Source organism: Mauremys reevesii, linkage group 2 (genome assembly GCF_016161935.1).
Source record: "Mauremys reevesii isolate NIE-2019 linkage group 2, ASM1616193v1, whole genome shotgun sequence".
In the NCBI taxonomy this organism is placed as follows: domain Eukaryota; kingdom Metazoa; phylum Chordata; order Testudines; family Geoemydidae; genus Mauremys; species Mauremys reevesii.
Genome location: NC_052624.1, coordinates 32,370,019 through 32,658,376, shown reverse-complemented (window position 1 = coordinate 32,658,376; position 288,358 = coordinate 32,370,019). Strand labels below are relative to the sequence as shown.

At 42.0% G+C, this 288,358-nt stretch overlaps 2 protein-coding genes across 14 annotated transcripts; both read right to left on the bottom strand.

Annotated features, from left to right (window-relative positions):
• Nucleotides 1-41,014: 41,014 nt before the first annotated feature.
• MKX (mohawk homeobox) lies at nt 41,015-98,413 on the bottom strand. 7 transcript variants are annotated; one of them, XR_005593151.1, is made up of 9 exons: nt 97,780-98,413; nt 94,916-95,204; nt 92,064-92,223; nt 83,112-83,265; nt 81,519-81,854; nt 66,535-66,632; nt 65,261-65,387; nt 43,711-43,744; nt 43,497-43,594 (listed from the first exon to the last, which is right to left on the bottom strand). XR_005593151.1 is itself a non-coding variant. In XM_039521341.1 (8 exons), exons 1-6 carry the CDS (start codon nt 97,829-97,831, stop codon nt 65,269-65,271), a joined length of 1,110 nt encoding a protein of 369 aa, XP_039377275.1. In that variant the 5' UTR covers nt 97,832-98,412; the 3' UTR covers nt 43,497-43,594; nt 43,711-43,744; nt 65,261-65,268. The 7 variants fall into 7 exon arrangements, 6 of the variants coding, with proteins under 6 accessions (XP_039377274.1, XP_039377276.1, XP_039377278.1 ...); XM_039521341.1 differs by lacking the exon at nt 66,535-66,632 and having other exon boundaries at nt 97,780-98,412; XM_039521340.1 differs by lacking the exons at nt 65,261-65,387; nt 66,535-66,632 and having other exon boundaries at nt 41,015-43,594; nt 97,780-98,410.
• Nucleotides 98,414-122,814: 24,401 nt separating this feature from the next.
• Nucleotides 122,815-287,910, bottom strand: ODAD2 (outer dynein arm docking complex subunit 2). Of its 7 annotated transcripts, none has more exons than XM_039523975.1 (21): nt 287,546-287,910; nt 287,160-287,233; nt 285,154-285,405; nt 282,265-282,422; nt 280,728-280,923; nt 280,042-280,148; nt 279,418-279,554; nt 274,919-275,035; nt 256,538-256,755; nt 251,598-251,720; nt 251,231-251,375; nt 232,207-232,353; nt 231,762-231,971; nt 231,387-231,623; nt 225,295-225,405; nt 221,842-221,996; nt 214,449-214,691; nt 194,457-194,571; nt 177,778-177,966; nt 176,872-177,093; nt 122,815-123,181 (listed from the first exon to the last, which is right to left on the bottom strand). In XM_039523975.1, exons 3-21 carry the CDS (start codon nt 285,375-285,377, stop codon nt 123,068-123,070), a joined length of 3,168 nt encoding a protein of 1,055 aa, XP_039379909.1. In that variant the 5' UTR covers nt 285,378-285,405; nt 287,160-287,233; nt 287,546-287,910; the 3' UTR covers nt 122,815-123,067. The 7 variants fall into 7 exon arrangements, with proteins under 7 accessions (XP_039379909.1, XP_039379908.1, XP_039379910.1 ...); XM_039523977.1 differs by lacking the exon at nt 287,160-287,233 and adding an exon at nt 129,105-129,198 and having other exon boundaries at nt 123,061-123,181; XM_039523974.1 differs by lacking the exon at nt 287,160-287,233.
• Nucleotides 287,911-288,358: the final 448 nt, after the last annotated feature.

The following is a 288,358-nucleotide window of genomic DNA, read 5'->3' as shown; positions in this document are numbered from 1 at the left end:
GAACTGAGTTGTCAGCAAAGGCGATGTCTTTCAGGCATACAGACCCTTTAAAATGCTTCAGCCAATCAGAGAAGAACCCACAGGTAAAAATAAATAAGAGAATCTAGTGAGTTTCAGGGGCCAGATTGTTACTCTGCTCCTAGGAAGCCCTACTTCAGATAATAATCAAAATAAGGAGCAGCCTGCATAGCCAAGAACCTTCTTCAGACTGGCAACTTCAGAGCTTGGACCTCATATATAAAAGACAAAACCCTAAGGGCAGATTTTCAAAAGCACTCAGCATTAGCTAACATTGCTCCCTCTGCCTTCAAAGGGGCAGGAATGGAGACGAACACTAAACACTTTTGAAAATCTCACCCTAAATATTTTGAAAACTTTAATAATTAAAATTGCAGGTCAAAGGGTGAATATAAAGGCATATGTTACTTAAATAGAATACATTTACAAGGGAAATTTCAAGAAGGTAGAAATGACCTTGGAGAAGCCACCAAAGCCAACATTTTTGGTTGCCTCACTTTTGAGGGCCCACCTTTTAGTGCCTAGGGATGGGTTTTCCAAGGTTTCAGCACATGCAGTTCCCACTGACTTCAGCTGGACTTGTAGGAGCTCAGCACTTCTGAAAATTAGGTGGAAGGTGTCTCCAGTTGGTCACCCAAAATTAGAGCACACTCTCTTGGCCTCCATTCCTCCATCTGTAGTATAAGCATAATACCACCTCTTTGACAGGAATGTTGGGTTCCTCAATGCTTGTCAAGTGCTTAAGAGTCCTCAGTTAGGAGGTGATAGGCATTAATAAGGAAAGATGTGCATGCTAATATGCATTAGATTAGTGATGAGTTAGTTGGTGAAAGTTCATGGTTCGGTTTAATCAGTACAAGCTTTTGCATGTTGCTTTTCTGAACTTGACCACATTTCTGAAAATCTGATTGGAACTCTGGTGACAAAAGATTCTTGTTCCTTCTTCACCTGGCCCAAACCAGGAATCACACTGGGGCAGGTAAACTGAAGGCAAATAAAACTAAGCATTTCCAAGCCTCCCAAAAGAATGAGGTTCGGTTCAAATTTTCCACTGTGGTTTAAAGCTGCTTCTTATTTGATCAGAGTCAGTTCACGTGTCCCTCACATTTTAATATGATCCGTTTTTCACAATTCCAAGATTGCATTCTTACATAGCTTACAAGAGAGCAGCAGGGTGGTATCCAGTAGAATAATGTAAAAAAACTGAGACAGTTGGGAGGTCATCAAGGACAACTAGAGGATTAAACAGAGAGAAGCTGGGTGATTTCATTTAGTGAATCTCCTGTGGTAGATAATTTTGTAAAGCTGAAAGTCAGACTCTGGAGCAGCCCAGTTTTACTGCTTTCCACAAATATTCTAACTCCCTCAGAAATGCAGTAAAATGATCTTGTCTCAGTCTGTTCATCTCAAAATGTGGAAAACGCAATCCTTTTAATCCTTCCTTGGAAGGACTTGAGCAACTGAGTAGCCAAACTGGTAGTCACTGTATTGCTATGGTGTCCAGGTTTCTAGGATTCCTACACCTTTTTACTCTTGGATCATGGATGGCTAAATCACTTTCTATTACCTCAGAAAAGCACAGAAAATAATAATAATAAAATATTAAATGTGCTATGGAATTTCATTCCACTTCTATAATGAGCTTAGCAAACTCATGAAGTGGAGAATGCATAATTTTAAACAGACGTTAAATAGCTTTTAGTCCGTGTCACAGTTTCAGGTCAACTGTTTCAGGGCAACTTTCCCCCTCTGTTGTCTGTCAAGGGCACACACTTAAAGGTTTCCAGCTCCCAGCCATCAGCTCTCTTGGGTGACAACCAGAGCCTTACTCCCTCCTGACTGGAGTTCTTTCAGGCTGCACAGGTCCCAGCACACATGTGATATTCCCAGGAAGCCAGACTGCCTAAACAGTTCGGTATCGGTGCGTTGCTTTCTCTTCAAAGGTTATGAACAAAGTAATTGCCTGCAGTCACAAGTTGCCATGCAGCTTTTTCTAAGCAAGCACATTTATTCTTCAGAGGAAAGCCTTACAGGGAAAACATTAAAAACAATGAAATAACTTACACACATGCTAAAAAGCTTACCAGAGATCACCTATGAGTTTTACAAACCCTAGCAGGTCAAGTCCTTCCAACCCTTCCACACAGATTAGGGCTCCCCCTTGGACAGACAGCTCTTATGCACCCTTTACCCCAAAACCTGTGCATGTGAATTTGAGACCAGGTCCTCCCACTCCCCTTTCTAGGCAGTATGTGCAGTGTCCCTTTGTCCCTCAAGGGGTTGTCTACCCCAACAATAGGTGCAGGTTCCCTATCTGCCCTCGAAATATTATATACAGAAATTCCTTGGACTAATGGGAGAAATAAGGCCTCCCTGTGAAGAAGCTGTAAAGCATGGACAGCAGAGGGGTCAGGCAAGGGAGATTCTTTAAGCCGATAGCCAAATTCCTATCTCTGCCCTACCTTCTCAGAGATTGACTCCAGAGAACGCCAGTGGCCTGTCCTCAGATTTTCCTTTCTCTTCCCTCTGATACTGCTTCTCCCACTCTGCAAGCTGCTGGGTTTCAGACACACTCTGTCTCTGACCCTCTCCAGATGCAGCTTTTCGTGCTCTGTCAATCTGCCCATAGTTATTGGTGCATTTGATCCTGATGAAACATGGGTGCTGCCTTTGTCAGCTTCTCTCAAGCCTTCAGCTCCAAGATTTTCCCCAACTGCTTGGTGTTCCCTGCAAACCTGGACCATAATTCTTCTTTTGGCCATTACAATACAGCAAGTCAATGCACCCTTGCCTACACCTCAGTGTTGAGCAGCCTTTCTCTGCATAATTCAAGCAGCTGACCTGTCAAGTACCATACCTCTTGAACCCAGGTCCATGGTGCTATCAAGCAAGAGCCTTATCCTCTGTACCACAGGGTCAGATGAGGGAACTGCAGCTAATGCCCACCACCAGATGCTACTCCAGCTGACTCAGCAGTTCAGATGATAAGCAGCAGACTGCTGATTAGACACTTCCTATTCCTTTCCCACCGCTTGTCTCAGTAATTAGTTGTTAGGCTTGTTGTTGCCTAGATCCCTGAGACCAAGTCCCTGTCTCTTTACTTGTTCCTGGCTCTTACTACCATGCCTAATCCCAGTTCCTGCTACCACACCTTTTTCCTCGTTTCTACTTCTCTGCCCTTACTGCCACTGCTGATTCCATCTTTGACTGTTGGAGTGACTTCTGACTCTGACTCTGGCTTAATCCTTGGTGTGGCTCTGACCCTGACCCTTGGGTGGCTTTTCTCTGACTCTTGCTTTGATCTTTGGCATGATGCCCAACAGTGACCCTGATCACTAGGTCAGATCACCGTGTTATGAGCCCTGACATGACCTTTCTTTGGCTGTTCATAACTAATTTTCCCCATCTCTGTTTTCACTATTCCTTTCCTGAAAAGACCGTAAGACTTTTTTTCTGTGTTTTTCCCTTCTATGATACTTGCTTTTACTGCTGTTGGCACTTACAACAATTTACACCTTCAGCGATCCCACTGCTTCCACCATATTGTCATGGTTTTAGGGCAACTGCACCTGTATTCTCCCTCCACTGTCCCTCAAGGGCACCCACTTAAAGGTTTCCAGTTCCCAATCATCACCTCTTTTGGACGGAGACCTGCACTTCACTACGTCCTAACTGGGTTTTTTCCAGGCTACACAGTTCCCATCCTACACTGTGATAGTGCCAGCAAGCCAGACTGCATGAACAGGTCAGTATCTATGCTTTGCTTTTTCTTCAAAAGCTATGAACAGCATAATTGTCTGCAGTCACAAGTTGCCACACAGCTCTTTCCGAAACAGCACATTTATTCTTAGGGTGAATCATTATGAAAACATATTACAAACCTATAATAAGAACCTATATGCAAGCTAAAAGCTTACAGAGGTCACCCATCAGTCTTATGGGGCCCTAGTAGGTCAAGGTCTTCCAAGCCTTCTGCAAATATTGGGGTCCCCCTTTAAACATCAGGCCCTGTTTGTTTGCTGAATCAAAAAGAAGTGAGTCAGTTTAAACTCAGGCTACTTTATCTGAAAGTCCTTTCTTTGACTGTTGGTCTCTGGAGAATTTTGTTTGAACTAATGTATGTGAGCCTCCCTGGGTTGTGTGACCCCTCTGGGTCGGTTACCACCTGACTGATTTGCCTTAATCACTACCCACTGGTTTTAGTTCCTGGAGGAGTTGTGTTAGTCCTCCCCAGGGGAGTAGAATAGAGTCATACATAAATCATTCTTTTAAATTAAGGGACAATGGGGTTGCAGTATCTGTCACATTTCCCCCTAGAGGGGTTACACACAGTCCCAGCCCATGACAATACATAAACTTAGTGCAATAAGGTCTTTCAAGGAAATAGAAGGAAATTGCCATATCTGTCACAGCATGCTTTCTTAAAAGAGGATCAGGGTAGGCGAATGATACTTTTCCAGAAGCAGCAGCAGCAGCTTTATGGGCCTGATCCTGCAAGGTGCTGAATCTCCAAGATCCTATTGCAGTGAATGGGATTAAGGGCACTGCACTTTGCAGGACTGGACCCTATATGAGTAATGGCAAATCACAAATGTGGTATTAGTTGTCAGATGTACAGTAATTGTTCAGATTGGGGAGACAATGCAAAGAACCCTTGGTGACAAGGCATGGAGATAGCCAGCTGGACTTGGCAATAAAACAAAGTCCTTTTTATTGGAGTATGAGTGTGTGACCAAAGCAGGGGCAGTTCTTTAGGCAGTCTATATTATTGAAGATCGCCTCATCCAGGAGGCAGAAAAGAACTGCCTTGGCTTTGGTCACACCCCCCCAACAACCGAGAGTGAAATTAACAAGGATGCCAGAAATAGCCCCTAATCCAGGTTCAGACCATGGAGTGAACAGCTAAATTTAAACTGTTTCTATGCAGGCAGCAGGCTACCTGGGGACCTAGCCGCATCGGCAGTCTGTCTGGGAGGGGAGGGAGGAGAGAAATGATGATGTGTGAGTTTTTCCTTTCCTTTCACTTTATTAGCTTAGCTTTTTAAGCTGTGCAGTCAAATGCCTATTGTATTCTGGCCCTGCCTTGGTCACACACACACGCTCCCAGCAACAACCATGAGTGAAATTAACAAGGATGCCAAAAATAGCCCCGAATCAGTGGTTCGGACCTCGGGGTGAACAGCTAAATTTAAACTGTTCTTATGCAGGCAGCAGGCTACCTGGGGAGACACCTCCCTCGGCCAGTCCCGCTGCTACAAGCTAGAGGGGAGCCGCTGTAGCCCCTGCTGAGTGGGAGGATCGGGGGAACGCGGAGCCTAGCCGCATCGGGCAGCCCGGCTGGAGGAGGAGAGGAAGAGAACCAACAAACAAATGAGACAGTGAGTCTTCCCTTTCCAAGCTTTTATTGGTTTTAAGCTTGAACTTTTTGTTATGCAGCCAAAAGAGGTGAAAGTAAGCCAGTACTGAATGCTCCACTTATTTGCCGGTACACTACTGCACCTTTTTTTACCGGTACTCCGTAGCGGGCTGTACTGGCTTACTGTCACCTCTGGTGGTGAACAATGTGAAGCTGAAATCAGAAAAGATTCTAGTCTCGGTTCTGTCTGGAAATAAAAACAGAAAGCTAAAACTAGCTGCTGCTTCTTGATTAAAAAAGCTGGAAACAAAACAGATGAAACCATTCGTCTACTTCATGTGAAAACCTCTGTTTTGAGGAGAGCTATTCCATACTGTCTTGTACAAGGAAGACACATTAATCTCCTTTTCTCTCCTTCACCTTTTATAGTGATGCGGTGCAAGTGATATCATTCTGAAGGAGAAAATTATAAATATACTGTGGCTGCAATTTAGCAGCATTAATCACACAAATTTAGTCATTTTAGATGGTAGTAGGTCATCCATTAGCTGAGAAGCTGACAGTTGTAGCATGGAAGCCTGAGTTCAGGCCTCATCTTCTCCTTTCAGGTCATCTATTTCTTTCTCGGCAAAAACATCTGGTCATTTCAAAACTGTAATTTTCATACATTTTAGCTAACAGTGGAATGTTGAAAAGCTGTTCTGAAAAACATAGTTCTTTTCTGTGCCAAACCAGTTGGCCTAGAGTTAGCAACTGTTGTTATAAATCTTCCCTTTGCTTTTTCAACAGCTCTAAAAACTACAAAATAAAACACTTTATAAAGACCAACCAGTGGCTAACACAGGTTAGTGCAGTGAAGAAGGTTAGCATGTAGTGCCTCCAACACCTTCAAGGCCACTGCTGGCACCATCACAAAGGGGCCCTGTGAACCCCACAACTTCTCCTCCTCAATCCCTGATTTCAGGGCACTAGAAATCTAAAGAAGAATCTTAGCTTTTCCTTTAAAAAATAGTTTCTAAGCCCCTCCCCAAACATAAAAACACACAGACACCCCCTCCTTTTGTAAAAACAAACAAATATCAAGCACTGGGGAGCGTCAAAAGAAACAAGGAACTGGACTCCATTTCTTTATCAGGAGGCAGCAGGGACCCTAAATTTCCCCTCTCCCCTCCCCCCCCACGCACACACACACACACACACACACACTTACACTTACTTAATGTTTAGCTGGAGTGTGTTCCTAAAAAAGTCTCACTGCTTCTCCTCAAAATCCTTAGCCCAGTCTGCTGCATGGAGCTCTGATCACAATGGGCAGGAAAGCAGTTATATTTGGTGCCAGGGGAAGAATGGCAACACATTGTTTTGCAGACCTATCTGAAAATGTTAAAGTTGGCTCTGGGAGCTCCCTCCTGGTGGCTGACTGATTAGCAGCGTGCAGCTAAACTGGCGCCTCGGGTCACAAAGATCACAGCGTAACAGACAACATGTGCTAGCAGACTGAGCATGCCGCAGGGAACAGTGGCCTTCTACTTCCTAACCTGGATTCTGACACTAATGCCTTCTTCACATGGATCTCAGGAAATCAACAGAGGCCTCTGACTTCTAGGCCCATGGGCACTGGGTAGCATAGGCGGGGAAGGCTGTGCCTCCCAAAACAGCCTGGTGTGGCCCCACCCACACTCGACCCCCAGGCCTCTTCCTGCCTACTTCCAGTTCCCTTCCCAGTGTGGCCAAGAAGCTGGGGGAGCAGGCAGGCTGGGGCTGGTGCGCACAAGGCCTATGGCTGGGGGCACTGGGGCTGATGCCATGCCTCTGTACTGCCCATCCATCTGATGCTGGGATCACGCCACCCACCCAGAGCTGAGCTGGGGTTGCTCTGGCCGTGACGCCTGCCCGCTGAACTCTGGCGATTTATTCCAGTGCTTAACCACTCTGATAGTTAGGAAGTTTTTCCTAATGTCCAAACTAAACTTCCCTTGCTGTAATTTAAGTCCATTGCTTCTTGACCTATCCTCAGAGGTTAATGAGAACAATTTTTCTCCTTCCTCCTTTGTACTTAAAACCTGTTATCATGCCCCCTCTCAGTCTTCTCCAGACTAAACAAACCCATTTTTTTCAATCTTCCCTCATAGGTCATGTTTTCTAGACCTTTAATAATTTTTGTTGCTCTTCTCTGGATTTTCTCAGATTTGTCCACAGCTTTCCTGAAATGTGGCACCCAGAACTGGACACAATAGTCCAGCTGAGGCCTAATAAGCATGGAGTAGAGTGGAAGAATTACTTCTTGTATCTTGCTTAGAACACGCCTACTAATACATCCCAGTATGATGTTTGCTTTTTTTGCGACAGTGTTACACTGACTCATATTTATCTTATGATCCACTATGACCCACAGATCCCTTTCTGCAGTACTCCTTCCTAGGCAGTCATTTCCCATTTTGTATGTGTGCAACTGATTGTTCCTTCCTAAGTGGAGTACTTTGCATTTGTTGAAATTCATTCTATTTATTTCAGACCATTTCTCCAGTTTGTCCAGATCATTTTGAATTTTAATCTTATCCTCCAAAGCACTTGCAAGCCCTCCCAGCTTGGTATCATCTGCAAACTTCATAGGTATACTCTCTATGCCCTTATCTAAATCATTGATGAAGATATTGAAAAGAACCAGACCTAGAACTGATCCCTGTGGGACCCCACTTAATATGCCCTTCCAGTTTGACTATGAACCACTGATAACTACTCTTTGGGAACAGATTTCCAACAGTTTTGCACCCACCTTATAGTAGCTCCATCTAGGTTGGATTTCGTTAGTTTGTTTATGAGAAGGTCATGCGAGACAGTATCAAAAGTCTTACTAAAGTCAAGATATACCACATCTACCACTTCCCCCCCATCCACTCGTTTGAGTATATGCAAGGGTGTTCATGCTTTGAGGGGGACAAATGTAAGATAATGCTGTCAGCCTGGGGAGAAGATGTCTCCCCCACCTCCAACTCAGATCAACCCCCAGAGTAATTGGGACAAAGAAGTCAGCTTCCTTTGATTCTCAACCGCCTTTCAGTTTGTGAAGTCTCTTATACCTTCACTCAGTTAGTGCAAGGTAGGTGTAAAATGCTGAAGTTCTGATTTTATAGCATGTTACACCTACTTTGCACAGATGTAAGTGACTTCACAAGCTGCAAGGCAGTAGAGAACCAGGCTCTAAGCACATAATTATACATGTTAGAAATGCAAGGACCTAGTAGATTAGCTACCTTATATTTCTATTTGCATATCTAGGGCTTTGTCTACACTACACTTTCATCCTTAAAATGTTTGTCGCTCAGGGTTATGAAAAAACATCTCCCTGAATGACAAAATGTTAACCACAAAAAGCACCGGTGTGGACAACACTTTGTTGGCGGGAGCCGCTCTCCCATCGATGAAGCTACACCCCTCATTGAGGGTGGTTTTATTTTGTTGTTGGAAGTGCTCTCTCCCCACAACAAAGAGCAGCTACACTGCATGCCTTACAACTGCGCAGCAGTAGTGGCACAGCAATGCTGTTGTAAGTGTATTTACACTGTACTGCATTATCCTGGCAGCTCTGACATGCGCCAACCTTCTAGTCTGTAGAATGACTCATAATGTAGGAGTAAAATTCTTTTTTTACACAAAGCAGATTTTGGTTTGGTTATAATGTCCTGTGAAGAGTCAGGTCAGTTTTTATTTTATCTGAACTGCCTGTCCCATTCTATTCAACTCTGTGCCTTCTTGCCGGGCTTGTTTACCTAAAGTGTGTTTACATAATAGCTAATAATTATTGTGAAGGAAAAATGTCCCCTAGATTTTCCATCTCATTTCTACACTTGCCAGCTCTGCCCACCAAGACTCACCCTTCCAAACACCAGTGATGCCCAGAAGTCTCCTCTTATAATTAACACTTCTGTGTGTTCTAGATCCCAAGGAGCTGTATTGAACTTAAGAAGCTGAGTTTAGGAAGTGTGTTTTTTATGGCTTTAACCAATAGCCCATTTATTGCCATACCTCTGTTATAAATGCAGTGCATGGTACTAGCCCCTTTTTCATTAGGAATTGGGGTTTCCTGGCCTATGTTACAGTGCTGGCAATTAGACAAACTACAACTATGAGAGCTAAGGAGTAAAAATGTAAAAAGCTACTTAACAAAAAGATGTCATGTACTGGTCAACCTGAGAAATGAACAATTACTTTTCTGACTGGCTTAAAAGGGGGCTGCTTTATTTCTATAACAGAAAAGATATTCTGGCTCTCTCCCCAGGCACTTGCAGGGCAAATCTTCATTAGTCAAGGGTGCATAGACACTTGGGTCATCCTGAAACACTCAGTGAAAAGTAACAGCTTTGCTGTGTAATGCAGAATCATTCCAACCCAACTGATTGTGAAACATATGGATTTTTGCTTCCACCTGAGCATTTGTCAAGCATTAAGATTACTCCAGAGGAGCACTTTCATACACTGAAACTGAATTTTTTCTTTCTATTTTCTCCCACTTATTGTTAATAATGATTAGTAATCGTTACTATTATTATTCATTAAGCACTGGCAATGGATTTGTATCACTGCAAGACACAAAATAAAGAAATTCCCAGTCCAGAAGAGCTTGCAAGCGAATAAGCAGCATAAAAAAAGATGAGATGGGTTGGGAAACTTGGGGGAAGAAATAATTAGTTTCTTTTTTATATAATATTTGAATTGGTCACTTCATGGGGGCATCAAAGAAGTGAATCTCAAATAGGAAGTTCAGTATTGCAGGGAGCAACACTGTCTGGGGGACTGGGTCCTGACCTATGAGTTAGAAGCCCTGGTTTCTAATCCTCACACTCACTCTGTGATCTTGCATAACTAACTTCACCCATATGGGCTGCCGTTTCTCTTCCTCCCACTGTTTGTCTTGTCTTCTTAAATTGAAAGCTCTTTGAGACAGGGAGTATCTCTTACTATGTTTTTGTACAGTCCCTGTTATAATGAAGCCTTAATCTTGGTTGAAGCCTCTAAGTGCTACTGTAATACAGATTATAATATGGGTAGGGCCCTACCAAATTCATGGCCATGAAAAATGCACCATGGACTGTAAAGTCTGGTCTTGTGTGTGCTTTTACCCTATACTATACAGGTTTCATGATGGGTGACCAGCATTTCTAAAATTGGGGGTCCTGACCCAAAAGGGAGTTGCGGGGGGTGTCACAAGGTTACTTTAGGAGAGTCGCAGTATTGCCACCCTTACTTCTGCACTGACTTCCGAGCTGGGTGGCCAGAGAGTGGCAGCTGTTGGCTGAGTGCCCAGCTCTGAAGGCAGCAACCCACCAGCAGCAGCGTAGAAGTAAGTAATGGTGGTAATACCATACCATGCCACACTTAGTTCTGCACTGCTGCCTTCAGAGGTGGGCAGTCAGAGAGTTGCGGCTGCTGACTGAGGGCCCAGTTCCACAGGTAGCAGTGCAGAAGTAAGAATGGCAATACCATACCAGGCCATCCTTACTTCTGCTATTGCCGGAAGCTCTGCCTTCAGAGCTGGGCTCTCGGTCAGCCAACACTCTCCAGATGCCCATCTCTGAAGGCAGTGCCACTATCAGCAGCAGTACAGAAGGAAGGGTAGCAGTACCACAATACCCCCTACAATAACTTTACGACCTCCCACCCCAATAACTCCTTTTGGTCAGGACCCCTACAATTACAACACTGTGAAATTTCAGATTTAAATAGCTGAAATCATAAAATTTATGATTTTTGAAATCCGTGAAAATTGAACAACCTTTTATGTACTTGAAAACTTATGTCCTCCCTCAGTCTTCTTTTCTCCAGTCTAAAAAAACCCAATTATTTCAATCTTCTCTCATAGGTCATGTTTTCTTTAATCATTTTTGTTGCTCTTCTCTGGACTTTCTCCAATTTGTCCACAGCTTTCCTGAAATGTGGCGCTTAGAACCGGACACAATACTCCAGTTGAGGCCTAATCAACGCAGAGTAGAGCAGATGAATTACTTCTCGTGTCTTGCTTACAACACTCCTGCTAATACACCCCAGAATTATGTTTGCTTTTTTTGCAACAGCTTTATACTGTTGACTCATATTTAGCTTATGATCCACTATGACCCCCCAGATCCCTTTCCGCAGTACTCCTTCCTAGGCAGTCATTTCCCATTTTGTATGTGTGCAACTGATTACTCCTTCCTAAGTGGAGTACTTTGCATTTATCCTTATTGAATTTCATCCTGTTTACTTCAGACCATTTCTCCAGTTTGTCCAGATCATTTTTAATTTTAATCCTATCCTCCAAAGCACTTGCAACCCCTCCCAGCTTGGTATTGTCCGCAAACTTTATAAGTGTACTCTCTATGCCATTATCAATAGCCTTAGAAAGTGAAATAATGTTACCTCAGCATTCACAGTATTGCCCATAAAGCCTCGTTTCTAAGTAGTGAATATAGACACTGAGAAGGGGCTGCAGATTCCCATTTGAGGTGGGAGGGGCTATGGAGTCCCCCCTCACCTGACCTTCCTCCCCCTCCCAGGCACACCCCCTAGTAGCCTGACTCCCCTGACCCATGAGGCCCCATGCTCACCCTCCCCAAACCTAAGTGAGAGATGGTGTGACCTGGCTCATGGGGTCACAGTGTCACTCAGGTTTGGCCCAGCCCAAAAGTGGGCAGGCCATTGCCCTGATGCTCCCTATACTCCTGTTCAGCTCAGAAGCCTATGCTGAGGTAATATTACTCAAGGCAAAACTGGAAAGTGTGTAAGCACAAGCACTGTTTGCATCAAGGTCAATCTAACAATAGAAACCCTTGTCTGTATCTTAAAGCCTGATTTACCTTCACTGGGTTTAATTAGCCCAGCGCTGGAACTTTCTGATACTGGTTTCTTCAGACTAATTATCTGCAGAAGGACTGATTCATCAAAGGATTTAGAAGTGGCACCAGGAGCCTAGAAATGACAGTCACGCCTGGGCAGTGGGCCAGTATGAATTCTATACACTGCTTAAGTCCCAGTTTGAGCCAATTGGAGGGTTATTATGAGGGCTCACATAGTGCAGCCTTCTCTTGGCCCTCTGAGCAGGGGTAAATTTTACCCAAGTGTGAAATCACCCATTGTAAGTTCTTTGGAGCAAGGGCCTTGGATTCTGATCTCACATCAGTTTCACATATATCGATTTGATTGGAGTTACTCCTGATTTACACCAGTGTGAGAACAGAATCAGGCTCCTGCTCCTCTGTTTGTATAAAACACACAGGACCCTATTTGCACTATATGCATAAGAATGAATAACCTTCCAGATACATAACATTGCCTTACAGTTCTGTCAGACTTGTAGATCACAAAAGCTAACTTCTTATCTTAACTTGGGCTTCCAAATTTAATAAACAGGGAACAGGGTTCAGAATTATTACAGAAAATAAACATTTGTAATTAACCTCAGCAGCCACTGGATGTCAGTAATTGCTTCAACTTTAAGAGTATTTTTTTGTGAAATATGAAGGGATATGCTTTCAAAGCTAGTGCACCACACACCGAACTGGAAATGGGAACTGCAAGTGCGAACAGATGGTTAGATAGAAAAGCATAGAACCAGATGTTCAGATTTGTTTCAAATGGGTGCAAATTCACATGCATATAAGTTTGTATGCAGTAATTTACAAAAAGAAGAAAAAAAATCAAGTACATTTCTGATTGACTCAAGCATGCATAAAAAAATTGTATAATTACACTGGTTTCATTTGCTCAATTTAGGATTTAAAAGACAGATAAAATCTTGTGCCACTTGAAAAAATGTTGCTGTAGTATTGGATAAATGGTAGGAACAGAGCTGAGAAGTAAGCAGCCATTTTTATTTGATTGATTGATTTATTACTATAGTCACCTGTCAGAGCAGAACTGAATTTTAAATGCAAAGCAAATTATATATATATATATATATATATATATATATATATATATATATATATATATATATATATATATATATATACACACACACACACACACACACACACACACACACACAGGGCTGGCTCCAGACCCCAGTGCGCCAAGCGCGCGCTTGGGGCGGCGGCCCGCGGGAGGGCGGCAGGCGGCTCCGGTGGACCTCCCGCAGGCATGCCTGCGGGAGGTCCACCGGAGCCGCAGGACCAGCGGACCCTCCGCAGGCACGTCTGCAGGAGGTCCACCGGAGCCGCGGGACCGGCGACCACCAGAGCGCCCTCCACGGTATGCCGCCCTGCTTGGGGCAGCGCAAATCCTAGAGCCGCCCCTGTATATTATATATATATATATATATATATATATATATATATATATATATATATATATATATATATATATATATATATATATAAAACCACATTGCAAAACAAAGCAGTACAAAAAGTAAAACAAGCTTTCTCCAATCTTTACTATCCTGTACTCTTAGATATCAGACCAAATCCTGCTCAGCATTATGAAGCCTACATGCATGAAGCCTGTGTGCTTCCAACAGTGGATTGATGGACAAATTGCACCAGGTGGCACTGGGAGAGCTAGTGAACACTATAAGATTTCCCAATGTCTTTTACACTGTAAAGCCCCTAAGTAACTGTTTGATGATTCACTAAGAAAATCAAAATTCACAGCACTCAATAGCTCTCAGAATTCCTCATTGCCTTGTACAGGGAGCTTAGCCTATGGGTATGTCTATGCTGCATCTGAAAGCAAGCTCACCACCAGCCCAACTCCAGAGACTTGCACTAGGACACTAAAAATAAACATTGCAGCTTGGGGTAGAGCTAGATCCCGCTCCTCTGCTTAGGCTTCAGAACCCAAGGTCCAGCCCGAGCCGCAGTGTCCTTAGCACATAGTGTGAGTCTGCAGACCCAGGCTAGGAGGAGGTTCATTCCCAAAAGTCAGGCATTGCAGCGCCTAGGTCCCTTTGTGGATCTGGGCTCACGTGACAGGAAGTGCAGCACAGTAGCAACTGTGAATCATTAGATGGCCACAGATTTGTTACAGCAGATCAGTGTTTTAAATTATACAGATTCATATAAAGTATGAGATAAACAAGAAAGAGCTTAACCTAACTTTGACTCTCTGGAGTCCCCCACACTGCAGTCAACCACCTGCTTTGCTAATAAGCCACAGGTTTGTATCACATGAGCAAGAGTCTGCCTGGGAGGAATGCAAGGGAATTCAATGGTAGCCTTGCACATCTGTTATAAGTTTAGGCATTTCATTTACTTGTAGGTTTAGCAAACTAGAAGCATACTGTAAGAGATACTGTCTTGCAAGCCTTCTTTATATAACTCTTAACAAGGGGTCCGTGAAATAGCATGCTAATTCTCCTTAAAATGGCTTCAGATAGTAAGGGCTATATATATTAATGGGAGTGCAAGAGTGGATAGCAAGAGACCTCCACACAAAACCTGCCTTTACTGAAAAGAAAGATTCCATTAATTTTACCATTATCCTACATGTATTAAGACAGTATACAGCCTTTAGAACCAACGATGCACACCATAAAACCCAACAAAGACCATCACCATGCTGTGACGGGTTACGCCCCCCCACCCAGGATGCAAACTGATGTACTGGAGTTTAACTGAGCCGCTCCTGCTCCACCAGCCTAGATTCCCTCTCCCTATTGTGCTGAATTAGGCTCTCTGGCCTCTTGCAGTGCACACACACTGGTAGGGCCACACCCAACTGCAGACACAGACTGAAGTCACCTCTGTGTGAGAGGACTCACCCACCACTCACGCGCACACTCCTTTTGGGAGATAAACCCAAAATAATACTGTCTTGCACTCTATAGAAAAATCTATACAACACAAGCTCATAAACTTTCACCCTCTTTCTCAATGTGAAGAGAGATATGCACCACTTCTCCCAGGCCCCCGTTAGAAATTATATAAACTGGTTTAATAATAAACAACACAAATTTTATTAACTATAAAAGGCAGATTTTAAGTAGTTAAAGGGATAGCAAACAGAACAGAACAGATTACTAAGGCCTGGTCTACACTATGGGGTACGCAACTTCAGCTACGCGAATAGCGTAGCTAAACTCGAAGTACCCTAGTTCGGGCTACTCACCAGTCCAGACGCCGCAAGATCGAAGTCCGCGGCTCCAAGGTCGACTCCGCCACCGCCATTTGCAGTGGTGGAGTACCGGAGTCGACCGGAGCGCGCGGGGAGTTCGAACTATCGCGTCTAGATTAGACGCGATAGTTCGAACTCCGAGAAGTCGAACTCACCGCGTCAACCCAGCAGGTAAGTGTAGACTAGCCCTAAGCAAATAAAACAAAACAGCAAATTAAGCTTGATTCACTAAAGAAACCGGTTATAAAATGTAATTTATCACCCTAAATGTTGAATTAGGCAGGATGCAGAGTTTCTGTATCTCAGAGTTCCAGTTATTTCTTCTTACAGACTGGACCCTTGTCTCAGTCTGCACTCATCCCTGCCTTTCCCTTCAGGTTAGTTCCTCTATCCCTTCAGGTTCTTTCAGCAGTCCTTCTTGAGTAGGCAATGGAGGAGAGTCCCATTTGCTTTCCTCCCCATCCTTAAATAAGATTTACATAAGGAGGGAATCTTTTGTTTCCCAAACTTGACACACACCCTTTCCCTTTTTGTGGAAAGTTACAAGAAGTCCAAGATAATGTTTAGTATCAGGTGATGAGACCACGTGACCTAGTAGTGTCACAGTTATGTCCCAAGACGCCTCTCAAGAAGAAGAGAGATTAGTTCCTTCACAGTCTTCTTGTTTCTTCATAATGGCCCATCAAATCTGATGGCCTGTCGTCTGGTGGGTGTCTTCCAAATACACACTCTGTTGTAATTGTTACATAGTCCATATTCCTAACTTTAGATACAGAAATGATACATGCATACAAATTGGATAATCACATTCAGTAAATCATAATCTTTCCAATGATATCTTACATGAGCCATCTTGCATAAAGTATATCTCAGTTGTGTCATATCCATATCATAAGCATATTTTCATAAAGAATATGGAGCGTAACATCACACATGCTCCATCTCTGACACTGACTCTTTGATGCTATTATTTGTATACGCTGTACTAAGAGTAAAGTTCTGGTTGGATTATTTGCCACAGTCACATGTCTAATTGCTTGTGCTACAAGTAATAAAGCTCTTTTGTCCTAATGGTCATCATTCTATTTGTGGATCAGATTCAGTCTGACTGTCACGGGTTAGAAATGAATATCTTGGCTCTGTTTTCCATAGTGGCTATAAATAATACCATAATTATGACATAGTGTCTCACTTAGTAGTAGTGGCCAGTTCTTTCCCATGTACTATGAACATGACAAATATAGACAATTAGTTAGAGCTGGTAAAAGACCATTCACTTCACTGAGAGTTGAAGACACTTAGCAGCTCACAGGATTAGACCTTAATGCATTTCCTTTAGCTGATGACTCTAAGGAATGGGCTAATGAACTTTCACTGCTGTGGAGAATGTGTTCTGCTTTGATATTTATGAATAACTTATATGTCTAGAGGCACATTAAAAAAATCTAATAAATAAAATACATGTACTGTTTATGTTATTCTATGCAGAAAACTTCAATAGCTTATAAGAGCCATATTTTTCTTGATGTATTTACCAGAATTACTAAGCATCTAATGAGGGTAAGGGAAGGAGTGAGGAAAGCTGGCAGGTGTAGAAATAAGATGAAAGATTTTCTGCAGGTCCTTTTTTTGCACTACCAAAAAGTAGCTCCCAAACTGTATAAATCCACTTCTTTAGTAAAAAACTCAACAAGATAAATAGTTCTCTCTTTTTTTTTAATGGGGCTCTGTGGTAATTATTACCACTAGCCTTTTGGTCTGGGAGCTTTGACAAAGGCCAGCAGATTTATGTTTTAGAGCAAACTACTCTGTTATGTTCAGCAGTTCATAAAAAGTAAAGTTCCCTTGAAAAGTTCTCATGTGTACCAGCTCCCAGGTGCCTTTGAGAAGTAATATATTGTAAAGAACAAGTAGTGCCTGGAATATTTCAGTGATGGCTAAGGCAGGTTTTAGGATAATTTACTTAACTAACAACAAGAAATAATCTTTAAAGTAAACACAGCTCTGATGCTGCTGTAACTTAGCCTGGCAGCGTTCTTTGCCTCAGTCTATGCAAATAGCTCCTGTTTCTCAGCTTGAGTTTGTGAGCCCACAATAGTGTGACACTGCATAGTGTCTTCTAGGATGGGAGCAACTTTAAGCTTCATGCAGAAGCTTAGACCCATATAACCCAGTACCAGGCAGAATTCAGAATACTCATGCTTAACATATTCACATACTTACTGTTCTCTTGATGCACATACATGGCTTCCATTGCTGGTAATGGAAGTTACACACATGCAGTAAGGGATGAATGTACTCCTAGGCAATTGCTGACATGCAGGTACTTTCTAATCATTCTATCCCAGGTGCCTCCATTGCTCTACATCTCCACCTGCTTAAGTGCTTTACAATCATTCTCCACTGCTTTTCACCTTGAGTAGTCATTTGCACCTGTGCAAAGTGAGTGCAAAGTGAGTTGACGCTTACTTTTTACAGATGCAAATGATTACACAAGGCAGTCCAGGCTCACTGAAGCTGCCCTGGACAGAAGTTGCACTGTCTGTTGAAGCATGAAGAATACGTTGAAGGTAGTTGATGGAAATTCTCTACATGAAGGGATAATGGATATGCCATGAATTGAGAGAGAGACTTCATTTATTTTAGTAAAGGTTTGATATTTCTTGGATCATGGGGTAACAATGATCAAATAAATAACGGGGAAGTGTCTGCCTTATATCTGATTTTTTTAAAACAATTTTATATTTAGTATCGTGTTACAATGAAGGGAAGGGAAGTTGAAAATAAAATACCAAATCAAAGGAGGTTATTCACTTGGAAAAACCCACAGACAATGCAATTATTCCTAGCAGCCAGATGTGTAATAGTTCATTTTTGGAAAAGATCATATCCCTCCCCCTGCCAAATATTAGTGGCATGGAGAACTAAAGTCTGGGAAATCATTCCAACAGGAAAAATCAAAGACAGCCTTATATCAAGATCAAGTTGGTATTATAATGTATGGGTACCATTTTGGGAATTTCAACAAAGTAAATACACAAATAGTAATAAGGGGTTAACTAAATACAAATAGGTCTGTAATTGTAACAAATACAGGTTATTTATTAACAAATATGGAAAGTGCATGCATGTTAATGATAAATTTAAAAATACTAATGCCTGCATTGTTGTATTGAAAGTTTTCTGCTCTATTCATAACATCACTTTAAAGAACAGGAAGGCTGCACTGCTACAGGTTACTAATGGCAATGGAGTCTCTTTTATCAAGGTCTTTGATTTGAATTAGCACAGGCTGATAGAGACTGAAATTGCTACCATTTCATGGGCCTTTGTGGTGGCTTCAATCCAGTTCCCAGTACAGGGATATCCACACACAACAAACCATGACCAGCACAACTGGGACTTATACTGGCAACCTCAGCAGAGAGTAGGGTGACCAGATAGAAAGTGTGAAAAATTGAGACTTTTTTTTCTGGAGGCAAGGGGAACAGTTGCATATATAAGATTTTTGTAAAAAGTTAAAAATAGAATATGCACATAGGCCTACCTTGTACTGTAGGACTCCTTGAAGGAGCCCTGCCATGTAGCATTGAAGGAGCCTCCTTCAACCCCACGTGGCATGGTGCCGCTTGGGCTCCTTCAGCGCTGCCAAAAATTGGGACAAATGATATTCCAGCTGTACTTGGATTGGGACACGGGACAAAGTCCCTAATATCACGAGAATCCTGATTTTTATCAGGACATCTGGTCACCCTGTCAGACAGGCAAGTAAATGAATGGGCCTGAACTAACTTTTCCACCCGTATAGGTAGGAGCTGAGATAGACTAACAGGACAGCGTAGGAAAGATTGCACTGCACTACCTGTGTTGTACTTGTTCTGTGGATAGTAAACAAAGAGCTTCAGTCACAAAGGTAACCAGTCAGGCATTCTCACCAGCATTAAATTCAGTAATTAGGAAAACAACCACTGGAGGGTTAGCTGAGACTGATGCAAAGCAGCTTGGGTGGGGGAAGACAGGTGGAGATCAGGAGCCGGCCCAAAGCTTTTACTTTGTAACTCCCCTGGAAAGAGCTCCTTTTAAGATTATCCATTTAAAAACACGCTCGCTCATGTTTTCCCCTAACAATTTACTTACAGATTAATTTTTATAAGCTTTCCATGGGGGAAGAATGATAATGTGACCTAAAATATTTCTCTTGCAAAAATGGCCAAGCTACAGTGGAAAAAACCACTTCAGCCACATAAAGATGTGATAGCTATAAAAACAATTCTAGCGACTTGCACAGCTCTCCACCTGCAGCAGCTAATTAGGAGAGAGGCTCCAGAGCCAGCTCCTGCCGCATTAAACCCTAGGAAAAGAATGCTTCCTGTCTGTATGCAGGACGGGATTTAGGGTCTAATCCTGGAATCAGCTGCTGCAACAGGCCTGGGCTGAAAGGCAGCTGAAATCACACTTCCTGCTTGCAACTGGATGAGAAGTAGAAGAGCTCCCATATACAAAAGCAGCTTTAGAAAATGGCTAGTCATTTATGTGGTCAAGTGAAACAAAACTCAGGGAGATTGTAGAGGCCTCTTAAAAAGTAGGGCGGTCCATTTCCTTTTGAGTCTGAGGGATATACAGGATTCCTAGCCCTCAGCTGAAGCGTACATATATTCAGAGGGTGCTTCCTGGCAGTTCTTTTTTCTTTCACTATAGACAGATCTTAAATTTCAGGTTATTCTCTGTCTAGAACATGGGGGAGGATTTTGTGGGCATGCAGTGCCACTGCAGACTACCACTGCTCAGGTGATGCCTCCTCTTCAACATTTAAGCTTTCGTTTAACACAAAAGTTGAACTTGTATCCCTGCTGGTTGTAAGGAAACTCCTTCAACCATCATACCCCTAACACAGTGCTGGGTCGCAGTTACTGGCCTTGCTGCTTCTCTCATTTATTCTGGAGTTACACCAGCAGAACTCTGCTGACTGCAGAGAAGTGAGTCTTGGCTTTCATTGGTGTAACTGAGTAGAAAATCTGGCCTACTGATTGCAAACAAACAGAAATAATCAACGGTGCATTAGGTGCTGTAGGAACAGGACCCCTGCCTTAAAGCATTCAATCAGGGAGTGAAAGATGCCTATGGTCTTGTCTATATTCAGCTGCTCAGAAAAGTTAATGTGAATTAAGTAAAGGTGTAAATGTAAATTGGAAATTAATTAAATTGCATTAAATCCCTCTGTGGACACTCTTATTTGAGACAGAAGTGCCCTTAGTTCAGTTTAACTTAATTCGCTTTCTAGCCATAAGTGATAGAAAATCACCTGCAATTATTTACACCTTCAACATCGCAGGAACAAAATGAGACGCTGCTTTTCAAATTCAGACCCATTATGTGCCTGACAAGTACATAATCTCCACATAGTTCATCAGCACCTCTAATCTAAACTCCTATGTATTGTGTTCAATAGCGTATGCATTTTTCATGTGCACAGTGTACCAAACAAACTAGTATTTTACTTATCAGAATGTAATTAAAACTTCCACTAATTATTTCAGTATGAAGTCTACCGTACCAATGGTTCTTCATATAATCACTCAAAAAGCTTTTTTTGGGGAGCTAAACAGTTCAGTCACACTAATTAATTGTGTTTTTTGGACAACTGCAACCACATAAGTGGAAAGATGGTTCTGGTACATTTCCCACTGCATCGCTTTTCACATATCTGGAACACATTTCCCCATAATACTCATTAGTGTGCAGAGAAAAGAGCTGGAAAGGCACAGTACAAGGATGGCATTCCTGAAATATGATTTGAGATTTCTACTGGATCTGCGCTGTTTGCCAGAAATTCAAATTCTGGCAAATAACTTAGCCCTTCTAGGCTTTTTGCCCAATAGGCCGAAAGAAAAAAAATACAGCAAGCCTAAAAATCTGCTAATATTTATGTACCAGTGTGTGACTCAGTTGTTTTATTACAGAGTGAGAGTGACATGAGAAAGAGAGATGGAAATTTTGTGAGTCCAGAGGAAAAAAAATTAAGCATTTGAGTGTTACTGTTAGAGTTTTAAGGACTTTAATTAAACCACCCTGACACTTACAAGCTTGAAGAGGCCAAAAGAGAAAGTGAGCATGACCGCTCTCTAGGGGTTTTCAAAGCTCTTCTTTCTGCTCAGATCCACAAAGAGGTACAAAGAAAGTGTTTTTCCCACTTGAGCACTGTTGTTTGGTGATTCATGAAGCTTGCTCCCCTGACTGAAGTTGACATCTCTGAGGGCTAGTCTACACTTACCTGCTGGGTCGACGCGGTGAGTTCGACTTCTCGGAGTTCGAACTATCGCGTCTAATCTAGACGTGATAGTTCGAACTCCCCGCGCGCTCCGGTCGACTCCGGTACTCCACCACTGCAAACGGCGGTGGCAGAATCGACCTTGGAGCCACAGACTTTGGTTCCGCGGCATCTGGACGGGTAAGTAGTTCGAACTAGGGTACTTCGAATTCAGCTACGCTATTCACGTAGCTGAATTTGTGTACCCTAGTTCGACCCCCCCTTCTTAGTGTGGACCAGCCCTCAGTTATGTACCCCAGGGCTGCACAGCTCCAAAGGGAAAGAAAGCCGACTGAAAGGGGTATTACAAATTTAAAGGGCTTGGGGGGCCCTTAAACTTTTTAGATCAGCAGGACATTACTCAAAATATAAGAAGAACATATTCTTGTGAGTAAATAGATTGTTATATTCTATGGCAGGGGTCCCCAACGCGGTGCCCGCGGGCGCCATGGCACCTGCGGGGGCATCTAAATGCACCCATGTCCTGGCCGGCGGTGGAGCATCCGCCAAAATGCCACCGAATTTCAGCGGCGTTTCAGCGGCAACGCCTCTCGATGACGTCACATGTCGGCGGCAAGTGACATCATCGAGAGGTGTCGCCGCTGAAATGCCGCAGACATTCGGTGGCATTTTGGTGGGTGCTCCACCGCCGCCATGGTCCTTCGTCTGGCGCCCACCAGATGAAAAGGTTGGGGACCACTGCTCTATGGCATGTAAAAGTAAATAAAAAAGGATGTCTTGGCTGGAATCCCTACTGATGGTTGTAGGCTCACGTTCCTGTTTCAAGGCCTCCATGCTGTCTCTACATTTTCAGGCCCTCAGCATCTCCCTATCTTTCCTTATTAAGTTACATATAATAAGAGGAATTAAACCTGCGTTTAAAAACCCACAATCTGCTTTTCTGGTTTTGTCTTATTCTTCCTCTCCTGCACCTGTGACCCCTGTGCTCAGCTGCCAGGTTTCTGGTCCTAACTATCCTGCTGGTAGCATGCCACAGAAGGGAGTGAAAAGGTAGTTGTGCCATATGGTTCAACCTGCTTATGTTCCAGTCTTACTTCTCAAATGAAGACAGACTACAAGAGCTAGAGGTCAGCAACAAACACATTTCTCGTTTATTCTTCAATGGGCATCACATGGGGTTAGATCCTCAGTTGGTGTTAATCAGCAGGGGTCCATTGACACCAGTAGAGTTATGCCAGTTTTCACCAGCTAAGGATCTGCACCTTAGTTTTTATATACAGTGTTAATGTGAAATATTCACTCTATGCAAAACTATGCAATCACTATATGTAACATATTCCTCTCCCCCCAGGGAATGCTCTAATATTTGAATATTATTAACAAGAAAATGGGGGTTGACTACTATGAATTCTGTCCTAGACCAGGAAGTATGATGTACCCAAATGTCTGTAGAGGAACTGGAACTTTAACTGTGGCATAAAGTATTCAGAGCAAATATCACATGAAAGTATCAGTTACTTTTGAAAACATGTTAACAAAGGGCCATCTTCTGACACTGATACTAGAGATGGCTCTGGAATGGAAGAACTGATAACGCGTGTCTAAAACCTGAGCAAGATGTCTCTGGCATGTGAGGCCATTTGTGTGCTCATTGTGCATGATACTGGTCCTGTCTTGCTAAGGGATAACTAGGAACCCATTTAAGCTGTATAACATAGTTGTGAGCTATTACTTGTCCTGGTGTTGACTTGTATCTCCCAAGGTCGATCTGCACCTGTTGTTCTTGTGCCTTATGAATCATCCCCAATAGTTTCAGTAAATTGAAAGACATATGCAAATATCCTCTAACTAGAAGTACTGGGGACTCCATTGTTGTGATGTGAGCTGGTGTTTCAGTAGCATAACAACAAGTTAGCTAAGCCTTTATGCATAAATTGGGTTTTTCTCAGTGAAGAGGTAGCTGCATGGTGCAATGCTGATTTAATATAACCTTCTTCCCCATTAAACTGCAAAAGAGTTTTGAACTCAGAAGATAGAAATAAAATTCCTTTGTCACTTTGTGGTTGTCCTGGCAGACTGACTGAACATTTCACATACATCTTGGTAGCACACTCAAGAGACGTGAAGGCCATTGCACAGATCTCTGGCCACTTTGAATAAGCATCAGTGACCACCAAGAACGTATGTCCTCCAATTCCCCCAGCAAAATCCACCTGAATATCCTGCCATGGATTCTCAGGCCATGATCACATATGTGGTGGTGCCAGTTTCAGCATATTCTTTATAATCTGATTCACAAGGAAGAAGGTTTTTGCCCTCTCTTCAATGGCGTGATCCAAATGAGGACATCAAAAGTGACATCAGGCAGTTTCTTTCAGATGCATCCTTTCACTATGTCCAGCACGAAGCTGACCCAGCATCTGTTGTTTTAAGAGTGGTGGAATAATAATTCAAATATACTGCAGTAAGTATGTGCTGACTAAACTAGTCATCTAGAATAACAGGGCATTCGCTTTTCTGATCTAGTGTTTTCCCTTGCAAAACCAGGTATGCAACTGGAGAGTATTGGCTCATTCTGAGTGCTTTCTTACTTATGAATCTTTCTAATGTGCCCATCACCATGAAAGCTGGGTGACTGCAAAATTACATAAACCAATTCTAATTGGGGCATTCATCTCTTGAGCACCTCCTCGAGGCTGGGTGTGGTGCTGCAGTCCTTTTCTCACCCTGGTACCCCCTGCAGGCTGCCAGCTGACTTTGGCGGCTCTTCAGCATCTTGGCCCTCTGGCCAAATCACAAAGGGGTGGACAGGTAATAAGGAGTCCATCTTTGCATCCTACAGGCAGCTAGAGATGTAATAGTTTGTGAAGCCCAAATACAGACATGAAAAGATGGTGATCTCAGAAGCACAATTCTTTGTCCATACAAATATTGACACAATTTCTACACTCTATGTAGAAGTTCTAAATCTTCCCATCCAATTTGTTCAGAGTTACTTCCTGTCTTGTGTCCTTGAAGTTCTCTCCTAATTCTACTCTGTGTGGGGATATATTACACACCAATCATATTGGTAAACTTGGATCAAAATGTGTTTAATAAAATTACTATTTTAGGATTTGTGTTATTTAAAATTTATATTACAGTAGCACATAGAGGGCTGATCTGTATCAAGGGCCCTATTGAATGAAGTTCTGTAAATGCACGAAGAGAGAGAGAGAAAGGGAGACCTTTTGACATTTAAAACTACGTTCAAAAACAGTTGCCCATCCCAAACAGTACAAAGTGCATTTCCAACTGCCCACCACTGAATAAATCGATTCAGATTGCTTATAAGATTATAATATCTAGACTCAAAATGAAGGCAAAAAACCCAATAAAAATCTAAAAACCTGAAGAACAGCAACAACCCCAGTACCAAATTATTTACATAGTCTACTTTTTAAAATGGCCCATCTTTGTTTGACCCAAAATAAAGTTTGCAAAACATACCATAGATCTATTTGTGAATCTATACTTAATAGTAAAAATAAATACAGTAAGAGAAAAATCAAGGGAGAATAACTGAAAAATACCCTGAAGTAAAACAAATAATGGTTGTAACCTGAAAAAAGTAAGAAACATATGCAAAACAGTCTCCTCCGTGTCACAAAAAGGACATGGCATAAACACCTGGAGAGTCAAACAATGCACAAACGCAGTCATGGTAATGGCCCTGTGAAGAATTCTCCACTGGAGCTCACCTATACTCTTTGCAATCAGAAGCTTATATACAGTTCACCAAGCTGGATGGATGGGTCCGCCACCAAGAGCTCTCTTTTCCTTACTGTATCGGGATAATCAACAAGCATTCAAAAATGAGGAATCTTTACCACACTCATATACAATGACTTATGGCCTAAGCTATTAAAAGTAAAGTCAGAAGATCCACATTTGTATTTCAGGCTGAAGAAAAACTGAGTAGGTTCATGCATTTGAGAAGGGCCCTAACCAGTGCACCCTGAATGTTGCTATCTAATAAGTCCTAATAAGCAGCTTTTTATATTTCTAGCTCTCATGCAGCCCAAGCAATTAATTACTGCTGTGAGAGGCTTTTTCAGGTTCCACATCCCCCAACTCTAATTCCTCCTATCCCAGCAAAGGCCCAGAGTTGTCTGCTGTGTTTATTGCTGACAAAAACATTAATATTAACTTTCCCCCTCCTTGAGGCAATGGTGCGAGGTGGATAAACATCTTCTGAGGCAAGCCAGGCTCCCCCAAAATAATTGAAAGAGTCCCAAAAGTGAACACCTTGTAAAAGGTGAGTTAAAATGCCACTACGGATGGCAGTCTTGCATAGAAGGAAGAGACAACATAAATAAGACCAAACCATACTTTGAAATCCCAGTGTGGACAATGCAACTAGAAAGCAAATGAGACAAATGATAAGTAAAAACATAAATATGGCCCATTTGGACCATAAAGAAAGGACTGGCACTAGCACTCAACCAGGTATACTGCTTGCATAAGGGTGAAAATGTCACCACACATTAGTCAGATCAGCAGCCTGTAAAAGAGCTGCAAATTGCAGAGCAGACAATGGATGTGGTTCCAAATGATTCCTATCCAATCGCTCATTAAGAGTAAAATTAAAATCTTCCCCCAAAATTAAAATATCACTTGTCAAACAATTTGTCAAAAAAGCACCCAAGCACTGAAAAAAACCACACCGTCTTTCCCTACAGTAGGAGCATAAACATTAATTTAAAAAATGATAGTGCTTGAAAAGTAGCTTGAATAAATGTCCTGGAACATTGTTTAATATCACATAAACCTGCCTATGAAAGGAGAAGACAGGCCAAATTTCTGGGGTTTTACAGCCCAAAGGAATCCTCGTGATAGGACTAGTGATCTTACCATAACTCACCAGATCTCTAGCCAACTGCTCATTCTCTAAGAAAGGAGGCACATTAGAGATAGAAACTTTAACAGCAAGTGTTGAGAGGGGCATTAAATGGACAAAAGCACCCCACACACCAATCCCCTCCACAACCGCCTGCTCAATCAGCCTACACGTGGCAGCACACACAATAACAGCCTCTCTCATGTGGGAGCCATACCTCACATGTTTAAACCCAGTCACCTTCCCCACAGCTAGAACCCACTCCTCCACAGAGGCAGAGTCTGGAAGCAAAATCTGCAACTCATGGCCTCAGATTAAACCTTCAGACACCACACAAACTGAGGTCTCTGTCCCCCTGGGTTGGCCATGACAGCCCAAAGGGCTGACAGAAGGCTGCTAAAAGAAAAGAAAACTGAAATTAACCCCACAACAACCACAAAACTAAACATATACACCATAAAACAAAACCCCATTTCAGCAGCAGAAAAAGCACAGCGAGATCAGCAAAGCAGACCCATTCCCAAACACTCCCACAATCCTTAGAGCATTAGATACACAGATACTGTGACTGTGTAGGATGCAGCTGGAACATCAGAGGAACAGAAACTGCAGAAACTTAGGCCTGGTCTACACTGGGGGCGGGGAGGGGGGGGGTGATCTAAGGTACGCAACTTCAGCTACGTGAATAGCGTAGCTGAAGTCGAAGTACCTTAGTCCTCACAGCGCGGGATCGACGTCCGCGGCTCCCCTGTAGACTCCGCTACTGCCACTCGCTCCAGTGGAGTTCCGGAGTCGACGGGAGCACGTTCGGGGTTTGATATATCGCATCTAGATGAGACGCGATATATCGAACTCCGAGAAATCGATTGCTACCCGTCGATCCGGCGGGTAGTGAAGACGTACCCTTAGACTATGCCTTCACTAGAAATGCTGCAGCTGCACCACTGTCTGTCCCAAAGAGCTTGCAATATAAAATGATGTACAACATACTTGGAGGGCAGTGGTTGGAGATAGGGCCTTAGGTTTTTCTTTGATCTAGTAAAATATTTAGAACTGTAGGTAGATGAGGAATGAAGAATCTATAGTAATTCAATAATCCCAGAAAGGAACTAAATATATTCGTGATTTTCAAGAACAGGAACATCCACCATGGTCTTAACCTTTGTGGGTACCTTGTGAAAACCATTAGAATCACCCATGTGGCCCACATATTAGGGAATGCTGGAAAACTTTGCATTTGCCATTATGAACTCTCAGACTATAATGCTCAGCAAGACTATGTACAGATTCTTGGCATGTTAACTTTCATTCTGACCAATGACTAGCCAGCTAGTAGTGTATCCCCAACATTCTTCTCCAAAGCCCTCTGAAACAAAGCTGGTTCCAGAAGATAAACAATAGTGCCAGGGTATCACTGTAAACCCTGAGATTTTCCCATCATTTGCATTTAAAAGTAAGTTTGGCACAGGCCAGTTTTGCTAAGCTTTTCACCTACTGCAAAAGCAGCAGAGATCAGAGGAAGTGGATTTTAGTCTGAACAAAATACTAGCTTTATAGTCACAATGATGTCTCCACAGATTGGAATGGTGGAGTTGCCCATTTTCTCAGCCAGTAAAGAATTCATGCCTTGATCAGACGTTTAAGATCTGCTCCAACATTTGGTCTGATAACCTATGGTTCTATTCTCACCTTGCATCACCTGGTTAGTTGTCTGACTTAATGTTCAGCTCTGCAGAGATGCCTTTCATGTTCCCCAATTCCCTCTTAAAAGTAGCAGCTGTTTCTGGGCACTATGGTTGGACCTTGTAACTGACTCACTGTCCTGAAGTGCCCCCTTCTGGCATTATGCAGCATTTCCACAACTCTGCCTCAGCTCTCCGTTGAGATTTCAGTTGGCCAGCATTGAGATGACTTGGCCCCCTGGCCATGGCCCACTCTAGTCCCAACCTTCTGGGGTACCACTGTCCTTCGAGTCTCAGGTAATGTCCACCACGATGCCCTTCACATGTAATCTCCTCCAACATCTTCTATCCCTCCTGGGTCTCTTTTCAATCCAGGTCTCATTGCCAAATGATGTCAAACAAAAAGTATCCCTAGACCTCACCCCTTCAGGGCTTGAAATTTCAGTCACTCTTCCTTTCCCCCCTGAATCCTCTGTCCTGTTCTCAGGATGTTGACTCACTGGGCCTCCTTGCTCAAGTTTGATCCCTTCCCAGGGCCCACCACAGTAGCTAATCCTCTCCTATAGCTTTTCCATAGCCCCTTATCCATGGATCTTGCCAATCCTCTCCTCTCAGGAGGGGATCCAAGACTGCCTCTCCCCTTGGCTTCATCCAACTGCCCTGGGAATCTTCCCTTGAGTCTGCTACACTCTCTCCAGGTGTACCCAGGCTCTCTGACTGTAATTAACTGCTTCTTCTCCTGTGTGCACAGACCTGTTTCACCTTTCATCATTGTCATGCAATGTTCTAGCCAATTCTTATGGTTCTTTTGGACCAGGAAGGATGGATCACCCTTCATTACAAAGAATGGCAATCTAGTTGTTAAAAAAAAAACAGGAGTACTTGTGGCACCTTAAAGACTAACAAATTTATTTTAGCATGAGCTTTCGTGAGCTAAAGCTCACTTCTTCAGATGCATAGAATGGAACACACAGACAGGAGATATTTATACATATTTATATTTATATATAAATATATATATTTATACATATATATAGTTGTTTGTGACTGTTGAACATGAGAGGCAATTTGTTTTGCAAATGATGTAGATCACAGAGGAAGGTGACTGACTTTGCTATAACCACTGCATCGGATAATAGAATTACTCACTGCCAGCCCATCAGGTCTTTGCATCATGCCAAGTCCCTGCTTCTGAGTGACCCATCTTGTCACATCAATAACATTCTGAAGTAATTATATGTGTCGTGAAAATTTCTGCTAACTTGTGGACTTTGTTAGACATATTCACCACTTGGGATTCTCTTGCAGCAATGTCCATGACTTTGTGGCGTGACACACCATGCTCAGACAATAAGCACTTGTTTCTGTATTGCTTAACTACGGTACATAGCCCAGTCTGTCATAAAGGGCATCAGTTAACACTGCGGCCACCATGTTTAAAACTGCAATCAACTGTGAAGTTTTTCCTTCCTCTTCTTGGTTTCTTTTATGTAACGGGAATCCCTCAGCAATCACCAGAGGCTCCGGAGCTTTATAGGATCTCTGCATGTGCTTTTGTTCCTAGTGTGTCTGTCTGCATCAGACTCCATAATAGAATGGAAGTTTTTTATTTCCTATGCTGTTCAGCACAGTGAATACAATCTGGTCATTCAGTAAAGCATGTGCAGCTACATAATATTCAAAAATATAGGAGCTCCACATTCTCATCAACAGATATCTGCCACTATGGTGACTTATGTTCAAATCAATATACTTTATGGGGCCAAAGAGCATGTACCAAAAATCCTTCTGTCTCATTATCTGCTCAGTTGCACCTAAATGAAAGGTTTCCTTGCTTCTAGAAATTTTATCTTTTGCTTTAAATATGCATATCTCTCTCTCTCTCTCTCTGGGCCTTCTTCCTTCTTTTTCAAGTACTTTGTTTTCCATCCAGGAGCACATCTTACCTCTTACTTGGAGTCTGGAAGGCTGGAGAAACAGAGAGCTTTGCAGTACTAACTCTCCTGCAGGTAGATTTGCCCAGGTAGTGATGTCACAAATTGTTGTCCTCCTTAGTAGAGCTGGGTGAATAATGTATTTTTCAATTTTCTTGCAATTCTGAAAAATCAAGGTGTCTCATTTCAGGTTGTCCTGAAAATGAAAAATTTCCAATTTTTGGCAAACCTAAAAATAAATTAATTTTGGGTTGAACGAAAAGTTTTGTTCAAATCAAAATGAAATGTTTCAGGTTCAATTTTGACCATTTAAAAACATTTTTAATTTTTTAAAAATAAAATTAAAGAAAATATGAAAATGTCACAATGAAATATTCTTTTTCAGATTATTGTTTAACTAAACGGTTCAATGAAACCAGCACAATTCATGAAACAGGTCAGTGTTGCTGAATCTGCATTTTTCAATGAAAAATGTCTCAGCCAAAAAATTGCACCTTCCCTCTTAACACTGTTAACCTTGGAAAGAAAACATTCTCCAAAAAATGAATACACAAGCAGTGAGTTATTAATGCATTCATCTAATAGTCTATTGAGCAACAGACATTAGATGGTTGCTGCCAGCCTACAGTTTTAAGGCAGACAGTTATGGTGGACTATCCATGTTCTGGAAAGTCGCACTGACTACCAATGCATAATGCAACCTCAACCAAAAGTGGGGCTTGGCTGTCTACCCCAAGAGATCAGAGCAAGGGTATATAACTCTCTGATCAGTGCATATAATGCAGTCTGACCCACGGTGCCTAGGTGCAGTGCCAGGCTGTTTAGCTCAAGCTGTAGAGACTCAGGCTTTTAGCTCTGGAGGTTTCTGGTTCAGTCTCCAGTGTGTTGGTCAAAGAGGTTAGAGCCCAGGTGAAGGGGCCATGGCTGTATCTTAAAGCACTATGCCTTATGGTTTTCACCCACCCACCATGTGGCATTCTGAAAAGGTGAAATTCACCTCTCTGCTGAGGGCCATCATAAAGTTTGTGCACCACCTACATCCAACGCTAACATTGTAATAGTCTATATATGTCTAAACTGCAGCCATCTTGAGATAAAGCTCCTATGTGAGCAATGAAGGAGTCATCATAGTGGACTATGGAACACAAGAAGCCCAGAGGATTAAAAAACTGTTCCAAAGATTCTTAGTAATGTATTTAAAAAATAATAATCCCGGAGCTTGTTTTTGCTAAAAATCGAAATTGATGGAAAATTTCCATTGAGTTCAGTAGAAGCAGAATCTGGCTTCATTTAAGACTTCACAACAGAAAAAGAAGTTTTTATGCTAACTTCTTATTTGTGTAACTGCACATGCCATGTTTGTTCAAGACCTTTATGACATGGTCTTGAATTTTAGTCAATTAAGAAAAAAAGAATGAAGACTAGAACACTCACAGTTTAAAAAATGTAACTAATTGTCCTTGATCCACAGAAGACTTTTTTCTTTTTGTTCTTGTAAAACAAGTTTAAAAATTACACTTGGCATTTAATTTCTGTGCTACCATTTTGTTGCTATTGAGGAAATGTAGCAAAAAGTAGCTAAGTATTAGTTTACATAATAATGTTTCCACATGCCCATGTTTAATGTCCAGTTGTAAATCCATGTTCCACTAAATCACACACTCATGCTGGTACATGTCCTTGTGAAACAGATACAGGTGATATTTCATGTTATAAATTGGGTATAGAATTCCCACCACAGTTGCCCATGAGGAAATTGCAAAAAGGTTTCAACTGCCCTCCCTGTATTTTTGTTTCTAAAGGGGGCCCTGAGTAATGCTCCTCAGACTATATTTAATGTAGTGATTTATTTATAGTAGTTCACACAGCAAAGGCTTTTATTTTAAGGTGCTTTGGTTAAGATAGCATTTGTGGAAATGTATTTTTATAAGAAACAGGTTTGTTTTTTATCTAAAAGGGGGTAGAGTGCATATAAATATATATCTAACATTGTACCATGCTTCACATTTCAAACAAAGTGACAAACACTTTGAACATTTTCAGTAAGAGCATAACTTAGATATAGTTATATGGATCTTCCTAAGCCATAGAGCCAGCCTTGTTCAATCTTCTCTGATTAAAGTCTTTATACTACTCATTCACAGACAGCCTACTAAGCTGATCTCTGTTCCAAGAATATAGCCAATGATTTATAAAACTTTGACATTTCCAAGTTTTTCTTTACAGGCTATTTTAAAAGGTTTTGGTCACTTTCAACCATGTTTTCTGAATTGACAGTTTATGTTGGTTTCACTACCAATAAAATATTGCAACAAATCTATGGCCACCTGGAACTTTATGGGTACCATTTTGCTGCTCACCATGACCATTCAGAAATTCACATACTAATTTGGTGGTGGTGGTGGTGGTGGTGGTTAGCATTTTAAGTACAGGCAATACCCACCTCTTTGATCTGTTGTCTTGTGCTTTCTCCTGCTTTCTCCTTTGCTCAAAGTGATCTTGACCCTTACCTTCCTGTCTGGAAGGAGAAATGCATGATCTCCTGGCATTAAACAACAAGCCCTGTAGTTAAGGGTGAGCAGTATGAGAGACTTCTGTGCTTGCCTTCTTCATCTTCAAACTAATCATGCCTACTTTTCATGAACCCAGGGAGCAGCAGGAGCCCTGAGTTTGTCCCAAACCCTTGTCTCTCTGAAGGCAGCGCAACAGTGCTACAAAGCTACCATTCAACTCGAATAACATTGTGCTTGGTGAATTTGTTAAACACAAAAACCTAAGTTTTTGAAAAATAGGTGTGCAAAGTTAGGCTCCCAAGTGCACATTTTGGCATCTAAATAGGTGGCCTGATTTAAAAAAATGCTGAACAACTAGAAGTTCCCAGTGACAACAGTGCAAGCTGTGGAGTATTCAGGACTTTCAAAAATCAGACCATTTATTTAGATGTCAAGTTGTGTGTCACGGTTGAGGGCAAGTGCACCTGTATTGCCCTTGTATAGTCCAGAAAAGGCGCCCACCCTTACGCTTCCAGTTCCCCAGCCATCCCCTCTCTTGGGAGAGGACACATGTCTCTCTGCCTCCTGACCAGGGTATTGCCAGGCTGCAGAGCTCCCTGCCTTCATGGTGAATTCTCTAGCGAAGTCAGACTGTCTAAACAGGACTGCCTTGCTCTGCTCCACAGAGAGGGCACAACAGGCATAGTTTGACTTGTATATTGGGTGGGGGGGCAGCTCCAGCCAGGTCAACAGGGCCATGCATGGGGGACAAATTCCACATCTGCCCAAGGCTCGCAGGGCTGGGCCTGCCATGGGGGTCACTCTTGGCCTGTGAGGCTGGGCACCTGCCCTGGTGTTTGTTTGGGTCTCACACAGGTATCCTGGGGGGGATTTAACCAGGGCCACAGGGTGGCTAATGTGCAGGAGCCCCAGCCAGGCGAGGGGCAGGGAAAGGAGGTGCGTGTGTACTGGGAGGAGTATTTGGGGGGTGCTGGAGGGGGTATCTGCGGCTTCACACTCGAGGCAAGGTGGCAGTGTTACACTCCCTGTTATAGTGGCAGGGTGGCTGGTGGAGGCCCGGGATGGTGCATTGGTGCAGGCGTCCTGGCCGAGAGGCACTTGCTGGCTCCACTTCCCTGGCAATCTGGGCCAGGCCAAGGTAGGTGGGATCCGACAGCTGCAGTTGTGGGGGGTGGGAGGGGCAAATCAGCTGCAGATGCAAAGGTGGGACTAATCAGGCAAGAAGACGGCTCTTTCTGAGCTGCAACATCTGCTCTCAAGGAAAAATCCCAGACATTGCCTCTTATTTGAAAAGTTTGGACGGACGGAGAGCGGACTACCAAAAAAGAGGCAATGCCCAGGAAAACCCTAATTGCCACAGTTAAGTTACCACATGGCTCTTTCTAAGTGAGCACATTCTTTAGGCATTACAGAGAAAACATATTGACACATGCTAATAAGCTTACCAGAGGTCACTCCAACTCCAACCAGGGCTCTGGATGGTGAATAGTCCTTCGAACCCCACCAGGGCTTGGTCTGTGGTTAGGTGTTCATAACCCCTTTTGCTCAGAACATAAGAACATCAGAACGGCCGTACCAGGTAAGCCCAAAGGTCCATCTAGCCCAGTATCTGTCTACTGACAGTGGCCAATGCCAGGTGCCCCAGAGGGAGTGAACCTAACAGGCAATGATCAAGTGATCTCTCTCCTGCCATCCATCTCCATCCTCTGACGAACAGAGGCTAGAGACACCATTCTTACCCATCCTGGCTAATAGCCATTTATGGACTTAGCCACCATGAATTTATCCAGTTCTCTTTTAAACGCTGTTATAGTCCTAGCCTTCACAACCTCTTCAGGTAAGGAGTTCCACAAATTGACTGTGTGCTGCGTGAAGAATAACTTCCTTTTATTTGTTTTAAACCTGCTGCCTATTAATTTCATTTGGTGACCCCTAGTTCTTGTATTATGGGAATAAGTAAATAACTTTTCTTATCCACTTTCTCAACATCACTCATGATTTTATATACCTCTATCATATCCCCGCTTAGTCTTCTCTTTTCCAAGCTGAAGAGTCCTAGCCTCTTTAATCTTTCCTCGTATGGGACCATCTCCAAACCCCCTAATCATTTTAGTTGCCCTTTTCTGAACCTTTTCTAGTGCTAGAATATCTTTTTTGAGGTGAGGAGACCACATCTGTACACAGTATTTGAGATGCGGGCGTACCATGGATTTATATAAGGGCAATAATATATTCTCAGTCTTATTCTCTATCCCCTTTTTAATGATTCCCAACATCCTGTTTGCTTTTTTGACCGCCTCTGCACACTGCGTGGACATCTTCAGAGAACTATCCACGATGACTCCAAGATCTTTTTCCTGACTCGTTGTAGCTAAATTAGCCCCCTTGTGACTGTGAGTTATCCCTTTATGCTGTTTGGGCCTTTTGATCCTGGGAATAGATTACTGGTGGCCAAAGGTCACTGCCTAAAGGCAAAGTTTCAAAAGAGCAGGGATGGAGGTGGGCATTTGCATTTCCCTCCTCTCAAGTATTTCCTAGATTACCTACTCAACTAACCGTACATTCTTGTCTTGGCCCACTGTTTAAAAGACTCATATGAAGCTCATAACACTTCCCAAGGGTTACATCAATCATGTCTCCTAAACAATTTACAGACAATCCCACAATAACACACAAACATTTGCATTTTTAATACAATGCACTCCTACAATACTTAAACTTATTTCAGCAAGGTTTGGCCATGAAATTGCCTTAGCTGTCACACTACGCACTTAGGAGACTAACTTTAGGCACATATATTTTGGCCAAAAAAAGTCACTAAACTCTTTTATTTGTGTACTGGCCCTCATCAGCAATCACCTTCATCTCACCAACAACCAGTGGACCAAATTCTGAACCACTATTTTGCTACCTCCAGGCTCAGCAGTCATGAAAGGGAAATGTAATCTTGAGGGGGAACCCACAAAGACAATGCAGTCTCTCTGCTCCACAGGTTGGGGCATCTATGAATCTGCTTTCCACGGCCATCTATGTTGTTCCTCATCTGTCATCCCAGCGCAGGGTAAGGGTTATCTCTGGCTGAGTGACATCTGGGTAGCTCATGAATGTGCCATATGCACCCCATAGTTTACAAACCTACAGACAATTCCTATATGAGGCTGCCAAGTAGGGAGAACAGGATAATTAAGGATGAAGATTCCCTCCCTCAGGGCAATTGGGAAGCGGGGAGGAGATAATTCAGCTTCCCTAGACTCCCCAAGTGACTCACACACAAAGCATAATTTTGTCCCATCTTCAGGCTCCTCTCTCACCTCCACAGCAGCTTTGTGAATCCCAGGATTGCAACAGACTTCAGAGAGAAAATGGGACGATCCATAAGGGCTGATTGGCAGGGGCAGGCAGTTCAAGTTCATGAGCTCCTCACCCCCTTCACCTGCTGTGTGTGTCCCAACTGCAGAATGATATAACATCTCTGGCAGACATTAAGGTCAGAGTGCTCCCAACTAGTGCAATATATGAGGGGTCTTTTTGAGCTGTAAGTCCCAGCTTCTCAGGAACCAACAACCCCCCGCTTCAGTGTTAAAACTTCTCCTTTATTTACTAAGTGTACAAGGAAAACATGGTTTCCAGAATCAGCTTTGTCTCTCACACTTTTCTTCATGGCTGATGTAAATATTAATGCAGTTACTTACCAAGCTATAACTTTCCCCAACCAAACACAGACAGACAGACAAGCACAGATAACAGAGAAGACGGAAAAGGACAAAAAGCTCAGCTGTGGCTGAACTAAAATAGTGTTATCATGTCAAAGGTGGCACCTGTCTTGGATTGGCAGGAAGCCTGGTCCATGGACATTCGGATCATCCTGGTGTTGGAGGTGAAATCCTGTTGTCAGGAGAAATTACCACCTCCCTCCCAATAGCAGGAACCAGTGGAGCAGGCAATGACCAGATTCAGGACAGGCTAGGTCATATTGAGAAACAGTGTGGTCTGGTGAGTCTCAGAGTCCGTAGGTCCTTCTAGAACAGGGGTTCTTAGGAGTAATTTTTTGGTGGCCTCAGAATACGGCCACCAACTCTTGCTGGTGGCAGCACTCACACTTTTTCATAAAATACTTAAATAGCTTTAGGAAAACCAAATAAATATGCACAAATTACGATTTGGACATGTATATATTTATTGCTAGCTAGTAAGTCTGTTGTGAAAAGTGATATTAACGAACATACAAGTATCACTTTTCACGGCAGCCTTACTCAGCCTTGGCAAATCTAAAGACAAATTAAGCCCTGGCTGGAGGGTCGGGGAAGGCATTGGGAGCCAGCGGAGATGGGGGTTGGGGGAGGTAGCAGGAGACCGGAGCCTGAAGCCTTGCAGCTGGAGGACAGGGCCCAGGGATGGAGCCCGAAGCCATGTGGCTGGAGCCTGGGGCCTGCTGTCGCACAGCCAGAGCCCAGGGCTGGAGCCCAAAGCCCCATGTCCAGAGCCTGCCACCCGCTACCCCAGCGCTGAAGCCCAAAGCCTGAGCCCCACCACCCTGGGAAGGCAGGGAACTCACTGGCTGCCTGGTCCGCCAGTGTTGTGCCCCAGGTGACTCCAGAGGGGGACAGGACCCAATCCCTGCTAATAGCCCCAGCAACCAACATCAAGGCAATGCATCCAGGTGCAACAGGAAGGGGGCCCTCCCTCCCCCCATCACAGCCCAGGAGGCTGTGGCTGCATGCAGCCACGGTGGCCACATCTGAGAAATGCTGTATAGAGGCCCTCAGGATGCTTCTGGCATATGCCAATCTGCTGCTTCACAATGCCTGGCAGACTTCCTTAATTCCATGGTGTGGAGGGCTACTCAATACATACCCTTCCCAATGGACAACAGACAACCAGAAAACATTCAGGGATCTCACAAGATAGCTGACTTTCCAGCACAGCAAAGCATGATGGAAGGCACACACATGCCCCTAAATGGTCTTAGTGTGGCATATGCTCCCTAAAAAAGTAGAAAGCACACACTTGTGAATATGGTTTTTGTGTTCAAACATCAGCTGCAGTTTACAGCGGTTGTGGCCATAGTCTCCATTTTATGCCATGACTCCTGGGTGTTAAACAAAGTATCCCTCTCTGCACTGTTTGAGAGTTGAGCCAGCAAGTCTATGGTCATCCTGAATGAGCAAGCAAATACTATGCACACCACACGGACTCCCACGAGAATACACTGATGGAAAAGTCATTCTGGGTGCTACTTTAGCTCCTTCCTTCCCTCAGGACACTGAGAGTTTTCCTTGAGAACATGGCTCCTGAGCCCCATAGTGAATTTCGAACAGAGTCAACACAAAGAAGTGCAATGTTCCCAGCTCCACCTAAGTGGCCATAGAGAGGTCACTTGACCTTGTCAAAATGAGAACAAGGCATCAGCATCAGACTGGTAGCCCATTAAAATAATCCCTTGCAAATGTTACCAGGGTTTTCCTGATCTGTTCTATACTACATAAAACTGCTGTGAGACCTGGACTACCCTGGCCTGAAGCGGGGAAGACATACATGAATTAATGACCTCTGCTGAACAAGGAACAATACTAGAGAAGCTACAGTACTTACAGCACCCTCACCTTTTGTGGGAGAATATGCAACAGTTGCCCCTAGCCTCATGAACATGCCAGTTCTCCAGCATGTATTCTAGACAGTCATACTATTGCTGATGTGAATTTTCCATACACACCTGCCCATTATACACATTTCTGATGTCTTGTATGTTTCCAAGTTCTGTGTTTGTTCTTTTCGTTACCCAGTGCTCACTGCATAGCCCCTGGTTGGCTGCCAGCTGGGGTCCAAGAGTAAATGAGGAACACTTTTGCATTTTGCAGCTCGCAGGCCCAATAGGACAGATGATCCTCTGCTGCATAACTTATTATGATAGTGGCATTTGAAAACCCATTTGGCTGTGAGTGCTCACTTAGATTCAGAGCATCTGGACAGTGTGGGCAACCAGAGCAAGGGCTACATTTTCTGAACTTCTGGATCATTCTGGACGACAGCTTTGAAAATTCTTGTTTTTAAGAGCATCCATAACAGAGAGTTCCGGTTCCCTGATGTTTACCCCATGGCTTCCTTTGGAACTCATGCTACATAGGCCTTACTCAAATTCACACAGGAAGGCTGGGATAGACCTGGGAATAGACTCCAGGTCTTCACCTGCAAACCATCTTTCTGCCTCTCAAGATAATGTGCCTTTACCGTAAACGAAAGAAATGCCCCTAATTTGTGGTTATTTACAGCACTGTAAATCAAGCATTTGCCATGAAGTACCAATAAAAATTGTTTAATATCGGACTTAAATAACTAAACTCTCAACAGCAGCTCATAAAATGAGACTTGGCAGTTCTTATGCAGTTATGGTTAAATTGACAGTCCTTTAGGGAATTAAGATAGCCAAAAGCAGTAATAGTTAAGAACAAAGTGATAGATAGTACAGTTTGTTGGTTGGACAGTCTTTATAGCACACTGTTGAGCCCTTTACATGTTGAGAACTGTTAATTAGCACTGGGATGGGAGAATGAAGATATTAGTTAATGGGAGACTTTGTCATTCAATACTATCCTACTGAACTCATATAGCCTTCACTCATATGGGTCTAGACAGAAGAATGAGCTTTGGCATAAAGGGTCCTGTTGCCATCTATATGTAATAGGATACTTTTCAAGCAGGAAGAAAGATGAAAGGGGAAGCAAGTCCAAAAGAGGCTGAAAGGGAAAGTGAAAATCTGAAGAAGGGACCCAGAGCACAAATGTAAAAAGAACATCCATTAAGAATCCACATCTCAATTCCCTTTAAAAAGTCAGGTGTGAGAGTTAAATTAGCCTTGAGCAAGGTCTAAGTTCCACTGCCAATAACCACTTCCACTGCCAATAACCCAAGCTGACATAACAGAAGCATTTGGGGACTTTTCTGTAGCATTAGGCATTCATGTCTCTTTTCCACTTATTTTTAAAAAAATGTATTTGTACTGTGGCCAACTACTTCCCTCTTTGTTAAACAAGGTGAATTTAGAAATGGGGCCCAAATCAGATCCACAACCCTCCATTTTGGGGGACTTTAAACTCTGTTCCCAGACCTGGATCTGAATTTTGCAATCTCTCATATCCTGGAGCAAAACATGCTGAAACTTTGGCATGTTCAAAATCGGGGTCCAAATTTTGCAGCATGATCCCACCTCTGGGCTACATTTCTGTTACAGTTGTGGAAGCAAGGCAATGCTGCAGTGCAGTACAGGTCTCTGATCCACACCTAGTCACACTCTCCACCCCTACAAGAACGCTGAAGCAACTTTCAAAACTCTAAATGCCAGAGGGCACTAGGAGTGTTCAGTGTCTTTCAGTCTGCCAGGTAATTAAATCGATTTTCCTGATATTAACTTGTGCAACTCAAGACTGTGTCCTTCATGCCCGTGCATGAGTATGTCCAGTGGCACAGAACAGCATCACCTCAGAACAGTTCAGGCTTTATGCCACAAAAAACTGGCATATATGCTGGGGGTGCAAATTCTGCAATGGTGAAAGTCAGCCACAAACTTCCCTTTGCCATGTTATTCAGAGGCATCCTGGGCATCCCAAAAAAGTGGCAGCACTGGCTGGGGACGGTGTCTTGTCAATGTGGCCAAAGAAATGTGCTGACTCAGTACATCTCTGTTACAACCTTCACAAGCTGGACCCCAGACAGACTTAATACTAGCTACCCTCCCACAAGGGGACTCCTCCACCAGGCACAGTTACTTTCACTGACACATAAAGGTCAGGATTGCCTTCCTGTGCCAGCTTTGGAGAATAAGGCCTAGCATCTGTCAGAGCATAAGAAATGGCAGCATCAGAGCCATCAGCATGAGCATGAGACTGTTCAGGGGAAATTCCCATGTGAGACTCTGAAATCAGATTCTGTGGACTCTCCTCTCTCTAGCCCAGAACACTATGCCAGGAGGATCAGTCAGTAGCCATGACCTCGCTAAGCAATCACTGTCACCTGGGATGCAGTGAGCAGCTATATTAAGTCACTCATCAAGGGGGCTACTAACAGACAGGCTACAATTCCTCTCCTCCCTCTTCTTATCACATGCTGCCCCCATTGGCTACAATTCCCCTCCTCCCTCTGCTCATCACATGCTGCCCCCATTCTAACAACCCCATAATACTACATGAAAACAGAGAGAACATGCCATGCAAATGACGACTAAGGAAAGAGAAATGACCATTTATTTCAAAAACAGCAAGATGTGGTTTGCAGTTATTTATTTTATTAAAATGGTTACATATGTTGAAACAAAAAAGAGCAATACTAATAATGTTTGTTTTTCCTACATCATAAATAATTATTGAGTCTCCATTAGCTGTTGGCTCAGCATTGATCATGATCCTTGTTATTTAAAAAAAAACCACACACACATACAACCTATTAGCATTTATGTTTTTAGAAAACATTTAAGCAGCAACAGAAAAAAATAAATTAAAGAAAATTGTAACAAGAAATGATGCAAGTATTTGTTAATTGTAAAACCTACTTGATATGTTTTTTTGCAGGCTATTCTTTGTGCTGTGATCGTTTAAAAAAAGACAAACACATGTTTCTAAAATGGCTTGTCTTCTCCAGTTTATCCCAGAGAAGTCACTGAAAATACTTTTCATTTTTAACAATATGACAAATATTGTTGTCATTTACTCAAATAAAAACACTGAGAATATATCTAACAAAATAGTTTGACGAGACAATCAATTTATTGTCACAAAATATTTAATACCAGAATAACTTATAATAGTATGAACAAGAGTGAAGTATTTACTTTCTGTTCTTAGTTACAAACTCACATTATTATGACAAAAATCCAATAAGTCAGGTATCAAAAATTATTGTCATGGAATTTTAAACACATAATGATGCAAGTCAATAAGAGGTATACTTCAACTGTTCATACAGTCATGACATATGTTTCCTGCTTGGCACTTTATGTCAATGCAAATCAGCAATTTAGAAAACAAAGTAAAAATATATATGTACAAAATATTTCCATATCGGTAATTTCCACTGTACCCTAAATAAACCCAACATAATAGTATGTTACATTGGGAAGTGTCCTAGAAGTCACAAAAAGGATATTTGCTATATATCTTGACTATTTTAGTGCAACTGGAACAGACTATGCTTGTAGAGTAGTTTCATTATTGGCCCAATCCTGCTTCCACTGAAGTATACGGGAGTTTTACTGTCAATGTCAACATTGCAGGACCAAAGGGCTAGCAATAACAACTGATAGGTCACCCACAGGAAAAAATATCCAAACCCTAGGAACAATCAGCTCTTTTCCAGTTTTCTGTAACCGATTCAGTACAAATTCTATTTGGCTTCACCACTGTTTATTCAAGCACTGGTTAGGATATTGTTGTATGATTCAAGAAAACCTTGCACACCAAACACAAATATCTGCTTTTACATTGATTATATCACTCAATAGCAGTCAAGTTTAGAGACTTAAAATGTTATTTTTAATGCATGATTTAGCATTGACTTTAAACCCTCCTAAGATACATGCTGATATTTTTCAATGTTTCATGTCCCAGATGTTTTTAATTTGGGTTTTAACTTGGAGTATATATAGTTTTGATTATGTCTTTTTTTCCATTGAAATGTGAATTGTCAATCAACTGTCCTTATTTGATACAGTATGTACAAAATAAAAGCATTTGGACATATTAAAGTAATAAGAGTTTCCATTGTGGAAAGTTATTGAGTTCCAGTACAAATAACAAACTGTACTATAGGTTTAATTTGGTACCAGAAGAGATTGGTTTTGTTTATGTATATAATTACTTCAATAAGTCAATAGCAAAGCTTTAGAAGTATGAAATCCAAATTGACTGAACAGACGGTCTTGCTGCAACCTTCACTATAAATCTCTAATTATCACAATGTCTGTTTGTACGTGTGCATTCAGATTAATTTGAATGCCTGAAATATTCCTAAACCTGCATGTTTTCTACAGTATTGCACTTTTCAAAGTAGTTATTTTGGTATTTTAACACACTGCAGATACAGGTAAGAAACATGCACAACAACCTCATGGTCACTTTGACAAAACACACTGTACCGTTTTTAATAATACTGTGGATTTAAAAAAAAAAGATTTAACGTTTTCATTAAGATTCACCAGTCATCAATTTGTATAAGTCAAATACACAACAATTCTCTCAAGGGCTTCCAGCAATAATATGTTCAGCCCTAGACTGCTAGGCTCACTTGAAATAATATACAAAGATTAAGGTTAATGGCATTGTCATTTTGAGGCATAACTGTGTTGTACTATGCCCACGTTATAGCTTATTTTTTGAAAGCAAGGCACTTATTGTTATAGCAATGCAGACATTTTATGCGCACTTTGATTAACATAAAATAAGTTAATATTTTGATAAAAATGGACTTTATTTTATAATTTACATGCCTTTTATAGAAGCAATTGAACATTTTATTTAATACAATGAAAAAGTCTGGGTCTGAGAGTGCATTTTAATTTTTTAACTGACCATAGTGTAAAAAGGATCTATTTTCAATATTTGCTTCATACCTGTGGATAGGATTTTACTGAAAACCAATGCTGTGAGGAATGTCCATTTGACCAAAAAATGTAACAATTTCTCAAAATTGCTGAACTAATGGCACTTTAACAGTCTTTATTTCTGATATATGTGATGATTTTTGAATGATGCAGCTGGTAGTTCCCTGCAGTTTATCTTTTCCTTGGGCAAGGTTTGTTAGGGCCATCGCTGCATTGATCTCCTTCCAGTATGTTTCATCTTTGCTTGTTCCTTTTCTGTTAGCTGCGCTAGATTCAAGCAACAAAAAACATTTACATGTACAGATTACATTTCTATCATGACATGTGACCAGGGTACAAATTGCACAGAAAAATTCAAATGGCAAAGACAGCCCCTCACTCACCTTTCACACTTGTTGGGTCCATTTTCCAAAGTTTCTGAAAGCAGAGAGAAAATCCTATTATTGTCCATTTTGTGCACAGTATTTCCCAAAATGTACCCCAAACCCAGCATTAAATTGGCTCAGGTGGAAATAAGACTACTTTTGGAATGGAGATTAGTCCTTGATGAAAGTAGTTGTACAGATATCCAGCGAGAGAGCCTGAAATACTGTGGACCAGATTCACTCAAGGGTCTTAGCCAGGAGGAACTAGCATAGACCCTGAGCAAGGCACCAGATGACAAAAAGTCCACTTTGAGAGGCTGCGGCCAGGCAAAGACACAGGGGTATCATAACCAGCAAGGTCCCCAAAGTAGGTAACTTTAGTGGGGAAGGATCTGCTCTCTAGGGATGAATTCCTCCTGGAGCACAGTGTATCAGGCTTGGGTGGTAGATGTAATTCTCCTAGCTTCAACAAAGGTGACTCTGGCCCTGGAAGGTTACTTAAAGGTTCTGGTGGGATGGAGCTAGATATTAAAAAAATAATCCTGAGGACATCAGGGATGATAAGAAACATGAAAAAAGCAGAACCACAGTCCTGTACGAATCTAAGGGTAAATTTTCTACAAAACAAAATTTCCACTGACAAGACAGTATGTAGTTTTAAATGTGACCCTGACCCAGTCTGCAACTAAACTACAAACAGGGATTTAGAAAGGACACATATTTACATAACTAACAAACACACATGATCAGTAGCCTTTAGTGATTTTGTTAAATCTCCTTCGCCCCATCCAGGGGATTCTTTTCAGAAAAATTCTGAGAGGGGAGGGGAAAGTTGCATCAGCATATAGAACATTATATGTGTTTATGCTATATCCTGCAAAATTCCCGGGGTGCAACAAGTGGCGCATATAGACCTATGAAACATCTGCCGGGCAAACCAAGCTTTGGGGGGCAACTTGCCCATAGCAAATGACACCATTGCCCACTCAAGAACGACAATTGTTCATTCAAGGAAGTTCTCCACAGTAACAGACAGAGGTGGATTTCCAATTAGGCACAGTAGGCACATGCCTAACAGTGCCTGTGTTCCCTGTCTGTGTGTTTGGATTCCACAGAAGACATATTTGGGAATCAGGCTGATCACTGGTTGCCAGCCACCACGATAATTCCAAGGTTAATCTTTTCTTTAAATAGAGCTTCCATCTGAAGGGATCCGAAAACACTTTACAAACTTTACTAGGTAATTGTGCAAACTATATATAACGGATCACTTCATCCGCCACTGGAATGCAGCCACTTCTGTCATGAAACCCAGCATATGTTTATCAGCATAACACAGCACATAGCAATATTCCATAACAGTTCAGGGTGGGAAGTGAAGAATATGATACCTAACTGACATTGCAGGAGAAAAGTAAGCTGGCAGGAAATAATTAAATGAGTTAGAATTTAGCTAGTGTGCCAAACTTAACAAATACTCTCTCCTCTTCCAAAGTGCCATGAGTTTCATAAATCTTCCCAAGTGGTCAGGGACCTGAGTTTTCTCTGTCTTTCCAAGATGAAATGTCCAAAAGCACAGTGCCCCCTAGCAGTATTTTAGGGTATTGCTTCAGTACTGGACTCAGCAGGGAAAATGTGCAATCTGTACTGAGGGAGGGAGTCACAGAGAGAAGAAACATTTGATTTGGTGGGATGTACTGAATCATCCCAGTATAACAAAGGCAACCTTCTTATACCTTTTCAGAGTGGTAGCCATGTTAGTCTCTATCAGCAAAAACAACGAGGAGTCCTTGTGGCACCTTACAGACTAACAAATTTATTTGAGCATAAGCTTTCGTGGGCTAGAACCCACTTCATCAGATGCATGAATACAGGAGCAGATATAAATACATGAAAGGATGGGGGTTGCTTTACCAAGTGTGAGGTCAGTCTAACAAGATAAATCAATTAACAGCAGGATACCAAGGGAGAAAAAATAACTTTTGAGGTGATAAGAGGAGGAGGGACAGCTCAGTGGTTTGAGCATTGGCCTGTTAAAGCCAGGGTTGTGAGTTCAATCCTTGAGGGGGCCACTTAGGGATCTGGGGCAAAAAATTGGTCCTGCTAGTGAAGGCAGGGGGCTGGACTCAATGACCTTTCAAGGTCCCTTCCAGCTCTAGGAGATTGGTATATCTCCAATTATTACCTATTTTTTTAACCTATTACATTACCTAAGAGAGTGGCCCATTACAGACAGTTGACAAGAACGTGTGAGTAACAGTACAGGGGAATTAGTATTGGGGAAATTAAATTTAGGTTTTGTAATGACCCAACCACTCCCAGTCTTTATTCAGGCCTAATCTTATGGTATCCAGTTTGCAAATTAATTCCAGTTCTGCAGCTTCACATTGGAGTCTGTTTTTGAATTTTTGTTGTTGAAGAATTGCCACTTTTAGGTCTGTTATTGAGTGACCAGAGAGACTGACGTGTCCTCCTACTACTGGTTTTCGAATGTTATGATTCCTGATGTGTCCATTTATTCTTTTGCATAGAGATTGTCCAGTTAGGCCAATGTACATGGCAGAGGGGCATTGCTGGCACATGATGGCATATATCACACTGGTAGATGTGCAGGTGAACAAGCCCTGGATGGTGTGGCTGATGTGGTTAGGTCCTATGATGGTGTCCCTTGAATATATATGTGGACAATAATTCTTTTCTTCTTATTCATTTATTTTCTTTCATTTTAAGAGGATAGGATGGGGGTGAATATGCCCCGCCTTGTAATAAAAATACCCATGTCAGTAGGTGTACAAATAGAAATGGAAAAAAATAATGAATGTCACTGCCATAAGAACACACACTCACTCAAGGATCTGTGAGACTTTTACTTTAGGAAAACATTCTTGTGAACAAAAAAATTGCTTGTACAAACATTTGAGGAACGTGGCCATGAACGGTGATCAGTATTCCAATTCCACTGTTGATTTCAATGAGTATTTGCAAATCTTTTTTAGGAGTGTTCATCTAGATATAAATGAAAGTGACTTGCCCAAGGTCATACCAAAACAGTACCACAGCCAAAAAATAGAATCTAAGGACTTGTCTACATGAGAAGTTTAAATTGCACTAATTTTAGCTAGAATACACTCAAATAACCTGCGTATATACAATGCAATTCTAGTCCTCACTCACCCACACTTACCATTATATAATGCTATTGTTTTAAATAAAAATAACTTTTTAACTCAGTCAGGTTGTTTTGAAAAACAAATAGATTTATTTAAAATATTTGCCTCTAAAACTGGACTATAATAGAAATATCATTGATTATTTTGCAAAGTTCTTGCTAACAACTGATAAAAGAGAAAGATTGTATAATGAACTCCGAAAACCTTTAACTTCTAGTGTTGTGGCCCTTTTTGCTGCCAAAATTCCTTTGCTTCTACTCCAAGTTTCTAATGCACTTCGTCTTGCACTTCTATAGTAGCCAAGAATCTCAAAGCACTTTACAAAAAGTATTAATTAAGCCTCACAACAATCCACTGAGGTTGGTAAACATTGTCTCCATTTTATAGATGGGGACAATGAAGCACCAAAAGGTTAATGAGCCCGTTCAGCCAGGTGATGAGTGCGTTTACCTCCTCCTGATGTCAAGGGGAATTGAGGGTCTCTAGGATTGCTCAGCACCTGGGAAGATCAAGTCTTTAAAATGACCGGACCAAATTCACAAAGCAAAGCTACATTTTGCTTGTTCATCTCACGTAATTTGTCCTGCTGTCTCGCTGAGTATTGGACATAATGTCTTTTGACATTCTATGTATCTGAATACCAGAATATTTTAACTGCAAAGGAAACACACTGGTGAAAACAACTTCTGAAGGTAAAAAAATACCCACAGAATGCTGTATTTCTGAACAACAAAGGAGATGGTGATCTTGAATGCTGAAAGCCAGAATATACAATGTATTCCTGAAACTGGTGCCTTTTCCAAAGAGACAGATCGTTTTCAGTTGCAGTGGTAAAAATGGCATGTCACTGGCACAGAATACTATCCTTGACAATGGTATTTGAAAGGAATGAATTAATAATGCCAAACATACAAAATCCCATTGACCATACTGAGGTGAGCACTTGGTCACCAGCAATGTACAGACTGAGCATTTTAATCTTGACCCATAACTACTATAAAATAGACTTGAACTGCAGATCCCAAATATGACCAGTACTTTATTCAGGATAGCATGGATACCCCAGATTTCAGGGCCGCCCAGAGGGGGGGGGCAAGTGGGGCAATTTGCCCCAGGCCCCCACAAGAGTTTTTCGGGGCCCCTGGACCAGGGTCCTTCACTTGCTCTGGGGGCCCTGGAAAACTCTCACAGGGCCCGGGCCCCCAGAGCTTCTTCTGCTCTGGGTCTTCAGCAGCAATTCGGCAGTGGGGGGTCCTTCCGCCCCGGGTCTTCGGCGGTGGGGGGCCCCCGCTACCAAAGACCCCAGCCCCGCTGAATCCTCTGGGTGGCCCTGCCAGATTTACCCTATTTAGTAGCCATAAGCATAGGAGCTATCTTAATTTGCATAAAGTAGATCTGATTGCAGACATCTTTCTCTTTACTGTAGAGACATGAGTCTCCTTTTGGTTTGATCAAGATGGAGCAATACATACTGGGATCTTAAGCCTCAATGAGTCAAGTTTATTTACTAAAAAATAATAAAACTATAGGCTGCATTGTAGAGGTCTCTGGTCCACATTTGGCTTTGGTATCATATTTTGGTTACTGACCCTGTGTAGCTTGATAAAAGAACAAGCCAATATCATGTCATGCACTATGTACAGCATTGCCAATTATAGGACCTCCATAGCACTTTACATATGAAAGGCACTGTATAAACAACTATCTCTTGAAGAACTCCTAAGTCGTCTCTCTCACCAACAGAAGTTGGTCCCATAAAAGACATTACCTTACCTACCAGGTCTCTCTAACATCCTGGGACCAACACAGCGACAACACCACTGCATATGTAAAGATAAATATATAGCAATACATACTACATGACAGGCACCTGCAGTCATTATCAACTGCATAACACTTTCTATTGAATTCCAAATATCACATTTTCTAAATGTCCTCCCATTTCAACCGCATACAATATTCTTCTTCTGTGTGCTACTGAAAAGGTACTGGGTTAAGTCTCAGAGGGCAATGCACTTCAGTGATGGGAGGAGTGATTTCTGTGTACACTTTGGAAAATACTTCAGGGTCCTTGGGGTGAAAGACAATTAAACAGCAACAGTCAGAAATGCCTTTTTATTATGTGTTTATACTGTGTCTAGTACAGGGTACAACTGGGGTCTCTAAGAGCTACCACAACATAAATAATAAATAATTATTAATGTTGTTGTTGTTGTTGTTGTTGTATCTTCCTTTCTGCTGTTCCTTTCTGCTCCCAACTGCACAAGCACTCAACAGGGTTAGATTCTGATTGGCCAGGAATGCTTCACTGTGTTCCCACCATGTACCCAAAGAGACCAGCTAGGCTGAATATTTGGTCCCTGTTGTTTATACCAGGAATTACCAATAAATCTCCTACCAATGGGATCCAATATACCTTTCCATTAATAGAAGTGTTCAGTATAGAGTAAGCATTAAAACTCATAGCCTTCAGTGCCAAGATTATAGTTACTGGACAATAATAGCTCTGTAATGCAGTATGGTGTTTTTCAGAAGTCACATAATTATCATTATTAATACATCACACATATAGTATATTCTGTTTTTCATATTAAAAGTTCTGTAAAAGTATTAACTCATTAATAATCCTGACAACACTCTCATGAGGTAACTGTTATTATCTTCATTTGAACAGATGGGGAAAATGAGACGCAATGTACTGAAAGTGACACTATTCACTTGAAACCTCGTCAACTGCAAAAGAAAAGTTAAAAGTCATTTATTTTGGTTACTATACCTGCCCTGAGCCCTCCTGCCAATTTTAGTACTTTCATCAGCACAGTTGCCTATTTTAAAAATATTTTTTCTCTCCATTGCTACTGTGTGAAAGACCCACACAAACTGAATAACTCACTACACAAGAGAAACAGGGAAACTGGCTAGACAGAACAGGCTGCCACGTGCACTAAGTCAAACTGGGGAAAGAGCAAGGTTTTTTTCTCCAGTGTCTTTCCATGACATTTATCTTAGCTGTTACTTGTAACAATAACAGGCAAAACTTTTACAAACAGAAATGTGGGTTTTTAAGTTGACAGTGTCCCTTTACATGACTTGTCCAATGTCCCAGAAGGAATTGATGTAAAAGCCAGGGCAGGCATACAGGAGCAGTTCGTGCAACTAGGACAGACCCCAGCAAACTAAGGGCTCCTTATTTTGACATGCATGCAGCAGTTTCAGTTATTTTAGAAACACTCATAGGCCTGTCTAGTTATTTCGGTCTAGCCCCAGTATGGAAAGAGGCTAGAATTTAAGAACAATGCTTTCAATAATATAAATTACAGCTACAGCTTAGTCTTCATTTTGATCTGACAGTATTATTCTCACAGCACGCACTTGTGAAATTATGAACAGCTTCACCAAAGTTCCCTCTAGTGAGCAGCTAAAGAAAAAATGATCAATTATGCTGTGTCCTGCTTAAGTGATTCACATCCCCCCTTCCCTTCTATTTTATGAAAATTATATAAGGGTCATACAGAATTGTAGTCTGTGTGTGCCAAACCCTGCCTTTTTGTTATCATTTGGAATATGCAGAGCAAATGGAGCTTGCAATTCAAAGGGGAAGAGGCATGTACTAGAGGGTGGAAGAGAGAAAAAGAGAAGGTTACGGATTATTATATAGTGAAAAGAAACCAACATGGAAATTAAGAAACAAGAAGTCAGTCTCATGTGACTGAAACATATTTAGAATGTACAGATTCCTTATGAATTACACATTCTCTATTCCAGAAATAAAGACATCTCTGATCAAAAGGGGCTCTTTGGCCCTAAATTGTGAATACTGTAAAATATTTGCTGGGTTGATAAAAGGCCACGTATAACGATCTTCATTTTAAAATTGGCAGCAGCAATCAACTGTTTCTCTTTCCTCCTCTTGTGCACTGTCTTTCGTTGGTTTGGGAGACCCTGGTTTCATGGGTGTTGACCAGCATTTTCAAAACAAGCAAAAGAAAGAAACAGAAGGAGGAAGAGGGATGAGGAATAATAGGAGTCAGCTGAATGAAAAATAAAGTTTACATGTGTATGTAAATTAGTGGTGATGTGATATAATTCTCCGGGTTACAGACATATCTTGATTGTATAATGCTTTTCAAACCACAGTTTAAGGGTACATGACTTAAACAGCAGCGTGAGAAAGCAGAGGGCAAAGCCGGGTTAAGTGGAGTTAATATTATTATATTAATTTACATCGATATAGCTCCTTTCCTCCCAGTGGATCCCAAATTAAACCATAAACCATTAGACAACACTAAAATCCAGCCACCTCTGGAGTACGAAGGTAGCAAGCAATAAGCGTAGAGCATGCTACGCCACAGAATGGAGAGACAATTGTAATCATGAACGCTACGCCATTCTGCTACTCTTACAAAGAGTGTCATTTAATATCCATGCAGAGCAGGTAGTACCTTCTGAAAGGACTCAGTAAACAGTAGTTCATCTAGCATGAATGGAGGAAATGTGAGTTGACCGACCTCTGTGCTCAATCTATGGAGACTAGGTGTTACCATTCTGATCTTAATCCAAGAAATACACTTTTTTCTGGAGGACTAATTCTGTTCAGCTAATGAGCCATTCTATCAAACTGCTTTGTAGAGCATTTATGATCATCTTCTGACCCCAGAAACCGGTGCAAAGGCTTCAAAAAGCCTTTTCCCTTTGTGCTCCCCTGCTCCATGTCTCGCTGTTCTACAGAAGCCCTATGACAGATAAATTACAGAGGGAGGAGGGTAGAATGGAAATCTCACTCTGAATCTGACTGCTGTACATAGCTTGTTTTTGTTTTTGTTTTTTGCAGTGAAGAAAGTCCCCCCCACCATCTCCCCATCATAAGCAACTGCAAATTTGTAGTCAGCAGAACTGCTCAAGGCAGTTTACAGCCTAGAGAATCTGGCCTGTCTCCACCTGGAATCAAAATTAAGTGTTTCTCCCATGGGGAATTTACTATCTGCTTTGTGGACAGGGTTGATCAGATTTTGAACAGACTGGCTGCTACTGACAGAATTATTTATGTCAGGTCAGGGGAGAAGCGTTGGTTGACTTGTGGCCAATTTGCACTGCCAGAGGAGTATCAGGCTATGACCTGTGAACTGGACCCACGTCCATCATACTGGTATAATCTCCTGAGTGTATACTGGGTTCACACTTGGCAGAAATTTGTCAATACCTTATTTTGTGGAGCTGGAGGAGGAAAGATGCCAGAAACTCTCAAATGAATGACCTCTAGCCCCATGCTCAGGAGACCAATTCTTTAAATTGATGTTTTCACTGATGATTACCCTTTCTGTATGCTAGAGGGTTACTGAGAAGGCTGTGATGAAGTAGCTCCAGCAACACCTTGCCTCGACCCCCTTTCAATCTGATTTTAAATCTGGCTACAGTATAGAGACTGAACTGGTCTTCCTGGCTAATAATTTCTTTCTGTCACCAGACAAAGACAGACACTGGCAGGCAGAAGAGAGTTGTGTTTCAATGGCCCAATTACCGCTTTATGGAGAGATTCCAGAGAGTGGTATTGGGACATTTAAACATAGATTTGTATTTATTTATAGAGATTTTTTTTGCTGTGAGGAGCTGCTCATCTGCTCTGATGGTTCTCTCATGTAGGGTACCACAGTATCGAAATCTGTCATTCCTCCTCTCTTGATTCAAAGGTATATGAGGCCACTGGAACAGAGTGAGACAGTGTGGGCTGCAGTGCCAACAATATGCTGATGACAGTGGGTATGGAGAATATTGGATATAGGCCTTACCAGTTAGTCATATATTTGCCAACTCCAGACTGAATAACTGCAATGTTCTGTGCATGGGAGTACCTTTGTAGACCACTTAAACTTCAGCTAGTGCAGAAACATTTTTTCACATGGATCATATTATACCTATTCTCCACAGACTGCATAAGCTACCAGTTTGTTTTTGGGTGAAAATCCAGGTGTTGGTATTGATTGATTCTATAAAGCCCTACGTGGCTCGAGTCTTGCCTGTTTCAGAAATCACCTCCTTTTGTGCACCCAACTGACAGTTGGGAACACTGCTGCTCTGGATTATCATCCCTAGATTTGAATGGCTGGGACAAGGCATTCTCTGAAACCTTCACCTCTTGAATTCGCTTCCGGCTCTGGAACATCAGATCCAAGTATGTTAACCTTCAGGGATTGGTACAAGACCTATCTACTCACTCAAGTCACTGGAGACACAAGAGCACGACATTTTCTCTGTGGAGTTTATAACAGAGAATGGGAAGTGTTGATCTTGGTGGGGAGCTGTCAGCAAACTGATGGTTGTGTTATGTTCTTTTGGCGCCTGATCCAAAATTCACTGATGTCATCGGGAATCTTTCATCATTGACATCCCTAGGCTTTGGATCAGGCCCTTCCTTTGTAATTAATAATGGAAGGGCTCAGATACCTTGCTGATAGTCAGCAGTATACATTTTAAAGTAAATAAATAACTGTCATAAGCTTAATATATTAAATGTCGCATATGAAGGAACTACAAAATATCTTGTATTGACTGGAGGAATGGACCAGATGATCAAATAGGGCTTTTCTATCTCAAACTGCTATGATTTATAATATAAACTAAGTAAACTTCATTTGTCAAGCAGTGGGGAGGGGGATAGGAGAGCTAAAGGAGGGAAAGAAAAGAGGAGAATGGAGACGAGAAGGAAAAATTGTAAAGGAGATTTTAAAATGGGGCCTGGGAAGAGAGTGAGAGTCCATGAGGAGAAAGGGAGTAAGAAGTAAGAAGAGAGGAAATCTTCTGGATGTATTTATTTTCTTTATTTTTAATATTAAAATATCCCCTTCCCACCAAGATCCTCATAGTACTGCAGACAGACATGTTCAGATTTTCACTCTATTTGAAAAGTATAAGTAGGAGTTCTTAAAGATTAAAATAAGGCTTTTAAAATAAAAAAGTTAAAGTTAAATGCAGCCAGGGTAAGCGCTATTATACTCCATGGCAAGCCCCAATTGTTTTTCATTAAAAGTGAGGGATAAAGGAGTGGGTTTCAAAGTCATTTTTCAACACTATGTTGACACTACGGCTGTAAAATATGATTTTGTTATGCTAGTTGGCTGTGGGTTTGGGAGCAGATCCTATATACACGGTATAATATTATGATATAAATGCATACACACAGGATGTTTTCAGACTCCTGCCACAGAATTCACAAAAATGTTGCACAGAATTCCAGGGCCCCTGCTCATAACCATTCCCCTGAGCTGTCCAGTTCTCCCACATCCCCAGTCAGCCCTCCCCAACAACAAAACATGCTTACACAATGTATAAAAGTCATTTAAGCTTCAAGATGACCTAACCCAGTGCCAGAACTGATTCCATGGTGTACTTATTCAGTGTTACAGAGTGAAACATGCAAGTCAGAAGAAGGAAAGGAGTTAATTGTTTCTCTCTCTTGCATACATCTGATTGAAGAAAAGGTAAAGGAACACTTGACATGATCTTTCTAAATATAAATCCACAAAAAATGTCCATTTCAAAGGACAATGGGATGTCAGTAACAGTTTTTACAGTCAAATGTTCAAAATAGTCACCTAAGTTGTGCCTAGACATACATGCGACCTATGCAATCACATAGGGAAGGCTTAAAATAGGGCTTCAATGGTGCATAAACAGTGCAGGGGCAAATTTCACCCATATACAGAGAACCTTCACATGCACACAACGGCGCTTTTGAACCAGTTTCAAGAGGGGAAAGAGCTTAATGGGGCCCCAACAACTTGTTTCAGATCAGAGAAGGGCAAACAACAGATTTCTCAATTCACTGGGAGTCCCAAAACACAAGAAATAATTGTTTTTAATTGACCTGAAAGGATTTTTTTTTTAAATTTCTGGTGAACCAAAAATTTGGAAAAAATCTGTTTTGGGCTGAACTAAATGGTTCATTTGGTCCAAAACAAAAGGTTTCAGTTTGACGGAAATTCATACATGAAAAGTCATTTTGAATAAAAAAAATCAAAATGCTTCATTGCATACATTTCACAACAAAATATTTTGATTTTTTCAGAATTTTGTTTTGTTTTGTTTTTAGCAGAGACAATTTGGCAAATTCAAGGAGGTAGTTTGGTCCCTTAGTCCCCCTGGGATCTAGCTCAGAGTTCCTGTGTGACGCTGGGCAAGTCACTTAAACCAACATCTCACAGGGGGTCACTGACTGTGTGTTCCTCATTTTCTGAGCACCTGACTTGGGACCCTGGCGTCTGATTCACAGAAGTGCTGAGCACAGCTGCAACTAAAGTCAATGGGCGCTGTGCTTTGAGCATATAAAATGCTATCTAATGCTAAGTACTCTGAAAAATCAGGTCCTGGGCATCTCAAACTGGGCACCCAATATTAGGGGATCGCTCTATGCCTCAGATCCCCATCTGTAAAATGGGGATAATACCACACCTATTGCCTCACAGGGGTGTGGTGGAAATAAATTCATTAATGTTTGTGAAGCACTCAGATACTATAGCAATAGGCACCATAGAAAACCCATGAGGAAACCAGTCATTCTGTTTTCAGAGCAGGGTTTGAATAGCATGCAATAAATAAAGCCTAGGGCCACACATGATGAGGAGAAACAAAATATTGAACAGCTCTTCATTAAATGAGCATCGTCCATCCTATGCACTGAATGAGGCAGGACTCCTGTGGGAAAAACAGTATGGTCCAGTCTCCTCCCATCCCAACTCCCAGTCCTAGTTTCCACACACACACACATCCCGGCTCCTTCAACCAACCTACCCTCCCCCCTCACCTTTTCTGACTCTTGGAGAGACAGTCTCTCTGTTCACAGTTCAGGTGCCTGCACCCCAACCCAACACAGCTCACAGAAGCCTAGAGATGCAATTGCAGGGAAAGTCCTGCTCAGTCCTACTGTGCACAGAATCTTCGGAGTATTTAGCTTCTAAAATCCTTAGAATGTGCAAACCACAATTTTTCAAAGGCTTATAACTTTGCCAAATTCGGATGGATTTTCACAGTGATGGGAAAAGGCACATCCCTGATACAAAGGCTACCCTCATACCAAAATTCAAGTCCCTTCTCCAAAGCAGGGGGGCACTAAAACATTTCCAAGAAATATTTTAACACAGGCAAAGCAATGTATTTTCCCTCACCTCATTCTCAGAAATGGCTCAACCATTTTGGCTCAAATTTTTCTAAAGTATTAAACATGAGGCAGACACCTAGCACAGAAAATCTCTGGGCAAGTGAAAACAAGGTTTTATGTTGAGAAGTGTCAGGAACCCTTACTAACAGGCAGTGCTACCAGCCCCACCTATAAGTCCCAGGTACATTATATTGTCTGGGTATGTTTTTAACCTAGGAGAGAGCCTAGGATACAATACAACCAGCTAACACCATTTAGAAGATCCTAAGTTGTGTTTTATCCTCTTTGCCTTCTCTGCTCATCACAACTTAGTTCACCTTTATCTTTTCTATTATATGTTTCTTCCCAAATCCAAATATTCCCAGACACCTTCCAAACAACGGGTCCTTGGAGACTTCCACAAACTGGAATGTTTGTCAATGTAGATACTATGCTTTCAGATCAGCCCATTCTTCCCATTAAATGAGTGAATGAAAAAGAATACAGCAAACAAGGTAAAGGAGAGAAGGATATTGCAGCAAAAAGGAGTTCACAAATTTTGTCCAGAGTTCAGGAGAAGCGGAAGTACTTCTGCTCCTCAAGGTCTCCAACCACTTGCTTGTATGCAAAGGAAGGTTTGGGTCTGTCTTTGTACCAGGAGATTCCCTCCCTTCAGACGTAAGAAGATGGAATCCCCATGTGGAGTCTAGCATTGTGCAATTTCAGTGTGCTGTCAAGAAAGTGATCTTTGAAAGAGCTCTCAAACCCAGCTATGGTGGTGGGCAGAGCTGCCCAGAGGATTCAGGGGGCCTGGGACAAAGCGGGGGAGCTCCGGCGCTTGTATTCACCCGGCGGTGGTCCGGGTCTTTGGTGGCATTTCGGCAGCGAGGGGACCTTCAGTCGCTCCTTGTCTTTGGCAGCACTGAAGGGCCCCCGGCTGCCGAAATGCCAGCCAAAGACCCAGACCATTGCTGGGCCAGGGCTTACGGGGCCCCTGTGGGGCCCAGGTCAAATTGCCCCACTTGACACACACACAACCCCCTCCGGGCGGCCCTGGTGGTGGATGTGGTATCAGGAGATAGATAGCTTAACTTGTGTTCTTCAGGAGCAGAGGAATCTTTACATTTTAAATATTAACTCATCAAAAGTTGTAAAACAGATGAGGCCATTTTACTCCAGAATAGTGTCTAATGTGTGGGAGGTCTTAAAACAGTAGTAGATAGATTTGTATATGACACTGTGAAGGCTTTGGATCCGAAGAGCTCTGAGGAGAACTGAATGGTTCTTTCGGCAAAATGTTTGAAACTGTCTGTGATGAGGTGAATGAGAATAAGGAGGACTAAACAAATATTTGTACTGAATGCCTTGTCAGAACTGGGGGATTGCTTCTGATAGGATCTATACTTCTAATGTTATTGTTTCTGACAGGCTTACAGACTTTGCAGATGTTTGTTGGCTACTAAATCATTCTTTAAGAATGTTGGCACCATTCCTAAGCCTGACTGGTCTAAATGAGAAGAGGTTTGTTACACAGTAGATACTGCTGCTTTGACAGAAAGTGATCTTGAAGAAACTTGCTTTCAGAGGAGGGTTGAGGGTGTGAGCTAGCAGTAAGAGCACTGGTCTGGGAATCAGGATTCCTGGGTTCAGGTCTGAATTATGCTACAGACTGTGTGACCTGGGTAGCCTCCCAGTGGCTCAGCTGACCTATTTGTATAACGGGTATAGTAACTGTGGATATTCAAACCCAATGGCATCTGGGGGTTTGCAAGAGACTTGCATTACTTTAAAATGAGCTTGAGGAAAAGTTGCAAAGAGTTTTGTCAGTTAACATTGACATAAGACATGTACAGACAGATTCTCCCCTCTGCTGAGATCTGCACAGAATAGGAAAAAGTTGGGAGAGTGGGAAAGGGCCATCAGGCAGCAGCGTCTGACTTCAGCTGGTCAGAAATGTTTCATCAAAATCTTTTTTCAGTGACAAATGCTGTTTTTATCGAAATTGAAACATTAAAAAATGTGTTGATTTCAATGAAAATTCCTGGGGAAAAAATATATTTCAAACTGGACAAAAAAATTGCTTCAGAAAATTTTGCAAAACTTGAATTTTTCAGAAACTCCATTTTATGGGAAATTTTAAAAATATTTGATTTGGTTTGGAACCAAACTGAAAACAAATTATGAAATGTTAAAATTTCCCACCAAACAGAAATTCAGACCAGCTCTGTTATGACTCCTTCATTTTCAAGCTCCCCTGGCTCTGGTCTAGGGGCTGCTCTAAGCTGTGGTCCCTAAAATGAATTACACATCTCTCATACCCCTCCTCACTCAACTCCTTACTTTCCCCCAGCTGCAGCATGCTCTCAGAAACAAGAAGAGGGGCAGTTGGTACAGGAGCCAGCTCCATCATCCCTACACTATCAGAGAGTCCCCACTACCATCCAGTGCAAAGGGGCTGCCTCTTAGTATAAATATCCACTGTACAAATGCAAAATGTCTCTATGGAGAATTGTTCACAAGAACAGGACTTTTTACAAAGTCAAACACTGAACAGAGCAACAGAGGCTCCTAACGTGCAAAACTCAAACAAAAACATAAAATCATTTTCAAGCAGAGAAATGAAAAAACCCCAACATCTAAAACAATAGGGGTATTAATGGGGTGTTGTTCTGAGTAGCTCTGGGACTGTCTGTGCTCTAAATAAAAATCACTCTCCTGATTGTGTGAGATCATTCAAAAAAATTATTTCATTTGAAGAAACTGTATTGCCCATTTGAAATTGAACCTAAATAATAATTATTATTATTATTAATTATTACCTAGGTCTTAGATAGCAGGTGATAAAACAATAGTACATGCCCTTGTTACTATGGTTTTCCACATACCAGCACAGCCTCATCTACCTGACAGGAAGACTGTATCAATTATATTTATTATTAAGTGTGGTTCTCAGAAAGCTGCTCATTGCCCCATCCAGTGCAAACTAGTCCACAACTGAGTCTGAAGAGCGATGCACATCCATGATTCCCACTGAAGTCTAGCTCCGTGACTGGGGGTCATTACCTCTTCGAATCAAGCACTGTGTTATCAAAAGCAGCACCTAAGAACAATTTCTTGAAACTAGATCTAAAAACTGGATATGATTTAAAGTCTTTGAAAGAATTGGCACTTAGTTGCCACAGTGCTCAGTGCCTCACAAACATGAGATAAGGAGACTGGTGATGATAATAATGTAACATTTCTTATGTCTTTGTATTACATTATCACCCAAAGGCTCTATCAAAGGCAACGGGGTTACACATGGGTGCAGGGGTCTGCTAGTATGAAACAATTTGGCAGATCGGGGCCTTACACTGCACATGCATTTTTGCTGCAAAATCAGCTAATATTATTTTTAAATGTATGATCTAGGGCAAAAGGAAAGATTTATAGGACCGAAAACACTGAAAAATCATTACAATCACTCTTCCTGTTGTATAAATCAGAAATCTTTGTCTAAGAAATCAGAAATTAGCAGAAATTAGAACACCTATTTATTTTTCAGCTAAGCTTCTACTACTTCATTTTTTTCAAGACTCTTTGAACTGATAAATAATGTGACCTTTAAGATCAGATTTGTAACAGGAATTTGATTTAAACACTTGATAATATAAAAATGGCAAATTACCATATGAATACATTTTTAAATTGTGCCACTCTCTCTACGAGAAGATCAAGCTATATTTTCTTTTTGTACCTTGAGGCAAAACAGGAGTTGTGGAAAATGTTTATCAAGAAAGGTAGTCTTAGAAACCCAGCCAAAAATTTTTCTTCGAGTTTTCATGTTATTTTAAGAATGCTATACATATATATAATTTCATACAGAATCTTAAACATGTTTAAGTTCTACAGATACAGTAGAAAGTTTTCTTTCACATACATTGAATTTTAAATTAGTGTGTAACTATGTCTTTAGCTATGTTATTGTTCCTTGTTTCAGCAGATTATTCAAGATGCAGTCCACTATGAAACCACTCTGATTCCTAAACAATAAAAAGGATGCCCTCCACCAGGTACATGCATATTATTCATTTCTGTTGCAAAGAAAAATTTAAACAAACAAAATTTCCAATCAACACTTACTCATTTGAAACCAAAAGAATCCTCTCTCATTGAAAGCAGATTGTAGTGAAGAAGCATCAGTCTTCAAGGTCGTATGATGTTGGCAAAACTAAAAAATGCTTGTAGTCCAACTTGCTTATGTTCAGCTGTGTTTACTTAGTCTTAACTCGACAAAGTCTGCCTCTAATTATACATAGCAGTCATCGGCCCACAGATAAATAGATATTACACAAATGTTTGGAGGGAATGATATTTGGCCACTATAATTTTTGGAATAATTTACTCTGTATCCTGAACTTAAAGCACCAAAATGATTCATAATGTTTTTGGGATCCAAACATAAATATTTCCACTTAACAAAGTGATTGATCTCTATGGCCTTTATGAATTTATATGACATGTTACTCACAAACAATAATTCTATAGTTAGGAATCCTGCATGTTTGTAAAAGGTGATTTTAGGTAGAAGTAGGGGCTGATCCTAACTGAAATCAATGGCAAGACTCCCATTGGCTTCAATGGGCTGCAGTACAAACTGAAAAGAATGTCGCAAGAGAGATGACTGTAATTCAGTTTTAAAAGACATCTCTGTAACATAACAACATGCATGCAAGTATATATTGCTCAGTTATCTCCAGAGAATAAACTCCTGATTAAAGCTTATGTTAGTGGTAAGAAGCAAAACCTCATTGCAGTGCCTAAGTTACATATGTGTACTGCATATTAAATATATATTATTTACTTTGCTGGCTGTTATTTATACAATGAAAAATTAGCATACATTGCTCACACTCTCGGATGCTATAATCCAAACAAAATTTTCTCTTTAGACCAGGCAGATTTTGGTTTGATGACATTTACATATAATGCCTGTAGTTAAGTGGGCCTGGTTCTTCTTTGAAGTCAACAGGAATTTTGCAATATTAAAGACATTATTTGGTCCATGTATTTTGTATTATTTATTTATTATCTGAATATATATGCATATTATAATCCTAGCTTCATTTATATACTGATACCTTTCTCCTTCCTAAACCCTGTACCCAGTCCTAACAAACATACCTGAAGAAGAGTTTTGACCTCAAAAAGTGAGACATGCCAGAGACTCCTTGAAGTCCACTAGGGACTTCAATATTGCTATTGATTTTACATGCAAGGGGTTCAGACACTAGGGTGATGGGTAGGAGAATAAACTGTAGATGGGGTGGGGGGGTGGGAAGAGAGAGAGAGATTATTGGATTTCATAAAATTAACGTGCTTTTGAAAAATTATCTTTTTGATCAGAATATTAAATAAAGAGGCAGCCACTGATGCAATAAAAAGCATATGGTATTGATATAACCAGCTTGTCTACCTCTGACATCTAAAATATTCAGTTTAAAGAAAATTAAGACACTTGTTTACACAGTTCTAGCTCTGTGTTTACAGGACTAAAATGAATGTTTCTAGATGAGACGATTATACCCCAGTCATTTCCTCTCATTATGCCTTGATTCACAAATGAAAATTGTTTTAGAAAATGGAATGTGTTTTTGGATGTGGGTAGCTGCAGAGACAGAAAACAGATTTTTATCATGTGGAACAGCACAATGAATTCTTTCTTTTGAGGCTATTTTCTTACAGAGACTTTATATTAAGACCTTATTAGGTTGTGATGCAAATCAGCATGCGTTCAAGAGTGTGCCAATTACTCAGAACTGAAGAAGACTCAAAGACCAACTGAATCCAGGAAAATGAAGCAGCACAGAAATCTCATCATCAGCCCAACCACATGACAAAAACAGAGGCATCTCCAAAGCCACTGATAGAAATGCTTGCCAAAAAGAGAACTATTGCTGCAAGAAAAATAACTTTCACAGCTTGATATCTAGGTCTTGTGACTGCTGTCCAAAAAAGGGGTAGAAGTGGTATTATATAATGTGGCAGAGTAAACAGAACCACCCACTCACCACCACAGATTGCATTTTTAATCCAGATAATTTATTTCTTTTAAAAGTGATATTTTGGGCCAGGGAAGAGGGACGGGAGAACAAAGGTTTCTGTGGATGTTCCATTTAAGTTTAAAATTATATGGATAGCCTGATCTGCCATGGCATACATTCATACGCTTGCATATACGTGTAAAATGAATTATATGTGAATGTAGGATTTGCCATGCCAGATCAGGCTATTGGACCATCTTGTGTGCCAATAGCCAATACTTGATGTTTCAGAGGAAGGCTAAGATCCTGTAATGCTCCTTACCAACTGTCCAAAGCCCGTGGAATGGGGTAGATGAATTTTCTTCCCGGGCCTTATAGATGGTGGTCTGAAATGTCTTAAAACAAGAAATACAATTTGCAGAGGTGACAGAAAGAAAAGGAAGTATGGGGTAAAGTTCAAAATATTTGGAATATTGGGTCAGAGATGCATCCAAACATGTCCAAACCACCTTACAATAGGCTGAAAATCAGGCTAAAAATTTTAAGACATGCCTCTTTGAGAGATTTCCAGTATCTCCAGGTTTGGGTTCGGTTAGGCCAAGAACACTGTGAGTACAGCATTTATCATAGTATTTCAGCTCTTCCACTTCCTGCCAAAATCAGGCAGTACAGACATACAGAAAATTAAAAGAAAAAAAAAGAAGTCAACTGAGCCTTTTCCAAACTCCAAATAAGATCAGGTTTGTTTTATATTTTGAACAAAGATTTGTATCAATTCTTATTGTATCCTATCCTGGCCAGGTCATACCAATCTTTAGAGAAAAAGTGTGCTTACTTTGATCCTGTGTTACATGTAAAAACAGTGCAGACATGCAGTGAGTGGACTCACGTTCCTGCTAGAGGCTGGGTGGTGAATACATTTCTTAAATGCATGTCCTTTTACGGAAAGTGCTGTGTAAAGAATGAGGCTACCTTTGCATTTACCGCATAGGAAGGTTGACATTTTCTATACTTGCCTAGATTTCTTGCCTAGATTTGCCCCAGGCCTTCCCCAACACTTCTGCCAGCTCTCTGCCCTCTCCAGCATTTTCTCTTCCTGTCTTCCTCCCCCAACACTTCCCTTTCCTTTTCCTCTTTTCCTCTCCTTCCCAGTGCTTATTTCCCATTCCTTTCTTTCTTTTCCCAGTCTCTATCCTTCCCCACCAGCTTCTCACTGTTCTTTATTATCCATTCCTTATCTGCCTCCTGGCCACAAGGTCTTTTTCTCCCCCTCTGTTTCTTCCTTCTCCTGCCTCTTCCCCCACTTCATGATATCATAGAGATGAACTGACACAGCAGGAGGCCCAAACAACATGCTACCTGAAGAGTGAGGGTAAATCCTGTAAGTCCACAGTCAGTGCTGGAAGGAAGAGGTAGCAGGAAGCTGCTGTTTGTAGGGTCCTTGAGCCAGGGCCCGGGGTAGTGGGTGGGCTCCCCCCCACCACTAGCTGCTGAAGGAGCGGCCCGGCTGTGAACTGCCAAGCTGCTGTGAGGACTGTCTGGATTCTTCCTGGAGGAGTCCCCAGGAAGGAGGGGAAACCGGATGGTAGCATGGCCAGAGGGCTGTGCCACGAAGCAGATGCCGAGTGAAAGGAGCCATAATGGGTCTGCAAGCGGAGGTGAGGATGGGAGAGCCACCACCACCCGAGGGCGCACCCGCCTGGACTGAGCTAATTCACATAATGCCCACCAGGAGGTTCCAGTGTGGTGAGTGACCCTGTGACACCTTCCCATAACACAAGAACAAGAGGTCACCTAATGAAATAATAGGAAGCAGGTTTAAAACAAATAAAAGGAAGCACTTTTTCACCACAGTGCACAATCAATCTGTGGAACTCATTGTCATGGGATGTTGTGAAGGCCAATGTATAACTGGGTTTAAAAAAAGAATCAGATAAGTTCATGGAGAACAGCTCCATCAATGGCTAGACCAGAGGTGCAGCCCAATGCTCTGGATGTTCCTACTCCTCCAGCCATCAGAATCTGGGACTGGATCAATCAAAATTGCCCTGTTCTGTTTATTCCCTCTGAAGCATCCAGCACTGTCCACTGTCAGAAGACAGGATATTGAGCTAGATGGATCATTGGTCTGACCTGGTATGGTCATTCTTACGTTCTTACAACAGAAGTAAATTACTATACCACATAGTGCCCTGGATAACTTCCATTGATAGCAACGGGAATTCAGCACGTGAATCAAGTCATTATACACACTTGCTACCAATTCCTCTGCTGGAAAGGGAGTCTTGAACATGTACAGGATTGTAACAAAGATCTATCCTAAATCAGCAAAGAGTCTTGTGGCACCTTATAGACTAACAGACGTTTTGGAGCATGAGCTTTCGTGGGTGAATACCCACTTCGTCGGATGCAGCCACGAAAGCTCATGCTCCAAAACGTCTGTTAGTCTATAAGGTGCCACAAGACTCTTTGCTGCTTTTACAGATCCAGACTAACACGGGTACCCCTCTGATACTATCCTAAATCAATACCCTGGATGACCATGGAATATGGGATTTTCTTGCACTGACCACAACAAATTAGAGTGGAAAACAGTTAAGATAAAATAAGATACAGCCTCAACCTTCACCCAGGATGGAACCTAACACAACCCAAACCTTTGCTGAGGTCAAAGGTGTTAGACAAATCTCTCTCTCTCTCTCTCTTTCTTTCTCTCTCTCTTTTTAATTAAAAATTGTTAACCTCTACACTCCTTCATTTCTGCTGGGTCTTAAAGCAGAAATATTAAAATACCACAAGAGAGGTTACTTGTGTGGTGTATATGACTAGGCCAACACCATAAAGTAGTGGAAATCTTGTGAGGCAGCCTTTCTGTCTTAAATTTCAAACAAAGGAGGAATCAGACTCACTCTTGGCTTAACATCACTTGAATCAGTAGAATTACACCATGAATTAATTTGGCCCAGGAAGTTCAGAAAAATATAATATGCACTGAACTTCTGAACCTTTTGAGGTCTGCCCATCACTACAATAAATATTTAATCTCCATTAGAAACAGGCTGAACAAAAGACATGCATAAAGGAATCATGTTTGTACCCAATACACTGGAAACTACTCTGGAACATTTTTTTCATGGTGAAAATATTACCCCTGTAACATTGCCAAGCCTTAAGTTCAGTTCCATCTCCAGCTGGTGCTACTTGGGCAAGTTAAATCAGTCTAAGGACTAGTCCAACGTACACACCCAATTTTTCAAAATTGTATCTGTTTTCTTTGCCGCACCCCTTTTATTTCACTCGCATGCTTTTTTGCTGCTGCTGTCTTTCCATCCTTTCTGCTATCCAACTGCCTGCAAGGTGAGCATACCAATTCTATGTAAGGAACATAAGGGAGAGAAGTGTTGCATGATTTTTCTGTGCACAGTAACTTGCACAACATTTGATAATACACAGGGATTAAGTCATTCATGAATAGGGCCCAAAGGGAGGAATAACTCCAGAAAAACAACCCTCCTTACTGGTAGAACAGCATCCAGAAATTCACAGTCATTACTGCCACAGTTACAATTTGTAGTCTGTCTGGCAAAGTAAGGAATCTAACTGCAGGCTCTGTGGTTTAAATAAAATGTATCTACAGCAGTTTGGATCGATGTTTAAAAATGTTCCATGTTATTTTAGTCCAAGGACAAGCTTTTAAAATTAAAAGAAAACTTTGGCTTTAATTATAGATTAAAAGTGAAAGTTGTTTAAAAAGAATGTGTTTTCTGAGCAGAACAGTTACAGAAACTGTTTGAAATTTAAAATTCATTCTCCTCTCCCAAGTGTGAGGCAACATTACCCATAAATATTTAAAGCAAATGTGTGAAAGTAATTAATTTATAAACAATATTTAGGATGCTTTTGCCATTGCTGTCGTGGATGATTGGCGTGATCTTCCTTTTTCCAATGTTTAAGTTTTTATGCTGAAATAAATGTAGGATTATTCCAGACTACAATGAAGCCCACAGCAGGAAAATTTACCTATTTTCTTGATTCAAAATATTTACTCTTAGGTATATGCAATGTAGCATGTCACCACTACACACATTAATGTAAGGGTCTTATTCCAGATCCAAGTATTGGCAATGTGGTCTCAAAATATTTAGGTGCTACAATGGAGAAGCTGCTACTCTTGGGATGATTTTCAGCAACAATGGCCCATCTGAAAATCATTAGTGCATAGCAGTGGATTTTCCACATGTTCATATGCTGGACAAGCAGGTTGCCCTTGAAGTATTGTTCCCTAGGGGAAGAAGGAAAACCTAGCAAAAAGTATTCTATTGTCAGATCACGATTTAACTATAGCCAGACAAAAATATGGTCAAGCATTCAGTTAGCTGTGCCAGACTGGCGACTGCTAATGAAGATGACAAAGGACTGAGATTCAGAACAAAGAAAGCTATAGGGGAATGGGAGGAGATTTCTAAAAAAATAGAAATAGGACTAAATATGTAAATCTCCTGTCTTTCATAGCACTGACCTTTACTGTTATAAGGCCAAAACTTTGGAAAGGATATTCTCTTTCTTTGTGGAATATCTTGGTATTTGAAGTACCAGCTAGAAATGATTGAAGTAACCCTATATAAAAAGGGTAAGAAAACATCTATGTAGCATTTGACATTTAATGCCCCATTAATCGATAATTTGGCTTGAAGGAGAAAAAAAGTTGGCAAAAAGGAATGGAATTAATTCTTTAGCTCCTTGTTTTTACTTTAAAAATACCCATCAGGCCTCACTTAAACAAAGAACTTTAGTTTTCCACTGAAAAGACAAAAAGAAAATCTTGCTCTAGTATATCCTGCCACATGCTTAACTACACAGTAAAATAGTATGTACTTGGATTCCAGTCACATTTCAGAAGTGTAGTATTTATTAGCTACTCTGTTGCCAAATTCCACTATTATCATTTTATTATAACTAAGGTATATTTTTACTAACTAAATTATATTTTAGTTTTATATTTTAGTCTTTAGTTTAAGCACTTGTAGTTTTGAAGGTACTGGAGTGTAACATATGCCACATATAGATGATACACAATATATCACAGTAAGTTGAAGTTTTATTTTTCTTGCTCTCTATAAACAATTACTATGTGTTTGTAGTCCTGGAGCATTTGACTTTCATAAAGCCCTACTGAAGCTCTAAAGACATGTAAGGTTCCGCAGAGCATGTCCCTTAGACTGAGCCAACCTCAGGCTGAGCTTGGCAGGGGGGAGTGTGAAGCTTCAGGAGGGGGGTTCCAGGTGTGAGGGGATGAGGCTTAGGGAGGGGGGGTTGGGTGGGGGTCCAGATGCACAGGGGTTGGGCAGACAGGGGGAGCAGCAACCTGTACAGTGACCCCTCCCCCCACCTGCACACCCAGAACCCTCCCTCCACTGAGCCCCTTCACATCAGGAGCCCGCCGCACCCAACCCCACTATGAGTCCCCCAAACTGCCACCCTGCCAAGCCTCATCCCCTGCCTCAGGAGCCCCCTGCACCCAGACCTCCCACCCCATTGAGCCCCAACCAGCTGCACCTTGACCCCATCTGCCCCACCAAGGTCCACTCCTCCAGCCCCAACGGAGCCCTAACCACCTTCACCTGGACTCCCCTGCAGAGTCTCATTCCCCCTGTACTCAGAACTGTGCACCGAGCCCCTGTGGATCCAGATTCTCCCCCTGTACCCAGACCCCCCACACCTAGATTGCACCACACAGAACCCTGATACTCTTGAGGGAATTCCAAACCAAAAAAAAATATTAAAATTCTGCAAAGTACTGCATATTTTAATTGTCAAAATAACACAGAAACACTAACAATATAATCACACCATTTTCAATTATTTTGGTAATTTATTTCAAAATACTTGTCAGCAAATAATTGAAAATGGTATGATTATATTATGTTATTTTGGTAAAAAATACAGAATTTTAAAATATTTTGCGCAGAATTTTTAATTTTTTGATGCAGAATATTTCATTAGAATTCCCTCAGGAGTATACTACACTCTTTACTTAACCCCAACTCTCATTTAATAGAATGGATATTTGGGGTAAGAAAGAAACGCAGGATTAGGCCTATAATAGGAACACTTCATTGTAATGGTGAAGCATAATAACTTGCGGAGAGGAATAAAACATCAGGGCAAGATTTCCTAACCAATAGCTTTAGAATGTTCTAATGGGTAACAATTAAAATGATCCTAGCTGAAGTAGTTAAATAAGCAGGAAGACAATGCAACAGACTTTAATATTGCAGGAGGTGTTATCACAATAGAGAGCCAAATAAATAAACATACAATATAGTGGAGTGCGCTAGTTACATGTACAAATTCAGTCTCCTGAAATGTCCAGACTTCCATAGCATTTATCATATACATCCAGTTCAAAAGTATTACTAAATATTCAGTACTGTTGAGAGTCAATAATGATGATGGTATGGCAATTACACCAATAAATGTTACTCAAGTAGGAGGACTCCAAGTTGTATGACAAATCAATGATATACGTTATTCCCATGAAAAGAAATTAAATGAGCTAAACTGTGCTTTCATTTATCCCTGTACAACCACATTGAAAACAATGTTTTACTGCTGCCAGGAACCCCACTGAAGTCAATGAATGTTTTGTCAGCAAAAAATAATAAAGGACTAAACCTTCCTGTACAATGATCTTATCTGACAATGCAAGGAAATTATTATTACGTCCTAATCAATGGAGGCACCATCTAAGCAACATAAAAGAGAGAAACGTAGGAGAGCAGTGAATTTCAGTGCAGAACTGCAATTTATAATATACCATCAACCAACACTGCATTCACCTGAGATGTGGGAGTCTCTACTCCAAATCAGACAGAGTAGGGATTTGAAAACAGGTCTGCCAAATCTCAGATGAGTGCCTGGCCATTGGCTATAATAAGGGAGGAAGATCAATCTCTATCGATCTCTCTCTCCCTCCTCTTCCCCCGCCCCATCACAAGAAAAGAACGGCCTGGCTTAGATACCTAACTCCAGAAGAATCCCAAGCTAAGATAGGTTCCTACCTCTGGCCTGTCAGTTAGGCACCTAAGTACCTTTGTGGACCTGGGTCTTAAGCCCTACCCCTTCCTCTGCATTTAGATGGCTCCCTGCTTGCTGGCTTCTGAGAAGGTACCTAGCTCTCCAGAGCACCCAATCCAGGACTATGAATTGCACTGGATGGTAGAGCGGCTAGGAGTTAGGCATTGCAATGCCTAAGAGCTTTATGAATCTAGCCCAGGGTGACTATTTTTGTTCAGGAACCTAGGGTGGAACTCTGACCCCACACTATCAATGGCAAAACTCCCATTGACTTCAGACGGGCCAGCATTTTACCGTTTGTCTTTATATCTGTCCAGAAAGTGTCTAGCACTGCATTTCTCAAATGCAGCCACCAGGGAATTTTTCTGCAGCCAAGACAGCCTCCTTGTGGGGGGCAGGGCAAAACAACGGCCCCTCCATGTAGTGCCCAGCTGTGGATTCTGGCTGCCTTGGTGTTTGCTGGCACCACCAGCAGGGGATCACCACCCTCCTCACGCAGCCTCCTGGGGGTTCCAGGCAGCGGCTCTTCAGACATGTGGGGCCAGTGTGTGTGATCAGTGGGCTTCAGGTTTCAGCCCCTTGGCTTCAGCTCTGGGCTTCCGCCCAGGATGGCGGGGCTCGGGCTTGGAAAAATTATCAGAGTGGCTACCAACAAGGGTTGATGGCCACACTCTGGGGCCACCAAAAAAATTGTTCTGAGAACCCCTGGTCTAGCACACTGCTAGCATTAGACAAATAGTAGTATAACACAGAAAAGTCTGCTAACAAAAAGAACTTGAAGCAGTTCACTCCTCCAGTGCTAGTTTATGAAAAAACCCTGATTTTTTCAGCAAGCTGGATTTAAGATGACAAATAGTAGCTGAGAGAGAAAGAAGGAAGCAGACAAAATAAAGGGAAATAGAGAAAACAACATTTAACTTTAACTTCAATAGTGTAAATCTGTCAAGAGTCACAAATAACCACAAGACTCTAATATTCCAACTTTAAGCTAGTCTGAGATACCACAGCTCAGGCACTTGGCTAGTACTTCATGCTGGAAAGAGAGTTTTTACATTTAGAAATGTAAAACACTGTAACATTTAAGGAATTTTGGCTTCAGTCAGCTGGCCATCTTTCCTCCCAGGTTCAGCTGACAGATGATTTTGAATGTTGCTTTGCCTTCTGTGCATCTGTTGTCTAAATCAACTTGAAGGTAGGAGGGAGGGATTGAAAACTGGCTTTTGAAATAACGGTACATTTTAATGTCATAACTGAGCATCTTGGCAAAGCAGTTCATTCTAACCTGAAAAGTCAGTGCAATACCAAAAGATTTGGTCATCATAACCTTAGCCACTAGCCACGGGTGAAAAACCTAGACACCAAAAGTCTTTCATATTAAGATTCAAGGCTTGTGAAGAATTAAGAAGAACACATTTCCTGACTCATTAGAATTTTGCTTTAACCATTTATTTTGTGTCTCTTTTCAGCTGTTCTAACCCTCAAGCTTTTCATTTCATTCTCTTTTCGATTTAAGTTGTTCTTACTTTTCCAGGTTTTTTGCAATGCAACTTCCTTTTCCAATTTAGTCTCTTGATTTAAACTTTTGTCTCTCTGGGTTTTTTCGTTTGGTTGGTTTGCTTTGGTTTGCTTTTTGTCTCTCATAAAACTCACTCACATATACCTTGTTGTGAAATGAGTGTATATTTCAGACACCGCCACATTATGTAAAATGTGTGGTTATTTCTGCAACTGCTTCTTAAAAAAACCTCAAAAGGCATCAAATAATATCTAGCATTTATTATACATGGAAGTTTAGAAATCTAGTCTTTCTTGAAGGCCTATATCTTTGTAACAGAGAGAAGCCAAAACTGGAACCTTAAATCCCACCCCTTTTGAATTTTGTAGAGGGATGGGCTGGATAGACTTGAGTCCAACACTGGCTCCTTGTTTCACAGTTATGGTTTTTGGTCCAAAATGTAGAAATCTCACTAGAACTGGTTCTCATGAGTTTCCCCCCTCAAGATGGCAGAAATATCACAAGATAAGTTGATCTGACAAGTTTCCCGCCATTATGAGGGTGAAGCTAATGAGATTTTGGAGTGAAAGAATATAAATCAATTCACAGTCTAAACCTAGTGCACGCACAGATCAAAGCTCTGCTTCCTCAATCTATCGCCACGTGCCATTAGTGTCAACTCTCTCCTGTAAAAGTCCATTTGTACACGTATGTAAGAGCAGAAGTCTGGTCTCAATAACCTACTTCCATCATTATGTTTCAGATGTTCCCATTATGGACAAGTGACCTCAAAATTTCTGTTAAACACATAAAGCAGTTTTTAAAATTATGGCGTGGCTTTCAAAAGCCACAAACCTACAAAGGGCAATAGGATTTGCTATATCATATAAGGGTATTGGTCCATCTACTCTGGCAGTGTCCAATACATGACATTTCAGACCAAAATGGAAAAAAATATAGTGACTAAAACTGATTTTGCAGTGCTGTACTGAAGAGATTTTTTAACTATAATTAATTTCTGCCCTACCGTTCAAACTTTAATTTTTAAAAATCAGTTTAAAAAATTGGCTATATGAAACTATCAACTATTAATTTCTCATGAATTTGTATATCTAATCAATAAAGAAATTTCACCATTTTCACCAGTGAACACAAGTTTTCACCATGAGAAGGGATCAAATAAGATCTTGGGGCAACAAACTAAGGCGGTTCACACATTTGTCAACCGAGTTAAAATATTTTCACAGCAAAATGACAGTTTTTCTTTTTCTCTGAAAGAAGCATGTGTATGTGAGAGAGAGACAGAGACAAAGAACCCAGAAGAATTAAAGAAAAAACATTTTGGTTTTCCTCAAACCATTGAAAAAACAGTTTTTCTCCAATTTCACAAAGGAAATAAAATGTATTCACACATCTCTACTCCTGGTAAGATGCCTTGAGTTTTATTGTTCCATCAACACATCAGGGATTTACAAGTATAACTCAGACTGGTATTATTGGGATGTACCTGCTTAAATCCACTCTACCCAGATAGGAGAATAAACTCCCATCTATGCCAAGTTTCAGTCCAGACTGAATTTTAACAGCTGGGTTATAAAGTCTTGGATTAAAAAGGATTTTAATGGAAACACCAGTACAACCTTAAATATAGCAGCATCAACAGCACCTCTCTAATATTGTAGAAGGACACAGGCCAATCCAATAGACCGTGGTACAAGTAGAATTTACCAGTATGTCACCAGGAGTTGTTTTATTTCTATCAAACAGTGGAAACACAGAACACACAGAATGGAACACACAGAAACACCATCCCAGGTATGAAGTTTCAATTCAGACTTTTTTCCAGAATGAAATGAATTTTTATAGGCTACCCGTTCCTTTAAGTTTACTGGAAGGAATGCTAAAAATACATCCCTCTTTCACTCCACTCCTGCTAACACGCCCATCCTGGAATGGATGTTCAAATGACAGTTCCCCGTATCGTGCATGTTCATTTGGGTGCATTTGCACACCTGCATATACATTTTGGTGCATTAACGTATGTGCACACAAGAAGAGTGGAATTTTTAGGTGTAAAATTCACCAAGCAAAAAGATGTTTTGCCCATGACAATTTTATTACCTGTACATGCAGATGTTAGTATATGAGTGGAAGCTTCCATGAGTGATGAGCCACTGAAAATCCAGTATGCAAAACAGGAACATTTCAATGTCAGGCACAACAAGAAAGTTGCCAGCTCAAGCTCAGCAAAGCAGCAGTTTAGTCTGCCTCCAGCTACAGCTTTGTACTAGAAAGCAGAATCTCTCTTGTCAATGACAGAGTGAAGCATGTGATTTCAAAGCCAGTCCCCAAGGAGCGGAGTCACATGTTTTTATCTGTGAAATTTGTTTTGTTCTTCCCGTCACATTTCACTTGAATTTTCTTTGTCTCATGTCATATTTTTCACTTTCTTTGGCCCAACTCCTCCCTCCTGCACAAATACCTAGTAAAAGGGCTTTGCATTAGGGCTTCCCAGGAGTCAGAGAAAACAGATTCTCCTCTCCTCCCCCTCCCAGATGGTAAAGCGTCAGTGGAATGGCTCTGCGGCCACTGCACATGCCTGCCCCAAACCTCCCCCATAAATACACAGTGGATCTGCAAAGGTGCCATGTCCCAGCTTTATCCCCAGCCCCTTCCATGGATCCAATGGGGAGATTGCTCCAGATCTCTGCTCTGTGCAGCTTCTGCACCATTCCTCCCCAAGCAGCAGAACAATGGCAGGTTACTTATGCTCAGAGCTTCTGTTGACTTTCTGTGGGCCCAAGAATTTTTCCCTTTGTCTGCTATATTAGGAGTCCCTGCTTTTATTGTTCTGCACATGCAGGAAGACAGACAGGATTCATGAGATGTAGTTTAATTAGGCTGCAACTTTGTTAATTTAACTCATCTGGGGATAGCCAGCAATAACTCATATGGTACAGGTCATCATTCCGTTCTTAATCATTTCCACCTGTTTGGGGAGGACTGCTGTCAGTCCTCCCCCTTCCCAACCTGGCCCCAACCCATTGCTGGGACCCCTTTGCCCTCATCCTGTATGAGTGCTAAGAGGCTGAGGAAAGCAGGTTGTCTCCCTGCTGTACCAGACATTAGGAGCCGTACCTCCTTTCCCCAGCTTCTTTAGGCGATGCCTTCCCCTCAATCTGCTTCCAATTCCAGTTTATCGGGGAACCAGATGCCCAATAGAATGAGTATGTGCACTGGACACATGCCAAGTTGTGACAACTTGAACCGAACTCCTGACCCTACCCCATCACATCCATGAGCTGCTTTGACATGGACAGAAAACACCACCCCACCCCAGCCAATCTGCCAGTAGGGGAAAAATTCCTTCCCAGGTAGTCCAATGCCTAACAGCAGACCAAAACACCTGAGCCTACTCTGAGCCCAGGGTGCTGCTGCTCCAGCATAAAAGAGGGCTCTGTGTGGAGGGAATGAAATATAAGTATTCTCCCTCCCCCAGGTGTGCATGGTCCAGTATCCCACCTGAGCCCCTTCCAGTCAGCTCCTGGCTCAGGTGATGCTCCTCCTTCCCTCCCTTATTAACCCAAGGGGGGGAGAGGGGCTCTTAAAGATGCCACAACTCCTTTTCTTCCCACTGGCCAGACAAAGCCCCCACATTCAAGATTGCAAGGAGTGCATTTTGGTGTGCAACCTACCCCACCCTGTAAAGGCTATGAGCAGGCCTTACTTAAGCAAGTAATTTCACTCTCTTCAGCAGGAATCGTTGACATGAGTTTGCAGGACTGGATATAAGGCCTTCTCCACATGAGAAAATTGTACTGACTTAACTAAATCTGTTTCAGAATTAATTTATTTAATTGGTGCAATCACCTGTGTGGACCTTCTCACTCTGGTTTTTATCAGTTTAGCTTCTGAAGTGGATTTTCAAAGGCACAAAGGGGAGTTAAGCACCAAACTCCATACACTTTCAATGGGAATTAGACACGTATCTTTCCTTTGTGCCTTTGAAACCTCCCTTTAAATTGATAATTTATTGACTTAAGCTTAACCAATAGCCTAAATTGCAACAAGAGTGCCCACATACAGGTGTTAAACTCATTTAACTAAATCAGTTTCTAAAGCACATTCGTTAAATCCGTACAATTTTCTCATATTGACAAAACCTCAGTTTCCTTGTCAGTTTCTACACGCTCATTGAATATTTCTTATTTAAATGTTAATTGTCTTACTAATTTCCTTATTATAGTAATTATTGGTCATGCTCCCCATTGCTGAAGCTGCAAAACAATTTATGACCAATCTAGCCATCTGTTTTCACACACTCATAACTTCCTGAAACAGTCATATTTCGGGCTAGCCTCTTTTTAAAGGCAATTCCCATTCTTTTCTTTCTTTCTCTTTCTTTTCTGCAAAATCTCTTCAGTCATTTTGGGCAATGGGAGAATGGGAAAAAAGATATTTTTTCCCCTTAGGACACACATTAACCATGTTTTCAATAAGCCTAGATGGATGAAGTCTGAAACGTGGCAGGGGCATAGTCCTCACTGAGGACTGGAGCATTTGCTAAATTTGAAGGAGGATATAAACATAAAAAGGTTCAAGCAACTGCCAATCACTTTTGGGCATAATCTCTTGGCATTGTCTACCATTTCAGAGGCACTTGCCAATAGTGCTGTCCCATGATGACAGGACTGGATATTTTTCCCACCTGGCCAGACACGGGTCCTGGGCAGGCACAGGGACTGTTGCTTTCAACCTAATGGTAAGAACATTTGTATGAGGGAAGCTGTAATGGTCTCATTTACACACACTGTTGTAACATTGATGGCAGGAGAAAGCTGTGGCCACACAATCATTGCTTAACCCATGATTTTTAGATCTCTCGGGATTTTTTGTCACATTTTAATATTTTCAAATTCAAAGTTTTAATTTAAAAATATATCTTTCTCTGCTATAATGAAAAAGCCAGCACAAATCATGAAAAACAATGTGCTGCTACCCTGCAACAAAACTGTCTGCAACCAAATAACTGGCTTGATCCTGCTTTTATTAAAGTGCATGGGAATTTTGCCTTGCCATCAACAGAAGCAAGAAGAGAAACTGACTAGAAACAACTGTGAAATTGACTTAATTGATTTTCATTGTCAAAACTGAAAGAAATTCAAAAAGTGTGCAAACAGCTAAAGTACTAAAAAGACAACTTGAGTTTTAAAATTCTCAGTCTGTTTACAACATAAACAAAGTGGCCATTTTAGCACAGGTAATTTCTTGTTTCTCTTTTCTCTAAAAACAACATTAAAAAAAATAAATGCAATCTCTTCCCAAAGAAAATCTATATTAATGCAATATTGCCCAATATGATAATGCAAAAGGTAAAGTTCCATCAGCAAAGTTATTTTAACTGTGTAACCCTCAAATTTCAGTTCTATCATTTTGTGCATTAAATACTATATTTGATATTCCACTTCCCAATTTTGGTTCTTGACTACACTGGGGTCTGTAGCTAGGACCTCCTGCAGTTGGTTTTAAATGACCATTTCTTTTAAAGTATCCCCAAGGATTCCTGTTCAAACTTGCAGAAATCATTAATACTAGAATTTTTTGCTGGCCCCTCAAGACAGGTTACACTGTATTCAGGTTATGCTTTAGATTTTATAGCCCATTTTAAAAGTAAATGTTCATTTCTGAAAATATTAAATTGAGAGGAAAAGTTGACAAGGACAACACAGAATCACAGACCCATTTTGTAAGGTATACACACACTCAGAGGCATAAATGACATCCATGATCATGGGCCGGATCTTATAGTATGCTAAATGCCTCCCACAAGATTGTAGTGCTAAGCACCTTCAGCTCCCAGTGCAAATCAGTGGGAGTTGAGGGTGCTTACAAAGTGCACAGGATCAGGCTGTGTCAATACAACCTTCCCAGGAATCAGAAGAAGGAAAAGAGAAAAGTGAGAGGGGGGAAAAAAGGAGAGAAAAAAGCAACAGTAATGAAAATACGAGAAACCAAACATGCTCCTGAGTACAAACATCTAAAAATAAAGATCAAACATCTTCAAAATCAACCAGTCTCTGAAGTTTTTTTTAAGCTACCTTCCTTTCCAGGTCTGCAAGTCTTAATTTCCTCATTATTTTTATTTGTTCTGGCTCTCCTACAGTGCTAGGTAACACATAAAGTAAAATTAATGAAAATCCATCTGTCTCAAGAAGTTTGCAAACTCTCCATCCTGGCATTTGATCCTTTTTATTTTCAGTTTTAAATTTTGCTTTCTTTATCAGCCCTAGCTCACAAAATAGTGACATTCCAGGAAGTTGGGTGTTTTTTTAAATTTTCTTTAACTGTAATAGTGCAGAAGATTCTGTATCAATAGGTGACCAATAGATAGAGCATTTGAAGAACATATTAAGATAATTACAATGTTAAAATTTTAATAAACCATTGGGCAAAGATTAACTTAGATTTTTGACACACATCCAGATCTCACTAATATTGTTAGATCTTTTTGTTATATTATTGTACAATGCTTAACACAATGGAAACCTGGCCTCTAGGTACCTCCACAATATAAATGATAATAAATAAGAATAGATAAATGAGGTTCTCAGTTCTTCATATATTCAGTGAGTGCATCAGAACAATATATAGTGGAACCTATCCAAAGGGACCAGCAAAAATTGGTTACCTAATATAAATATTTTTTTTAACTAAAGATTAAACAAAATCATACTGGAAAACTTGAGACTGAACAATTCCATATACAGTAGATCTGCACTAAGACCTACTCTGGACAGATAACTTTCTGTCTTAATTGACCACACATATAACAGCAGATGATATTATGTATCCGTTAAGTAGAAGCTCTTACATAAGGAATATGTAGGAATGTAAATATTTTTTCCTTTTTTCACTATTCTATCTTTTCACGAGCTGGCAATGGTACATATCATTTCAGTCTGTTCTCCTATTTAACAATGTCAATGATATGTGAGAATGGAGTGAAATGGCTGAGGGAAGTACAAACCAAATACAGAATATGTAAAAGATTTAAGCTATGCAGCTTTCTGTTTTCTTTTGAAGACTATAGTGGGTATTAAAATGCTAACATTTGGTTCTCATGACCTCACAATAATTATGTAGAGGTATAACACAAAGACATTCTCTTAACAATAGGTTACACTCTCGTCTTGATCTCAAGGTAGGATTCCCCAATGCCATACATGGATCTAAGGTAGCATATGGTCCAGTCTTTATAAGCATATTAATGATTGGAATGGGAAATGGTACAACCCATTTTCCGTATAAATTTTAAACTGCAATTTCTTGTTTTTGTCATTGGATGTTGAACTCATATCCGGTTAATTTGGCGAGAACCATTAAGATACACAGGGCCACATTCTGATCTCCGTTACACCAGAGTATATTAATGGAGTTATCCCAGATATACTGATATAACTGAAATCAGAATGTGACTTGCAACATGGACCAGTTGCAGTTAGTAAACTCTAAATTCATGATTAGCTACAAGAAATTGCTCTTAAGAAAATGCACAACAGTTTGCTTCAAAACATTTTCTTCTGGCATGTCTTCTACCATTATAAATATATAAACGTTGCTAATATTTTTTCAAAACTAAAGTGTGAATCAATTTTCATTCGCAGTTTATTTAAATGCCAAATAAATTGTTGTCATAAACTAAAATGCCAAACAGTTTGAAATTCAATTCTTGTCTCCTAAGAATTATTTATTTTATTAACACAAACGATATGGGTTAATAAATGTATAGTAAGCGTCACTTTTTAAAAAGTCATTCTCTCACTTTCTGCAATCAGAGACTTATGACTGACATCAGAAAATAATAATTGGCTAATCTGTCATCACAAGAATGGATTGTAGCTATTATTGAGAACTTACATACATGTCTGCTACATGATTATTCTGGGATTGGGAACAATGGATGGGGGAAATTATGAAACACTAAAACTTTCTTATTTAACTCAAACTGTCTAGCAATCATTTTGGTAATTTCAAATATTTCTAAAATAGCTCTCATAAATGGACTTGAAATAACTTGAAAACACACACATTATTTTTTTCTTATAACAAGCTCTGTTCTTGCATCTCATAACATCACCAGAACCCCTTTAATGGAATTATAAATGTATAGTTTAAAAACAGCCTACCTGCATCTACTATTTTATGAGTGGCTCTGTACACATGGGAAAGAGATTGCATGACTTAGCACACACCTGGCAATTTTCTTTCCACAAACTTCTGCTTGTCTGTTTTATAAGTGTACGTAGAATAAAGTATATCCTAAAAGTTGTTTAGTTCTCATCAAAGACTGTAGCATTCAAAAAGTTAATAAAGATATTTTAAAAGATCTTACAATGAATTCCATGGTTATTAACCTTATAGGGAAATATCTGCTATTCGTAGATTACAGCCCAGCCTGTTAACACTGCTACAGTTATAGCACGGCTGTTTCAGCCTTTCCATTAAAGACCCTATTTTTCACTCTTGGCTGAAACTTGGCAAGCAAAACTTAGCCCAGTAGCAAATTTATTACATTTAAAAAAATCATTGTGACCATTTTAAAGTTACAATATAAAAGTATAAAAAATCCAAAGTTTACATGTCTAAGCTGCTGTATCTGTTTTTCAATAACTTCTGATTTAAAAACAAAATTTGGCAGGTGATTAGTCTATAATGTGGACCAAATGCTCTTTGGTATGTTGAAAAATAATGTTAAATGATCAAGCAATTTAATTTTTGAATGTGTTCACCATTCCTGTTCTACATAAGATTTGCTATTACCACACACTCTAAACTCATCATCCCCCTAAGATCTGCATGAAAGGGGTGATTGCTGCCTCCTTAGCACTGTATTCTTCCCCTCATATTCAGTGGAGATCTCTTCACAGGGACAGAGATCCTGGGAAATGGGCAAGGGATGAGAGGTAAAGAGCTACAGACAAGTCAAGAGGGACCTATGTCTTTCCCTCCCAATCAGCCCAGCTGGGAATCCACAGCCTAGAGCCGTATGAACTTTCCCACAGAGCCCCTCCAAGCCATAGAAAAATGACCACTGCTGAAAGGGGCAAAAGCTGTGTACCGAGTCCCTGGTAGGGCAGCTTTATCAGGGGAGACCCTAAGCCAGTGGGAAGGCCCTATGCTGGTGGGATCAAAAGTTTGAGGTTCAAAATTCTACTTTTTTCAGGTACGGGGGAGGGGGGGGAGCCACTGCCCTCTTCCCCCTCCCCAAAAAAACTGGAGTAAGCTCCAAAGCAGAGCTTTTCTCCCCCATCTGTGAGGGGCGGCAGAGCCCAGAGATGGTCCAAATCTTGCCCTGAGGTACACCCATTAAAGGGGTGTGAGTCAAGGCAGGTTTGGTGATTCCCTGACAGACAGCCAATTGGGTGACACAAACACATTTTTGTGTTAAGATTAAAAGAATAAATTAAATGCTAAAAAGATTAAACCAAGATACCGAGAGCTAAGCCTAAAACTGCATGAGCTCAGTGTGTGGTGCCTAGGTAGTGAGCAACAACAGGGCCAAGCCACTTGCCAATGTATGCAGCAGTAGGAGGCGATTAACGATTATAAGCCCCAAGAGGTCATATAACCAGCTGCACACTGGGGCTGACTCATCCTGTGTATGGTTGAGCCTGATGTACAAACAAGAAGGAAGGTATCCACATGATCTGCTTGGGGAGCAGGTAACTCACAATGTTCCCCCACTCCATCTGCCCCCCCCCTCCAAGGATGCCTAGGTGTATTTAGATCCTGATGAGGCCAGGGTGGTACTTGTACCCTAGCACTGTAGTAATGTTCATGTGACTCCTAATGGAGAGAGAGAGAGAGAGGATGGCTGAGCACCCTAAACACCTCAGCACTTTCCTTCTGGGCTCCCACAAACTGGGGCACCCGCTTCTGAAAATGTTGGCTACATATATCTTTTTATGCCTACCCTGAGGGGGGAAAGATTAAGGAGTGTCTCAAGAGTTCTTTGCCATCCTCCCCCATCTTCAGCCCCAACAGATGTCCACCTCAGCCTCTGGGGCAACAGCTCTGTAATATCCATTTTAAAAATGTTTCCCTGATATCCACTGTAAAATATGGTATTTATACCAGGGTAGCTTAATTTCGTGGACAATCATCACAGAAGTGTAGGACTGGAAAGGACTTCAATAGGTCATCTAGTCCATTCCCCTGCACTCAGGACAGGATTAAGTAATAACTAGACCATTCCTGACAGTGGTTTGTCTAACCTGTTCTTACACACCACCAGTGATGGAGATTCCGCAACCTCCCTAGGCAATTTCTTCCAGCGCTTAACCATCCTGACAGAAAGTTTTTCCTAAGGTCCAACCTAATCCCCCGCTTGCTGCAGATTAAGCTCATTGCTTCTTGTCCTGTCCTCAGAGTTAAGGAGAATAATTTTTCACCCTGCTTCTTGTAACAACCTTTTATGTACTTGAAAGCTGTTATCATGCCCGCCCCCAATTCAGTCTTGTCTTCTCCAGATTTAAACAAATCCTTTTTTTTTTCAATCTTTCCTCATAGGTCATGTTTTCTAGACCTTTAATCATTTTTGTTGCTCTCCTCTGGACTTTCTCCAATTTGTCCACCTCTTTCCTGAAATGTGGCACCCAGAACCAGACTGAGGCCTTATCAGTGCAGAGTAGAGTGGAAGAATTACTTCTTGTGCCTTGCTTATGGAATGATGTTCTGGGATGTATCAAGGGAGGATGTTCTGGGATGTTCTGATGATGACAATAATAGCTTATAACTATGTGATTGCACATGTATCACTAATGGGAGTTATCCATTCATATGAAGGGCAGAAGGGACACCTATATTCATTTTCAGATGACATTAACAAACAGAGCCAACTGTTTTAAAATGATACAGGAAGAATTCCTTACCTGTCCGGTAGACAAAATTGCCTTCAGTCTCCGATGATGATGGGGACACCAATTCCTCCTCAAATTCATTGGAACTAAATGAACCAGAATGATTCCTTTGTCTCGTTTTTTCCATCATGGCTGCATTAGTAGCCATGACATGTCTCAATGAGTCATTTAGGTAACGATTCAATAAGCTGCTTTTGTATTTGGGAGGTGACACATAATCCTCATTGGCACTTGTCTCTGGTCTCACTCCTGTTTTTATCACCGAATTTTCAGTTTTAATCACAGTGTGGTGAACTGGTTTGTTATATCCCCCTTCATTGATATGGTTTCTTGGAGGATTTTCCCCATCTGAAGAAGAAAGATACATTATGGTTTATATAATATTATAGACCATCCTTATCTGTACATCTTTAAATACATATACATGAACCTAGGCAAATAACATAACTATTTCTCAATTAATTTCACTTTTTTCTGTTCACAAATCGTCCATGAGCAGATCATGATCTTCTCAAATGTTTTAGCTATTCTAAATTATTTTCTAAACAATTTTATAAATAATGCTTGGTATGTAACTTTTATATGAACAATGCATTCCATGCATTTGATATTTGAAATCTGAACAGTCAACTAAATCGCATGGTATCGTTCAATACCCTGATTTGATTAGCTTAATTCTTAACATTGTGTTTGCTAAGAATTATGAATTTGAAATTCATTTCCCATGAACACTCTGAAAGATTTGCTTAAAATTTGCTCTTTAAACAATATTCCTGCAACTAAACTTTTATGGAAAGTGGACACAAAAGAAACACACATGCAGATGAAACAAATTCATTTAAAGGCAAACAAATATTTCCATAAATGTTTTGTGGCATTGGCTCATTTCTAATATGACTACAGTGGACAAATACATATATCATGTTACAAAATTATTGGAAAATTATTGAAACGTATGATTACTATCAACATTCGGGAAACAAAAGTAGAGTGCCATATAAAACTTTTTCACAGCACTGAACTTTCATTTTGCTAAGGAGAGGAAATGTGAAGGAATTTTCCAAGGACTGCTTTTCCTGCTATGATCGCACTACAAACCAAATCCTGCTCACCTTACTATGTGAGAAGTTCAACTGAAGTTAATCAGACAACTTTTGTTAATAAAGTGACCATGATTTGGCCCTACCTGCATATATCACATAAACATAGGAACATTAAGGCCCTTTGATTTCAATTAGACTAACCAGGTCCTTAAAGCTATGCACATTTTAAAGTGTTTTGCTGTACTAGGACCTAAAGGAGTAGGTCTGTTATTTAATACTCAAAGAACTAAGCATTATTTTGTCTAACAACAACATACAGCAAGGACAAACAAATCTAATGTATGGCTAGATTCTCCCCCAAGTTAAACTATGTAATCCTATTAACTATAGTGGAGTTACATGAATATAACTGCAAACAGAATTTGGCATACGGCTCATGAAAAATAAAGCCTATGGCACTGAAAGCTTTTTGTGAAAGATTGGAATCCTTTCTGAACAATCTGATATTTTCTAGTTTCACATAGAAACATGGAACAAAGTTAACATAAAAAGATCAACAAACCTTCAGAACACGAATCATCACTGCTTACACTAAGTCTTTCAGCATTTCCTTGAACGTATTTGTTGTACAACTTTATTCGTAAAGCCCAGCTGAGATCTGGTTGCCGGACTGTATTCTTTAGGCGACGTCTTGCATTGGCAAACCAGTTTGATACCTACATAAAAACAAATGCAATGGTTTTCCTCAAAAAAAAATTACAAATCTAATCTGCTAATTGTTTTACAAGTTTCAGGTATGCTTTGTGAAAATTTAATGACTGAAATGTATTCACATGTATCAAGGCCCAAGTGCGTGTTAAACTCAATTAATGAGAATGGAGAATGTTGTCTGAGACAGGAATGCAGGATCAGGCCTTCAGTTGGCAAATACTCTTTCTGAAGAGTTAGCAAGCACTTGTTGTTAATAATAGTCAGTTTTAATTCAACTCTTCCATAATGTCCCTTTTATATTAACTTCAGCATCTTTGTGAAAAGATCGTATACTGAAATTTTAATAAGTATCTTGAATATACTATTCATTTTTTTTAATTAAAGTAATGTTAGATCATCTACTAGTTGACACTGTAACATCTATTCTTAGACTACAAAGTATGTGCATAATAAAAGAGTAATATATAAACCCGTTTCAATATGTTGACATAAATAACTAAATTCTGCCCTTTGCTGTGCTGGCACATTATGACTGATGACAAGAAGGTAAAGGGAGCAGCGTGTAGGGAACATACCACGTTTAGAGTCACTGTAGAAACCTAGACATTGATCTATAGATAATTATCCAAAACAATATTTTTCAAAGAGTAAGATATGAGAAAATGGACAAAAATTATTTAACACACGTGCTGTGCCTTCTGATATACACTGGCTCCAAGAAGTGAGGCTAAAAAAGAGAGGGTTGCAATATTGTGTAGTACCTTGTGTGTTAATGAAGTGAAAAAGCATGTTACACGTGCTATGGACTCGGACAAGTCACCTATGTTGTGCAAACATTCCAAACATGATCCCATGTGTTTACAGTGACTTTGAATAGTAACGTTTGCAGCATTTGGGCAAACGCTGACTTTGATTCCACTTTCACTTCAATGAGTGTAAAACTGGAGAAACTCGACTGATGTCAGTGTAAGTAAAGAGAGTCAAGCTGCCTACATTCTAGAAATGTGGAAATCTCGATAGAAACTAACCATGTAGAAGGACTTTAGAGTGCAGGTTACTTCTGCCAGGGTTAATTGTATTTTGATTGGCTCTCTTCAGAAAGGATGCAAAGCATCATTACTTGAAAAGCAGAATGTGAGGGATCTCTCGATTGTCTACAAAGCCCTCCTCTATTTTTGTGCTGTGAGAGTCCTAACACAGAGAGCAGTAGAATAGGTGATTCACACTGATTTCAGCACTATAGCAGGGCCTAATACCCTGCAAAGCCAGCTAATGCATGTTCAATCACCTGTAGCCATGTAGTAATTGTGTCAGCAATCATAAGATAAAGGGGTAAGGAATGTTTAGCAGAAATGCAAGAGACCTACAGGCCTAGACCTATAACAGTAGCTTAACCAGTTAGCATAAGTATAAGGTCTTACAGCGTGATCAGAGTAGTTACTCAATAAGTTAGCATAAGAAAGTAAACTAACAATGACCTTAAATCACAAGGTGGCATAAGACTTTGTTTATTGTTTTGTAATAGTCACAAGTGTTTCAAACTGCAGGTAAGTGACCACAAGAAGGCAATTTGTATCAGATTAGAGTATTTTTAGAGGGAACATTATCAGATGTTCAGATGCAGATAACCATAGTAATCCAATTGATGTATATGTTAATAAGCATTGCTTAATTAATATATTCACCTATAGAATAAGGGCACCCCAATATTATGAGGGGGAATAAGTTAAGATATGGTAAAGGAGGGAAGAGCTATGTATACATATGCATGAGGACCATCAAGGGCTATAAAACATCTGGTCTCAGGTACAGCCTTTGGAGTTCTTCATTGGCATGCCAGAGTCAGACTAAAATCTGTCTCAACTTCTAGAAGCTTTCCCCAAGTATATTCCTGTGATGGTGACAGCCACCTTGACAATACTATATTACATCACTTTACTTGTTGGGATTGGTTTACTTATTGGACTAATTATTTTAATAATAAAACTTTTACAGTTACAGAAAGTCTTCCATGACTGGGAATGTTGCTGTCACTGCCATGACCCATGGGGCTTCCAAAGCAGCAATTCTGGTAATACTGAGCCTGATCTTGGGACACGAACCTACCAAATTTCAGAGTGTTCACTGGAGATTCTAAATCAATAAATAGTCAATTATAGATTCATAGATTCTAGGACTGGAAGGGACCTCAAGAGGTCATCGAGTCCAGTCCCCTGCCCTCATGGCAGGACCAAATACTGTCTAGACCATCCCTGATAGACATTTGTCTAACCTACTCTTAAATATTTCCAGAGATAGGCAATTTATTTCCCTAGGCAATTTATTCCAGTGTTTAACCACCCTGACATCTAACCACCCAATAACTCAGTGATTCCCAACACGGTGCCCGTGGGCACCCTGGCGCCTGCCGGGGCATCTATGTGTGCCCGCGTACTGTCCGGTGGACGAGCATCCGCCGAAATGCTGCCAAGAAGCAGCATCATCCAGAGGCACTGCCGCCAAAATGCCACTGATTTTCGGCGGCAACACCTCTGGATGACACTGCTTGTTGGCGGCATTTCAGCGGCGACGCCTACTGATGTTGCCGCTTCTCGGCGGTATTTCAGTGGATGCTCATCTGCTGGCCATGGTCCTCGGTGGCTCGTCGTCTGGCGCCCACCAGACAAAAAGGGTTGGGGACCACTGCAATAACTAATCAACAGATCAGGCAACACATCAGATAGCAGCCTATAATCAGAAAGCCGCTGTGTGGATCACAAAGATGGATTTGGCCTAGTTTTGTAATCCAGCTATTGCGGTAAAGTATATAAACATCATACAAGTAGTTAGCTAATTATTTTGATCACTAATCCATTTAAGGGTGATTATGAGGAAAATAAACACTACCTCCTTAATTACAAGTAAAATTTTGGTTCAGCTTTCTATCTAGAACTTAGTAGAGACTCGTTAAACCTGTCACTTTGATTTTACTTAAATCCTATTTTACATGAAACAGGGCTCCACAGCAAGTACCGTGAGCTCTGGATCAGCACTCTAATGCCACATTCATTGCTTTACAAGCCCTGTCATTTGCTGTTAGGATTTAGGAGACCAAAACTGTAGCTGGAACTGGCAGAGAAGACTAAGTAATCTTTGTTCTGCTCCAAGGCTGCTTGTTTACATTCATCATATTGACACAGCAATCATTATAGTAAACCAGAAGGGATGTACTGGAATCCATCCACCTTCTAATGCAGTTAACAAACTCATTCCAGACTGTTCAGATAAAACTTTGGTCACCTGACTTCCACAGGATTTAGTATAATTCTAGATACATATGTTCAATAATAGAGACTGATTGATTTGGGGTCCAGTTGAATATTTTAACAGTTTGTGCAATGCTTAAGAAAACGGACCATTTTCTCAGCATCCCATGAGAAACATATTGTTGTCAAGCCAGGCCTACACAGATCACCATGGTGCTATCAGAGTGCCACGCACAACAATGGTGTGACTCTTGCATAAAAGCAATTAGATTTAACTAAAGTGATTTACACTATCCATTTATTGAAAACTTGAGAGCAAACACTGTGGATACATTCTTTCCATGCCAACTTTATTAATATGAACTGTATATTCATATTTTAAGCCTTCTGGTATGAGAAGATTAAATAATAATATACAACTGTTAAGAAATAATCTTAACTCAGCATTTACAAAAGAGTCTTTTCCCAAATGTATAGTATTACAGATCCTGCCTCAGAAATACACCCGAGCTACTGACTCCCCCTCAAATGACTATACACACAGATTCTGAATGGAACTACAAGAATGCTCACTAATGCTGAACGAAGGTTAGGCCTATCCACCTAACAGTTCCTAAAATACAGTGGGTGAAATCCTGGCCCTGTTAAAGTCAAAGAGAGTTTTGACACTAACTTTAACTGGGGCAGGAATTCATCGTATATCCGTGTGTTCATTCAAATGTTGCATGTCATGTGTCCCAACAAGTCTGTTATACTATGGTCTGTGTTATACAGGAGGTCAAGCTAGATAATCAGAGTGGTTCCTTCTGACCTTATAATCTATTAATCTGTCTGCACATATCATTACCACTGTTTTTTGGGATTTATTATAAAATTATATTATAAAAGTACCCTAAACTAACAACACTCAAACACCCATTAAGATGGTCATGAATTATATTACTCTGTGTAAATGAAAAATCTTAGCAAACAAAAAAAAAAAGATTTGCTTACAAGGCACAGTGAGAATAAATTTGCATTAGAATTCAACCAATGACTAAGTATTGTTACTATTGTCTCCCTAATTATGCATAATAATAATAATCATAGTCATAGTATTAAAACAAGAGCCTCGTGTATAAACAAGAAAAAACAGGTGGAATTACCATTAATATGTTTCTCAGCCTTGTAGAAATTCCCCAGAATGGTCAAAAGTATTTACATCGGCACCCAAGAAATACTGACCCTTTGGCTTTACGTCTGAAAAAATTATTCTAATTTATTGTGCTTTTCTACCTAAGAAGAGCCAAGGATTCAGAAGAGGGATAATAGCCAAATGATCCCTTTCCCCAAAATAAATTATGTCATAGATATGCTTGTGTAAACGGTAATATTATTAAATCTACAGCAGCACATGACCAGTATATTAATCTTGCTATGGCAAATAACTTCTTATTAAACAATAAAGCCATTCATATTTCCTTTTGGAAAGAATATGCAGTCATTTTTCTTTTTTATTTCACAAGAATATTTAAACCAAAATTTAAAATAAAATAAATCAAATGCTGTGGTAATAGTGCAAATGAAAACATAACATATTCATGGCAAATTAACAGAACAAATTGCTGGATTCCAAACTGGAGTCTAATCGGTGGGGTAAAATGTAAGACGGCTTTTAGAAGTACGTTGCTTTCTAGACTTCTGCCTTCGCAATTTTGGGAGTATAATGTTTTGAACTGCTAGGCCAAATACACCCAGTGCAATCCTATTGACTTTACTGGGGTTGTTTAGGTATATATCAGCACAGAATTTTGCCCAATGTGTTTTTTATTAGTGATTAGAAATAAAGGAACTTCATAATACCTTCCAAACGCTAGCTCTTCATACAAGTCTGCCTTTATTTCCTAAGTTTCTAGGGACCAGGAAATAGAACAAACCTCCTTTTAGTTTCACAGCACCAACAGACAAAGAATTACTAAAATGATGGAAATGAATTTAAAAAAAAAAACTGTGAGGCTGTGGAGGGAATTAAAATGACAGGACACTCGAAAATGGCCCAAAATCTGGCCAGAAAGATATTACCCTAATAATACCCCCTTTTCTGCTTCATATGATCCTGTAGAAGCCCTATTGTGCAAATTCTGCATTTTGGAGGTTTGCATATTTGGAGAGAGTGGGCGAGATGTAGACTGGGCCTAGCCTGGGGACAGTCACTCTACTGTATTCAGCATCATCTGCCAGCCAACTGTGGCGGAAATATATGCAGGCATGAATGCTGATCCTGTAAAGTTAAGTAGTAAATTCTTACAGGTTTCTTCTCCATGCTTGCAAACACTATGTGTGGGAGCAGACAGGTGCAGGCAGGGAGACACTGGCAGCACAACTCCACCTGTAATATTCTGGAGTCCAGAACACAGCATAGAGGGGCTGGACTTCAGTGCAGATGCACCTACATGTATGGGAATTATTTGTTATTCTTGGAATCTCTGCAGGGTTGTTGTAAGGTAATCTTTCAGGAAAACAATTCCACTCAATAAAACCAATTGGATAATTCCCTGGTTTTCAAAGTATCTTTTGACCTCCCATCAGATTGTCAATACAGGGTGTGAACTAAGTCTGTCTGCAACTGAAGGTGAAACAGCTTCAGCAGACAATAAGCTTGAAAGACTAGTGAGAACATGACTACTATGAACATAGGCTGATATTCTAGATGATAACAAAGGATGCTGTAAAGCACTGAGAAACTGAATTGATGAACTGGAAAAAAGCTAAGATGAAATGTAAGACTTTTTAGAAAATTTGAAGGAATGCAGTCAGGAGAAAACATTACATAATGGTTCATAGTTCTTCTACATGTCTTGGCATTTCGTATTACTAGTTTAAAAGGGCACTTATACAACACTCTGTTTGATACATCTGGAATGTGCAACTCTTGGAATGAGAAACAAAATTTTCAAACAGATACAAATATATGGCCCGGAATCTGCTTTTTGTTATCCCACTCTCAATTCAAAGTAACTCCACTGACTTCAGATTTACACCAGTGTGTCTGAGATCACAACCTGGTTCTGTGTGTTTAATGCTCAAGGCTCAACTATTTTGATCTGGATTACAGTCTTGTTCTTTTTTGGCATTTGAAACGCATATATGGGATACTGTTGTTTTATTTTTCCAGGTGCAGGAATTACTGTGGATGCCAGACATATATATTTATCTCTCATATAGATGCTATGATGCTTCTGGATTAAAAAAAACTGCACCTGAATTATGGGAAAAACAGATGGAGTTTCTCTTTGATCGTGTGCTTCTGTATATTAAGATAATAACTGGTTTGCATGATTCTTTAAAATATGATTTTCACATAAAATGCCTAGGTCAAATTCAACCCCAGTGTAACTCTGGTGAAGTCAATGGCCAGGGATTAATTTAGCTCGATATTATTCTTTTACTCTGCATCCTACGTAGAATATAAATTCTGTGGAATAGGGGCCAGGTCTCATTCCATGTTTGTACAGCCTCTATCACAACTGGGGCTTGTGATTGCTACTATCCTGTAAATATTAAACAATATTGATCCAATACAGTTTGCTTTATACAGTTCATTTGTGGCACTTCTAAAGAAAAACAGAGAAATTTCTCTAATATACCAGCTCTGTGAAATGATATTTTCTCCACACATGTATTCTGAAAATATTTTAAGTCTCATGTAAAAATATAGAAACGTTCTAAAAGGTACAGACCAATAATAGTCATATTAAGCTGTTGTAAGTTATAGTGTTATGTAATCGTATTTAAAAATTCAGAGTGATCCTTTCATAACTATTTTTAAAAATTGAGATACGCTGTTTTAACTATATCTTCCAGTTATGGCATTTTCCAGGATGTTAATATTATTTTGGTCAAAGCTATGTTGCATTCACTACCGCATGCATTTCACACATGTACTAAAGAGGTACCCTCTTCCAGTCATAGTTCATAGTACAGTCTTCTTTGAGGGAACATGCAAACTAATATTGGATTCCCATCTCCTTCTACTTTTCTAATATTTTATGATATTTTGCTACATGATGTAATCTGCTAAGTGCCACCTAATGCACACAGTGGAGTACTGAGGCCCTGACCCTACAGAGATATACACACATGCTTATCTTTATGCACCATGATGAGTCAAGAAAATCATTCAGAGTGTTTAAGTCTTTGCAGGCTCAAAGCCTGAGATAGCACCGCCCCACAGCTGATACCATGTAATTCCATCATCTAACAGATGGTGCCAGATGAAAAACGAAAATAAAAGGAAGTAAGATTTACAAATCCTTGGGAGCCAATCCTATACTCCTTTCTCTTGACCCAACCGTCATGAATTTCAATAGGAGTTTTGCTCAGGTAAGTAAAACCAGATAGGCTCCCATGTCTTGCTCGATCTTATAAAGATAATTTGTATATACAGTCTTGTGAAAATGGGAAAGTCAGAATCATCAGCTGCAGGTACCCTTTGTGTGTAATGGGAGTAATACGTAGTAGTAGTGGTCTTTGTAATTAGGACTGGATAGCTCTTTCCATTCTATCCCATTTTCATATGGGAAATGAGCAGCTACTCATCACTTTCTGAACCATTTGTTTTTTTGTGCTAAAAATCTTCCATGCTGCCATCTTCCATCTTAGTCGCTGCCTTAAGATGATTTTTGAAGACTAAGCAAAATTGCTTTTATGAATGAGATAATTAAAAAATATACCCCTTTCTCACAAAAAAAGGAATCTCTTGCAACTTGTGTTTTAAGAGTTCTACCATCAGAATGAATGAAATTAGAAAGTTCAAGCGTGGTAGGGAAATAGTCTTCTTTGAGAGGAAGTATTAATGGTTTGGTTCTGAATGAGTTAAACGAGTGCTAGGGAGTCCTTGCCTCATTCTTTGTTCCTGAGACCTCTCCTGCCCCCAGCTAGACCTTTCAAGGTGTGAGTGGGCTGAGCCACGGACTTTGCAAGAGACACCTGTCTCAGTCACTAAGGTGAGCAGTGGTGTTACAGAGAGGGTAGCCAATTACTTGCATAGTGCGGAGAGGGTTTCCTTATTATATATATTCCCACAGTATTGGAGAGGGACACTCCATGCTATGGGAATTCTAGCTAACAAGGTGTTATGAGTACGTGACCGTTTGTTCAGGGCACAAAATTCAAGAAATGCAAGCTGAGGTGACACGTGTGTGTACCGCGTGTGTACACCTTACAACGGAGTCTTTAATTAGGAGATCACTTCGCATTTTCAAATAGGCCAATATAAACCGCACCCAAACTAGAGTGTTTGGTCACGCCTCCTTAACAGGCTCCCAGTGTAGGTTTGTGGGTGCCCGCCTGTATTGCTTCCTGTGTGTTCAATATTATTTCACACCCAACCGGCGTCAGGGCTCCAGCTCCCTGTCAGCACCGGGTGTGGGGCAGGGGGATACGTGGCCCTACATTTACACCCCACGGACAGTGTCACACGAGGGAGGCTGGTGCCCGGCGGCTGTGCACAGCCAGTGGATGGACGCCGCCGGTGCCTGATTCTGGCGGCTGCTTTCCCTGCCCGTACGCGGGGTTACCTGCACCAGGGTCATCTGGGAGCCGAGGGCCAGCAGGATCTTCTCGGTCTTGGTGGGGTAGGGGTTGTCGCGGTGCTTGTACAGCCACTGCTTGAGCGGCCGGGCCATGTCCTGCAGCGCCTGCCGCTTGTGCCGCACCTTCCCGCCGCTCTGCCGGGCCCTGCACAGGGAGAGAGCGGCCCGGCCGGTTAGTAACTCGCGGGGCTCCTCTGCCAGCCGCCCTCCGCGCCCTGCCGGCTCCCCCGCGATCGCTGCCGCGCTGGGGCCCCGGAGCCGGAGCTCACTGCCTGAGAGCGGAGGTCACAGTGTGTGTGTGCACACGTGCGTATCACACCGCACCACTGATCCGCAGCGCTAGACACGTGTGTGTACACACACCGCACCATGCACTACAACCAGCGACAGGGGCCGGGGCAGCTACAACCCCCGCGCGATGTCTTTTTTGTGTGTGAACATTCAGATGCTGTACATGTCTGTATGCTTTGTGCGGGTGTAACACATAGGGACACATGCACGCCACTGCACATGCAAGCCATATATTTGCAGCAAAGCTCCTACAGCACATTTCTGCAAAACAAACAAGCAAAGCACTCCCATCCCACTTCATCATGGTTTTCTAACATGAGTGAAATTAACCCCAAAGAATGCTGACAAAACACTACGTAACAATACATATATTGATTGTCACCTAAAAGTTATGTGTTCAGCAACCTCTGTGTCTGCGCATTAAGACATGGGGCCAACTGTCTACAAGAAAATCGAACTTGCATTCTATACACCCACTCCTGTGCTCTGCATATTGCAGTTTGCACGTTTCTCCACTTTGTCCGAAGAAACAAACTCCTCAGATTTCCACGACGAAGTAGGAAAACTGTGGAAACGTTTCAGTGAGACGCACAAGCAGAAGGCTGACCTTGGGACAGCCAAGAGGGGAGGGAGGAATGTAAAACAGACAAAACAGAGATTGCAATACACAAATATTTAGTGCCTGCCATAAAAACCCAATGTCCTCCTAGCACACAGAAGAACGGGGGTGGCAAAGGGCTACATATAGCCGCGCTGAAGTGTTAGATTGCTGAGTAACGTGAATTTCCACAAAGTGTTTGGCACAACATTAGCGGCCGTTATCAGGAGCTGTATGGTTTTCGGCATTTGCAAATAATATTTTTGGTAGGTTTGTAATCGGCCTTTTCAGCAGGTTTGCGAGATCTAAGGAAGCCTGTCTTGAGCACATTTAGCGTTTGAAAACATTGCAGCACCCCTTCCCTGCCTGGCTGACATCCGTTGTATCGCCACCAGAAATGTGTTCTTCTGTACATGCTGGGAATGTACACTCACAAACCTGGCTAATCTCACTGAGTTAATTTGCCAGCGATAGACAATCCATTCACGCTGCAACTTTAAGATGTTAAGCAGGTCCTGGTTCATTGGTGCACAAACCCTTGTTAAATCAAGAGGTCAGACAATCATTCTCTTGAAAACACACGTGTCATTTCCCAAATTTGCAGGCAAAAATCAACATCTCGGATTTGAAAACAACTAAAACAGGAAAAAGTGAAACACTAGTTTAAAAGATTAAAAATGTTTAAGGAAATAAAGAGAGGAAACAATAAACCAAATTCAGAAGAACAAAAATTCAATCGAATTAAAAATAGTCCAGGATATATTCCCAATGAAATGCCTGCTATATCGTTAGCGGCTGCTACAGTGAATAGGAAGAAATGTGATTTTGGTGTTGTAGTTCCAGACTTTGTCGGACGGTGCCGCTGTCTGGCCTCGCCAGCTACCTCCCATATTTTCCGGATTCTCTCGCCTGTTTCCTGCTCTTTTAAAACACTTTATTTAAAATCTATGTCGGAATCGGCTGGTAATAACATTTTGATGAAACATAATCTCTGCCCTACCAACCAGCAATGCAGTTTAGAAGTATGAGCTGATGCAATCTTTAAGGTGGAAATTCAGCAATAAAAATAGCTCTTCAGCATTTTTCATTTTCCTTATTATCTCTTTTAATGCCTTAATCCTTAGTTTGTAAATGTAACCAAAGATTAATCGCATCAACACTACAAAGAATATTTTATTAGCCTTTTAAACTAACAAAACGTATTGCTTTCCCTCCTCCTACACCATCTCCCTTTTCACCTGTTCCAGAACAAACATTAAACATCCGATGCTTTATCGTCAGGTGGATTTTTAGCACAACTCTGTGTCTAATGCCAATATTCCCGGTCTTTGACGGGCTTTAATGAAAGAGTAATTATTTTTAAATCCTCTTGCAAACATTGTAACAAAAATAAAGTTTATTTTCTTTAGCTCGGCCAGTAAATTTAAAACAAAAACAAATTTGTAGACAGTTTGATTTACACTGCGAGACTTTCTTAAGGCTCCATTTGCTAAAAAGATCTCAAGATGTCACTTCCTAGAGCTTGCCCTATCTGGCTGATTTAATACAATGCCATGAGAAAGGATTGTTTATAGAGAGGCTTTCCTTCTTGCTGGTCTGTTATTACAGAGTTAATATTTGAAAAACAAACAAACAAACAAACAAACTGGATAAAGACGTATTTTACTCCTTTTTGTATTTGTATTTTTAAAAAGTAGGAGATCAGTCATCCAAACCCAGAAGTACTGTACACTCGTTCACACATTCCAGTAAAATAAGATTGACACTGCATTATCTACTACCGGAATTTGCACTATCCATAGCTGTGGAACTGGAATCTCAAGAGATTAAGGCTTAAAAAACATATTCACAATAACCAGTCAAATACTCGTTTGACACCTCTAGGTTGTGTTGTTATGTAGCGCTGCAAGAGTAACACAAATGACAGTGATCAGAAGGAGGGCCATACCCTGTCCGCCTGTTCCGAAGACTGAGGTTGTCTTTAATTGAAGGGCTGTCGGGAATGTGCACTTCGGGGTGGTGTGGGCTGTCAATGACCCCCAGGTAAGGCCGGCTGTTACTTTCCCTTTCTTTGGCGTTTTCCTCAAAAAGCACCTGGCTGTTGAATTTGTTAAAGACTACGGTGTTCATGGTTGGGGGGGCTGGTGGTCGGTTGCAGCCTGCCTGGTTCTTCAGCTGCAGCAGACTCTGGTAAGTGGGAAACTTGCAGCTTGGATGTCCAGATGACTCGGATTGTGCTGGAAAGAAGAAGCATCGGGTTACTCGAGGAAATCAGTCATATCATAGTAATTATTTAAACACGAAAAACATCAAGGCGAACTTGGCAGGGAAGGAGCTGTCTGCTGCTGCTTTTGCTGCACACGGTTCACTATAGGTCTCCATGTCCAGTCTGAATTGTTGCCCAGGTTGTGAAGCTGCTCTTTGTGTGTGAGAGCGAGTGTGTGCGGTGGGTGTATGCACAACTGCGTTCTGTGTCCCTGATTCTCATTGGAATTCCTGCCCCATCATCGCTTCTCCTGCTGTAAAATCGCCCCCACAGGGTTATCTAAAAGCCTCCACCATCCGCGGGGCTCTCCAGGGTGTCGCAACAGCCTGGAGCTTCCCCTTTCCGCCCCCTCCCCTCCCCAAGGGAATAAGGACATGGATTGTTTTAATTACCGTAAAGCCTGAAGGCTCGCTTTTAGACAGAGGTTACTCGCGAGGAAGAACTACAGCGCAGGACTCGTTACTAACTAAGCTCCGGAGCCATAAACTCATCTCCTGGAGGCTCTGCGGCGTGCCTCGCTATCTAGAGCTCACAAAGTCTGGACTGTGGGGCCCTCCTTCCAGAGGGTGGGCAATGGCCCTTGCAAACGGGACTCGAGATCCTCAAAACACAAACGCAGCCCGGGGGACAGAGCGCTCCGATTGCCCGGACACACACAGAGCGGGAGCCTCACCCTGTCGGGACACGAGTGTTTCCCGATTCACGGTGTGAGTGTGGGTAAAACACGGGAGATCCGCGTCCGCGCGGGGGCGAGGTGAGGATTTAGGATCAGAGGAGATCAGGTGGAGGGGAAGCTGAAGCCATAGCCCAGCGAGGCCCCGGGAAGGCGGCATGGGCATGGCAGCCAGGGGTGCTGGAACAGGGGTGCTGCTGCACCCCCTGGTTTGAAGTGGTTTCCATCCTATACCCCGGTTACAGTTTGGTTCAATGGCTCTGGGCACCCCCACTATACACATTGTCCCAGCGCCCCAGATGGCAGTGCCCAGAGAAGGGCAGGAAAGGGAACGGGTTACAAGCTTTGGTGTGTGGCCCAGTCTCTGGCTAATTACACCCCCCTTCGGCACTAAGGTGAGCCTGGCCTATGTTTAAGAGGCTGGAAGAGCTGCGGGAGGTAGCGCCACTGGGCGCCCTTTTCTTGCAACTCCCAAGGCTTATCCATTAGCCCGCGGGCCAGCCAGGCAGGCGGACCGGTCCACTTAGCGCCAGGAACTCGAACGACACGTTCTCGGAGAGGGGCGATGTCTTGTCTGGTGTCAAAGCCTATCTGGCCGACCCCTGCCCTGAGGCGATGTGTGGGAGAGTCCCGCGTGCCTTGGGGTTTGTTGTCAAAGCTGCCCCCTGCCCATCGACTTCCTCCGCGACCCGCTCTTGTGTTGCAAAGAACAGCCCCCTTCCCGCTGCTGCTCTTGCCTCCCCTGCACCCGCCCCGGGAACCCGCAGCCCAGCCAGCCCGCCCTCGCCAGCTGCTCCCGGAGCTGCTGCGCGGAGAAATGTTTAAGTTACTGTACACAGCAATTAAAACACGGCCACTGTCAATATTTGCAAGGATGCCATTCAGACATTATTTGGCTCCCGCGTGTGAAATATGACTAGATGTCTGAATCCACTGGCCTGGGACGTGCACACTGCTCCGAATGTGTGTTTGCACACACGCACATTACAATTACACCGCTTCGGATTTTCCACAGCTCCTCCTTGCTTCTTCTCTGGGAGCTGTTCTGCCCCACCATCCATAACTGCCCTTTAAACGCGGCAAAAGGATCCATCATCTGTTCTACCCTCACAGGGTTTGTTTGCCGATGTGCTTATTTTGCCCGGCCGCGCGATGAATCACATTTGCTTTCCTGTCCTAACCCCCAACAGAAAGCAAAGGCGTTTCCATGATCCAGCCGAGGTGTTTTCAGACATCGAGGGAGCAAACAACACATCTGAATCTAACAAGCCAACTCTTCTGACACGCATTTTAAACACAAACTATTTGCCAGGGGCTTAACGGCACAAAATTACTTGCTAACATAATCCACTGGTGCCCAAGGCACAGCTCCCAGGTGCCTGTATCCAGCACAGCTGGGTCCATCCCGAGCTACAACCGTATCCCCGGCACACATGGGTTTTGCTTTACTTCCCCAATGGGACAGGTCACATTCCAGAGCAAACGATCCTGCTGTTGTCAGTCCCAGCAGACAACACACACACACCCCCTCTCCAGCAGCCCGGGAAGCGCTCAGCTCGGCCCGGCTGCGCTAGCCCGGGAGACATGCTCGCTAGGCAGGAGCCAGGAGGCCGGTTCAGCCGGGGGAAGGTCCCTCCCGCGGGGGATCCTGCTCACACGGCAGCTAAACAGCGGGCAGAGCCGGGCTGCAGAGCCGCGCCAGCCGCGGGCGGCGAGGAGACAATACCTGGTGCGGGCGGGCCCGCGGAGTCCGCTCGGTGGCGAATAATCCAGCTGGGTCCCTACTCCCCTTCCCACTCCCGCCACATGTTTGCTACACACGCCGCCCGAGCTATGACCACACCGACCGCGGCAGCCGCTCCTCTTTATTTACCAAGCGGCAGGCACGGCCAGGCCCCGGAACATGAATCCCGAAGCCGTCTCATGTTTCCTAGCTGCGGAGCTCAGCCTGCGAACATCCTCCCATTGCGCTATCCACCTTCCGGGGCCGTGCAGAGGGGAGGCTACCGGGCTCCTCGGCGATTCTCCGCGGCGTCAGGCTGCGGAGAGACCTGCCCGGCGGGAGCCTTTTGCGCCTGATTTTCTTCTGGCTTTGCTCCTAAAATCCCCGGAGAACCCGCCCTTTCCCCGGGGGACCTTAGGGCCACAGGGGTCCTTGTTCCGTCAGCCCGTCCGGGGACAGGGTAGCTGTTGTGGTAGGGGTCGGGCAGAGATGAGGCGGGGAAAGCCGGCTCATTCATCCCAGCTGTGCTTGCTACCATCCAAACACCTTCAGTGCACACGGTAACCCAGCAAGGTTTACCTGGCTGTTTGCTACGCAGGTGGAATCGGAGCTCCTTCGGAGCAGAGGTGGGAAACCCACTTACAACTGCACGGGGGAGCGCCGGGCTCGTTAACCTGTTATTTTAGACAGACAGGCCGAGTAATGTCCAAGGAGACATCAGCTTTCTTCCTCTGCTTCTGTCCGACCAGGAAATGTTTTGCAGCTCCAGCTGGCTAACAGCTGCCCTAATGAGTGACATCACTTTGTGTCACTGTGATGTCACAATATAATGTACAGGTAAGGCAGTCACCGCTACCTGCTTAACAAGTAATACAAGCACATTCAAATGACCGCAAAATAGGGATCGAAACCCTGATTTTAAAATTCATTAGATTGTTACACATTCTAGGAGAATTGGTGGGGCAAGTGGGGTGACATTTCGCGAAGCAGAAAAATGTAAGATATTCGAAGCACAAAAAAAAATAAACAAACAACTTTCCACTTTTTGAACAAAGTTTTTAAGTGCCGGCTTTTAAAAGCAGCTCTCAGTGTACAGACTGCACCGAGTTTAAAGTAGGAACTTTCTATCGTCGTTTTATTTTTGTTATCCTACACTTTTCCAACTTACCTTCCACTCTATTTTCGCATCAAGAGTAATGAATAAATAAAGACGCTGGCTGTTTTATGGATGGGGGCAGACTTTGAAAAAACGGAGCCTGTAAACTATATTCGATCTGGGCAAACTGTTGCAGCCTTACTGAAAAGCCTGCAACCTAACGATTATTCACCGCCCCAGATGGACTGTGTATGGCGTGAAAGTATTATTATAATTGTATTACGGTTAAACAAAACTCCAAAGAGAAACGCTAGATCAGGAAGCAAAGAAGGAAAAACAACTTCCGAAGGCGATACCTCAGCAAGAGCTAAATGAAAAGACAATATAGAAAGTGTTCATTTTCCAGTTACTGCCTTATTTTCCCTGAACGGTAAAAATAATCCCGGACCCACAGAATAACATGTGGAATTATTTACACTTGACGATACATAATTAGGTTGTAATTCCATGGTGGTATTTTGTGACTAAACATAAATCACCGACTGGTTTGCTAATGTCATCTGGGACCCCGAGGTAGAGCTGTAGTCCGGAAGTGGCATAGAGACTGAGAGCAGATCACCACATTGGGATTATGGATTTCAGTGCACCGTGCTGGCGTTTGAACGGTTTAATTAAACATGGTAAAGAATATGTAAACATTCGGTGTGTTAGGAGGAAAGGCTACAGGCTTGACAATGATTTTTAAAATCGTGACTACATGACTTTTGATAATACATAGAATGATGATGCCCAATACAGTAATTCGGTTTATTAATCTGGTAACATTTTTATAGATTCTTTCATACTGATGTCAATGCTAAAACGTTAACAATCCATGTTCGTTTTATTCCCAAGGAGTAGACCTATTTATTTCAGGGGATCTGAGATGGTTTACCAAATAATTATGTGATTCATCTATCAGTTGTTTAGTAATCACACTAATGTCATTGTCACAATTAACAAGTACATGTTCATAAACACATCTGTGCTCACATATTACATAATAATAATGAAGAATAATTTGGTTTGGACTTTAGGGAATCTCACTATCTTTGATCTACTTTTGGAGGGGTTGCTTGTTTTCTTGTTTTAAAAATGTAAATATGTTGTTAACCTTGCTAATGAAGGTGTGCTAGAGGCCTGGTGTGCACCTTAACTACTCATGTAAACTCACTGGAATCTAGATTTATTATTTGACTTATGACTTATAATTGTTCACTTGAACATGGTTTGTAATTAACTTGCACGTATAAGGGGTGAAAGCTCACCAAGAAGCAGGATTAGACTTTATAATAATCATATTTGTATTCTTTATCTATAGACATTGAATTTCATATAATAGTTATATGAAAAACCAACAAAGCCAATTTTGTAATGTAGACTTTATCTACAAATGTCACCAAGGAGCTTTTGCCACACTTTAATTGTAAATAAAGTTATGCACATTTAGTCCACTATTGAGAACTGTAAAATAGAGATTTGGATAATACTAATACCTAGTTCATTCTGAAGGAGCTCCATAGTGAAGTTGTGATAGGTTCTCAAGACTTCTTGTCCTGTTTTATCATGGAGGTTATTAAATCAAAGTGGTGAGAACCCCCACAAGTGACACTTTAATTCTCCTTGTAACAAAGTTCTAAAACATTATTAAAGTGTGATTGTAAAGCTAAGCAAAATATTTACTTCTAAGTTAAAGACTCACTTCCTTGTGTTTTGTAAAGATGCTGTTTTACTAAAGGCAAAATTCTTTCTAGTGGAATCATTTTTTCCGTTAGTGCTTTCAAAAGAAATTCTTGTCATTTAGGCCACATCCCCAGTCATCAGCAAGTCTTCCAGAAACAAACAGATGATAGAGCCAGGAGACTGAGTGCTGTTCTCCCAATTGGTCATATTAATCGATAGACGGACAGTAGAACACCCTGTATGGCTGATTGCAATAAAAAATATTTTTTTGAAAAAAAAATCAACATTTGGAAAGCTGTGCTGGAAAAATACCAACAAGCCCTGTAGGGAAAAATCTGCCAAACAGTGAGAAGGAACTGCAGGAGCAGTTGGCACCAAAATACCTTACAAGCCTTTAAAGTAGTGAGATCTACCAAATAATCACATGTAAATTTCACATACACTCTCCCCCTCCATATTTTATTTCTTAGATCACATTTGAAAAGCTTTAATGAAAACAAGATTTCTATTTTTGGAACTTGTTTAACATTTAGAATGTGATACAAAATGTAGGCTTTATGTTTTTAATTAAGGTTACTTACCCAACACTGCATGGAACAGTACGTCCATAGCTGTTAGCTGGGCAGCGAGTTCACAGCTCAGTTCACTCACACTTCAGAATGTCCATAGAGGGATGGCAACAGAGAGGTTCTGTCTCAGAAACGATAAAAGATTACACAAATAACACGAGCAGTGAAATGTTAACTGTCTCTAAGGGCAGAAATTCATAACAGGATGGAATGACTGGGTGTTTTAGGATATAGGTCAAAACCTGAACAATAGTTTTGAACTCAAAATGGGCATCCGTCACCTAGAGTCCCACTGAGAAGTTGATTCTATATTTAATGTAATTGGAAATTTCCATTCATGACTCAGGAATGACCCTTTTGGTGACTAGAGCTTATAGCTGGAACCCAGAGAAGTGTCAGGAGGGCATTTTTCAGACATGCGTTACCAGGGCTGGTGCAAGGATGTTTCGCACCCTAGGCGAAACTTCCACCTTGCGCCCTCCCCCGTCCCCGAGCCCCCGCCCTGAAGCACCCCCCCCGTGGCAGCTCCTCCCCTCTGCCCTGAGGTGCCCCCCCTGCAGCAGCTGAGGCGCCGCAAGCCTGGGAGGCGGGAGAAGTGAAGCAGCCACGGCGTGCCCGGGGAGGAGGCGGAGCAGGGGTGAGCTGGGGCGGGGAGTCCCACAGGCGTGCCGCCCCCCCCCAACCTACTTGCTGCAGGCGGCCCTCCCCGCGCTCCCCTGCCCCAGCTCCCTCCGCCTAAATGCCAGCAGCAACTGGGGTGTCCAAAGATCCAGCCGCCGTGGTCGCTGCTGAAGAAAATGTCACCCCCCAAATCCTAGCGCCCTAGTGGTTTCCTAAATGGTTGCACTGGCCCTGTGCATTACTCAGAATGGGCTCCATATGGCCTGAAAGAGGCACTGTGGGCCTAATGATATTTCCCATTGGAAGCATCAGTAAGTGCAGGCTAGAGTTCAGAAGGTGATTTGCTTTAAAGACTGAAATAATAGAAACCTCCAAATCACAAGCCCTGCTGTGATACCAATGGTACTGAACAGGAAATGGAGAGTACTGGCTACCAAGACCATGGGAAACCCCACCTGCTGAGCAAGCTCCTGCGCACATTGAAATCATGAAGAAAATTACTCAGCCCAATTATTCAGCTTTCTCCTTTTCTCTTTAGTGCTGCTCTGAGAACCTTCTTTTCAGTGCTGTGGTAAGCTGAGGTCATGCTGAAGTTTCCAAGTGGCGGGTCTCAAATACAGTTTTCCACTAATTCTTTCACTTTCAACCATCCAATCCAATCCAAGGTCCACTTTTAGTCTAGCAACAACGATCTTTCCCCTTCCACAAAATTTTACTCATATTCCTCATTTTGAGCTATAATTTTTTAAATGTTATATTTCAAAAATATCACCTTGAACCAGATCCTGAAAGGTATTTAGGCACCTAATTCCCATTGATTTCAGTGGAAGTTCCGCTCCTAAATACCCGTAAGAATCTGGGCTCCTCTTTATGTACAATTTCCTTTTAGCTGCAGATTCCTACACAGTTAACATATAGGTTTAAAATTCAAAGAATTTCCCTGTCTCATTCATACACACTGTGCTACATGATTTTGGGTGGCTAATAACTATCTATCTGTATTTAAAGAGCCTGAAGCCCTCATGTAGGTGAGGGTTTGTTTAGGATAATACAAACAGAAGCCTTATTTACTTTCCTACACAGAACAGGTATTGACAACTGTTGCTAACAATGATTGCAGATGAACCAGCGCTGAACATGTTTCAGCTGTAAATGTAGAGAAGGAAAAACCTGGTTAACTAAATTAACTGAAATGGTGAGAAACTGGGCTTGCCCTCGTGTGACCCATGTTTAATGCTTCAGTTGTAATCACTCTGACTGCTACTGATTGGTAATCTAGACAAGGCCTCAAGAGCAAAGGAATGACACTAAGTAAAGGTAAATTTAGGATATGTTTCCTAATAGTGAGACCTCAGACTGTGGAATACTCTCCTCCCAAAGCAACTGGTGGAAGCCTCTCTTGAGACACCTGAAATCAGACTGGATCAAGTTCTAGAAAATATACTGTCACAGGTGCCGTTTTTCCAAGTTGCTGGGGATGCTTGACCCCCCCACTCCACCCCTACCCCAAACCCCCATCCTGCCTCTTCCCCTGTTCCACCCCCTTTCCCGAGTGCACCCCCGCCATGCTACTGAACAGCTGATCACCAGCAGGCAGGAAGTGCTGGGGGGGAGAGGTAAGAGCTGAAGGGGGGCAGGGCTTCTGGTGGGTGCTGAGCAGGGGCGGCTCCAGGCAGCAGCACACCAAGCGTGTGCTTGGGGTGGCAAACCGCGGGGGGCACTCTGCCAGTGGCCGCGTGGGCGGCAGGCAGGCTGCCTTCGGTGACATGCCTGCAGAGGGTCCGCTGGTCCCGCAGGCAGCCGCTGAATTTGCGGGACCGGGGACCTCCCACAGGCAAGCCGTCAAAGGCAGCCTGCCTGCCGTGCTTGGGGCAGCAAAATGCCTAGAGCCGCCCCTGGTGCTGAGCATCCACTAGTGTACTGTACCAGACAAAGGGAGCAAGTTTGCACTGGTAGGGAAATAGGCCACATAACCTACTATGCTAGGTTAGTTTGGTTGTCACAGGTTATGTCAATAACAACTTTTTTCCTGATGTGATCATGGTGGACAGAAGTCTGATACATAAGGAGAACAACTGTTTTATAGGTCCATTCAAAAATGCTAAGTCTGACTCTGGGGATATGATCAAATCCTTGGAAAAATATGTTCAGAGCCTCTAGGAGTTAAAGGGATATTAGCAGGGAGATGGGAGATCTCTGCAGTTTCATGAGGGATGTGAAGGATCCATCTGAAAAATAAAACAAAAACTTGTATTTTTCTTTTTACAGACATTGGACCAAATGAATTAGTAAGAGGAGGATGTTAAGTGGGAAACTATATTTGAAAAGTGAATAAAACAATATAATGTATGGCTGTTTTTAAATTAACTTTTCTGCTGACTCTGCGGCTAGATGATATTGTTAAGCTGCAGGTTAAGGGAATGTGGCGCTCAAAGAAAAATGAAAAGGCAAAAAGACAAGATTGTCCATTTATGAGATTCTGAAGACTGGCAGAATTAACTGTAAAACAAAATCCTGTGTTGTCCAATTTTAGTCAGACTAAATTCATTGAGCGACAAAGATTGTACACCTAGCAAAGACTTGCTCTCAGAGTAACTCACACCATTATTTCCTACCAGGAAAGGCATTAATATAAAAAAAGATGGCCTTGAGTATGAAACAACTGAAAGTAAGATTCTGCAAAATTAAATCTGGAAGAAACAGACAATGTCAGAAATGAAAGCTGAAAAGAAGAGCTCTCCCAGATTCTTTTAAAATACAGGAGACCACTTTGTGTTAAAATAGTATTAACTGGAAACATTGTGTGAGTGGTTTCAGATGTTCGACATATCAGAAAAGGACTCTGGAAGATCCTGCTTCCTTGTGATCCAGTGTTAACTCTAAACCCAAGAAGAGAATGGTAGGCTCCCTGGGTTACTTGGGAAAATTACAACCTAAGGCTGTTAATTTAGAATGTTGTAACCACAGCAATATGATGCCTCCAGTTTATCGCCCTTTCTGTCATGGATAGCATGGACCTCTGATGCATTCAAGCACTGTTTTTCCTCTCACTTTATCCAGTCATGTATTCAGAGGTGGCCATCACTTCCCCACAGAGAATAATGGCCAGTAAATAAGATAACTCTTGCTAAATACATAGTCCTTTTCATCCATAAATCTCAAAGGTGGGTAAGCACTATTATCCCCATTTAGAACTTAGTAGATTAAAGCAAGAAGACTCAGAGACTTGATCAAGGTCATGTAACAAATCAATGGTAGATCTAGGACGAGGACCTTGGTCTGCTGATGCCCAGCATGGCACCCTGGACCAGGCTGCCTCATTGTCTCAGGGCAATGACCAATCACTTGGTGATGGGTTTAGTGCTTTCTTTTTCTCTACATTCTGGGCCACCTCTTTTGTTTATTGCATTCCTCAGAGTTCCCATTCCCTGGACAAATTATAACAAAGCATATCCTATGTGGATCTGATTCTACTCCACAAAAGCCAATGTTTTCTTGGCACTGACTTCAATGGACACAGGAGCAGGCCTTGTGTGAGATGCACTGTGCTATTGCAAGACCCATTTGTTCCTCTTCTGAGATGCACATTATATTGTGAATGTATTTTCTTCTGAGGACAGCCATGCAGGCAAATAAAATACATGCTTTTACTGAATGTTTGCTAATGTTTTACTTGGAATAGCATCAGGCAGTGACAGTGATATAATAAGTGTGTAATTATGGAGAAAATCAGATTGGCAAGCGATTCTGTGCAATGATCACCAGGACACTGTGTATTTCATATTCTTCTACTGGAATTCACTGTACAGTTATATTTGACAAGTTACAAAATAATTCAATTCCAACTAATCCAGCATCTGAAATGGCAGATTACTGCCAGACATTTCCAAACTGATTAAGGGTTTACTGGGGATTCACCATTAATTGGTATGTGCCACAATGCTAAAATTACCTAGTGCTACTTTGAAAACTTAAGGTTAAATATTTAACAGTCTATAACAATAAAAATTCATTTGCTTCATTTCAGACATCTGTGCAAAAAATAAACATCACACATCATTTTATTAAATTCACTAATATTTATTCTGGTTCCCAATCTAGTTTTTCTGAAAGGGATAAAGTCAGATATTTGTAGGGTAACCTATACCACTGGCATGACTTCACCAATATAATAAATATAGTTGCCAAGCTAGCATTTTTAATAATCAAAAGCATTATAATAGGTTTCAAGTTGTGAGGGACTTTTGTTCAAGCCTCTCTTTTATACACAGGGATAGACATATATGTTAGGGCTGGCCAGAAAACAACAATTCCAGTTAGAAAAAAAAATCAAGGTTTCAGTATTTTTCATTCCAATGTGGACCGGGACCTTTTGGGAAATTTTGTGAAAACAGAAGCACTCAAAGCCAATATGGCCTGAACCTGGGATGTGGGAGATACAAATTCCTGCTCTGCCTGATTCACATCTCCCACATCCCAGGGAAGTGCCCTAACCACCTGGCTATTCTGAGATGGTCTTTATAACTATTGATATAAAAAAATTTAGCCTACATGCTTGACACCTCATCTATCCTCTACTCCATCTTCATGGGACTTAGTCTACCATTCCAAGCTCTTCAGCATCTTTAAATAGCTGCCATATTTATAACAGAACCAAACCAAAACCTGTAATAGGTGGATGGCTTACAAGAGTACTGATAGGCTTGAGGTGAAGATATGGGCGTGGGATTCATTAGGTCTTGGTTCAATGCCCAACTCTACAACAAATTTGTGTTTGACCTTGGACAAGTTGCAATCTCTGCACCTTAGCTCTTCATCTACTACAAGGGGATAATAGTTGTTTTTGACTGTGCCTTACATAGTATGTGCCAGATCATGGGTGGAGCATCTAGGTGCTACTGTAACATTAATAATACTGACAGAGAAATGCTTCCTCCTTCTTACTTTATACTGACAATACTATTCTCCTGGTATCTGCCCACAATGTCTCAATTTACTTACCCTCATCCAACAGTTTGGGCAGTGTGACAGGACAGCTGCCCCTCACTGGCTGGCAAAGGGTTAATAGCAGCCCTTGGAGTGGCTGCGCAGAACCCAGCCAACCAGAGGCAGGCTTAGAAGCAGCCAATTAGGGCCAGACCGGGCCCTATAAGAAGGGCTGCAGGGCAGAGAGGAGCTCAGTCTCCCCCTGGAGCTTGAGGGAGAAGGACTGGCTGCCTGTAGAGAGAAGTGCTGGGACAGAGCAGTGCTGGGCAGGGTCAGGGGAGTAAGTGGAGCTCCAGCCTGGCTGGCTCCCAGATGAAGGCCTTGATACAGGGGCCAAGTAGGTGCTGGGCTACGGGGAAGTGGCCCAGGGAAAGCAGGTAGTGGCAGAAGGGAAGGAGAGGCAGTGAGTGGCTGCCAGCTATAGGGTCCCTAGGTTGGGGCCCAGAGTAGTGGGTGGGCCTGTCTCCCCCACCCTTTGCCCCAGTGGCCTGAGCGAGGGGCTGGACTAGGGGCTGCAGTTTGCCACTGCGGCGAAAGGCCAGGTGAAGCACTGCTGGGTCCCCCAGAAGGGGGGAGACAATGGAGTTGGGGCACAGGCTGTGCCCTGAAGAGGACGTTGTGGTCCAGGAGTGACAAGGGTCCCCACAGACAGTGGAGAAGCAGTGACGGAGAGTGAGACACCACAAGAGGAGGGCGCCCTGATGATTGACAGAGCTAATTCCCAGAGCAACCAGCAGGTGGTGAGCACAACACATTACAGGCAGTTATCTAGTTACAAAGTAAACTGGACTAAGTCAAAAATAATGAGGAGTCCGGTGGCACCTTAAAGACTAACACATTTATTTGGGCATAAGCTTTTGTGGGTAAAAAACCCACTTCTTCAGATGCAAGAAGTGGGTTTTTTACCCACAAAAGCTTATGCCCAAATAAATGTGTTAGTCTTTAAGGTGCCACCGGACTCCTCGTTGTTTTTGTGGATAGAGACTAACATGGCTACCCCTCTGATACGGGTCTAAGTCAGAAATTCTCCCAGCTTCTATGTGTAGATACAAGTTTCATATAGACTTTGAGGGCTTAAAATGGATAAAAAGAGTCATAATATACTTAGGCATGCTTGTCTCCCAATCACTGAATAATATAATCAGAAGAAACCGCCCTCCCAGCCCCTCCATTTCTTAAATTCCCTGACTGTTGTAATCAATGAGCAGCTTTGTCAATGCTTTGGTTTGAAAAATGTAAAAGTTTATTCTGAATAAACCTTTGTCTTAAATGCCATTCAATGGATTTCTGGTGCTGGAAAGCATGTGTCAAGTCAATCTGCATTCTAGACACCATGCTGTATTATGGTTTTGTGACCTGAAAAAAGAATCCCCAATTGTTTCCAGGTGCTGTAAAACTTGTTTTGTGAAGGCTAATCTGGGTTGTTTGGAACGATGGAAAGCACTTCTTAGGACATCAGGACCCTATTCTCCCTGTGTCAATCTTGAAGTCAGACAGTGCAGAGCTTTTTCCGGTATAGGAAGATGAATTCTGATAGTTCTGAGATTGTGTAGGTTTATAGAAAGATTTTTCTAAATGTCTCTACCTATGAAAACCACTGGGCACCCATGTGAAAAGCCTCTTCCCCATGACTTGCAGTCATGTAAAGCCTGTCCTAAGTAGCTCTACCTTCTGGTTTACATATGATCTTGATTATTTAAAATCCCGAGTTGAAGCAGACCATTTCTTGGAGTTTGAGAGCCAAGTTTAATAGAAATAGCTATTCAAATAAATGGAATGACAGGCGTAGCTAATTAATCTGTGATAACGGTTGTACTGTCTCATTTTTAATATAACTGAATTAATGTGCCATTCAAACAGTTGACAAGTCACATGCACCATTCTAAAACAGACATTAAATCCAGAGATACAAAATGTTTTCTAAAGCTATTGCCAGTGTTTGAGAGAGATTCTTCTTGGACTAATACCCAACAAGCTGTAATGATCACATAGTCTAGTGCTTATCCCTTTTGTTTACAGATCATATATGTGTATTGTATAGGTAACAAAATGATAGAAATAGCAGTATGACTAGTGCAGAAATTGCTAGCACCACCTGTTAGTGAAAATGAGAACTGCAGGTGAATGTAAGATCAGCGTGAACAGCTAGGAAGTCCTCATGACTCCCTTTTGTGATCCCAAAGTAGTTGTCTCATGGAAGAGCTCTATAAGATCCTTAATGCGTTTATAAACATGACTTTAGGCAAATTAGAGTCACACATCCACCATCCCCCAGTACAATTATCCACATCACCCCAGAATGTTAGGTCAAATCCCAACATGTATCCACACTGTGAATGAAGTCCAGAACTCCCTTAAAGGTGGGTGGCACAGTGCCAGAACAAGATGTCGCCTACTAACAGACTTTAACTGAAATGCTTTTACATTCAAATGCCATTTCTTATAACACAAAATACTCGTGAGCCATATGAGCTAAAAGAATGGCAGCTTAATCACAAGGCATTTTTTTCCTCTGTTACCTAGTAGGTCTTTTGGGAGACTTGTGATTATGGTAGCATTGTGATTGTGATTATGGTTAGCATTCTGAGAATCAAGCCCTCGGACCTTGATTTGATGATCAAGCCTTCGGACCACGACCCCTTCCTACTTCTGCACGTTGGCACCAATGATACTGCCAAGAATGACCTTGAGTGGATCACTGCAAACTACATTGTTTTGAGAAGAAGGATAAAGGAGTTTGAGGCACAAGTCATGTTCTCGTCCATCCTCTCCATTGAAGGAAAAGGCCCAGGTAGGGACCATTGAATTGAGGAGGTAAATGCATGGTTGTGCAGATGGTGTTGGCTTTGGATTCTTTGACCATGAGATGTTGTTCCAGGAAGAAGGATTGCTAGGAAGAGATGGGATCCACATAACGAAGAGAGGGAAGAGCATCTTTGGAGGCAGGTTTGCAAACCTAGTGAGGAGGGCTTTAAACTAGGTTTGCCGGGGGATGGTGACCTAAGCCCGTATGTAAGTGGGGAAGTGGGATACTGGGAGGAAACACAAGGAGGAGGGTGCAACAAGTGAGGCTTCCTGATTCATACTGAGAAAGTAGGGCAATCGGCTAGTTATCTTAGGTGCCTGTACACGAATGCAAGAAGCCTGGGAAACAAGAAGGAAGAATTGGAAGTCCTGGCACAGTCAAGGAACTATGATGTGAGTGGAATAACAGAGACTCGGTGAGGTAACTCACATGACTAGAGTACTGTCATGGATGGATATAAACTGTTCAGGAAGGACAGGCGAGGGAGAAAAGGTGGAGGAGTTGCACTGTATGTAAGGGAGCAGTATGATTGCTCAGAGCTCCAGTATGAAACTGGAGAAAAGCCTGTTGAGAGTCTTTGAGTTAAGTTTAGAGGCGAGAGCAACAAGGGTGATGTCGTGGTTGGCGTTTGCTATAGACCACCAGACCAGGGAGAATGAGGTAGACGAGGCTTTCTTTGGACAACTAATAGAAGTTTCCAGATCACAGGTCCTGGTTCTCATGGGGGGACTTCAATCACCCTGACATCTGGTGGGAGAGCAATACAGCAGTGCACAGACAATCCAGAAGTTTTTGGAGAGGGCTGGGGACAACTTCCTGGTGCAAGTACTGGAGGAACCAACTAGTGGCTGTGCTCCTCTTGACCTGCTGCTCACAAACAGGGAAGAATTGGTAGGGGAAGTAGAAGTGGGTGACAACCTGAGCAGCAGTGACCATGAGATGGTTGAGTTCAGGATCCTGACAAAAGGAAGAAAGGAGAGCAGCAGAATATGGACCCTGGACTTCAGAAAAGCAGACTTTGACTCCCTCAGGGAACTGATGGGCAGAATCCCTTGGAAGGGTAATATGAGGGGGAAAGGTGTTCAGGACAGCTGGCTGTATTTTAAAGAAGCCTTATTGAGGGTGAATTAACAAACCATCCTGATGTGCAGAGAGAATAGTAAATATGGCAGGTGACCAGCTTGGCTTAACAGAGAAATCTTTGGTGAGCTTAAACACAAAAAGGAAGCTTACAAGAAGTGGAAACTTGGACAGATGACTAGGGAGGTGTATAAAAATATTGCTTGAGCATGCAGGAATGTAATCAGGAAAGCCAAAACACAATTGGAATTGCAGTTAGGAAGGGCTGTGAAGGGTAACAAGGTTTCTACAGGTATGTTAGCAACAAGAAGGTGGTCAGGGAAAGTGTAGGACCCTTGCTGAATGAGGGAGGCAACCTAGTGACAGATGATGTGGAAAAAGCTGAAATACTCAATGCTTTTTTTGCCTTGGTCTTCACAGACAAGGTCAGCTCCCAGACACCTGCACTGGGCAACACAGTATGGGGAGGAGGTGAGCAGCCATCAGTGGTGAAAGAACAGATTAAGGACTATTTAGAAAAGCTGGACATGCACAAGTCCATGGGGCCAGATCTAATGCATCCGAGGGTGCTGAGGGAGTTGGCTGATGTGATTGCAGAGCCATTGGCCATTATCTTTGAAAACTCATGGCGATCAGGGGAGCTCCTGGATGATTGGAAAAAGGCAAATATAGTGCCCATGTTTAAAAAAAGGGAAGAAGGAGAATCTGGGGAACTACAGACCAGTCAGCTTCACCTCAATCCTGGAAAAAGCATGGAGCAGGTTCTCAAGGAATCAATTTTGAAGCACTTGGAGGAGAGGAAGATGATCTGGAACAGTCAACATGGATTCACCAAGGGCAAATCATGCCTGACCAACCTGATTGCCTTATGATGAGATAACTGGCTCTGTGGAAATGGGGAAAGCAGTGGACATGATATATCTTGACTTTAGCAAAGCTTTTGATACCGTCTCTCACAGTATTCTTGCCAGCAAGTTAAAAAAGTATGGATTGGATGGACTATAAGGTGGATAGAAAGCTGGCTAGATCATCAGGCTCAATGGGTAGTGATCAACAGCTCAATGTCTAGTTGGCAGCCGGTATCAAGCGGAGTGCCCCAGGGGTCTGTTCAGAGGCCAGTTTTGTTCAACATCTTAATTAATGATCTGGATGATGGGATGGATTTCACCCTCAGCAAGTTCACGGCTGACACTAAACTAGGGGGAGAGATAGATGCGCTGGAGGGTAGGGATAGGGTCCAGAGTGATCTAGACAAATTGGAGGATTGGGCTAAAAGAAATCTGAGGGTCAACAAGGACAAGTGCAGAGTCCTGAACTTAGGATGGAAGAATCCCATGCACCGTTACTGGCTGAGGACCGACTAGCTAAGTGGCAGTTCTGCAGAAAAGGACCTGGGGATTACATTGGACAAGAAGCTGGATATGAGTCAACAGTGTGCCCTTGTTGCCAAGAAGGCTAACTGCATATTGGGCTGCATTAGTAGGAGCATTGCCAGCAGATTGAGGGAAGTGATTATTCCCCTCTATTTGTCACTGGTGAGGCCACATCTGGAGTATTGCGTCGAGTTTTGGGCCCTCCTACTACGGAAAGGATGTGGAAAATTGGAGAGAGTCCAGCAGAGGGCAACAAAAATGATCAGAGGCTGGGGCACATGACTTATGAGAAGAGGCAGCCTGAGGGAACTGGGCTTATTTAGTCTGCAGACGAGAAGAGTGAGGTGGGATTTGATAGCAGCCTTCAACTACCTGAATGGGGGTTCCAAAGTGAATGGAGCTAGGCTGTTTCTCAGTGGTGGCAGATGGCAGAACAAGGAGCAATGGTCTCAAGTTGCAGTGGGGAAGGTTTAGGTTAGATATTAGGAAACACTATTTCACTAGGAGGGTGGTGGAGCACTGGAACAGGTTACTTAGGGTGGTGGTGGAATCTCCATCCTTAGAGGTTTTTAAGGCCCAGCTTGATAAAGCCCAGTTGGGGTTGGTCCTGCTTTAAGCAGGGGGTTGGACTAGATGACCTCCTGAGGTCTCGTCCATCCCTGATCATTTATGAATCGCCTGCCTCTACATTTTCCCACCAAGATTTGGGATTGGCTGGCATGGGTACTAATGCTAGCAGTGACTTATTTAAGGATACCTTGCTTCATTGAGCGCTCTGGGGGAAATAAAATGTCACATCATTACAAACACTTGGGGGAGGGGGCAATTCTGTCCTTAAATACACAGGAACCTATATATCCCATACATAACTGCTTTCAGATCTCTCTCTCTATATATATATAGATAGATATCTATATCTATATAACAGCAGGTATGGACTGATAGATCTGAGAGCAGGTTTAGTTGCCAATCCAGCACACACTTATGCATGTATTTAATATTGCACAAATAAGGAATCCCATTAAAGTAATACAATTAAACCTGGAATTAAGTGTTGCAGGATCTGGATTTTAGTGAGTATTGTCTTTTGATTGTTTCAAAAGAAAACTCACAACTCATCTATTACCAGGAATGGGGAGACACCAACAACAACTTAACCAGGGAAATGAAAGGAAGGGAATCCGTAGGACAAAAATGGCAGAAACAGTTTGAACAATATAAAAAATGACCCAAACTTTTGCCCAAAACTCAGAATGAACCTGAATTATTCTTTTTAAAATTTTACTTGAATGTTTATGCATATCTTTGCTTCCTGCTTTTGGCAATAACCAGAAGGAACTATTGGAATAACATGCTGATTCTAGTTCACATCTAAACAGGACCAAGAGGAATGGTGGCACTTCCTCTTCTTCTTCCTTCTCCTCCACAGTGCTGACAGGGCACTAGTGCAAATCCTAGGGGGTAGGGAATCACTGCTATTAAGTGAGTTGAGTGCTACTGAACAGTGGCAGATTGACAGCCTTGGAGAAAGAAATCCCCTATTTAGTTACCGAACAGGTACAGCACAGGCAATGGTAGTGCAAGCTCCCTCCCATGGTCACAGTAATTTGCCACAACTCTGTTCCAAAGGGTCAGTGTTACTATAGTTACTAGACCCAGGCAATCGCTGGTCTAACAATGGTGCTAATTTCTTCCAACTGTTCTCTATGAACTGGCTGGAGAACCCCAGGTAACGTCATATAGGTTATCAAACAACCACCCCATAGCGATGACTTTTGGTTGCTATCACACTCAAATGCATACCTATCCCTTATCAAACTGCTGACCATCTATTATCAATCTTCATTCTCTCTGTCTGATTTTTTTTAACAGTTTGTCCCAACGTGTTTTTTCCCCCTCCATTCATTGGAAGATTTAATGATGTGTGAAAAACCATGCATACTCTTTGAACAAGTTCTGGGAAATCTTCTGACAGTACATCAGTGGCAGTAATAAAGCAATGGAGCGAGGTGAATATGCAATGCCCTGTAACTGGATGTCTTTCTGCCATTAGAGAAATGCAAAGAATCCTTAATGATGACAGGATCAGGCCCATATATGTCATTTGATATCCAGTGCAGAGCTTCGCACACATGGGTTTATGAATCTGTTGAAGGGGAACCAGATTTGTCACCATAATACAATTGACCACTCTTTATAAGAAAAGGTCAAACAGATGAATAACACTACGCACCATATAAATTTGGATAAAACATGTAATATGCCAATAAAAATAGCAGGAATAGGAGAGGAACTTGCCAGCCAAAGGGTGCCTTGTATAGACCACAGAAACAAGACTAGAAAACTAACACAAATCAAGGCAATCTTGTCCATAAAAATCCTTAATATAAAATAGGGAACACCACTGAATTGATGTCTAGAAGATAATGTTTAAAATCCAGTTACAGAAATACATAACAGCACATTAGGACTAACCTAATAAAATAGAACAGATTCATAAAACTGGAGCTGTACTTTGCTAGTTTCAGCATCCTGGTTGGGAGAGAGAAGTACTGAATAGTGGGGCACATTACAGTTTAAGCAGGGTAGTAAAGCATAATTGGTATGCCTTATCTTTTTCGTTATGAGAAACGCCATATAGTCTAATAGTCACCATAAGATAATGGTTCCCTTTACAATGCAGACTTTTGGTCCACATCCTCTGCCAGCATAGGTCCACTAACCTCAGTGGTATACACTACCAGAGATTTTGGCCCTCTAAAAGGTAAATATGTCACTGAAACTCAGAGGACTAGTTTGTTTCAGTGTGGCTGAGCCACACAAGAGTGCCTCAGCCACACAAGAGTGCCTCTCACAGTTTTCAAGCAGCCTGAGGAGTATGTGGCAAAGCTTAAGAGACTACAAAGACGAAAACCACAGCTTACTGCTGGGGAAGAGTTTGCTTATGAATTCAGAACTATACTCTGTACACAGACAGTCTATATGGAAAGTTGAATAGCATCATTACAGAGACACATAACTTGTTTTCCTTTATGGTATTCTGCTGCTGTTTATAAGGCAAAGATAACTTCAGCAGAAATAAATGTACAAGGAGCAGCCACTTAATTTATTATGAGATGAAATTCTTAATAGTTCAACCTAGTGGAAAGACTCATTTCTTTGACACTATGGTGGGCCTGGCACCTCACTGCCCCTTTGGGGCGGTGGGGGATGGGTGTTGGAACCTTGCCACTCCCAAGTTCGTGTGCTCACCTCTCTGTGGGCGGCCTGATGAGGCCTAATGGCCTCCCTCCATGCAATCATCCCTTAGTTAGGATCATGTGCCCTAATGGCCAGAGTCCATATAAATCACTCCCAGCATCCAAGTAGTGTGGCCCAGTGGCCAGAGTCCATATATCCCCCCATCGCAGGCGGGATAGTGTGGCCTAGCGGCCAAAGTCTGTGTAACTTGCCTCAAACGTCTGGGCAGTGTGGCCCAAAGGCCAGGGTCCACATAAATCACTCCCAGGATTGGAGCAATGTGGCCTAATGTCCAGAGTCGATATAATCCCCCTTGTTAGCGGGGTAGTGCGGCCTAGCAGCCAGAGTTCGTATGATTCCCGTGCTGGGACACACACCCCCCACCTCCAAGTGGGGGGTGAGAGGGACAGGTGGCTGGGAGGGGTAGGGAACCACCCTCTCCACCAGGTCCCAACCCAAGGCCCTGGTAGTGGCAAGTTCCCCTTGCCACAGGCTCGGCGGGGAGCTGCCCGAAATACGCTGAGCCTCTGAGTGGCTCTAACGCCGTTTTCCTCTAAAGTTTCCCTGGGTCACTTCCTACCATAACTTCTGGGTCCTCCATTTCAGGGGGTCCTCTGGTCTGTTCCCCTTCTGTTATGTACTCCGTCTGGGTATCGGGGCGCATCCCAGCTTGTCTGGCTTCCAGATCCTGGAGTGCAGGCAGTTCCTCCTCGAGAGCTGGTGGCATGCCTCCTTCCCCTCTGATGGTCAGCCCAAAGTGAGCAACTCTGCAGGCTTTTATACCTGTTCTCCAGCTGGAGCATGCCCAGCAGAGCCTCAGGGGCATGGCTTCCTCTGCTACGAAGGAAGGGTTAACCCCTGCGGTACCAGTGCGGTGCCGCTCTGTCCCGTCACAGACACCCAGTGTCAGCAGCTCATCTCAGGTATCTTATGAGATGTGAAACAAAAGAGCAAATCAACTGCTTTCAGAAGAAGTGATCAGCTGGCCTACAACAAATTTAAATCTCATGACAGAGCCTTGTGATCTTCAACCCCCAGCTTTCATTATTTTAAGGGACAATAATTCTGGTGACAAACTAGCATAAAGAAGCAGCTAGTACAATACAAAATATGTTGCACCCAGGACACACATTTTATGTTCCCTTAACAACTTAGAGATAAGACTGTGTGTGTCACTACCTATGCATTTTTCATAAACATGAACTTTAATGAGAAATGAACATAAATCTTACATTTAAATGTGTAGTTTGACCATCCTGAGACAATTAAATAATTGGTGATGATTGTCACCAAGCAATACATCACACAGCCATAGAGTGGTAAAAGAAAAGCTTTCTTGTCTGCTGACAGGTGTTTGGAATGAAAGACTTGGTTTTCCTTTAAGATTCAATCAGGAATTACATAAAGGTGAAAGATTCTTTCTGCTGCTTTCTGGCCGGTCAGCTATAGTATTTCTGCATTAGAAACAATGCTGTCTTCCTGGCAGTTTTACCTTTTTTGGAATTTTAAATTTTCTGAACATTTTAATGAAAATGAAGAGCAAAAGTCCAGACTTTCAGCTGGTGTAAATCAGGCACAACTTTACTGACTTTAGTGTCACTATGCTGATCTACACTAACTGAGGACCTCGCCCCAAATATTTGAAAAGGTAGTTCCTGTATTGAGACAGCCTTTGCTCTTACAGCAAAACAAATGTAAATAGAGAGCAGGCTAGGAAGAGATATCAGAAGCTGTGGCTGAAAAAAGGATTGAAAAATTAAAAAGCAAGATGGGGAGGTCAAGAGCAGGTGAGCAGAAGATGCATGCAACAGAGATGGGCATTTTTCTAACAATCATTCATCATTCATTCATGCCCGTCACCCTAGTCGGGGTATGGGCCGCCAACAACAGATCTCCAGAGTCCTCTATCCTGGGCCATTTGCTCTAATTGTGTGCTATCAGCCTGAAGGTTGTGTGCCATTTGTGTGCTATCAGCCTGAAGGTTGCATCGCCAGGTGTTTCTTGGACGGCCTCTTTTCTGCTTGCCTTGGGGGTTCCACCGCAATGCCTGTCTGGTGATGTTGGTTGGCTGCTTGCGTAGTGTGTGTCCTATCCAGCCCCACCTTCTTCTTCTAATTTCTTCCTCTGCTGGAGGTTGACGAGTCCTCTCCTAGAGGTGGATGTTACTGATGGTGTCTGGCCAGCGGATCTTAAGAATCCTTCTAAGGCAGCTATTAATGAAGGTCTGGATCTTCCTAGCAGTTGTTTTAGTTGTCCTCCAGGTTTCAGCTCCATACAGTAGGACTGGTTTCACATTGGAATTGAACAGTCGAATCTTTATTGCCAAAGATAGCTCTCTGGAGCTCCAGATGTTCTTGAGATGTAGGAAGGCTGCTCTTGCCTTACCAATCCTTGCTTTGATGTCTGCATCTGTGCCACCCTGCTGATCGATAATGCTGCCTAGGTAGGTAAAAGACTGCACTTCTTCCAGGGGGCTTCCATTCAGTGTGACTAGGTCATTGCTGATGGAGTTAATCTTGAGGATCTTGGTCTTGTCCTTGTGGATGTTGAGGCCGACCTGTGATGACGTGGCTGCCACTACGTTGGTCTTCTCTTGCATCTGCTGTTTGCTGTGTGAAAGGAATGCAAGGTCGTCGGCAAAGTCCAGGTCATCAAGCTGGGTCTACAATGTCCACTGAATTCCGTTCCTACGCTCATAAGTGGATGTCTTCATAATCCAATCAATGACGAGGAGAAAGAGAAATGGTGACAACAAACATCCTTGTCTGACTCCGGTTCGTACCTGAAAACTGTTTGTGAGCTGCCCTCCATGGATCACTCTACAGTGTATGCCGTCATATGAGTTCTTAATCAAATTGACCACCTTTGATGGGATGCCATAATGCCGAAGGAGCTTCCAGAGAGTCTCTCGATCCACGCTATCGAACGCTTTCTCATAGTCAACAAAGTTGATATACAACGAGGAGTTCCACTCCAGAGACTGCTCAGCTATGATGCGGAGCGTTGCTATCTGGTCCGTGCATGATCTATTCTGCCGGAAGCCTGCCTGCTCATCTCGTAGCTGTGGATCGACTACATCCTTCATTCTCTCTAAGAGGACTCGATTGAAGACCTTCCCAGGCACCGACAGAAGTGTGATTCCTCTGTAGTTGGCACAGTTACTAAGATCTCCTTTCTTAGGGATTTTGATGAGGTATCCCTCTTTCCAGTCTGCCGGAATCGCTTCTTCTTCCCATATCTTCTCAAAGAGGGGGTACAGCATTTCCACTGAAGCATCCAGGTCTACCTTCAGGGCCTCTGCTGGAATATCGTCAGGTCCAGCCGCCTTCCTGTTCTTCATCATAGTGATGGCTTTTCTGATCTCGTCTCTAGTTGGTTTGTCACAATTGATTGGAAGGTCCTCGTTGGTTGGGTCAATGTCTGGTGGATTTGGTGGTACTGGTCTATTCAGGAGTTCCTCAAAGTGCTCCACCCATCTATTCATCTGTTGTTCTATTCCTGTTATAGACTTTCCCTGCTTATCTTTAACGGGATGTTCTGGCTTGCTGAACTTTCCAGACAGTCGCTTGGTGGTGTCATACAGCTGTTTCATGTTGCCGCTGTATGCTGCCTGCTCCGCTTCTGCTGCCAGTCCATCCACATAATCTCTCTTATCCTTCCTAATACTCCTCTTCACTACTCTGTGAGCTTCAGCATACTCTTTTTGAGCTTTGGCCTTTGCTGCTCTTGTCTTGCTGTTGTTAACTACTGCCTTCTTCTTCTTTCTATCTTCTATCTTAGTCAAGGTCTCTGCTGTAATCCACTCTTTCTGTTGGTATTTCTTAATTCCAAGCACTTCCTGGCATGCTAACTTAAGTGTCTCTCTCACTTTGCCATCTGTTGAGTACACTGTCTTCCTCTTCCTCAGACCGATCCTGTAGTACTGAAAACTTATTCTTTAGCGTCAGTCCAAAATCTTCCTTGATCTTGTGGTCCTTCAAAAGGCTGACGTTGTACTTCGTTCTTCTATCTGACGCATCTATCCAGTTCTTCTTCAGCTTCAGCTTCAATCTGGCCACCACTAAGTGATGGTCCGATGCTGCGTCTGCTCCTCTTCTAACTCTAACGTCCTGTAAAGATCTTCTGAACTTCTTGCTAATGCAGACATGGTCGATCTGGTTTTCTGTTGTGCCTGCTGGTGATACCCAAGTACTCTTGTGGATCCGCTTGTGAGGAAAGATACTGCCTCCTATGACCAGGTTGTTAAATGCACACAGATCCACAAATCTCTCTCCATTCTCACTCATCTCTCCCAGAGCGTGGGTCCCCATGACTTGTTCGTATCCTGTATTGTCAGGTCCAATTTTGGCATTGAAGTCTCCCATAAGAATGGTGATATCTTTGTCTGGGAGAGTCTCTAATATTTTCTGAAGTCTATTTGAAAAGGTAGTTCCTGCATTGGGACAGCCTTTGCTCTTACAGCAAAACAAATGTAAATAGAGAGCAGGCTAGGAAGAGATATCAGAAGCTGTGGCTGAAAAAAGGATTGAAAAATTAAAAAGCAAGCTGGGGAGGTCAAGAGCAGGTGAGCAGAAGATGCATGCAACAGAGATGGGCATTTTTCTAACAATCATTCCATTGTTATAGTTAAAATAACCATTTCTTGTGTAATAACTCCAGACAAGAGTCTTCATTTGTCAGTCAATATGACCTAAAGTTTCAAAAGACTAGATTCTTACATGGGTGAGGACTGCTCGGGGAGAGATTAAGGTGCCTTCTCAACCTTTGAATAGCCCACAGAATTGCAGTCCCTGTGCTTAGTGATATATAGGGACTAGAGCTAGAGATAACTTACGTCTGATCATCAGAGGTGTTCAACATGTGGCCAAATCCTTGTGGCTTCTCTAATTTGCACTGGGGGCTGTTCTGGCTCCTGGATGCCCCCACACTTCGGGGAAGTAAAAGTGATTGAGAACCATCTTTGTGTAGTTCCTTTTCAAAGAGCTGCTCTGTTGTGATGCCTGCTCAGTTCAATGAAGGATGTGGAAGCCTTTGAAAATGTATGTGCCTACACTGCACAGTATGTCAGAGAAGCCAGAATTCAATTGTTCTGAAAAATCTAATCTATTTAAACCTAATTATGTAGAATCCAGCAGGTTTACACAAACGAGAGCTATGTTTTTAATATAGTTACTGTGACTATGTAGCTATTCTGCCTTCATTTCAAAAGGCTTCTTCTCCCTGTATAGAACAGAACAGCTTCAGGAATGTTAAAGGAAACATCACAAATAATACAGCTCAAGGCTGGGATTACAAGACTGATTTAAATGAATGACTTCAATGGAACTACTCCTAGGTGTAAGGGCTACTCATGTGAGTAAGAGCTTAAGGTACAAGCCCTGTAGCAGTGAGAATTACATTTATTTTCAAAATAACTAGATCATAAAATTAAGTTTACTTTTAGATTTTACACCCTTTAAAATTTGATATAGAACATTAAAGACTGAAAAGATAAGTCATATCAAGACCAACTATTCTTGACAGGTAGGTTTGTTTCCCTTTATACAGTAAAATATCCACTTGTGTTATACTTTTCATAAGCAAGAAAATGAAATTATTCTCAAACTATTCTCTCCCAACCTCCCCCTCATGTGATTAAAACATATTTGCAAAAAATATTTATTGAATAGATACATTCTGTGTATAACAAAGACTTTATTGTGATACCAGAAGCAAGATAGAGACACATCTATTTAAAACAACTTAGCAAGGCCATTGGTGTAGAAGGCGTCACCAACAGAATTTGGAAGTTCATGATGCCATGCAAAGGTTTACATGTATGTAAAATTGTTGATTAGCGGGCTCACATTCTGATCTCCTTTAATACCAGTGGAGTTACTCCATATTTAAACCACTGTCATGGAGCTCAGAATCTGTCCCTGGATACTTTATTAAAACTCCTTATATCTTACTAAAGGGCAAATGCTGTCCCCTGCCCTGAGTGATGTGCAAATGCTGACTCCACTGCATTGGGAAGGCAGAGAATGGACTTATTTGCAGGGAACTCTGTACTTCCCTTCTCCGCCCCGCCCCCCGCAATGCACCATGGAGTTCTACATGTGTAGTGGAGGAACAGACAGTAGATCCTCCACTATGCAAATCCACAGATGCAAACCATCTATATAGGGGATGTGTAGGGATCAAAACTGCCACTAGATTCAATTTGGCTGTAGAGAGGAAAGTAGTGCAACTGCACAAATGTTTCACATTATATCTCTGGGTTAGGGTATGAAACTTGTCTTCCCTATAAAGCAGCATGTTTGGGTCATTGGGTTTCAGTGAATTATCACACTAGAGTTTCTAGTTCATGTATAATTTTGTTGTCAAATTTGGTGGTGCCTGCATTAAAATATGAACAAGAATATCATTTTAAAGTGTCTAGACTCCAAATCAGGAAAGTACTTGACTATATGTCTAAAGTTGAGAATTTGTTTAAGCACTATCTGGACATAAGCACATGCTTAATGCTTGCCTGAACCAAGGTCCACTGATTAAAGTCACAGAGGCCTTCAAAAACCTAAAATCAGCTCAAGATGCAAGAAATGTTGTTTGTTTCAGGCAATGAATGTTGATTGTTTCTTTGAATTAATAAAATGAGAAACAATTGTATTACACCAATCGAGCTATAGCTAATGAGTCTGTGGATATATTTAAAAGAAAGTAATAAATATGAAAAAATTGGGGTTTGTAAGAATGTCTCCATTAGAAGCCAACCTCATTCAGTAGCTGCAATTTTATATCACAAGGCACAGGGGAAATTAATTAAATTTAATAGACACTGTAGCTTCTAGACTAGGATGTGCTGTACTTTAAATCATTAGCATTGAAAAGTATAGTAATACAATTCATTCAGAAGTAAATGTTTGACAGTAAATGCAATTATTTTAAGTTTTTTTTTCAGGTATGACAAAATTGTCTGCACTTATAATTCAGGGTCTCAGTCTCATACTACTGCTTACAAAGGTTGCTGGACACAGCACATGCATAAACCTGGACTACTCACGGGTTAATTAATTGCCTGAATGTGTTTCAACAATTGTTCTATAATCTACAATACCAATGATATTTCATTAAAACATTAAAATAAAGACCTTGATTACTGAAAGTCAATAATTCTGAAGATAGTTTTATGTAAAATAACAAAGTGCTTCAAACATTGTTGTTCTAAATTTAAAAGAATAATTGAATCCCTGAGAGATTATATTTCTAATATATAAATATAAGAATATTAGTATAAAATGCTCATCATCTTTATTATTTCTTAATTTACTGCTGTGAATTTTAACTATTGAGTTAATCACATGCATTCTCTCTTATATAATTAAATGTTATCTTGTTTGATATTGGTGCTAGTAAGAGGAAATTTGGGATAAACGTGGAATAAGGTCTACAGCTCCAGCTGTTTGCAGGACTTATGTAATACCAGATGTGAAATTGGTGCATCTGTAGTCAGTCCTCTCTTGTGGATTGCAAGTGATCAAACAGGCAAAACCATAATGACAGGATGATTAGACAGGTTTAGCAGAAAGGGAATTGCTCAAGACATTCATGAATTACTGTAAGCCACACACAGTGAAGAAAAATGTATTTATTACAATTTCATCAAATGCAAAACCATATCTTAAATTTGAGAGTTAATGATGTTAACCTGGAACTCATACAATTATTTTAATGTGTTTTAAGTACTTTTTAGATGATAAAATAACTGAAAACCTTTTTAAAAGCATACAGAATGAGTATGCTATCAAGTACATTTCCATTCTGAAACACATGTATTTTAATTAGATAGTAGGCTTTAAAAATATCCTCAAATAAATGTTTCTCAAACTTAGGTAGTCCATGTAGTTACATATTCAAATGTCTTGCAGTGTGTAAAACACAGGAGCCAGTAAAACTGGTTGAGGCATCAACCATATTTTGCCTTCTCTGTAGCTAGAGCCAATCTGCGGATGTTTGCTATGCAACCAGCTGCTGCTTCCTGTAGGGTTTCATCTGTAGAGCCCACCATACCCAGTAGAAGCTAGTAAAATAAAATCAGACAGAAAAAAATAAAATGGATACACTTAAATTAAATTACTGAATTAAATTTAAAATCATATATACACACATATATTCATATGTATACACACCCTCATATTAACACATTCATATATGCAAATAAGAAGACTTTTTGAATTTTAAATTAAGAAATAATACAAATCTTGTTAGTTCAATTCTTATAAGGAATCCTGACATAATTTCTGTCACATTTGTGACAATTATACTGCTTTTTCTCATCTTGGGTTCTCTCGGATTTTTTTTCTCATTTGCAGAACAATTTTCATTGAAATTACTAAATTTTCTTTGATAAATTATGAGAACAAATCATATTTGAGATTTTTTATGAAAGTAGCCATGTGCTCTGTTTTAGATCTTCCTCCTGTGATTGGATCTATGTGGATGAACCCTTGTACCCAAGAAGAACCACACTAACAGTCCACCCATATTCATCTAGTTGAGGGATCCAAATCTTAAAATGTAATTCTTTAGACGCGTTTCAAAAAGAAAACAATTTAGAGGCAGATTCTGTCCTTTGCTCAAGTTGAGTAGAACTTTACTCTGTGTAGTCCAATTGTTTTCAATGGAAATTCTCTTTGAATAAGGCACTACTCAAAATAAGAGTGATAAAATTGGGTCTTTATAGTTAAAAAAAAACATTGTTACATATCAGCAAATGACTGATCATAGTTCTATTTTCTTATTTTTAATGTATTACTAGTCAGTGATGCAACTGAATAAGCCATATACACTGGAAAACAGAAGACTCTTGCTTAGCTCAAATTAGCTCCACATAATCTTCGGATTTCTGGAAATTTGCCAATCTTAATGTGAGTTCAGGTATTTTGAAACACAGACAGCTCTAATTAAACCCCCTACTTTCAGTCTGCAATACTTAGGATTCTGTATTCACCCAAACAATGTTGAGTCAAACCACAAAGAAATCTGTTATCACTCAACTCCAGTGCATATTTTTCATACAGCTAAAATATTACATAAAATTATGAACTGCTAAATATAAAAGCATAAATTGAATGCAGATATCAAATTCATATGCTACCTTTCTCTAACCTTCCAGCAGTTGTAAGGCATGGGTCACAGCTGCACACATATGGCATTTGCTTACAAAGATCAAAGCATTTTATACTTAAGGAAGTATTTGTGTTAGACTAATGTACAGAATAAGCTTCTTGCCAGTCACTTTTCACCCCTTGACCCCTATAAGTAACTTATGAAAGGCTGCCGTGAGTGTGCTTGAATTATGTTAAAAAAAGGCTTTATTTAAATTAAGTGTCAGTAGGGGTTAATTCTTGTGTCAAAGTTTTCACATAACTCCTATCAATTTTAATGGAATTTACATATGTATGAACAGTAGATCAGAATTCTTAAGGTGTGAACACTTCAGAAAGATATATATGTTTTTTATTTGCTCAGAAACAGTTAAAATTGATGGAAAAATTGTATGAGAAAGCTTTGCATCTATACCATACACTCTTATTTTTACCTGTTCCCAAACTATGGGCCTGATCCAGCTGTCAGTAAAGTCATCTGAAGCTTTGCCATTTGTGTCAATGGGAGCAAGATCAGACTCTGCATGTGTGTGTGGTGATAAAACTGCATTCTGTAGTACAAAACCAGAATGCATTTCTTATAAGACAGCTTAAATGAGGCAGTTTTTTAAAAAATGGTGTTGATAAAGAAATGTCTTCCTTACAATATATCCCCTATTAATTTTTTTCCTTCAGTAAGTCATAATTGTGATCAACTTTAACTATCAAAATAAAAAGAGTTCCCTTGGACATGCCACAACTTTTTTGTGACACTTATAGAGTAAGGGTATATGTATTTCATGTGTCTGATTCCAAACCAAAAATATGCATGTATATACTGTACATATGGTGATTTTGGTAAAGCCATAATTTTGAAAATTTGGAACAAAGAAACCATATACTTTATGTAATTACAGACTAATAATATATGGAGATATACTTATTTCATAGAGCTGGAAGGGACCCCAAAAGGTCATCAAGTCCAGCCCCCTGCCTTCACTAGCAGGACCAAGTACTGATTTTGCTCTAGATCTCTAAGTACTCCCTGAAGAATTGAACTCACAACCCTGGGTTTAGCAGGCCAATTCTCAAACCACTGAGCTCTCTCTCCTCCATGATGCAACTGAATAAGCCATATACACTGAAAATATACAAAAATGTGCTTCCCCTATAGCCCCTCAGCTCCATGCTATTTATTTTTTCCTTCAGCCACTCACTTGTTTCTGAGTACACATGATTTTTTTAAAATGCACACTATTTTGTTACTTGATTATAAGATCAGTAATAAATACTATAAACATCATTTTTATAAACCTATTCAGTGATACTGTCCCCCATAAAAAACATCTGCCTGGTTCTACTGAAGTCAATGGGAGTTTTATTTCTGACTTTGGCAGGGCAAGGATCAATTCACTTCCTAATTTGCTGTCCTTCCAGATCATCAACAAATGGTGACATATGTGCAGAACTGCCACTGTATAGACAAACCCTATATACCGGGCTGTGTTCTATCTTCATAGTGTGTATAGGGAGAAGTAATCCTGCCACCACAGGCCACTATGGTAGCCCTCCATAGGGGTGGAGGATACATAGCAGCAGAACGTCTAGTTCTTTCTCTCCCTCATCCTACTCTCAGAGTCACTTCAGAGGTGACCAGCACACAACCCAGAATGTCTCAATTTAGGTATCTAATGACATAATTTGGCACTTAACTTTGAGGATTTTAGCTAAGTGTTGTTGTTACTATCTTTGCCTCATGTGAAAAAAAATGCATCCCTTTGTTGCATAGTAACAAGATCATAGGTCATTGCTGTCCTGCCTGCCATTTTTCAGTGGAAGAGTAAATTGTTTCACAGGGTTAGTTCAATTCACTTGTGATTTGGGGTGTTCTAGTCACAATATTACACACATTTTGACAAGTCCAAGAAGACTTTTTGGGCTTCCAAGTCACCAATGCAACATAACTTGTCTTTTTTTTCAGATGCAATGCCCTTGAACTTCATGAATCCTTTCTCTTTACTGTTTAGGTATTGTTTTCTGACACATGTAACTGTTAACATATGTCAGAGGCTGCAAAGAGGCAGGTGGTATAAATGTGTCTGTCTGGCTTGTAAGAGGCACTTTCCACAAAAAGAGAAGGCAATTTCAATATTATATAGATTCCATTTTTGTTGGCTGGTATTTATATTCTAAGGCAAAGTTCCAAGCAAATTTGGCATAGGTAGCATATCATACCAGCAAATAAGCACAAATATAAGATGTTTGGAGATCAGACACAGTGTGCACATCATATATGGGCTCTAAAAGCAAGAATAATTCACAGCCTCAATTATCCAGATGGTCATAGCAATAGAGAAGATTTTGCTATTGCTAGCCCAGTTTTAAAATAATACAAGATTCCAAGGCTGCATAATGGGAAATTACTTGCCTTGTAATTCTGCTAATCTGAAGATATTCTTACAGGATTCTGACGGCTGAGTCTTGTGCTCTCTAGCACAAGACAGGCATAAAGCTCTAAGGTTTTTGGTCCCTAGTGTGGCAATAATGGGTCAGGGTGTAAGCCACAGCATCTCTGTTGATAATTGTGCATCATCAAAGACTCCAATTGCCCTCAAGCAAAAAGCAAAGGCTCCTCAAAGAAAGTCTTAGCCAATCACAAAACAAACTGATTGATAAATTATTTCCTCAAATAGACCAATACAAACATCAAATTGTAAAGATATACACCACTTCTAAAGATTGCCCTCTAAACTCTGAGGAGAAATGTGCTTGTGAATGAGAACTCTGCAGAGGTGATATCTTCAGGGAAGCAGTTACAAAGCTCAAGTAATTCTCTTTTCTCTGAACATACCATGTTGGCAGAATTCTCACCCCTGGAGGCTAAGTAGCTCAGGGGATATCATAACAGAAAAAATGCAAACATAAGCACTGATACACTAGTAAACCATTCATCCAAAAATATCTTGGTGCCTAAGATCAAGGTTCTGGAACACGGTAGTGTATATTCACCTTCTTTGCTCTGGCCATGGCCATCTCAGCTACCAAAGTCTTGTGTGGGCAGTGGGAGACACGGGAGGCAGCATTTTCAGGGAGAATATACTTTATCTTGGTGTCACCTTTCAGAAGGGGGTAGCTGTGAAGTGTTTGCCATACATTCTTCAGCTGATCCAAAACAGCATGCAAGGGCACAACAGCCGTACTGGACAAGGGTTTCATGGCCGAGGTAAAACAGATACTTAAGAGACCACCATATCCAACAGTTCAGCATACTGAGAATGTGAAAGACAAATAGACCCTCTAACAATAGAATGAAGAAGTCTCTACACACAGAACATTCAACACCATTCCTTTTCTTTTTCTCTCATCCTTTTTGAACAAATTTATTCATCTTCTTCTAATCTGAAGAAAATATGAGCTACCTCTTTCAATTAAATCTGTTACTAGACAGAGAAAGACTGGGAAGTCAGGGAGAGATCAGATGGAGCCTACAGTCCTTGAGACCAAAAATGTTTGTTTCGATAAGATTGCTGCTTGTGTCTATCACTTTGGCGATGACATATTTTAGATTGACACAGTGTGCCCAACTGGTGTTGGGACTTGCCGCTTTTTTTTTTTCAGATTTAGGATTTCATTTCTTTCATATGCTACAGTTCCTAGAAGATGCTGAATTCCTAGCACTATGATCTTCTAATTGTAAAACACTCCTATTCCAAAAAAGACATTTTACATGCTTTTTCTAAATCTAACCTAAAAGAAAAAAATACTTTAAATAAAAGCATATGGGAGAAACTTATCCAAAAAAGTATCAGTCTGGATCCAGCCAACATTTTGTAACTTTCAACAATATACTGCATGCTGGAAAATTTTAAAGCACCTAGCTTTGAGTGTTATGTTACACATATTTATCCTTATGAAAATATTTCTCATACAATTAAATTATAAATAATACAACATACTGTACAATCAAAACATGAGGTTAAGCTCAGTCACTGTTTCAATTTTACTAAAATCCAAGCTGATTTCCATCTCCAACTGAGCAAAAGGATAAGACAATGTTGGCCATACCCATACTGCTGAAAAAGGCATTGGCCCAGATTCTGCAGTACTGTATGCTCATTTTGCTCTGCTCAGGTGGCACAAAATGGATGGATTCCAGCTGTAAAAGAATTCCCTTTGTGGAGGGGAACTCCCTGCTGGTGTAAATCTGGCAGCTGGAGAGAAGCCAGTTCTTGTTCCAGCCACCCTCCCATCACAGCACAGAGGGTGTGACAGGGAAGGCAGGGGGCATGGCAGGGGATGGGCAGAACAGAGCTCCATTATGATGATTCTCCATTGGCATAAGGGATCTTAGGGATCTTATCTAGTGGTGTAAATTAGGGCAGCCCCTGGGACGCTCTAACTAATGCCCTGACCAGACCAGGCCTATGTTGAGTTGGGGAGCTATAATGCTAGGTTCTAAATGGCTAGTCAAAAGCAAGAAGGAAAGGAATAAGGAAAGACTAAAACAAAAAAGAGAAACCTGGAGACAAAGGAGCCTGCAAATGGGACAGAGGAAGGGAATATGAGAAAGACTATGAGATAGAGAGAAATGACTGGACACAAGGGAGGAGAGAAAGAAATAGCATTCCTGAGGGATCCAACATTGGAAGCCAAGTAAGCTGTGTCTGATTGTCTAGCAATAAGATGTGATCTATTTAATTACAATAAACATTTTTATTACATTTTAATTGATTTTCTGTTAAAACAGATATTTTAGTTTAGAAGTTTTTATTTTGTGAAATTTCATGACTATCATTTTCCCAATCTCCCTGTCCTCATCCTGTTTATTTCATCCATCTGTTGCATCCTGTCTGATACCTCAGATGTAAAATCTCTGGGACAAGGACTGTCGTCTTTGTTATTTGTCTGTACTGTGCCTTGTACAATGGGACTGGAGTTCCTCGAGGAAATACTATAAATAAATAAACAATCAAACAAATAAATAAGTAATATTAAAGCAGTATCTAGAATCCCAAATCAGGTTCAAGGTTCCATTGTTCTAAGTTCTACACAAACACACACAGGTCCCTGACCTGATGAGCTTACAATCAAAGAAGATAAGCAATATACCAAGGGCATATGGGGAGGATACTATCAAATATATAAAGTATTTATACATATATATACTTTCATGTTTTTAATGTTGTAAATGGACTAAGTAAGAGTAATCTATCCTCCACTCTCCCTACCCATTATCAACTGCCTAATTCCTTATAGCATTATGAGGCAGATCAGGGATGATGGGCAGGATGAAATGAAGTAGAGAGATGCTTGTTTCAGAATCTGACAAATGGGCAAATGAAGCTGGAGAATCACTGACAGTGCAGAGAGGTGGGGAGCAAATGTAAAACAAAATATAAAAATACTAAAAGTTTGTAAACTTCTTGAATACTTTAAAATATAGGAACTTTTAAGATTCTCCCATTTTATGTTGTAATTCATATGTTTTCAAGGAACATTTTCACAAATGTAAAATGGGGATCTTATTGGATATACTCATATAGCACACAAGTATGAACTGTACCTGAATATAATTAATATTAAAACAGATTATTAATCTTTGTTTATCATATATGAAAACATGTAACAATAATTGGCTGTAAGAGGTTTGGTGCAATATTTAGAAAGAATTCTATCATCAAGAACATTCCAATGTACTAAGAGTCTTATGGGATTTGAAATTCATCCTACAAAAAGCAATAGGCAGAGCTGATAATCCAGAAATGATGAAGCCAAATATCTTGTAGCATATTTTTGTTTGGACCATTATCCAATTTTATTTTTATTTCACTGTAGTTTTCAAGAGAAGATTAACATATAAAAAAGGCACTTGGAGAAAGAGAGAGCGAACACAGACAAAAGCTTTTTACGAATGATTGGAAATCCATTTTACAAAGATTAAAACTGGAGCTTAATTAGTCACTGTAGTAACAGACATTTAGAACAGAAAGCCCTTTGCCAGGAATGTTGCTTTTTTATTTTATTTTTTTGGTAATTTAGGTTTGCTTCTGTGATATCCCAAGGACCCACTTTTCCATTCGTTGCTGTTACCCTCACCCACCTTTCTTCTTTTGATTCCTTTTGCTATTTCACATTTTGTTATACTTTTCTTTTTTTTTAAAAAAAAGTCTATTTCTTTCTATTTTTGTGAGCATGAATTTTACCTTGCCCTCTCTCTACATGGATTACTGTGGGAGTAGTATAGGAAATATGGGAAGGGATTGCCAAGTGGCCTCCCACTTTTCCAAATTTTTGTTAATTTGCTATTAATTTGAAATGTTTTGCCAGTTATTCTATCTACGGTAGTTATCTAAAGATTACGGAGTACAGAAACAGGACAACTGTAAATAAACAACAACTAGTTGCTGCGGACTCACAAAGTTCCTACTCTTATTGGGGTCACAGAAATAACAGAAGTCCTAAGAGTAAAGTAGTGTATACACTGGCCACAAATAACTCATCTATTGTAGAAAACACGCTGACAGTGTCTGTCCTCATTACTGAAGGGTTATGCATGACTTGTCTGTAAGATCCTTGGTTGGGCATGCTTCTGGATTCCCAGTTGTTCCTGGATTCTTGAAATTCACGCTACACAGTATTGTCCTTGAATGCTACTTTGAACTACAGCAAGCAAACACTATACAGCTTCCAGATTAGAGTCAGATTCTGCCATCCTTCCATCAAGTAGTACCTTACTCTTGTGAGGATTCCCCTTGTTTCAAGGTGACAGAATCTGACTGTTACTTAGCAGAGCTAGCTTTAAGGAGTATATTAAATCAATCTTCAAAGTCTGAGCTGGATTCACATTTTCTTTTGAGTTTAATTCAACATGATTTTCATCTCTAAAACTCTACTAGATTGGAGTCCAGGATTTCTAAGGATAGGTCCCCTCTCTATATACTCAACCATGAAAGCTTAAACCAGTACCATGCTTTTGCTAGTAGTTCTCAGATCTGAATGCCTGGGGATTAGAAGCAGGATGTTGTTATTGGAGAGCCCCATACCCTAGATTTTACTTCTACATTGGTCAAAGAAATCTTAAATCTGTTGGCTTTCAGGGCAGAATAAAAGATTCATGTATATTCTCAGGCTTTTGTTTGTATGGATGGCAGTGGTGTATACATCTGATTAATCCCAGGCAAGTATATTTAGGACTGATATTGTTCCACACATCTTCTGTTTTTAAATTAAGTAAATGTTCTAGAGAATGTTTGGTGCATTGTGTAAAATTAATAATAATTACATTATAAAATCAATATATGAACTCTAGAATCTTCTAATGAAGGAAGACTATTTCAAGACAAAGGAGACTATGTAGATTAAATAATATCAATCTGGAGATTTCTCACATTTGGCTCTCACTATTTGTATATCCAGTAAGCCAAAGCCAACATTTTAACCAAACAACCATTAAACATAAAATCAGCATGAACAGTTTCACCTGTGTGATCACATGTAAGTTCACTATCCCTGTGGATACAATGAACAGCTCCTCTAATCTAGAAAAACACTAATTTGCCTAGGGCCCAAACATGAGAGGGCCATTTAAAGTAATCAGTTATTTGTTCTCTTTCATATTAATATTCTCCTTTGTTTCAGGGACTACCAAAGAGATTTCGCTAACAGCAATTACATCAAACAAGAGAAAAAGAGAAAATATTATACGGCATAATATCTTCTAGAACTTCTCAAACACAGTGACAAATAATATAAACAAAAATATTAAATTTCTGAAATTGAGGTACATACTCAGTCCTGATTCCACAGTATTGAATATATCATACTAACATTTACACCAGTTCAGCTCCACTGACATCAACCAAGTTACTGCTAATTTACACTAGTATAAGTAAGAACAAAATCAGGCCGAAAGTATGAAGGGCCCAGCTTCTACAAAGCACTTATGTACTTCTTTAACTCTAAGTACATGAGTAATCCCATCCCTATTCGGAAAAGCACTTATGTATGTGCTTAGCTCCAAACATGTGTTTAAGTCCCACTGACCTCAGATGATTTAATTGGGAATTGGTCCTGCTTTGAGCAGGGGGTTGGACTAGACAACCTCCTGAGGTCCCTTCCAACCTTTATATTCTATGATTCTATGACTACTCATGTGCTTAAGTGCTCTGCTCAGCTGGGGCCCTGGTTCCGATTCTGTCTGCTTTACCAGTCTGATGATTCATTCACTGCTTATTGTCATAGTGTGGTAAAATATGAGTGTTCCCTGCCTAACGAATCCAAAATGTTGATGAATAAAACAAATCATAATCAGACTTTACACCTCATCTTTACTGCTTTTTAATAGAGCAAAAATACTTTAATTTTTTTAATGGAATATAATCAAGCATAAATAAGGATCTCATGCCTTGACTACCTTGTCCCATGAACGCTATAAATAAGGCTCTGGATATATTAGGATGAACACAATTATAGCTGACCCCATAGTTTTCTAATTCACCAATTTCTTTTTTAGAGTGATCATTCTTATCATTTCTATCTGAATATTTCTGGGTATCACCTGAGATTCAAAAGTCCATATTAACCATTATTTCAAAATTACGTTCAGTTTGTCAGGAGGCCATGGTGTAAGAAACAGTTCCCATATTCAGAGATTTTTAATTTTCCATTTATATTCTACACAGTATAATTTATTAGACGTTTTTTGCAGTTTCACTGATATTGACTACTACTAGCATTTAGCTCAGTAAGTAGATTCCCAGGTAACCATGCTATTAAATAAAACTAAAACAGTACAGCAAATTTTCCCATGCCAAGAAATCACTTCTATAGTGTATCTACTGCAGCTTTCACCAGACCAGAAAGCAAGAGCTCCACGGTTACTGCAAAACTAGTATCTTGTATGACACACACAGCCAGGGCCAGCTCCAGGCACCAGCGCAGCAAGCAGGTCTTCGGGCGACCAATGCAAAGGGGTGGCACGTCTGGGTCTTCGGTGGCAATTCAGCGGCGGGTCCCTCGGTCCCTCTCAGAGGGAAGGACCTGCCGCCGAATTGCCACCGAAGAATGAAGCAGCGGCGGTACAGCTGCCACCGAAGTGCCGCCGATCTCAGCTTTTTTTTTTTTTTTTTTGCCGCTTGGGGCGGCAAAAACGCTGGAGCCGGCCCTTCACACAGCTACACTGGTTACTTGTGTAACTCCATTAACTTCAATAGAGTTACAATAAGAAATGTGTTTGACCCATATTGCCTATCCATAAATGAAGCTATTGTGGCAAAAACAGAACACGATTGGCTAAGAAATCTGTAATTCGAGGTCTTTTAAAAAAATGCAGATAACTTATGTAAATCCATTAAGGACATTTCTGGTTATGTATAATCTTTCCCCCTTTTTAATTAATAGGGATATGCACATGAGACAGGATGCTTGATTTTAAGGGTCCATCTGACCTTGTTCTTTATTCCTTAATAGGTCTTAGTCTATTACAACTGGTTGCTGTGGAGGAATAAAGGAGCAAGAGTGAAAAACTCTTAAAATCAAGAATCTTGTTCTCTTATAAATTTCTCTAGTAATGAAAAACTGGGGCGCGGGGGGGGAAGAGAAAATATATTATGCATAACAAATTTTTCATAGCATGGACATCTTAATAGAAAAAATTTCTCACTTTCCTGACTATTTGCAATTGCAGAGACCACCACACTCACATTTGCAATCAATTAACATCTCCATGGCTTTCCAAAGAAAATCAATTGGGAAAGCACTTAAAATATTTTATGTATCTTCTAATGTGGACTAGCAGGTGGAACCAAGGACAAGGAGTCACCACCATGCATATGACTAGTCAGCTCCCCAAGGACCCCAGCCTAATAGCTTTCTTTGACAGGGTAACAAGCCTTGTGGCTAGGGGGAAAGTGGTAGATGTGGTATATCTTGACTTTAGTAAGGCTTTTGATACTGTCTCGCATGACCTTCTCATAAACAAACTAGGGAAATATTACCTAGATCGAGCTACTATAAGGTGGGTGCATAACTGTTGGAAAACCATTCCCAGAGAGTAGTTATCAGTGGTTCATAGGCTAACTGGAAAGGTATATTAAGTGGGGTCCCACAGGGATCAGTTCTGGGTCTGGTTCTTTCCAATATCTTCATCAATGATTTAGATAATGGCATAGAGAGTACATCTATAAAGTTTGTAGATGATACCAAGATGGGAGGACTTGCAAGTGCTTTGTAGGATAGCATTAAAATTCAAAACGATCTCGACAAACTGGAGAAATGGTCTGAAGTAAATAGGATGAAATTCAATAAGGACAAATGCAAAGCACTCCACAAGTTGCACACATACAAAATGGGAAATGACTGCCTAGGAAGGAATACTGCAGAAAAAGTCTGGGGGTCATAGTGGAGCGCAAGTTAAATATGAGTCAACAGTGTAATGCTCTTGCAAAAAAAGCAAACATCATTCTGGGATGTATTAGCAGGACTGTTGTAAGCAAGACACAAGAAATAATTCTTCCACTCTACTCCGTGCTGATTAGGCCTCAACTGGAGTTCTGTGTCCAGTTCTGGGCACCACATTTCATGAAAGATGTGGACAAATTGGAGAAAGTCTACAGAAGAGTAACAAAAATGATTAAAGGTCTAGAAAACATGACCCATGAGGGAAGACTGAAAAAATTGGATTTGTTTAGTCTGGAAAAGAGAAGACTGAGGGGGGACATGATAACAATTTTCAAGTACATAAAAGATTGTTACAAGGAAGAGGGAGAACAATTTTTCTCTTTAACTTCTGAGGATAGGACCAGAAACAATGAGCTTAAATTGCAGCAAGAGCAGTTTTGGTTGGAAATTAGGAAAAACTTCGTAACTCTCAGGGTGGTTAAGCACTGGAATAACTTGCCTAGGGAGGTTGTGGAATTTCCATCATTGGAGACTTTTAACACTTGTCAGGGATGGTCAAGATAGTACTTAGTCCTGCCTTGAGTACAGGTGACTGGACTAGAAGCCCTCTAGAGGTCCCTCCCAGTCCTATGATTTTATGATTCAAAGTGATCCAGTGATCAGAGTTAAACTTTTCCATGGGGTACTGACTGGTTTATAATAATGGCCTCCTTTTCACAGATGAATACTAAGGAAAAATGAGGCATTTGTTGAAAATAAATGTAAATGCAAAGTCCATGAAGCCAATTCATTTTTAGTTTAACACCACTAAGGTCAACTGAGTTACACCAGAAATGATTCTAGCCCCAGACATTTATTTTTACTCATGACAACATTCTGTTGCTATCAAATGGTTAAAAAATAAATAGAATTTGAAACTGAAATATTTTTATTTAAGAAACTGACAATTGCTCAGTGACCTTTTATTAAAAATATAGTCAGACTGGAACGTTAGAGAATATATCTTAGTTGCTAAATCAATCAAAAACTGCTCATTCACAGTCTACATTTTGGCTGAAGGATTTTTGCTGGAATTGTTATTTTTGTTTGTTTTTTTGTTTTTAACCTTTATGGATAAATAAAAGTCAGACATCCTGTAACTAGAATTCATTTGGTAAAATACACTATTTAGAGCACATTATAATCTTATAATATCAAAGAGATCAATGTGCCAAGAAAAAAAGAAAAATTAAATATACAACTCTTTTGACATTTTTGAAGGTCAGATTGAATGAAAGAGCCTACAAAATGTTTTTCTTTCAAAGGTGGCCTCCAAAGGAAAAAAAATGGGTTTACAGTCTTTTTGCTTCCTTATGATCCATAAACTAATACTTTAAAGGTGGGATTTGGTTTTAATTTATTTATTTATTCATTGCTTGTTTTGAACATTAAAAATTCAGGTTCTGCCTACTCTGAAAGAGTTCATGGATGGCTGGAAAACTAAGTTTATGACAGCAGCCAAACAAACAAAGTGAATCCAGAACTGAGAGGGCAAGTGATTTATTTCATACTCTCTAGAAACTCTGTTTGTTTTTGTTAGTATCTATTTAACTAAAGCATTAGAAGTAAATTTTCTCTTTGTTGGTGATTCAACACTCTCTCCAACTCAATCGAAATGTCAATGTATTGTCTATGCTACAGCAGCCACAGTTGCACAGCTATGGCACTGCAGCTGTGCTACTGTAGCACCATAGTATAGATACTTCTGACATTAATGGAAGGGTTTTTTCCATCACTGTAGTTGATCCACCCACCCAAGAGGTGGTAGCTAGCTCAGTGAAGGAATTCTTCCATTGATCTAACTGCATCTACAGTGGGGATTAAGTTGACCTAACTATGCCACATAAGGCATGACATTTTTCACAGTCCTTGGAGATGTATCTAGGTGAACCTAATGTTTAGGTGTCGCCCAACTATTAATAAGTCGAGAAGCATCAGCATTAGTCCAATGTGCTCATGGTAACCTTCAGAATGTTGTGATTTAGTGAACACAAACTGTGTGTGAGAGAGTTTAATGTTTTAGTGAATATAAAGTGTACTTGGGAGTGTTAGAAACTTATAACAAAGGTTATGTAATAAAAATAATTACCATACAGACTTATTATGAGATAAAACCTTTACTTGTGACTAAAGCACAAAGGCTGTATAGAATAAAAACACCATCCAGCTCACACAATCTACATCTGTGCAAGGCAAAGTACTTGAGATTTGCATTCACTTCCATAGAGAGGAGCTGGACAGACATTTTGTTAAATCTACCCCTAAGGGCCCTATCCAGCCCCAGATTGCTTGAGTGGCTGCTGGACTTTGGAAGTTTTGTGAGACCAAAATTCTGTAAAGGCACTGCATGGCCTGAAAACAAGCAATATCACTTTCCTGACCACTTTGTGCTAGCTAAGTGAAACACAAAGGGTCCAACCTGCTTCCTGCCTTACCTCTCTAAAGACTTTTACTGGGGGATGAATTAGGAACTTATTGATAAAAGGGAAGGCCTCCCATTCTCAGTTGATTAAAGCAAAAGCCACTCCTATAATTTTCACATTCAGTGATTCGATTAGATAGGTGCCCTCTTCATCCCAAAAATCAAGGGTTTTTTTGTTTGTTTTTTGTTTTAAGAAAAGAAAACCATCCATTAGTGGGAAGTATTGAATTGTGAAACAGTAGGACGGGGAGAGAAAGGAAGTATTAGTGTGTGTTTACACACGGTTTTTATGCTGCTTTCACTATAATAGTTTAGAAACCTTTATAGTGAAAGCAGTAATAATGTGGACATTATATAAAAGTGCTTCAATCCCCATGTGGCTCAGTTTCACAAAGTTATAGAAATAAATGATACTTATATAAGCACTTTTATAATGGTATAACTGCATCTATATCAGGAAGTTGTAACCCTTATGGTAAAGAGGTACAAAAACTGTATGCAGACCAGACCTTAGCAACACAGTGGAAGTATGAAGTCTAACTTCTGAGAAACAAGACATGTAATCATATAATCTTTATATGACACACAGAGGCTACATCTAAACTACACATTACTTTTGGTGGCACATTGATATATGTAGTTACATGCCACAGTGAAAAGCAAGCTGTGTCCACACTGCAGTGTGTAGCTACATCAGTGAAAGGCTCTCGCAGAGGTGAGGGAGCGAGAAAAGGTTTCAGCAGCTTCCTGCTACTGGGGCCTTTCACAGTGGTGAGAAAAGGCTCCGGCAGGGGATGAGTAGTGAGGAAAGGCTCCCCCCTGTCAGAGCCTTTCCCCACTGCTGGAGTCTTTCCCTGATGTGGGGAAAGGCTCCAAAAACAGGGAGCTCATGGAGCCTTTCCCCACTGCCTCCCTGCTGCTGAAACCTTTTCCTGCTGCTGGAGTCGTTCCCTGCAGTGGAGAAAGGCTCCAGCAGTGGGACACTACAGTGCTGAAAACGGCGGTGTAGAGGGGAAGGCATCGTTTCAGCAAGTAGAGAGCCATGTAGTGTATGCATTTGAGTACATACTAACACTCTTCAGGTGTGTCTTTATTCGCCTAAGCTGGGTCTCACCACCGCTATTTACACCCATTCTAAGAGGTATGTACACTAAACAGGCTAACAAAAGATGCGTAAGCAGGGTCTGAATGAGCTCTCCCCTGACATCTAGTGATTAACAGGGGGGAAGGACTTCAGGAGTCATTTGTCTATTTGCATAGTCACACCCACTCTGCCTAGATATTCAGCAGACAGAGCTGCTATGCAAAGTGATCAATTTTGGCTGTTTTGGGTTAAGTATTGAGTGCAGAGGTAATGAAATATTGTATGAGTACAGGGCTGCAGGACTATGCTTGGCTTGCCTTGATTGAGGGGTTCACCCTACTTTAACCTCATTAAACGGTCTAGGAAGTCACATGACCATCCCCCCATCTCTAGTGTTTGAGAGAACTGACTAGACTTACTTGAGAGTCCTGGTTCTTTCTCAGTGATCAGTAGAGCTGAGCTCACTAATAAGCTGATCTAAAGGTGTTGACCCTTAGATCTGGTTCAGGGACAGTGTTGTGGTGAATGCAGAAGGGGCAGTAGCGGAGAGGTTCCCCACTACCCAGTGAAATCACTAAAGAGCTGAAATCACTGAGAACTAGACTAAGTGGTGGCATCTCAGAACACAACATCACAGCAAGAGTTGGCAGTTATGGTGGCAGCTGTGAGCAGTGGCAGTGATGGTGCCAATGACAGTGGCAGTGACAAGCAGCGACACAGACAGTGATAGGCAGTGGCAGTGACAAGCAGTGGCAGAGGCTGTGACAGCAACAAACAGTGGCAGTGGCAAGCAGTGGCAGCGACAGCAGCAGAGACAGCAACAAACGCTGGCAGACGTGTCACTCAACCACCCTCTCTTCAGGGTGGGAGGCGAACCCACCCAAACACATCCCTGGACTTTGGCAAAATTGCTGACTTCAGACAACAAACTGTGAGTGGGGTGCAGTGGAGGGAAAAAGGGAGTGGCATGTTAAAGAAACATTCCTCCCTTGGATTTTCACCCTGCAGGATGGGAAACCAAGAAAAAGGACACTGCCCAAGATACTGTGGGGTGGATGTTTTACTTATTGGTTGCATACTTTCAAGTCATTGTTGCAGCATTTTCCCAAATTAGTGCTGTGTTTCCTTCTGTTAATAAAAGTTTGCTTTTGTTAAACCCCATCTCAGTGCTTGCGAGTGGGGAAGTATTGCTCTTAGAGGTGCCCAGGGGTGGTGTTTAGTTTTCCCAGATTACTGTTTGGGGGCTCGAGCTAGTTCTGTTTTGTACTGTTAAGAGGATCCCCTAGATACTGAATCTGATCCTTGTTGCTGCCTACAGCACCTGGCAGATGGATTACAAAAGTGTGCACTGTAGACACCCCCACACACTCACATATGCAGAGAAAAAGATAAAAACAGAGACAGAGACCAATACATGAGGACCCTCTGGCTGAAGGATGCATTTACAGAAGCTAAAAGATTCAGTGTCAACATTCTGATCTCAGCTGTAACTACTTAGTACCATTCCAGCAGCACAAAACAGCTGGGAATCTGGCTTAAATGACTACCTGAAAATTCCATTTGCAAACTGAAACTCCCCAGCTGGTATAGGGGCATTGTTGCCAGCATAGTGGGCATTTTCAGGTGAAATGAGGTGTGCCTGGGGCACCTCTGTGGTCTAGCTATTGCAACATGGGAAGCCAGGCCAAAGGCAGAGCAGCTCTCCCAAGTGTGAATACATTTTTCTTTTCATCCTGGCTCAAATAAGGAAAACACTTAAGGACATACATAGCCTTAGTGAAGTCAATGGGACTTAAGCATGTGCTTATGGGCTTTTCTGAATTGAGGCATCTGTCAGGATTGATTGTTCTTGAGTATGCCTGTAACTTACTGGAAAACTGAACAGAATACCAGGCTTTTTCCCCTAGGGAAGTCAAGACTCATTTGAGGACAAAGAGATATTAAGACAATTTTTGTTCTTAATTGTTAATTCTTTGAGAGGACAGAAAGTAAAGAGAGGTTCTGTTTCTCAGATGATGAAATTCAGGACTAGAGAGGTTAACAAAAACAGATAAAGCTGTCAGTGGGCAAAGCCAAAATTAGAAGTCAAGTATGCCTGGTTTCCAGGTCTGTACACATTCCACTAGATGATGATGCCCAATTGAACCTGGTTGGACCCATTTATCTTTTATCCTGGGGTTCATGCAAAGGAGTTACTCCAACCCTATGGTTGCAGGAATTCCTTCAGGCTGCACAGGTGCAATACATAGAGAGAAAAAGAGCATACAGAGATAAGTCCAGTTTACTGAGCTGCAGTACCTGCAAGGCAAGGTGGGAGCACATTTATGTGAGCCCTCTTCCTCAAGCTGATTTGTAGTTTCATGCCATGCAGACTTCCCCCCGCCACTTTTTTTGACTTAATTTTCCCCATGGATAAAATGATTTCTTCATAAAGTCCGCTTCCATGCAGCCTTCTGGTTTTCCAGTTTTGGACTATGGATATTTTTTGCTGAATTGGGCCCTACATTTAGAAGTTAACTCAGGAGAACACAACACTGGCCAGTGTTCTATTAATTTAACATGATCTTTTCCTTTAAATGACCACGCTCCTCATTTCACAAATAGAACCAACACAAACTTTGAATTCTTACACCGATTAGCAGTTAGTAAGTATGACAAAATGGTTATCCTTGGAAACAACAGCAAAATAAAAGAAAATGAAATTTACAGACTTTCAATAATCAAAGGAACAAAGTGTTATAAAATATTTGGATACCTTTTAATATTTATTGTTAAAAAAACACTATTGCAACAGTGATTCAGAGTCTAATCCAGTGCCTACTGAAGTCAAATGACAAAAATCTCATTGACTTCAATGAGAGTTTACACCTCATTTTGCCTAAAATATGTGGGACTGAGAGAGAAGTCTTTTAGGAGATAGATTTTTAAAACTAGAACTCATCTGTTGATAGTCCACGTGTACAAAAAGTACCTTTATTCACCACCTACACCTTACACGTGAACCAACCAGACATGCTGTATTACTATAAAAATACTGCTGCGGGGTGTTTGATGTAGACACATCCAAAGACAATGATGACTAAGTGTTTGAAACCTATTTTTAACTAAAAACTGATTGATCCTGCAGAGAGAAAAAAGGAATTTCAGAAGATGATGTTAATAAATGCATATTTTGGTACATTAAGACTCCTGAGTGCTAATTCAAGAACTATTTACTTATGCACATAAGAGTTGCTGTATTCAAAGGAAAATAGATCAAATTTTCACTGAATACCAAAAAGAGTTATTCATGAAGTCTGAAACACCATTATTGTTGTTATTATTATTATTTCTTATGTTCAGCTTCTGTGAATAGCTGCTTATACAAGGAAACTATTTTTGGTCAGCCGAATGCCAAAAATAGTTATCTGGCATTCTGCCCTTGTGTATTAAGCCCAATATCAGCCAATTAAGAAAATTAATTTTATTAATTTTAAAATTTAATTGTATATACCATTATATATAAAAATAAACAGCATCCCAATAGTATTTTTCTTTTTTATTACTGCCAAATTAAAAAGAAATATTTCACAAAGATCAGACTGTGCAAGGAACTAAACAATTGCAAGAAGTTGCTCTGTATTTCTGTGGTTTGGAAAAAATGCCAAGTCGGAAGGAAAAGACATTCCCTGCATTTTCTAAAGCAAGATAAATACAGAAAAGAAATATAGATGAAAGATGGAACTGCTATCTATGGACTCTGCCAGATTCCTTGGCTTTTTGGCACACCTATTGAAGCTGGCAGACTTAGCCAGTAGCAATCTTTTCCATTAAAAGGAGCAGCATATATTTTGGTCTAACATACTTTGTTTGTGCATTTTTAACCTTCAAAAATGTCTATTGAAATTTTTTTTAATGATTCCTTCTGCACAGTTGGCTGTAGCTCCACTTATTTGAAACGGCTCATTTATCACTAAAAGAGCTGCAGGGCATAGCTACTGTTGAACAGCTCCAACAAACCTACAGCTTAGTGGGACAAGCTTCTTTTTATAAGACTAAAAGTTGTTTAGAATGTGCCAAGAGAAGCTTTATGCCAGCCTCAAGGTTTGTTATCCAAACGTTACTAAATTAGAGGTCTCCTGAAGCACACAGTTCAGGCAAAGATAAGCTGATCTCCCTTGCTGCTGCTGTTTTTTCCCATCTGGGATCAGACAGACTTTAACAGAGACTTTCTAGATATCCCAAACTTTAGTAACGTGATAATTTTTAGAAATTAACTCCAGTCAAGGTCTAATTTACGCTGAACCAAAACCTTTATGATTTCTGGCAATGATGCAATAGCAAATTGTGGTAAAGGAATGCTTGATCTGAAGGCAGAGGCTGCTGTTTCCTTAATGGAGTTGGATCTTTAAGGAAAATGTTTCAACCTGGTGGCTTTTAAACAGAATGCAGATTGCAGTGATTTACGGTTGTCAAGTTTCAGTAGTCCTTCCTAAACAATACAAAATATGCAAGTATGGGGGTTGGTTTATGGAGCCTCTTTTCTCTGAAATTCTCGAGTTCAATTTGATTGATGTTTGCTGGCTTGTAAATAGCAAAGGAATTGGACAGACTTTCTGCAGCTGACAGACATGCAGCAATTTTGCCATCTAGTGCCTTATTTTTTTGTCCAAGTACTGTAACAATTAATTTATAACAAGTAACAGGCATCAGCTTGGTGTATGTGCCAGCCATGCACTGCACCTCCAGCCTAAACTGTGGAGCCAACATGGAGCCAACAATGACAATTACAAAAGTAGGTTCTTCCATATGTTAAGTTGAAAATAACATTCTAAAGATACACACTTTGGTAAAGAAATATGTGCTGTGTAGTTACATATATTTAAATGGAAATACTTTGCATCAATTTAAAAAATATCTTTTCTTAAACTATAGCTGATAGTGTAAAAAAAAAACGGTTACCTACCTTTTCATAACTGTTGTTCTTTGAGATGTGTTGTTCACGTCCATTCCACATTAGGTGTGCGTGAGCCGCGTGTATGAGCGTCGGAAACTTTTCCCTTAGTGGTTCCCGGAGGGCCAGTGGGGCCCCTGTCTGAGCAGCAGCACCACTGCACTATGCATATATATACCCCTGCTGGCCCAACCCCCTCCAGTTCCTTCTTGCCGGCGACTCCGACAGAGGGGTAGGAGGCGGGTGGTGAAATGGACGTGAACAACACATCTTGAAGAACAACAGTTACGAAAAGGTAGGTGTGACGGAGCTGTTCTGGTGGGACCCAACTGAGAGTGCCAAATCAGGACCAATTGCTCAAACAGGGCAGTTACAGCCCTAGGCTGGGGTTTTTCCGCCTCTAAGGCAAACCAAACCAGCCAGACAAAAAGGACTTTGGTCTCACCCCACTGGCTTACCACAAGTCACACAAGCAATTTCCTTAGACACTCCAGTCTCCCAGCATCACCACCAGTGCACTCGTCCTGGGGATAAATGGTTATGAAAACCAACACCCCAATAAAAGAAAAAGGTTCCCTCGATCCCAAAGGACCAAGCCCCAGACCCAGGTCAATATACACATCAGATCTTACCCACAAATCACGCTGTTGCCAATCCTTTAGAATCTAAAGGTTTATTTACAAAGGGAAAAAGGTAGAGAAGAGAGGTAGAATTGGTTAAATGCAATCAATTACATACAGTAATGGCAAAGTTCTTAGTTCAGGCTTGCAGCAGTGCTGGAGTAAACTGCAGGTTTTAGATTAAGTCTCTGGAATACATCCCCCACCGGGATGGGTCGTTCAGTCCCCTGTGTAAAGCTTCAGTTTGTAGCAAAGTCCCTCCAGAGGTCAGAAGCAGGATTGAAGACAAGATGGAGATGAGGCATTAGGCTTATATAGACTTTTCCAGGTGTAAGAATCCCTTTGTCTTCACTGTGGAAATTTACAGCAAAATGGTGCCTTGAGTCACATGAGCCAGTCCCTGCATACTCTGCTGAGTCACAAGGCGTGTCTGCCTTCTCTCCATGGGTCAATTGTGTAGCTGATGGCTCTTTAAATGGGCCATCAAGCCAGCTATGCCGGGCTAACATCAGCTTGTCTGGGACACTTCCCAGAGGCAGAGCAGAATACAAACTATAGACATTACAGAGCCAATACTTATAACTTTAACTACAAATGATACAGACATATAGACAGCATAATTATAATCAGCAACCCATAATCTGGTCTTAGACACCTTAGATGACCCCCTTTATCTAAGATTTGGTGCCACTGCAGGACCTTGGTTGCAACCCATGTTCTATATGGTCCCAATTTATATCAATAACGTCACACCCCCAACGCAAAATTGATGCAGGAAGGGATGACAAAACATCACTGACTGCATCCCAAGAGCCCCCTTTCCTTGGGTCTGTCTCACTACAGCTAGTGTTGGGCTAGAGGCCGTACCAGTGTATAACCGAAATGGTTTATCAAAGTCATGTTCAATAACATGAATGAATCTCCTTACAAACTCAAGGTATAACTTGGTTAGCTTTTGCAGCATGGTTCCTGTATGTTTCATGTGATCTTGCCAAGAGCTAAAGAAAACAGCTACTTTATCCATACCAGCTTTGGCCAATGTTTGGAACCCAATTAACATTACACCAATGTAGATATTGATGTTGTTCATAGAACAGGAATCTTGGCATTTAGCCATGAAAGCAATATGGTAGTGTGCCTCAGTTTCCCCTCTCATACAGCACATCAGGTCTGGAATGTATTTTCCCCTGTGAAAAGTTCCAACACTGTTTACATGCATTAACTGTGAAACATCAGTATAGCAAGGCCCTTTAACATAAAGTGTGTTTTCATGTATTCCTTTCAACATGTTTAAGGGATTTTCCAAAAGATTAGGCACATTGTACATTGTTACAGTTCTTGGCCATAGCAACACATTAGTTACAAAAATTAGCATTAGCAATAACAACAAATTCATTGCAAGTGTCCATTTACAATCATGTTTGTCATGCCACACCCTTGGCTCAATACCATTGGAATTTGGGCATTTTAGGGTTAACCTGTGGGTTCCTTTGCAAAATTCAGTCTTCTCTTTCCTTCTTGTTCTTCGGGACTAAACCCTGATTTCTCTTGCTTAACAGAGATCACTGGCTGATGGGGTGGGCCCTCTGTGCTAACAGCTATTAGCAAGTCTTTCTTCTCCCTGCCAGCCAAGTAATTCGCATCAACACAGACACTCGCTTTTAACTTCTTAGCTGCTATGGATTCCACGGCTGGACTTTGTCTTACAGAGATACCACACAAATCCAAAGAGTCTGAGGGTGAGAGCTGGCTTGCTCTCCCCTGCCTCCTCAAGCATTTAGCCATACAACTGTTCTGCCCTGAAACACCAGTAACTGAATCTGTCCTCAGATCCTGAAGCACAGACTGCTCACTTACAGATTCAGCATGGAGACATTCCTGTCCCAACAGCATTGTCTCCCCACCAACAAGCTGGCCACACACAGCCAGGTGGTTATAGGGCTGCTCAACTTCCTTAACAGCTTCTACTCCACCTGAGACCTTTTCAAAGCTGCCCACACTGGATCTCTCAAAAGGAAAGTCAGTGGATCCATTCACAACAGAAAATTTCTGGCTGTTAGGAACTGAAACTTTCTTGATTAAATCACTTTTACACCCTTCAGTTGCAGTAAACTGCTTGCACAGGCTACCATGAGGATTCCTTTCCCTAGGAGCTTCTCTAAGCAGCAATTCACCCCTCTCAGAAATTCTGCCCTTCCCCTCTTCACCTAGGGCTTGCTCTAAAGGAACACTTCCCTGAGCAACCACAGATGCTACAGACTTTCTAGCTAACAGGTCCGAAGCAGTCTCCTTCCCTTGGCCATGAACAAGTTCAGGAATCTTTTCCTTCTTGCTACAAGTTGTCAAACTGTCAGTCGGTAACACAATTAAATCACCTTTATGCTCTCCTTGTGCCCTGGCTGGGGTATCACCCTGATCAGACAGAGTTGCTGCACCCTTTTCCAACCACACATTAGCAACTGGCAAACTACCAGCACCAGAATTGTCTGGTCTCTGGGATTTTGCTATGACACTAACTGGATGCAACCTAGTCACAGTGCCATTCCCCCCAGCAGACACAAACTCAGGACCATTCCCTTCCTGGGCTTTAGCTGTATTTACAACCAACTTCGAGACAACTGAATCACCCTCAACCATTACAGGCTGACAGGCACCTTCTGTCTGCTCCACAGACACAGAAGAGCCGGAGACACATTCTCCTTTACCAGACACACAGCTTGGGATTTTACTTCCCTTGTCCCAGCACACAGGGCTGTTCACAGACAACTGCTTGGAGACTGGGGTAGCTTCCTTTATAGGCAAGTCAATACTCCTGACAGACACAGGCACATTCCCTCCACTGTCACATTTCTCCACACAGGAAACAGGTAAGGGATATGGACACTCATCTTCCACTATCCCTCCCTTCCCAAATTGCTGATTAGACAAAGCCATCAGCTCACAAGGCTGCCTAGTCTCCTGCAAACTTTCCCTACCAGGCACATTGCCTCTCCCAACAGATAAGCTGCTGCTCTTTTCACTACACTGAGCTACTTTTAGCAAATCACAGTTACCCATTTCAGGTTTACTTCTACAAGCTGCACTAGCCACCAATCCATTACCCATTACAAATTTACCTCTCCTTCCTCAGTTAGGGATTTAACCTGACCATCTACTTTAATCTGCTCCTGAGAAACATTTTCCTCACCAATGAGATCTTTCTGCTCTTGATCTAACTCCAGATTAACTTCTGAGACATCAGACAGACATTCAGAAACTTCATTCCCAGACAAACTGCTTTCTTGCACAGACAAACAGATATTTCTCCCCAGGTTATAACTCCCATCTCCCCAGCCATAGCAAAACTGGTTAAACATAGAAAACTGCCCAGAGTAACCCCATATATCAACACAGTTATAAACTGGATTTTCAAGAGGATACAGTCTCTGCCGTTCTTCCCTTGCTTTTTTGACTTGGAGCTGGAGTCTAGCAGTTTCTTGTTGTATTTTGTGAGTCTCCTGCTGCACCTTGCGAGTCTCCTCCTCAGCAGCCAGCACCTCCAGACGTCCCTTACGAGCTTTTTCTTCTCTCTTAGCAGCCTCTCTCTTTCTCTCATCCGCCTCTCTCTTTCTCTCAGCCGCCTCTCTCTTTCTCTCAGCCGCCTCTCTCTTTCTCTCAGCCGCCTCTTTCTCCAGCTGGGCCAAGACTTGCTTCTCTTCCATTCGAATTTTTGCCAGTTCTTGCTCATAATCAAACTGCAGGCTGTCTCTCAAGGCTTGCAGTTTCCTTGCTTTTTGTCTCATGGTCACTGATCTTTAACCAACCAAACTCTCAATCCCACATTTAAATTTTGGATAGCGTGGGGTTCTGACCCAAAGCTTAATTGACCTGGTTCTGTGGATCCTGCCGACTACGCCACTGTGACGGAGCTGTTCTGGTGGGACCCAACTGAGAGTGCCAAATCAGGACCAATTGCTCAAACAGGGCAGTTACAGCCCTAGGCTGGGGTTTTTCCGCCTCTAAGGCAAACCAAACCAGCCAGACAAAAAGGACTTTGGTCTCACCCCACTGGCTTACCACAAGTCACACAAGCAATTTCCTTAGACACTCCAGTCTCCCAGCATCACCACCAGTGCACTCGTCCTGGGGATAAATGGTTATGAAAACCAACACCCCAATAAAAGAAAAAGGTTCCCTCGATCCCAAAGGACCAAGCCCCAGACCCAGGTCAATATACACATCAGATCTTACCCACAAATCACGCTGTTGCCAATCCTTTAGAATCTAAAGGTTTATTTACAAAGGGAAAAAGGTAGAGAAGAGAGGTAGAATTGGTTAAATGCAATCAATTACATACAGTAATGGCAAAGTTCTTAGTTCAGGCTTGCAGCAGTGCTGGAGTAAACTGCAGGTTTTAGATTAAGTCTCTGGAATACATCCCCCACCGGGATGGGTCGTTCAGTCCCCTGTGTAAAGCTTCAGTTTGTAGCAAAGTCCCTCCAGAGGTCAGAAGCAGGATTGAAGACAAGATGGAGATGAGGCATTAGGCTTATATAGACTTTTCCAGGTGTAAGAATCCCTTTGTCTTCACTGTGGAAATTTACAGCAAAATGGTGCCTTGAGTCACATGAGCCAGTCCCTGCATACTCTGCTGAGTCACAAGGCGTGTCTGCCTTCTCTCCATGGGTCAATTGTGTAGCTGATGGCTCTTTAAATGGGCCATCAAGCCAGCTATGCCGGGCTAACATCAGCTTGTCTGGGACACTTCCCAAAGGCAGAGCAGAATACAAACTATAGACATTACAGAGCCAATACTTATAACTTTAACTACAAATGATACAGACATATAGACAGCATAATTATAATCAGCAACCCATAATCTGGTCTTAGACACCTTAGATGACCCCCTTTATCTAAGATTTGGTGCCACTGCAGGACCTTGGTTGCAACCCATGTTCTATATGGTCCCAATTTATATCAATAACGTCACAGTAGGTAACCATTTTTTCTTCTTTGAGTGCTTGTTCATGTCCATTCCACATTAGGTGAATCACAAGCTTACCTTCGGAGGAGGGTCGGAGTCACGGAGCAATTGATCGGAGGACCGCCACGCCAACCACTGCATCTTCTTGGGTCTGCTGGTTGACTGTGTAGTGGGTTGTAAAGGTATGCACCGATGATCAGGTAGCTGCTCTGCAGATCTCCTGGACCAGGACCTGTGCCCGGAAAGCCGCTGAAGCTGCTTACGCCCTGGTCAAGTGGGCCGTGACAGCCGGGGCCGGAACACCTGCTAGGTCATAACATGCCCGAATGCAGTCCATAATCCAGGAGGAGATTTGCTGCGCCGACACTGGGAGGCCTGTCATCCTTTCCGCCATGGCCACGAACAGCTGCGTGGATTTATGAAAGGGCTTGGTGCACTCCAAGTAGAACGCCAGCGCTCGGTGGACATCCAGGGAGTGCAGAATGCAGTGACTCGTGTCCTCATGGGGTTTGGGAAAAAACACCGGCAGACAAATGTCCTGGCCTAGATGGAATTGTGAGACCACCTTTGGGAGGAACTTGGGGTGTGAGCGGAGCTGAACCTTGTCTTTATGAAACACTGTCTATGCCCTCAGCTCAGATACCCTTCTGGCAGAGGTAATGCCCACCAGGAATGCCACCTTCCAGGAAAGGTGGAGGAGGGAGCAGGTAGCAAGGGGCTCGAACGGGGGCCCTATGAGCTTAGAAAGGACTAAGTTGAGATTCCATAGGGGAACTGGGGGGTATGAGTAAGGGAACACCCTCTCCAGTCCTTTAAGGAACTGCCCCACCATTGGGTGGGAGAACACTGAGCCCCCTGAAAGCCCCGGGTGGAAGGCGGAGATGGCCGCCAGATGCACCCTGATCAAGGACGGGGCCAGCTCCTGCTGCTTGAGGTGCAGTAGGTACTCTAGAATGGTGGGCACCGAAGCCTGGCGTGGCTGGACCTGTTGGGGCCCACACCAGCATGAGAACCTTTTCCACTTGGCCAGGTAAGTCTCCCTGGTATAGGGCTTCCTACTATCAAGTAGAACCTGCTGCACAGGGAGGGAGCACTGGCTCCCATGCCGTCAGATGCTTCCATGCCGTCAGATGCAGTGATTGCAGGTCGGGATACAGGATCCACACTCCGTCCTGCGTGATGAGGTCCCGGTGTAGGGGCAAGGTTACCGGGGCTTCCACCAATAGCTCCAGGAGCGTGGTGAACCAGTATTGGCAGGGCCAGGCCGGGGCGATGAGGATGACTGCCGCCCCATCCCTGCACACCTTGAATAGGACCTTGTGCACCAGAGGAAGTGGGGGGGAAGGCGTATTTTAATTCCCCTCCTCATGGGATCACAAATGTGTCTGCTATTGAGCCCGGGCTGTGGCCCTGGAACAAGCAGAACTGCGTTGCCCCTGGTGGCAAACAGGTCTACCCAGGGAAACCGCCACTTGTGGAAGAGCGAATACACGACGTCCACTTTGAGTGTCCACTCGTGCATGCGGTACGACCTGCTGAGGTGGTCCGCTAGTTCGTTCCACACTCCCAGGAGATGTGACGCCTTGAGGTGAATGGCGTGGGCTATGCAGAAGTTCCAGAGGAGGAGAATCTCATGGCAGAGCAGCAAGGAGTGGGCTCCACCCTGCTTGTTTATGTAAAACATGGCGGTCATGTTGTCCATCAGAACTGTCACGCTGTGACCACTCAAAGTGGCGTAAAAGGTCTGGCAGGTTAAACGAACTGCCGTGAGGTCCTTTACATTGATAGGGAGTAACCGCTCTGCTCCCGACCACAAGCCCTGAGTCCTGAGGTCCCCTAGGTGAGCACCGTCACAAGTGTCAGGTCCAGCTGTTGTGCAACAAAGAGGATGTCTTCGCAAACCACGGTCTGGGACAGCCACCACTGTAGGGAGTCCCTCGGGGCTGTCACTACCAAGTCCAGGGGGTCCCTGCCTGGGTGGTATACACAGGCGAGCCAAGCCTGCAGTGTCCTGAGTTTCAGTCCGGCATGCTTGACCACATGTGTGCATGCTGCCATGTGGCCCAGCAGCCTCAGGCAGCATCTGGCCATTATAGTGGGAAACTGGCACAGGGAGTTCACTGCTTGCTGGATGGCCAGGAATCGTGATACTGGGAGGCGCACCTTTGCCTGTATCACATCTAGGGCTGCCTCTATGAATTCCACTCTCTGCATTGGAATGAGGGTGGACTTGGGGACGTTGACCAGGAGCCTCAGTGTGTGGAATAGTCTCAGGGCCACTTGCACGTGGGACTGAACCTCCTCTTCAGACTGGCCCACCAGGAGCCAGTTGTTGAAGTACAGGTAAACTCGAACCCTCTGCCTCCGTAAGAAGGCTGCGACCACCGCCATGCATTTTGTGAACACCCATGGGGCCGTAGCTAGGCCAAACGGGAGAACCATGAACTGGTAATGTTCTTGGTTCACAGTGAAGTGCAGGAATCAGTGATGCGCCGAGTGGATGGCGATATGAAAGTACGCATCCTTCATATTGAGGGCAGCGTACCAGTCCCCTGGTTCCAGGGAAGGGATGATGGTGCCCAGAGAGACCATGCGGAACCGGGCCTTGACCAGGAACTTGTTGAGCCCGCGCAGGTCCAGAACGGGTCAAAGGCCTCTTTTGGCCTTGGGAATGAGGAAGTAGCGGGAGTAGAACCCTTTCCCTCTTAGGTCCTTTGGTACCAACTGTACCGCCCCCGTCTCTAGGAGCATGCGAACCTCCTCTTCCAGGAGGTGCTCGTGAGAAGGGTCCCTGAAGAGGGACGGGGAAGGGGGGTGGAGGGGGTAGGCACGGAGGAGAACTGCAGCCTGTAACTGCTTTGCACCATGTGTAACACCCAGCGGTCCAACGTAATACTGGACCACGCACGGGAGAAGTGGGACAGGCAGTCCAGGAAACAAGGGGATGGATCCGGTGATTGGTCTGGTACGCTGTCCTTGAGTGCACCTTCAAAAACCTCGTTTAGGGTCACGCTGAGACTTATGTTGGCCTTGGCTCCAGCCTGGCATATTGGAGCTATTGTTATTATTATTGTGCCGCCTCCTGTTATCCCCATTTTGCCTGCGGTAGGGCTCCTGCCTAGGACGAGGTTGGTAGTGATGCTGAGGAGGCAGCTGCAAACTTGAAGGGCTTTCTTTGGGTCGCCGAGGTGTGCATACCTAGCGACTTGAGTGTGGCGCTCAAGTCCTTGAGGCTATGCAGCTTTGCGTCCGTCTGGTCCGAAAAGAGCCCAGACCCTTCGAAGGGAAGGTCCTGGAGTGAGTTCTGGACCTCAGGAGGCAGACCTGACTCTTGCAGCCATGTCAAGCATCGCATGACCACGCCAGACGCGATTGTCCTGGCCGCTGTGTACGCCAAATCCAAGGACAACTGGAGAGAGGTCTTTGCTACAGCCTTGCCTTCGTCTACCAGCGTCATAAACTCCTGTTGGGAACTCTGCAGGAGGGTGTCCTTAAACTTCCCCACTGCTGCCCAGGAGTTGAAGTTATGCCTGTTGAGGATGGCCTGTTGGTTAGCAATCCTCAACTGGAGGCCCCCCCGAGGAATACATCTTCCTGCAAAACAGATCCAGGCGCTTCGCTTCCTTGGCCTTAGGGGCCGGGGCCTACTGCCCATGGCGCTCTTTCTCGTTTACCACCGAGACTACCAGGGAACTTGGGCTTGGGTGGCAAAACAAGAAGTTGTACCTCTTTGACGGGGCGAAGTACTTGCGTTCCACACCTTTGCTTGTTGAGGCCGGGGTCTGCCATATAGTCTTATAGTTTGACTGTATGGTCTTAATAAGAGGAAGCACTATTCTGGATGGACCCTCTGGGCTCAGGATGTCCACCATGGAGTCCTCCTGCTCCACCATCTCCTCATCCTGTAACCCCAAGTTATGAGCAACCTTACGCAGTAGCTCTTGGTGGGTTCTGTGGTCTATTGGTGGAAATCCTGATACCACTGTGCCTGCCACTGCTTCATCCGGGGATGACGAGGAGGTCAGCAGCTGTTCCGCTTCCTCCTACTGGTCCCCTTGGTCCACCTCCCCCGAAGGAGGGGCTTCCAGCTTGGGCCCAGACAGCTGACCCTGGGGCGGCACCGGACTCGGTGCTGGTTTCTCCGGTCTCTCACTCAGCGACGGCGCAGGCAGTCTGGATGCCATAGCTTCCTGCATGGAGGAGCGTCGGTGCGGGGACCGGGACCGGTGCACTGAGTAGCTGGCCCTGGAGGGAGCCTCTTGTTGCTGGTGGTGGGCCCAGGGGGTCCAGAAGGGATAGTGTCCCAGTGGTCCCCACTCTGGGGTTGCCATCCAGCCAGGTGTTCTCTGCTGTCCAGTGCCTGGTGCAGGTAACTGTACCGGCCTGAGTCAGAGCTGGATTCTGGCAACGCCAAGCGTGAAGGTCATGGCGGTGCCGTCAATCTGTGCTGGCAAGAGGTCAATGAGCAGTTTCTTGCCAATCAGGAGCGGGACCGGGACCAGTATCAGTGCTCCCGAGACCTGTGACTTCTGGAAGCCATCGGCGATGGTTGGCCCGCCTTCTCCTGGTGCTGGTCTCTGGAGGGTGTCAGAGAGCGTCAGGTCCCTTGCACCAACCCTGTGCGCTGACTCGCCTCCGGTACTGAGGCTTCCCTCTGCATCGGGGTAACTGAGAGTCCGCAGACTCGATGCTTGACCGGGACCAATGCCGGGAGTGATGCCGGGACAGTGACCTTGAACAGCACACCATTGCCAGCTTTCCCCTCGACAGCACCGTGGGCCTGGGTGCCAGAGGCTTCTCCCTAAATGGGAGGGGGCTCACCGCCGACAACCCAATGAGGTCCTTTGCCGCCTCAAAGGTGTCAGGCGTGGAGGGCTGATCCATTACTCCCTTGAGCCCATCGTCCTCACTGAGTTCACTTATGACCGGACTCAGAGGGACTTGTACCACCGGTGCCAGCGCCGGTACAATGTCCATCCCGCTCTATCTGGTGCCTGGGCCCTTAGATGGCATCAGTCTCCTTTGCGAGGAACATCTGCGCCCTTCTTTTGGTTTGGCTTTGGGATGCACCGGGGAGGATGAGCGGTGCCGGGGTCTACTTTTCTCCGGGGCCGATGGCTTGCGGTGCTTGTCCGGCCCCGGGTCTCTTGACGACTTCGGGGCACTCCGCGCCGAGGAGGCTGGAGTCGGCGTCGGGTGCTCTGGGCCTGATGGCTGCAGTGCTGCCTCCATCAACAACTGCTTCAAGCGAAAGTCTCTCTCTTTCTTTGTTCTAGGCTTAAACATCTTGCAAATCTTACACCTTTCTGTTTGGTGTGCTTCCCCCAGGCAACGTAGACAGGAGTCGTGGGGGTCACTAACCGGCATAGGCTTGCGGCAGGTGGAGCAAACCTTAAACCCGTGGGCCTGCGGCATGCCCCGGGGCGGGTGCTGGACGCCTCCAAGCACCTAATATATCAAGTGTCCACAACAATAGAATGCTAACAAACTGATAGCAGCTAAGTACTCTAAAGCTAAGGGATTGCTTCTCGTATGAGAGCAAGAGGTTGTTCCAACGCCACCATGGACGGTAAGAAGGAACTGGAGGGGGTCAGGCCAGCGGGCGATATATGCACAGCGCAGTGGCGCCGCTCAGGCGGGGGCTCTGCCGGCCAGACAGGTACCGCTAAGGGAAAAATTTCCGACGCTCATGCACGCGGCGCGCGCTCACCTAATGTGGAATGGACGTGAACAAGCACTTGAAGAACAGTAGATTCTGTGCTGTCATGTTCTCACGAAAACACCCTAAAAACCCTAGCCATAAATAAAAGCCAAATGCTTTAGTATTTCTGATACTAAACTTCAAGCCCATACCAGCAGCTGGCAATAGTCATTTGTGGAATATTTGCAGTAGAAATTACAAATAATTATCTTCTATATTTTGTAATTTACCTCAATTTACTTCACAAAGCTTGTTTTATGAAAGAAGTTCTTTAATATAAAAAATCTACCCAAAGCTGTCTGTAAAAATGTATGATCTTAGCAAACAATCCCCAATCCCCAGTTCTTCGAAAGCAGTGTATGATAAAAATGCAGTCACAAAATTAGTGTATCACAACATGTCTAATATTAAATCTGCATGTCAAACTAATCTATATAGATCCATGGTGAAATCTGCCACTTTTGTACATTAGATTATTACAATAGAATGGTAGGATCCATTGATATAAATCTTTCTACCTTGAAAAATGTTAATATAACTCCAAAGTATACAGCCTGTTATTTATATATTAATTCATAACTGTATTTTCTAAAAGCTATTAACTGTAACTACATCTTTGACAACACGATACAGGAAGACTGTAAAAAAGATGCATCATGTCATTTTAAATTAAAATCTGATAAGGGAAAATGAAAGGGTCAGACTGGCTAAAAAAAATTCCCAGTTTTGGCCTCTTCTGCCCTTTGATATGCATGCAAGTCCCACTGACTTCTGTGTGAATTGCACAAGTGTATTTTTGGAATGAAGAAGTGGGTCTTATGACTAATCATTAAAGTTCAATACTTGACACAGTACTCCATGAATTATACTGATTACAGTCTTGGCTCAGAACTTGAGTTTTCTTACTTAAGGGCAAGTCCTGTGGCTAACCTTTATGCCTCAAGGGTGTTAAGGGTCCCAGACGTACAGAGACTGATGTGGCTCATCTGAGCATGAAAGTGGAAGGGAACAAGATTTTGGAAGCCTGTGCAGGGTTTACATGATCTTTCCACACCATAAAACTTAGCTCTATGGGTTTCCTACCCCAGCCATATGCAACAGTACTTTGAGGCAGGATTCGTGGATCCACCACTATGAAGATTCACTGATAACTGTCTCCCTCTTATCAGTGGAGCAGGGGCACAAGAGATGAGGCTTCTCCAGATCTGAGGTTTAAGAAGAAGGCATGGAGCAGACATCAGTGCTGCTCAGTGGCATGTGTATGAGGATTCCTTTCCCATGAAAAATCTCATTTGCCCAGCCAGATTACTTGGGCTGGGCGCCAGGATCAGATCTACCTTTTAATTAACAATATACATATTTTAAAAGAATATTATTTTATACAAAACAGTAAGACATTGTGTGCAATAACTGGAAGCTAAGAAGTGGATGGTACGCTGCTCATTTTACCAAATAGATCAATACAAATATTGTTATCCCCTTTCCCATTTGTTGCTCATCTCCATTGTTGTGTCTCATCATATGTTTAGATTGCAAGTTCTTTGCAGGCAGGAACCATCTTTTTATTATGTGTGTATACAACAGTGCCTACCAAAATGAGATCTTGATCCTTGATTGGGGCCTCTAATTGCTATCACAATACAAATGAATACACCTCTACCTCGATATAACGCAACCTGATACAACACGAATTCGGATATAACGCAGTAAAGCAGCGCTCCAGGGGACGGGGCTGTGCACTCCGGTGGATCAAAGCAAGTTCGATATAACAGGGTTTTACCTATAACACGGTAAGATTTTTTGGTTCCCAAGGACAGTGTTATATCGAGGTAGAGGTGTATGTAAATAAATGACAAATTAATTATTAACATATTACCATTTAGTTAAGTTCACAATTTTAGCCTAAGGTCAAATGATACCCTTTGGGAACATCAAGAGGTATCTCATACACTCCACAACATAGTAAAAATGACAGTAAAAGTGATCTGTTTGGATGGATATCCCCGACCATTTTACAATATTTTTATGTGCCAGTTGATCAGCTGCTTGCAAACCTGAGAGATGTTTTTATGTGAGATCATCATCATCTTGTTTGTAGTTTTACAGTTTTCTTATCTAAGCTTTCTTATCACAAAGGGAATCCATCATCACTATGTCCCTATAATTCATAAATCATTACCATATTTTCAACCAATGAGATTCCTGTTTTCTATCATACCATAACTGATGCCACAACTGTCATCGCCAACTGTGGTAATGGATATTTCACTTTCAAAGACACTATAAGGAGAGTCAGTATTTTGATCTCGTAATAAATATTTTATTTTCTAAAAAAATACCTGGATAAATTCAGTTAAAGCTGTTAGGTTGTGAGTGATCTTTACTCAAGGAGAGGTCTATATAATTGGGGATTTAAAAATTATTTCAATAATCTTTTTTATGTAGTTTCTGGCAAAGAAACAGGAAAAAAAACAAAAGAAAAGAAAAAGAAAATAGTCCAATGCCATATATAAATTCTAATGCAGCTCAGCCAGGCCCCTCTTTGCTTGGGACACTAGCATCCAGGAGGGGGTAGAGGGTTAACACCTTAAATCACCCCTATCTTGAGTGAGGCAGAGCATTTTGATTACAGTTGCAATGAAGGAAGGAGTAAGTATTTAGGGAGTAAGAACAAGAGACATTTTATTATGGAAAAAGATAAAAGAGAGAAGGATATTTTTTCTGTGGATGCTGATTTTTTGCTGTCATTGATGGGAGAGACTTCATATGTTAAAGGAAAGGTTTATGTTTTGGTCCTGAGGAAAGGAGGTTGATAGAATATCTTTATGGGGCTATTTAATCTGTTGCTGATTCACCAGGACCAACCTTAGTAGCAGGCAGGTACAGTAATCCCCCTTTTCACACGGAGATGAGTTCTCTGCTAGTGCTAGATTAGGAATCATTAGGACCAGACGGTGACAGTTTTATTTATGCTGAGTAGTAATTTACAACATAAATAGTCCCACTGAAGTCAATGGGAAGACTTAAAGTAAAGTACTCAGCATGAGTTAGGGCATCACAGTCTGGCTCTAGGTTGGTAATTATGGGAAGGGTTTAATATGCATCCACTCTTACTGGAGTCACAGAGTTAGCTTGAACAACAATCAAGGACAGATAGTTTTGCTTATTTATTCATAACATAATAAAAAAAACCTTAATGATTTGGAATCAACTAGTTATTCAGTGGCTAACCTATTTAACCATCAGAGGGGTAGCCGTGTTAGTCTGGATCTGTAAAAGCAGCAAAGAGTCGTGTGGCACCTTATAGATTAACAGACGTATTGGAGCATGAGCTTTCGTGGGTGAATACCCACTTCATCGGATGCACCTATTTAACCATGTGATGTTATTGTTATTCTTGTACTCCCTCCCACTTTTCCTCCTATTGTTTGCTATACCCACTGTTAAATCTTGCTTCAGATTACATTTTAATTAACAATATACATATTTTAAAAGAATATTATTTTATACAAAACAGTAAGACATCGTGTGCAATAACTGGAAGCTAAGAAGTGGATGGTACGCTGCTCATTTTACCAAATAGATCAATACAAATATTGTTATCCCCTTTCCCATTTGTTGCTCATCTCCATTGTTGTGTCTCATCATATGTTTAGATTGCAAGTTCTTTGCAGGCAGGAACCATCTTTTTATTATGTGTGTATACAACAGTGCCTACCAAAATGAGATCTTGATCCTTGATTGGGGCCTCTAATTGCTATCACAATACAAATGAATACACCTCTACCTCGATATAACGCAACCTGATACAACACGAATTCGGATATAACGCAGTAAAGCAGCGCTCCAGGGGACGGGGCTGTGCACTCCGGTGGATCAAAGCAAGTTCGATATAACAGGGTTTTACCTATAACACGGTAAGATTTTTTGGTTCCCAAGGACAGTGTTATATCGAGGTAGAGGTGTATGTAAATAAATGACAAATTAATTATTAACATATTACCATTTAGTTAAGTTCACAATTTTAGCCTAAGGTCAAATGATACCCTTTGGGAACATCAAGAGGTATCTCATACACTCCACAACATAGTAAAAATGACAGTAAAAGTGATCTGTTTGGATGGATATCCCCGACCATTTTACAATATTTTTATGTGCCAGTTGATCAGCTGCTTGCAAACCTGAGAGATGTTTTTATGTGAGATCATCATCATCTTGTTTGTAGTTTTACAGTTTTCTTATCTAAGCTTTCTTATCACAAAGGGAATCCATCATCACTATGTCCCTATAATTCATAAATCATTACCATATTTTCAACCAATGAGATTCCTGTTTTCTATCATACCATAACTGATGCCACAACTGTCATCGCCAACTGTGGTAATGGATATTTCACTTTCAAAGACACTATAAGGAGAGTCAGTATTTTGATCTCGTAATAAATATTTTATTTTCTAAAAAAATACCTGGATAAATTCAGTTAAAGCTGTTAGGTTGTGAGTGATCTTTACTCAAGGAGAGGTCTATATAATTGGGGATTTAAAAATTATTTCAATAATCTTTTTTATGTAGTTTCTGGCAAAGAAACAGGAAAAAAAACAAAAAGAAAAGAAAAAAGAAAATAGTCCAATGCCATATATAAATTCTAATGCAGCTCAGCCAGGCCCCTCTTTGCTTGGGACACTAGCATCCAGGGAGGGGGTAGAGGGTTAACACCTTAAATCACCCCTATCTTGAGTGAGGCAGAGCATTTTGATTACAGTTGCAATGAAGGAAGGAGTAAGTATTTAGGGAGTAAGAACAAGAGACATTTTATTATGGAAAAAGATAAAAGAGAGAAGGATATTTTTTCTGTGGATGCTGATTTTTTGCTGTCATTGATGGGAGAGACTTCATATGTTAAAGGAAAGGTTTATGTTTTGGTCCTGAGGAAAGGAGGTTGATAGAATATCTTTATGGGGCTATTTAATCTGTTGCTGATTCACCAGGACCAACCTTAGTAGCAGGCAGGTACAGTAATCCCCCTTTTCACACGGAGATGAGTTCTCTGCTAGTGCTAGATTAGGAATCATTAGGACCAGACGGTGACAGTTTTATTTATGCTGAGTAGTAATTTACAACATAAATAGTCCCACTGAAGTCAATGGGAAGACTTAAAGTAAAGTACTCAGCATGAGTTAGGGCATCACAGTCTGGCTCTAGGTTGGTAATTATGGGAAGGGTTTAATATGCATCCACTCTTACTGGAGTCACAGAGTTAGCTTGAACAACAATCAAGGACAGATAGTTTTGCTTATTTATTCATAACATAATAAAAAAAACCTTAATGATTTGGAATCAACTAGTTATTCAGTGGCTAACCTATTTAACCATCAGAGGGGTAGCCGTGTTAGTCTGGATCTGTAAAAGCAGCAAAGAGTCGTGTGGCACCTTATAGATTAACAGACGTATTGGAGCATGAGCTTTCGTGGGTGAATACCCACTTCATCGGATGCACCTATTTAACCATGTGATGTTATTGTTATTCTTGTACTCCCTCCCACTTTTCCTCCTATTGTTTGCTATACCCACTGTTAAATCTTGCTTCAGATTACATTTTAATTAACAATATACATATTTTAAAAGAATATTATTTTATACAAAACAGTAAGACATCGTGTGCAATAACTGGAAGCTAAGAAGTGGATGGTACGCTGCTCATTTTACCAAATAGATCAATACAAATATTGTTATCCCCTTTCCCATTTGTTGCTCATCTCCATTGTTGTGTCTCATCATATGTTTAGATTGCAAGTTCTTTGCAGGCAGGAACCATCTTTTTATTATGTGTGTATACAACAGTGCCTACCAAAATGAGATCTTGATCCTTGATTGGGGCCTCTAATTGCTATCACAATACAAATGAATACACCTCTACCTCGATATAACGCAACCTGATACAACACGAATTCGGATATAACGCAGTAAAGCAGCGCTCCAGGACGGGGCTGTGCACTCCGGTGGATCAAAGCAAGTTCGATATAACAGGGTTTTACCTATAACACGGTAAGATTTTTTGGTTCCCAAGGACAGTGTTATATCGAGGTAGAGGTGTATGTAAATAAATGACAAATTAATTATTAACATATTACCATTTAGTTAAGTTCACAATTTTAGCCTAAGGTCAAATGATACCCTTTGGGAACATCAAGAGGTATCTCATACACTCCACAACATAGTAAAAATGACAGTAAAAGTGATCTGTTTGGATGGATATCCCCGACCATTTTACAATATTTTTATGTGCCAGTTGATCAGCTGCTTGCAAACCTGAGAGATGTTTTTATGTGAGATCATCATCATCTTGTTTGTAGTTTTACAGTTTTCTTATCTAAGCTTTCTTATCACAAAGGGAATCCATCATCACTATGTCCCTATAATTCATAAATCATTACCATATTTTCAACCAATGAGATTCCTGTTTTCTATCATACCATAACTGATGCCACAACTGTCATCGCCAACTGTGGTAATGGATATTTCACTTTCAAAGACACTATAAGGAGAGTCAGTATTTTGATCTCGTAATAAATATTTTATTTTCTAAAAAAATACCTGGATAAATTCAGTTAAAGCTGTTAGGTTGTGAGTGATCTTTACTCAAGGAGAGGTCTATATAATTGGGGATTTAAAAATTATTTCAATAATCTTTTTTATGTAGTTTCTGGCAAAGAAACAGGAAAAAAAACAAAAAGAAAAGAAAAAAGAAAATAGTCCAATGCCATATATAAATTCTAATGCAGCTCAGCCAGGCCCCTCTTTGCTTGGGACACTAGCATCCAGGGAGGGGTAGAGGGTTAACACCTCAAATCACCCCTATCTTGAGTGAGGCAGAGCATTTTGATTACAGTTGCAATGAAGGAAGGAGTAAGTATTTAGGGAGTAAGAACAAGAGACATTTTATTATGGAAAAAGATAAAAGAGAGAAGGATATTTTTTCTGTGGATGCTGATTTTTTGCTGTCATTGATGGGAGAGACTTCATATGTTAAAGGAAAGGTTTATGTTTTGGTCCTGAGGAAAGGAGGTTGATAGAATATCTTTATGGGGCTATTTAATCTGTTGCTGATTCACCAGGACCAACCTTAGTAGCAGGCAGGTACAGTAATCCCCTTTTCACACGGAGATGAGTTCTCTGCTAGTGCTAGATTAGGAATCATTAGGACCAGACGGTGACAGTTTTATTTATGCTGAGTAGTAATTTACAACATAAATAGTCCCACTGAAGTCAATGGGAAGACTTAAAGTAAAGTACTCAGCATGAGTTAGGGCATCACAGTCTGGCTCTAGGTTGGTAATTATGGGAAGGGTTTAATATGCATCCACTCTTACTGGAGTCACAGAGTTAGCTTGAACAACAATCAAGGACAGATAGTTTTGCTTATTTATTCATAACATAATAAAAAAAACCTTAATGATTTGGAATCAACTAGTTATTCAGTGGCTAACCTATTTAACCATCAGAGGGGTAGCCGTGTTAGTCTGGATCTGTAAAAGCAGCAAAGAGTCGTGTGGCACCTTATAGATTAACAGACGTATTGGAGCATGAGCTTTCGTGGGTGAATACCCACTTCATCGGATGCACCTATTTAACCATGTGATGTTATTGTTATTCTTGTACTCCCTCCCACTTTTCCTCCTATTGTTTGCTATACCCACTGTTAAATCTTGCTTCAGATTACATTGCAAGCTTTTGGGGGACGGAACCATGTCTTTCCATGTATTTGTAAAGTGCTAGCACAATGGGGCCCAGATCCTGACTGAGGCCTTTGGGCACTAGAACATAACAGAGTAAGATTCTGTGCTGGACCTCTAAGCGCATTAACACAGAATTGACAGCCCAGGGAGAGGGAACAGGGAAGCTAAAGTGCCTTTAAGTCAGCTCTGCACCCTCCTGACCCAGGGCTGTTTTGGAGGGTGGAGAACCCCCTAGCATAATTTAGATGGCCCTGGAGCCATCTAAGTTACATATACCATCCAGGTCTACCTTATGGGTCAGAGTTCTACTTGAAATCTATGCAGTACAGCTTGCTGAGGCCCAGCCACTGACACAATCATCACCCTGCAAGCCCCCTACAGCAGGATTTACAAGGAGGTCCTCAGGAGGCAGCCTGATGGCTGTCCCCACAGTGTCTGTATTTGGGAAATCCTCCCTTGACAGAATAAAGGGTTTTTCATAGATTCTAAGGCCAGAAGGGACTACTGTGATCATCTAGTCTGACCTCCTGCATAACACAAGCCATAGGACTTCCCCGGGTTAATTTCCATTTGAACCAGAGCCGATTTTTTAGAAAACATCCAGTCTTGATTTAAACATTTCCAGTGATGAAGAATCCACCATAACTCTGGGTAAACTGATTCAATAGTTAATTACTCTCACTGTTTAAAATGTATGCCTTATTTCTAATCTATATTTGTCTGGCTTCAACTTCCAGCCACCAGATCCTGTTACACCTTTATCTGCTAGCTTGAAGAGACATCTGTTATGCAGCGTCTGTTCCCCATGTAGGTACTTCTAAACCAGGGATCGGCAACCTTTGGCATGTGGCCCTCCAGGGCTGGTTTGTTTACATGCCATGTCCGCAGGTTCAGCTGATCGCGGTTCCCACTGGCTGCAGTTCGCCGCTCCAGGCCAATGGGGGCTGCGAGAAGTGGTGTGGGCCGAGGGATGTGCTGGCCGCTGCTTCCCGCTGCCCCCATTGGCCTGGAGCAGCGAAGCACGGCCAGTGGGAGCTGCGATCGGATGAACCTGCGGATGCAGCAGGTAAACAAACCGGCCTGGCCCACCAGGGTGCTTACCCTGGCGGGCCGCGTGCCAAAGGTTGCCGATCCCTGTTCTAAACTGTGATCAAATCACCCTTTACCTTCTCTTAAATTACACAGATTGAGCTCCTTGAGTCTTTCATTACAAGGCAGGTTGTCCAATCCTTTAATTATTCATGTGACTCTTCTCTGACCCTTCTTCAATCTTTCAATATCCTTCCTGGATTGTGAACACCAGAACTGGATACAATATTTTAGCAGCAGTCACACCATGCCAAATACAGAGGTGATATAACCTATCTACTCTTACTGAATATTCCTCATTTTATACATCCAAGGATCACAATAGCCTTTTTGGCCACAGCATCGCCAAAACTGAGCTCATGTTCAGTTGATTATCTACCATAACCCTCACATATTTTTCAATCACTGCTTCTCAAGACAGCATCCCCCACCCTGTAAGTATGGCCTGCATATGGGATTCAATTAATACAATATTAAAAGAGGATAATATAATTAATGCCAATCAACATAGGGATTTGTGAAAAATAGAACTCCAACTTAATGTCTTGTTTTTGATGAGATTACAAATGTGGTTAATAAAAGTAATAGCACTAATGTAATATACTTAGACTTCTGTAAGGCATTTGATTTGGTACTGCATGATATTTTGGTTAAGAAACTAGAAAATACAAAGTTAACATGGCACACATTAAATCTATTAAAAACTGGCTCACTGATAGGTCTCAAAATGTAACTGCAAATTGAAAACCATCATAGAACACGTTTGTTTCTACGGGGGTCTTGCAGAGATTGGTTCTTGGCCCTCTACTATTTAACATTTTTATCAGTAATCTGGAAAAAAAAACAAAATTATTATTGATAAAGTTTACAGGTTACACAAACATTGTGGGTGCAGTAAACAATGAAGAGGACAGATCACTGATATAAAACTATTTGGATTACTAGGTAAGTTGGATGCAAGAAAACAATGTATGTTTAAATATGACAAAATGTAAAGTTACACAAACAGGAACAAAGAATGAAGGCCATACTTTCAGGATGGGGGACTTATAACTTATTAATCTATTATTATTTTGCCTGGGATCGATATCAGGCTGACAGTTCCTTAATTACCCAGGTCATCCCATTTAGCCTTTTTAAAAATTAGCATAATATTAGCTTTCTTTTCATTCTCTGGAACATCCCACAGTTCCAAGTCTTATTGAAAAATCAACAATAAAGCTCCAGAGAGGTCCTTAGCCAGCTCTTTTAAAACTACTGGAAACAAGTTATCTTGATCTGCTGAATTAAAAATGCCTAACTTTAGTAGCTGCTGTTTAACATCCTCCTAAGTTACTGTTGGAATGGAAAGTATTTGATTACATGATTTGAATTAGGGCTGTCAATTAATCACAATTAGCTGACACAATTAAAAAAAATTAATCATGATTAATCGCAGTTTTAATCGCACTGTTAAACAACAGAATACCAATTGAAATTTTTTACATATTTTGTATGTTTTTCTACATTTTTCAAATATATTGATTTCAAATACAACACAGAAAGAAAGTGTACAGTGCTCACTTTATATTATTTTTATTACATATATTTGCACTGTAAAAATTATTAAAAGAAATAGTATTTTTAGTTCACCTCATATAAGTACTGTAGTTCGATCTCTTTATCATGAAAGCTCAACTTACAAATGTGTGGGGGGGTGGGTGTTGTTACATAACTGCACTAAAAAACAAAAGTATGTAAAACTTTAGCACCTGCAAGTCCACTCAGTCCTACTTCTTGTGCAGCCAATTACTAAGACAAACAAGTTTGTTTACATTTACAGGAGATAATGATATGATAGAGTGTGGAGAAAATAAATAAGGAAGTGTTATTTACTCCTTCTCATAACACAAGAACTAGGGGACACCAAATGAAATTAATAGGCAGCAGGTTTAAAACAAACAAAAGGAAGTATTTTTTCACACAACACATAGTTAACCTGTGGAACTCCTTGCCAGAGGATGTTGTGAAGGCCAAGACTATAACAGGGTTCAAAAAAGAACTAAATAAATTCATGGCGTATCCTCTATTAGCCAGGATGGGCAGGGATGATGTCCCTAGCCTCTGTCTGAAAGAAGCTGGGAATGAGTGAGAGGGAATGATCACTTGATGATTACCTGTTCATTCCCTCTGGGGCACTTGGCATTGGCCACTGTCAGAAGACAGGATACTGGGCTAGATGGACCTTTGGTCTGACACACTATGGCCATTGTTATATTCTTAATGCTGCCCGCTTCTAATTTACAATGTCACCTGAAAGTTAGAACAGACATTCACATAGCACTTTTGTAGCCAGCATTGCAAGGTATTTATGTGCCAGACAGGCTAAACATTTGTATGCCCCTTCATGCTTTGGCCACCATTCCAGAGGACATGCTTCCATGCTGATGATGCTCATTAAAAAAATAATGCCTTAATTAAATTTCAGGGAGTGAGGGATCGTTTTCCAGGATAGGTTGTAGATCATTGATAATGCACTGGAGAGGTTTTAGCTGGGGGCTGTAGGTGATGGCCAGTGGTGTTCTGTTATTTTCCTTGTTGGGCCTGTCCTGTAGCAGGTGATTTCTGGGTACCCATCTCTCTCTGTCAATCTGTTTCCTCACTTCCCCACGTGGGTATTGTCGTTTTAAAAATGCTTGATAAAGATCTTGTAGGTGTTTGTCTCTGTCTGAGGGATTGGAGCAGATTTGGTTGTATCTTAGGGCTTGGCTGTAGACAATGGATCGTGTGATGTGTCCTGGATGGAAGCTGGAGGCAACCTATCCTGGAAAACAATCCCTCACTCTCACAGACCTTGGGAGGCAGGCCAGTCCTTGCTTATAGACAACCCCCCAACCTCAAGCAAATACTCACCAGCAACTACACACCACACCACAGGAACCAATCCCTGTAGCAAACCTCATTGCCTACTCTGTCCTCATATCTATTCTAGCAACACCATCAGAGGACCCAACCACATCAGCCACACCATCAAGGGCTCATTCACCTGCACATCTACTAATGTTATATATGCCATCATGTGCCAGCAATGCCCCTCTGCCATGTACATTGGCCAGACCGGACAGTCCCTATGTAAAAGAATAAATGGACACAAATCGGACATCAGGAATGATAACATACAAAAGCCAGTAGGTGAACACTTCAACCTCCCTGGACATTCTATAACAGATTTAAAAGTAACTATTCTTGAACAAAAAAACTGCAGAAATAGACTTCAAAGAGAAACAGCAGAACAAAAATTCATTTGCAAATTTAACACCATTAATTTGGGCTTGAATAGGGACTGGGAGTGGCTGGCTCATTACAAAAGCAGTTTTGCCTCTCCTAGAATTGACACCTTCTCATCTATTATTGGGAGTGGACAACATCCACCCTGATCGAATTGGCCCTGTCAACACTGGTTCTCCACTTATGAGGTACTCCCTTCAATTCATGTCTCATTATATAATGCCTGCATCTGTAAATTTCACTCCATGCATTTGAAGAAGTGAGGTTTTTTTTACCCACGAAAGCTTATGCCCAAATAAATCTGTTAGTCTTTACGGTTCCACCGGACTCCTTGTTGTTTTAATTAAAATTGTGACTGAACTCCTGGCGGGAGAATTGTATGTCTCCTGCTCTGTGTTTTACCACATTCTGCCATATATTTCATGTTAAAGCAGTCTTCAGTGATGACCCAGCACGTTGTTCATTTTAAGAACGCTTTCACTGCAGATTTGACAAAACGCAAAGAAGGTACCAATGTGAGATTTCTAAAGATATCTTACAGCACTTGACTTGACCCAAGATTCAAGAATCTGAAGTGCCTTCCAAAATCTGAGAGGGACAGAGTGTGAAGCATGCTATCAGAAGTCTTAAGAGAGCAACACTCCGATGCGGAAACTACAGAACTGGAACCACCAAAAAATAATATCAACCTTTTGATGGTGACACCTGACTCAGATGATGAAAATGAACATGCGTTGGTCTGCACTGCTTTGGATTGTTATCGAACAGAACCTATCATCAGCATAGATGCATGTCCTCTGGAATGGTGGTTGAAGCATGAAGGGACATATGAATCTTTAGTGCATCTGGCATGTAAATATTGTGCGACACCAGGTACAACAATGCCATGCGAACACCTGTTCTCACTTTTAGGTGACATTGTAAACAAGAAGTGGGCAGCATTATCTCCTGCAAATGTAAACAAACGTGTTTGTCTTAGCGATTGGCTGAACAAGAAGTAGGACTAAGTGGACTTGTAGGCTCTAAAGTTTTACATTGTTTTATTTTTGAATGCAGTTATTTTTTGTACATGACTCTACATTTGTAAATTCAACTTTCATGATAAAGAGATTGCACTATAGTACTTGTATTAAGTGAATTGAAAAATACTATTTCTTTTATTTTTACAGTGCAAATATTTATAATAAAAATAAATATTAAGTGAGCATTGTACACTTTGTATTCTGTGTTGTAACTGAAATCAATATATTTGAAAATGTGGAAAACATACACAAATATTTATATAAATGGTATTCAATTATTGTTTAACAGTGTGATTAATCGTACGATTAATCGTGATTAATTTTTTTTAATCGCATGATTAATCATGGTTGTTTTTTTTAATTTCTTGCCAGTGCTAAGTTGAATACATCATCCAGGTTTTTCTCAGAGAACAGAAATATTTATTGAATACATCTGCTTTTCTGAATTGTTACTGAGAATTCTACCGTTTCCATCTAGCGGTGGACCAATATCATTATTGCGATTCTTTTTATTCCTAATATACTTAAAAAACTCTTTGTCGTTGTTTTTAACTCTGCTGGCCATATATTTCACCTTATGTCCTCTGGCTTCTCTTATCAATTTTCTACAATTCCTGGCTTCTGATTTATATTCATAGTTATCAACTTCCCTTTTTCCACTTGTTTTCCCAAATACACGGGGGTCCTCTGTATAAATTGGGGTTGCATTCTTGAAAAGGAAGATGGATACTGAAACAATTTTTCCCCATAAGAAACAATGGAATAAGGGAGGGATGCATTCACAACTTCACCACACTCGCCTACGACAATTCTCTTTTCGCCTAAACAGTGTACCTTTTTACAATGATAGGTTATGCAGTACACATTTACAATAAAACATTGAATAAAATAATGTAGGACCCTGCTAGCACCATTCAGACACATAGAACATTTTAATACAGTAAATACAGTGCAGTAATACAGTATAAAACAGTGTCAATTACGCTAAACTTAGGTAGGGGTAGTGGCTGGCTTTTCTTTGGCTGGCTTTTCCATGGCTGGCTTTTTGGTTGCAGAAGTCTTAAAAAAGGATTTTATCGATGCCTGCTCTCCTGCATGAATCTTTGAATGATAGATCTCCCTGTAGCTAGCCACTGCATCATTGAGAGCTCTGGAGACTTTGGCAGACCATTCACAAAAAGGATCACCACACTGTATGATTTCCGTCATCTCATCCAGCAATCCAAAGAAATGGGTGAGATTCTTTGTAATCAGACTCCTGGCTTCCTGTCCTACGTTATTGTCATCATCGTCCTTGCTTTCTTCAGATATCCGTTGTTGGTCCAGCTCAATCAGTTCCTCATTTGTCATTTGCTCAGCATGAGACCACAACAACTCTTATACATCCTCCTCCTCCACCTCCTTGAAGCTGACATCCTTCGCAAACTTGACAATTTCTTGCTCAAGAGTAGGAATGGCATCAAATCCCATGAAGCTGTGGACAACATCTGGCCATGCATGGCGCCAAACACCATTCATACATTGTGATGTGACCTCTTCCCCTGACGCATCAATGTTTTCCATGCCGTTCAAGATGTTGTAAGACTTCCAAAACTCCTTTACACTGGGCTTTCCTTCATCTGCCATCTCCTTAATCACCATGGAGAATGTCCTCCGTAGGTAATAAGCCTTGAATTTGGCCAGTGGATGCAAGTATAGTACTGTACTGTACAATAGGGGAACATGTTGCAATTCATGACCGTCCCAATCCGTGCAAATGATGGATATGTGGATCAGGACCAACGTAAATCGGAACACATTCCCCTATTGGTGAGTAACAGATATGCAAAACAATGGATAAGGGGGAGATGCATACTGGGAGCCCCCTGTATATATATTATTTTTGATAGCTCCTTTAATTTCCCCTCTAAGCCCGATTGGTTTTTTAACCAGTGTAGCCTTCTTTCTCAATTTTGGGATTGTGGCTTTTGGGTATCTAGTAAAATGTTCTTAAACAGTTCACAATTATCATTTATATTTTTGTGTTTAATTTTTCCCCAGCTGATTGGCCCATAATAGTTTTTATCTTTGTGAAAGTGGCCCTTTTAAAGGGACCAAGTATATATTATTGGTTTGGACTTTATGGTGTTTGGACATAAATGTAATGAAACCATGATCACTTGCACCTAAGCAACCACTAATTTTTACTTCTGGAATCAATTCCTTTTTATTAGTCAAGATGAGGTTTAATACAGAATTCCCCCATGTTGTATGCAACACTTTTTGAGTCAGGAAATGATCATCTATAATTTTTAGAAATTCTGAGGACATTTTAGTACTGGCAGCATGAAACCTCCAGCATATGTCACTCAGATTGAAGTCCCTCATAATAATGGAGTTTTTTTCCCTCACATTATAGTTAGATAGATTCTGAAGGAATCAGTCATCCTGTTCTCTCATGTGATTTAGTGATTGTAGCAGACACCAACTAGAATCCCATCTTTTGCTTTAATTGTTAGAACATTGATCCATAAGCATTCAAGATCATGTTCTTGTCAATGGAAAAAGGTGACTTGTTGACATAGAATGTTACTCTCCCATTCCTTCTGCCCACTCAGTCCTTCCTAAATATGTTATAATTAAGGCTAAGATTTAGTCATGGGGTTTTTTTTTAGTAAAAGTCATGGACAGGTCACGGGCAATAAACAAAAATTCGCGGCCCATGGCCTATCCATAACTTTTACTAAAAATACCCCTGACTAAATCTTAGCTGCTCCTGGGGCCCTGGGGTGCTGCTGCTCTGGGTGGCCCCAAAGCACCACTGCTCTGGGGGTCCCCGGGGGGCCAACAGCTGGCCCCTGCTTCAGTGATGGGGACTAATTGCCCCTGTTTGTATGCTGCTCCAAGGCTCCCAGGGACCACTGCTCCAATGGCCTCCGGGGCAGCCCCCAGGACCACAGCTGCTCTGGAACAGCTGCACTGGGGCCACCCCGAAGACCACTGCTGTCCTGGGAGCCCCTGGGGTGAGCTGCACCAGGCCGCCCCAACAGTGGCCAGTGTGGCTGTCCCTGGGGCCATTCCATTGCAGCTGCAGAAGTCACGGAAGTCCCAGAAAGTCATGGCATCCATTACTTCTGTGACAGACTTGCAGCCTTAGTTATAATCACTGATTTTCGCATTCCACTCATGCAAATCTTCCCATCAAGTTTTAGTACTATCAGTTAGGTTGAATTTATGTTCATAAATGAACTATTACAATTCCTCTTGTTTATTATCCAGGTTCCGAGCATTGTTGTATAGACAATTATATGAATTTATTTTCACTTCCCATGGTGTCTTTATTAATTTTGTTCTCAACAGCTTGATTTTGTGCTAAATCATGCTAATTTCTTCCATCATTTCACCCTCCCTTTTTGATGTTAGTTTAATACACGCTTGACTAGTCTAGCCAGCCTGTGCCCTAGAAGATTGGTTCTCTTTCTACTGACATGGAGGCCATCCACACTATATAGCCCCTCTCCCCATAGAAGGTGTACAAATGTTCCACAACATCAAAGCCCTTACATTACTTACCTAGTCAGTGTTCACTTCCAGAAGCTTCTGCCTTCTGTCTTTCTTCACTTACGAGGCAGGAAATATCTCCAAGGCGATCACTTGGACATTCTTCTCCTTCAGCACCCTTCTGAGTTCCTTGAAGTCATCTATAATCTGTAAAATGTCCTGTGAAGCAGTGTCATTAGTGCTGATATGCACTGTCATCAGTGGATTATTATCTTATTATCTATTATTCAATCTTAAAGTTACATCTCGTTTCTTGGATCCGGGAAGAGTGTACACTAACCATCCTGTTGTCCACCTGTCCTTTGCAGAATGTTCTTTCCATTTTTCTTAGTACAGCATCCCCAGTAAGGATCATCTGTCCTCCTCTTCTATGGGCATGCTTGTAGGTTGGGCTGAGAAGCCATCCTCAGGTATGTCCTGTACACCTCTCCATTCCATTTGACCAGCTGGATCTTCAGAGATATTTTCTTTAGTTTCCATGCCAAGAACATGATAATGATAGGATTCTTCTAGCTGTGTTGAATTCTTTCTGGTCCTCTTCTCTCTGGTGGTCACAGTCTACCCATCCACATCTGCCTCCAGCCATGTAGAATGCCACCTGGTTCTCTTGCCTCTGGTGATTATGAACTACAAAGTCTCCTCTCTGGTTTGATTTCTGGCTTCAGGCCGGAAAGAATACATGGCATATTCATTGCAGGTCACAACCACTGTTCCATCACTGGCCATCATGGCACTGAGTGTAGAACTGTACATAGAATGACAATCTTACACATTCCCTCTATAAACTCCCTCTGAAACACTACTGATTGCTGCTCCTGTTCTCCTACTCAGGAGTTAGCCAGGCAAATGACTTATATATCAGGCCTTGATGTTCAGCTCCACTCCCTCATTAGCATGAAGGAATTACCCTCTGGGACTGATCAAACACTGGATCTGATCAAGGACCAAAGGGTCCCAGCCACATAGCCCTCCCCTCACTAAGACACAAACAGACCTGACTCACCCTGACTGTTCAGGGGCCCACAGTCAAGCCACATGACTTTGCCAGAAAATAAATGAACAAAAAGACAGACCAAACACAAACCCTCACCAAGTCCCTTTATCTCCAAGAACAGGATCTGCAGCTACTCTCTCTGAAACTCCATTTGCCACTCCTGTTTGCCATTTTGCACCACTCTGGCCCTTTTATGCATCATGAAGGGGGAGCAGGTCTCAAGTTTTCACCCATATTTAATAACAAAAATTACTTTGGATTGGGAATTTTAGAGGGTGGGTGATTTTGGGGGGGCGAAGGGGAGAAGGGTCTTTTAAAAAGCATTGAGGTAAGGCAATGCAATATGCTTCTCAGGAAACAGTGGTAATTTCCAATTTGATGGGAAAGAAATACTATAGTGTATGTTGGCATGCCTCACCCTAATTCATATACAAGTTTATTGCCTACAGGGAGTTGAACAGAAGTTTCACACTATCTAGATGAATAGTTACTGCACAGCAAGTTGGGGTGTAAATGTACCTTGCAGTAGTCTGCCACATATTGTCTGTGTGGATCCTATTGCTGCATTAGGGAACTTTTAGTGCATGGCAGCAGAGTCCAAGCAGATAATTAGTATGCAGCAGGCTAGTACAAAGTCAATTTGAAACCCAGCTTGCCAAACATTAACTGTTTATTTAGATAAGCCATAAGTTTCTCTCCATTTCTCAACATCCTTCCTTGAGCCATTCATTAAAACAATTGACACCATGGCTTCTCTTTCTATCAACTGGCCTCACGTTAATGCTTCGTCAGAGCTCAAGACTTCAAGGAAGAGGCCTTTAATAATACCTCAGTTCATAAGTTATAAACTTTCAAAATATCTGGATAATTAAAGCCCAGAAATAATTACTTGTGAAGAAGTGTTTTGGTATGTTTAGACATATATAATTATTTCATATTCTTCAGAATAAATGTAGGTAATTAAACACTGCTGTAATTACTCACATGAAAATTAATACATGGAGAATTTAAATGTTGTATTTTATGCAGGTGTTTAATAAAATTAAGCAATTTAGCTTAACCAGTTAATTTGTAGCTCTTAAAACTAACCATGGAGTGCATTGAAGCCAATCACACACATATTTGATGCTAGACAAAATTATATTAAAAACTTATGACTTTGAATCTTGAAATCTTAATTGGAATTGTTTTCCAAGACATCACTTACAACAATAAGCTCCCCTCTCCCCTTCAAGAAGCCTTGTTTTTGTATACTATTTTTTTGGAATTTGGGACAGGGGTTTGAGATCGTTTTAAAACTATTCAAAGTGTCATGACCATTGTTAGCTCAAAGATTCCAGCCATGCATAAGGTAAGAATGCCTAACAATAACTCAGACTTCAAACTACAATGCTGCTAAAATGTTTAATTTTACATTGTAGTTTAAGATCTGAAGTCTCACCCTTACAGACTCCCTATCCCAGTCCTCCCCAACCCCACTACCAGTCTCCCCCTATCATTCCCTGTTTCTTTGAACAGCTATTCCCAGTCCCTCTTCACTGCAACTCCCCAGCACCCTTGCCCCAGTCTCCTTGTCCAGCCCATCCCAGTTCTCTCACACACTCGTCAATCTCTCTCACACCCCGCCCCCAGCCTCCAGCTACCTGACCCCCTGCCCACATTCCCCGTTCCCAGAGGCATGGGGATGGGGAATGTGGGCACCTGGCATGGAAAATTTCAGCCCAAATGGTTAAAGTTTGGCAAAGTTATAGGGAACTGAAAATAAGATCTTATAATGGGAAATGTTGGGCAAATTTACCAGCCAAGCTAGAAGCTCCTATAGCTAGAACTGAAAGTCAAAAATGAACCTAGATCCAGGTGAAATCTTAATAAAATAAAAGTACTTTATCATCATCCTATACAACTTAAAGCGTGCTATGAGCTTTACAGACCAAAAGGAAGTTCTGGGGTACTTGCAATCAAATTTTAGACATGATACAATGAGTGAGAACAACAAACTGCAGTTGGGCAATAAACAGGAAAAGGATGCTGGGGATCTGGACAAGGGTCCTGACTAGAAAGGGAGGATAAGCAGGAACAGAATGCATCAAAAATGAAGAGACAACCCCGAATTCTCTCTATCCATAGAGCACAGTTGCAAGATGGGCTGTGATGGTAGCATAAAGCTTCCCCACACTACATTACCAATATACCTCATCTAGACCTACCGGGACTACATAATAGGGGCAAGAGAGAAGTTCAAACTTGAGTCAGTCCTAGGTTGACCATATTTCCCTATGCTGAATACAAGACACCTGGCAAAATTACTCGTGTTCAAGCAAGTTCAATGGCAATCAATCAGAACTATGAAGTACAAATGCTCAAATTAACATCAAGTTGACAGAGCCCGTATTGAAAAGAAATACTGCATCGTTGGATTCTTTTTATTTACCTTCTTATCTTTAGTGCTTTAGGGTTCACATGAGGAGAGGTAACACACACACACCCATACACTTCTCTCACACGGGGCGGAGCTGTCCAACTGACTGGACCTTCCCTGCCTGGTGCTCTCCACCCTCCATGGCTGGCTGGGTCCATGGAATGGACCCGCTTCTCCTGGTTCCTGGTGCCGCATCTTCCCAAGGCAGCACATGGAGGGTGAGCATGCAGGCCCCCTTCCCCAGATTTCTGCCAGGGTTCACACCAGAAGGTGGCCAGCAGCAGCCTTTCGGCACTGTGCGGGAGGGATGAGAAGGGAGAGAAGGGGCCGGGGAAGGGATGACCTGGCCTGTGTCTTTGCAGAGCTCGTCTCTTACCCCCCACCTCCTGTGGCTGGAAGCAGCTTACCCCTTCCTGACCGCATAGTGTCGAAAGGCAGCTAACACTTCCATGCTGCTGCAGGCTCCCGATATAACCCAGCCGCCTCCTGTCCCCTGGCTACAGCATGGGCAGGAAGGGGTTAAGCCTTAAGGCTGCATTATGCACCAAGGCCCAGGAACATGACTGCAGGGGCTTCAGGGAACCCAGCCAGAGAGGTGGCCCAGCAGGGGAGAGTGCCAAGCAAACGGAGCAGCCACACACTCCCTGGGGGGAAGAACAAAGGGTGGTGGTGGTGGTGAAGAGGGTGCTAATCTCCTGCCCCAGGGGCTGCTGTGGAGCCTGCTGGGTCAGAGTTCGAACAGGCTGAAAATCACTTCCTTCCCCACCACTCCAGAGCTTAGCTGAGGGATGGAGAGGTTTCCCCATGCCAGCGCTGTGTGGGGCTTTGGCATATGCAGGGCTTGGTTCCTCCTGGCCAGTGTCCCAGGCCAGAGCGTCTTGGGCTTTCCCAGGGCTCCGGCCCAGCCATAGGCAGTGGGGGAAGGAAGGAGCCTACTGGCCAGGCTGTTGGTGTGTTGAGCACTCTGATCAGGGGCTGGTTCTCCGCACAGCGCTGGGAGAAGGATGCACCCCGTTGGGGGGGATATGGAGGAGAAGCGGGCCTGGGGGGACGTGAAGGGGCAAAGCAAGGAGAGGACAGTGAAAGGGGGAGCACGTATAGGGCTGATGGGCAGGCAGCAGAAGTGACACATAACCGGCTTCTGCCTGGTGCCTGACCGCACACACCAGACACCACAGCGCACAGTCAGTGCCAGCAGAAATGGGATGGGGGGGCGGGGCCCTGCTGACCATGAGTTTGCATGCAGCGGGGGCTGCGCTGACGGACCAGCAGGGGGAATGGCCGGCCCGCACAATGCAGTTTTGTCATGCCACCCACCCCTATCATCGGCCACCGGATCCCCCCACTCGCCGCTGGTGGGCAGATATCTGGTGAGCAGGGATCCGACCAGCACCGGGACTCGCCAGTACTGAGTGGGGGAGGAGGGAGACAGAAAATACTGGACAATTTGCCTCTTTTTAAGAAAAAGTTGGGACACCTACAGGAGGGCTTAAATACGGGACTGTCCCTTTAAAAAGGGACATCTGGTCACTTCAGTTCAAATTTTTGCCTCTCAATCGATTCATGCAATAAATGCATCATCATTAACACAAATAAAAGATATGACTTTAAAATTCACAAGAAGATTGCACATAAAGTATCCCTTTTGCTCCCAGCACATTTATTCTGGATGCTAAAGTAAAAAGAAGAATTCTAAATATTAAACCATTTAGGAAATGTACCATAATGGGCTTAACACACTTCCCATCCCCTTCCCCCCATCTCAAAGGCCATAATCCTATTCTGTCCAGTTCCTCTGACATTAACCTCTGGAGTCAAAACCTTTACTAGAAAAAGCTTCTAATAAGAAGACATACCCCTAACAGATAAAAACCTTTGGGTAACGTGCTGTCATGTCCCAAGACTTTTATAAGTGAATGCAGAGCCCAAAGAGCTCCTAGGCTTGTACTATTCTACCTTAATTTGGCCCAACAAGATCCATTACATAAGTGGATTCAGCTGCTCTCAGATTCTTTCACTACTAGATGGCTACTGTGGCAAAGAATTCAACCCACCTGCTAAGATGATCTAACTCATTTTTCAAAGACTAGTTGAAATAGTAAGACAATAACGACGCTGTATCACAACCAGCTTGGACTTGAGTTGAGTGAATAATCTAGAGGTGAATGGCTCATGTCATATTACCATTTATGTCAACCATCCAGCTGACTTCTTTTTAGAATATAAATACTCTCTAACTCATTGTTTACCCAAAGTTCTCTGTAATAAACCTGAGTTGATCTCAGGTGGGCAAGTATATTCAGAAATTCCCTCATGTCCTGGAACTCTTCTTCTTATCATGCCAATCAATGCTATTTAACAATTTGAACCCAGAGTTACAAAAATCTTGCATCTTACCTTCACTACTCCATTTTCATGCATGGTGATGCAGTTATTGGGATCCTCTGAAAGTTGGTACAAGGCCTGAGCAGTAGCTCGATGAACTGATGTGTCATTTGATTTCAAGTAACGTACTAAAGGGGCCACAGCTTTGGTTTCTCCAAAGGCAATTCTGTTACTTCCCCACATACAACAACGAGAAATGGCCTCTGCTAAATGATGCCTTAATTTGTCATTGTTCTGGGGGGAAAAAAAAGAATCCATTAAATATCTTTCTTAAATAAGTAGGAGAACCATATTTCCAAGTAGTTTAAGGGCAGCCACAAGAAAGAAAGAAAGAAAGAAAGAAAGAAAGAAAGAAAGAAAGAAAGAAAGGTACTATAATCTCAATTTATGAAGAATCTTGCATGAGTGCAGTGGAGCTGACAGCTTTATACTGTTCTGTGCTTAACAGATGCTATATATTTTCAAAGATTCAGGTGTGTGCATAGGCTGGTTGGAAATTAGGCAAAATTAGTGTTAAAATCTGTCTGAAAAGCCACAGCTTGGAATGTGGCTCCATCACTAAGATTCTGATAAAGATTTCTCTGTGTTGTTCAAATATACTGCTCATTCCCTTCCTCCTTGTTCCTCCCAGAGGACAGCTGCTACATAGAGAGGCACCCTTATCCTCTTTGTACTACTTGCAAGGAATACTAAAAAGGGGTTCATGCACCAAAGCAGCTGTAGTATTAGTCACAGAGTGACTTCATAGCCAGTCTACATTCTGAAGTGGGAAAAGAGTCTATATCCCTTTTCCACAACTGCTGTAGAACTCACCACTCATGCCATGCTCTTTCGCTTTGGGTTTGATACAAGGACTGGAATCGAATGGTTTATTCAATTTGTATAGATGGTTGGATATTACAGAAAGATCTCACTTACTGTGTTTGCTAGTTTGGACAACAGAGGAACAACACCATGATCTGTTATAACAGCTAAATTCTCTTCATCTTTGGCTATGTTGGTAATAGCAGCACATACACTTGCTAAAACTTCTTTATTCTCAGATTTTAGCAAATTGACAATCAGTTCCAAGCCACCAACAAAGGAGCGAACCATTTCTCCAGCATCCTATGTGAAAACCAAAATAAATGTTACTTTTAAATGACCAACCCGAATTTTATACAAATATTAAAAAATGTATTAAAATTGACATTATGACCTAGATAGACAAAACACTGCAACTGTCATTGGGTTGCTTTTACTAAGAGTTACAGTTAATTCAGAATCCACAGGGTCTCCTTGCTGCATATTAAGGCTAGACTATTTTACAGGCAGTCTAAAATACTTTCATATTTCACATTAGACCTGACAGCTCAAGACAAGGGACATTATTATTATCCATTCATTCACACAGTGTAAATAAACATTCAGTTCTTCTCCAACAGCAATTATACCAGCCATATTAGTGAATGTGAGACATGATCCTGGTGCACTAGGAGCACCTGATGAAGCAGCTGGGCATTTTCTGGGTTGTCCTAACTAGGACTGGAAATGAAAAGGCAAAATCAAAATCAAACTAAACAATATACCAGTGTGACTCCGTAGAACTACAACTGAAAAATACTATTTATTTATTAAATCAATTCAGTTTACCAAGCAAATATTTATATATTAATATGTAAAACAGAAAACTAAAAAAGTTTTGGTACAGTGTGATTAAATTAATGCATATGGAATTCTTCTTAGGAGTTTGCCTCTGGCAAAAAGGAACTGGCAGTTATGTGACAATATGACACGCATAGTACTTTATGGACCCTTAAAAGCATATATAATGTAAATCTAACAGTCTTGTTTAAAGACAAATTCTTAACTAGTTAGACTACAAAATCATTGACCAATGCTATATCCCAGAGACCATGCTGATGCATTGTACTTCATTGAGCTGAAATGTTTGAAAGAAAATATATCCATATTTTCTTTGGTACAAGCATGTGATCACTTCATACAATCTATTTGTTAGTTTTTCTAGTCATCTGTGGTCAGAAACAATGCCAGGATAAGAGAGTCCCTGCTGACTAATTATTCTAAAATTGTGAAAAGAAAAGTGACTTGATTTTGTGAGAAAAAACAGCCTGAGAAAGAGAGAGAGATTATGAAAAAAATGGAAAGAGGCTGATATAAAATATGTGGGTGAGAATGCTAAAAATAAGTGGGACCCTAGAATATTAAATTGAGGTTAATTTCCGGTAACTGGAGGTTCTTCAAGATTTAAGGTCCCTATTTGTATTCCACAAGTGGGTTTGCATGTGCACCAACTGCTTGCCCCAGAGCTTTCAGTAAGTCTGCACATGTGCAGTTGTTCTCATGCTGCGAACCAAAGGTATAAAGGAGCAATGTGGACCAACTCCCATTCCAGTTCCTTTTCAGTTCAGTGTATCTGGTCATGGTCTGCAGCAGAGGTGATGGAGGGTGGGTAGTGGAATACAGTTAGGGATTGCACATCTTGGAGAAGCTCCAGTTACAGGTAAGTAAACTCCATTTCTTTTTCAAGTGATAGTCCCTATGTGTATTCCACACATGTGAGATTAGTAAGTGATTGTCAAACAGGAGATGGGTGTGAGGATGCAGATGGTATGGATGTTTGCCATCCCCACTGTTGTACCTGCAGAAGTCTGGACCAATCTGTTATGTGTTGTAAAGATGTGTATGGAGCTCCAGGTAACCACCCTACATATATCTAGTAAGGGTATGTCTCACAGAGATGCTGCAGAGGTTCCTTGCACTCTGGTAGAATGGAGTCTCACCCCTTTTTTGGGGGTGGTGGGGGGAATATAAGATAGCCGGTAACAAAGGATGATGTAGCAAGAGATTTATTTTGAAAGTCTCTGTGCAGATAGACCTTGACCCCTTGATCAAAAGTGATTAAAAGTCTAGGTGTTTTTCTAATTGTTTTTGTTCTCTGTAGATAAAACATCTGAGCTTGTCAGACGTCTACAGAGTGAAGCAGTTTGTCCTCATCAGAGACATGAGGTTTCGGAAATAATACCAGTGAATGGATGGTTTGATTAATCTAAGAACATAAGAACAGCCATACTGGCTCAGACCAAAGATCCATCTAGCCCAGTATCCTGTCTTCCGACAGTGACCAATGCCAGGTGCCCCAGAGGGAATGAACAGAACAGGTAATCATCAAGTGATCCATCCTCTGTCGCCCATTGCCCAAACAGAGGCTCAGGACACTTCATCCTCTCCAGGATGTTCCATGGGGTGGGGAGAACTAAGCTAACTATACTAATTATAAAACTACACTAGCACACTAAGTCTAAACTACTAAAAACTACTAAAACTATTTACAAATTGTATTTAAAGATATTAAAGTAGAGGAAAATCAAGGCGACACAAAGAATTCTGACTCAGCAGCAGTTAAGAAAGAACTGGAGAGGTGTTGGTCTGCACTGCCCTTTATACCCTTGGTTTGGAGTATGAGGAGAACAACTGCAGACCACTTACTTACAGCAACAGACTCAGGCGCATGGTGCTTATGCATACCCATGTGTGGAACACACACAGGGACTATCACTTCAAGAAGCAGCAGGATTTCTTGATAGAAAATCCTTCTTTTCCCTGAAAACTTTAAAATTACTGCCCAAAGACATCAGATGACTGGTCACAATAAAATATTTCAATCTGGAAATTCATTCTCTAAGATTATTATGTTCCCCACTAGTACTAATGGACAGATCTAGGGTAGGACATGGAAGGGAAGAATAACAGCTTTGTGAAACGTTTCCTCTTAAAAAGTATACTGTAGTGTGAGGACTCCAAGAGGTGGAGAAGCAGAAGGATGGTGGATGGTCACTGTCTCACCTCAACTTGCAAGGATATTTCTGCAAAAGTTAATGCTGAACATATCTGCATTATTCTACTCTGCTTCCTGCTCTGCCTGCTACAGTTCTATCCCCTTGAAGTGAAGGACTGGGCCTCCCTGCAAATGCCTCTGCCTCTATGGATGGTTCAAATTCTATGGGATTTCCCTGCATGCTTCTGAAGGGCAAGGCTCTTTTATGAAGATGGGGTAACCTGCCCCAGCCCCACCCACTGATGTAAAGATGTGTAAAAATCTCTAAAAAGTTAACATTCAGATTTTCCAGGCCCATACATGGAAACTATAGCCCTCCATGTCCAATATCTGCTATGGTAAGAATATATATTCTGCCTTCTGTAAAGGTGAAATTAGACTGGTGGTATGCTAGCATATAAACAACACAGTAGTAAGGAAGAAAGCTTAGTCTTGGGAATCCATTGTAAAACCAGCTAAACACAGGGATAGAACCTTCTATCAGTAATGAAAAGCAGAGGGGAAACTGCAGAAACCACGTCAGGAAAGTTTCCCATATGTGATTGTGGGTGTAGTTTGCTGGTCTGTGAAAGAAAAAAAGAAAAGCAGAGAAGGATAATAATCAGGATAATAATGAGAAGAAAGAAGTAGAGCTGAGAGTTTGTAGATTTGGTATGTCATACTCTGCTCTTTACAAGACCTTTTGAAAAGATTTTCTTGCAAAGACATTTAAATTCAAATTCAATCTTTTAGTATCATTTAACATAACCATATACCTTGCTTACTACATTAAGTTTCAACTTGAATTTGTGTTTATTGACACATATAGGTATCTACTGTATACAAATGCCACATTTATTTTAGATGTTTTTATATGAGTATATCTGTGTTAATGAGATAGATCTTCATACTATTAGTATTTCTTTTACCAAAGCGTTCAGTTGTTTGTGTTCTCAGACTCCCATTTAATGTTCAAGTAGCCTAGGGCAGTTATGTCTACAAATTGCTTTCATAACAAAACAAAACAAAAAAATCATATATGGCTTCAGAGATCTCCTTTGTACTCAATTTTCTTTCTGAATTAGGAATAAAACATACAACCTTTCTGCTATATAACAAAAGTGCACCTTTTAAACTAATCAACACATGACCTTTTTGTGAGTCAAACCCCAAAGGTTTGTCATTGCCAAATGCTAGTGTGTGAGGCTTTAATATATACTAGTAATCCTAAAATCTTACTATAGAAATATAAATGATATTGTTTCTAAATCTTGGCTCAACAGTTAGTTTGCTATTGGGGAATAATAAGATTCTGACATTAAACATGGAGAGGAGAGTGTCACTTTTCAAGCCTAAGGCTAAACTACTAACTTTGTACATATAAGATATAATAAGCCTTTATATACTATAAAATTCTAATGTATTAAACATATTTAGGTTCACTATTTAGACTTTTTATTTTCTTTTTGATAAGTTACATATGGAGTTATTCAAAAAAATATAAACCTTTAGTCTTGTTTTGAAAAGTTAGAAAGCATCTTACTGCATAGTTATACTACAAAACAATGCCAGCATTTGGATACAGGGGAAAATGTATTTGAGTGAATTTACCACATTAATTCTGGTACTCATTCAACAACTTTTACTCATCAAGTGGTACTTCACTTCTTGAATAGTCCTCATGAAGTAAGAATTATTCATTGAGGGTAATGCAGAAAGAATACTGCCTTGTAAGGATAACTCTAAACAACACACTTCATACATTAAAAAATTAATATTATTAATTCTCATTGACAATAAATAAACTAAACGTATTTTTCCCTGTAAAGTCCTACTGGTATGTTTTGATAAATTGTGGATGCTTCCTGTTTATAAGGTAAAAATTGTATCCTGGGCTGGACAAACCAAGAGGCCAAATGCTGAGGTATCTATAGCAGAAATCAAAAAGTAGAATGGACAAAAAGTTATTACCAAGTTAACAGGAAGTACCTTCAAATTATTATTACACTGACATTTGAAATGTAATATTTAAATCTTAAATGAAAAACAGGAGAAAACCTATAAAAATAGGATATGCTGTTAAACTATTTTTTTTAAATTGTAAAAAGTAGACCAGAAAGGCCAAAATAAATCATACATTCTCATAAATTTTCCCCCTAACTACAGGGCAGCAAAACTTGTGTCATCAGAATAGTGAGAGACTTACGATCATAAATATACAAGTAAAACAAAAATCTGGCAGGTTTTCAGAGGACAAGAGCCCTGTTTGTTATGCTAAGAGAAGTTGCAGCCTATTGCCTTCTAATCACACATTTGATTTGTACATCTTACTGATCCTCTCAAACACCACCTCAGCAAAATGAACTTTTCTTTCATTAATTTTTATTTTCACATACTTCTACACTTCTGGCTCCTGACAGAAGCAGAAATACTGTCAGAAAGCCTCATCTTAAAGAATGTGTTCCCTAACTGGGAACACCAACTACAGAAGTATTGCAATATTTCTAGCTTAATTTTCAGAAAATACAGATTTGGAAAACATCTGAATGTTGGGGTTTTTATGCCAAGTTCTCTGCCCCCTTTTGAGGTTTTCCCATTACCATATTATACCTAATTTGGGGGTAGTGATTTCCATTGAGAAAACAAAGTTCATCATCTCTAAATTGAGATGTAAAGTACTTGTCCAGGCATTAATAAAAAACATTCTTTTGAAACCAGATTCCTCTCTCATTTCTTCTAAAGAGTCCATTGCTCTTCTTATTTGAAAACTAAATACTGCACTGCAAAAACACATTGTGTTTATCTTTACAAATATTTCATTTTACAGATAAAAGTTTCTCCACTAAAATCAGTAGTATTTTACATTTAGAACATCTTACAAAGCTTAAGATGTCAAAGCTAATTTGTCAACTCCGATTGCTTTTGCCCAAAAATGTGATGGTATGGTTGTTCAAATAAACTTTAATTATCAAGTCATCTTTATACTACCTTTCCTGTAATGGAAACTGTCCATTTTTACTCTCCATTGCCAATTCCATAATTTAGCATATTAAAGCACAATGCAATTTATAAACTTCAAAATTCTGACCTTAGTTTTAAAAAATACAATACATATTATTTCCCATCTATGAATGTTCTTAGATAACTAACAAAACAGGCACAGTACTCTACTTCTGTTGTTTAGTGAAAAGAGGGAGTATGGTATTTACATAAGGAAATGTCTATTCATTGTTCATATTACAAGCAAATCTTGCCCCTCCTCCAAAGCTGAGAAAGTTTCCATCATTGCAGAATTGATAAGGCAAATCCTCCCCCTGCCTCAGAAGTTGTGAAGATTCCCAGGGTTGCAGAACTGATGAGTTCCCATCTCACAAGGTGGGACAGGTTTCTAGTATGTTGCCCAGCTCTACCAGTGCACAAGGTATTGAGGGGGGCAGGGCTGGGTAGTGGCATTGATGCTACACAGATTTTCCTGTCCTTCTAACCCCACTGAGGTTTGCAAAGGCTACTTTGGCCTGAGAGGGCAGATTATTTCTCTGACTCTTCCTGGAGCAATCATCAAACAACCAAATACTTTGGTTATGTGTTGCTGCCCATATTTAAGCAGTAAGGCAAAATCCTTAGCCAAGTAACCATGCTATTCAGTGGGGCAGTCTTAGGGTCACCAACTTTCCAATTTTCAAAACCAGACACTACAGGCCCCCCATTGCTCGCTGCACCCACTCCCACCACTCACTTGCCGCCTGAAGAGTTGGGCTGGGAGAAGCTAATGTGGAGCCTGCCTGTCTGCCTGCCCAATTGGGGCATAACAGGGCGGAGGAGAGTGGTTGCCGGAGCTGGGGGCAATTGGGGCACAGTGGGGTGGAGGAAGAGTTGGTCCCCAGCGTGAAAGGCTGGGGACCGACACAGCGGGGTGGAGAGGTCCTCAGAACAAGGGGTCAGAGAGAGCCAGGGCCCCAGCAGGCTGAGAAGGTGGGACAGGCCATCATGGGCGACAAGCCCAGCTGTTGGCCTGCTCCTCAAATGCCTCATGCTGTCAGGATCCATCCCCCGGGCAATGCCAGTACCTTCCTCTCCGCCAGAGCTGCGAGCCAGTTCCTCCAGCAGCAACTGCTCTTCCCACCCTCCCAGCAGCAGAGGCCAATTTCAGTTACTACGGTAACCGGACTTTTGGTGTCTGATCAGCAGTACTGACCGGACACTGCACAGGTCCCCTTTCGACTGGACTTTCCAGTTGAAAACCAGACACTTAGTAACCAGAATGCCATTCTGTGAGAGCCAGTGGGAGTGAGGGAAAGAATCTTCCCTTTCTCAGGCCATTTCACAGCTGCTACTGCAACATTAGGGCCACAGTAGCCTTTGTGGCTGTTGCATTCCCCCTCCCACCTCCAAAGATGGGATCAGATCTACCCACCTCCAACTTTCCAATCTCCCAGGACACTTTCTGTGCTCTGAGTTGTAGCCCTCAGGAGTGCACATTCCTGTGTGAGCTCCCAAATCCGATTTCCCCTGCACAAAAGCAGCAGAACTACTACGGTAAGGGTCCTTTGTGGACATGGAGGAAAGGTCATGATTTGCCTTTTATGGCATCTTGTAAAGCACCATTGTATTTGAAGTATGAGACAAAAAGTGTAAATGGAGTAACCGTACAGTGACCCGGGTGGGCTGCTGGGTTTCCCCATGTACTTGCCTGATAGGTTGCCAGGGAGTCAGGAGTCAGGCTCTGTGACTCTGGAATGGATTCGAAATTACATCCCAATTTTTTTTTAATTTTTGACTTTTCATAATGATTTGGGATTTTTTTTTCTAAATTTTTTAATTTTTTCATGGAATCTAAATTTTGTTTTCTGAACAGCAGCAGTTATGAATCCAGCTGGAACACTGTGTATAGTTGTATATGAAGGCAGAGGGAAGCAGTCCTACCAAGAGCATAAGAGATGATTAGGGATGAGAGGATGTAGATGGAAACTACAGTTATTTCTCCTGTTAGACATTAAAAAATAAAAGAAAAATATGTAATCAATTCAACAAATTGAGATATAGAAATAATGGAAAAGATCTTACCGGTGATTTCCTTTCTGCTAGCAGCATTTCCCACAATTCTGGACATCTGACCTGCTCTTCTCTCTGCAGCTTATGGAGTCAGATCAGCATTTTGGTGCCGCAAGCTCTGGCCACGTCCTCTCTACTCCCACTTGTAGCCAGATGAGTTATTCCCAAACTATAAACTTACTATTTCAGCAATAATGAAATAGCTGTATACATTAGTCCAATGGAGATTAATAAATTCATAGATTCCAAGGTCAGAGGAACCATTGTGATCACCTGACCTGTATAACATGTGCCTGATCTTCTGTATAACACAGGCCATAGAACTTCCCCAAAAATAATTCCTAGAGTATATCTTTTAGAAAAACATCCAATCTTGATTTAAAAGATTCCACTTAATATCTGACACTTGGCTTATGAATCATCCAGGGTGGGTGGAATTGTGGAAGACCGTGCTAGCAGACAGTAAATTATTAGTAAGAAATTTTCTGTTCTGCAGCCCACCATCTCCCACAATTCTAGATTTCTGGAAAGTAGCGAGCTGTGAATTGTTATGTAGCAAGGGTTATAAAATAACAATTATGTGGGAAAGAAGTACCCTCCCTTTTTGTGAGCTCACTCAAAATTCTGTATTATTTCTGCCTGAAGCATCCTCCCAGCATAGGAGGTCTCTGCAGAAGACAGAAAATCCACCTTGTAGTGCTTAATGAAGATGTTAGCTGTAGATCAAGTGTCCACTTTGCAAATTGCTGAAGAGGACACACTTGCTCGTGAGGTCACTAAGGATCTCATGGATTGCACCTTGCTCTCTTCTGCGACAGCAACCTCTGATAATTCACAGGTTCTCATAATACAAAGTCTAAACCATCTAGCGATGGAGGAGTTGAAGCACTGAGTCCCTGGCATTTTGGTTGGCAGGACACATAGCCTATTCTTCTTGTGGATTCTGTTCACTTGAGATAGATTTTCAATGCTCTTCTGACATCTAAGCTGTGACACATCTTTTCAGTTTCATGCTGTGGTTTTGGACAGAACAAAGGAAGCACAACCTTTTGAGAAGTGTGGAAGGAGGAATTTACCTTAGAAAGAAAGGATTCTGGTGTTCTGAGCACCACCTTGTCCTCGTGGAACACACAGTAAGGTTCCTGTATAGATAAGGCTGCCATCTCTGACACTTGCCTGGCAGACATGACAGCTACTAAGAAACAAGTCTTAATGGCTAAAAAAAGGCTGACACTAAAGTTTGAGACTTGAAGGGATGGGTTGTCAGGGCCTTCAAAACTAGTGGAAGCTCCCATTTTGGGAAGAGTGGCCTGACCATTGGTGTGGCTAATCGGACTGTTCAAAAGAATCTGGCTACCTGTGGACTGTCTGCCAAGAAGCCTGAGGATCCTTTGAAGAGCATGCTACTAAGAGCTGACAACTGATATGCAATGGTACTGGGCTGAAGGCCTCTGTCTCTGCCTCTACAGAAAAAGTCCAGAATGGTTGGAATTCCTGAATTTCTGGCATTTGCCTTGTGCTTTTGGCTCCAGTCGTTGAATCCGGACCAGATAGAAGTGTACACTTTTAGTGTCAATACTCTCCTAGATGAAAACAATGTCTTCATGACTCTGGAGGACTGAGACCTTCTAGTGCTTCCATCTCAATAGCCAGGATGTTAGTTGAAGCTGTTTCAGGTGTGGAGGAAGAAGAGGACCTTGCAAAAGGATATCTGGTCTCCATGGAAGCTGGAGTGGGGAGTTCCAGTTTCAGCTCTGTCAGGTCTGAGAACCAACATCTCCTTGGCCAATGAGGAGTTATCAGTATTACTACTGCCTGTTCTCATTTTATTTTCTGGACCACCTTCCCCAGTAGTGGAAAGGGTGGATATGTGTAACATATCAACTATGCAATAAGACATCTGTCCCCACAGACCTGGGATCAGCCTTGTGAAGTATTTCGGCTTCTTTGCATTCATATGATTCACAAACAGGTAGGCTGAAGGGATGCTGAACATCTGAACAATTAAGTTGAGAATCTGCTGATTTAGGCACCACTCAGAGTTGTTAACTTGGTGCTTGCTGAGCCAGTCTGCCTTTTGGTTCATGTCCCTTTTGATGTGGATTGCTCTGGGGAAAAGGAGGAACTGTTCAGCCCACCTCATATCTTCCATTGCCGGAAGGCAATTGGACATGCCTTTGCAGACATTGTTGTGGACTGATTACCATTGTAAAGAGTTGAATACCTGTGTCAGACCTGTACATGATTGTTTATATGTTCCAGGAAGTGGCCTCAGACCTTTAATATGAAGGCTTGAAGACTTCTGATGCATGATTGTGCCCATGGAGTGATCCCTATGCATAACACCAGGAATCCTAGCAGTTGGAGGCACAGTGCTTCAGCAGGTCTCCTGTGGTTCTGGAGCAAGAAAATAAATTTCCAGATTTTCTGAAACCTTTCTAATGATGGGTAGATCTTCACTACCAAAGTGTCTATTTATACCCCCAGGTGGGTTATTCTGGTGGACGGAGCCAGAGAACTTTTCTTGGCACTTGTGATGAAGATATGTGCCTAGAGGAGATTCAACATCCGAGATTTGGCCCTGTGCGCTGCTGACTGCAATGGAGCTCTGATCAGGATGTCGCCCAGGAAGGGTACAGTTGAGTTGCCTGCAACCTGAGTCTGCTGAACCTGGGAAGGCTGCCTCACATATACAGCACTGCTTGGATTTAACCAGATGCTTTCTTGCCTGTTCTATCATGCCTGTAAGGGTCAGAGAAGCCGGCAGGGAGACGTTGCTCTGGAGGCTCAGTGATAGTTAACCCCCTGAAGGCGTTAACTGATCCAGGAAAGAGGATGAATGCCAAAGAGGCGTTGCTGCCCACTGCCCCAAAAATGGGCAGAAATTTTAAAATAGAAAGAGCAAGCGTGGGAGCAAAAGAAACTATCACTGTTTTCTACTGCAGAGGCAAAGAATCTGGCACTCAAACAGAGGGACATGGTCAGACCATTTGGTGCCAAAATGCTGATCCACTTCCCTAAGCTGCAGAGACAGGAGAGCTGCCCAGATGTCCAGAATTGTGGTAAATGCTGGGCTGCAGAAAAGTATCACTTCTACATCAGACAACTTTAAACCATTTTATTATCAAGTGAAAGCCATGTTAGGGTAGGTACCATGTCTTTTTTTATGTTGTTTTGTAACCTATCACATTGTAGAACCTACCAAGAAAATGAATTAATAATTCTTATTGATAATTAATAATTATTGTCTTCTTGATAACGTAGGCCCAGATCTTCTTTCAGTGAACAGGAATACATTTTATATAAGCATTTAGTATTAGGAAATTCTAGCTCTCAGTTGCATGGCTTTAAAATTACACAAAATAAGATCAAATTCCTTACAATTAGCAGAGTATAAAAAAGTAGGGTCCCAACTGATGTGTAAAAAAGTATAATGTTTACATGAAAAAAATAGGAAAATGGAATGCAAATATAAGAATCATATCAAAGAAAACAAGAAAATTGGAAAGTATTGTATGTGCTCATATAAGGAATGTTGACATCATGGGTTTAACCAAAACATGGTGCAGACACAAATATTTATAAAGTGACATTATATATTTTTTCAAAAAAGCCATATAGAACAAAAAGCATAACTTTATGTACAGTATTCAGAAAAGTTTGGGAACTACTGAAATTGATATTCTAACATTTTTTATTACTGAAATGTGGAAACCAACTATCATCACTAATTTAAAACAGTAACTGGCAATATTTTTATTTTATAAACATCAGAAAGCTTTACAAACTCAACAAACTTTCTTTGTTACAAAGGTTCACTGTAGGTTTACACATATGGTAATGTTAAATGACTCTGTAACAGGTGAAATGCACCTCTCCTGCATAAAGCCTGAGTAATCATGTGGCATGAAGAAGAAAGTAGCACATGCTCCACCAGTGGCCCTATTATTCTAGATATGGGCTGCAAGTGTGGAGGCCACTGGATCTGCATAAATGCCAATTTCATGGCCCCACCCATCCATTCCACCCTAGCCTTCTGTGCTGACCTATGTGGAGTCAATATAGAGATCCTCTTTCATGGAAGGCAGGGGATACACAGTCTGCATGGCTGCTCAGCCTGCAGCTTCCCCATGAAGCTTTAATGTAGGGCTTCAAGGACAGCCATCAACTTGAAAATCACACTTCCATCTGAAAATGTTGAACTACATTGTTACAAGTAACCGCTAAGAGATTGGGGGCGGGGGTGGGGGAAATCTTTCCCTTTTTTCCCAATTTTATTGCTTTACTAACTTGACTGCACTTTAAGGTGTAGTCAGTTTCAGTGTATTGTTCATGGGGCTCATCCTTCCCCAATCCCTTTAAAGGGATGTGTACCAGTAACATCAGCAGCAGAGCTGAAATTGAAATTAATTATGAACAGACAGCAAGCAGGTGTGTGCCCAGAGAGAATAGGCAGGAGAGAGGATGGGTGAGCCTGAGCATGTTTAGTGTTCTGCTCTCAGGACTACACAAAAGATTTCTCTAAACATAAAGAGAGGAGCAGAAAACCCTTATAACAATTTTTTAAATGTCAGGATTTACTATTTGAAGGTTGCTCTACCAGGAAACTGATTTTGTTTTTAATGCATCAGTTAAAAACATCATATTGACAGTATCATCTTCAGTGGTGTGAAGAGCCTTTGTCTGCTATCCCACAGGCAAATTTCACAACAGCATTAATAAAACCTTTGTAGAGTTTTGCTACATTTTTCTGCTTGGATTGCTGTGCTTTGGAACAAAGGTATAAATAATGATTTTTGAGGTAGCATGATTCATAACACATAATTTAACATTCCAATATCAACAGAGTTGAGTATACTTTTCTTTTCACTTTTTCATAATTATTTGCATTTCTTGGACAGTACACTGATATTCTGTCATTACCAACATTACTATAGTAGCGGTTTTTACGTTTTGAATTAAGAAACTAATTAATCTAAATCTGTTTCCATTAAGATCATTCTTTTGAATTAATAACCTACACAACTCCTCTATTCTTGCTTTGTAAAAGAGGCATGTATTAATATATTTATAGTTTATATATAAACTTTGAAAATTAATTTAATGCTCATGGAAGTGGGTGACTAGTAGCACTGGCAGTTGTGCAAATTTTCCCACAGAGCTCCACTACCTCAATCACATTGATGCCAACTCGCAACTGCTTGCTCACAAGTCATTCTTAGGCCACTCTGGAATCCACCATGTGTAGTGGTTCAGTGATGTATAAAAACAGTGACTAACTTCAGACCAGCAAACTATCATTTGTAGCTTCCAGAGGTGGAATGGTTTATGCATTGGCCAGTACAACCTACCTCTTCATTTAAAAAATGTCTTAAATCTATCACACACAATATAACAGTAACCAAATCATTGTATTGGTATTAACAAACAGCAGGTTTAACTTTAATTCAACATCTTTTCTACAGCATAGTGACCCAAGTCAGGCACTATGGTGTACATGTGGTCTCTTCTAGCCTAGGACTCAGGGCACCTGGGTTCAATTCCCTGCTGTGCCATAGACTTCCTGTGTGATCTGGGGCAAGTTACTTAGTTTCTCTGCAGTTTAGCTACCCATCTGTAAAATGGAGATAACAGCATTTTCCTATCTCACAGGGGAGTTGTGAGGATAAATACATTAAAGATTGTTAGGTGCTTAGATACTATGGTAATAGAGGCCATTTCAATGTGATGACAGATGGATAGATAGATAGATCCAGCACAGTAACTCTGTTACAACATCTAAACTAGTGTATTTTTAATTAGTTTCTGTAAAAGTTATAGAAATTTATTTTATTTCAGTATAGAAAGAACTGCAGTGGTACACTGAACACTCAACTCACATGTTCAGCACAAAACATAAATATGAATGTTATAGAACATAATTTTTAAATTCCATGAACATTACATGTTTTTGCAGGAAAATGGCTGCTCAGCTATATGGCACAATTATAAAAATCCATATATTCAAAATATAGTTTACAATGGGCATTCACTTTTGCTCCACCCTCCATAACCTGCACACTGCATACAAGAACCACTGCAGCTCATCCAAAATGAAGCAAAGAGAAGTTAAATCCAAATCCTAGGCCCATAGCTACACGACACATAGCTTACACATAACTAGATAGTGTTGGGGAAGCCACAGTACATAAGCTTGTTTTAAAGACACAGACACCATTTTATCTCACAATATATAGAGAAGAATCAAGTGCATGGCATTTCTTGGTAGATCATGTGAATAGGTAAATATTATCTGTAACTAAATAAATAATTCTGATTACATGCAAGCAGCCCTGCTTATGCTGCTATAATTGTCCCTTTATGTGGATCTTCTCCCATTCGGTGCTTGGGGGAAAGGATGGTAACTGCCTCTATGTCACTGTGCCCCCATTTCCCAGGCAGGATCAGAGATCTTAAGTTAGGCACAGAGAGGTGGGAGGGGGGGCTGGCATGATGATGTACATAGCTTCCCATTCTTCACAAAACCAGTGAAAAAAACAACAGAAAGTTAATGCAGCCTAAGTCTACAATATCTGTTCCATTGCTCTCTATACCCCAGGAAAAACACCTTTGAAAGGAATTTCAATGGTGGGGTGGGGGTTTCTGGCAATACAACTCTCAGACCCAGGTGAGCTAAGTACCCAGTATAGTCCCTAAGCACAGGTGATGGGGGACCTACTCAACTGTATAATGAAAAGTCTTAGCTATCAAATACAGGCAACATGTATAGGTAATACCAGTCCAAGATACAGGCAGGTGCATCCCTTTCTTGAAAGAAGGGAAATACATGTGACATACCACTTGTTAATATAAAACCTTAGAGGAGAGCGTGTCAATAAAAACGAAAGGGAAATACAATTCAGAATGACTTGGTTAGTTTGGGAAAGGGGCAGGTAAGTGGTCTATAGAAATCAGTGTGGAAAACTGTAAGATGCTGAATCTATGAATCAAAATCATGAGGAAACGTCCCTTCAACTGTTTCATGATGTTTATAAAACATTAAAAAGAAAGGTAGATACACAGAAATTGTTGATCCTCTAAGTTGCTTAGTTCTTCACAGGAAATGTTGACTTCAGTGGGAGTTGAGAGCATTTGGTACAGTGATACTCAGACATCAGTAGTTCAGGAGCCAAATTAGCGATCATCATTATCCAAAATAGCCACAGTAGTGTGAATTCATTGTTTCATTTACTATATACAGTATATATAATTATCACAACATAATGACATTATTTTATCAACTACAGTTGGTTAATGACTTAGAAAAAGCATCCAGATTGGCTAATAACTTAGACTGGTTAATAATTGGATCACTCAGTGTTTTAATATCGTGCTACAAAGAGCTGCAGAAGACACAGTAAAGAGCCACTTGCAGCTCGTGAGCCTCAGTCCTGAGTATCACTGATTTAGTACTTCCAAGGGGCTCCAGCTCTTCACAGGATCAGGTCTTTAAACGTTGTGCAGAATGATTTATATCAGTGACAGAGTACAAAGGAAAATCAAAACTTGTGTTAATGGGGGCATTCATTAGAAATTGGAAGAAATCATTCCAGACTTGTACAAGAGTTTGTGATGCAAGACTACTAGATATTTTAGGGATATGCTTAAGAGAAACAAAACCTTTCATATTTACTGAACCATGGATCATTGGGTCTAATCCATTCTAGACCAGTAAAGGAAAATAGTCACCTTTTTATCTCTGTTTGGCAATCTATATGAAATAAATTAATAGTTCAGTTCTTTGTGCATAGCTGACTCCTGCACAAGAACTACCATTCACAACTGGCACTTTTCGTTGGCAGTCTGAGCAGAGAATCTAAGGATTTCATTGGCATGGAGACTGAAATATGCTCTCAAGCCAAAAGATGCTCCCCTGAGAACATGGTTAAGGTATGTAGGGTAGAGGAGAGCCACTAGCTGTGCTGTTCACAGTCTGTTAATAGGACACTTTTAGTTTCATTATTGTTCAACTAGCACCTTTCAGGATGCTTTACTGGGAACAGTGTGCAGAGTTCTGGTTACATTATTATAAAGATGACATTTTACAAACAGAGAAAGTACAATTAAGGACGACCAGATTGCTATGAGCAATCTGTAGTTGTGTTTTAAATATTCAAATAAATACATTAAATTATTTAAAGCAGTTAAAAGAATACAAGTAAAAGGTGACTAATTAGCAAGACTGTAAACATGAATTATTGAAAATCATGAGAAAAATGTGATTATGATCTATAAATAAGGCTGTGATTCTGTCACAGAGGTCATGGATTCTTGTGATTTTCTGCAACCCCTGTGACTTTTGCAGCTGCAGTGGCTGGTGCAGCTGATCCCAGGGCTGCCAGAGCAGCTGGCCCTGGGGCCAGCGGCTGGAGCTCTCCACGGTCAGCTGCACAGGCCACTGCTTGGGTGGCCCAAGACAGCTGGCCGCAGGGAGCAATCAAGTAGCGGTCCCAGAGGCTGCTGTGGGGAGCACCTGAGCAGCAGTCCTGGGGGATGCCTTGGGGCCAGCCACTCCAGCTGCTGCTTGGGCGGCTGGCCTCAGGGAGCACCCAAGCAGCGGTCCCAGGGTGGCTGGCCCTGGGGAGTGCCCGAGCAGCAGTCTCCGGGGCCTCAGAGCAGCAGGTGCTGGGGAGTCACTAAATCTTAGCCTTATCAATAAACAATTATATTTTAGTAAATATATTCTCACCTTAGCATTTTCAATGCAGGGACAGATAGCCCACGCTGCACTTGCTTGAACATCTGGATGAGGATTTTTCAATAAGGACCACAACAAACGAACTCCATCTAAGCGGTCAATTATCCTATTATAGAAACAGACATTATAAAATCATAATTAATTATGGAGTAAACAATGTAAAATTGAAATTATGTAATTTTGTTTCAAAAGTCATGTCAAGAAATAGTGGTGTGGTTTTTTTTTTTAATAAACAGTCTTGTGTTATTTAAGTGCTAGTGGTTTATTGGCAACTAAATATTATCAAGATTTTCTATAAATGTTACTCACTGTCACTAGATGGTTGTGCACAAATTTTATGTGTTTTCCAATTAAAACTTATGGGTGTTGTTTATCTTTTTCTCAGTATTTACACTTAAGATGCTTTATTCAAGGAAGCAGGCAAACTGCATTATATCTAAGACTCATGTAAACCTAGAAACAAGCTACGTGCGATTTGAATGAGCTACATGCAAGGTGAAACCTTAATTCAAACACACTAGTTTCTTTCATATAGTAACAAATATTTTCCAAAACAAATATTTATGCCAAAAAACTATGTACTTAACTTTTTATTCAGTTTATGTTTATTTACTTCACAGTATGACATAATCTAAAGTCCTATGTTTCTAATCTAGCATTAGGAATTAAAATGGTCACACCACAGTGCATCTTTTGTTGGGCATGAATAACGTGTAACTTGTTTCCCATGTGTTCCCTACTAACAAGACTAACATTGAACACTGTGTTATAATTATTTAAACACACAGTAATCAAAGTATCTTCATGACTAGCTGAAAAATGAATTATCATCAGAGTCATCTCTACACGTGTATCAATCAGTCTAGGGGATCATAACTTCACATTAGGGTCCACAGAGCACTTTAAATGGAGAGGAAGGCAAAACAAAACTTAATATCCTTTACAAACATGTCTTTGTTCAGAAAGGTATGTTAAACTCAAAGCAGATGAGATGAAGATAAAGAAAATCAGGCATACTTTGATTTCTAACCTCAAAAGTAAAAGTTTAATAGTACACTGATAGTGCACATCTTATATTGTGAATCTTATAAAATATCACACAGAAACATATAATTGTGTTCACTATGTAAACGTTTGCCAGGATTTTTTTAGACTAAGTATAAAATCATAAGGTAATCATACAATTATATGATGCAGAAGAAATGACCTATGACATGAACTCTGTTTAAAGTAATGTGGGGCATTACTTACAACAAATTGATGCAACCTGGTTATGTAATTTTGCTCTCAAAATCTAGATTTTTCCCCAGAACTAAGGAGAACCTGATTTTAAAAGCCCTTTTTAATGCAAGACCTGCTAAATTGAAGGCAGTCTCATTTATACACTCAGTGCCAAATATACCAACTGCCAGAAGAAAAGTCAACTGAGAAAGTAAGAAATCAGAGTTCGCATTGGCAGTAGCAGAACAAACCATAACAGCATCATAAGCCAGCACACAACTATGTATAAATATGTAAACCACTGGTCCACATAGTAACAAAGACTGAAGGACACTTTCAAAATCTCATATAGTTCTCCTTTCAATAACTTCAACAATGCTTTCCTGTGAAAACACAAACAGGAAACTTTTTGCTGTTCGACTTAATTGATAAAGGGCCCAGTTTATAGCTGGTGTTTAATTCAGTGAAGCCAATGTAATTAACACAACTGGTGTGAGAGCACAAGAAAGCCCAAAATGATTGAAGATGTACAGCAGTCTTCCAAAACAGTAATGAAAATGTACCAGCACAGGCACAAATTCTGATCTTTCAACATAACCATAATGAGAATAATGAAAAAAAACCCTCAGCTTAATAATAGTCAATTTTCCTGAGAAAAATTAAAATGTGTGCAAAATCTGTAGACAATTAGTAGCAGTAATCACAATGTGCTAGTGGCCTTGCTATTATCTTATGGTAAGGGCTTTTTTGGGGGAGGGTTGACGTCGTTTCCTATAAGCATAATGGAAGAGGTGAATTTTTAAGGAGGAGGATAAGGTGGTGGCTTTACAGATTATGACTTTCCCCTTGCATGTAAGGGACAGCATGGGAGAAAGTACAATGGGACAGATATTTAAAGGTATTTAGACACTTAAAGATTAAGATAGATGCCTAGTGGGATTTTCAAAAGCACACAAGACCCTAACAGTAGAGTGCTTGTGGGAGAAGCAGACAAGCATGCGATCACGATTAGCAGCTTGGCTTGGTAGACATGGCAGCCAGCGATTACCCAAGAAATCACCTAACCCAAAAAGTAGCTCTAGTTTGTTTTCTCATAATACAAGTTACTGTATTATGACAGTAACTTGGTAAACTATAGAAGATATGGTGTCTTCTACTCAGAAGAACATCTTGTTACTGTAATCTTTCTTTTCTCTCCCTCATCTCTTGAGGTTCCTCTGCATCTCTGCTGGAACACCAAAGCTTTCCCTCAGTTTGCCCTGTTTTACATAGTTTCACATGGACTCCAGGAAGTGCCACATTTCTACCAGCAACAAACAGCACTGCTTTTGAAGTCTATTAGTATCTCCATCCTTAGTCAATCAGAGAAGTTACCATTGAGCAATGGGAGGTACTTCCTCTCCTGAGTGACTAAATATATTGCCTAAGCAAATATGGTAGCCCATCACTGCTACCAGCCCTAGAATCAAGGGACAGAGGTTATGCACTGAACTCAGGTTTCCTGCACTGCACTACAGAGCACAACTTCTAGGCTGGTTCAGCTTTCTCTTGTATTTTCCTTTAATCCTCCTTTCCCTTGCAAATTGACTGTCATTATGTTTTCCGTTCTCCTATCTGCTATTCTAGTCTATAATTTCTCATACTGCACTCATCACCACAATGCATCTTGGCTCAAGTTAGGTTGTCTCCCATATTATTATTATTTATTTGTATGACAGTAGCACCTGTTGCCACTACTGAGACTGGGACATCATTGTGCTAGGTACTGCACAAACACTTAATCAGAGACTGTTCCTGTCCCATAGAGTTTGCAAAGAAAACAGAAGAGTCAGACAAAAGGCAGAAGAAAGAAATTATTATCCCCCTTTTACAGACATTACTGAGCCACACAGAGATTATGTAATTTCCCAGGGTCACACAGGGACTGTGTGGCAGAGTCGAGAAACTGACCAAGTTTCCTGAGTCACAGTTCAGTGAAATTGAAACCATCACAAAACTATTCTTCCTCGAAGCATCTGCCACTTCCCAATGCCTGACCTGGCTTTTCTGGAAGCAACATTTCTTGTGTGTGACTGAAGTTTAGGCTATTGATGAACAGTATAACCAACTGACTGACTTCACTCATGGTTTGTTCTTAAAAATGTTCAAGAGACCAATAAACCAAATTTAGCCAAAGTCATTCTCTAAAGATAAAGCAATACAGTAAGAAAAGAAGACATACATACCCTCCTTCAAGGAAGCAATTCTTATCTTGCAGCATATTCACCTTACACAGAAGGTGTGCTTTAAAGATACCTACCTAAATGTACTTCTATTTATATTGTGGTTGTTTACAAGCTAAAAGCCCCCTATACATCACTTGAAGTTTAAGTTTAACCCACTAGTTTGTGCCAGCTTTGTCTGGGGTTCCCAAATTCTAATCCCAGAAAACCAAACACCCTTGCCCCGCCCACTTCCCCACGGTCCCGCCCATGCCCCATCCCTCCTCCGAGGCCCCGCCCCTGCTCACTCCATCCCTCCTCCCTCCATTGCTCACTCTCCCCCACCCTCGCTCACTCACTTATTTTCATCAGACTGTTCCAAGAGGTTAGGGTGTAGGAGAGGGTGAGGGCTCCAGCTGGGGATGTGGGCTCTGGGGTGGAGCCAAGGATGAGGGGTTTGGGGTGCAGGAGAGGCTCTGGGCTGGGGATGTGGCTGAGGGGTTCAGAGTGTGGGAGGGGGCTCTGGGTTGTGGCAGGGGACTGGGGTGTGAGAGGAGGTGATGGCTCTGGTTGAGTGCGAGTTCTGGGGTGGAGCCATGGATGAGGGATTTGGGGTGCAGGAGGGGGCTCCGGGCTGGGGCTGAGGGGTTCACAGTGTGGGAGGAGGCTCCAGCCTGAGGCAGGGGGTTGGGGTATGGAAGGGGGTAGGGGCTCTAGTCTGGGGATGCAGGCTCTAGGGTGGGGCCAGAAATGAGGGGTTCAGGGTGCGGGAGGGGGCTTTGGGCTGGGACAGGTGGTTGGGGTGCAGGGTGTGGGCTCTGGAAGGGAGTTTGGATGTGGGAGGGAGTTCCAAGATGGGGAAGGGAGTTGGGGTGTAGGAGGGGGTTCGGGATGTGGATTCCGGGCGGCGCTGACCTCAGGCAGCTCACGGGCAGTGGCAACATGTCCCTTCGGCTCCTAGATGGAGGGGCAGCCAGGGGGCTTTGCGTGATGACCCCGCCCACAGGCACCATCCCCATAGCTCCCATTGGCCGTGATTCCTGGCCAATGGGAGCTGAGGAGCCAGCTCTTGGGGCAGGGGCTGTGTGCCGTGCCCCTGTGGCTGCCTCTCTGCCCGGGAGCCTTGTGGAGCCAAGCAGAGAGCCTGGCAGCTCCACTGCACCACCAACCTGACTTTTAATGGCCCAGTCAGCGGTGCTGACCAGAGCTGCCAGGGTCCTTTTTCAACCAAGTGTTCCAGTCAAAAAACAGACACCTGGCAACCCTAGCTTTGTCCTTGGTACACCCCTGTACTTTCCCATATCTTGTTTTGAATACTACATTCCAGATGATGATGAGCCATGATAGTACTTCCTAACAGCACTTGGTATAGAGTATTCATGTATTATAATTTGACAAGTTTCCTATTTTCTAATGCCAAAGCTGACTTTAGCTTTGCAAAGCATTGTGGAATACCTGACATGGCGGAATGGAATTGTGGGAGGAGCATAATACATGTTAACATACCTTCCCAACATCCATATATATAATGTATATTATATTAATACCATGCACATAATACCATTAATGTAGTGTTTACTACATCTAACAAATACGTATTGGCTAACAAAGCTCTTTTCTGGTGAGATGGCTTTTTCTTCTTCTGTTGTTTTTTTTTTTGTCTCTACCTCTTCTTGGTCTTTCCTGATTTTCTTTTCTCTTCTCCTGCTCTCTCAAATATTCCCCATTGCTTATTTCCTTTAGCCATGATTTTCTTCTTGCCACACAAATAGCTGCATGCATAACTGCAAAGTCTAAGTCAAGTATTGGTAAGCTGTGTACCATTTCAGAATAACACATTCAAAAATGTCTAATGGAAAATGGAGGCAAATATTAAATTTATTATATTTCCTCATCATTTATATATTGACTAATTTAGCTGAAGTATGCAGATTCATATGAAAATGACTTACTGGCCTTCACACAAAATTCCCATTGAAGTCAATGTTACCAGTGTATAGCTACACTCAGATTCTGGCTCACAAAGTCCATTCAAGATGGAATAACCAGAACAAGAAACAATGGTGGCCAAAACCTGTGAAGTGCTGAGCACTTGCAATTTGCATTGGAGTCAATGGACCCAATCCTGCTCCTGTTAAAGGGAGTTCTGCCATTCTCTTCAACAATGGAACAGTACTGGGCCCAAAGCAGACTTAAAATGCGTAATAAGAAAGAATGGACGTAGGTGCTAAGTTGATGGGTGAAACCCTCTCATTGACATAATGCTGTCTACACCAGAAGTTTGGTCGGTATAACTGTGTCGCTCAGGGGTGTGGATTTTCCACACTCCTGAGCCACGTAATTATACTGACATAGGTCTCTAGTGTAGACCATGGCTTAGCTGTGACTGAGCTGCACTCAGTGCAGCTGAAACATGGATGTGGGGAAAAGGTAGCTGTATGCTACCTTTTCAGGCCCAGAGTTCAGGGGCTGGTTGGAGACTGGTCTGGCTTGTTCAGTGGCACAATTTAGAGCAGCCTGTAGGTTTTCCATGGCCTCAGGCAGCAGTTCTGCCAACTGGGAATAACCAGAGTGTATTCTATCAGTGCCCTTTTCCACTGGCCACAACTTCTATACCACGAACCAAGAGTGAGGGTGGCATAGAGCTGCTGTCAGCTCTGCACTATTTGAGGATTCCCCTTACAAAAGGGGAATTCCCAGGAGGCTAAGCAAAACTAATTTCCAGGGACACTCAAAACAGCTGACCAACTGTATGCATATAGAATGCATGCCTTATGGGCATTGAATTTCAGAGCAGTTCAGTCAGTTTCCTAGGATGAGATGTTGCTTCTGTTTCTATGACCAATTCTGGGCAGACTTTGGTCATACTGGAGAGGTGGTTACTTAGTACAGATAATTTTATATCATAAAATGCTTGGGAAGACCTTGAGGTTGTTGCTTAGGATCACTAGTTACTTAATAAAGACTGTCTTTCACACAGGTTTCACTGTATTTATTTTAAAGACCTTCAAAGCCATTATGGCTAAGTTTGTTTGCTGGCCAGGATAACAGTTCTAGGAATACAAATCAATTTTCTATTCCTACATTTTAATAAAAATGTAATCTATACAAACTGATTTTGCATTCAAATAATTTGATACTGAATATTTCCAGCGTAAACTTTAACATGAATTGCTCAAACAAACATACATGCCCTCTAGCCATCTGTTTGTTATATCTATCATCTTCTCTGAAACAATACTATTTGCCAGCACTTTTGAGAAGTCTGGGCATATCTCCTGCCAACTCAGACCACATGTACAAACATAAACAAACAATGTTATACTGAGTCTATTTTGTGCTCACTGGTAAAATTACAGGGTTTACTTCTGGTAGAGTGTAATCTCATCTTTTCTGACACCACAATTTAATATGTTTTTTAAAACTTTCACAATTTTTTTTGCAAACTGCTTTGATAAATTGTACATCAGTGACTCTAAATCCATCTGGTTAAAATAATCTCATGTTTTAGTCCATAAGACTCTAATGCCTCAGCATTGAAAACTAGATTTAAAATCTATAGATTTTCTAAACAAAAGGACTCATGAAAATGTAGTAAAATTTAAAAAATGGAATAAGAAATAACTGCATGTAGAATCATTAATAGAAAAAGAATGACTGGAAAAGAACTTCCTCAAAATAACAAATAAGAACATTGCAGTTGGTGAGGACACATCATAAGGTTGTGCAGGAGAACAGATATGGAGAATAACAACGCATTTTGTACCCTGGATTGGTGAAGCTCATTCACATAGCTATGCTTTGGGGAAAGATAAATTATCTGTTGCTATACAAGTGCCTGCCATACTACCATGAAGAAGCTTGCATGCTCACCCAGCCTCCAAGGGCTTCATCCTGTGTTAAAGTTGCATTAACATGAGGATGAAGGAGTGGACTAATTTGGAGAAAAATGTAATTTCAGAATGAAGAGGTAGATCAGAGCTACATTTCATGATCCATCTCTTCCCTCCCCATGCCCATATCTACACTTAGAACGATTTAATTTCCATGAGTTGCCTTAGAATATCACCAAGGTTAGGTGCAGCATAGCAGAAAGTGCCTACTCAGACACTCCACATGCAGAGAAATTTAAGGTGTCACTCTAAAAGAACCATAGAGAAACCAAACAGAAAAGATCTACAGAAGACCTATCTTCATAAGAGGGGGAACTGGATTAATCCTACCCCCTTGTTGATGCAGGTTTGCTCTCTGCAGTATATTTTCTAGTGCTTTGGGCAGTGTAGCACTTAATCATTCCATGTTATGGGGATTCCAGCATTTCCCTTAGGAAATTATTCCACAATCTAATAGACTTCACTATTGAAATTTTCCTGATATTTAACCTAAATTTTCACTTTCTTAATCCCATCCTCCTAATTATACCCTCTTGAACAATTCTAAATGATTCCTCTTCATCCTCATTATTTGCAATATTCAATTTAGGAACTTGAATATTTATTTTTTTAATTAATTACACAAAGTACTAGGTAAGTTCCCCTGTCAAACAGTGTGTATAGATTCAGATAGCTGGTAGTAATTGCTTATGCTAACATGATGATTTTAGTAATGCATGAGATCTGGTTTCAGGAAAAACAGAGATGCCACACAATACGAGATTGCTCAACCATAGCTTGCTGAACAAATGCAGCTAGGGAAACAACACAATGCTAGTTTCTGTTTGAAAATATTCAATCTACACTAAGGCCCAGATTCTCCCCTGTGATGTGGCTACTTTGCCCTGCACTGCTGGTGAATATTAGGTCAAGAACAGCTGGACATGGGAGGATCACCTCAGTGCAAGGGAATCCGCCCATGCTGCAGAGTTGGAGTTGCAGCCCCCTTACCCCTGCCTTCCTGACAGGTATAGGGGGAAGGGAGGATATAAGACCTACAGGTCAGATTTTTCAAGGTAAGAACTAACAGTACAAACAGGTGATCTACTAGGACACATCTAAAGCCACTCACTGGAAAAAAACAAATAGGAATTGTGGGAGATAAGAGGGGATCAATCAGCTGAACCAGAAAGGGCACAAAAACTGTAGCCAGAAGCTCTCATCGCCTGAAAGACACACAGTATTGAAGGGAGCTTGCCTTGTTTTTTTTTCTAGAGGAAGACATTGGTGGATCCCCATCACCTTGAAAAGACTGAAAATGAAAGATGGATGTATGAAGAGGTTGCCAAGAGATCAAAAAAGGAGCATTTCATCTGCCAGGTACAGATAGTTATTCTGGGCATAACTGAGCAGATCCCTCAAAAAGAAGTTACTTGCTGATATCATTCCTATATAAAGGTGTAGTAGGGAATGAGCTGGCAAGCCTCCCTACACAGCACTCCTATCAAATTAAAAACCATTAACAAAATGAGATGACAAAGGATTCCAGGCAACCATCTTTCATCAGAGTAATCTGCAGTCCCATTAGCACTCTGAAAAGATTAACAGAGATGGAGTGAATAGGGGCACTGTAGCCCTTCCTGCTGACATGATGAACACTTAGACTTTGTCTATGCTAGCACTTTTGTCAGCAAAACTTTTGTCAGTCAGGGTGTGAAAAAAAAAAACACCCCTGACCGACATAAGTTTCACCAACAAAAGCGCCACTGTGGACAGTAATATGTTGGCAGAACAGCGTTTTCCACCAACATAGCTACTGTTGCTCATTGGGGGGGGTGACTTAATTATGCCGGCAGGAGAGCTGTGGTCCATAGTGTAGACAAAGCCTACTGTTTCAAAGTCTTGTGGCTGGGAGAAATTCACAATGAGAGTATCTTATCAAAAGATTTACATTTAGCTGTCTTTTTTAAAAAATGAGAAGATATGGTAGAGGCAGGATTTGGGGAAGGGCTCTGTGTGTTATTTTTCTGATCTATTTTATATAATTGCAATATCAATTTATTTTTAGGTACATACTTGTATATGTTTCTAAATCTGATTTATTATAACAGGATAATATACTATGCTGTATTTATATTCTGGGATGAGGAGGGGATCTAAAATCAACAAATATAAATACTTGGTACTTGAGCTGTTTAGTGTACTAATAGATTCCAAACCATGGAACTGTCACATCTCTACATTAAAAAACCATAGAGTGGGTGGTCCAATGTTCCTCACCTTATTAAAAAAACTATAAAAACTCAATGGTATGCTTAAAAAATAGCAGCCCGAGAGTACATGTAGAGCAGAATGGAGAGCTGACTATGATTACACCTAGACCAGGACAGAGAACTGACTGCCTTTAATATCTGTACAGCACTTAAAATACCCAGGGTGAAATCCTGGCTCCTGCTGGATGCCACCCTGTGATAAGTTCTATATAAATTTAGAAAAACATATATATTAGACAGAGTTTTTGATTGGCCAAGATTCTTATATTTAGTTCTTATAATCTTTCCACTCAAATTAATCCCTTCAGCCCTATTTTACATATTCTTCTCTCAAATCTCTCCAGTGAATCTCATTCTGATTCAGAGGTGTCCAGATCTGAATACAATATTCTCATATGTGGTCTCTTGCTATTTGTAATAATGTCAGAAATTTCAGTTCTAGTGGTAGTGTCGGTGATTAATAGCTTGAGGGAAATTGCTCATCAGTTTTGGCAAATTCAACGCTATTACTATTCCCCATAAACCTTCCGATGGGTTTCAACATAATACTGCCAAACTCTATTTTCAGTATTTCAGTATCATTAAGTTGATAGTTGATTATCCTTCCTTGATTATTATAGCAGCACCAAACTACTGAAGTGACAGAGGTTGAACAATGTCTATATAAAGCCTTTATTTTGAACTACCCATAACTTTAGTTAATATATTCCTTTGAAGCGAAGACTTTCCATGCTTGTTTCCAAGCTTGCTGTTAGTCAGAGAAAGATGATTTTTGACAAGTTTCACAAAACTGTTGTAGACAATTGTGAGGTATCAGAACATTAAAAAAATATGCTCCAATTTTGCAAATCCAGGCTGGAGAGCTGTGCGAGGCAGAGGAGAGTTCTGCAAAATACTTTCCCCATTCCTGTCCCCAAGGAAGGTCTCCTGCAGGTGTTCTGTGGGATTCAGACTCTACTGATCTTGCTGGGACAGGCTAGGGGCAGTGTTATGAGGCCAAAAGACTTCTCTCTGCTGATTGAATCAGATTTACCGGGCCTACAACCCCTCTTCCTTGGAAAGTGGGGATTTTCAGAGGCAACAATTGGCAGAGGACTCTGTGGCAGCAGAGCTTCACTAGCAGCAGTCAGCTTCCACAGAATTTTCTTTGCTTTCAATGGCCTACAGGAGAGACACAGAGTTTTGGTGCCCAATTCCATGCTGGTTCTATGTGAGTGAGGAAGCCAACCTGCCTCCTTCCTCACCAAGGGAAGAATTTCCCAGCTTTTATGTGAGAAAAACCTAAAAAAGGGGGGATATCAGGTGCTAATCTCTTTAATTGAAGGTTTGTTTTGCATATTATTCATAAACAACTTCATTGGAAACTTTACATTAGGCATGCCATTAGTCCCTAGCAAACATTAATAATTTTGCATAAATAAAACAAAGAGTACACTGAACATGCACAGAACATGATGCAACCACATGGAATCTCACTATGGCTCTCTTCACTGATTCTGCTTGCCTGTCTAGGTTTCTCTGTCCATTCTCACAATATCTTGATACTATTCATGCAAACTCTTCTGTACAGCTCCACCTCATGAATTGACCATCTCTTTTCAGAGCGCATCTGAAAAAATATTTTTCTCCCTTCCTATCTCTATCCCTATCACTATTGGCATGGAGGGGAACAGTTTGTGCAGAAGGAGAGGCAGGAAAAAAAGGGAGAAGGTGCTGCATTGTACATCAAGAATATATACAGTTGTTCTAAGCAGGTTCAGATTAACCACTGTGCACTTGCATGAGGCCCCCATCTCTGGTCCACTGACCACCGGAAAAAGAAAATCAGTCTGCACACACACAAAAAAATCAACCCACGGCCAGGAAGAGAGCAGGGCAGGGCGTCATTGGGGCAGGGCAATGCTTACATGCTGAGGTGAGAGCCAATGGGGCAGAGCGGGGAACCAGCCCAGCCCCATGAGACAGGAGCCTCTGTGGGGTGAGTGAGGAGCAGGCTTGCTCTCTAATGCCCACCTGGGCCTCCCACTCCACCGGGGGCAGGTCTGACCCTTCCCTCGGGGCCTCCCACTCCTCAGAATAGAATCCTCTCCAGGGCCGCCTACCCCCTTAGGGCAGGACCCAACTCCCCCCAGGGCCTCCTAAACCTGAGGGAAGCTCTGCCTCGGAGGTACAGAATGTAGAGGGGCCCAATTGCCATAGTGCAAAGAGCAACAAATTCTTTAACCCAGCCCTGGTTCTGAGGTACACAAGAAGGTGAGAGGCAGACCAATTGAAAGTGTCTGCGTGAATATAGAAGGGGAAAAAGGGGAGCAGTGTCATGGTAGGAGTCTACTATAGACCACCAACTCAGGAGGAGGAGGTGAATGAGGCATTTCTAGAACAAACAACAGAAATATGCAAAACATAAGTAGTAGTAATGGGGGACTTTAACTACCCAGACATCTGTTGGAAATCTTTAATAGGTTCTTGGAATGTGTTGGGGACATCTTGTTTAAGAAGCTGGAGGAAATAACTGGGATGGCAGCCATTTTAGACTTTTTAGACTTGATTTTGACTAACAGGGAGGGATTGGTTGTGAATCTGAAGGTGGAAGGCAACTTGGGTGAAAGTGACCATAAAATTACAGACTTCATGTCCTCAATGTGTTGCTCTCCCTCCTTACTTTCCTTAGAGTCATGAAATCTGTAATTTTATGATCACTTTCACCCAAGTTGCCTTCCACCTTCAAACTCACAAACTCAGATTACTGGTAAGTAAGGTCCCATGGGAAGAAAATCTATAGGGAAAAGGCCCAATGATAAACTATCCCACTGTGGAGGAAATATAGGAAGAATAGTAAGAGGCCAATATGGCTGGATCAGGAGCTCTTTAAGAACCTGTTCATTACAAAGGAATTCAAGAAAAAGTGGAAACATGGACAAATTGCTAAGGAATAAAAAAGTAATCATCCATGTTTCCATTTTTCTTTCCTCCACACTGGATTAATTTACCATTGGGCCTTTAATACTGTCTCTTTGAGAGAAAACTGTCAGCTGTCCTGAACTCCTTTTCCCCACAGATTTTCTTCCCAGGGGACCTTACTTACCAATTCTCTGAGTTTGTTAAAGTCTGCTTTTTTGAAGTCCACTGACATCTTAATTTTAGTAAGGCTTTTGACATAGTCCAGTAAGACACTCTGATAAGTAAACTAGGGAAATGTGGTCTAGATGAAATTACTGTAAAGTGGGTTCACAACTGGTTGAAAAATATACTCAAACAGTAGTTACAATGGTCTGCTATGAAACTGTGAGTCCATATCTAGTGGGGTTCTTCAGCGGTCTGTTCTGGTCCCAATACTATTCAATATTTTAATTAATTACTTGGATAATGAAATGGAGAGTATGCTTATAAAATCTTCTGATGACACCAAGCTGGGAGAGATTGCAAGCACTTTGGAAGACAGGATTAGAATTCAAAACAACCTTGACAAATTGGAGAACAGGTCTGAAATCAACATGATGAAATTCAATAAAGACAAATGCAAATTACTAGATTAGGAAGGAAAAATCAAATGCATAAACACAAGATGGGGCATAACTAGCTAGACAGCAGCACTGCTGAAAAGGAATTAGGGTGTATAGCGGAACACAAATTGAATATGAGTCTACAATGTTATGCAGTTGTGAAAAAGACAAATATCATTCCGGGTATATTAACAGGAGTGTCGTATGTGAAAGATGGGAGGTAATTGTTCTGCTCTACTTGGCACTTGTGAGGCCTCAGATGGAGTACTGTGTCCAGTTTTGGATGCCAGACTTTAAGAAATATATGGAGAAATTAGAGACATTCCAGAGGAGAGCAACAAAAATGATAAAAGCTTTAGAAAATCTGACCTATGAGGAAAGGTTAAAAAAACTGAGAATGTTTAATCTAGAGGAAAGTAGACTGAGGAGGAACCTGGTCATAAGTCTTCAAATATGTTAAGGGCTGTTATAGCAAAGATGGTGATCCATTGTTCTATATGTGCACTGAAGGCAGGACAAGAAGTAATGGGCTTAATCAGCAGCAAGGGAGATTTTAGGGGAAACTTTCTAACTATAAGGGTAGTTAAGTACTAGAACAGGTTACCAAGGAAGGCTGTGGAATCTCTGTCTTTAGAGGTTTTTAAGAACAGGTTAGACAAACACCTATCATGGATGGTCAAAGTATATTTAGTCCTGCCTCAGTGTGGGAGGGGATAGATTAGATCAGTGGTTCCCAAACTTTTGTGTAAGATGACCAACCAATTACATTTTGTCTTTTTTTGTGACCCACTAAGGCTCCAAATTTGGTGAGACCTCCCAAAATCACAGGCCAGTGTTCTTCTCTTTCTCTACCACCTCCTCCTCCTTGCCCTGCCAAGGGGGAAATGACCATCCACAGCAGCGCCCTCCACCGCAGCACTACAAGACTAATCCCAGCCTGGAGGGGAGGTCTGGGTGGGCGCAGGGGTTGGAGAGTGATCTTGCCCACACTTGCCCTGCAATGGTGGCTCCTGTGCCTCAGGGCTGGGACTGGCTCCCTGCTCTGAGTGTTATGACCTGGCGCACAGGGTTGCAGCACCATTCAGATTTGGCCCAGTGCCCTTCTGTGTGCCAGATCACAACACAATTAACTAAAATTTAGTCCAGCTGCTAGTCTGTGATAACAGATTAGCAACCAGGCCAAACCTGATAAGTGCTGTGATCCTGTGCACCAGGTTGCAATGTCCAGAGTGGGGAGCCAGGGCAGGAGCTGCCACTGCAGGGCGGGCTCACTCTTCAACACCCTCCACCCCAGAATCTCCTCTCTACACCAGGCCTGCAACCCATCTAGAAATTTTCTGTGACCCACAGTTTGGGAAACACTGGACTAGACGACCTCCTGAGGCCTCTTCCAGCCCTACATTTCTATGATTCTACTAATTAACTCTGTAAAGCATTTTGAGATATGAGGTGAAATCCTGGCCTCAATAGAGTCAATGAGTCAATCACAATGGCAGGCCCTGTGAACAGGGGCCATACCTCTCAACTGTCTCTCACTGCAAGGAATGTCACTCATTTTAGTCCCAAAATTAGCTACTTTCCACACATATTAGGTATCCTCTCACTTAACAGAAAAAATTTATATGAAAGGAATGAACCCCACAGCATTTTAAGTTTCCTGCATGAATAATTTTTTTGTCTCTCATATTTTGGTTTTGTCAAACATTATGTCCCACATTTGGTGTTTGGCATTGAGTGATATGGTAGTGACTGTTTATTCTCATCTCCTTTGCTAGCCAAACTGCCTAGAAAAGGATAGTGTGGGGAAGCGGAGGGGCAATGGCTTCAGTTCTCTGGCCTGTCTGTGGAGCAGAACTGGTACACCAGGAATAATGATGGATGACTCAGAGTGTGCACCCTCCGTGCATGATGGGGAACTCTAGTGTCCAGGGGCGGCTCTAGAGCCCAGTGGGGCAAGCACCCGCCTGGGGCGGCCCTTTCCCAGGGGGGCGGCAGGCTGCGCCGGTCGACCTGCCGCAGTCATGACTGCGGGAGGTCCACCGGAGCCCGGGGACGACCGGACCTGCCGCAGGCACGCATGACTGGCGGTGCGGTCTGTCCGCTGGGCTGGGCTGGACCTCCGCAGGCATGACTCGCGCAGCCGACGCGCCGCCCCCAGCGCCCCAGCCCGCGCCTGCGAGAGCTGCGCCGCAGAGCCAGCGACCAGCGGACCGTCTCAGCCGCGGCAGTTCCGCTCGCTGCTCCGCTCTCGCCCGGCCCTCGGGGCCTGCGGGCATGCGAATTTGGCGCGCCAGCCAGCCCCTGCTAGTGTCTCATTCCTTTAAGGTGCTGAGCACTAAATCTAGCAAATCATTTAAGTATATGCTGAATTTTAAGCATGTGATTAGTTCCACTGAAGTCAATGGAATTAAATCACATGCTTAGACTTAAATATGTACTTAATTGCTTTTCTGGATCAGGACCAGAGTACTCCGCATGTTGCAGGACTAAATCCTAGGAAAGACTGTAGCACAATCTCTCCCAGTGCTGCTGAGGGATGGAGCAGATCTGCACTGCAGTCTGCAAAGAGTTACGTGTGAATTGCACAGTCTAGCTCATAATAAGTAGTTAGCTGTGCCTGCTTTTTTCTAGTAATAAAAAAAACATTTTAGTCTTGGACTAAAGGACTCCCTCCTTAGTTATCTAGTGTTGAGAATAATTTCAATGGAGAAAAATTTTCATATGATTCTAATTTGAGATTCAATTCCTTCCCCCAATCTTGGCAACCCTTTTTAAAATTTCCTCCCAAACAACCTGTACTCTCTCCTTCTCAAACACAAGATGGACTTTGTTTGACCACAATTTTAGCAATAACTTATGTTATTTTTGGTGCTTAGATTGACCACATTTCAGAATGAAGCTATCCATACTGGGTATTTGAAGTGATAGCCCTGAGTACTGGAGTATGTCTGAGGTTTTACGAGTGTCAATTTATATTTATTGGTATTTGAATTTCTCAGTTGATTTATGATGTTCATTCTGTTGGATTAATATATTAGTGTATAAGGCTGATGCTTACAATTCTTCATATGAAATATGCTGTGGAGTTTATTTCATTTATGCATACTTTTATACTACATGACTAACACTGTTCATATATGCCATGTTTACAGTTGTGCACTATCTAGGCTTTTGCCACTGGGTGACAGCCAAAGCATGAAAACAAAAGCCCTATTCAGCAAAAGGAATCTTTGCAGTGCTATATGAATATCAAGTGAATTATGCAAATCAGAACAGCAGGGGAATAAGACAACTATCTCTTTCTGACCATGCTCATGTGTGAGGAGGGAATTATGCCCACAACCTTGGGGAAAATGTCCCTGTTCTAAACACAGCAGACATACTAAATGCAGACCTGGATATTTTATTGGAACATTTCTCACAAAATTTAAAGTTTGATTTTCGCAAGCTGTACAAATCTGACAAGTCAGAGAGCAGTAACGTTCTGAATAAAAGACCAACTTTTTTCTTTGGTTCTGTGTGTGTGCTACTGGGGGGTGGGAGGGTGTAAAAAAAAAGAGAAAAGGGGTGTGTGTGTTAATTTATAAAGAGAATTAACATGGATTTTTTGTTTCCAAGTTAAAATACTAATAATATTCCTATTATAAGAGCTTCAAAAAAACCTTTTTCACAGTGCTAACTGAACACATTTCTGTTACTATAACTTTTCTATAACACTGCTCTACAGCCAAAATGCTTCTGAAATAAATGTTGTCAAACTTTACTAATTCTGAGTCACTGAGAACGAAAATGATGCTTAAAATTGTTGATTGGCTCTAGTTTTCAAGCTATGCTATTGGGTCAGTATATACGACCCTTGACTTGGGAATAGCAGAGGATAAGTGAGTTATAAAGGGAAGGGATCTCAATTTAAACCAGAAATGACTAAAATACATCTTTGACTGGATCTATGAATAAATCTATGACTGGGTTTGGACAGTACTTGCTTTTTAGGCAAAACAATGAATGATGCAATCTGAAGCTGGTATTGCGTCATACACGATATGAATTGCATCATGTTATTCCTAGAAGTCATGGATGATGCAATCATAACGAAGCTTACATCACTCGGCTGAACAAATTGCCCTATATCAGCTCTAGAAATCATACAGTGTCGTGCTCTCTTATTTGTCAGTGTTTGATTTTGCAAAGGGACACATTTCTGTTTAGCCAAAGTGAGCAGAGATGCCTCGTACTTGTGTGAACAGTGCAGATAACTTCTGCTATGTTTGTGGTGAAGTGAATTTTGCATCACAAAAGCGCAGTATAACCACTATGGTTAAGAAAGCCTATCACCTTTATTTTGGCTGCAAAATTGGAGATCAGGACAAGAGGTGGGCCCTACACATATGCTGCAACACTTGTGCAACAAATCTTTGCCAGTGGTTGAACAGGAAAAGGAAATCTATGCCTTTTGCAGTGCCAATGATTTGGAGAGAGCCAACAGATCATACCAGCAATTGTTACTTCTGCATGGTGCCTGCAGTTGGGAAAGGTGTGTCAAAGAAGAAAAAGTGGACTGTGCATTATCCAAACATTCCATCAGCTATATGCCCAGTACCCCACGGAGAAGGACTGCCAGTTCCTGATGCACCAGAATCATTCTCACTTGAGTCAGACAAGGAAGAGGAAGAGAATGAAACTTCTGGTCCTGAACCATCAATGTCACAGGACCCACATTTTCTCCCATCCTCCTCCTCTGAACCATACCTCATAACACAAGGTGAACTGAATGACCTTGTCAGGGATTTGGAACTACCCAAAAGTAAGGCAGAGCTGTTGGACTCCAGACTACAGCAGTGGAATCTCCTGGCAGGTGATGTTAGGGTTTCCATGTTCCGTGACCGTCAAAAGGATCTTGTCCCATTCTTCTTCATGGAAGGTGATCTTGTAGCCTGCAACAACATCGATGGTGTGATGGCAGCCCTCAACATCGTTCACGATCCAGATGAGTGGAGACTGTTCACTGATTCATCGAAGACGAGTCTTAAAGCTGTTTTACTGCATCATGGCAATGTTTTGCCATCAATTCCAGTTGGTCATGCAGTCCATATGAAGGAAACCTATGACAACATGAAACAACTTTTGAGGTGCATAAACTATGACCAACATCAGTGGCAGCTTTGTGGCGATTTGAAGGTTGTTGCTCTCTTGCTTGATCTGCAGACTGGATACACAAAGTACTGCTGTTTTCTCTGCAAATGGGATAGTCGTGCAAGAGATTCCCACTACATCAAGAAAGACTGGCCACTCCGACAGTCATTGGAGCCTGGGAGGAAAAGTGTTCAGCATCCACCACTTGTTGAATCAAGGAAGATTTTGTTACCACCCTTACACATCAAGCTGGGTCTGATGAAGAACTTTGTCAAGGTCATTGACAAAACACAAGCAGCTTTCAAGTACCTCCATGGAAAATTTCCAAGGTTAAGTGAAGCTAAGATAAAGGAAGGTGTCTTTGTTGGTCCTCAGATTAGTGAACTTCTTCGAGATGATGCATTTGACCATGCACTGCGTGGCAAGGAAAAGACGGCATGGAAAGCCTTCCAGTTAGTGGCAATAAATTTTCTCGGAAACAATAAGGCAGACAACTACAGGTTGTTGGTGGAAAACCTCCTCAAGGCATGCAAAAGCCTTGGTTGCAACATGTCACTAAAGATACATTTTTTGCACTGTCATCTAGATATTTTTCCACCGAACTGCGGAGCAGTGAGCAACGAGCACGGCGAGCGATTTCACCAGGACATTGCAACAATGGAGAAACGCTATAAGGGCAAATGGAGCCCATCAATGCTTGCAGACTATTGCTGGACAGTGACAAGAGATGCTCCATTTAATGAATACAAGAGACAAGCCAAGAAGCACCGAGTAGACACTGAATAGGACTAAACTATGTACATAATAGTTTTTTGCCTTTTGTTTCATAATAAATTTTAGTTATATAACCCTTTTGCTGATTTTTAAAGTGTTACATAAACAGGACAGGTGAAATATTATCATGTAAAGCAACCATAAACACATGAAAAGACCTAGGTTTACAATTTATGATTAAAACTCTACTATCTACCCAATATACATAGACATAAAATGTAAAAACTTAAATAACTTAGAAACAGTAGCCAATCAGTTGTTTTAATTGTCATATTTGAATTCAGCACATCAAAATACATAATAAATAGCACATTTTAACTCTGAAGCAGATGACTTCTCAAAAATTGTAGACCAGCGTAATTTGAGCCTCAATGTGGGGTAAGTTGAGGAAAAATATGTCCTCAGCTGTGAGCACTTGAAACCGGGAATTTATAAACCAGTTCTGAAAGTTTAAATCAGATCTGGATAAAATAAACATTTTTAAAGATTTATCCTAATCTTTCATGGACACAAAAGTTTTTTCTTCCAATAAAGTATTTTTCTGCTGAAATGTTTGTCTTTTTATATAGCATTATCTACAATAACTCATAACAAAAATACACATTCTGTGGAAAGTCAAAAATACAGGTATTGCTCAAAACAGTCACTGAACAAAGCCAACACTAACTTGACAAAAGCAAAACCTATAAATGTGCTTACACTGTGAAACAACTGAGAAATTAACTGGAGTTTTAATGCAGAGGAGGTCATACTAGTGTGTTATGAATAATATTCTGAGCTGGTTGATATTAAAATAATACATCACATATTTGGTATAATGGGACAATATAAAAATTAACTATTCTGTGACTTAAATGCAAAATTGATGGCAAATAAATCTCTCCTTTTTTTCATTTCATATAACAACCTTATCTATATTCATGTTAGAATGTCTAATGTTTAGCCAACACAACTGCCAGTATTTTTCATTTACATGAACCATTTAGAATGAAGATGAACAACTTACATCATATTTTCAGGTTCTGTTGCACAAGCTCCCACTGCTTTCGTGACATTCACAAGAAGTGCCTTATTGGTTCCAGTAAGTAAATTAACTAGGGGTGGGATGCCACCACATTTCCGGATAATAGCTCTATTTGCCGGCTCCTGACAACATTCCCCTAATGCTCCAACCACATTCACAAGGACTTCTTCAGGTTGATCAGTTAGTAGTACTACCAAAGTTTCAATGGCTTTGTATTCCCGAAATCTAAATGTTAACAATAAAAAACAAAAACATTATTTCCATTGTATTAAGGTTACAAGATAATGTTTTCATTTTATAAACAAATTGTGTTGCTAAACAAACAATTGCATGTGTTATTCATTCAAAAATAGTTAATGAAAATGTAATGTACAATGAAACAGTACAGTGAGGAGAGACTGAGGGAACTGGGCTTATTTAGTCTGCAGAAGAGAAGATTGAGGAGGGATTTGATAGCAGCCTTCAGCTACCTGAAGGGGGGTTCCAAAGAGGATGGAGCTAGGCTGTTCTGAGTGGTGGCAGATGACAGAACAAAGAGCAATGGTCTCAAGTTGCAGTGGGGGAGGTCTAGGTTGGATATTAGGAAAAACTATTTCACAAGAAGGGTGGTGAAGCACTGGAATGGGTTACCTAGGGAGGTGGTGGATTCTCCATCCTTAGAGGTTTTTAAGGCCTGGCTTGACAAAACCCTGGCTGGGATGATTTAGTTGGGGTTGGTCCTGCTTTGAGCAGGGGGTTGAACTAAATGACCTCCTGAGGTCTCTTCCAACCCTAATCTTCTATGACTTTTTAATATTTTTTTATTTCAATTAATAGTTTTTTTAAAAAGAAAAAACAATAACCATTTATTCCCAAATTAACCACTCACCATCAGAAATAAAGTTTATTTATTTTTATTTTATTGGGTAACACTGGAGATGACCGGTTTTGGATTTTGCTGCAGTGTGATCACATAAGTCTAGTGCTTGTGTTCACACTTTATCTACTTATTTTATACTAGTTAATTTAATTTCAGGGTTAAAGTTAAAATTATTGGGCCTGACTTGGGCAGACAGGTAAGCACAGGTCAGGGGCATGTATGCAAAGGTGGCTTAAAGTTTAATCTCATGATTTTCCTGCAGACTGGTCCTACTCTAATTTACACCGAGCTGCAATGGCCACAGGAAGCTGAAAATGCCTTTTTTCTGCTATGCCAGCAGCAGGGAGGGCAAGTACCAAAAGAGCCCCTGTGTCAGCTCTACACACCGAAAGGATCTCATTTACACTGAAACGAACATCATTATTTTGTATGCCTGCCCTGGAAATGTTTGTTCCTAGCTCAGGTCCAGGTTATAGGTTCTCTGAATATGAATATTGTTTGGCTCTGTAAGGGCTTACCTGTATTTCCCTATGTAAGAACAGAATGACCATACAGTGTCAGACCAATGATCCATCTAGCCCAGTATCCTGTATCTGACAGTGGCCAGTGCCAGATGCTTCTGGCAGATGGAGATTTAGGGACACCCAGAGCATGGGGTTGCATACCTGACCATCTTGGCTAATAATCATTGATCAACCTATCATCCAGGAACTCATCTAATTCTTTTTTAACCCAGCTATACTTTTGGCATTCAAAACATCACATGGTAACGAGTTGACTGTGCATTGTGTGGGAAGTACTTCCTTCTGTTTTAAACCAGCCATCTATTAATTTCATTGGGTGACCCCTGAGTCTTGTGTTATGTGAAGAAGTAAATAACACTTCCCAATACACTTTCTCCACACCATTCATGATTTACAGACCTTTATTATATCCCCCCTTCTTATATCAGTCTCTTTTCCAAGATGAACAATCCAAGTCTTTTTAATCTTTCTTTATATGGAAGCTATTCCATCCCATTCATCATTTTCTTTGCCCTTCTCTGCACCTTTTCCAATTTTATATATATAAAATTGAGATGGGGCGACCACAACTGCACACAGTATTTGAGGTATGAATGTACCATATATATATGTGCCATTATGATATTTTCTGTTTTACTATCTATCCCTTTCTAATGGTTTCTAACATTCTAACATTCTGCACATTCAGCAGACATTTTCAGCACAATGGCTCCAATACCTCTTTTTTCAGTGGAACAGCTAATTTAGAACTCATCATTCTGTGCAGTGTATTGCACATGTCCATTCCATGATCTACCCTCTTTCTCCGCCCTATCAGAGTCTTTCTGGTAGGAAGGAACTGTGAGGAGTTGGGGGCAGCACATCCCTTTATACCCATGTGCAATGACGTGAAGCTCCAGAGGGTGCTCATTCTGCCTTGATGGGTACTGCTGAGGGGGAAGTCTTCAACAACTGTGCATAAGGCACACACACACTCACAGTAGAATGAACATGTGCAACACATCTTGAAGAACAACAGTTACAGAGAGGTAGGTAACTGTTTTTTATTGTATATTATTTGTTGAGTGCTGAGAAGCCTCTAAACATTATACAGGACATGAAGCTGTCTCAAGGAGTTTACAACATAAGGCCATGATCCTGCAAGCTAATCCATACTGGTGGAATGTTGAACTTGCACACAACTCCACTGACTACAGTGGGGCACTGCATGAGTGCAAGTGTCCACCCATGTGAATCTGTTTGCAAGTTAGGATGTACAGCAAAAAAACCAAACAGGTCTCTGAGACTTTTAAAAGCTTTTTCATTTTTTAAATAATGAAAGTATTAAGAAGAGTGATAGGTATAGAACATATGACATTAATACAACAGTTTACAGTGTTGTTGTAGCTGTGTTGGTCCCACAAAGTTAGAGACATACGGTGCGTAAAGTAATATCTTTTATGGGACCTACTTCTTTTGCTGAAAGAGACAAGCTTTCATGCTTATGCAGAGCTCTTCTTCAGGTCTGGGAAAGATACTCAGGGTGTCACAGCTAAATACAAGCTGGAACAGATTGTTTAGTTTAAGTAGTTAACACATTTTGTAAGAGACCATTCAAGGTGGAGTGCCCAGTTAATATGTCTGCAGTCATAGAACAAAAAAAGGGGGGGTGGTTAGTGGATTACAGATTATTGTAATAAAACATAAATCCAGTGTCTTTATTAAGTTCTTGATTTTTAGTGTCTAGCAAAGTTATGAACAGAAGCTCCCACGCTTGTCTTTTGAAGGTGTTGTGCAGATTTCCTTAGAGGATGAGGACTGAGAGGTCAGATATGGAATGATCACTTTTGAAAAGTGTTCACCCAGAGATGATATTCTCTTTTATCATTTTTCTGTGTGAGTTCATTCATAGTGATTATCTGGTTTCACCCCCAGAGTTGTTATGGGTCATATAGTGCAGCGGATGAAGTACACCACATATTGTGATAGGAATGTGTAGGATCCATGGATGTTGAAAGGTGTGTTGTGGCGGGTATTTATTATCATAATAGTGGAGATATGCCCACGGTTTTTGCATCTGTTCTTCTGGCAGGTCTGGTTTTGCTTTCAGTGATTGTTTCCTGGTCTGTGGGAGCTAGCTTCTGAAGATGAGTTTGGTGAGGCTGGGAGGTTGTTTGAAGGCCAGAAGAGGGGGTTCAGGAAAGATTTCTTTCAGGATGTGGTCCCCCTTCAAGTATGGCTCGTAAATATGATTAATGATCCCTGCAAATCTTTGGGAAAGGATTGCAGAATATCTCCAAGAAAATTTCATCAAAACCTCTCAGGAGGATTCAAGGGACATGCTTGTGTACATAAACATGGCCACCCCTGCCTAACTCTATAAGGGAACGAAAAGCACATAACAACTCCACCTATCTCTGTTGTACCGCTACCTTTTGTAGTACAAGTACATTAATGAAAAGTCAATAGCTATGTCCTGCAAAATTGGGGGTGCCATCCCTGTAATGGGAAATCACTTACTCAGGGTTCCTTCCCCTTCATTCAGCTTGTCTGTGCTCCAGAGACTGACTGGAATGTGATGGAATCTGAAAGAGGTCCTGGCTTATGGGATAGCTGGATTCCCCAGTAGCATGTCCTCCACCCTTCTCCACCTCCTCCTTGTCCTCGCTGTTCATGACAGGAGCCTGTGACTCAGGCTCCTCAGGGGTATCAATGATGGTGTGAAGGGGGTGATGGAGTGTCCTCCAAGTATGGCATGCAGCTCTTTGTAAAAGCAGCATGTGCGCGGCTTGGCTCCAGATTGACTGTTGGCCTCCCTGGTCTTCTAGTATCCCAGCTGCAGTTCCTTTGCTTTCACGCAGCACTGTTACTGGTCAGTGCAGAATCCACTGGAGAGTACTTGAGACCTGGATCATCCTCTCACTAGCCAGTCATCCAGATAAGGGAAAACATGGATTTCCAACCTTCGCAGGAATGCCTCTACTACCAGCATGCATTGTTTGAACATGCGAGGAGCTGCTGAGAGGCTGAAAGGCAGAACTGTGAATTGATAGTGAGATTCATTGACCATGAATCTGAGGAACCTTCTGTGGCTCCAATGAATTGCCACATGGAAGTAAGCATCCATTAAATCAAGAGCAGCATACCAGTCCCCAGTCTTTAAAGAGGGTATAAGAGAAGCAAGAGTAACCATTCGGAATTTGGTTTTCTTCAGAAAATTGTTTAGTTGTCATAGATCTTAAATAGACCTGAAGCCCCCCTTTGCCTTTGGGATTAGGAAGTATTGGGAATAAAATCCCTTTCCTTGGAAAGACCCGGGAACTTCTTCTATGGCCCCTGTTAGGAAGAGAGACTGGACCTCCTGTAGTAGCACATTCTTGTGAGAGTGGTCCCTGAAGAGGAGGAAGGGGGGCAAGAAGGGAGGCTAGAAATAATGGCAAAGACTAAGAGGCTACTGGCTGTTGAGGAGGTCCCTCATCCAACTTTTGCACAGGACAGTCCCAAGTAAGCAACTCTTCTTCTCTGGTAATGGTCCCAGTACCCAGAGAGGGGGGGAATGGTACCTCTGTTGCAAGTGTCCTGGGGCCTACTCAATGTGGGAGGGCAGGAAGGGAGTGGAGATGTCATAGAGCATGGGCAGAAACCCCAAGGACTCTAAAAGGGCCATTGATATGGAGGTGGCACCCACAAAGGTGCTGGCCATTGGTCATTGGGTTGGGATCTGAACTATGGTGGATATGCACTCAACTGCAGTGCTGGGGTTGCTCAGTTCTGGAAGCGTAGAAGCCAATCTCAGAGTCCAGTGAGGAAGGTGAGTTTGTTTCCTCTGGCCACAATGGAGCTGACCCCCATCAGTTTCAGGGAGATTGGCTGCAAGTCTGGTGATGGAGGCACTAGCGAAATCACCGCAAGCTTCCTCCTTGAATCGCTGGAAATCGTTGAGACACAGCAACAGTAGCATCCACCAGTACTGAATGGTGCACCAGGGCTGGACATGACATCAAAGGATCTAACACATCTGATCCCAGTACCAGGCAGGAATCCTACACAGTGGGCGAATCCAGTGCTGACAAGTTCAGTAGTTCCTGAGCTGCCTTGAACACTTCACATGTAGACAACACCAGCAAAGGCTCCTGACTCTGTGGTACTGCAAGCTGCACCAGTCCTGGGATTGGTCTTAGTGGGCCCTTCCTGGACTCCAGAGTCAACAATCCCTCTTTGCATGCAGGCTTTATCTAGGGGTTGCCTCTTCTTTGCATGCCCTCAATGTCCTTGCCCCCGATTGGTGCCTTGCCTGCAGATTTCAAAGGCCCATAATACTGAGTCCTTTGAGGACTTATGAAGTCTTTTCTTTGGTAACAGTGAGGACCGTCTGCTTATAGACGCAGCTAGAACGGGCAGAGCACTTCTGACAGACTCAGACATGCTCAGTACCTGTTCCGAGTGGCACGGTTCCAATGAAAGGTGAAGCACAGGCTCCAGGAGTAAGTACTTGAGCCTGGCAGCTCTGTCCTTTTTCGAACAAAGTTTGAATCCTCTACAAATGTGATATTTGTCACCTACATTCACTTCCCCCAGACATTTAAAGCAGCTGGGGTGAGGGTCGCTCGCTGGCATAAGTTTGCCACAGGACTAACAGGCCTTGAAACTGGGAGAATGTAATACAAATGTGGTACCGGGCCTGTTACCCAAACAGGCACCAGAGACCAAGCTTCACTAAGAACTAAACTAAACTTACTTTAGTAACTAACTATTTACAAAATACACTACTTTAGGCTTAACTAACATGACATGTATCATATATACAAGAAGAGATGGAAGACTTGCAAATGCAAAGATCACAGCTCCAATAACCATCACTGGCGTAGAAAGGAATTGAGATGGTTGGGGGCAGTGTGGCCCTTTATACTTGCATGCAGTGGTGCAAAGCACCAGAGGGCATTCACACTGCCCTAATGCGAAAAATCGCCAACAACAGTGCATGAGGCACGCACACACCTACAGTGGCATGGCCATGTGCAATCACTCGAAGAAGAATCATTATTTTTCTTTCATAAACTTTCCAGAATACAGCATGGCAAAAAGAACAAGATACATCAGGCTGAATCTAACCTGTGTCTTATCTGATAATTATACTACAGTACTTACTTTGATTGACATTGTAGCCTGTGTATCTCTTCATATCAATTCTTATTGTTTTCTTTCTCCAGAGTTGTTCTCTCTGCCTTCCCTATAGCTGAGAAGGTTTCTACTGAAGTCCATACAAGTGAAGGGTGCTCACTACTTTCCAGGCACTAGGTACATAAAGAATTTTGCTGTGCATCTATTTTCGTTTGTTTGCTTGTTTGTTTGTGAAAAGTAACAGAATCTTTGAAGTTCAGGCAGAAGGGTTAGGATTATTTTCTTGAAAGATGACCTTCAGAATTTGGTGTGTATTACAATAACAATGCAATTAGCATAGCTAGCCTCCTAGGGAAATCTTCCTAGTTCTCTGTTCCTCTTGAACAGGGTAATGTTTCTCCAAGAGAAAATATATTAACAGCACAAGACAATAAAGAAACAGCCAAACAATTTCAAAAATATCAATAGAGAAGGAAGATATAAATGATGTATAACAGAAAATCAAAAGGCTTGAGTAAATTGTGGGGAACCCACAAAACCCCCGGACAGGCCACTTCACCAACCCTCTGCGATGAAAACTGCTGCCCTTAGGTTCAGGGTGGGAGGAGATGCCTTAGAAGTCAGGGCATAGGCCCATGCATTTGTGTGCACACCCTTCTGATCTGGCGATGGCAATTGCATATCACCCACAAATGCAGATTATTTATGCTGTAAATAGTAATAACCTGCCCAAGTGATTATAGTTGGGCCAACACCAGATAGAATATGGGGGCAAATAAAGGTTGCTTTAGTGATGTTACTATGTACCCATATTTAAGACAAAATGAGCCCATAAAATAAAAAGATACTAATAGAATACATATATTTGATAAAATTAAGTTGTTACTCATACTTGGTCACATTTTCTCTGCTGATTGCACACTTCCAGATTGCTCCTGTCACTGCTGCTAACAGTTCTTTATTTTCAGAGTTACTGAGCAGAGTAGCAAGTGGTTGTAGGCCTCCATGATGCCTAACTAGGTCACGTGTCTCCTCATCTTCTGCACACTACACAAAAAATTAAATATACAGAATATTTAAAATGTATAAAACAATGGCCCAGGAAGACTGGTGTATTACCACAGTGACTGATACCAACTGTTAGGGAATTTTATGTAATTATTTTATTTACTAAAATATTTTCAAAATATATTTTCTAATTTAATTCATATTACCAGATTAATAAAGGAATGAGGGTTCAGAACTGTACATAACAATAGAGAACAGTTCAGACAAATGTTCAGAAGACAAAGGAACAGGTCCTTGCACAAAACACATACATAGAAAACGTGTGCAGTTAACACAACTGTGCAAGCAAATTGCAAATGGCTATGTGTGCACACAAAAGACTAATGCAGTGAAGTACTGTATGTGCAATTACAAATGCATGTTGTTATGTATATTTTTGTCTGTAGATTTCAGGCTTCCATTTCTAAAAACTTGGCCCTTAAATTGCAAACAAAAATAAAACACTGAACATATGCTATTTTTCATCAATCAATTGTTCATACTTAAAAAGTATTTATTCCTCATTACTACATACCACACATTTTTTTTATTACAATACAGGCAAAGTTTGGAATTTTAATTCCAAACCATTAAACCATTTTAAGCCTGGCAAGGAACAACAGCAACAAAATCTGAAAATGGTTCATAAATGATGAAAAACAGTTTTTTAAAACACTCCAATGATTAATGGATATTTTTTACTTTACCCTCCCCCACAAAAATTAATACTGATTATAGTGAGGCAGCCTGGCTCTCAGCCGCCCCAGAGAGCGATGAGTCCCTACGGATGCCAAAGTAGGCAGAGTCGCTGGAGCCTGCACTCGCCCCCCAGAGGTCACGGCGCAGGACAGGAAGTATAAAAGCCCAGCCCCAGGGCTCAGAAGCTGCCTGGCCGCCGGAGAGGCCAGACGCTGGTGCCCTAGCTCCCGCTGGGGAGACTCCTGCCGCCTGCGACCGACCCGAGGACTGGCCATACCTGCGGAGATGACACCGACCAGACGCTGGAAGAGCCCCTAGGCCGGCTGGTACAAAGGGACCCCGAGGAGCTGCCCAGTTTACCCCTCGCTCAGTATCCCGAGGAGCCCATGGTGTGGGACGCTGTGGAAGACGCCGCTGAGACACAGGTACTGGTAGAGGGGAAGGTTGGAAGTAGCCTGGGGGCAGCCGACCCTAGTCTGGCTGCAGCACACCCAGAGCCAATGTCAGTGTGTTGCGGCCAGGATCCCCACTGACACAGCAGCAGGCTGCCTGCCGCTGTTAGGGCCCCGGGCTGGGACGCAGAGGAGTGGGCGGGCCTGCGTCCCCCCTGCCACCCCACTCACGAGTGGCAGTCTCCCCCTCGCCCCGACGCTCAGGCCCAGGAGCCTGGTCTTAAACTACTGAACGGCTTTGCTCAGCTCCTGCCTGAGGGTCTGAGCCCTGAACTATTGTTTGTTGCCCCGCCCTGACCTAGGGCCTGGGCTTAATTTACTGAACTGTTTGCTCAGCCCCTGCCCGAGGGTCCGAGCCCTGAACTGTGGTTTGTTGCCCCGCCCTGACCTAGGGCCTGGGCTTAAATTACTGAACTGTTTGCTCAGCCCCTGCCTGAGGGTCTGAGCCCTGAACTGTCATTCGTTGCCCCACCCTGACTTAGGGCCTGGGCTTCCAAAACGAGACTGTTTGCTCAGCCCCTGCCTGAGGTCCTGAGCTCCTGGCTGTTCCCTACCCCACCAGGCTAATTCGCCACTGCACTGGACTCGTGTAGTGAGGTGGCCCGGCTCCCTGCCGCCCCAGAGAGGGGCGAACCCCAACAGCGGACGTTTACACTGATCTTAAGACAAATAGAAAGTCTTTCAGCTCAGAAAATCATTATCAGGGAAGATATAAAGTATTGAAAATAGAAGCTTAGAATGAAAACTACCTTCTCAGCCATAATTACACCACTGCTACCTTAATTGCTTTTGAGGGATCTGATCCTACAGGGCATTGAATGCACACAATTCTTACTGAAATCAACCAGTACTGAGTGCTCAAATTCTAGATGCAAACATTGTCTATGGGTTTTGTACCTGATATGTATAAAACTTGAGGTTAACACTACACCAATATTATTAAGATACATCTATTTAGGTCTCAGAACTGCAACTGGCTCTGCACAGGCTGAAGCTGATATCAGAGGGTTCGGCAGGGGCACAGGGGACCCCCCATACAGAACCAGTTACAGAATTTGTGTCTGTTTCCTGCTACATCACCATTTTACTTAATATGACAAAATAACAGCCAGCTGTTAGTAAATCCAACTATTTTAGAAAGTGACAATTTTGAAATGCAAACAAGTCATGAAATCATAATCTCAAATGTTTGAGAACAGTAGGTGGGCTCTGGGCTGGGGGTGCAGACTCCAGGTGGGACCAGAAATGAGGGGTTCAGGGTGCAGTAGAGTGCTCCAGGCTGGTTCAGGGGGTTCAGAGTGTGGGAGGGGGTGTGGGCTCCACCTGGGGGTGTGGGCTCTAGGGTGGGACTGGGGATGAGGAGTTTGGGGTGCAGGAGTGGGCCAGGGCTGGGGTAGGGTGTTGCGGGGATGCAGGCTCTGGGAGGGAGTTTGGGTGCAGGATGGGACTCCGGGCTGGGGCAGAGGGTTGGAGTGCAGGAGGGAGCTCAGAACCAGGGGTTGGGGTGTGTGGGGAGGTGCAGGGTCCCGGCAGAGCTTACTGCAGCTCTCAGGAAGCCGCTGCCAGGGCCCTGCAGCCCCATGGCACATGGGCAGGTGGGGGGCTCTGCGCACTGCCCTCGTGCAGGCAGGCTCCACCCCCACAGCTCCCATTGATCGTGGTTCCTGGCCAAATGGGAGCTGCAGAACCGACACTTGGTGCGAGGGCAGTGCGCGGAGCCTCCCTGGCTGCCCATGCGCCTAGGGGCTGCAAGGACCTGGTGGCTGCTTCTAGGGAGCCACGTGGAGCTAGGGCAGGCAGGGAACTTGCCTTAGCCACGGGTCCCTGCTGCTCCACCGACTGGAATTTTAACGGCCGAGTTGGCCGTGCTGGACACCTGGCAACCGTATGTCAGAGCAGAATTGTGACATATCAGCATACTGTGATTATTTTTAGGGATAAAATAACTAATCATTACATTACAGATAAATCTCTTTAGAGGTACAATAGAAAAAACTCAGAAAATTTAAACCACAGAACCACCCATATTTTCTTCAAGTAGAACTTTACTATACCACATATATAAGAGATCTTTATAGAATGTACTGCATGAAAACAAACAGAAATACTATCATTAAGTGATCTGATAATTAAAATCACACATTTACCTTAAAGATAGCACTGGCACAATGCATCTGAAGTTCCTCATTTTCACCACTCAGATTTTTCACAAGGTTTTCAATCATCCTCTCTGTCTTGATTGCAAGTCTGTAACTTGGCTATGAATGCAAGTTACATTTTTAGTTACATATATCAGCAAATAAATAAGATTGTTGTCATCCTAAAAACGACTGCACTATTAATGTAGCTCCTAATCCTGCAAAGCTTTGTGCATGTGATTAACTTTAAGCATGAGAGTTTAAGCATGAGTCACCAATCTGACTAACTCTCCGGACACTAGGCTGCACTACTCTGAAATCCAGCGGGGTCATGTAGACTTGGCCATGGGGCTATAACAACCCTTGCCCCATCCCAAAACAGTCATAAATACACGTTGTCAAACTTCCATGACTCTGGAAGACATTCAAGAGATTTACTTCAAAATAGGTTATTCCTGTTTGAGTCAAATATTTTTCAAGGCTCTCTTCCGTGTGACTTTTTTTTTATGTAACAAAATCACATAAGAATAGAGCTATTGTTTCCCTCCTTATAAGTAAGGCTGGTTGCCCTGCCTATGTGAAGACTGCCCAACACTTGCCATTATACGACCCTGTTTTCTCTTGCCTATAACTTTGCCAAACTTTAACTGTTTGGCTGCAAGGAGCTTCTGGCTTTTTTCTTTTTCTTTTTTTTTTTTTCATCCAAAATGGTTCAGCTATTCCCAAGAAAAGGCTAGGAGAAAATAAGCTGTTTTGCCCATGTTAAAACATTCTCGCAACCTTTCTTTGAAAATATCTAGCGCTCTCATGCTGTAGAGCAGGGACTTGAAATGTGGCAGAGCATAAGAACATAAGAAAGGCCGTACCGGGTCAGACCAAAGGTCCATCTTGCCCAGTATCCGTCTACCGAAAGTGGCCAATGCCAGGTGCCCCAGAGGGAGTGAATCTAACAGGCAATGATCAAGTGATCTCTCTCCTGCCATCCATCTCCATCCTCTGATGAACAGAGGCTAGGGACACCATTCTTACCCATTCTGGCTAATAGCCATTTATGGACTTAGCCACCATGAATTTATCCAGTCCCCTTTTAAACATTGTTATAGTCCTAGCCTTCACAACCTCCTCAGGTAAGGAGTTCCACAAGTTGACTGTGCGCTGCGTGAAGAAGAACTTCCTTTTATTTGTTTTAGACCTGCTGCCTATTAATTTCATTTGGTGACCCCTAGTTCTTGTATTATGGGAATAAGTAAATAACTTTTCCTTATCCACTTTCTCAACATCACTCATGATTTTATATACCTCTATCATGTCCCCCCTTAGTCTTCTCTTTTCCAAGCTGAAGAGTCCTAGCCTCTTTAATCTTTCCTCGTATGGGACCCTCTCTAAACCCCTAATCATTTTAGTTGCTCTTTTCTGAACCTTTTCTAGTGCTAGAATATCTTTTTTGAGGTGAGGAGACCACATCTGTACACAGTATTCGAGATGTGGGCGTACCATGGATTTATATAAGGGCAATAATATATTCTCAGTCTTATTCTCTATCCCCTTTTTAATTATTCCTAACATCCTGTTTGCTTTTTTGACCGCCTCTGCACACTGCGTGGACATCTTCAGAGAACTATCCACAATGACGCCAAGATCTTTTTCCTGACTCGTTGTAGCTAAATTAGCCCCCATCATGTTGTATGTATAGTTGGGGTTATTTTTTCCAATGTGCATTACTTTACATTTATCCACATTAAATTTCATTTGCCATTTTGTTGCCCAATCACTTAGTTTTGTGAGATCTTTTTGATGTTCTTCACAATCTGCTTTGGTCTTAACTATCTTGAGAAGTTTAGTATCATCTGCAAACTTGGCCACCTCACTGTTTACCCCTTTCTCCAGATCATTTATGAATAAATTGAATAGGATTGGTCCGAGGACTGACCCTCTCCATTCTGAGAATTTACCATTAATTCCTACCCTTTGTTCCCTGTCCTTTAACCAGTTCTCAATCCATGAAAGGACCTTCCCTTTTATCCCATGACAGCTTAATTTACGTAAGAGCCTTTGGTGAGGGACCTTGTCAAAGGCTTTCTGGAAATCCAAGTACACTATGTCCACCGGATCTCCCTTGTCCACATGTTTGTTGACCCCTTCAAAGAATTCTAATAGATTAGTAAGACATGATTTCCCTTTACAGAAACCATGTTGACTATTGCTCAAGAGTTTATGTTTATCTATGTGTCTGACAATTTTATTCTTTACTATTGTTTCAACTAATTTGCCCGGTACCGATGTTAGACTTACCGGTCTGTAATTGCCGGGATCACCCCTAGAGCCCTTTTTAAATATTGGCGTTACATTAGCTAACTTCCAGTCATTGGGTACCGAAGCCGATTTAAAGGACAGGTTACAAACCTTAGATAATAGTTCCGCAACTTCACATTTGAGTTCTTTCAGAACTCTTGGGTGAATGCCATCTGGTCCCGGTGACTTGTTAATGTTGAGTTTATCAATTAATTCCAAAACCTCCTCTAGTGACACTTCAATCTGTGACAGTTCCTCAGATTTGTCACCTACAAAAGCCAACCCAGGTTTGGGAATCTCCCTAACATCCTCAGCCATGAAGACTGAAGCAAAGAATCCATTTAGTTTCTCCGCAATGACTTTATTGTCTTTAAGCGCTCCTTTTGTATTTTGATCATCAAGGGGCCCCACTGGTTGTTTAGCAGGCTTCCTGCTTCTGATGTACTTAAAAAACATTTTGTTATTACCTTTGGAGTTTTTGGCTAGCCGTTCTTCAAACTCCTCTTTGGCTTTTCTTATTACACTCTTGCACTTAAGTTGGCAGTGTTTGTGCTCCTTTCTATTTGCCTCACTAGGATTTGACTTCCACTTTTTAAAGGAAGTCTTTTTATCTCTCACTGCTTCTTTTACATGGTTGTTAAGCCACGGTGGCTCTTTTTTAGTTCTTTTACTGTTTTTCTTAATTTGGGGTATACATTGAAGTTGGGCCTCTATTATGGTGTCTTTAAAAAGGGCCCATGAAACTTGCAGGGATTTCACTTTAGTCACTGTACCTTTTAACTTTTGTCTAACTAACCCCCTCATTTTTGTATAGTTCCCCCTTTTGAAATTAAATGCCACAGTGTTGGGCAGTTGTGTTCTTCCCACCACAGGGATGTTGAATGCTATTGTATTATGGTCACTATTTCCAAGCGATCCTGCTATAGTTACCTCTTGGACCAGCTCCTGCGCTCCACTCAGGATTAAATCTAGAGTTGCCTCTCCCCTTGTGGGTTCCCGTACCAGCTGCTCCATGAAGCAGTCATTTAAAGTATCAAGAAGAGCAGTGGCCTTTGTTCAGAGAGGTTCCTTAATTTGGCCCCCTTGTGCTTAGCATTATAATACAGTCTTTAATTACAAGGTCATATACTATTTTTCCACAGCACCCTTGCCTCATGAAGTGCACAAAATGGACCAGGGTTGAGTAGTGAAGGAGGCTGTTTTCCATAGGACCCCTGACACATATATTGCATAATTTGGAAAGTAAGTAGAAAATGAAACAGGGGGTTATAGAAAGAAAAAGGAGGTTCTCGTGGTAAAAGCAGCTGAATGCTGCCCTGGAGAATTGGATTCAATCCCTACCTCTGCCATGTCACTGAAACCAAACTTTTCAGAGGTGATCACTAATTGTGTATATTTCTCATTTTCTGGGTGTCTAATTTAATAATCTGGGGTCTGATTTGCAGAGCACTCACAATTGGAAAGTGAAGTCAATGAGAACTATGCTTTCCACATGTAAGTGCTATATATTGGTAAGTACTCAGAAAAATCGGATCATACGTGTCCCAAATTGGGCACCCATAATTAGTGGATATTTTTTATCTTAATATTGCTGTGTCTCCGCTCCCCTTCGTAAAATAGCGATAATACCACCCCCTCACCTCACAGGGAATTTATGAAGAAAAAATAATTAATATTTGTGAAGCACTCAGATACTATAGTTCTAAGACCATGAGGAAAGTAATAATTTTGTCTTCACAGCAGTGTTTGAACAGTGTGCAGTATATAAGGCCTAAGGCCATACAATGAACATTGAGAATAAAACTAAATATTGAACAGCTGCTGAGTAATTGAGCGCTTTCCATCAACTGTGCACTGAATTCCTGTAGAAAAAAATATGAAATCATGTGCTCATGACTTTGCAACTTTAATGATCTTCTAATGTAGTTTTTGTGTATAATTTTAATAGTATGCTTCTAAGAATTCTGTGCTTATTATAATAGCAATTCTCTATATAGTTCCATATTACTATATAGAGCTAAAATACCTTGTCCATTTTAAATATAAACCACTATTTTTAAATGTTAAGGTCTGAAAAGTGACAAAAGTCAGGAAATTCAAAGTTAGGAACTACAATGTGAATTAAAACCAGGGTGTCACAGTCCTTACTTTGAATTTCCTGGCTTTCATTGGTTTAAATAAGATACTAACTCTACTTAAACACAGCACCAAATTATGCTCTCAGGAACACTAGTAAAATGGCACTGAAATACACTAAGTGGGGTTGCACCAATGTACCCGAGAGCAGAATCCAGCCCATTTTTTTTAAAGAAAGAAAAGTAATTTTAAAGTTGTAAAATGCATATTATTAAGTTCTGACTATTAGAGCAATCTTCCTGGCCATATTTTATTTAGACTGACATTTTAAACCCACACCAAAACAGCTCAAAGTTTGGCAGTTTATAAAACCTGGATACATCAAGACAGTACAATCTGTAATGGAAATTTTGAAGGAAATCATACACTTTCCTTTACTCCTTCTGACACTGCCAAGATGCTGTTTTGTATAAAGCGCATGTATAATGTAAACTATTTAACTTGTGTTGTGATAGGATCAGCCTCCTGTCCACTGATCCACTAGTAGCCTTATACATATTTTGAATTCCCACATTTTCCTCCCTATGAATTTTGTGTTTCCAATTCAGCTTTCTGCCATTTAAGTATATTACTGGGCCAGGATGTAGCTGTGACAACTTTTGAAAATCCACTTTTCAAATTTCTTGCAATAAAAACAGACACTTTTGTCAAATATGAAAAATTTACAAAAATGAAAATCTTGAACTATATTAGTTTCATATAATTTCTCTCACAAATCACTCCTGGCTTCCAGCACAAATATTATGTGATGACTGGGCCTTACAGCCTCATAAGCCATGACCTTCATTATAAAACTTGTATAAGGCACACCCACAGTACCCACTCTCCTTGGTCCAATGTTGCCCTTTAGATGGGACCAAACTACTTGATGGAATAGAGAGTGTACTACAGCGTTCTTCCAAAGGGTAGGTTGCCCAGGTTGACTTTGAGCCATCAGTTTAAAAAGGTTAGAAGTAGACTAGTTAAACTATAAGTATGTCTCCACTGCACTTACACTTCACACACCCCGCAGGTGTAAATAGCAGTATCAATAAGGCATGGCTTAGGCAAATAGAATAGAGCAGCGGTTTTCAAACTTTTTTTCTAGTGACCCAGTTGAAGAAAATTGTTGATGCCCATGACCCAACGGAGCTGGGGATGAGGGGTTTGGGGAGTGGGAGGGGCTCAGGGCTGGGGCAGAAGGCTGGGGTGTGGGGCCAGGAATGAGGGGTTCTGGGTGTGGGAGGGGACTCTTGGCTGGGGCAGGGAGTTGGGTTGTGGAAGGGGGTGAGGGTTCTGGGCTGGGGGTGCAGACTCTGGGGTGGGCCAGGGATGAGGGGTTTGGGGTGCAACGAGGGGGCTTCGGGTTTCAGGGGGCTCAGGGCTTCAGGGGGCTCAGGGCTGGGGCAGGTGATTGGGGTACAGGGGGTGAGGGCTCTGGGATGAGGGTGCAGGCTCTGGGATGGGGATGAGGGGTTTGTGGTGCAGGATGGGGCTCTGGGTTTGGGGGGGCTCAGGGCTGGGGCAGGGGATTGAGGCGCAGAGTTGGGGTGCGGGCTCCCAGTTAGCGGCACAGTGGGTCTGCTAAGGCAGGCTTCCTGCCTGTCCTGGCACTGTTGTACCTACACATGTAGTGCCCATACTCTACATGCTGCCATAAGTGTACACATAGCCTAAGTAGTTATTTGGCTTACCTCGGATGCACACTCTTGTAATGTCCCCACCACAGGTGTTAACATGTTTGCATGTGGGGACTTTAGCAACCGAGCCAGCAATGGAATGCCTCCAGCCCTACGAATTGCTTCTTTATTTTTGGTGCTTTTGCTACAGCTCCAGAGCGCCAAAGCCCCGCAGCGTGCTACTTCAATATCTTTTTCCTGATGTGGAGTCAGATTGGCTGATCCCAATGGAACACAGTCCAGTAGCCCAACCTGACAAAAACCAAAGAATTCTTAGTGTATTTACTGTTAATCAGGAAGAATGTAATTATATTGCATTTTAATGATCTACAACTATTTTTTTTCCTAGCTAACAAATGACTTATAAAGTGGAAAAAAATATCTACTTACTAGTCTCTTGATTCCGCCATGCTGTCTTACTGTCCTTCGTGCTCTTTTAAACTTGGCAACATTAGCAATCGTTTCAGCTGCCAAACATTTCAGATCCTTATCTGGAGAATCTAGTATTTTCACCATAATTTGTAAGCCCCCAAAATCAGCAATTGTACGTCTGATTTGTGAATTCTGACTAATTTCCTTCAGGATTTTTAAAGAACCAATCTAAACAGAGGAAGATATTAAATGTGAGGCATTATTTAAGAATATATAACCATTTTAGCTAGCAATCATTTAAAAGAATAGGTTATCTAACATGTTCTCTCTTTTACATGGAACCCTTTAAACAACACTTCTTTATACCATATATTCCATGGGATGTGGGGGTGGGGGAAGAGGGAGAGCATTCTAATATTAGCTAGCATATACAAGGTCAATTTATTTAGACAAATTTACTTACCTTGCATTTAATTTCTTCTGTATCAAGTAAATTAATTAGTACTTCAAGACCTCCAACATCTCTGATGGCCAGTTGACAAGTTTCTTGAGCCAAGTTAAAATCTCTCATTGAACATAATGCAATTACTGTAGCTGTCTGGTTACCTCCCTAAAATAATGTAAAAATTATTATAGCTACAGGTAAAACACAACCTTATTATTAAATAAACATACTGAAATTGACCCTATGTATCAGTTCTTGGCCCTTCACTATTTAACATTTGTATCAGCGACATGGATGAAAACATACAATTATTACTAATAAAGTTTGCAGATGATACAAAAATGGAGGGAGTAGTAAATAATTAAAAGGACAGTTCACTGATATAGAACAATCTGAAGGGTCAAGGTAGTTATTCAGCTGAACATGAGCTTAGAGAGCAATGCAGTGGTTAAAAGTGCAAATGCAACCCTCAATGTATATATAGGGAAATACTGAATAGGAGTAGGGAGGTTATATTATCTCTGGATATGTCACTGGTGCTACCATTACTGGAATATCATCTGCAGTTCTGGTGTCCACTGTTTACTGTAGATAAATTGCAGAGGGTTCAGATAAGAGCCACAAGAATGATTAAAGGATTAAACAATATACCTTATATAGAGAGAGACTCCAGGAGCTCAATCTATTTAGCTTATCAAAGAGCAGGTTAAGGGCTGATTTGATCAAAGTCTAGTAAGTACCCACATTGGAGAACAGAAATTTGATCATAGAAGGCTCTTCAGTCTAGCAGACAAAGGTACAACAAAATCCAATGGCTGAAAGTTGAAGCTAGACAAATTCAGACTAAAAATAAGGCACATATTTTAACAGTGAGGCTAATTAACCATTGGAACAATTTACCAAAGGCTGTGGTGGATTCTCCATCACTGGAAATTTTCAAATCAAGATTGGATGTTTTTCTAAAAGATCTGCTCTAGTCTAGTTCTATTAGATGGAAGGAGGAATTAATTCAGGGAAGTCCTATGGCCTGTGTTATATCAGAGATCAAACTAGATGATCACAATGATCCTTTGCAGGGGCGGCTCTAGAGCCCAGCGGGGCAAGCACCCGCCTGGGGTGGCCCTTTCCCAGGGGGCAGCAGGCTGGGCCACCGGAGCCCCGGGACGACCGGGACCTGCCGCAGGGCACGACCGCGGATTCGCTGTTGTCCCTCAGCTGAACTGCTGCCTCCCAGGCATGACCGCCGCAGCTCAACGAGCGCCGGCCACCAGACGCGCGCGCCGCGCGCGGGAGGTCCAGCTGAGCCGCGCGACCAGCGGACTCCTCGCCAGTCATGCCCCAGGCAGGCTGCCTGCTCCTCGGCTGGGGCACCTCCCGGGCATGATTGCTTGGGGCAGCCAAATTTGTAGAGCCGCCCCTGATCCTTTGTGACCTTAAAATCTATGAATCTATAAAATTCCTACATCCAAACATCCTTTTGAACTCTACGAAAGTTGGGCCAACATCTAGATCTACAGGGAACTTAGGTCAGCATGTGCAAGATTAGTGGCTACTGAGCATGTGCAGTACGGGGTGACAGAGAAGTTAGTTAACTGAGCAGCTAGCTGGTCAGACCCCATTCATACTGGTCACAACTTGTTTTAAAGGTCAGAGCTGTCAATCAGAACTCTGAAATAATGGTTGATACTGGGCATGTACATTTCTTAGAAAGGTATATTAGGAGAACATTAGAGTGCCACATAAAAGGCCAGCTAACAGCAGGCAAATTTGCACAAGAAGATCTGCACTGGAGAGAGATTCAATCAGGAGAAGATGGGAACTGGAAGCCAGCAAAGAGAAAGCTGCTGAAAAGATATCAGAAAAGCAGCTGCAGAGAGAGAGAAGAAAACCGGAGTGGAGCAAAGCTGACTGACCAGCAACAGTGATTAAAGATTTACAAAGCAGCAACAGAGATTTTAAAGGGATACCAACGGATTTATAAAATAAGCTCAGGACGGGATTAACCTTTTGTGGGCTCCGGCACCTGGACCACAGCCCCGCCCTCCAGTCCACCTGCACTCCCCACCGAGGCTCCGCCTCAGCTCGGCCTCTTCCCTCCTGAGGCCTCATCCACGCTCCACCTTGAGGCTCTGCCCCCCACTCTGCCTCTTCCCCCCAAGACCCCACACACCACTCGCATGGGGGCAAGAGGGCAAAAAGAAGCGAGCAGGGGGTGAGGCGGGGAAGGGGTGGAGAGGAGCAAGCAACAGGAGGGGCCTGGGGTGGGGCGACAGATGGGATGGAGGCAGATCAATGGTCCAGGCATTGGGGCCCCTTCTGAGTGTGGGCCCGGTGCCATGGTGCCATTGTAAACCCAGTACTGAGTAAATTTGCCAGTTTTTGATATAATTTTTAGTATAGTATAGTTTGGCACAGTATTTAACGTGTGTATGCTTGGAATGTTTGTGTTTTAATTGTATTTTACTTCTATAATACTTAAAGTATTATTTAAGAACTGCTGTCAGCAATTTCATAGAATCATAAGACTGGAAGGGACCTCGAGAGGTCATCTAGTCCAGTCCCCTGCACTCATGGCAGGACTAAGTATTAGACCATCCCTGATAGGTGTTTGTCTAACCTGCCCTTATTCAGCGAGGAGGAGGAAGTTAACATTGATAGTGCTCTCAAGTCAGCGATCAGTGAACATTTGAGAGCCCTTCATGAAGAGTTCTCACACTACTTCCCAGTGCTACCAGAAGCACTTCATTCCCTGGTGAAGGACCCTTTCAGTGTGACAGCTGAGCAGTTACCTACTGATGATATTCACGCACAGGAACAGTTTATTGACATGATCAATGATGATAAAGTGAAAGCAAAATTCACACAGCTGCCTCCAAACCAGTTCTGGTGCTCAGTTGCAAGTGACTACCCACTGGTGTCTGAAATGGCCCTGAGAGTCCTTCTGCCATTTCCCACTACCTACAAATGCAACAGTAGATTCTCCAGCCTTCTCACAATAAAGACGACATCTCGAAACCAGCTGGATGTGAAGGATGACATCAGATGCACCCTTTCTAAAACAACACCAAGAATAAAACTTCTTGTGTCAAATAAATAGCATCATCCATCTCACTGATTTTTGGGTGCTTCAGGTCATTATTTGCTGTCAAGTATTAAAATAAAATTCTACTTAAAAATAACTTTTCCACTTATATTTAATTCGATAAAAATGTATTTTAGTCTTAATTTAAAAGCAGTGAGAAAAGGTACATTCATTTTAAGCAATAGGGTTTAAATTAAGTATTTAACATAGTGTTAAATATCAAAAATGTGTTTTTAATTTCTAAGGGGGGTCGCACTCAGAGGCTTGGTGTTCGAAAGGGGTCACCAATACAAAAAGTTTGAGAACCACTGATTTAAACTATATGTTATGGTAGTCTGAATGCTCTTTAACTTGCAATAAGAGATTGGTGTCAGGGATTTTGTGCCTTGTTTAGGATTTTTAGATTATATTGTATTAGGGATTATTAGTTACTTTTGTAACCCCTTTGGGGTTTAGAGAGCACGGTCCCTTTAAATCTTTTTCCTGAAGGGGAGAGCAACAGGGTGTGTCAGGAGCTCCAGACAGAAGGGCTGCAGCAAGCAGGCCCTCACAGAGTGAAGCAGCCAAGAACCTGCCTGAAACCTGGGAGGGACAGAGTGGCCAACCGGGGACACCCCAGGACAGGAGCCAGGAGGAGCACTGTGCCAGGGAGGAATCACCTGAGAAGGCCAAACCAGAGCTGGACCCAGTATCACTACTTCCCAGAGCTGCATGGGGCTGTGAGTACTGGGGCTTGTGACTTTGCATTGGGAATAAGGAGAGAGGCTGTTAGCTAGTTAAGTGGGGAGGTTGTCGTTCTTTGTGGCTTTGCAGAGAGTGGCACAAGAGGGCACCGGAGGGGTTTGTTGGGGAAAGTTTGCTGACACCAAAGACTACCATGAGCACCCAAGACTCACTGGACTGGAACTTTGCCCAGGACTCCTGAACATTGTGTGCAGACATATTGCTCAGTGTCTGCCCTTTCAGACTGTACCACTGGGCCTGATGGCAGGAGAGAGATCACTTGATCATTGCCTGTTAGGTTCACTCCCTCAGGGGCACCTGGCATTGGCCACTGTCGGTAGACAGATACTGGGCTAGATGGACCTTTGGTCTGACCCGGTACGGCCTTTCTTATGTTCTTATGTTCTTATGGCCTTGAGTTGAATGCAACCCTGTTTTACCGCTCCCCCTATATTTCCCCGTTTTTCTCCTTTCACCCCTCGGTAAATAAATATTTCCCATTCCTACATTCATTATACTTTCCTGGTGTGTGTTCACTCTGGGGGGTTTGTGACCCTGGAGTGGGAGGGACTTTCCCTGTTGCATTCCTGCGCACACCTTCTCTTGGCGAGAGCTGCCTGCAGAGCAGACTCCATCTTCGCCACAAGGGCACTAAAGTTACACTTTAATAAAAGATATTTTGTTTTGAAAAGAATACTGCCTGTGTCAATTACCTTATCAGAAGGTTATATCCGTGTCCTTTAGTGTTTCCTTAACAACCTTGGAAATGCATACCTCAAGGACAGACTAAGGGGACAATAGGCAGGTTATTATAGGGGCATCCCAAAATCCATATTTCAGGGTAACAATCTCACCCACCTTGTCTCTCTAAAAATAAGCCTGATTGTTTGTTTAATCATTACTATGGTTCTGATTCCACAAGGTAATTAAGCATGTGCCTAACTTTAAATATTAGGTAAACCTACTGAACACAGTACATTTCATACCAAAGTACTGTGTAATATTTTCAGCAGCTTTCCTAGAGAAGTGATTTTTTCCCCTGACATATCATATAGCTGGCCTGTCTAAATAACAGAAAAGCCCAAAACTATAGCAAACACTGTGGTCTGAGAGTTCAAAAAGGCTAACAGTTGTCTTTTTACAAAATATATAATCTTAATATCATAGCTCAGGTTATAGATCATAGGAGCCAACTTCTCCTGACACCGGTGGGTGCTCCCGCCCCCGGGCCCCACCGACTCCACCCCTGCCCCGCCCCACCCCCATTTCAACCCTTTCCCCAAAGTCCCCGCCCCAACTCTGCCCCCTCCCTGCCCCTATTGGACCCCTTCCCCAAATCCCCGGCCCTGCCTCTTCCCCGCCTCCTCCCCTGAGCACGCCACGTTCCTGCTCCTCCCCACTCCCTCCAACAGCTTGTTTCGCTTTGAACAGATGTTTTGCGGCGGCAAGCACTGGGAGGAGAAGTGGGGAAGGCACGCTCAGGGGAGGAGGCAGAGGTGAGCTGGGGCGGGGAGCTGCTGGTGGGTGCACAGCACCCACCAATTTTTCCCCATGGGTGCTCCAGCCCCAGAGCACGGAGTCGGTGCCTATGTTATAGATATATTCTAAATTTGCTTTGCTTTATAACAAGGTGTGCAAGGACAGGTGTTTAAAGACACATGCCATTTCATTTCTTTACGCGCATGTAAGGAATGTGTGTCTAGCACTCCCAGTGATGTCTTTTCCTTTAAGGAATACACTCACTAAACTGTAACTATACTTTAATTCATCATGCAATAATTCATGTTATAGTTATCTATTACATATGTAATGGTTGACATAAGATATTTGGTATGTTCCAAGTATTTTAAAAAAATTCTTATTCTCCCATATTAAATAAAACAGAATATGAAAAATATAGCTTACTATACATTTTTCAAGCAAAACCCCAATAAAATATTTTTCATGTCCCAAAACATTAGTTCTGCCACATAAGTAATACTACTGGTGACCACAATAATTATTTCTCTTTCTTGTAGTTATCATTACACAAGTCATACAGCATAGATTTTAACAAGCATGGAAATAGTTAGTGCCCCATTAAACTTACACAAAATCATGTGTTGTATGCAAACTGAATTCTACTGGCACTTCAACAATCAAGTATAAGACTTTAGATTAAATGCAGATTTAGTTTAAAATGTGTATCTCTTCTTATATAATGATACAGTATAAGTATCCACAAACTAGATGAAAATAAAATATAAATTCTAAAACAGAATGTGTGCTATGCTAATAAAGCATTTTCTAGCCAGTGTCAGTATAGTAATTATAAGTTCAATATTAAGGTACACGTCACACAGTTGAGAATTACAATACTATAAAAAATGGCCACACACAAAAAATCTTACCTTAAAATAAAATCTACTTCAAAGTTTGTCTTTCCTTTGTTTTCACTTTTTAAAGGGTTAAATGGAACGATTTCTTAGAGTTCTAGACTGTACAGTAAAATCTGCTTAAAAACTTAACAAAATGTATACAAAGCCAGATATATTGGAAAATGATATGATCAGCATATATAAATTTGGTATCCCTGGGCCTGACTGCTCCTTCTCTGAGAAAACTGATGGGAGGAAGGAAGATAATAGTGAGGACATCTCTGTGAGGTTTCCTTTGCATAAAATTTCTCCACAATTGTTACATTGGGGGCAGTCCACGGAGCCTATCCACCAACCCTGCAGATTCCTCGGGACCTAAACAGATCCACATTGAGGCCTCTACCAGTAATGAGTCTCCAGAGGCCTTCCGCAGCTCATTCCATAGAATCAGGGCTGCAGCAAAACACATTGAATTCCATCAATTTTTTGTTGTTGTTGTAGTAGTAAACACAGATAAATTCCCAGAAAAAAATAAATAAAATAAAAACTGAAAACTAAGGGCCCTATATGTATGATATGTTCAGCAGAACAGTTTTGTACACTAGTGAGCCCCTAGATGTTCAGTTTTGTTTTGGCTTAAGTTTTAGTTCCAACTTTTCATTTTAGTTTATAAAACACAGGTCAAGCAGGAACTTGTTAGAGATGAGTTATGGACAAGTAGAACTGAGTTATGGAATAATTCCCTGCCCCATTTCCTGGATGTTCTGGGGCCTACAGCCTGGCAGCACATAAAAAGTACAGACTAATATATCCAAGGCCACTGGAAAATCACAAGCATGATAAAAATCATAAATTCCATAATGTTCACATTTCTCTACAAATTTCTAAGATATTCCAAATTACTATTGTTTAATTGAAAATTAACAACTTGGTACTGGCAGTCATGATATGTCTCAATGACAGCAATGGCATACATGTTAGAAAACCACGACACCAGTGGATTACCACTGTTGCCATACTTTATGCGGGGGGGAGAGTGGCATTGGGAGGGGAGAATGATCCATCAAAAAAACTGTTTTGTTATTCTCTCTCTGAGTGGAACCAGAGGGTATAACAGGGCAATTGCTCATTTTCTCCTGAGACCTCTGTCATGCTGGGTACCACAAGTGTCTATTCTGTCACCAATTCTCCTCAACCTGTACAGTAATGAGAGTATTAGGGAAGATAAGAAGCAGTGTGGCTCGTGGTGTTTCAACATGCAGCTGATACTCATATCTATATCTCTGTTCCATCAGATTTGGGCTGTGCAGCTTATTGTCTTTCCCAGAACTTTGCCATGTCTGGGAGTTAAAGGGGAAGGAGACTGGGGGGTGGGGAGGAACAATCAGAATAGACAGAGGTAATATCTGAGCCCTTGAAACAAGGGAGTTTATCAACCTCTCATTAATCAGGTTTGCAAACTGGAGAGCCTGTTAGATACTTAGCTGCTTCTAAATGTGTTAATAAAATAAATGGTCTGGGGTACTTTTTATCCAGCTACATTTGATAAGAAGGTTGTGATCATTTATTTCAGATGCAACTTAGATAGTAGCCCATTCCACTGTCACCTTCAGTCTGGATTATTGAAATGCACTCTTAATTTGAGATATATTTGAAGACCAATTAGAAACAAACAGCTAGTGCAGAATGTGACTGCCCTCGTAGTATTCCATGCAGGGAGATATTACATCCAGAGAATGTGCTGGCTTCTAGTTCATTTGAGGTGCTTGTTTTGATATATAAAACTCCAAATGGTTTGGGCCCTGGTTACTATAAGAGACAACTTCTATCTGTTTTATCCCAGTATTTGAGGTCAATTTTTGATGCTTTGTCTTAACATCCCTAGATGTGTATGTTGGGGAGCTGGACACTGTTGGGAAGAATCCTGACTCTAGGCATTGCTTCATCAGAACCAAAAGGTAAAAAAATACCAGCTAACAGGGTGGTTGAAACTGAAAGGGCTGGACCCCAACCAGTTAAATACTGCCAATTAAATTACAATTGCAATGACGCCGAAATGCCGCAGAAATTCGGCGGCAACGCCTCTCGATGACACCGCTTGTCGGCGGCAAGCGGCATTATTGAGAGGCATCGCCGATGAAATGCCACAGAAATTTGGCGGCGTTTTGGTGGATGCTCGACCACCAGTCAGGACGTGGGCGCATTTAGAAGCCCAATGTCCCAAAAATTGGCAAATTTGCAAATAGTTTCAGGTCAATTGAAACAGATTTTTTTCAGCAAATAAACTATTTGTCCAAAACACTTTGCCCACCTCTACTTATAATAATAATTCTTAGTTCTAATATAAAATCAGCATCTGCCAAAAGTTCCCACCTCTGGTATCTATTGTAAAATGCTGACTTTTTCATGATAACCACTGTAACTGTTATAAAATAGGCAGGCAAACTGTAAAATAAAAATTCTACGTTTTTATGTTTTATTCTTTCCTTTGTTACTGCTCACATCATCTAAAGAACTAAAAAGATTCAGACCAAATACTGAAGTTGGGAGTTCAAAAGGCATTTAGATGTCATGGAGAAGAGTGGGTATAAATAGATTAGATATTTAGTAGCCAGAGCTGCAAAGTTAGCCAAATACTTTTCTTGGAATATGGCACAGAATTTCTCTTATACAAGTGTTACTTTCTGCCAAGTAACTGTCCACCCTGGTAGTTGAAGAGCAGCAATATTCACTTGTTCATTTTGGATTTTTCAATTTCAGTTAAATTACACCCCCTTCCCCCCCACAAAAAAAGTGCTCATTGCCAAGCACACCACAAAAAATGTCTGTTAAACTATCTGCATGGCTGTAAGTGCTGAAAAAGGCACAATGCTCTGGCACAGAATTCTGGAGAATCAATGTGAGAGGAGGGTAACTGTGCTAGAGAAAGGTTTCAAGCACACATTAATATTGTTGCCCCCTTTCAACCCAAGTGGCTAGTCAAAGTTTGGGGCACTGCAGATGTTCCAGCTGGGAGCAGAAATTGGTGATAATCAGGTATTTCTTTTATACAACTTTGTTTATTTACAAAGAATGAACCAAGTCCTGTTTCTGTGAACAAAGAAGAAATCAAATAGCAGGAAACAGCTTGTTTTTCTCACAGCACCAAGAACACTCATTTCAGCCTACATCCCTGACCCAAAAATCTCTCCCTAGGTTTGTTCCAGGGTCAGCCACCATGCTTTTAGCTGCTCTTTCTGACTCCCTCTCTCTCTCTTTCACACATACACACACACACAATCCCAGCTGTCGACCTGCACCCAAGGGCTCAGCTGCCGGCCCCGTGCCTGCCCCGAGCTATGACCCCAGCCTTGGCCCCTTTACCTCTGTCGGTGTTAATCCCCTCCCGGAGCCATAACCCCGCTCCTGGTCCCAGCTCTTGGGGGGGAGGAGGAGGAGTGGACAGGGGTAAGGTGAGGTGTGAAGTAAAAAGTTTGGGGACCACTGCTTTACAGTTAGCTGGCTTTCAGAACCCTCAGTACAAAAAGTGTTTCAGAACAACTGCACACAACCCCACAGCTAAAGCCCTCCGCTCATTCAGTCCAAAAACTCTTGGGCAGGTTCACAACCCCCATTTGTCTTACATGGTGGGCCTGTGATTAACTTATTCTGAGAGCTATGTTAATTGAAGGGTCTCTTCATACCTAATCTCAAAGAGGTTTTTGATCCAAGCATTCACCAGTACCTCACAGCATGACAATATTGTTATATATTTCTTAAAACCTGTGTCATATTCCAGCAAATTGTTCTAATTTAATAATATGTTTATCTGCACAGACATACGCTACTGTTCTTCAGACTATTACAGAAGAGAAGTGGAAGATAAAATGCCACCCATTTTATTATTTAATAGAAATTACACTATGGTATTATCATATGCAAGTCATAGGCAATGTAGCTCTCTCAGATGTGCACACACATGCGCGCGTGCGCACACACACACATACGTCCTGAAAAACTACGCCTGAGCTTTTTTGTAAATATAATATTTCAACATATATAAATATAACTGAAGATATACCTTCTCTTATGCCGGATATGTCACGAACACTTGCCCACATGAACAAGTATGCCAAAAAATCTACTCAGTACGGCCAGAAGTACAATATTTGCACTTGAATTATAAATTAATTCCATGTGCTAGCTAAAGTCACACTTCATCAATAAAGAGTTTCCACCACTGTCTGTGGTATTGCACTGCAGCATCTTTTTCAGCTTTATTGGACCCTTTGGAGATTTGTTGTTCAGTGTAGCCAACAGCCTCTAGAGAATTGTTTTGTTTAAGAATATCTACTTTCTAATTAATTTAAAAACTTGTGTGATGTTGTTGTGTATATGTGTACTGTATGTGTGTGTATATATATATATACACACACACACACACACACATAGGTATGCATTCTGAATTTTGGTAACAACATTGTTGCTTTATGGAGATAGATATTAAAATTCCTCCTTTCAAATATTAATAATTTTCTGAGAGAGATTTCTTTGGGATGAAATTTCAAAATTTTTCAGTGATTGTTGCTGACAGGTCAAACAAGATCTGTTCAGACTATTTCTAAAATATAAGAGCATGAGAAACCACAGTTACAGTAGTAATTGGTTTTTTTCCAATATGTGAACTGGTCAAATCGTCTTCCACTTTCAAACCATTTTTGCACTCTGGTAATTCAAAATGGCTTCATACATACATACCTATTTGACCAGTTCACATACTGAAAAAACAATTACTTACTGTAACTGTGGTTCTTCGAGATGTGATGCAGATGTGTATTCCACATAGGTGTGTGAGTGTCCAGCTCCTGGAGCTGAAGAATTTTGCCTAGGCAAAAGTGTAGGAGGTGGTGCTCACGTCTCATGCTTATAGCCCCTCCCCGAGCAATATAAGGCAGCACCACCTTGACACCCACACCCAGTTTCTTTGCACCGAACACTCAGAGACTGGACTCTGATACAGAGGGTATGGAGGGTGGGTCGTGGACATCTCAAAGAACCATAGCTACAGTAATTCATAATTTCTTCTTCTTTGAGTAGATGCAGCATTGTATTCTATTTTGATGACTAAGAAGCAGTACCCACCACAGGAGGCAGGGCTTGGGCTCTACTGAAACAAAGATTGCAGGATCACCGTACCAAAACATGCTCCGGAAGATGCAGTAATGGCATAATGGTTCATAAATGTATGTATGGACAAACACATAGCAGCCCTGCAAATGTCCAGTATTGAGATGTCACTGAGGAATGCTATTGCCGTTTCTTATGCTCTTGTAGAATGAGCTTGCACTCACTGAGATGTAGCAGAAGTTATTTCATATGCAGTCTTGATGCAGAACGCTATCCATTTAGAGATCATCTGTGAACGCTTACCCCTTCATATGATTTGCATATGACACAAACAGGTGAAGCAAAGCACAAAACAGTTTAGACCTGCCTATATAGAAGGCTAGACGTCACCTGATATCTAATGTATGGTGATGCTGCTCCTCCAGAGGTGAATGCAGTTTAGGAAAGAACATGTGTAAGTATACCGGCTAGTTCAAATGAAACTAAGAAACAACTTTAGACAAAAATGTTGGATGTGGTCATAACATCACTTTGTCTTTGGAGAACTGGGTATACTGAAGCTCTGCCATCTGAGCTTGAAACTCACAGGCTCTCCTTGCAGACATTATTGCTACCAGGAATGCAGTCTTCTGACACAAAAGCAGAAAGGGACAACATGCCAGGGGTTTGAACAAAGGTCCCATTAAAGCTGCTAGGACCTTGTTAAGATCCCACATAGGAAGCGGCTCTTGGATTGGAGGATGGAGATGAAGAAGCCCTTTTCAGAATCTTGTTATCATGGCACTGGAAAAGAGTGATCTTCCCTGAATGGGAGCATGAAATGCCAATATTGCTGCCAGCTGCACTTTCAATGAATTAAGTGCAAGTCCCGATGACTCAAGATGCAGCGGGTACTCCAAGGTGTCCTGAACAGAAGCCAGTGTCAGCTGAATTCTGCTGGCCAATGACCATACCAAAATCTCTTCCATTTACTGAATAGGCAATTCTGGTAGAGGGCTTTCTACTGTTAAGTAGGACCTGTTGAACAGTCACCAAACATTGCACTTCCTCTTCATTCAGCCATGAAGCAGCCATGCTGTGAGATGCAGGAAGCTGAGTGTGGGATGTAAGGTGTGACTGTGATTCTATCTGAGTAGGATGGGATGGAGAAGAAGGGGTATGGGAAGTTGAACTGACAGCCTGAGTAGTTCAGAGAACCAGCACTGCCTTGGCCATGCCAAGACAATGCGAATGAGCTTGGTCTGGTCCATCTACATCTTGAAGAAGACCTGTGGGATGATTGGGATCAAGAGAAAAACATACAAGAGAGCTGACTGCCAGCTGAGTTGCAAAGCGTTGGACAGGGAGTCCCTTTGAGAGCACAACATATGACATTTCCTGTTGTCCCTCATAGCAAACAGGTCAATCATATGAATGCCCCAAACTGCGAAGATAACCCAGAGGATACTTGTCTTCAGGGACCACTCATGACTCAGGTAAAAATTCCTGCTGAGCTTGTCTGTGAGATGATTCTGGACCCCGGGCAATTGGTCACCTATCGGAGTGATACTATACTTGATGCAAAACTGCCACAATCTGATTGCCTCTTGACAGAGTATCCAGGAGTGTGCTTCCCCTTGCTTGATCACATAATACATTGTGGTGTTATTGTCGGTAAGTATGTGAACCACTCAGTAACTGCTATGGTCCAAAAGAGTGTGACAGGCATTGTAGACGACCCAAAGCTCCAGCACGTTAACATGCAGTGAGTATTCCTGCTCCCATCACAGACCTTGAACTTTCAGCAACCTCAGATTGCTCTCCAGCCCATCAAGGAGGCACTGGTGACAACAGACATGGTTGGTAAGGGCTAACAAAGGGAACACTCTGACAAAGTTTCTCCAGTCGAGCAAGACCAATGTAGTGTTGCTGTAAGAAAGGACTTCCTCTCTAGACTTGCCCCTCAGGAACCAGTCATCCGGATATAGGAAGATATGGATTCCTTTCTCCCTAAAGTATGCCATCACCAAAACCATGCATTTGGTGAAACCCAAGGGTCAGAAGAGAAGCCGAAGAGAAGCACTGAATCCTGAAAATGGCACTCTGCTATGATGAATCAAAGGAATTTTCCGTGGCTTAGCAAATTTGCCACATGAAAGTAGTGTCCTAAAGGTCCAGAGCAGAAAATCAGCTGTTCTGAGATAACATGAGGAGGATAGTCAGTAGAGTGACCATTTGGAACTTCATGTATCTGATATATTTGTTGAGGCTGTGAAGGTTGAGAATAGATTTACCCCTCTGTTAGATTTGGGCACCAGAAAGTACCGGGAATGGAAGCCCTAACTGCAGTGTTTCAGTGGAACCTCCACCACCACTCCCAAAGCCAGCAGAGAGTTAACCTGCTCGAGGGGCAGTACCTCATGAAAGGGGTCCCTGAAGAGAGATGAGGAGCAAGGGTGGGGAGGAGGGACAGAAAGGAACTGGATGGCATCGCCTGATTGGACGGTGCTTAAGACCCAGCTTTCAGTGGTGATCATGCCCCAAGCATTGTGAAAGTGGGCCAGCCTGTCCCCAAACAGAGGGGATAGGGAGAAGGAAGTGACATCTGGAACATTGCTCCACACCAAGGAGTCAAAGTAGGTGTTGGGGGTGCAGGGCACTGGGGAAGGCATGTCAACTGGCCAAACCCCAGAACTGATGGCTTCCTCCTTTTGTCTCTATGCCTCTTTCTGGGGTAGACCTGCTGTCTTGAGGGAGGTAAAGGATTCCCAAATATGTGCTGATGATACTGCTGCTTCTGACCACTGTAGTGGCACTGTCACACCCCAATGGCCCCCTCCCTAAAAGGGCCTCCTGAGGAGGCAGATCAGCATTGTATGTTGCTAACGCTGTTGCAGGCATTGCAAAGTATTCTGGGAAGGGTTAAAGGTGTGAGTGTGGAGTGGAAGATTCCTTTGCAGGTTGTGAGAGGCCGAAGGGGGAGAAAGGGAGAAGAGAATGGGTTAACATGACAACTCAGCTCAGCCCGAAGATAAGACGCGAGCTCCAGTCCAAGGTCATTGCACTCGAACAGACTCTATACAGCAAGAAGTCTGCAGATGTACCTGGATCTTACCCAACCCCAGAAAAATAGGGAGATGGTGAAGGCCAGCAAGGGGAAAACCAACCATCTCACATCCCTGAAGCCGGTGTATTTTGGGAACACTGAGAAGGCCACAAAAAGCCGGTTTGGACTGGTACAAAGAGCATGAGGGACTGAGGTCCCTGAATGAAACGCCCCCAAAAAAACCCAGGACTTAAAACCCTCCTGAGAGTGGAAGCAAATTGGAGATCAACAGCGGACCCCAGACGACCTGTGCACAGGACAGAACTCCTGTCCACCTCTTCCACCCAGGCTTGCCCAGCCCCAGGTAGTGCGTGTGTGAGTATGAAAGTGGGTTAGGGCTTGGGGCACTAACGCTTTCTTCCTTCCTCTGAGTGATCTGGGGAACCCCCAGCACTCTCCGCTGTTATTTTATTAATAAAGCTTAAAACTCACTAACTTTGTGTGCTCCGTCATCTCCTCCCCAATGATCCTGCAGCCTCAGCCTGATCACCTGATGCCTCAAGAAGATTGGTAACAGAAATCTGTCACATTTTTGGTGGAGAATTGCGGGGGGAGGGGGGGTCTTGTGGAGTGCACCAACTAGTCTGCCCTTAGTATTTCATGTTTGCTCTGCCCGGCATGGTTATTTCATGTTGAGGATTTTATGATTAAAGGTGTGCCCCAAGGACCACATGGTAGCTCTAGACCCCTTGAAGGAGTCCAGAGTCTCATCCATTGTGTCCAAAAAAAGCACGTGGTCATCGAAGGGCAAATCCTCCATGGCCTGCTGCACATCGGGAGCAATGCTCGAATTCTGCAGCCAGGAAGCCCTTCTAATGGTCACTGCTAATGCCATCACTCTGGCCGAAGTATCCGAGACATCCAGAACGAACTGCAATGAAGTCTTAGCTACGAAGGAGCCTTCAGTGATAAAATGCCCCAAATTCCTCCCTCAATGCTTTGGATAGGTGGTCTGCAAACTTAGACATAGCCATCCAGTTCACAAAGTCATATTTGGACAGCATTGCCTGCTAGTTAGCAATGCAAATCTGCAAGGATGACGAGGTGTAAATCTTCCTACCCATCAGGTCCATCCACTTAGAGTTCTTATTCTTGGGAGTGGACTTAAATCTGCCCTGCTGGGTTCTATTGTTCACTGTGGTTACAACCAGGAAATTTGGAGTCAGATGGGAGTAAAACCCCTCAAATTCCTGCACCAAAATGAAGTAGTGTTTCTCCATGTGCTTTGCAGTAGGCAGTACCAAAGCTAGTGTGCTTCAGAGAAACTTAGAAGGCTCTAGGGGCAGATGGCTTCAGGATATTCAACAACTTATGGGTATTCTCCTTCAGGAACTCCACTTGAATACCCAGGGAAGCACCCATGCACCACAAAAGTCCTTGGTACACCTTAAAATCCTTCAGTACCCAAGAAGAGGAAGAGACAGGCATTGTGGAATCGTCCGGGGACGAAGATGATGTGTTTAACTGTGCCAGTGCCAGAGCCAGATCCTGCTCCTGGACTGACAGACCTGGATGGGATGACTCTGGAGGCTCCAAGAGGGGAAGGTTCACTGGTGCATGGGCCCGTGGCAGATGGATGGTGTCTGACACAGACTTACCCAATGATCTCACCTTAGAGAAAGATGAGGAGTTGGAGCTTCATGACCGAGGAGTATCTCACAGATTTCACAGAAGACACTGGTATGAATATGGCATTGGTGACCAGTGGGCACTGAGGCCCTCATCCCAACCATGAGATAAGTACCAATCCTTGTACCGAAAGCACTCTATAAATGTGGGTCAAGCAATGGGGGGAGGGGAGGAGACACAGAGAGAGAGAGAGAAAAGATCCCAACCTGGCCATCAAGGAATCCCACGATTTAGGGGATAAAGGTGGAGTCAGTCCTGAGGTTGTGAGCGACCAGTCTGACTCATCTATAGCCCAGAATGAAGAGGGAACTGGTGCTGATGGTGGGAACAGTACCACCGGCACCTAGTACACCTCCATCATTTCCATTGCTGAAAGCAGCGTCAACCTGGAAGTCATCAGCGGTGCAGAAGCTGAGAGCGGTGAGTGCTGCCACGGTAACACTGGCAGCGCCGACAGCAGGGGTGCCAAAGAACTTTCTGGTGCTGAGGAGGTCCCTTGTGCCAAGCACAGCACCAGCCCCACTTCCACTGACTGTGGAAGGGAAATATGGGGGTGTGGTGCTAACAGACCCACTGGTTCAGCAGCCCACACAGCCACTGTGGCTATAAATACCGCAGCCCTGACAAAGTCCTGGATTAAGGGAGAAGTAGGGACAGAAAAGCAGAGTAGGTCCATTGTCATCTGATACGCCACTGGTAGGGAAACCACCGGTACTGGCATCGCCGTTGTCATTACCTGACTCAACAGATGGCCTGGGGCCAGAACCAAAGCCAATGGTAGGAGTCTCTGACCTCCTTGCGCAGTACTGGGGAGTGGAAGACGGGACTTGCTCCATCCTGCGCACCAGCATTCAAACCATACCAGCCTGTGTGCCTTCTAGAGGATGCATACAAATCCTCACAAGACCTGGAGCAACAGTCTTATGTGACCTTTTCCTCAGTACACTTGATGGGGAGCAACTTCTGTCTTCAGAGAGGCACCAGCTCCAGAGTGCAAAACAGCGACATTCTCAGAACCCCAGGGCAACCCCCAATCCAACATAAGCTTCAATGCCAAAGCAGGTTGCATGGCCTGTTTGAACAGGTACTGCTTTATATGAAGATCCCTCACCACCTCAATCCATTTTGTGAACGATATGCAAATTGAATATTGCTCCTTGATGTGCGCTTCACCTAAGCACAGCAACCCCTGTATGTGAGGATCGTCATTGGGGATCGCTTCCCCACATGATGGACAATGTTTAAACCAGGCAAATACTTAATCTAAAGCTAACTCACACTATATTAAGGGTACTAATTAACTATATACAACTAGAAAAAGTCATTAAGAAAAAGAGATTGCGAGGTTAGGAACCATAAAGGGCTGCGACTCCAGCCACAGGAAATAAGAAGGAACTGAGAGGGGTTAGGGGCTGCCTCATATAGCTGGGTAGGGGCTGTGAGCACAAGGTATGAGCGCTGACTCCTATGGGAACTAGTAGGCAAAATTCTCTGGCTCTGGTGCACTGCATGCGCACATACACACACACACATCTAAAGAGAATACATGGCTGCATCTACTCAAAGAAAATTGGGGGTAATATGCAGCAGCTGTATTATGTATATCAGGGCCCTGTGAGGAGGGACAAGTTGTGAATTACACTGCAGGGAGAGACGATAGCAATCTTGTCAGTATGGAGGTGAGTTCACAGGTGGGGATAAGGGTGGGGTTTATGGGAAACCAATGATAGTAATGAATTCCAAAGCCAAGGACCCAGTCCCAGTTACCCCAAAGTTCAAATGCAAAACTGATAGCAGCATCCATCAGGGCAGATACATAAAGAGAGGTGGTCTGTTGAGGTATACACAAGCCCAGACATTAACATCAACATCCTGAACTACACTTAAAAGCAAACAGAAATAAGTGCATTCTGCCAAGGATAAATGTATTATGCTCAACGCCAGTAGCACCACTGAGCAAGCAAGATGCCACATTCTGCACAACATTAAACTTCCAGATGGTCTTTTAGGATAGCTCCAAATAGCTTGCAATATAAAGGTCCAATCTAGAGGTGGGGAAGGCATAGAGAACCATGGCAATGTCTGTATTCACCTGTGGAATTTTTTATGCATCCATTACTATAGCATCTACAGTAGATTCTACATACACAAATTAAAAGGTGTCAGTGAGAGATGGATTAGAAACTAGCTAAGAGACAGAGAGGAGTCAGTTAAACCTGCTGATCTTGGTTAAAACACTGGAAACTGCTGAAGCTTTGATTACATTGCATTAGTGGTATCACTGTTGCTAACACCAAGGCAACTGAACGACTGATAGCACCAGTGGGAATTCTGTCTGATGATTTTCGAGTGTGGACAACGTTGTATACTTTATAGTTTTATTAAAAAAAACCAAATAATCCTATGCCAATTATTAGTAAATTATATTATTTTAATTCCTTGATAAACTTATAAAGGAATTCTCCCTGAGGGAAACACATAATTGGCTTAAAAGTGCCATGGAATGGTGTTATTTTTATTATGTAACACATCAACTGCATTATAAATATGTATATGCTACTATATATTTTCAACAATAGTCATAACAATCAATATTTTTTTTTGCTTTAGGAGATTCCTATTTGTCAGACAATTTCTGTTCAGCTAACAAACAGTTGACATGATACAGGACAACATTAGGGTTACTTCAGTAATGCATTAATCACAGTTGATGAAAGACTTTAGGCAAAGTATTCTAATTTAATAAAAGTTCTTGAAAGTTGTTATCCACATAAAGAAATATCTTGGAATACTGCACCTCAAAATGCAAAACAAACAACAATAATTCATAAAGAAGAAATCATTTAAGTTTTAAATAACATCAAATACATAATTAAATAGATGGACTGATTCAGGGGACTTATACTCCAAAAAGAGCAAATAAAAAAGTCTAAGAAAGGGGAAGGCGATAGGAATGTCCAGAGTTTCAGAATTTCAATATATGAGCTATTCAGCTAAATTTCAACACCTGAGTCTTCAGCATTTTTATAATAAAAGAACTATTAACATTTCTTTTCATACCTTTATGTATTTTACTAGTTTCTGAATTTGCCAGTATTCAGATGGCAAATCAGTGTTCCCTTCCTGGTGACGTTCAGGCTGTTCTTCATCTTCCTCACTCTCAGAAGAACTTTCACTAATTTCATCAGATTTTTCTGACACTTTACTAGTAACAAAAAGACAAAATCACTTACTTTTAAGTAGTTATTGATTAATGTAAACAGACACAGGTATAACAAATTGGACAAGATTTTTCTCATGTAAAACTTCATTAGAAAAAAAAATTCATATTCCGATTTACCAGCTATTGAATGAGATTACAATTACTGTATGTGCTAAAAGATAATACAAGAATGGAATTAAAGGGAGAAAAATGAATATGCTATACCGTTTTGAAACTGATTGTCCTTTAATAGGTCCAGGGGGAAGGATATTGGCTTTTTTCTTGCTTTCTGGAACAATAGATCTGTTTTCTTTTTCTTCTTGGATAACTTTGTTTGCAGCTTTGTCACTGAAAATATTCGTTTTTGTTAAACATCTTATTTTACAGTTCTATAAATATTGTATCTGTTCTTCAATATCTGCACAACAATATCAGTATACAAATGTGTGTAAATTAATCTGTGTAATGATCTTCATTAAGAAGTTACACTGTTTAAATTGATCAACTCTGCTGCAGAGTATGATACTTGGAGTATTTTTCCCCACAGTACATTTTCAGTGGGATTAAATAGAAAGAGAGCATTATAAAAATTAGCAACAGAAGTTATTGGATTTGAAATGTAAAGATTTTATTTAGGGGCCTAAATTTCTATTCAGACAAAGTTTTGAGGATTCGTAGAATACCAAGAGTTGTCTAAACAAGATACAGTACAACTTCACTGATTGTTTGTTTTCAATAGAGCCGCGTATATACTTGCTGATTCCTTGCACAAGGCTCAGTCCTTGCCCCCTAAATGTTTACCTCATAAAAAACAGAAAAAAAGACAATCAGTAGAGAAGGAGGTATGGGTCAACATTTTCAAACCTGGTTCCCTAAAGTTAGGCTTCTAAATCCAAATTTAGGCATCTAAATAAAATGGCCTGATTTTCAAGGTACAGTGAACCTCCAGTTCTCATTGATTCAGACAGAATTTGTGGGGTGCACAGCACTTCCACAAAATCAGGCAACTTACATTTAAGTATGCAAATCAAGATTTAGGTGCCTAAATTCAGGCATCCAGAGTTGAAAATTATTGCTACAACCATAAGTAAAATGGTCAATGTTTTAATTGGCCAAATATAATTCTAAAACCACTTTTTTTTCATTGTGTGAGATATATAAATCATCTATGCGAATCAGCAGGTAGGCACTGCAACAGAAGCTGTCCTTTAGCAAGACCTGAACGAGAAGAGGGTAGGAGCCTTCTCAGTTTGCTAATCTGTAGTTCAATAATCTCATCAAGACAAAACCCAAACAAAACAGAATATTCTTTTGCTCAACAAAGTTAATGAGATCTCACTGACAGCTTTTTTATAGATTCATAGGTTCCAAGGCCAGAAGGGATCATTCTGATACTCTAGTCTGACCTGATGTATAACACAGGCCACAGAACTCCCCCAAAATAATTCCATTTGAACTAGAACATTTAAAAAAATCCAATTTTCATTTAAGAATTGCCAGATGTGGAAAATTCAGCACAACCCTTGGTAAATTGTTCCAAAGGTTAATTACCCTCACTGTTAAAAATGTACACCTTATTTCCAGTCTGAATTTGTCTAGCTTCAACTTCCAGCCATTGGATCACATTGTACCTTTCTCCACTACACTAAAGAACTCATGATCAAATATTTGTTCCCCATATAGGCACTTACAGGCTGTAATCAAGTCACCTATTAACCTTCTCTTTGTTAAACTAAATAGATTGAGCTCTTTGAGTCCATCACTATAGGGCATGTTTTCTAATCTTATAATTATTCCCATGGCTCTTCTCTGAACCCTCTCCAATTTATCAACATACTTCTTGAATTGTAGGCACCAAAACTGGACACGGTGTTCCAGCAGTAGTCGCACTAGTGCCAAATATAGAGATAAAATAATCTCGCTACTCCTACTTGACATACCCCTCTTTATGCACCCCAGGATCACATTAGCCCTCTTGGCACAGAGTCGCACTGGGAGCTCATGTTTAGCTGATTATCAACCATGACTCCCAAATCTTTTTTAAGTATCAGAGGGGTAGCCATGTTAGTCTGGATCTGTAAAAGCAGCAAAGAGTCCTGTGGCACCTTATAGACTAACAGACGTATTGGAGCATGAGCTTTCATGGGTGAATACCCACTTCGTCGGATGCACGTCGGATGTAAATTTTTTTTAGTTGCTGCTTCCCAGGATAGACTCCCCACATCCTATCAGTATGGACTATGTTGTTCATTCATAGATGTATACATTTACATTTAGCCATATTAAAGGCATATTGTTTACTTGCATCCAATTTCCCAAGCCATCCAGATCAGTCTATAGCAGTGACCTATTCTCTTCATTATTTACCACTCCCCCAATTTTTGTGTGATCTGCAAATTTTATCAATCATGGTTTTATGTTTTCTTCCAGGTCTTTGATAAAAATATTAAATAGTATAGGGCCCCAATAGCAGATCCCTGTGGAACCCCACTAGAAACACACACTCTCAGTGATGATTCCCCAAGTACAGTTACATTTTGAGCCCTATCAGTTAGTCATCTTTTGATTCAGTCAATGTGTACCCTAGTAATTGTATATTGTTCTTGGTTTTTAATCAAAATATCGTGTAGTACCAAGTCAAATGCCTTACAGAAGTTTAAGTACATTACAGCAACACTATTAGTACTGGAATGGGTTACCTAGGGAGGTGGTGGAATCTCCTTCCTTAGAGGTTTTTAAGGTCAGGCTTGACAAAGCTCCGGCTGGGATGATTTAGTTGGGAATTGGTCCTGCTTTGAGCAGGGGGTTGGACTAGATGACCTCCTGAGGTCCCTTCCAACCCTGATATTCTATGATTCTATCTTTATCAACCAAACTTGAGTTAGTTCTATTTTCCATAAACCCATGTGGATTGGTATTAATTGTATTATCCTCCTTTAATTCTTTATTAATTGAATCATATATCAGCTGGTCCATTTTCTTGCCCAAGATCCATATCAGATTGACAGGCCCATAAATATTTTAAAATATTGGCACATCAGCTTTCTTACAGTCTTCGTTAACTTTCCCAGCATTCCAAAACTTATTGAAACGCAGCATTAACGGTGTAGTGAGCTCCTCACCTAGCTCTTTTAAAACTCCTTAATAGCAGAGGGTTGTAGCGAAGTCTTATATTATTAAGACTTCAGTAGTTATACAAAATATAATACAATAAATGTAATGTACTAATATAGGCCTCTATCCTGCAAAGGTACCTGAAAGATTGCTAGGGTCTGCCAATGTGGACCTCTTTACAGGATCAGTCTCATAGTATGCAGCATCAGAATAAATAATTAAAACTAAACAGCTGTTAAAACTCATTGTTTATGTTGTTCTTGTCCCATCCTAACTAGAAAAAGCCTTGACTATCAGCATTACAGCTCAACCAATCAGGATGCAGAAAGCAAGATCTGTCAGTTGCTGTACTTATGTCCCCCTCCAGCCACTTTCTTTCATTGGTTTGCTTCCTGAATGCTGGAACCATGGAACACTAATTACCTCTTCTTCCTGTTCCACTAGCCCTTTTCCTTTCTTCTTTCCTTGTAGAAGAAGAAAAAGACTGAAGGAAGAATGAAACAGACAGAAGAGGGGGAAAAAGAATAAAGAGTTCATAAAGGGAGAAGAGAAGCAACTAGGGACACCACTCCTCTTCTGCTTTTCATAGTCCCAGCATCCTGAGTTCCAGAAACAGCTCAACTCCACTTCCAGGGGTTCTGTCACTGACTAACCAGCTAATAATGTTTTCTCCTTTCAGAGGAGCTGTACTCTTGCTGACTTTCACAACCACTTGGTACCTGCTTTGACACCCACTTGTTACCCGCTGTATTGATTGACTTTATAGGGACCTTCAGACAAGCTTCTCCTCACCGTGTTGTTCAGCTGTTTCAGATAGTCCCAGAACAGCAATTTTCCCAGGCTACAAGGACTGTGGACCACGTAAGCCCCAAATCTGGGGGCTCCCATCCAGACATGTCCACATCAATTATGGGAAGTTTGGATTTCATTTCTGACTCTCTCTCTCACCTGCAATGGGTTTTATTTTTTAATATGATTCTCTCTTTCCTCATTACAACACAGTTGTTGGCAGGTCTGAGCATACCTGTGATCTCCACAAGGGCCTGCTCTGGCCCTCTCATCTAGGATCCTCTTGTTCTAGTGTTCCAGAACTTCAGGAGGACTCCCAGACCCTGCTGGTGCAGCCCGTTTGGCTAATCATAAATTTACACTCTCTACAGAAGAGACACTCATGATTTGTACCTAGGAGAGCAATCAGACCCTCTCCCATTAAAATGACCGATACCTGGGCTCTGACTAAAATGACCTATACCTGGGCTGTGCAGGAAGGTATGTCCTGTACCACTGAAGCCTCATCCTATCAGTCATGCCCATGCCCATGGGTTGCATCCAAGATTTGTCAAATGTGCTTCCTCCTACAGCATGTCAACTCTGGGGTTTGAAGGGATGAGGCATCTATTTCCTCTTTCTTCAAGATGACCACCTTGTCCTAGGCCTCCCCTCAGACAGTCATCCTCCACTATCACTTGGACTTGATGTCTGTGGCAGATCCTGATTTCAGAAAAGAAGATCCATCTGTACTGTAAATAAACTCTCTTCTGGGTTTCTACTGCTTGCTATGTCCACTGTTAGCCAAGATTATTGCCATATAGATGAGTAAAAGTGTGTTATATGACAAGGGAAGATTACTTCCTGACAGTCTGGTTTATTACAGTCCTCTTCTCGCCTCAGAAAGTGTTGCTTGGAATAGGTTGTCTACTCCTTCATGCCTTAGAAACTTTTAATTGAGGAAAATGGTTGAATTGAGGCTTAAATACTACAGATGACGGCAAGATCTTGCTGACTCCTTCCTGACAGGTGGAGCACCATCATGATGACATTCCAGGCTGTTGTCAGGTAGGATGGCAGAAGAGGACTATAAGAAACTGGATTACAAGTGAGTAATCGTCCCTTAAAATGTTTTATAGGAGCAGGCCCCTGAATTTTATTTTGTATTTGTTTAATTTATTTTCAATTAAAAAGAAAATCACAGACATACATTGTGTTTCCAAATCATTAGTCTGAATTAGCAAAGTCTACTATAAAACTCAGTTTTTCAAATAACTACATACTCCTGGGAAGCAGGAAGCCCAACGTTCTTCCACTTCAGAGATGGTTCTAATTTCTTGTCAATGGGTTTGCTTTTTACAAGAGGACTCTTCGTCTTCTCAAACACATTCTTTTCTGAATAATCGTAAAACTTTTGGGATTGGCCTACATCCTCAGCATCAACTATTTCCATATGGTGATAATGCTTTTCATACGTTGGTTCTTCAAAAAAAGTATAATCCTATAAAAAATGGAGAAATGGTCTGTCAATCATATTGCCACATGAATAATACACATTAAAATAAGTTAGAAGAAGAAATCCCAGGATACATTACTTTAACAATTATACATGGCATATGCAGAACTTTGAATGCATTCCATTGTGTACATTTAAATTGCCTTTCAAAGAATGCAGTATCCATATTAATTTGAAAATTCTTAGGGTGAAAACATTTGCCACTATATACAAACTGAAATGTATTTAAAAACAAAGTCATTAGCTAAATTTGGAAATTCTTGAACTTACACTAAAGGTCCATTTTGTCCCATTGCTAATCTGCAACACCAGCAGTGCTACAAAATTCAATTTCAAACCAGTTTTAACGGTCCAATCCTGCAAACTCTCTCACTCTGCTTTCAATGGACTACTTGTATAAGGGCTATTTTCATGAGTAAAGCATTTGCAGGATCAGGTCCCTAGTTTTTAATCTTTAATTAGCAATAAAATAATCCACTCTGTGAATGAGTGCTGATTAACACGTTCCCTACTTGGACAGTGAGGCTTGAAGCACTAGCTCATATCTCCAGTAAACCCAAAGAATACATCCAACTCTATCACATGGTGTGGAGTGTTTGTTGCCATTGTAAAATATGCCACCCCCCAAAAAAATTCATGTTAAAAATAAGTTAATTAATATGCTGATTAGTTTCAAGTTTGTATGTTAATTTTTTAAACGTAAAATTAATGTAAATATTTTCTCTTTATATTTTTTTCTGTTTTGTCTTTGAAGGGTGTTGTCGGTACAATCTCATGTAGGGAGCTGAATGGTCCTTACAAAACCAACAACTGGCTCTGTCTAGTACCAGAGTTTTTCAAAGCATTGACAACAGAACACCTATTGCCTCTTGTCAACTCTTATTTCTACAGGACTATTCAGCTTTGACAGGAAAGATAACTTATGATTGTTCATTATTATTATTCCAGCTGTCACTAGCATGTATCCAAGCAGTGACATTCTTTTATGTACCTGGTCCACGGCAGTTTTAAAGAGACTGTCAAAGTGTGGCCTGCCTCCTACTAGTCTGTGATGGGAATTTACTGTCCCATGCATGTTGACCCAAATGTCTAACACAGGGGTAGGCAACCTATGGCACGGGTGCCGAAGGCGGCACGCGAGCTGATTTTCAGTGGCACTCACACTGCCCGGGTCCTGGACACCAGTCTGGGGGGTTCTGCATTTTAATTTAATTTTAAATGAAGCTTCTTAAACATTTTAAAAGCCTTATTTACTTTACATACAACAATAGTTTAGTTATATATTATAGACTTATAGAAAGAGACCTTCTAAAAATGTTAAAATGTATTACTGGCACGCAAAACCTTAAATTAGAGCGAATAAATGAAGATTCAGCATACCACTTCTGAAAGGTTGCCGACCTCTGGTCTAACACTTAGCTAACTCATGTTAACTAACACACTTTAAAAGTGTAATCTAGACAAGGTAGATTGCCTTTAACACATGCTAAAATGGTCAAGCTGAAGCCTGGGGGGCATCCTAGTTAGGCCATAACATAACCATTTTAGCACATGTTAAAGGCAGTATGCTTCTTACAGCTACCCTGTGCTAACATCTCTAACAGTGATTAACATCACACCTTTAAATGTTAGTCTAGACAAGGCCAATAAGACAATACAAAAGCTGATTAGCTTTGCAATATATGTGAGGTAATGAACTCTTTGAAGCTATTCCTCACCATCGAAAATGCATCAAAAAAACTGGTTACTTACCTCTTGTAACTGTTGTTTTTCCAATAGGGGTGTGTGTGTGTGTGTGTGTGCCGTGTGCATGATCGTTGGAAGGTTTTTCCCTTAGCGGTACCCGTCGGGTCGGCGGTGGAGCCCTCTGAAGTGGCGCCTTCATGGCGGTGTATATAGGTCCCTGCCTACCCGCCACCTGCTCAGTTCCTTCTTGCTGGAATACTCCAACAGAGGTGAGGCGGGTGGGATTTGGAATGGACATGAGCAACACATCTCGAAGAACAACAGTTACGAGAGGTAGGTAACCGTTTTTCTTCTTCGAGTGATTGCTCATGTGCACTCCAATAAGTGACTCCCAAGCAGTTTCCCTGGAGGAGGGGTCGGAGTTCACCTGGTTGCTGAATGCAGGACTGCCCTGCCAAAGACTGTATCATCTCTTGCCTATTGGGTGATGGCATAGTGCAATGTGAAGATGTGGATGGAAGACCACGTTGCTGCCTTGTATATGTCCTGGAGAGCGACCTGCACAAGGAATGCTGCGAATGAAGTCTGTGCTCTTGTGGAGTGCTCTGTCAGCGGAGGGGCTGGAATCTTAGGTAGGTCGTAGCATGTTCTGATGCAGGACGTGATCCATGATGAAATGCGCTGGGATGAAATGGGAAGCCCATTCATTCTCTCTGCGATTGCAATAAAGAGCTGTGGTGACTTATTAAATGCTTAGTGCGCTCTATGTAGAAGGCTAGGGCATGCCTGACATCCCAGGAATGGAACATTCACTCTCTGTTACTGGCATGTGGCTTAGGGAAGAACACCGGTAAAAATATGTCCTGGTTCACATGAAACTGGGACACTACCTTTGGTAGAAACACAGGGTGAGGGAATAGCTGCACCTTGGTCTTTTTAAAAGACCATACAGGGGGGCTTGGAAGTCAGCCTTCTGAGCTCGGAGACCCTTCTGGCTGAGGTTATAGGCACCAGAAAGGCCACCTTCCAGGAAAGGTAGGACAGAGGGCAGGTTGCCATGGGCTCGAAAGGGGGCCTCATGAGCATGGACAGGACAGGTTGAGGTCCCACTGTGAAACGGGCTGCTGCACCTGGGGATAAAGCCTGTCGGAGCCCTTGAGAAAGTGGCCCACCATGAGATTCCCGAAGACTGACCTACCCGCTGTCCCCGCTTGGAAGGCTGAAATGGCAGCCAGGTGTACCTTGAGAGATGATATTGACAACCCCTACTGCTTGAGGTACAGTAGGTATTCCAAAACAAGGGGAATTGACGATTGATGCGGAGGCCTGCTCATCTGCAGAGACCAGATGGAAAACCGCTTCCACTTTGCCAGGTATGTGGCATGAGTGGAGGGCTTCCTACTTCCCAGCAGAACTTCCCTGAGTCCGAACACTGAACCTCTAGCAAGTTCAATCATGGAGTTTCCACGCCATGAGGAGGAGAGACTCCAGGTTGGGGTGTTGTAGACAGCCGTAGTCCTGTGTGATGAGGGCCAGGCACACAGGAAGGGCTACTGGTCTGTCCACTGATAGGTTCAACAGCGTGGTGAACCAGTATTGGCGGGGCCACGCTGGCTCTATGAGGATCAAGGAAGCCCTGTCCCGGCAAGCCTTCAGGAGGACTTTGTGTATGAGAAGGAAGAGTGGGAATGCGTACAGCAGATGATTCATCCATGAAAGATGAAAGGTATCTGCGACGGAGCCTGGGCTGTAGGTAAGAAAGGAGCAGAACCACTGGCACTTCCTGTTGCTCCGCATCACAACCAGGTCTATGTGGGGAAAGCCCCACCTCTGGAAAATCGAAAGCGCAATGTCCGCCCTGAGGGACCATTTGTGACCATGAAACGAGCGGCTGAGGCAATCGGTTAGCTCATTTTGTCCTCCCGGAAGGTATGCCTCTAGGTGTATCGAGTGGGTAATGCAAAAGTCTCACAGCCTGAGGGCTTCCTTCAACAGGGGAGAGGAGCGAGCACCACTCTGTTTGTTTATATAGAACATCGCTGTGGTGTTGTCCATCAGCACTGACACACATGTGCCCTGAAGGTGTGTCTGGAACACTTGGCATGCCAGACAAACTGCTCTCGGCTCCCTTACATTGATGTGCAGCAATAGTTCTGCATGGAACCATAGGCCTTGGCTTCTGATATTGCCCAGGTGCACTCCTCAACTGAGTGCCAAGGCATCCATGACCAGTAATAGCGTAGGTTGGGGTTTGGCAAAGGGTACTCCCACATAGACCACTTGCGGCTGTAGCCACCAGCAGAGAGACTTGAGAATGTGAGGTGAGAGGGTAACTATTCTGTCCAGTGGGTCCCTGCTGGGCCTGTGCACCTGTGCCAACAATGCCTGGAGGGGCTGAAGGCACAATCTGGGGTACTGGACCATGTCTATGCAAGCCGCCATATGCCCCAGCAGTTTCATGCAATTTCTGGCCATCGTTGTGGTGACCAGCGAAGGTTCTCGATTATATCCCTGAGTGATTGGAAGCGCAGCTTGGGCAGGAAAGCCCTGGCTTGCATGGAGTCCAAAAGAGCTCCCATGAATTCTGTTCTCTGCATTGGGGCTAGTGTGGATTTGGGCATGTTCAATATGAGGCCCAGCCTGAGGAAGGTGGCCCAAGCCAGAGACACATGCTCCGCCGCTTGTGCTTGCGATTTGGCCTTGATTTCCAGGTATGGGAAAACTTACACTTGAATTTGGTCGGAGGAAGGCTGCCATGACCGCCATACACGTCATGAATACCCAGGGGGCCGCCAAAAGCACAAACGGGAGCACCCTGAACTGGTAGTGCTGGCCACTGACCACAAAGCAAAGAAATTGTCTGTGGGCTGGGATAATGGAGATATGAAAGTATGCATCTTTCAAGTCGAGGGCAGTGTACCAGTCCCCCAGATCCAGGGAAGGAATGATGGAGGCCAGGGAGAGCATGTGAAATTTCACTTTCTTTCTGAATGTATTGAGGTCTTGCAGATCCAGGAGAGGGCGGAGTCCACCCTTGGCCTTGGGGATGAGGAAATAGCGGGAGTAAAACCCCTTGCCCTGAACTCCTGAGGAACCTCCCCTATTGCCCCTAGAGTGAGGAGAGATTACACCTCCTAGAGAAGGAGTTGTTTGTCAGAAGAGTTCCAGAAGAGGGACGGGGAAGTGGGGGTGGGAGGGAACAGAAATGGATAGAATATCCCATGTCCACCGTGCTCAGAACCCAGCCATCTGATGTGATCTGGGACCAAGCATGGTAGAAGTGGGACAGTCGATTCACAAAAAGGGGGTAAGGATCCGAACTCGGTACTGGTGCTCCGTCCTCGGGCACATCTTCAAAAGTTTGGCTTTGGGCCAGGGGGCTGTTTCAAAGAGCCTGGCCTTGGTCTGAAAAGGACTGTGATGGGTGCCTCCTATTATTCCTGCCTCGTCTCCTGGACGAGTCTCACCTTGGGCACCCGGCATAGAAGTGGACAGGGGCTGAGGGTGAGTCTTTGGGGCACAGAAGTGTGGATCCCCAGAGACTTTGGAGTTTCCCACAAGTCCTTAGGACTATGCAAGCGAGATTCCGTATTTTGGGCAAACAAGCCCACACAGTCAAAGGGCAGGTCTTGGATAGTGTTCTGGACCTCCGGTGGTATACCCGACACCTGCAGCCAAGTGCTGCATCTCACTGTAATGGAGGTAGCTGTAGTCTGAGCTGTCAAGTCTGCCGCATCTAATGCGGTCTGGAGGGAAGGTTCTTAAGACCACCCTGCCCTCCTCTAGAAGTGCATTAAACTCCTTGCGTGAGTCAGTCAGGAGCAACTCCTGAAACTTTGCTAATGCATTCCAGGAATTGAAAGCATAGTGGCTGAGTACCGCTTGCTGGTTGGCAACTTGAAGCTGGAACCCCCGGTCGAGTAGCCCTTCCAGCCAAAAAGGTCCAGCTTCTTAGTGTCCCATGACTTTGTAGCGGGTCCAGGCTGCCCCTGCCGCTCCTTATGATTTGCTGTGTCGACCACTAGAGTCCCCAGTGGGGGGGGGGGGAGTGTGAAAAGGTGTTCATACCTTTTTTCCAACACAAAATACCATCTCTCCACCCCTTTAGGGGTGGGTGGTATCAAGGTTGGGGTCTGCCAGAGCACCCTACTAGTGTTCTGGATAGTTCTTATCAGGGGCAAGGCCACCTTAGATTGACCCTCTGGGGCAAGGATGTCCACTATTGGGTCCAACTCCTCTGTGACCTCCTCTGCCTGGAGGTTTAGGTTTAGGGCCACCCTCCTAAGAAGGTCCTGGTGTCCCATGGTGTCCACAGCTGGTAGGGTGGTGGGGGTGCCTGCCACTGCCTTGTCTGGTGAGGAGGAAGAGGAGGCCCATAGGACCGGGTATTCCTGAACTTCCGGCTCCTTAGAGGCTGCGTCGGGTGCATCAGTCCCCCCATGACTGGAGATGGCTCCAGTACCACTGGCGGAACTGGCTCGGATGCTGTGCCCAAGTGTGAAGGCCCAGAATCCTTGTCCCCATGTGGGGTTCTTCAGAGCCCTGGGGGTGTGGTGTGACACCAATGTTACTGAGAGGAAGCACAGGGTGTGGATACCCTGGAGCCCTGACCCTGAGTCTGACGATAGGCCCAAGGAGTCCAAAAGGGCTATTGTACTGTGCCCTGCCACTGGGGTGGCAATAATACTGCCGGTGCCAAAGAGTTCATGACCCTCCGGTGCCAGCACTGGTGCTGGGATCACGAGCAGTATCGGCTGCATCAGAAGACAGAATACTCGGCCTCTGACTCAGACAAGTACTCTGAGCCCCACCATGGGGGGTGGGGGCACGGAGCCAAATGGTGCTGGGGAGGGGTACTGAGGTGATGGGGAGTGGCACCGTAACATTGTGGGCATGCCCCAATGGGGAACAGGAGGCGGTGTCGCCGCCATCGGTGCTGTGAAGAGTGCCGGAGATGGTGCCATATGCGGCTCTGTCATAGATGCCGCAGATGGTGCCATCGTCAGTGCCGCTGGTGGTGCCTGAACTTGGGCCAATGTCTGGAGCAGTGCTGGTGCTCGCATCTTTGGGGCAGGGGACTGTGCCGTCATGGCAATAAGGTCCTGCGCTGCCTTGTGGTATCTGGTGTGGAGGGGCCATTGAGATCTTCCTCCAATTCCCCCCGAGTCATGGAGTCCACCGGCACTGGACTCGAGGGACCTCTAGCTGGGGCCGAAGTCAATGTTGCTGGGTCTTGAAGGCCAGGCCGTGAGTGTCCTGCTGCAGGACGCACCCCACTGGAATTCCCTTGCAGCTTCTTGATGGGGGGAACGATCACTGTTTGCCTTCTTTTTCTTATGCAACACCAGGGACTTTGAGTGGTGCTGCCCACTAGAGCTGGCTTTACAAGCCAGGGAGTAGTGCTGATGCTCCTTGGAGGAGTCCTTTCTCGGTGCCAGGTCTCCCACACCGAGGCTGGGGCTGGGGCACTGATGCTGCCAGTGCCATTTCCAGTACTGGTGGAGGGCTGACTCCATCAGGAGGAGTTTTAAATGATAGTCCCGCTCTCTTTTAGTCCTGGGTCTAAAGCTCCTGCAACCTGAGCATTTGTTTGTCTGATGACCTTCTCCTGGGCACTTAAGACAAGCAGCATGTGGATCACCTCTGGACATAGGTTTTGCACACCTCTCGCACTCCTTAAACTCCTGCGACCGAGGCATGCCTGGGGAAAACTGGTGGGCAGGAGAGCAAAGTAAGCTTAACTAACTGCTGTTACTACAACTCAATTAAACTATTTACAAATAAGAAAAAAGGGAACCACTAGGTAGCCACTTGCGAATGCAAGACACCAAATTTCTCCAACGACCGTTACCGGCAGTAAGGAGGAACTGAGCAGGTGGCAGGTCTGCAGGGACCTATATACACCGCCATGAAGGCGCCACTGTGTGGGGCTCCACATCCGATCCAACGGGTACCGCTAGGGGAAAAATCCTCCAACGATCGTACACGCGGTGCACACACACACACACCTATTGGAATGCATATGTGCAATCACTTGAAGAAGAACTATCATTTCCTCTAAAGAACCATTTATTTTATGTCAGAGAAACAATCATAACAACTGAGCTGCAACTTAATTACATTTAAACAGTGAGAAATGCAGCGGCTATCCAGAGACACCAACATCTTTGGAGCTTTTTTGTTAGTTGTTGCTAACTAGCAGTTTGCTATGAGGAAGGGAATACCCATTCATTCCAGATCAGCAGAAATAATAGTATATTTAATATTTTATACACAAAATTTATAATGAATTCATAATCTGTATATTTTCAAAAATATACATCTATGGGGACTTTTTGCCATACTTATAGGAACACTTATTGTATTTTTAAATTCTATATTAATTCTACCTTCAAGAGTTCTAAAGCAGAGGCAGTTAGTTTAGTGAAATCAATCCTTTTGGCAGCAGGTTTAAAACAAATAAAAGGAAGTTCTTCACGCAGCGCACAGTCAACTTGTGGAACTCCTTGCCTGAGAAGGTTGCGAAGGCTAGGACTATAACAGCATTTAAAAGAGAACTGGATAAATTCATGGAGGTTAAGTCCATTAATGGATATTAGCCAAGATGGGTAAGGAAGGGTGTCCCTAGCCTCTGTTCGTCACAGGGTGGAGATGGATGGCAGGAGAGAGATCACTTGATCATTGCCTGTTGGGTTCACTCCCTCTGGGGCACCTGGCATTGGCCACTGTCGGTAGACAGGATACTGCGCTAGATGGACCTTTGGTCTGACCCAGTACAGCCATTCTTATGTTCTTATGTTCTTTTTAAAACCCTGTTACTGCAGTAATCATGACTAAAAATGTTCGTACATCACAATACTTATGATCTGTAAATTCACATTTATATACAGTTATGATGAATTATTTTTGTCTAAGCAAAGATGTAGAATGGATTTTAAAACAATGTATTATTAAAACTTTATTATTTTTAGACAGAACAAAATATTAAAGGTTAATACCAAAATTACTTGAAATACCTTAGGTCTGACTTTCAAAAATGTGCTATTCCAGTTAAAGTAAACCTGAGCTCAGCACCTCTGAAAATCAGGCCCAAGGTGGCTCAAAGTTGGACACACAAAGATGAAGTACTCAAAAGCTGTGTCTACTCTTGAAAATTTGGGTCCTAATTATTTGCTCATTTCACCAAATAAAATGGAGTCCCATAAACATGAGAATGAACTCTAAGAATTTTCTTCCAGCTAATTACATTTTTATGATAAATAATTTAGCTCTTCCATGTAGGGGAAATATATACTGTATTGTTGCCTTGTGAGCCAATATTCAGGATCTTGGAGGGTCTTTCTCTTAGGAAGAGAAAATGATAGTTGTTGGGTTTTGTTGTGAAAGCCTATTCATTTACAAAGAATGTACACAAAGTCCTGTTTCCCTGAACACAGTAGGAATCAAACAGGACACAGTTTCCTTGCTCAATATTCCAAGCCTTTTTTCCAGCCAGCACTCAATCAGTCTCTCTTTGCTTTTGCTCACTCACACTATAAGTGCGCATCTCTAGCTGTCCTTGGCTTTCTGCTCATTCTCTACCCAGCAAAAAAATACTGAGCCTTCTGCCTTTGCATTCAGCCTCAAATAAATCTCTCCACCCACACAGCTCATCCAGTGGCGCTGGAACACTTTGTAGTGGAGGTGCTGAAAGCCAGTTAAGGAAACTGTAAAGCAGTGGTCCCCAAACTCATGTCCCCCTTAATCCTGTCTGTGCCTCCCACCCCCAGAGCCTTGGCTTTGGGAGGGGGGGACACAGACGGGGGCAAGGGGGCTGAGGCTGAGGCCACAGCTGGTGGCAGGTGTGGGACTGGCAGCCAGGACCCTGGGCGCGAGCTGGGAGCGGAGCCTCAGGCGTGAGGCCGGAAGCCGGGACCCTGGGTGTGGGGCCAGAAGCCAGGACTCCAGGTGCAGGTCGGGGATGTTGCAGCACCCCCCCACACACACACCGTTAGTTCCCATGCTTATGAGCTCAGCTCCTGATCAGCCTTGCATGTGGCCTGCATTTTGGGTAGTGGCTCTTATTGTTTCAGTTACCTTACTCCAAAAGGAGCTTAACTGCTTCTGACATTTATCCCAAATGAAGGGCAGCTGCTATACCCACCAGCGTCAACAAGGTACCATGCAACTCTCTTGTATAACAGCATTAAAAGGTCAATGAAAGGAATCCCAGACCCTTCTTAACACTGCTTTCTCCAAGTCAATTACAAATTAGTGCTGATGAGTTCTGAAAGGAGTCCTGTCGAGCTTTTGAAAGAATGGCAGTTGTGGCCAGGGCCTTGAGGAAGATACAGTATTCCTCATCTTGGCATGCAAACATCAAGACTCGAATCCTTGATCCATACCCTGAATGTGCAGTATCAGCAATAGAAGAGGGCGAGTTTTTAGGCCAAAAGAAGTTATCTCTTCTTCCTGTTTCTCCTAGAGAACATTAGCAGGAGACTGTTTGGAGGCAATTCTCTCACGGTATGTCACGAAGCAAACTTGTTCCAGACCTCACATACTGTAGATTCTGTTTCTGTATTGATAAATGCCATGTATTTCTTTCTAACCACTTAAAATCACAGTTACAAAAAAGAACAGTTACTCACTGCAGCAAGAATTTTTTCCCTTCTAATAACTCTCCCCAAGCATATGCAATATGCTTTTTAAGTTTTTTAGTGCTTGTGAAAGGTGCCAGATTGACTGTACAGAAAATTGTAGCCATTAACCAAAGAACAGATATAGCAAAGGCAGTAGCAATGCAAGCTTCTCCATGTTATTCCATAAATGATTTCAACCATCAGATGGAGAAACTGTTATTAGTAGTGTGCAGATCAGTATCTATATCACTTCAAATCCTAGATCTCTGCTGAGAAAAGCTAGAAAAGGATGATACTTATGGTGCAGGGTTTTCTCATATGGAGCCGTATCTCAATAAGCTAAACATAGTTGACAGTTATTTACTAAACACCTTAAAATATGCTTTATGCTATGCAAAATGTAAAGGAAGTATGTTCCCTGTCTCAGGATGCCAGGTTCTGGTTAGAATTTAAATGGCAAGATAAATCAAAGCAAGTTATACTGGTGATTCAGTAAGTGGCATTCTTCCCAAACAGTCAGTACTTAAACCAGTGCTCCAGTGTGGTGTGAGGGCGCCACTGTGCTGCTGGAGGAACCATCTTTCAAATGAAATGTAAAACTAAGGTCCTGAACCTTTGTGGATATTAAGGCTATAAGTACACTGCAAACCACGAGAGAGAGAGAGAAAAGCAGGCTGCATCCACTCTATGGTGTGTAACTACATGTGTCAACAGGACTCTGGCAGTGGGGAGGTATCGGGGAGCAGCCAGATCCTTTCCACACTGCCTCCCCCTTGCCAGAACATTGCCCCACTGCTGGAGTCTTTCACTGTGGCAAGGAAAGGCTCTGGCAGCTCCCTGTGGCAGGAAAAGGCTCTAGCTGCAGGCAGAGTTTTTCCCCACTGCCAGAGTTATTCTCCACTGCTGGAGCATTTCCCTGTGGCAGGAAAAGACTCCAGCAACAGGAAGGCAGTGAGACACTACACTGCTAAAAATAGCAGTATAGATGGGGAGGCACTACTTGGGCAAGTAGAGAGCTCTGTATGGTACATACCCAGATACACACTCACAGGGTTCAGGAGTGTCTTTACTCTATTCACTTAAGCAGTGCCTCACCATCTACACTGCTGTTTAGACCCATGCTAGGGGGCCGTGTAAGGTATGCTACTCTACATGCTGCCAAAAGGAATATAGATGTACAATGTAGAGGTACAGGGGGTCGCATCTTATGCAGGGGTTAGGTTCTGAAGTCAGTGCGTCAGGCAAAAATCGCGTATAGTCAAACGCTTATTGAGTGGAATGGCGGGTGGGATCGCCCGCACTACAGGTACAGTATTTAAAATGTTATTTTTCTCTTTTTTGTTTTGTTTAGTTAAAATCGCATAAGTTAAATGCCCCTATGATGCAACTTCACTGTACCCTAAAGATCCTATGGCACGTTTTACAAGGAGAAGGCTATTAGCCTTGGTATAGTGGATATATTTCAATTTAAATGATAACATTCTTCCTACCTAACTTCTTCTATAGATTCAGTCCGAAATAATATTCTTTTTTATTTCCTATTATAATTTGTTGGGCAAAATGCTTTAGGATTCTTTTGGCTGAAAGGTGCTACATAAACCTAAGAGGATATTTTAAAAAGCCTAAATTCCAATAATGGTGGAGGTCTTCTGACAAGTTTCAACGTGTAATTAATTTTACTGACGAGTTATAAACCACTGAAAATCTATAAAGAAAGGTCTGTAAATAGGAACGATGAAACAACTTTAACTGTATTGGCACTACTGGATGCTATTGTAATAGGTAAAATGGGACATTTTTTACTCTAGCTAATGTTGCAGTCCGAATGGTAGCCAAAGACACACTTAAATCTTAGAGCTGCTGTAGCCTGGTGGCAAGGTATTTGGAGGAGAAGGTATTTGTAGCTATTTGTATTTGTATTTGTATGTGTAGAGGCTGGTAGGGGCAGTGTGTTGGGAGAGAAGCTGAGCCCTGATTAGGAGGCAAGGCTTCTCCAACTAGGGGTCCTATCAAGGTAGCCAGCCAGTCAGGCAGTGGCACAGACAGCTGCAGCGGCACAGGAGCCAGCACACAGAGTTGTTAACAGGGGAGTTTGAGTGGGAGTGTGCAAGAGAAGTTTGGGGGGAAGACTAGGAGAACCATGCAGAGGAACAGACAGGCTAGTGAAGTGGGCGTATGGTGTTCTGGCAGAGTTTTGATGCTCGCTGGGGGTTTGTTTTGCTGTGGGTGGTGGTGTTTTGGGTTGGTTTGTGTTTCCCAGACTAACAGGATTTAGGTGGAAAGACTATGACAGATACAGAGGCAGCAGTTGTAGTGACCCAAGCAGTGGAAGACACAATGAAGATGACTGGACGTGGAAGCTGCGGCATGATCCTGGAGGGGGTACCTGAAAAGAGTTTAGTCTGCATGAAGTGCCGCCTGATAGAGCTGATGGAAGAAAAGATCCGAGGATTGGAGATGCAGGTGGAAACTCTGGTTGAGTTTAGAAGGGGGTTCGAGGCAGATGATGGAGCAAAGACATGAGGAGGCTGAAGGGAAAAGCTCAGACTTGCAGATGGAAGCAGGACCAAAAAACTCTGAGGGGAGACTGCTGGGTGAAGACAGTGGACAGTGGAAGCATGTGACTAAGAGAACCAGGCAGAGGAAAAGACGGGCTAGTGAAGGAGAAATAGAGCTCAGGAACACGTTTTCGGAGTTGGAAAATGAAGAAGGGGCACAGCAGGTGGTCACTGAAGGTGAGAGGGCAAGGAAGAAGAGAAGAGCAGCTAGTCCTATAAGAAGAGGGGAGGAGCCACTGGAGATAACAACACCAAATATGAGCCCCAGGAGGATACAGAATGGGTTGCAGAGGATTGCAAGAGAGAATAGGAATCGAGAGGACTTGCAGCCAGAGGGAACAGGGGATAGACCAGAGAATTGCACCATCACCAGGAAAAGGCAGGTCTACGTGATTGGGGACTCCTTATTGATAAGAACAGAGAGGCCTGAAACCAGAGCTAATCCAGAGAACAGAAGAGTGTGCTGTCTGCTGGGTGCTAAGATACAGGATGTGGACCTGAGGCTGAAGAGGATCCTAATGGGAGCAGGAAAGAATCCACTGATTGTCCTTCATGTGGGAACAAATGATACGGCTAGATTCTTGCTGGAACGTATCAAGGGAGACTATGCAAGGCTCGGGAAGACGCATAAGGAAATCGAGGCTCAGGTGATTTTCAGTGGGATTCTGCCCATTCCTAGAGAAGGGCAACAAAGGTGTGACAAGATTATGATGCTCAACAGATGGCTCAAGCAGTGGTGCTATAAGGAAGGCGTTGGGATGTATGGCCACTGGGAGGCATTCATGGACAGATGACTGTTCTCTTGGGATGGCCTTCACCTGAGTAGGGAGGGAAATAGACTTCTAGGATGGAGGCTGGCACAACTGATTAAGAGAGCTTTAAACTAGGAATTTGAAGGAGATGGTTGGGAGATGTCCAGGTAATCTCCACCCAGATTTTAACATTGAGAGCGAAGAAAACTAAGTAAGAAAGGATACAGCCTTGGGTAGGAGAATGGACATAAGGAGGAAGGGTAGTATAGATACCAGTCTAATAGGAGATACTGGCAGTAGAATGTCTGTGCCTAATCAGGTAAAGAATGTGAGTGAAGCCAAACAGCAAACATTAAGATGTATGTACAGCAGGGGTTGGCAACCTCTGGCACGCAGCTCGCTAGGGTAAGCACCCTGGCGGGCTGGGCCAGATTGTTTACTTGCCGCGTCGGCAGGTTCAGCTGATCGTGGCTCCCACTGGCTGCGGTTCACCGCTCCAGGCCAATGGGGGAGGCGGGAAGCCGCGACCAGCACATCCCTCGGCCTGCGCCGCTTTCCGCAGCCCCCATTGGCCTGGGACAGCAAACCGCGGCCAGTGGGAGCTGCGATCAGTCGAACTTGCCAACGCGGCAGGTAAACAAACTGGCCCGGCCCGCCAAGGTGCTTACCCTGGCGAGCCGCGTGCCAGAGGTTGCCGATCCCTGATGTACACCAATGCAAGGAGCCTAGGTAACAAAATGGAGGAACTAGAGTTACTAGTGCAGGAAGTGAAAACAGATATTATAGGAATAATAGTCATGACTGGAGTACAGGTATTGAAGTGTATGTGCTGTTTAGGAAAGACAGAAATAAAGGTAAAGGTGGTGGAGTAGCACTGTATATAAATGATGAGGTAGACTGTAAAGAAATATGAAGGGATGGAATGGATAAGACAGAGTCTGTCTGGGCAAAACTCACATTGGGGAAGAAAGCTACTACAGCCTCCCCTGGATAGTGCTTGGGGTTTGCTATAGACCACCAGGATCTGATTTGGATAGAGAGCTTTTTAATGAAGTAAATACTAACGGGAACTGTGTGTTCATGGGAGACTTTAACTTCCCAGATATAGACTTGAGGACAAGTGCTAGTAATAAGAATAGGACTCAGATTTTCCTGGAAGCGATAGCTGATGGATTCCTTCACCAAGTAGTTGCTGAACCAACAAGAGGGGATGCCATTTTAGATTTGGTTTTGGTGAGTAGTGAGAACCTCTTAGAAGAAATGGTTGTAGGGGACAACCTTGGTTTGAGTGATCATGAGCTAATTCAGTTCAAACTAAATGGAAGGATAAACAAAAAATAGATCTGTGACTAGGGTTTTTTAGTTCAAAAGGGCTAACTTTAAAAAATTAAGGAAATTAGTTGGGGAAGTGGATTGGACTGAAGAACTTGTGGATCTAAAGGCGGAGGAGGCCTGGAATTACTTCAAGTCAAAGTTGCAGAAACTATCGGAAGCCTGCATCCCAAGAAAGGGGGAAAAATTCATAGGCAGGAGCAGTAGATGAAGCTGGATGAGCAAGCTTCTCAGAGAGGTGATTAAGAAAAAGCAGAAAGCCTACAAGGAATGGAAGATGGAAGTGATCAGCAAGGAAAGCTACCTTATTGAGGTCAGAACATGTAGGGATAAAGTGAGAAAAGCCAAAACCCACGTAGAGTTGGACTTTGCAAAGGGAATGAAAACCAACAGTAAAAGGTTCTATGGCTATATAAATAAGAAGAAAACAAAGAAAGAAGTGGAACCGCTAAATACTGAGGATGGAGTGGAGGTTAAGGATAATCTAGGCATGGCCCAATATCTAAACAAATATTTTACCTCAGTCTTTTAATGAAGCTAATGAGGAGCTTAGGTATTATGGTAGGATGACAAATGGGAATGAGGATATGGAGGTAGATATTACCACATCCGAGGTAGAAGCCAAAATCGAACAGATTAATGGGACTACATTGGGGGGCCCAGATAATCTTCATCCAAGAATACTAAAGGAACTGGCACATGAAATTGCAAGCCCATTAGCAAGAATCTTTAATGAATCTGTAAACTCAGGAGTTGTACCATATGACTGAAGAATTGCTCACATAGTTCCTATTTTTAAGAAAGGAAAAAAAGGTCACTACAGGCCTGTTAGTTTGACATCTGTAGTATGCAAGGTCTTGGAAAAAAATTTGAAGGAGAAAGTAGTTAAGGACATTGAGGTCAATGGTAATTGGGACAAAATACAACATGGTTTTACAAAAGGTAGGTCATGCCAAACCAAGCCGATCTCCTTCTTTGAGAAGGTAACAGATCTTTTAGACAAAGGAAACACAGTGGATCTAATTTACCTCAATTTCAGTAAGGCATTTGATACGGTTCCACATGGAGAATTATTAGCTAAATTGGAAAAGATGGGGATCAATATGAAAATTGAAAGGTTGATAAGGAACTGGTTAAAGAGGAGACTACAACGGGTCATACTGAAAGGTGAACTGTCAGGTTGGAGGGAGGTTACTAGTGGAGTTCCTTGGGGATCGGTTTTGGGATCCATCTTATTTAATCTTTTTATTACTGACCTTGGCACAAAAAGTGGGAATGTGCTAATAAAGTTTACGGATGACACAAAACTGGGAGGTATTGTCCATACAGAGAAAGACCACGATATCATACAGGAAGATCTGGATGACCTTGGAAACTGGAATAATAGAATGAAATTTAATAGTGAAAAGTGCAAGGTCATGCATTTAGGGATTAATAACAAGAATTTTTGTTATAAGATGTGGACGCATCAGTTGGAAGTAACAGAGGAGGAGAAGGACCTCGGAGTATTGGTTGATCACAGGATGACTGTGAGCCGCCAATGTGATATGAAAAACAACTGTAGAAAAAGAAATTGTTGATGATACCAAAGTATGAACAATTATTAATTAAATGTAAATGGTATGTATTATAAGACTGTGTTAGTATGTAGTATAAAAACAGTCTGGTAAGTTGTACTGTAAATGCCATTCCAATTTTTCTCATTTTGTGGTTTCCTTTGTCCCTAGAAATCTATTATATACATCTGAGTGTCTTTTTATTCATTTAGCCATTTTCATTATTCATTTTCTCTTTGGGCTGGATCTTGCACTTATAGTAATAAAAACTATATATTGTATATAATAACACTGTATCATGCCACAGTTATTCTGGGAGGAGGCTTATAGTTGCAGATGACTGATAAAACTGGTAGCTTAATCCATAAAATTTTAGCAATTACTGTTCGATAATGATACTTGACAGAACTTTCTCTAGATAAGTTTTATCAAAAGAAACATATATTTGGAAGAAAAAACAAACAAATTAAAAACTTGACATTTCAACTTTTAAAAATATTTTAAGTAGTTAGAAATATTAGAAAGGTGTCACTGAAAGAATGTAGTATAAATACAGTAATCACAAAGATATTTTTTACTTACTAGCTCACTCATGGACGAGTGAGGATAAAAATAGTCTCCCAGTGTCATAATTTGATGTTATAGGATATGAATATATTTAGTACAAAAGAATATATTTAATACAAAAAAGATTAAGGCATTGCAAGTTCTTGGAAATTCTACATCTAATCATGGATATACATTGTAACTACAACAGAAAACATGAAATATGCAGCAGATTTTTACTAACTTTCTTTAGAAACATTGCTGCAGAAATCTAACAACTTTGCAAGTCAATTATATAGCAATGTTTGTGTTTTAGACCAAGTTGGTCAGAACCCATGTAATTCTTACAAATGCAGTTATTTGTAACAGTGACGCAAAGGACATGCCCCCCTGTTGGCCAAGCAGGGCCCTGCATGCACACTTCCCTCAGCTTGCACTACTAGTGTTCAGAAATAAACTACTTGCCTCCAGAGTCTTTAAACAGTATTCCCCTTCTCCTAGGATTCAATTTATTTAGTTCATACAGCTTCCCCCAAAGAGCTCCACTTTAGGTTCAGGAGTCTTAACAGCTCTGTTTCTTGGAGATAGAGGGTTTCAGTCAAGCTGCTCCCTCCTTGGCACAGAAGGCCCATGGCTCCCCTCTTTGAGCTGTGCTCATTACCTCAGGCCAGCTGTGGCTTTCAACCAGCTTCTCATTCAGCTGGTCCCTTTCTACAAAGAGTCCCCAGATTCAGAGGATTCAGCTGACAGCCTTCTCCTGCTGGTGTCTCTCTGAATATACACAGCCCTCTACTTCCAGCTCATTCCCAAATGGTTGGAAGACAAGAGAGACTTGCCCCACCCACTCTGCAAGACTTTTGATCCCAGCGCCTTAAACAAACAGTAACTGACTTTCTCCCAATCATTACATATTCTGGGGACTGCTTCCTCTACTCCAATATCTTATTTCCTAGATCTTTTGCATACATCAAAGCCTCCCAAAATCTTAAAGGGCCATGCCACATAACTGGGATGAGCTGACTGCTAAGCACCACTACTGATATGGGAGCACACTATATCACAATACAATATATAAAATAACATCAGAATATACATACCTGTTTAGCCATATTCTCTACAAATTTTGGTGATCTTTCCCTTAATAATGTTATAAGATCTTTACATATGTCACTTTTTCTCTCATAGTCAATATCATCTTTCTCCTTTCCTCTACCCTTAAAAAAGGACACAATTTTAAATTATTATTATTTCTTCTTTCATAATAGATTTCTATCTGTAAGGTAAATACTGTTAAGGAACATAAGTCCCAAACTTGCAATGATCTTCACACAACTGACCACTGTGCCAGCACAGAGCCCCCCCAGGGTCCACTCACATGGAACTCATTGCATGATCAGCATCTTAGACCCAGTCCTGCAAGTAGTTACTACTGCATGTGGTGCTTTGTGAGTAGTCCCATGGAAAAGGACTTAGGGACCGTGGGAGAAAACCAAATGAACATGAGCCTCTAGTACGATGCAGTGGCTAAGAAAGCTAGGATGTGTAATCAGGGGAATAGCAACTAGAAATATGGAGGGGATATACCATGGTATATAGCATTAGCAAGACCATTAGTGGACTATTGTGTCCAGTTCTGGTGTTCATACTTTAAAACGGATGGTGACAAATTGGAAAGGATATAGAAAAGAGCTACAACACTGATTTGAGATCTGGAAAGCCTGCCTTACAGTGAGAGACTACAGAAGCTCAATCTGTTTACAGCTGATCACAGAGAAGATTAAGAGGTGACTTAACAATGTTCTATAACTTCCTACATGGGGAGAAGATTTCTGACAAGTGCTCTTTAATTTAGCAGACATAAGTATAACAAAATATATGGAAATAAACCTATCTCATAGAGCTGGAAGGGACCCTGAAAGGTCATCGAGTCCAGCCCCCTGCCTTCACTAGCAGGACCAAGTACTGACTTTTACCCCAGATCCCTAAGTGGCCCCCTCAAGGATTGAACTCACAACTAAGGGCTAATGGCTGGAAGCTAAAACTAGACAAATCCAGACTACAAATAAAGCACACATTTTTGACAGTAAGGATAATTAACCATTGGAAGAACTTAATTAGGGATAAGAACGAGGAGTACTTGTGGTACCTTAGAGACTAACAAATTTACGTGGGCATACGCTTTCGTGGGCTACAACCAACATCATCAGATGCATGCAGTGGAAAATATAGTAGGAAGATATATATAGATATATAGATATACACACACACACACACACACACACACACACAGAGAACATGAAAAAATGGGGGTTTCCATACCAGCTGTCACAAGACTAATCAATTAAGGTGGACTATTATCAGCAGGAGAAAAAAAAATTTGTAGTGATAATCAGAACAGCCCATTTCAAACAGTTGACGAGAAGATGTGAGTAATAGTAGGGGAAAAATTAGCATGGGGAAATAGTTTTTAGTTTGTGTAATGATCCATCAACTCCCACTCTTTATTCAAGCCTAATTTAATGGTGTCCAGCTTGCAAATTAATTCCAGTGCTGCAGTTTCTTGTTGGAGTCTGTTTTTGAAGTTTTTTTGTTGAAGAACTGCCACTTTTAGGTCTGTAATTGACTGTCCAGGGAAGTTGAAGTGTTCTCCGACTGGTTTTTAAATGTTATAATTCTTGACGTCTGACTTGTGTCCGTTTATTCCTTTGCATAGAGACTGTCCAGTTTGGCCAATGTACATGGCAGAGGGGCATTGCTGGCACATGATGGCATATATCACATTGGTAGATGTGCAGGTGAATGAGCCCCTGATGGTGTAGCTGATGTGATTAGGTCCTATGATGGTGTCTCTTGAATAGATATGTGGACAGAGCTGGCAATGGGCTTTGTTACAAGGATAGGTTCCTGGGTTAGTGTTTTTGTTGTGTGGTTGCTGGTGAGTATTTGCTTCAGGTTGGGGGACTGTCTGTAAGCAAGGACTGGCCTATCTCCCAAGATCTGTGAGAGTGAGGGATCGTCCTTCAGGATAGGTTGTAGATCCTGATGATGTGCTGGAGAGGTTTTAGTTGGGGGCTGAAGGTGATGGCTAGTGGCGTTCTTACTTTCTTTGTTGGGCCTGTTCTATAGTAGGTGACTTCTGAGTACTCTTCTGGCTCTTGGGCAGGAGGGATAGCTCAGTGGTTTGAGCATTGGCCCCCTAAACCCAAGGTTGTGAGTTCAATCCTTCAAAAGGCCATTTAAGGATCAGGGGGGAATCTGTCAGGGACAGTACTTGGTCCTACTAGTGAAGGCAGGGGACTGGAGTCAATGACCTTCCAAGGTCCCTTCCAGTTCTCTGAGATAGGAATACCTCTGTCAATCTGTTTCTTCACTTTGGCAGGTGGGTATTGTAGTTTTAAAAACACTTGATAGAGATCTTGTAGGTGTTTGTCTCTGTCTGAGGGATTAGAGCAGATTGTATTTTAGAGCTTGACTATAAACAATGGATTGTGTGATGTGGTCTGGATGAAAGCTGGTGGCATGTAGGTAAGTATAGCGGTCAGTAGGTTTCTGGTATAGGGTGGTGTTTGTGACCATCGCTTATTAGCACTGTAGTGTCCAGGAAGTGGATCTCTTGTGTGGACTGGTCCAGGCTGAGGTTGATGGTGGGATGGAAATTATTGAAATCATGGTGGAATTCCTCAAGGGCTTCTTTTCCATGGGTCCAGATGATGCAGATGTCATCAGTGTAGCGCAAGTAGAGTAGTGGCATTAGGGGACGAGAGCTGAGGAAGCGTTGTTCTAAGTCAGCCATAAAAATGTTAGCATATGGTGGGGCCATGCGGGTACCCATAGCAGTGCCACTGACTTGAAGGTATACATTTTCCCCAAATGTGAAATAGTTATAGGTGAGGACAATGTGATTGATTCTTCATCACTAAAACCAAGAATGGATGTCTTTCTAAAAGAGATGCTGTAGCTCAACCAGAAGTTATGGACTTGATGAAGGAATTACTGAGTGACATTTTATGGTTTGTGTTATGCAGGTCAGATTAGATGATGGTAATGGCCCGTTCTGGCCACAAAATCTATTACTCTATTATTTCAATGGGACTCATAGTAGTAAGCACTTCATCCAGTAGAATGTGTTTAGAAGATCATGCCCTTATTTATAGCTGGGGCAAAAAATGTATGCGTTTTTTTCCTTAAAAATCTGTGAAATTTTGTGGGGGTTTTATTCTTTATTATACTTGTCCCAAACTCTTATATTTTTATACAAGCAATCATCATAAGAAGAGAGAAAAATAATTTGGGACTGGGACTCAGGAAGGAGAGGGTGCAGTAACCTTGTGCAGTAACTGTAGTTCTTCAATGTGTGTGTCCCTATGGGGGCTCCACTTTAGGTGACGTGCGCCCCACATGCCTTCATTCAGAGATTTTCATTAGTAGTGTCTGTTCAGCCTGCACATGTGTCCTACATGTCCTTGTGCCCCGCACCAGGGTTATATGAGACTGCACAGACAAACCACCCTCTACCACAAAATCTACCACAAAGTTCTACAAGGAAACTCTGAAGTACAGGGGAAGGAGGGCAGGTAGTGGAGCACCCATAGGGACATACATCTCAAAGAACTACAGTTACTGCACAGGGTGAGTAACGTCTCCTTCTCTGAATAGTGTTCCTATGCTTGCTCCACTTCAGATGACTCCCGAGAGCAGTATACTCATGGCAAGGAGGGAGCTACAGAATCAGGTCCAGAAATGAAGATGGAACCGCACAGCCAACCAGGGCCACCCAGAGGATTCCGGGGGCCCGGGGTCTTCAGCGGCGAGGGGCCCTTCCGTTCCGGGACCCGCCACTGAAGTGCCCCGAAGACCCGCGGCGGGGCCCCCCCCGCCACCGAATTACCGCCGAAGCCGGACCCGCCACCGAAGTGCAGCCTGGTCTTCGGCGGTAATTCGGCGGAGGGGGGCCCCCGCCGCGGGTCTTCGGGGCACTTCGGCGGCGGGTCCCGGAAGGGAAGGGCCCCCCGCCACCGAATTACCGCCGAAGACCAAGCTGAACTTCGGCGGCGGGTCCCGCTCCGTCTTCGGCGGTAATTCGCCAGCGGGGGGTCCTTCCGCCCCAGAGCGGAAGGACCCCCCGCCGGCGAAGACCGGGAGCAGAAAAAGCTCCTGCACCCGGCCCCGCAAGAGTTTTCCGGGCCCCCCGGAGCGAGTGAAGAACCCCGCTCCAGGGGCCCCGAAAAATTCTGGTGGGGGCCTCTGTGGGGCTCGGGGCCTGGGGCAAATTGCCCCTCTTGCCCCCCCCTCTGGGCGGCCCTGCAGCCAACTGCCACACCGAATCTAGAGGCATGGACCAAGGCATAGTGCTTAAAGAAGGTATGTACTGAAGGCCATGTAGTGGCTCTGCAGATACTGGAACATCTTTAAGTAACGCCATAGATATTGATTGCGAACTATTAGAGCATGCTAACACCGTGAAAGGAGGTAGAAAGCTGGCCACATACTCTAATACAGTGGTTCCCAAACTTGTTCCTCAGGCAGGACTCACCCATTTTAGCATACAGTACTCAAGTTTCTGTTATCCCAGATTTGAGTTTTTATTGTTACTTACTCCATTTAAAAACACTCCTGCTGTGCTGCAAGTGATATACAAAGGATCAGTGTCATGTGGTTTAACAATCAAATAACAAATTTCCCCATGGACTTGTCTCCAAGGTGGGGCTCGACATCCATTGGAGAATTCATAATCTGCAACAAGAGTGTTTTTGTTATTTTTAAAAATATATTGCTATTTCTAATATTAAGACCTGAATAGATTTTTAATTATAAAATTCATACAAATTAAGGTCTCAATCCTTCAACCCTTACTTATGTCAACAATCTGAACTCATTTAGGACTTGATCCTGCAAAGTGCTGAGCATTCCGGCCTGATGCAACAAACCACTTAAACACATGTGCAGCACTTCTCAGGACCAAGCCCTTAATTAGTCCCACTGAATTCAATGGGAAATGAATAGGGATTATTTATGTAAATCAAGGTTGAAGAATTGAGTATCTGTAGGTACATGTTGTGTATTTCTGTTTTTAAGTAATGATATAGAACATTTTAAATCAGTAAGAGATAATGAATGTATTTTAACATCTACATAACAAAAAATAAAATGTATTATATTTAATGTATATGTGTAAATGTAAAACATGATAAAACAAAAACATAAAAGGTAGAATTTTAACCTGATGTATATTCAAGAGATTCCAGCACAGTATCTTCTCCTTCTCCAGAGAAATGTTTGAGCAGATCCACTTCATTTTTTACAGCAGTTGGACTTAATCTCACCTCTCTGTAATTAACAAAATATGGTCTAAAATCTAATAATAAAAATAGATTTTAAAAAAATAATCAGACGATTGTATAAAGGGATTTTGCTCTTTCCTTTCACTAGCTTCAGAGTAGTTGAAAAATAACTAAAATAGCCAAACAGCTATTTAGTGAAATTTTAGTTTCACAACTAAAATGAAACTGTTACAACTCTTTGACAAATTCAGTATAATCTTTTGGGTACTTTCATAACGAAATGAACAACTCTATTAAAATGTTTTAATTGCTAGTGTATTATTTATTTATATATATGATATTGAGTTGCTTTCAAATACAGAACATATGCACTGCATGCATATATATGTACACACAAACACACACACACATTTATACTCCTATTGTTAAACCTCCAGAAAATATCTTTCAGCAACTTTTCCTGGTTTTCATAAATCAATAAAGATAATTACTTTCATACCTCTTTTGAGTGATTTCTTCATATCACACCAAAAGCACATGTTTTGGGTTAAAATGAATTTAATTTAAAAACAAAACAAAAGATTTACTGGCTAAATATGGACAGTTTAATTTGCAATGCACTTACTGTGAAATATGTTTTAAAGAACTGTTAAGTAGTTGCATATCCAGCTGTTGAAGAAGAAGAGAGATCTTCATTTTAATCTCTGTATCAGGATCATCATCTTTTTTCATTCTATCCAGCAAGCGCAGCATAGACATATCTTCTCCTTCAATGGTCCCATATCCCGGGCCAAGAATTTTCACTATAGGATCTCTATTGGCTGTAAATGAGAAACATTGTCAATATAAAGATAATGATACTTTAAAATTGATCTTAAAGGATATTTAAAATCCTCACTGCCAAAGCATTTTAACAATGGTAACTTATAATATGAACACATTTAATTTTAAAAGACAGATAATGGGTTCCTTAACAGGTTTAACAGGTTTAAAATGTTAGTGTTTTATCCTGTAGGAGTAAACGATTTCACATCACTTTATTGTGATTTGAAATACATTAATATATCAGTTTTTAACAAAATGAAAACAAAATTCAGGTAAAACAAACAAGTAACAAACAGGAGCTGTCTTCTGGTGAATAAACATTGATATTTACCTCTTGATTCAATAAATCTAAAACTTTCTTTTATGTCAGTATTTACCTTCAGGGATAATAAAATTGGACGATGGCCCAAACATCAAGTCAATGGGCTCAATTCACAGAAAAGCCATCATTACGGACGTTTGATTTAGTATAAAACAATGTCTTAAAAGATTTGTTGGCAACAATCCCAATGATTCCATAAAAGGCCCAGCTATCACTTGCTCAGGATTGCCAGCTGTATTATACAATGACCAGTGACACAACTGTATGTCAGCTGGTTTTATAAACTCCTCTTGTTCTCAGTGGCCCAATAAGTGACAGTATTCTTACACAGGTGCATAGCAGTTGCTGGCATGATCCCTGTGTGTGCCTTCGCTGTGTGAGCATTTTACAAATCAGGCCCAATACATCTGTGGCTGCATCAGAATTGTAGCTAACTTGTTTTCTACCAATTTCACAAATGAATGTTACTCAGATCTTGCATCCCCATAGGTGTCTAATTTAGGACACTTAGGTGCTTTTTAGTCACAGTTTGTGTACAAGGAACTGGATATGACCCAATAACTATACTATTACATATTTTCTAAAAGCATTCATCAGAAAGATCTGAAAATGTTCATAGCCATGAACTTCTTAAGCATAACATATTTTTGTTGGTTATTTTTAATAAATTAACATTATAAAAGGGAGATTACGTTAAAAGTACAGAATTATTAGCTTCTGAGGATACATTTAGTATGCCAAGATTTGAATATATGATCTGCTATAATTGTTGAGGTACCAATCAGTATACATGTATCTTTATATGTAATTCAATGTTAACATTATTCCAGAGCTCTATATTACTCACTTCAGTGAAGGTAAAAAAATAAAAATATAGAAGTTTGCTGGTTCATCACATCACTGTTTTCAACCAATCTCTCATAAGCCAAAATTTGTACTAAATAAAATGTAACATATGTTTCTTTCTTTATTTTTTTAAACATTAAAATTCAAGGGCAAGAAAATAAAACCCAACCTTGAAGGCATGCCTGTGCTTCCTTTAACTTTTTTTCCATAGCCACATGTAGCAAACGAGAGAGTTGGCTAAAACTGCGTACTCTGATAGTTGAGGCAGTGAGGAGAAGCAATGGTTGACCATCTTTGTCTCTTTCTTCTGACTGAACAGTTGTTCCACTAGAAGAATAAAATGATACTTCATAAAGAGAGAACTTTTATTAAAGGAAAATTTTAGGTAGAGCCCAACTCTGAGAATGCTGATCAAAGCTCTGAATCAAAAATGGACCATGTCTCCTAATTTACATTCCCCTTTCTATTTACTAATAGACCATGTTGATTTGCAAAATCAAAAGAGTTTATAGAAAGAAATGTTAGGCTGCTGTACCTTACTTACCAAACTAAGGTCTATCAATGAAATATATATTAATATATTACAGCTGGCAACAGAAATACACATAAGAATATAAGAACGGCCATATTGGGTCAGACCAATGGTCCATATAGCCTAATATCCAGTCTTCCAACAGTGGCCAGTGCCAGATGCTTCAGAGGGAATGAACAGAATAGGGTCATTACAGCTGTCATCCAGTCCCATCTTCTGGCAGTTGGAGGTTGACAGACACCCAGAGCATAGAGTTGTGTTCCTGACCTTCTTGGCTAATAGCCATTGATGGACCTACCTTCCATGAACGTACCTATTTCTTTTTTGAACCTAGTTATACTTTTGGCCTCATAACATCCCTTGGTAATGAGTTCCACAGGTTGATTGTGTGTTGTGTGAATACTTCCTTTTGTTCATTTTAAACTTTCTGCCTATTAATTTCTTCAGGTGCCCCCTAGTTCTTGGTGTTATGTGAAAGGGTAAATAACACTTCCCTATTCACTTTTTCCATACCATTCATGATTTCATAGAGCACTATCATATCCCCCCCTTAGTCGTCTCTTTTCTACCCTAAAGAGTCCTAGTCTTTTTAAAATCTCATCTCATGGAAGCTGTTGCATACCCCTCACCATTTTCACTGCCCTTCTCTGCACCTTTTCCAATTCTACTATACCTTTTTTCAGATGGGGTAACCTAAATTGCATGCAATATTCAAGGTGGGGGCATACCACAGATTTATATAGTGGTATTATGATATTTCTACTTTATTATCTATCCCTTTCCTAATAACTTCTAACATTCTCTCTGCCACTGGACACTGAATGGATGTTTTCAAAAAAATATCCACAGTGACTCCTAAATCTCTTTCTCGAGTGGTAACAGCTAATTTAGATCCATCATTTAGTATGTATAGTTGAGATTATTTTTTGCCAATGTGCACAACTTTGCACTTAGCAACACTGAATTTCATCTGCCATTTTGTTGTCCACGCACTCAGTTTTGTGAAATTCCTTTGTAACTCTTCCCAGTCAGCTTTGGACTTAACTATCTCAATTAATTTTGGGTAACATCTGCAAACTTTGCCACCTCATCATTCACCCCCTTTTCAAGATTGTTTATGAATGTGTTGAACAGCACAAGTCCCAATACAGCTCTTTGGGGGATTCCACTATTTACCTCTCTCTATTGTGAAAACTGACCATTTATTCTTACTCTTTGTTTCCTATCTTTTAACCAGTTACCAATCCATGAGAGGACCTTCTCTTCTATCCCATGACTGCTTACTTTGCTTAGTAGCCTTTGGTGAGGGACCTTGTCAAAAGCTTTCTGAAAGTCCAAGTACACTATATTCACTGGATCACCTTTGTTCACATGCTTGTGGACCCACTCAGAGAATTCTCATAGATTGGTGAGGCATGATTTTCCTTTATAAAAGGAATGTTTATGTATGTGTCTGATAATTCTGTTCTTTACTATAGTTTCAACCAATTTGCCTCATGCTGAAGTTAGGTATAACAGCCTGTAATTGCAGGATTGCCTCTGGAGCCTTTTTAAAAAGTAGGTGTTACATTAGCTACCTTTCAGTTATCTGGTACACAGGCTGATTTAAGCAGTAGGTTACATATCAGTTAGTAGTGCTGAAATTTCATGTCTGAGTTCCTTCAGAAATCTTGGATGAATACTATCTGGTCATGGTGACTTATTACTGTTTAATTTATCAATTTATTCCAAAAAAGTGTAACTACCCTTCTCTTTTCAAAGCTGTAGCACAATTCCTTTAACATGGCTCGGCTCAACTATGTTGTAACTGGGTACACCAATACAGTTATAATTACATTGCGGACAGGACCTAAGACTCAGTGGGTATAACTACATAAGACTTTTTTGCATTGTTTTTTGCATCTCATTTCAAGGTAAGGTGACTCAGGGTATGTCTACACAGCAGCTAGACACCTGCAGCTGACCTGTGCTATCCTGACTCAGACTCATGGGTCTCGGGCTCTGGGGCCCTCCCACCTTGCAGGGTGCTAGAGCCCATGCTCAAGCCTGAACCCAAAAGTCTACAGAGCAGTGAAACAGCCCTGCAGCCTGAGCCCCATGAGCCCAAGTCAGCTAGCCAGGGCCAGCCGTAGGTGTCTAGACATACTCACAGTGTGTAAAACACCTGTGCCTGGCCTACATTAGTGCCTCCTTCATTGCTGGCACTGGCAAGTCTGCACCAGCACTAGACATAGGGTGCGAAAATTCCTAGAATAGACAAAGGCAAATATATTTGCCCCACTTCAGTAAGAAACTGGAGATTAGGTTTCAACACACAGCTGTGAAGTCACAATCTAGGTGCTACAAATATTTTCAGAGTCCTTTGGGGAAAAGTTATAAATCAGAATACAAAATGTCCAATGTAACAAACTAGGAGAAAACAAATACAATAAAAAGAGCAAACATTCCTTATACAAAATTAGCACATTTTTTTTTCTTTACAGTTCATCTTTAATATGTTTAAAAACCACTGCCATTCAGACCTACCTGATCTCATAACCTAATTCAAATATTGAATAATCCAATTGTGTTTTCCATTCAAGTGGTTCTCTGAAGACAAATACTGCTTCTTGAGGATGTCTAGAGCTGAAGTTCTCTGCAAACTTAATTATGTCATTTAGAAGAGATTCATTCAAAGGGGTGAGTTCTAGTGTGCCGGTTCCAGAACCAGCCGAGGTCCATTGAGCTGCTCTTGTCAGTGCCACTCCCATGCTTTCAGCTAATATCAACGATGTGTGCCTTAGCAAATAAATAGTTTATTCTTTAAATATGTTTAAGATCCCAAACTATTAAAAGAATACATTTGTAGACTTAATAGTTAGCAATAAGCACCTTTGGGCCTGATTCAGTTAATTCAATGGAGCTGCACCAGCAATGCGGGGAATAGGCTTGCTAATGTTATATTAAAAAGAATGAGGCTACTTGGGGAAAATTCTGTTAATTAACCATACTAATAACATTTCAAAAAGTGAAAAGCAAATAGGTTCTGCTCTGTTTGCAATGGGATTAAGAGATTTTTTTTGTCATTTTTAGGGTCCTTCACTTTTAGTTTTTATTTTAATTTTGCCTGGGAATTTATTGGTTGATATTACTACAAAAATAAAAACAGGTGAAAATCAGTGCAAAAAACTATTAATAATTTTGCTGGGTAAATATCACCGTTTATTTTGGTGGACGAAAGGAAAGAGTATTCAGTAGAAAAAAGTATTCAGTAGATTAATGCTTGATGAATGGAATTCAATGTGGTTTGCTGCAGAACTAAAACAGAACTCAAAACACAATGCCACCTCTGAGTGCAAGAAAACAATATAGGTCTAATCCCCAAATAAAACTTTTCATTTGAATAAACAGTTTACTGTTGTAGACTTAGAACTTTTAGCTACCACACCATGCTCAGAGCATACACTCAACTTCATCCTTTTCTCCTGTTTTTTTTTAAACTTTTGAATACTTCTTTGTGTTCTGAAATGTATTCTGATACAGATTTTCATTTTCTTCCCATTTTAGTGCGCCAAATCTTTAAACCATTATCTGCTAACAGCTTGAAATGTCTACGTGGTGGGCATGAGATTCATCATTACATTCAGATGCGCATGCACTTCAGAGCTTGCATGCAGGCCTGTTTGTTTATTGTGTGTATCTTCTAGACCAGTGGTTCTCAAAGCCGGTCTGCCGCTTGTTCAGGGAAAGCCCCTGGTGGGCTGGGCCGGTTTGTTTACCTGCCACGTCCGCAGGTTCGGCCGATCGCGGCCCCCACTGGCCGCGGTTCGCTGCTCCAGGCCAATGGGGGCTGCAGGAAGGGCAGCCAGCAAATCCCTTGGCCCATGCTGCTTCCCGCAGCCCCCATTGGCCTGGAGTGGTGAACTGCGGCCAGTGGGAGCCATGATCGGCCGAACCTGCGGACGCGGCAGGTAAACAAACTGGCCCGGCCCGCCAGGGGCTTTCCCTGAACAAGCGGCAGACTGGCTTTGAGAACCACTGGTCTAGACTAATACATAGCCTTACTTCAACAGACAGCTTTGCATATACACACAATAATATATTTGTAATACATACATCTCATGCAATGTATTGTATTTTCCTAATTTAAAAAATTATTTTCTATATATTTGAATGATAAAAAAAAATATTTTTTGTAAAACTTGGATTTTTTTTCAGTAAAAATCAGTTTAAACTGAAAATGAAGGGGCATCTTACAACTTGGGTTGCCACATCTCAGGTATAAAAACTCAGAACATCCAGGGTGATCCTGAGCCCATAAAACTGGACAGCTGGCAGTGTGCACTGAACACCCTCAGATACTTCCCAGGACAGCCACCTCAAAAAAGGGATGATGCTGGGAAAATGTAGGCAGGTGACAATCCTATTTACAGCTAATGCTAGGCAACTGTATGAGAACTGGAGGATCGCAGAGGGCAGGTAAACATAGCCAACTCTTCATCTAATTTAAGTGTAGAAATAAGAGGATGTGAGCCACAGGCCCCCTCACTTACTTGGGGGCGGGAGCCCTATGAGTCAATAGAGGCCTAAGTGTCTTCTCTCACTGGGGACATGCAGCGGGAGGCTCCTACACTTTGGGGCATGGAGAACAGCTTGTTTCCAAGATCTCTGGGTGTGAGACACCCCTCCCCCCCCCATTGTGGGACAGAGGGTCAGACCAGCCCTGGCCCCTCACTTACTAGTGGGGGCTGCATTATTGTGGGGCAGGGATCAGCCCGCCCTGGGCCTCTCACTCATTGGGGGAGGCTCCCCCGCTGTGGGGCGGGGGTCAGACCCAGCCTGGCTGGGCCCCCTCACACCCGTGAGGGCTGAGCCCCTGCACACCGCTCGCAGCGGCAGGACCACAGGAGCCCCCTTCACCCGCTTTCCACCCCGGTACCTTGCCCCGCTCCGGCTCTGGCCCCTCTGCTGCCGGCTCTGCTGGCTGCCGTTGCCGGCGGGGTTGCTATGGGGACGGGCCCGCAGCCGCCGGTTACTAGGAGAGGCGGGTAAACACAGTCGGGCCTGGCCGGGCTGGGGCGGGGAAGCGGACTAGCCCCTGTCCCACCCCGCACCCCCGCCGCCAGGCTTCTCCCTAGCCCTCAGCACAGCGCCCCGGCCCCGGCGACAGGAACACGGCCGTCTCCGCAAGGCAAGGCGCTGCGCCCCTGCGGGGAAGCGGCAAGGGGGCGCCTGGCTGCTGGGGGGATGGAAAGTCTGAGAGGGCGGCTCTGGGGAGCATGGGGAGGAGCAAGACTTGCTGTGAGGATGAGAGAACGGGGAGGTTGGGTCTGACAAGGCTGCTGGCTGTGCATAAATGTGAGGGGTGGGTGGGGCAGTTGGAGTGGGTGAAGATGATAGGGTGTAATTGAGGCGTTGAGTGTGTGTTGGGGGGGAGGTAATGAATGAATGACCTATGTCCCTGCTTCCTACGGTTTGAGTTAGAGGAAAAGGTATTGGGTCACCTTCACACTTCGTTTTTGGTGTGGGATTGAATAAAGTAGTTCATTGATTTGAAGTACTGACCCTGGAGACTGAACGAGAAGCACCACATTTATTTCCTGGAGAATGTTAGCGTGTGGTAACTTAAATAATTCACTAGCTTGAGGTTACTACAAGAAAATATCTTTAATCAAGTTGACTTAGTTGTTATTTCAGTTTTAATATCAATTAGACTTTTATTTTATGTTTACATGTTTTTCTTTTTTTAAAA

Bases quoted from the DNA above. Each gene is read 5' to 3' on its own strand.
- ODAD2 (XM_039523975.1), bottom strand. From the start codon at position 285,377: ATGGGAGTGGCACTGACAAGAGCAGCTCAATGGACCTCGGCTGGTTCT. The intron at 251,376-251,597 runs GTATAGCATATT...TTTTGTTACTAG, and splicing joins GGACAATCAGTTTCAAAACG to TAAAGTGTCAGAAAAATCTG. The intron at 225,406-231,386 runs GTAAGCCAAATA...TTGCATTCATAG, and splicing joins TACAAGAGTGTGCATCCGAG to CCAAGTTACAGACTTGCAAT.
- MKX (XM_039521340.1), bottom strand. From the start codon at position 97,831: ATGAGACGGCTTCGGGATTCATGTTCCGGGGCCTGGCCGTGCCTGCCG. The intron at 43,745-81,518 runs GTAAGGAATTCT...CTCTGCTTTCAG, and splicing joins CAATTTTGTCTACCGGACAG to AAACTTTGGAAAATGGACCC. The intron at 43,595-43,710 runs GTGAGTGAGGGG...GCTTGAATCTAG, and splicing joins GGACCCAACAAGTGTGAAAG to CGCAGCTAACAGAAAAGGAA.